The 288,358-nt window shown below is 47.6% G+C and overlaps 1 protein-coding gene, 1 long non-coding RNA gene and 5 other non-coding genes across 8 annotated transcripts; all 7 read right to left on the reverse strand.

Moving 5' to 3' along the window:
• Positions 1–10,816: 10,816 nt before the first annotated feature.
• On the reverse strand, positions 10,817–20,289 carry LOC135055171 (uncharacterized). Its single transcript, XR_010243665.1, has 6 exons — positions 20,076–20,289; positions 18,453–18,502; positions 18,053–18,104; positions 17,641–17,705; positions 11,472–11,545; positions 10,817–11,228 (listed from the first exon to the last, which is right to left on the reverse strand). It is a non-coding gene; the product is annotated as an uncharacterized LOC135055171 (long non-coding RNA).
• Positions 11,289–11,380, reverse strand: LOC134900001 (small nucleolar SNORD12/SNORD106). The gene has a single exon (XR_010173526.1). It is a non-coding gene; the product is annotated as a small nucleolar SNORD12/SNORD106 (small nucleolar RNA).
• On the reverse strand, positions 15,462–15,574 carry LOC134899938 (U5 spliceosomal RNA). The gene has a single exon (XR_010173475.1). It is a non-coding gene; the product is annotated as a U5 spliceosomal RNA (small nuclear RNA).
• Positions 17,419–17,510, reverse strand: LOC134899999 (small nucleolar SNORD12/SNORD106). Its single transcript, XR_010173523.1, has one exon. It is a non-coding gene; the product is annotated as a small nucleolar SNORD12/SNORD106 (small nucleolar RNA).
• LOC134899998 (small nucleolar SNORD12/SNORD106) lies at positions 17,880–17,971 on the reverse strand. Its single transcript, XR_010173522.1, has one exon. It is a non-coding gene; the product is annotated as a small nucleolar SNORD12/SNORD106 (small nucleolar RNA).
• LOC134900000 (small nucleolar SNORD12/SNORD106) lies at positions 18,276–18,367 on the reverse strand. Its single transcript, XR_010173524.1, has one exon. It is a non-coding gene; the product is annotated as a small nucleolar SNORD12/SNORD106 (small nucleolar RNA).
• A 20,037-nt stretch (positions 20,290–40,326) lies between the features above and the next one.
• STAU1 (staufen double-stranded RNA binding protein 1) lies at positions 40,327–180,454 on the reverse strand. 2 transcript variants are annotated; one of them, XM_063958890.1, is made up of 17 exons: positions 180,281–180,454; positions 145,308–145,475; positions 136,898–137,159; positions 135,856–135,980; positions 131,321–131,389; positions 127,689–127,845; positions 107,266–107,404; positions 97,452–97,617; positions 96,102–96,197; positions 91,380–91,592; positions 91,136–91,279; positions 90,910–91,053; positions 89,612–89,687; positions 80,746–81,065; positions 67,277–67,399; positions 66,610–66,695; positions 40,327–41,207 (listed from the first exon to the last, which is right to left on the reverse strand). In XM_063958890.1, exons 3-17 carry the CDS (start codon positions 137,100–137,102, stop codon positions 41,120–41,122), a joined length of 2,151 nt encoding a protein of 716 aa, XP_063814960.1. In that variant the 5' UTR covers positions 137,103–137,159; positions 145,308–145,475; positions 180,281–180,454; the 3' UTR covers positions 40,327–41,119. The 2 variants fall into 2 exon arrangements, with proteins under 2 accessions (XP_063814960.1, XP_063814959.1); XM_063958889.1 differs by lacking the exon at positions 145,308–145,475.
• Positions 180,455–288,358: the final 107,904 nt, after the last annotated feature.

The raw sequence follows: 288,358 nt of genomic DNA on the forward strand, positions 1-288,358 counted from the left end.
GGGGGGTGACGGCGTGCTGTGGGAGTGAGCATCTAGACACGGCTAGCATTCAGTTCCCTTCAGGAGCTAATGGTGTCCTGTCAGCCAGAAGCAGAGCCATGAAACTCTTCAGGAAGTTGGTTCCTACTTCTGCCCCATCAGTCCCACGAAGCAGGGAGACTGTTGCCAGCAGTTCTCCCTGAAAATAAAAAACCTAACAAGTCTTTTCAGAGAAACTCAGTAGAGCTCCTCAGAGTGCATCCAGTCTTCCTGGGCACATTTCTAAAACTGAGGTCTGGAGGAGGGGCATAGAGGGAGGAGCCAGTCCACACCCAACTAAAAGTCTTAAGAGTGCCCATGGCTCCTGCGGAACCATCTATAACCCATGGTCATGAAGTGGACCCCAGCATCCTCTAGGATGTATGAGAAAATAGGATTTTAGTACCTACCGGTAAATCCTTTTCTCGTAGTTCATAAGGGATACTGGGCGCCCACCTCAGTGCGTTGACTTTTCTGCAGGTTCTTGTTCTGTAGTTACCTGTACAGATGTTGCCGTTACCAGCCGTTGCTTGTGTTGTGGTGTGCTGGTGTGTAAATCTCATCACCCATTGTTGTATTGTACCTTCTCTCAAACATGTCCACTCCCCTTCGGGCATGTTTTTACATATAACTGCCTCTGGGAGGGGGCATAGATGGGAGGAGCCAGCACACCCAGTTGAAGAAATTTAAAGTGCACTGGCTCCTTTGGACCCAGTCTATACCCCATCATACTAGTTTCCCCAATATCCCTTATGGACTACGAGAAAAAGATTTACCGGTAGGTATTAAAATTAGTGATGAGCGGGTTCGGATTTCCTCAGGTATTTCAGGTTTTGCTTATCCAATAAGATGCCGTTTCAAGCCCCGAGTAAAACCGAACCCACTCATCTCTAATTAAAATCCTATTATGTTTTACATTAGTACTTCATGTATGTGTATCAAGAGATTTCTGAAGGCTATGGATTAGGATTGTGCTCTTTCAGTGACAAAACATTCATAGAGTAAAACCCAGAAGTCCATTTACATACCAGTGTCATCTGTAATGACCGTAGTTAAAATCTAGCACTTGTCTATTTTGGGAAAGCTTCTGCATCTGACCAGGCAAATCTTAAGCGATAAACTTTAGACGTAACACCCATCAGTCAAAACATTCAAACCTCTGACATGAACACTGATTATCCCTTTAAAATAGCATCTGTCAAGGAGCAGGATATATTAGGCAGCAAAAGAATACAAAGGGCAGTTGATGTATTAGAAGGGGAAAAAAAGGGTCTGATGAATCAGGTTTTATATTACAACATATGTACTCCTTTTCCTATGGTAGCAGATGGCACCATGTGCACTATAGGAAGGTAAGCCAATGGAGGAATTGTGATGCTCTGGGCCAGAGTTTCACAAACTGGCATTAAGTCCAAGTTTTCAGGCTATCCATGCCAGAGTCAAGATGGTTGAATTAAATTGAGTCACTTGTGCAAAAGCATGGATATCCTTAAAACCTGGACTGTAATGGCAGAATTTGGGAAACCCTGCTCTAGGCAGTGTTCTGCTGGGAAACTTGGGTTGTGGCATTCATGTGGACTTTGACACTCTAAGCATTGCTGCAGACCAGCAACAATATTCCCTGATGGCAGTGACCTTTCAGTAGGATAGTGCTCCCTGCCACATGGACAAACTGCAGGAATGGTTTGAGCATCAAGGACAAAGTTCAATGTGTTGTCTAACACCCCTTTCACACATGCAGATATCCTGGGTTTTTGCATGTGAACATGTATCAACATGGGATTTCTGCATGTGTGATAGACTATCTGGGACTTGCCAGCTTGGTACACCTGGCTAATTCCAATGTCACATAGTCTCCAAACTCCACAGATCTCAAATATCTGTAGGATGTGCTGGGAAAACCAAGTCTGAGCTGTGGAAGCCACACCTTGCAAAGTAATGTAAAGTATCTTCTGCCAAATTCCAGAGGACACCTTCTGAGGTCTTGTGGAGTCAATGGGTCAGCAGTTGACAGCACAAGGGGCACCTACACAATATAAAGGCAGGTGGTTTTAATGCTGACTGGTGCAAGGGCAAGCCATTTTGCACCTGTCTATAGAATGACCATCCTCAAAAGCACCTTCTACAATGTTTCCAAGAACATGCTATAGGCTCTTCATGGGGGTTGTTACCCCTGTATACACAACCACTGAAACATGGAACTTATAATAATAACAATTTTATTTATATAGCGCTCTTTTTCCAATAGGACTCAAGGCACTTAACAGATACATAGCATAATATAGTACCGAAAATAATGAAGTACATTTTCATAAAATACAGAAGCATGAAGATACTAAAAAGGACATTATGGAAATGCTTGAGTAAACAGGAAAGTCTTGTCTACTTTTGAAGGATTCTATAGTTGGGGCCATTCGCACTGTGCGAGGAAGTGAGTTCCATAGAGTTGGAGCCGCATGACTAAAAGCTCGACCCCCAGATGAATTACGGGAGATTCTAGGTACTGCTAAAAGTCCTTCATCTACAGATCGCAGTAACCGAGTGGGGCAGTATGGGGTCAGAAGCTGCTTCAGGTACCTTGGGCCCTGGTCATGTAATGCTTTGAAACTCAGTAAGCCAATCTTGAAGATGATTCGCCATCTTGCAGGCAGCCAGTGAAGGGAGTAGAGGATGGGTGTTATGTGGCTAGAACGGGGCTGGTTGGTTAACAGCCTGGCAGCTGTGTTTTGCACCAGCTGTAAGCGGTGCAATTCTTTTGCTGGGAGACCAAGGTAGAGGGCATTACAGTAGTCTAATCGAGATGATACAAATGCATGTATGACTTTTGGCAGATCATCTGAGGGAATTAAGTGCTTTATTCTGGCTATGTTCCTCAGGTGAAAGAATGAGGATTTGATTGTGGCTGATATCTGATGTTAAAGTGTCAAGCCACCATCCAGGACAACACCAAGATTCCGCACACGATCACTGGTCTGTAATTCTGAATCCCAGAGTGTAAGTTCAGTTGGTTGGCTATGCTGCGGTCTTGTCCTTTGATGTTGCGGTCGTATCATAAGGACCTCTGTTTTATCCGGGTTCAGTCGCAGCCAATTGGCACTCATCCACTCCTGTAGCTCAGCTAGACAGCCATTTAGGGTTGCTATTGGGTTATCAGTGCCCGGAGCAAAGGACAAGTACAGTTGTGTATCATCTGCATAGCAGTGGTAGACCAGACCATGGCGTCTGATTATTTCGCCCAATGGGAGCATGTATACTGCAAAAAGCATGGGGGATAGTATAGAACCTTGTGGGACACCACATGGCAATGGCACTGGGGGTGATGAGTATAATCCAGACGATACTCTGTGACCTGCGTGTGAGAATTTATTTGAACCAGCTTAGGACTGTGCCATCCAGACCACAGAAATGTATCAGTCGCTCAATCAGAAGCCCATGGTCCACGGCATCAAATGCTGCCGAGAGATCCAGAAGGATTAATATTGAACAGTCACCTCTGTCTCTTGCCATCAGAAGATCATTTAACGCACACCAGGGCTGTTTCAGTGCTATGTCTTCTCCTGAATCCTGATTGGAATGGATCATAAATATCATGGGTTGTCAGGCGGGTTTCCAGTTGTTTTGCAACCACTTTCTCAATAACCTTTCCTAGGAAAGGAAGGTTTGATACCTGTCTGTAGTTGGTCATGCAGTCGGGATCTAAATTAGGTTTTTTAAGAAGCGGTCTAACAATTGCTTCCTTTAGGGGTCCAGGAAAGATGCCTGTCTGCAAAGAGCATTGAACAATTTTTGCAAAGACAGGACCAATTATATCCATACAACCTATTAGAAGCTTGGTTGAGGCCGGGTCCAGATCACAGGTGGTGGGACGCAAAATCCGAGCAATTTCAGCAGTGTCCTTAACATCCACTGGGTCAAAGCTGGTCCATGAAGGCAGGTAGCTTATATTGGCAGGCTTTGTAATTTGGCACTCCTTTGATGGCACTGTGGACTTATGTACGTTCTAACTCCACTCAAAGCTGCAGGTAATGGGGGCGTGGCCACGGCAGCCGAGGAGTAAGCAGGAAGACCTGGGAGCTCCCCGACTACACTACTCCTTTACCCCATCCTGACCCTCTCTGGTATGCTCACCCGGCCTGGCTGCATCCCCTTACTGCTGGGCACTGGCGGGCACCCTCCTCCGCTGTTTCTGCGGTCCGTGGGGCTGCGGCGGCAGACTTCCGGCCCTGCGGCCTTCGCCTCCTCCGGATCTCCGGCCTCGATTTTGGTGCCCTCGGCCGCGCTGATGCCCGGAGCTCGTGCGGCGGGTTGCCGCTGCCGCCTGACACCGCGGGACGACTGGGGGGACGCAGCTACCCCTCCTCCCCCTGACAGGCTGCAACCCGGAGCCCTGACGCCCGGAGGAAAGGCAGGTACTCCTGGGGAAGGGGCACTGAGAGCCCGGTGGCCATTTTAAAAGCAGCTACCACAGACGGCCCCACTGCACGTCTGTATATATTTACACTGCACGCTTACGACTTCACTGCTGTTGGAGTCTGCTGGAGCTATTTGCCACTACCTTTTGTTATCATGGTTAAGGATGGTCAGCGTGCAGCTGCGGCTAGGCTGGAGAGGTTTGCTAGACAACCTAACCCCCGGGCCTCGTTGGCTCCTCCTCAGGGGGCCTCTCCGACACACTCCTGCTCCCCGGCTGCGACAGCTGCCGACTCCCTTACGACACCCTCAGCTCCGTCTATTCAACAGGTGCTGGAGGCCATTGCAGGCACTGAGCAGCGCCTATCGGATAAGATGGAAAAAGTGCAGTGTGACCTTTCCTTGCTTCGACAAGACGTCCAGTGCATCAGAGAGTGGGTGAGGCGGAGACCCACGTCTTGAACTTGGAGGATATGTGCGGCCCTCTTAAACAATCCACATCCACGGTGACCCAGCAGGTCTCCTCTCTTCAGTCCAAGCTGCTAGACATGGAGGGTCGGCTACGTAAAAATAATGTGCGATTTGTGGGCTTGCCGGAGAGGGAGGAGGGCTCTCACCCTGAGGATTTCCTTGAGTCGTGGCTTAAGGAATTGTATGGCGCTGAATCCTTCACAGCTCAGTTTACAGTGGAGCGTGCGCACCAGATACCATCCCGTCCTCTACCTCCTGGTGCCCCTCCGCGCACCTTTATCGCCAAATTCCTGCATTATAAGGATCGGGACTCTGTCCTCCGCTTGGGCCGCACAAAAGGTCCCCTTGTCAGGAACGGGGTTACGGTATCGGCTTTCCCTGACTTTGCTGCAGACATCCAGAAAGACCGAGCCCAGATTATGCCTATTAAGAGACACCTCAGAGACCTAAATCTCTCCTACTCCATGTTGTTCCCGCCTCGACTCCGGGTAGTGGCGGACGGGGAAACCAAGTTCTTTAATTCCCCTAGAGATGGCTGGACAGATATGCTCCGGGTGCTCGTCAGATGGCCCCAGACTGATGTCCTGCATTAAATACGCTGTGATTGTGCCCACCAGAGGAGTCCACCTATTGTCCGGGGAGCTCCCCCTTTGCTTTGGTGGCTCAGAACTCAGGACTTTTCTTTTTCTTTCTCAACTTGGTTTTGAGTAAGGGATTCTCTGAGGATTTAGTTCTTGGTTAGGGTTGGTTGTTTTGGGATTTAAGTATGCTGAAGTTTGGGGTGGTGTACGGGGAGGGGGGGAGTTGGGGAATGGTCAGTTACTGTTCCTTTTACCTGTTTTTTTTTTCTTTCTATAGTTTGTTATTTTTCATGTATTCGTATTTGTATTTGTATTTTTTTTTAATGAGGGAAGTCTGCTTGATATATCGGATACTGTGGGTTGCAATTCAGGGACTGTATATGATAAGTGTTGTTATTGCTCTTACTACTGATCTCCAGGAGTATTTACTGGGACATTTATCTAATGTGGTACATAGAATCCCACTGGGAATATGGCTAATTTGAAGTTCATGACGTGGAATGTCCGAGGTTTGAATAATAAGATAAATGCTCCTTAGTTTTGAACACACTTAGGAAATACGACCCGGACGTTGCATGTCTTTTTCATGTATTTGGAGGAAAGTAGGTTGCTATCACTTAAACGACCCTGGGTGGGATGGTCCTACCATGCTTCTCATTCCTCCTTTTCCAGAGGTGGTTCGGTCCTGATAAAAAAGTCGGTGCAATCTGAACTACTGTCAGTTAAGACTGACCCGTATGGTAGATTTGTATTTATAGATTGTAAGCTAAGTTCCCAACCCTATTATATTCTGGCGGTATATGCCCCCCCCCCCCCCCCCCTTCTCATGAGGTTTACAGCAAGCTGCTTCCTTTATAGCCTCCTCCCCCTGTACCCCGGTGATCTGCTTGGGAGACTTTAATAATATTCTGAATTTGACTCTAGACAGGTGGCGCTCTCCGCGGGCGGCTGGGGTGGGAACTGGTTCCACTAAATTTGCTGATTTTTTGGATAATATGAAGTGAGTGGATGTATGGAGATCCCGGCACCCTACAACTCGACAGTTCTCGTGCTTCTCCAGCACGCATGGCTCGTTTTCCAGAATCAACCTGATCCTACTGTCCCCCATTCTTCTCCCCAGGGTAATTGACGTCCACTACGAAGCCCGGGGTATCTCTGACCACTCCCCTCTGATACTGACTCTTACTATGGAGAACCAGAGGGGACCTTCTTACTGGAAACTGCACCCTTCTTGGCTGGCACAACTGGGTGACTGCTGTGACCTGGTGACACAGTGGGAGGGCTACTTTAATGATAATGTGGGTTCGGAACCGGGAACAGTGGTCTGGGATTCATTTAAGGCCTTCTTAAGGGGTACGTATATTAGACAAATAGCCGCTCATAAGTTATCCTGTAGGGAGAGGGAAAGGGCCCTTGAGAGTGACGCCAGGGACCTTGAATCCTGCTACTTGGTAGATGGTACTCCGGCAGCAAAAGCACACTGGTTGGAGGCCCAATCAGCTTGGTTGGCTCATCTGTCTGATAAAAACTCACGCTCGCTTCTGTTTCGGGCTACTAACAAATTATATGCAGGCTGATGGGCCTGGTAGTTTGCTGGCTCGCCTGATACACCATGACCGCCCTGGGGCTAGGATTACCCAAATGTCCGACAGTGATGGCTCCCTTATCGACACCACGCCGGACATTGCGCGGTTATTTAATTCTTATTATGCTGATGTCTATAGCTCACGATTGATGTGTTCTGCATTGGATCTCTCCAGATTCTTGAAAGGTATTCCCTTACCCTCTCTCCTCTGAGGCCTGTGCAGCGTTAGAGGCCCCTTTGACGTTGGAGGTGAGTGCGGCTATGGGTTTATCTCCTATATGGAAAGGCACCGGGGTGTGATGGAATCCCCTGAGGTATATAAATCCCATATTGATTTTTTTGGGCCCAGGCTTCACGCCTTATACTCGGATGTATTTGCTACCAATGAACTTCCCCCCTCCATGTCGGAGGCGGTTATTATAGTGATCCCAAAGCCCGGGAAGGACCCTAGGTTACCGGAATCCTATAGACCGATATCCGATTCCCACCGATGCGAAGATCCTGGCAAAAATTTTGGCAGTTTGGCTTAACACAGTAATTACCTCTATTGTCCACCCTGACCAGATCGGCTTTATGCCAGGGATGTCCACTTCTATTAATCTGCGTAGATTATTTACCATTTTACAAATCTCATGTGAATTTCCCTCTGACTCAGTGGTGGTCTCGTTGGACGCCGCCAAGGCATTTGACAGTGTCGAATGGGCTTATCTGTGGGAGGTCATGACTTGCATGGGGCTTCGGGCCTAATTTTCTAAGGTGGACTAAACTACTGTACCAACACCCGAGTGCCAGGATCTCAGTAAACGGCTACGTATCGCCCTCATTCCAACTATCTTGCAGCACCAGGCAGGGCTGCCCCCTGTCCCCCACATTGTTTGCCCTAGCCATTGAGCCCTTGGCCTGCCTGATAAGGTCACACCCGGGTATTGTGGGAATCCATACCGGCCCTCGGGAGGATAAGATTGCTCTCTACGCTGACGACATGCTGTTGTTTTTGCAGGATTACACCAAGTCTATGCCCACTTTGTTGCAAGTGATCGAGGAGTTCAGGACATATTCAGGCCTTCATATCAACTGGTCTAAATCCTACATTCTGCCAGTGATCGGCCCTCTTCCTACTGCTCCTAAAATCCCCCTGCCGTTATGCTGGACGGTTCAGTTTAAATATCTTGGGGTAACCAATGACCCCTCTGACTTTTCACCTTTGAATCTTGATCCGATCATGCTCGCAAATCCAAAGCTTGGTGTAAGCTTCCATTGACTGTATATTGCCTTAAGGATAAAAAGGGTCAGACTAAATGGACCAAGTGGTTCTTATCTGCTGTCAAATTCTATGTTTCTATGTATCTGGCAGGGTCAGCCTCATCAAAATGATATTGCCTAAGATTCTGTATATTATTCTTCTTCTTCAATGCCCTATATTCATTTAGTCAGCCTTCTTTAGAAAACTGAATAGCGTTTTGTCTTCTTTAATATGGGCTAACAAACGTCCTAGAATTCAGCTGAATACTCTTGACAGTGCTGTGATGATGGTCTGGCCTTGTCTAATTTTCAGATGTACTATTTCGCTGCTCAGTTGACTCGTTAGTGCATGGGTGCAGGATACTGGCGTCACTTATTTACACTGGGTGTTCATTTAATGCTACTTCCCTGACCTATCCCCTCTACAGGTGTTGAGTGGGAGCATGGCTAGGTTCCTTCCCCCAATAATATTCCAGGCCCTAAGGGACCTTTTAAGGTTTGATAGTCTTGACCCAGACACCCCCCTCTGGCACTCTAAATGGCTCCCTGAACTGCATACGCTTGAAGGGGAGGGAGGTCTGGGACCCTAGATCAGTGGTTTCTATATCTCATCTGTATACAGATAATGTATTTAAATATTTTCAAATGAAGGATGCGTTCGACTTACCCAATGCCTATTTTTTCAGATACCTTCTACAGTCCTCTACAGTCCCAATTTGCTAGTTCTCCCCCTGAGATCCTTCCATTTCCCATTAAGACCTTTGTAAGTACGTTGGGTCGAGTTAAGATGGTTTCCCTTGCATATGGTTATCTTCTTGCTTAACTCCACACAGACCCTATGTCTCCGTGAAAAATGGGAGGATCTGGGCCCAATATCCGAGGACTGGACCCTGGCTTTGGAAAATCCAAGTAAGGTCACCAAGTCCATTAGGTATCAACAAATACAATCCTTCCTTTTGCACAGAATGTATATAACCCCGGTTAGACTGGCTAGTTTTGGGAGTGGTCGATCGGGTATTTGTCCTAAATGTGGTGTGGATGCGGGTACCTTTTGGCATCTTCTTTGGGACTGCCCGGTGCTGTGGACATTCTGGTCAGGGGTCAGGTCTGTTCTGGAGAACACAGGAATAGATGGTGCCATGCTCACCCCACAGTTCTGTATTTTAGGGATGGGATGCTCAGTTTCATTATCCGGTCTGGAGGGCCTATATGCTCAAAGTGTATGTGCTTTGGCAAAAGTGTGCATCATGAGGCTGTGGATGGCCCCCAGTGGCCCTTTGTCACCTGCCCTAAAGGTCCTGATAAACACTATTTTCAAGGAAAGATAGATATATAGATATATATAGATATATATATATATATATATATATCTATATCTTAATGCATCTGCTAAATTTGAAAGGATTTGGTCTCCATGGATAGACTCCACATACTCCTCCCCCGACCCTATGATTTAATGTTTAATGGGCTGTTAATAGGCCCCTGAATTGCTATTCTGTATTGAATGTTTTTTCTTGTCCAATGTGCCTTGATTAGAGATCTGGCTTCGTGCCTTACTTAATAGGGTATGAGCTAGGTAGTTTTTCCTTTGTCTCTTCTTCCCCCTCTACTTTGGGTTAGTAAATGTTATGATAAGAAAAATGTGGTTCTATAAAATACTTTGCAGACTATGCAAGCTTATTTCGATAAAAATTACTGTATGTACATACATGTTCCTTTAATAACCTGGCTTGCTATTACGCAGACAGTGACTGATGTCTTACCAGTGATATCCTGTCTTTTCTGTCTTATGTACATGCTATGTTGCTGTTATGCATTTTCTGTGATCAAATTGCTCTCCTTCGAAATACACAAATAAGAAAAAAAGCTTCAGGGAATCACTAAAGTAAGGCAGCTTACTTTATATTTTAAACAAATCCTAACTGTGGGCACATGGCAAGAGGGTCATATTTCAGCAGCTTCCCTCAAGCAATAGGAGCTTTTAGTCATCCGTACCAATATTCAAGAGGACTAATGCTGGGTACACACCTTAAGGCTTGTCACTTTAAAAAGATCATATACTCTCTGGCAATGTGAGCAAACCACCTTCTGCTCCCAAACACCAGAAAACTAATTTTGAACAAACTGGTTTTCTGATTTGTCTGAAAAGACCATTTGTCAACTCCAGTGTTGGAAAGCAAGTGGGCCATTGTCATTTGCTCCCATAAGTTAGCTTAGTCCAGCCAGATGTTTGTTAATGTGCTCATCTAAAGACTAGGGTCTCCTTGCAGATTTATATACTGTTCTGTCTTGCCCAAAAGAAACAATTTTATGCAGATACATTTGGTTCAGCACAATGTAAGCATTGTGATCAGAGACCCCTGCATATGACGACAACTAGGGAGTACCACTGGGTCATAATACCTTAGGCTTTTGGCCAAACCCATTCTTTGCCTTAACCAGGAACCTGTTCCTGAAAAGACATCTTTAGAGACTGTCAAAAGCATGACAAGAAATCAAGGCACATATGTAAACTGACAAATTTTTATTGGTACCATATTGTCAACCATCAAATCTTAGGAGATATAGGTAATTACATATTTATAAGGAAGTGCAAAAGGATTGACAACTCAAGTGTTGGGAAGCTATAAACTGACTAATGAACATACTATCTGCATCATAAGAATTTAAGTTGTAATACAAAAATATCCTCATAGGTTTCAGATAAGCCGTTACCAGAGCCCCATTGTCATGCACAGATCAAAGGAATCTTAAAGTAATCACTACATTACAGCACTGCTGATCTGCGCATTAACAGAATTCCCATCAGTGTCAAATGCTGTGAAAAAAATTTGGCCATGGGTATAATCTGTGTTGTAGATATCCTGTCTCAGATCACGATGGTCGAGCACCTTCAAGGCTTCTGTTAGACTTGCAGCACCCTGTGGAGAGAGAATGTGTTAGTAACAGGCAACGTATAAACTTTACTATAGCAGGTATGTGCCAATGTATCAGACAAAACTGGCTTAAAAGCATCAGAAGTCAACAAGGTCGATCTGATGGGGAAAAAAGGTCAGTCATCACACACATCAGTAAATTCAAGCTTCATCTTGGACTACAGGTCTCAGAAAGCAGTATGTGCATATTGTTATTTAACCATTTAGAAATGGAAACTCCGTACATACCTGCAATTGTACAATTCCTGGCTATATAGGGCCGTTCACATCTGAATTGCCGATCTGCAATCCATTTCCTGCAACTGAAACACCATAGTGTAAGTGTCACATATCAAATGGTCCACAATAAAAATAATAGGATTTTGGTACTTACCAGGTAAATCCTTTTCTTTGAATCCATAGGGGGCACTGGAGTACTCTTGGGATATGGACGGGCGTGGCCGAACAAAGGCACTGAATATTTAAATTTAGGACTCTCCCCCTCCTCCATATCCCCGAGTACCTCAGTGTACTCTCTGTGTTTTTTACTGAGCGAACAGGAACGATAGAGAGGTTGACAATGGAGAATACCTATAACATAACGGACAACCACAATGTTGACCCATAACCTTACTGTCAACTAAACAGTTGACACCATAACCGATAGAACTTTATAATTTGAACCAATCGGTGAAAATGTGTTAACATAAGCTCCTCTGAGCTTAATATCAATCAAGTAAAACTTGTTACCCTAAGCTCCCTTGAGCTTAAAACAACCCAGGTAAAACTGCTCTGGGTGGGCGTCCAGTGCCCCCTATGGATTCAAAGAAAAGGATTTACCTGGTAAGTACCAAAATCCTATTTTCTTTATCATCCACTAGGGGTCACTGGAGTACTCTTGGGACGTACCAAAGCTTCCCTCGTGGGCGGGAGAGCTGTTTGATACTTGTAACAGTAGGCAGCCCAAAGCTAGATGCTGATGGCGCCACCATTCATAACGTGTAAACGTGCACAAACGTGGTGCACTAAAGGCTATGTAGCCGCGTCGTAGACGCTCCACGACCCGCTGGGTCTGACATTCCCACAGAACCTGTGGGATGAGCTATTACTGACGTAGGCGATTGTAACTTAGCCTTAAAGTAAGCCTGACTTGTAGTCATTATTATTATCCAACTGGATAATGTCTGCTGAGAAACTGGCTAACCCCAGTTGGTAGTATCATAGAGAACAAACAACGTATTCATATCACGTACTGTAGACGTTCGGGACATATATAAACGCGTAATGCGTGTACCACATTCAGAATTCTAGAATGTGCTGTCCACACAGGAACCACTATTGGTATATTGATGTGAAGGATACGAAAGCGGAATTCGTCCGAAACTCTGCTTTGTCATGAGAAAACTCAAATACGGTGGCTTGGAATACAAGGCACCCCAATTATGAAACCAAAACCCTTGCCGAAGCCAAGGCTAGAAGAAAAATGTTTTCCAAAGTGAGAAACTTAATTCCCATATGTTGTAAGGGTTCAAAATATGAAAACTGTAAGACATCTGAACCCAACTTCAAGTCGTCTGGCGCTGTAGGTGGGATAAATAGAGTCTGAACTTTGATGACACCTTGTAGAAAGATGTGTACAGACGCAAATAGAGGCAAACGTCTTTGAAAATAAGTTTACCACACAGATACCTGCACTCTTAGTGCAGATCAACACAGTTTTCCATCCCACCCCGTTTAACAGAATACGGGTAACCTGAAGGATGATGTTGGAAACCTCTGAGGTTTACAAGCTATGTAAGCACACGAAATTTTGTAATAATGAGCTGCCTTAAGCGGCTTACTAACTTGTAACAGGGTTGGTATAACCGATACTGTAATGCTCTATTTCTTAAGAGGGTGGTCTGAACCCTCACCCCGTCAACCGCAGCTGCGGTACATAGGTAATAGGTACATAGGTAACTATGGGTAAAAGAACGTTCCCTGATGTAACAGGTTGGACGTATTATGAGCGGGCCAAGATCGTGTGCAAGTATTCCTTGGAAATTCGAGAAGCAAACTTCTCCGAAACCCATGAGATACCACCAGTATGACTGTGACGAACTGTTTTCTGATCCGTTTTGGCAACGGAGAGAGCAGCGTGGCGGAGCCAGATACACGATGCTGAATGACCACATGAATGTGAGAGACTCCACCGCCACAGCCCTTGTGATCTGTTGTTTTGTACACATACTGAGCTTTTGTAATTGTGGCGAGATGCCATCATGTATACTTGAGGGTAACCCCCTTCTGTGGACTCACATATGAAACACCTCTGGATTTAATGTCCAGTTTTCATGATCCAAATTCTGACGGTTGTGATCATCTGTCTAACAGATGTCCACTCACTGAATGATCTCTTGACATTTTCACATAATGGTGTTCTGAGCCATTGAGGATTTGAGTTACCTGCCGCATTGCCATGCGGATTCTTGGTTCTCCCTGGTTGTTGTGTATGCAACTGCCGTTGCCTTGTCTGACTGCCCCTGGTTAGACTGAAAACGAATCATGTATTGCATTGTAAAATGCACGGAGTTCTAGGACATTTATCGACAGCAATCTGTCGTGATCCGTTTTAGAACCTTTGTCGCTGATTTTAACTACAAATCCTGACCCTCTGCGACTCTCGTCCAGAGTATATGCACCCTTGTACCTCTGTGGGAAACGCGAGTGAAGGGTGGCGAACTAAATTGAACACACATCTTTATTCTTAATAGGTGAATACACCAATGTACCGCTAGTGTGCGTGTTTTGCACTAATTACTAGATGTACATTTGTTCTTGCTGGTGTAGTAGGTAAAATTATAATCTTACCTAGGAATTGACATCATTTAGTGTCGAACTTGATCTGCTACCGCAGTATACCTTAGTAGCACAAGTTAGAGGAACTTTGTTGAGACAAAATTCTTATGAGCAAATCATCTAAGATAGAGAAACTCTGTTGAGACAGAATTTTTATGTGAGATGAGCTATCATCCCAACATCACTTTGGTAAATACCCGAGTCGATAAGCAACGGTAGACCTGAAATGGTTAATGGTTGTGGCGATTTGCAAACGCTAGAACCTGTGATGAACAAACCGGAATGGGTAAGTACGCATTGTGAAGATTAAATGCAATTATGCAATTTTGTGGCTCCAATAAGCAAATACTAACCGCAAAAATTCCATTTCCTAACTGTAGTAAGTGACTTGCTGATTGATATTGCGACGGAGCTGTTTGGTTTTGCTCAAACAGAGGGGAATAAGTAACTCTGACTCTGTTGGAGTACTACTGCCTGGTTTATAAACCAGCAAAGACTAAATGGCAACCTGCCAAACCGTTCGACAGAGGCAGTTTTGTCCTTTAAGCTGTAAATAGCTGAGACATTCATGAGTTGAAGTCATGAAACCTCGCAAATGTAACATGTAAAGACGCGCTTCCCCAATTGTAAAAGAGGTCATCAAACCACTGGCTTGCTGACTGTAACGTCCTGTCGTTACAAGGCGTGACTGTTTCTTATAAAGGGATAAAACGCCGTTACAAGTATACTGTATGCGGTAATGGCTGAATATCATAAAGGGATAAATATATCAAATTTAGGAGCAAACAAGCTCTGGCCTTGTCGCGCTTAACTAGCGACAATGAAAGTAACCGGCGTTAGCAGAAGCTTTACAGATATACTCTGCAGCTTCTTTTAACCGTGATCGTCATTGTTCCATACATAAATTCTAGTGACCCAAATGTATCCTGGGTTTTTATAATGTTTGACAGAAACGCATCTAGCAATGGCGGATCGCGTCCTTTTGGAAACGATTATGTATGGTTGTCAAAAACCCCGCACTATCTGAGTGCTGGACTAATGTACCCTTCTCACTCGTAGTTATCGGTGTGAGATTTGACATAGAATCGTGCATTAATATTATAAGACCAGTGAAATAAACACTCTGGTACCCAAAGGGAAATTGGCCCTTTGGAAAGACTGTCTTTTGTTAGAGCTGGCGGAGTCATTCCGAGACTCCGATGTTACCGCTCTTTTAATTTGAATTGCCAATGTTAACATAGGATTCTGTAAAATTAATTTTAGTCTGCACTAGAGCCTTACTCGCTATGTAGACAGACACCATAATATGCAACAGACAGACACTTGCACGACTTTGTGTCATATATATATATATATATATATATATATATATATATATATATATATATATGTTTATATATATGTTATTGCTGAACAGCATATTCATATGAAACTCATGCTTGTTTCTCTCTACGGAAATCTTTAGTAAAAAAAAAAACGAAAGATTTATTCGATATGAAGAGAAACCAAAGTATGCTTTATGTGAAAAGCAGTTCACATGGGCATATGAAACCCGAACCAAATTCCTACTAACTCCCCTGCGCCTCTGGTGGCTTAGAGATGTAGGGCAGGAATGTTCTAGAATTATGTAGAAATACAGATTACATGGCGGGCAGGAATTACATGGCTAACTCATGTGAAACCTGAACCAAAAAATTCCCACTAACACCCCTGCGCCTCCTTGTGGAGTAGAGGTGTATGGCCGGAATGTTCTGGAATTATAAGCTGGAAAAACAGCAATGATTAAAATGGCCCTAATGCCATGCTTTCACAGATTACCTGCTGCAGTGTTAATATAGGCTTAATAGCCTATTATACAGTTAATATAGGCTTAATAGCCTATTATACAGTGATAACACAGGTCTAGGTAAAATACCTGCATTTAGTTAGCCTTCCATTAATATGAACACTGCCTGCAGCCTTATCAGAAAATACCAGGAAACATGGTTAAAAAATGCAATATGTTATGACATTGATAGCCTATTCCTTACTGTTTAAAAAGCTGACCAGCCTATTATTAACCCATGCAGCCTTGCTAGATGGTGCTGCTGCTATGGGCATACTCCCCCTCACCCCCCCTGCAGCTGCGCTGCTTGTGCAGCGGACGGGAGAGCAGGGGAGCGCTGTGTCTAGCGCTGGGGTGCCGTCCGGAAGAGCGGCCGGCGCCTTCATACATCATATCAGCGGCGTGCGGTGTTAGCGCAGGAAGAGCGGCCGGCGTCTGAGTGACGTGCGGCCGCTCTGTCTTAGAAAGCGGGTAGAGTGGCTGGCTCGGGCGGCGCCTGTGCCGGGTAATCAGCGCTGGGAGAGCGGCCGGCGTCTGAGTGACGTGCGGCCGCTCTGATCTCTAGCGTAGTTCAGCGGGGCATATCAATGGCGGCTTCAGCGGTGCAAACACCCACACAGCAGGGCGGCAGCGTGAGCTGACCGCCCTGACACCCCACCATACCTTGCCGCACTTACTGTAAGCTACGTCCTGTGACGGGCTTTCATCCTGGCTGTGACGGGGCTTTCTGTAAGCTCCGTCCAGTGTCAGACTCTGATGTTCATAGCGGCTGGGCATAGCGCGTATGAGCTCCCCCTGCTGTGCAGCCGGACGGAGCTCAGTATGAGCGCGAGGCATTAACCCCTACATAGCGGGGCGGCAGCCTGCGCTGACCGCCCCGTTTCCCCAGCCTACCTTTATGATCATGTCTGGCTGTGACGAGGCTTCTTCTGTGTAAGCTCCGTCCAGCTTCAGTGATGTGACTCATGGCTGTGACGGGGCTTCTTCTGTGTAAGCTCCGTTCAGCTCTGTAGTCCTGGCTGCGACGGGGCTTCTATGTGTAAGCTCCGTCCTCCAGTCAGCTTCCCAGTGATCTATGGCTGCGACGGGCTTCTTCTGTGCAAGCTCCGTCCAGCTCTCTAGTCCTGGCTGCTTGTAGGAGCAGTGGGCTGTCTGTGGCTGTGAGGGTGCTCTTTGTGAGGACCGACACGCCATGCTGTCTGTGGCTGTGAGGGTGCTCTTTGTGAGGACCGACACGCCATTCGCTGCCCGTGCAGCAGCACTATCCCGGACCCATGTTTTTCCAGAAACTGGGAAGGGACGTGCTAAGTGTAAAAATAAAAATTAAAAATAAAATCCAAGTGTGGTTATACCACAAGCCGATGTTCGTGCTGTGAGCACCGAAAAAACACTGGGAGAGTACACTGAGGTACTCGGGGATATGGAGGAGGGGGAGAGTCCTAAATTTAAATATTCAGTGCCTTTGTTCGGCCACGCCCGTCCATATCCCAAGAGTACTCCAGTGACCCCTAGTGGATGATAAAGAAAAACACTAACGATGTGTCAGACAAAACTGGCTTTAAAGCTTCTCAAATCAACAGTGTCGATCTGATGGGGAAAAAAGTTTGGTCATCACACACATCAGTGCATTTAGATTACAGCAGGGAGTTTAAGTAGTAGCTTGTTGGCTTTAAGACCCAGCACGCCAGGTCTAGACACTGAATAAAGTTGTCAACTGCACCAGTCATAAGGCCCTTTGCAGTTGCCAGTACGTACCTACAAGTGCCCATGCAGAGAGGCACAAACTGCATTCTCACCAGGACAGCCTAACATGTCATTGCCTATAAACAGACCAGGGAGAGTATAATTAGAATAGCCTTATAAACCTATTACACTAAAGAATCCCCTCCTTTACAGAAGTGGCACAGATGGCCATGCCCCATTATACTACCGACGACAAGTAAAGAGACACATACTTTTAATGACTAAAGAAAAATAGCAACCAAAAAAACAAAGCTGATGTATCAGACAAAATTGGCTTAATTGTTTCACAAATCAACAGGGTCGATCTGATGGGGAAAAAAGGTCAGTCATCACACACATCAGCAAGGTTTACCAATAGGCCAATTTACGTCACAACCCATCATGCAGGTTACCAGTTTGTTAGAAAGTAAATTTCAGTACACACCTGTCGTATTATGTACAGCAACAGCACTAGCCACCCCTTGGAAGTTGCTTTCCTGCAAGAAAAATACAAAGTATAAGCATTACATAATTCAAAGTTACATGCCAGTATATGATTTATTCTACAGCTACAGGCAAGTTATGATATTGTACAGGAAGCAACCTCCAGAGTAGTCACTTAAAGGATCAATAGACTTACACACAATATAGGAAGCTTAGGGGAACAAGCTAATGTGTCAGACAAAATTGGCTTAGTCATTTCACAAATCAACATGGTCGATCTGATGGGGAAAAAAGGTCAGTCATCACACACATCAGCATTCCCAGGAAACTACCAAATGCATCTTACTGGACTACAAATCCCAGCATGCAAGATGTAATCAGTGAGAAATTTCAGTGCATACCTGTGATTGTACATCTTATTTCCGAACCAGTCACCATTCAGGTCAGTTACCTACAAGACAAAGTAAGCGTCAAAAATACACAAAAAAATTAGGTCATTAACTGCACTAAATGTCACTCTTAACCGGGGAAACTTGCATTGACCAGCACAGATGGTGTAATGGTGAGCAATACTGCATTACAGCACTGAGCTCATGGGTTAGATTCCCAACATGGTCCTAATGGGGTGTACACATTTTCTTACGATTTTGACTATATAGTCAAAATCTTAAGAAAAGTCAGTGCAGATTGCAAGGTAAAAGTCACCTTGCAATCCTGATGTGCAGTCCCAAACCTAGATAAACTGTGCAGGCAAGTCAATTTTGACTCTCGTAGAAAAGTCAAAGTTGTCACTTCACCAAAATCGCACATAGCCAGTATCACAAGCACTCTCATGTGCTTGCGATGCCAACCTAGCCCCTATTGCACAGTGAGAATTGGTGTAAATCCGAATCTCACCGTATGTATGCACCTTAACTGTGTGGATTTTGCTTTTCATCCCCATGCTTGCATGCGTTTCCTCCAGGTACTCTAGTTAACTCCCACACTCCAAAAAACACACTAGTAGGTGAACTGGGACCCAACAAAATTAACCCTAGCATGTATGTGCTTGCACATAGGTAAGGAACATAGGGACAGATGTATTAACCTGGAGAAGGCATAAGGAAGTGATAAACCAGTGATATGTGCAAGGTGATAAATGCACCAGCCAATCAGCTCCTGTTAAATGCACCAATCAGATCCTGTTAATTTACATATTGGAGCCGATTGGCTGGTGCCTTTATCACCTTGCACATATCACTGGTTTATCACTTCCTTATACCTTCTCCAGGTTAATACATCTGCCCCATTGTGCCTTAAAACCAATACAGGGATATGGCACTGATTGTGAGCTGCAGTGGGGCCTAGGGACTGCTGTGAATGGTCAAATATTCCCTGTACAACACTGCAGAATGTACGCTAAACAAATACTAACAAATGGGTTCATCAAGGGTTTTAACTAGCTACAAGAGGTAAACACTCAACATTAGTACTAGAACATTACATGCTGAAGCTGGGAGATAGTTTCATAGGAAACATTACTTTACAGGCAGGGTAGGGGATCAGTGGAACAGCCTCCCATAGGAGGCAGTACAATTAACATGCTTGGGATAGACATGCTTACAAATAAAATCATCAAAAAGTAAAACGGGAATGCAGTTCTTATGTGCCATCAAGTCGTACAATTCTATTTAAAATACCAGGAGCGCAATAATCCCCTCCCTGGATGGCATTTCATGTGCCAGATGTACCTATAAGAGGAGACGTTTTACTATACAGAAACAGTGCCACCAGAATGGGAGGTCGTTAGCTGTATACCCGTCTGGAACTATCAAAGTGCTGTGTATCTACGGAGGTCCTTCTGTCAATATTACAGTTCCTATATAAAAGAATGGATGTATAACAATCGTGCACATGATTGGTCTGCAGCACTTCACCAGCCACCTGTACAGCTCACAGCCTACACCCTGCATGAGGACATTACATAGCGGACAACAGAAGAATCACAGCTCCAGGTGGTATTATATAGACATGAGGTCGCTTACCAGCTGCAGTAACGCGCTCATCCAGGTCCTGTGGCCTGCGCCCCATCCCCTGCCGCACCGAGTCCCATGCTGATGCCGCGGCCTGTAAGTGCAGGAGAGACAAGGAGAGGACGCAGCGCACAGCCAGATGGAGAGAGATGCTCCGCACACACCAACAGCAAGGAAAGAACGAACGGAAGCCGCGCCCGGACTTTTATAGCCACAGGCTGCTACACATGCGCATAGCGCCCCTTCCTTCTACGCGCGGGTTCCCAGTGACGGAAGCAATCAGCCCGAGTCCGGAAGTCGGAGGTCAGGGCGCGTGCACAAGGATATGGACCTAGGGGCTTATGGGAAAGGTCCTCTCCACAAAGGGACACTACACGCTACGGTTGGTTCTATATTGGAGTGGGAGAAGGGACCTTCTGACGTACCTAGGGGAGGAGACCCGTCACCAGGGGGAGGAGCTGCGGCCGAACAAGGTACCCGAAAAGTACCCTCGCGGGCTCGCTTCACTCGCCACGCTTCGGGCACGGTGGCTCGCTCCGCTTCGCTCGCCACCTAATTACTAAAGGTAATAGTTGGTGGTGTGGATACTAGACCAACTGTACCGCTGGCGTAGCTCCTCCCCGTTGTGTCGTGGCTCCTCCCCCTGACGGAAAAGGTCCCTTAGGCCACATGTACCTTGGTGGGGTAATAGATATACTGTAGATGCTAGAGCTAGATCCAAGTGCTTCCTAGTCATCACATATCTCCTCATGTGACCTCGCTGCAGTACGCAGGAAATAGTGCTCATTTATCAACGAGTGATACGTACCCTCCAAGGTATTACACATAAAAATCGGTACAAATTAGGAAAGTAAACCACAGGTAACATACCCTCCAACATTTTACACAGAAAAATCGGTACAAATCCGAAAAAGGGGCGTGGCCGCGTGTAAAGGGGGCGTGGCCACGCCCCTTTTCCTATACTTTCAATGGAAGTTTGGAGAGGCAAAAATCGGTACAGACCATGAAAAAAAGGTACTGTACCTATTAAAAAGGTACAGTTGGAGGGTATGAGGTAAACCCTTTCCTATATTTTCAATGGCAATTTGGAGAGTCCTTGAGCACTGGTGGATGTGATCCGGAGGCATCTGCACGGGGGCTCTTGAGACTGGAGCCGGCGTATTTTAACTTTGATGTATGTGAGCCTATACTTTTTAATTAGTAAAAGTCTTTATATCTGCTCACGGATGCGCATTCCCTTTCTTTGCTATATATATATATATATATATATATATATATATATATATATATATATATATAAAAAATTATATATAATAGCACCGATCTGTGACTGCATAACACTGGGCGTGGCTAGGAGCTCTCATTGGGTTAGCAGCAGCTCTATCACACCCAGTCAACAGCTCATTGTGCGAGAAACGCCCTCCCACACAGGTTACATCCAATGGGAGTCTCTGCCCTTTGTTAATCCTGCTCTGGGAACACACAGCAATCAATGGAGCTGCAGCTCCAGGCCCACACCCCAAAATAGGCCCACTGCATCTGCAGCAACATACCCTCCAACAATTTACACACACAAAAAATTGCTACAAATTCGAAAAAGGCCTTTTCCTATACTTTCAATGGAAGTTTAAAATCGGTACAGACCATAAAAAAGGTACTGTACCTGCCAAAAAGGACAAGTTGGAGGGTATGCCACTGCATCTGCAGCAAGTCTCTGCGCTGTAGATAGGGAGAAAAAAAATCCTTTTACTGCAGCGTCCTATGTCCTGCTGCCAGTCCACCTGACCCCTCCGGCATCAACAATCCCCACTCCCTAGCCGCAGCGCTGGTGGAACAAAAGCTGCTGTGGTCACCGGCATAGATGTGTATGAAAGCGGCACAGCGGAAAGCTTTCATAGTACTCCCTGCGCCGCATACTCTGAGCCCTAGAGCCTCCTCTGCGCGTGATGTCACAGAAGTGCCTCCCTGCCACAGCCGTGTCCAGATCCCCAGAGGCCCTGACTCCGCAACACAGCACCTGGGCTGCCGGCCTGGAAGCACCATGATGGCTAATGTAACGGATAGAGTGGGTGATATCACAGATGGTAATGTCTGGATGCTGAATCAATGTAAAAGGTGACAGTGCTGTGCAGTGCAGTGGGTGTGCAGTGTCACAGCACTCTCACCTTTTACATTGATTCAGTGAGTCAGTTCTGCCAGCCAGTCACTATTAGCGCCGGTGTGTCACAACACGCCGCATTACAGGGAAGTAGACGCACTAAATAAACTACAGCTCCCAGCAGCTCTTGGCGCCAAAGCATTCCAGCCCTTAGGGCTGCTGAGAGTTGTAGTTTATTGAGTGCATCTTCTTCCCTGTAATGCAGCGCGTTGGGACTCCGGCGCTAACAATAGTGACTGGCTGGCTGCTGTGCGAGTCTCCAGGAGAGCCACTGCCAAAGGGAGGACAGCAGTTTAGCTGCTTCCAGGAGAAGAAGCAGGAGAAGTATTACCCGCCCCTCCCCCACTCGCAGTACCTCCGGGCCCCATCCGCGGCACACACCACCCGCAGCACCCCCGCAACTGCTCCTTCCCCACCCACGGTGGCTCCAGACCCCCACCCGCAGTATCCACGCACCCTCCCCCACCTCCGGCACCAGCGCACAAACCCCTCCCTCACCCCATCCGCATCTCCACCTGCACCCGCCACTCCCCCAACCACCGAACCAACTAGGTGATTAATCAGGCCCAGCGTGCGCTGTTCATGCCGTTGCAAGGGGCTTGGACCCCTTAACCATCGCACGCCCTTTGTCCATGCAATATTTAACCACTCACACAATTATGATTGGAGGTAATACTCCATATAACAAAAATATTGCACGCCACATGGGCGTGCAAGGGTTAAGAGGACGTAGCCCCTTACGCCGGTGTGAAGAGCGCCCGTAGGGTGCGATGAATCACCTAGTATACATATATATATATATATATATATATATGTATATACACACACACTGTATACAGAAGGTGCACTAGGTTGTCTGGGTCTCTCCAGATCTGTGGTGACAGCGTAAGTCCCTCCACATCCAGCTGACAAGATGTGCTGGGACTTGTAGTCCCACCATATCTTGACAGGCAGTCCGCTTTCTAGTTACCATTAAGATCCCCAGACTGTTACCTCTTCTTGCAGGAGTCTAGGGCCAGAGCACCGTGTTCCAGACTGCATAGGACCCATGGCCTGGATCAGCTACTGTTTGCTGAAGTCTCCCTCTGCGCCGCGTGTCACATGGAGAAGAACAGACAGCGCAGGCGCTGGAAAATAAAGTGGAGGAGGAAGGTGCGAAGTACCATTGTCTCTCCCTAAATCCTAGTGATCCACTTTGGTGGCGCTTTGCATTGTGGATAGGAGGGGAAACCTGGGGGATCGGTGCCAAGTGCTATGAACACAGCAACAGTGGTGGACGGGCAGCGTTCTTGCTGCGGTCCTCCTGCAGCCAGCCATGTACATGCTGCAGGCGGCCCTGGAGCATAGAAACTAAAATGGCCCAGCCCGCTACTTTCCAGTGGTAATCCATAGCTCCCAGTGTCCAGAGCTATGCAATAACAGTCCGCAACCAGCCCTGAAAGCACTAGTTAACATGGATTTCTGTATGCACCTCAGGAGGGAGCAAACAGAAAAGCGCATTTAGGGGGTCATTCTGAGTTGTTCGTTTGCTGCCGTTTTTCACAGCGCAGTGAACAGGTTACTACTGCGCATGAGTATGCACCGCAATGCGCAGTCGTGTTGTTCGGGTACAAAGCGTATCGTTGCTGGGCGATGGATTTAACGAGGAAACAATTCGCACAGCTGATCGCAAGGAGATTGACAGGAAGAGGGCATTTGTGGGTGTCAAGTGACCGTTTTCAGGGAGTGTTTGGAAAAACGCAGGCGTGTCCAAGCATTTGCAGGGTGGGTGTCTGACGTCATTTCCAGGACCGGACAGGCTGAAGTGATCGCAAGGGCTGAGTAAGTCCAGAGCTACTCAGAAACGGCAAAAAAACTTTTTCGTCCCGCTTGGTTGCACATGCTTTCACACACTTGCAAAGCGAAAATACACTCCCCCGTGGGCGGCGACTATGCGTTTGCATGGCTGCTAAAAGTAGTTAGCAAACGATCAACTCGGAATGACCCCCTTAGTGCACCCTCGGGGCTAGTTAATGACAGTACTTGCATAGCTCCTGGCACTAAACCCAGGAGCTGCTGGAGACAGAAAGGTATTCACAAAAAAGATGTGGACTGACAAAGGTGTAGCAGAGACATAGAGGATGTGACAAACATGGGGTGGTGGGGTGGAGTCTGGTTGGCAGGGGAGGAGAGCAGAAACGACATCTGCCTATTGCAGGGCCTCTGAAGGAAGCTGTGGTGAGGAGGAGCAGAATGGAGGGAAAGTGGAGGAGGGGGCGGAGCGGCAGTCGCACATTTAGAGTTGCAAACTGTGTAAATTGCCACATGCTGCCTTTCAAAGGCAGCATGTGACAGCCTTCTGTACTGACAGCCCAACTAATTTGAATTGAGGCAGGACCACCTGCAGCACACCGGTTGCTATGTATGCTGCAAAGCCCTAGGGTGCCAGAGCACTTAGTATGGCACACACTCTCCTGGCTATGGCACTGCTTTAAAGTCTGCCACTGACATGTCGCATCTAGAAGCTTGGCAAAGGACCATGACCCACAAGCCTAGCATCAGCAAAGCACACTGTCCCCATATAATAATTATTAATTATTGGTGCCCTTTAATACCATTGACTTATGTTGGCCACAGTCATGATATAATTAGCCGTGAGAGCCATTGGGATGGCTTCCAGTGGCTTTGTGCATTACCCTCTTAGTGCAGCCTATAGAGGTGTGAGCAGAAACCAGCTACCATATTGGGCTAATAAATGCACCATGCCAGCAGCCAACAGCTCATGTATAACTGAATCTGCCTCACTGTTATCATTAAATTGTCTCCTTAATATTTTCTATAGTGTGGTGGCAATTAGAATTACTAACCTGCCATTGATCTTTTTTTTTTTTTTTATCTGCTATGAACCCTGCCACCCCACACACAGCTCACAGCAGGAATATGACCTAGGTAAACCCATCTATTTTTCTCATCTGTCAGATGCTCAGTAGCATGGCCTATTATTGTAAGAGATGGGTGCTCTGGATATTAATAATGGTGGTTCCCCCAAACTGCATGCAGATTAGAGGTTTAGACCACACATCACCAACTATCGGAATTGGTTTCATATACATCCTCTGAATAAATCTGGCGGATTGGCGCACTAAATCGCCAGCAATGTGCAGTGATTTGATACTAACAAAAAGGCAGTTAGGGGACGGGATGTAAAGACCCTAAATGAATATAAATATATTTCTCTTACGTCCTAGAGGATGCTGGGGTTCCATTTATTACCATGGGGTATAGACGGGTCCTTTGGGAGCCACTGGCACTTTAAGAGTTTAACAGTGTGGGCTGGCTCCTCCCTCTATGCCCCTCCTACCAGAATCAGTTTAGAAAATGTGCCCGGAGGCGCTGGTCACAGCTAGGGGAGCTCCTAGGAGTTTTATTGTTTTCTAGAGTTTGTTATTTTACAGGCAGGCTGCTGGCAACAGCCTCCCTGCTTCGTGGGACTTAAGGTGGGGGGGGGGGGGGAGAGTAGTGTCCAACCGAGAGAGGTTAATGGCCACTATCTCCGCTGACAGGACACTGAGCTCTTGAGGGTGATGATCGTTAGCCGCCCGAGGCGACCGCTCACTCCCGCAGCATGCCACCACCCCTTTACAGAGCCAGAAGAAAGAAGAGTGGTGAATCTGACGCCAGAGTCCCGGTAAGCGGGTCCCCGGCGAGAATGGCGGCACAAGGGTGGGAGCACAGCTCTGACAGGCTGCGCTCCAGAAGGCTCAGCGGCACACTGTGTACGGCGCTGTGAGGGGTGTCCTGGGCCAGCGCGATACCCTACACTGGTCAAACATAGCTTTCAAGGTCTAACCCACTATTTGCTGCAAAAATTACCTCAGGCCAGTATAATCTCTAAGGGGGTGATTCCGAGTTGTTCGCTCGCAAGCTGCTTTTAGCAGCTTTGCACACGCTAAGCCGCCGCCTACTGGGAGTGAATCTTAGCATATTAAAATTGCGAACGAAAGATTAGCAGAATTGCGAATAGACACTTCTTAGCAGTTTCTGAGTAGCTCCAGACTTACTCGGCATCTGCGATCAGTTCAGTGCTGGTCGTTCCTGGTTTGACGTCACAAACACACCCAGCGTTCGCCCAGACACTCCTCCGTTTCTCCAGCCACTCCCGCGTTTTTCCCAGAAACTGTAGCGTTTTTTCACACACTCCCATAAAACGGCCTGTTTCCGCCCAGAAACACCCACTTCCTGTCAATCACATTACGATCACCAGAACGAAGAAAAAACCTCGTAATGCGGTGAGTAAAATTCCTAACTGCATAGCAAATTTACTTGGCGCAGTCGCACTGCGGACATTGCGCATGCGCATCAGCGACTATTCGCTCCGTTGCGACAAAAAAATAACGAGCGAACAACTCGGAATGACCCCCTAAGTGCGGGAAGAAGCACCATTACAGGGGGCAGAGCTTCTCAGAGCGGATCCAGCACTAACTAGTGCCGTTTTCTCCCTGCAGACACACGCTGACAGGGAACGCCGTCCTCCACATAACAACACTGAGGTAAAAGGTGTTATAAATAAGCGGGAGTGATATTATGTACTAGCCACCCTGTTAAGGTTATGCTAGTCAGCGGGGTTTTTATCTTTATAAAAGCCTTTAAGGGCACGCTGTGGCTGGCTTCTTGTGCATTGTGACTCTCAGAATATATTCTGGGGGAGGGGGGGGAGGGGGGGGGGGGTGGGGGGACTGTGTTGACATTTTCCAGGGGATGTGTAATCCACTTTACCATTTTTAAGGGACTTTGTCCTGTACTGCAGAATGTATATCTTCCCCTGGGGAGTCTATACCATGCTCAAAACTGTACACATCTCATGATTCGGTGGCAGTTCCACCTGGGGTGGCCTCCATAAGGGGTACTTTAAAATATATTGCTTCAAATATATCCCATACTGGGTAGAAGCAGCAGTTTTGAGAAGTGTGGGGTTTCAAATCCCACTGCTGTGCCTCTCACCCCATCTCCGTACCCTAGAAAATGTACACTTGTCCATATAATGCATATATATAAAGGGTCCAACATATGTTTGAGGTTATTAGGGATGAGGAATATTATTATATGTATATAATGAATGCCTTCCCACTGTGTAGGGCGTTAAACTCCTTATTTGGGAAAACCTGAGTACACCCAGAGTTATTATCCACATCCCTATAGTGTCTAAATTGTCAAATATGGTTGTCTTACCTGTCCCTGGTACAACTTCCATAAAGACTGATCACCTATTGAGACTAATCTCTAATACTGTACACTGCTGCAGGTGTGACTCGGAGACCCACTTTTGCGTACATCTCTGGGGCTATTGTAACCTGGTCAGGCTCCTTACTTGATGACTTAGATTCTATGTGTAGAAGTGATTTGTACTTGTTTCTATGTCACATACAGGAATCTACTGGCTTCACGGCTAGACGCCATGAAGGAGATTGACCTGCATAACGCAGGGACCACTGCTCTGGCAATTTTGACATGCAGGGGACGGTGGCTACATCAATGGACTGCGGATACAGAATCATAGTAAGGTATGACAGGTCCGCCCTTCACAGGTAATACCCTGTTGGGACGCACGAGATACGCGATTATCCATGTCAACTGTGGGTAAGTTGGTATGTCTTCCTTCCACAGCTGCACAGACCAGGAAATTATGTCCTACACCTACACTGCAATTCCTTCGAACGTGATTCCACATATTCCTCCACTTCCTTTAGAGGACGTTGGGGAAATCCAGAAAACCTGCGCCGCCAGGTTCCCAGGGACAGATTTCAAATTCGTCCTTTTTCAAACCCTTAGGTTTGTCGGTGGACCTCACTGCCTGGGGATCAGGCAGGTGGGAGCGAGACTAAAGAGATTCAGTAACACATCTGGGCGATATCCTGCCTAGACCCCTGGAAACAGTTGGGTTGCCCAGGGGTGCAGACTAGAATTTCTAGTATTCCCGCCTCACAGATTATTCAAATCAGGCTTACTAGCTTCTCAGGCAGAAAGTGTACTACTGCTGGAAGCTATCATAACATTTGTCATTATTCCAGTTCCACCTCATTTACGTAACAGGGGTTACTATTCAAACCTGGGGTCATTGATTCCCTACTGGCGGGTGTTCAATTCAGGATGGAGTTTAGGAGTGGTGATCTCTGCTCGAGATGTAGGGGAATTCCTGATATCAGGGGTGCGTACTTCACATTCCAATCTGGCCGCCTCTCTAGGCCTATCTAAGGTTGCACTACAACTATGTCACTTCCAGTTCCAAACATTGAACTTGGTTTCTACGCAACACCGGGGGTGTTCATCAGGACCATGGCAGCCTTTATACTCCCGCTCCACAAACCAGGAGTGGACATAATTCCATATCTGGGTGACCTTAACATCCTCCAGGGAGATGTTGTTACGGAGTTACTCTCTCAAATCAACTGTCCCAGGATCTTGGGTGGATCCTGAAGCTTCCAATTTCGCATTTGAAGCCGATAAGGAGGCGTTCCTTCCTGGGGATGATTCTCAACATGGAAGTGCAGAGGGTGTTTCTACCGGTGAAGAAAGCGTTGGTGATCCAATCAATGGTCCGGGATATCCAGATGCCAGCCCGAGTATCGGTTCATCAATGCATTCGCCTTCTGGGGAGGATGGTTGCCTCCTAAGAGGCTCGACAGTACGGAAGATTTCTTGCACGGTCTTTCCCACTGGATATCCTGGTCTTATAGTCAGGATCTCATCTTCACATGCACCAGCGGATACGCCTGTCACCGAAAGCCAGAATTTCACTCCTCTGGTGGCTGCAAACTTCTCACCTAGTCGAGGGCCGCAGGTTCGGGATTCAGAATTGGATTCATCTAACCACGAATGCAAGTCTCAGGGGTTGGGAAGCAGTCGCTCAGGGGGAACACTTCCAAGGAAAGCGGTCAGTTCAGGAATCTCTCATTCCAATAAACAGTCTGGATCAGAAGGCCATGTATAACGACCTTCTACAAGCGGCACATCTTCCGCGAGATCAAGCCGTTCAGGTTCAGTCGGACAACGTCACAGCGGTGTCCTCCATGAACAGGCAGGGCGGAACGAAGAGCAGGGCTGCAATGTCAGAGGTGACCATAATCCTCATCTGGGCAGAGACGCATGCGCAGGCGCTGTCAACAATCTTCATTCCGGGAGTGGACAACTGGGAAGCAGACACGATCTCCATCCAGGAGAATTGGGCCTCCACCCGGATGTATTCGCAGAGGTAAAAAGCCGATGGGGTGTACCTCAGATAGATACTGTTCCAGGTCACAAGACCCACAAGCAGTGGCGGTAGACGCCCCGGTACCTCCGTGGATGTTCCAGTCAGTGTAAGTGTTCCCTCTACTTCCACTTATCCCATGGATTCTCAAGCTAATAAAAAGAACAAGAGTTCAGGCGATCCTCATTGCTCCGGCCTGGCCAAGAAGTGCTTGGTACGCGGATCTTCTGGAGTTACTGCCAGTGGCTACTGACTCCTCAATTACCTCACAGTCCTTGGATGTTGTGAGGACTTTGAAAGTTTCTGTGAAGAGGACTTCTCGTCACAGGTAATTGGACGCTCTGTTTGTCCTTTATGATCCCAACACGGTTGGGTGTCCTGCTTCTAAGCAGACATTCTACAAGTTCGATACCTTGGCATCTGAGGACCTAAAGTTTGGTCACTCTGTTCTGCAGGATCCTCAGCACTCTCCCTCCCGTACTGGGAGCTTTGGTACATCCCCATGGTACTAAATGGAACCCCAGTATCCTCTAGGACGTAAGAGAAAAAAGGATTTTAATTACCAACCGGTAAATCCTTTTCTCATAGTCCGTAGAGGATTCTGGGCACCCGCCCAGTGCTTCATTTTCCTGCGTTGCTACTTGGTTAAGTATTGGTTCAGCTGTTGCTGTTCATCTTTCATGCATGGTTAGCATGGTTTCTTCAGGTTACATGCTGATTGGCATGGTTGCTTCCTGTTTCATGCTAGATAACATGTTTTCTTCGTGTTGCATGATGGTTGGCATGATGTCATCATGTTTCATCCTGGTTGGCATGATTTCTTCATGTTGCCTGCTGGTTAGCATGGTTTCTTCATGTTACCTGTTGGATGACATGGTTTCCTCATGTTTCATGCGGTTTTGCATGATTTCTTCATGTTGCCTGCTGGTTAGCATGGTTTCTTCATGTTACCTGCTGGTTGACATGGTTTCTTCATGTTTCATGCGGTTTTGCATGATTTCTTGATGTTGGTCAGCATGGTTTTTTCCATTCGGTGTGAGCTGGTGTGAATCTCACCACTATCTGTATTTCCTTCTCTCTAAGTATGTCCGTCTCCTCAGGCACAGTTTCTAGACTGAGTCTGGTAGGAAGTGCATAGAGGGAGAAGCCAGCCCACACTGTTAAACTCTTAAAAAGCCAGTGGCTACCAAAGGACCAGTCTATACCCCATGGTACTAAATGAAACCCCAGCATCCTCTACGGACTACGAGAAAAGGATTTACCGGTAGGTAATTAAAATCCTATTTTATATTATCAGCTAAATAACCCCTGAAGTATCCTGTATTCTTTGGTATTGAATTAGACATATAGGACCCTAAGAATACGTGGATATACTTTATTAAAGATTACAGGATAAAACTTGTGTTCTATACACAGAACTCCACTCACATCCTGCAGGTTCTAAATTAAATTATCTAGTATGAACTATAAAACAGTAGACGGACAGCTTTTATACACCAGAATCCTAAACTATAAAGAGGATACAAGCTGTAGTAAGTACGGGAGTTCAAAAAATCCCTCCGCATTGACTGTGCTAACCAAGTGACTGTGTACTAAATAATATGACAACATAAAAATTTTAAACACTTTATTAACATGAAATGAAAGAGAAACACTGATGCTGCATGGTCTGTGGTGACTCGGTTATTCCCCACTGGTATTGTCCTGTCCCTCTCTGGCCTCCCACAGCTGTAGAGGAGACCTGCAGCGTGACACAGCGCTCACTATGGAGGGACTTTTTAACCTCCTGTATTTCACATGTGAACCTGATCTGTCTAAAGACAAACTGCATATCATTCATAATTATTAGGTGTAACTCTATAGAATGGCATGTGACTATATTGCACCTGCAGTAGTTACACAAACTTGTATTGGGCAGCTGGGAAGGAGAAAACCCTTTGAAAGAGTTGACACATTTTCTCTGTGCTCGCTTAAATGACTAAATTGTTTCTGAATGTGAGGGGCAACTGTAATCCCACTCTTGGGAATAAGCATTTTAATACAGGTTTATAAATAAGAGGTTTTGAATTAGAAAGTTCACATTTTTTTGTTTAAAAATAAATTGAGTTTTATCAAAATGTTCTCGAATTCTTGTGAAATGCAGAAAAAAAATAGGATTTTAATTACCTACCAGTAAATCCCTTTCTCGTAATCCGTAGAGGATGCTGAGGTCCACATTAGTACCATGGGGTATAGACAGGTTCACCAGGAGCCAGAGAGTTTGAGAGTGTGGGCTGGCTCCTCCCTCTATGCCCCTCCCATCAGACTAAGTTTAGAAAATGTGCCTGAGGGGACGGACATCTTCGAGAGAAGGATCATACACAGATAGTGGCGAGACTCATACCAGCTCACACATACAAGTCACATCAAGCTAACGAGCTTGAAAAACTTCAGCAACAGCTGAAACATTACTCACCCAGTAATAATGCAGTACATAACTAACAACAAAGTTGTACTGAACCAGATAACAACTGCAGGAAATCGAAGCGCTGGGCGGGCGCCCAGCATCCTCTACAGACTACGAGAAAAGGATTTATCGGTAGGTAATTAAAATCCTATTTTCTCTTACGTCCTAGAGGATGCTGGGGTCCACATTAATACCATGGGGATGTACCAAAGCTCCCAGAACGGGAGGGAGAGCGCGGAGTCTCCTGCAAAACTGATTGAATGAACTTCAGATTATCAGAGGCCAAAGTATCGAACTTGTAGAACTTTACAAACGTGTTCGACCCAGACCAAGTCGCTGCTCGGCAAAGTTGCACTGCCAAGATACCCCGGGCAGCCGCCCAGGAAGACCCCACCTTACGAGTAGAGTGGGGCTTAACAGACTTGGGACACGGCAATCCCGCCGTAGAATACACATGTTGGATAGTGAACCTGATCCAGCGAGAGATAGTCTGCTTAGAAGTAGGACACCCAATTTTCTTGGGATCATATAGGACAAAAAGAGAGTCCGATTTTTTGTGACGAGCAGTCCTCTTCACATAGATCTTAAGAGCCATTACCACATCTAAGGACTTAGATGAAATTGAGGAGTCAGTAGCAACTGGCACCACAATAGGTTGGTTGATATGAAATGCCGACACAACCTTCGGAAGAAACTGCCGACGTGTCCGGAGCTCAGCTCTATATTCATGGAAGATCAAGTAGGGGCTCTTACAAGACAAAGCCCCAAACTCCGACATACGTCTAGCAGAAACTAAGGCCAACAAAGTGACAGCCTTCCACGTAAGAAACTTGACCTCTACCTCTTGCAGAGGCTCAAACCAGTCAGACTGGAGAAACTGCAACACCACGTTAAGAGCCCATGGCGCCGTAGGCTGTACAAAGGGAGGCTGGATGTGCAGAACTCCCCTTAAAAAGGTCTGAACCTCAGGGAGGGCAGCCAATTGTTTCTGAAAGAAAATGGATAGGGCCGAAATCTGGACCTTTACAGACCCCAACCTCAGGCCCCTATCCACTCCTGCCTTCAGGAAGAGGAGAAACTGTCCCAGTTGAAACTCCACCGTAGGAAACCTGTTGGACTCACACCTAGACACATAATTTTTCCAAATACAATGGTAATGTTTAGACGTTACTCCTTTCCTAGTCTGAATCAGGGTAGGAATAACTTTGTTCGGAATGCCCTTCTGAGCTATTATCAGGCGTTCAACCTTCATGCCGTCAAACGTAGCCGTGGTAAGTCCTGATAGTCGAACGGCCCCTGCTGCAGCAGGTCCTCTCGAAGAAGAAGGGGCATCGGCAATTCTTGTAGTAGATCCAGAAGGTCCGTGTACCAAGCCCTTCTCGGCCAGTCTGGAGCAATGAGGATCGCTTGAACCTTTGTTCTCCTTATGAGCTTTAGGATTCTTGGGATGAGTGGGAGTGGTGGAAACACGTACACCGACTGGAACACCCACCGAGACCCAAGGGCGTCCACTGCCACTGCCTGTGGGTCCCTCGACCTGGAACAATAACGCTGAAGCTTCTTGTTGAGACGAGAGGTCATCATGTCTATTTGGGGTAATCCTCAAAGGTCTGTTATGTCCTTGAACACCTCCGGATGGAGACCCCACTCCCCCGGATGGAGATAGTGTCTGCTGAGGAAGTCTGCTTCCCAGTTGTCTACTCCCGCAATGAAGATTGCTGACAGCGCCAACGCGTCTTTTTTTCTGCCCAAAGGAGGATTCTTGTTACCTCCACCATGGCAGCTCTGCTCTTCGTTCCGCCCTGTCGGTTTATGTAAGCCACTGTTGTTACGTTGCCCGACTGCACTTGAATGGCCCGATTTCTTAGAAGATGGGCCGACTGAAGAAGACCGTTGTATACGGCTCTTAGTTCCAGAATGTTGATCGGAAGGCCGACTTCCAGAATTGACCACCTTCCTTGGAAGGTCTCCCCTTGAGTGACTGCACCCCAACCCCAGAGGCTTGCACCCGTGGTTAGAAGGATCCAGTCCTGAATCCCGAACCTGCGGCCCTCCAGAAGGTGAGGTAGTTGGAGCCACCAGAGGAGCAAAATCCTGGCCTTCGGCGACAGACAAATTCTCAGGTGCATGTGCAGATGAGATCCTGACCACTTGTCCAGGAGATCCAGTTGGAAGGACCGAGCATGAAACCTTCCGTACTGGAGAGCCTTGTAAGAGCCCACCATCTTTCCCAGAAGGCAAATGCTTTAATGAACAGACACCCGGGCTGGCTTCAGGACATCCCGGACCATTGTTTGTATCACCAACGCTTTTTCCAGTGGAAGAAATACCTTCTGTACTTCCGTGTCGAGGATCATCCCCAGAAAGGACAACCTCCTGGTTGGTTCCAACTGTGATTTTGGAAGGTTCAGAATCCAACCGTGGACACTGAGAAGATCGGTCATGAGAACAATGGACCGCAATAGTTTCTCCCGGGACGATGCCTTTATCAGCAGATCGTCCAGATATGGAATGAAGTTCACCCCCTGTCTGTGAAGGAGAACCATCATCTCTGCCATCACCTTGGTGAATACCCTCGGTGCCGTTGAGAGGCCAAATGGCAGGGCTTGGAACTGGAAATGACAGTCCAACAAGGCAAAGCGGAGATGCGCCTGATGCGGCAGCCAGATCGGAATGTGGAGGTACACATCCTTGATATCCAGGGATACCAGGAATTCCCCCTCTTCCAGACTTGATATCACTGCTCTTTAAGACTCCATTTTGAACTTGAACTCCTTCAGAAAGAGGTTTAGTGACTTTAGGTTCAGAATGGGCCTGACCAAACCATCCGGTTTCGGTACCACGAAAAAGGTTTGAATAGTAACCCTTGTTGTGCATATGAGGTGGTACGGGCACAATGACTTCTGACTCCACTAGGACCATTCTGTCTGCCAGCAGAGCTGGTAAACCTGATTTGAAAAATCGGTGAGGGGGGGAGATTTTGAAACTCCAGCCTGTACCCCTAGGACACAATATCTTGCACCCAGGGATCCAGGCCGGATGACACCCAGACGTGACTGAACTGCCCGAGTCTCGCTCCCACCGGCCCCACCTCCGGGATCAGCAGTCCACCGTCATGCGGAGGACTTTGGTGTACCTGAAATAGGTTTCTGTTCCTGGGAAGCTGCCGTAGCGGGTCTCTTGGACTTGGGCCTACCTCCCAGAAAGGTGGTGTTGGACGGCCTGGCCTTTCTGGGCTTCGTAGTCTGAAAGGGCTGTGATGCAGGTGAAGAAAACAGTTTCTTCAGAGCAGGAGCAGCTGAGGTAAGAAAGGGAGACTTACCCACTGTAGCCGTGGAAATCCACGCATCTAGCGCTTCCCCAAAGAGAGCTTGACCTGTATACAGTAGGGACTCCACACTTTTCCTGGATTCTGTGTCGGCAGACCATTGACGTGGAAGAAATTCCTGTAGCCATGGAACCTAGAGCTTTCATGGATTCCACCAGAAATCCCACTGAATCCTTATCCATAGTATCCAAATCTTCAAGTAAGGTGCCAGACCACTTTACTATAGCTTTGGCAATCCAAGCACTGGCAATAGTGGCATGCAGTATAGCCCTGAAGACGTGTACATGGATTTGAGTGGATTACCAATCTTGCGATCAGCCGGCTCTTTCAAGGCGGTAGATCCCGGAACAGGCAACACCACCTTTTTTGAAAGTCTGGATACTGACACGTCAACAATAGGCGGGTTTTCCCATTTTTTCCTATCCTCAACAGGGAAAGGAAATGCCACCTGAACCCTCTTAGGGATCTGGAATTTTTTCTCAGGGTTTTCCCAAGCCTTTTCAAAAATAGCATTTAATTATTTTGATGCAGGGAAGGTTAGCGAGGTTTTCTTATTCTCAGTGAAGTAAGCCTCCTCAACCTGCTCAGATGGTGTATCATTAATATTCAACACATCCCTAATAGCCTCTATCATCAACTGCACCCCTTTAGCAAGATATGCTGTCCCCCGCACCCCATCGTCACTGTCAGAATCTGTATCGGTGTCATCCTGCATAATTTGTGTTAAAGGACGCTTATGGGAGTACACAGCGGGGGGACCTGACGTACCAGAACTGGGCCAGACAGCTATAATCTGCAGCATCTGGGTAGCAGATTAATTTTGTGCAACCCTCTGTGAAATCTGAGAAATCATATTTTTGATAGAGGATAACCATTCCGGCTCCCTTGCTGGAATCTGTGCTAAATCAGTGCAATCATGATTACATAGAATGGGATCATCTTGAGAGAACAAATTCTCTGCAGCATATGACACAGAGTCCCTGGACAATGCTATTCGTGACCACAAACACTCCACCCACACACACACACGGGATAGAGTTTCTCCTCAAGAATGGCAAGAGAGACACAGAGATTGGAGCCAACCCACACACAGCGCTTATATATATATATATATATATATATATATATATATATATATATATAGGAAACCCCCTATCAGCGCTGACTGTGCACCTTAATAGGTTACACAGCAGTTTTGCAGTCTCCACCCCCCCTTCTACAACCCCCTGGTACCGTGAGATAGCTGGAGATTGCTGTGGAGGGACTTGCTTCTTTCCTGGGCAGCGCTGTGCATGCAGGAAAATGGCGGTGAACGCTGCTGGGTCCGCTCTGAGGAGAAGCTCCGCCCCCAAAATGGCGCTGTCTTCCCGCGCTTCAAAGGATTAAACTAGTCTGAGGATTGATGCTGGCTGAGATCCGGGGACCCCGACAGGCTGAGTGACCAGTGTAGGGTGCAGGCGCTGGCTCAGGGCACCCCTCACAGTGCCGCACAATGTACCGCTGAGCCTCCCGGAGCGCAGTTAATACTGCGCTCCTACCCTGTGGCTGGCATCTTCACATCGGCCCCCCGCTTGCTAGGGGAGTCGGTGTCTCACTCGCCACAATCTTCAGCTCTGCAAGGGGGTGGCGGCATGCTGCTGGGGTGAGCGATCCCCTGTGGCAGGGAACGATCTATCCCCTCTGGAGCTCAGTGTCCAGTCAGCGGAGACAGTGGCTCAGTCCCCGCAGGGCGGACACTGCACCCCCGCTAAGTCCCTCGCTGCAGGGAGGCTGTTGCCAGCAACCTCTCTGTAAAACAATAGACTCTAAAAAAAATAACTTTTACTAAGGAAACTCTGGAGAGCTTCCCTAGCTGTGACCGGCTCCTCCGGGCACATTTTCTAAACTGAGTTCGGTAGGAGGGGCATAGAGGGAGGAGCCAGCCCACACACTCAAACTCTTAAAGTGCCAATGGCTCCTGGTGGACCAGTCTATACCCCATGGTACGAATGTGGACCCCAGCATCCTCTAGGACGTAAGAGAAATGTGTGGTAATAATAAAATAAAATAGAGTAGCTGTCATTTACCGCCCCCCTGGTACTGCTTCCAAATTAATCGACAACCTTGCTTCCTCACTTCTGACATTCCCTCCATTATCCTAGGCGATTTCAACATCCCTATTGACATCCCCACACAATCCCCTGCCTCTAAAATCCTTAACCTCACCTCTTCACTTGGTCTCTCCCAGTGGACCTCCTCACCCTCCCATGTGAATGGGAGCTCACTGGATCTGGTCTTCACTCACCGCTGTGATATTTCTGATTTTTCCAACTCCCCATTTCCCCTCTCTGACCACCACCTGCTCTCCTTTAACCTATCTCTCTCGACTTCCCCATCTCTACCTCCTAAGGCTACCATCACTAAGCGTAACATTGAAGCTATTGACACCACATTCCTTTCCTCCCTGTACAAGCCACTTCCACATTCAATGCATCCCTTACTTCTGCTCTTGACTCTGTTGCTCCACCAACCACTATTCACCCTCGCAAATTAACACCTCAACCCTGGCACACCAAATGCACCAGATATCTGCAAAAATGCTCACGTACTGCTGAGCGACACTGGAGGAAATCACGCTCTAAGGCAGACTTCCTCCATTTCAAACTTATGCTCTCATCCTTCAGTGCAGCCCTTTCTCTTGCTAAACAGTCATACTTCAAGAACCTCATCTCCTCCCAGTCTTCCAACCCCCGGCGCCTCTTTGCCACTCTCAACTCACTCCTCTGCCCACCTCCACCTCGTCTCCCTTCCTCACTCTCTGCTCTTGACTTTGCCACTTACTTCACATCCAAAATTGACTCCATACGTCAGGACATCACATCAGACCATCAGTAACCAGCTTTCTCCCATCCCTTACCAACCCTCCCCATCCCTCGCACCTACTCTGACATCTTTCTCCCATGCATCTGGAGAGGAAGTCATGGCTCTCATTCGTTCCTGTCCCCTCACCACCTCCCCACTTGACCCTATCCCCTCCCGCCTCCTCTCTCCTTCTGCTTGTTCCCATCTTTCCCACCTTCTCAATTTGTCCCTCTCATCAGGCACTGTCCCCTCTGCCTTCAAGCATGCACTCATCTCTCCTATTCTTAAAAAACCTACACTTGATCCAAACACTCTCTCCAACTACCGACCCATCTCTCTCCTCCCTTTTGCCTCCAAACTCCTTGAGCGTATTGTCTACAACCGCCTTACTCCTTTCTTTCCTCACACTCACTGCTTGACCCATTCCAGTCTGGCTTCCGTCCTCTCCACTCCACTGAAACTGCCCTTACAAAAGTATGCAATGACCTCCATGCTGCTAAATCTAAGGGACACTACTCTATACTTATTCTACTTGATCTCTCTGCTGCTTTTGACACTGTGGACCATCCTCTCCTACTGCAAATTCTTCACTCCATTGGTCTGCGTGACACTGCCCTCTCTTGGCTGTCCTCCTACCTTTTTGACCGTTCTTTCTCTGTCTCCTCTCATGACTCCACCTCCCCCTCACTTACACTAACTGTAGGGGTACCCCAAGGTTCTGTCCTTGGTCCTCTTCTCTCGCTATACGTCCTCACTAGGTAAGCTCATTAGTTCTTTTGGTTTCCAATATCATCTCTATGCTGATGACACCCAAATCTATCTTTCCTCTCCAGACCTCTCCCCTGCTCTCCTCACTCGTATCTCCAACTGTCTCTCTGCTACCTCTTCCTGGATGTCCCAGCGCTTTCTTAAACTTAACATGTCTAAGACAGAGCTGATCATCTTTCCTCCCTCCCGCATAACCTCACCTCCTACAATCTCATTATCTATTGATGGCACTACTATCTCCTCTAGCCCCCAAGTTCGCCGTCTTGGAGTAATCCTTGACTCCTCCCTCTCCTTCAAACCACACATTCAGCACCTCTCACAAACCTGCCATTTTCATCTAAAAAATATTTCCAGGATCAGACCCTTTCTGACCCAGGATGCTACTAAGACTCTTATCCACTCACTGGTCATCTCCAGACTGGACTATTGTAATCTGCTCCTGACTGGCATTCCTGACAAATACCTCTCTCCACTCCAATCTATCCTCAATGCTGCTGCCCGTCTCATCTTCCTCACCAAACGCACTACGTCCACCTCTCCTCTCTTACTAGACCTTCACTGGCTCCCCTTCCCTTTCAGAATCCATTTCAAGCTTCTCACACTCGCTTACAAAGCCCTCACCCACTCCTCTCCCATCTACATCTCTGACCTTATCTCCATTTACACTCCCACCCGTCCTCTTCGCTCTGCTAATGCACGCCAACTCTCCTGCCTACGGATTACTTCCTCCCACTCCTACCTCCAAGATTTTTCACATGCTGCACCACTTCTTTTGAATTCTCTACCTCTCCCCCTCAGACTCTCCACCTCTCTACAAAACTTCAAACGATCTCTCAAGACCCACTTCTTAACCAAACCCAGCCAAATCTCATCCTAACCCTCTGTTCTACGCTCTCTATGTACCCCATCTGTGTCACCCCTGTCTGTCTACCCCTCCCCTTTAGAATGTAAGCTCTCACGAGCAGGGCCCTCTTCCCTCATGTGCTTATCCTTTCTTACTTTAATAATCTTCAACTGCACCACATCCAGCAGTCTCCTGCCACCTGATACTTATTCCAGTGTCATCTGCTGATGTAGCTGTTTATTACCCTGTACTTGTCCTATATTGTCATCAACTGTAAGTTGCTGTTTTCCTGTTTGATTATTTGTTTATGTATTCTGTAATTGGGCGCTGCGGAACCCTTGTGGCGCCATATAAATAAAGGATAATAATAATAATAATAATAATAAAATGATATCTCAATGAAGTACATCAAATTTGGGCATCACTGAAACCTGGATGCAGGAGATCTGGATATCACAAACTCCCCCATCTCTGGGATTCTTAAACCTTTATATTCTTAATGGTATGGACGTCTGGTAAAAACCACCCATTACATAATAGGATGACAATGTAGCCTATTAGTTCATCAGGAACCCCTGATATCACTGGGGAATTTCACGCTTTGTCCCTCTTTAATGTCCCTAGCTCTTAATAATGGAGACAAAAACAAGCGGTTTAGTTTTTGTCTATTTTTGTTTATTACATTCCATGGGGTGAAAAAATTCCAGCGTAAACAATGAACTGAAGCGATACTAAACTGGCGACGCATCGTGCTTTAAATAGACAATATGCGAAAATGTACTGCGTGTGCCAGGGTACGCAATTAAAGACATCTAAAGCAACACAGCTTATATAGAAACAGAGGCATTTTTTCAGCCCTACATGGAGATGTAATTAATTGGTTTAAAGCACACAAAGAAAATCAAATCAAGCAATTGTTAAATACAGTAATTAGATCATATCCTGTAATGCAGTGATATAGTCTGTGCACCTTACAAATACTTCATGTAAACTAGTTTACACATACACAAAATAAGAAAAACACTCAAATGATTGAACATTGTCTTATACCAAAAAAAAAAATATATATATATAGATTTATTACTACAATGGTTAATTTTCTATTTGTCAGACAAAATTCAATGTAATTATTAACAGGAGGGCACGTTACATAATTGAAAACAAACGTTAAAACTAATGTAAAAAAAAAAATTTAATTTTATATATCTTTATATCACCACACACGAGGATATGATCAATTAAGGAAATATATTAAAGTTTCTAAATTATGATTAAGAAACTTAAGAAAAATAAAAAAATAAATCATAATTTGAAATTAGAGGAAAACTAAGATACAGTCCCAGTTGCACACTGGGTTCTGACGGAAAGCCGGACAGATTGCAAGTTTATAAAAAGAGGGACATTTGATTTTCCTTGGTGCTTTATAGGTCCAGTCAGAAACGGAGGTTAGGCCGTGCTGTTCAGTGTTTGTCCCAGCGTGTTTGAATTAGCAGGTTTGATGAGAGGGTCACTTTCCATCTCTGGTTTCATACACCTGGAGAGAAGGACAAAGTACAATGTCAAATATAGGTTCTGTTTTTACTAATGTTTGCTCTATGGTCTCTGTAGCAGAACAGGCTGACAGTCTCTTAAACTGATTTACTCATTGGTAATGTTCAATCCTGCCAGTGATATCACATTTGAAGTCCATGCATTGACTTGTGGGAGAAATCTGAAGGATACTGGTTAATTTGCTATTTATTGGGTGCTTCACACGGCACTTCAAGGACTGGGATAAACAGGGTGGTCAGTAATAAAGATGTCATACCCTTTTATGAGCTATCAGACCCTCTTTCTTTCGGGGAATGTCATTCTCCGTTGTGTGCTGTCACATAGCCATGATATCGGACTGCACACTTTCCTGCATACCTCTATGGGGTGTGAGGGAAAGTATTCAAAAATACATTGCCAGAGTGCCTCTGCAGCCATTCTGGAGGCACATTATGGAGAATGGAATTACCCCCATAACATTTCTCAAGTAACAAAGGATCAGTGTTGTCCAACCAATTGCTCTACGTCTGATAGATGGCAAGCGTTCGGGGGCAGCATTGAGGAGGGGGCAGTAGTGGAGCAGGAAACGCATGGCTGCGTCATGGTTGTTTTTGGGGCAGGCCGATGACGTCGCTTGCAGTTCCTGCGATCGGAAACATGGCGGCGGTGCGCCTGCCTACGCAGCCAGGATGAGTAGGCAGGGATCAACCTCTAATTCTGGATTCTGCGATGCGCTCGGAATTACATTGTGATGGCATTGCGGGCGGCGCCATACATGCTGGGCAGATGTCTTGCCCTGTGCTAGGTGGCTCCCGGAATGCAATTTGATCCTGCGTTTTGTGCTTGAGATGCGCAACATGTACTATCATCTTTACACACTAGTTACATGCAATTTCCGCTGCTTCTTGGTCTTTTTACACCTGAGAATAAGGCTTCATATGAACAGTGTGTGCTATCATAGCTATCTTCTCTCCCCCAAATCCATTTGCTCTTTCATGACGATTATGGTTGTCCATTCTCTGCAGATTATCATCCTTTCCCTGAGACTATTTGCCGCATGTCGAGGCTTCAACACTGCTCATCCTTTATGGAAGCCATTTTGAAATACCTAATGATGTGTTCCATTTTCAGTCTAATTAGAACACCGTCCCCTCAGGCTATTACCAAGAGCGCCACAGGCAATAAGTACTTTGTGCCCTGGGCAGAGCCCATCACAACTGTAGGACACACAATTCTGCACAGGTACAAACCCTACGTCCCCCAGATCAGCCAATGTCCACAATGGTTGAGGTGGGGTACAGAGGTGGATATAGATCTATCGATATATATATATATATATATATATATATATATACACACACACACACACACACACACACACACACACACACTATAAGAACTATCTTCAGCATAAAGAAGAACAATGAGTTCTGGAAGTGATGATATGGCACCCACAGAGCCCTGCTCTCAACATCATCAAGTCTGTCTGGGATTACATGAAGAGACAGAAGGATTTCAGCAAGCCTACATCAACAGAAGATCTGTGGTTAGTTCTCCAAGATGTTTGGAACAACCTTCCTGCCGAGTTCCTTCAAAAACTGTTTGCAAGTGTACCTAGAAGACTTGATGCTGTTTTGAAGGCACAGGGTGGTCACACCAAATATTGATTTGGTTTAGAGTTCTCTTCTGTTCATTCACCTTGAATTTTGTTAATTGATAAAAAAATAAACTATAAACACTTCTATATTTGAAAGCATTCATACTTTGCAAAAGTTTTAGGCAGTAGTGGAAAAAATGCTGCACAGTATTAAAAATAAGATTTTAAACCTCCCGGTAAATCTTTTTCTCCTAGTCCGTAGAGGATGCTGGGGACTCCGTAAGGACCATGGGGATAGACGGGCTCCGCAGGAGACATGGGAACTAAGAAAGAACTTTAGGTATGGGTGTGCACTGGCTACTCCCTCTATGCCCCTCCTCCAGACCTCAGTTAAGAGAAACTGTGCCCAGAGGAGACGGACAGTACAAGGAAAGAATTTTGTTAATCCAAGGGCAAGATTCATACCAGCCCACACCATTCACACCGTATAACTAGGGTATATACGAACCAGTTAACAGTATGAAACAACACAGCATCAGACCTAGACTGATGAAAACTGTAACATAACCTTTATGTAAGCAAAACTATATACAAGTCTTGCAGAAGTAGTCCGCACTTGGGACAGGCGCCCAGCATCCTCTACAGACTAGGAGAAAAAGATTTACCGGTAGGTTTAAAATCTTATTTTCTCTTACGTCCTAGAGGATGCTGGGGACTCCGTAAGGACCATGGGGATTATACCAAAGCTCCCAAACGGGCGAGAGAGTGCAGATGACTCTGCAGCACCGACTGAGCAAACAGGAGATCCTCCTCAGCCAGGGTATCAAACTTGTAGAACTTCGCAAAGGTGTTTGAACCCGACCAAGTAGCAGCTCGGCACAATTGCAACGCCGAAACCCCTCGGGCAGCCATCCAAGAAGAGCCCACCTTCCTAGTGGCATGGGCCTTAATCGATCTTGGTAACAGCAATCCAGCCATTGAATGAGCATGCTGAATCGTGTTACAGATCCAGCGAGCAATAGTCTGCTTTGAAGCAGGAGCGCCAACCTTGTTGGCAGCATAAAGGACAAACAGCGCCTCTGTTTTCCTGACCCTAGCCGTTCTGGCTACGTACATTTTCAAAGCCCTGACCACATCAAGGGACTCGGAATCCTCCAAGTATCGCGTAGCCACAGGCACCACAATAGGTTGGTTCATATGAAAAGATGAAACCACCTTAGGCAAGAATTGAGGAACGGTCCGCAATTCCGCTCTATCCATATGGAAAACCAGATAGGGGCTTTTATGAGACAAAGCCGCCAATTCCGACACTTCGCCTAGCCGAAGCCAAGGCTAACAACATGACCACCTTCCAAGTAAGATATTTTAATTCCACCGTCTGAAGTGGTTCAAACCAGTGCGACTTAAGGAAACTCAACACGTTAAGGTCCCAAGGCGCCACCGGAGGTACAAAAGGAGGCTGAATATGCAGCACTCGCTTCATAAAAGTCTGTACTTCTGGGAGAGAAGCTAATTCCTTCTGAAAGAAAATGGATAGGGCCGAAATCTGAACCTTAATGGAGCCTAATTTTAGGCCCAAATTCACTCCAGTTTGTAGGAAGTGAAGAAAACGGCCCAGATGGAATTCACACCAAGAAACATACTTTCGCCATATACGGTGATAATGTTTAGCGGTCACGTCCTTCCTAGCCTTTATCAGAGTAGGAATGACCGCATCCGGAATGCCCTTTTCCGCTAGGATCCGGCGTTCAACCGTCATGCCGTCAAACGCAGCCGCGGTAAGTCTTGGAACAGACAGGGCCCCTGTTGTAGCAGGTCCTGTCTTAGAGGGAGAGGCCACGGATCTTCCGTGAGCATTTCCTGCAGATCCGGATACCAGGTCCTTCGTGGCCAATCTGGAACAATGAGAATGGTCTGTACTCCTCTTTTTCTTATTATTCTCAACACCTTGGGAATGAGAGGAAGAGGAGGAAACACATAGACCGACTGGAACACCCAAGGTGTCACTAGGGCGTCCATTGCCACCGCCTGAGGGTCTCTTGACCTGGCGCAATACTTCTGTAGTTTTTTGTTTAGGCGGGACGCCATCATGTCTATCTGGGGCAGGCCCCACTGACTTGCAATCTGTGCAAAGACTTCCTGATGAAGTCCCCACTCTCTTGGATGTAGATCGTGTCTGCTGAGGAAGTCTGCTTCCCAGTTGTCCACTCCCGGAATGAACACTGCTGACAGTGAGCCTACATGATTTTCCGCCCAGCGAAGACTCCTGGTGGCTTCCACCATAGCCACCCTGCTCCTTGTGCCGCCTTGGCGGTTTACATGAGCCACTGTGGTGATGTTGTCTGACTGGATCAGAACCGGTAGGTCGCGAAGCAAAGTCTCTGCTTGACGAAGGGCATTGTATATGGCCCTCAGTTCCAGGACGTTGATGTGGAGACAAGTCTCTTGACTTGACCAAAGACCTTGGAAGTTTCTTCCCTGTGTGACTGCTCCCCAACCTCGGAGGCTCGCGTCTGTGGTCACCAGAACCCAGTCCTGAATGCCGAATCTGCGGCCCTCCAGAAGGTGAGCACTCTGCAGCCACCACAGGAGAGATACCCTGGCCCTGGGGGACAGGGTGATCAACTGATGAATCTGAAGATGTGACCCGGACCACTTGTCCAGTAGGTCCCATTGGAAGGTCCTCGCATGGAACCTGCCGAAAGGAATGGCCTCGTAAGATGCCACCATCTTTCCCAGGACTCGAGTGCAGTGAAGCACCGACACCTGTTTTGGCTTCAATAGGTCCCTGACCAGAGTCATGAGTTCCTGGGCCTTTTCTATCGGAAGATAAACCCTTTTCTGGTCCGTATCCAGAATCATGCCTAAGAAGGTCAAACGGGTCGTAGGAACTAACTGACTTCGGGATATTGAGAATCCAGCCGTGTTGCTGTAACACCTCCAGTGAAAGTGACACGCTGTTCAACAACTGCTCTCGTGATCTCGCTTTTATTAGGAGATCGTCCAAGTATAGGATAATTGTGACCCCCTGCTTGCGCAGGAGCACCATCATTTCCGCCATTACCTTGGTGAGAATCCTCGGGGCCGTGGAAAGCCCAAACGGCAACGTCTGAAATTGGTAATGACAATCCTGTACCGCAAATCTCAGGTACGCCTGATGAGGTGGATATATGGGAACATGAAGGTATGCATCCTTTATGTCCAGGGACACCATAAAATCCCCCCATCTAGGCTGGCGTTGACCGCTCTGAGCGATTCCATCTGGAACTTGAACCTTTTCAAGTATAGGTTAAAGGATTTTAAAATTTAAAATGGGTCTGACCGAACCGTCCGGTTTCGGGACTACAAATAGGGTTGAGTAATACCCCCTCCCTTGTTGAAGCTGGGGAACTTTGATCACCACCTGTTGAAGACACAATTTTTGAATTGCATTTAAGACTATCTCCCTTTCTGGGGGAAAAGCTGGTATAGCAGATTTGAAAAACCGGCGAGGAGGCACCTGTTCGAACCCTGTAACCCTGGGAACAATCTCTATTGCCCAGGGATCCACCTGTGAGTGAACCGATATGTGGCTGAAAAGTCGAAGACGTGCCCCCACTGGGGCGGACTCCCTCAGCGGAGCCCCAGCGTCATGCAGTGGATTTTGAGAGGCCGGGGAGGACTTCAGCTCCTGGGACCTAGCTGTGGATGGCAGCTTTTTCCCTCTGCCCTTACCTCTGGCAAGAAAGGACGATCCTCGTGCTCTCTTGTTTTTATTTGACCGAAAGGACTGCATTTGATAATGTGGCGCTTTCTTAGGCTGTGAGGGAATATAAGGCAAAAAATTTGATTTACCTGCTGAGAGTCCTTCCCCAAACAATTCCTCACTCCTGTAAGGTAAAACCTCCATATGCCTCTTTGAGTCGGCATCACCTGTCCATTGCCGGGTCCATAGGACTCGTCTAGCAGAAATCGACATAGCGTTGACTCTAGAACCCAGTAGGCCAATGTCTCTTTGAGCATCCCTCATATAAGGTAGCATCTTTAATATGACCCAGGGTTAATAAAATGGTATCCTTATCCAGGGTATCCAATTCCGCAGATAAGGTATCTGTCCACGCTGCTACAGCGCTACAAACCCAAGCCGACGCTATCGCCGGTCTGAGTAAGGTACCAGAGTGTGTGTAAATGGACTTTAATGTAGCCTCCTGCTTGCGATCAGCAGGATCCCTGAGGGTAGCCGTATCTTGGGATGGCAGTGCTACCTTTTTGGATAAGCGTGTCAACGCTTTGTCTACCCTCAGGGAGGATTCCCACCGTATCCTGTCCTTAGTCGGGAAAGGATACGCCATAAGAATCCTTTTGGGAATCTGCAGTTTCTTGTCTGGAGATTCCCAAGCCTTTTCAAATAACTCGTTCAGCTCATGAGAAGGGGGAAAGGTTACCTCAGGTTTCTTTTCCTTATACATGTGTACCCTCGTGTCAGGGACAGGGGGTTCCTCTGTGATATGCAAAACATCCTTTATTGCAATAATCATATATTGAATACTTTTAGCCAATTTTGGCTGTAACTTTGCATCATCGTAGTCGACACTGGAGTCAGAATCCGTGTCGGTATTAGTGTCTACTATTTGGGATAGTGGGCGCTTTTGAGACCCCGAGGGTCCCTGCGACATAAGGGCAGGCAGGGCCTGACTCTCTGCATAATTCCTGGACTCAGCGTTGTCCAACCTTTTGTGCAACAAATTTACATTAGCACTTAAAACATTCCACATATCCACCCAGTCAGGTGTCGGTGTTGCCGACGGAGACACCACATTCATTTGCTCCACCTACTCACTAGGAAAGCCTTCTACCTCAGGCATGTCGACACACTCGTACCGACACCACACACTCAGGGAAACCTCTTATCTGAAGACAGTTCCCCCACAAAGGCCCTTTGGAGAGACAGAGAGAGAGAGTATGCCAGCACACACCCAGCGCTAATGACCCAGGAAAAAAAACACTATATGTTTACCCAGGTAGCGCTGTAATTATCTATTTGCGCCAAATTATGTGCCCCCCCTTCTTTAAAACCCTCTTTCACCGTGTAAGCAGGGGAGAGTCCGGGGAGCTTCCTCTCAGCGGTGTGCTGTGGAGAAAATGGCGCTGGTGAGTGCTGAGGAACAAGCTCCGCCCCCTCAGTGGCGGGCTTCGGTCCCGCTTAAAAATTCAAAATATGGCGGGGAATCTCTCTTATATACAGTGCCCAGCCTGTATCTAAGTTTATTGCCACCTTCGGAGGTCCATATTGCTGCCCAGGGCGCCCCCCCCTGCACCCTTACAGTGACTGCCGTTTGTGTGTGCTGTGTGGGAGCAATGGCGCACAGCACTACCGCTGTGCGTTACCTCAGTGAAGATCTGAAGTCTTCTGCCGCCTTTGAAGTCTTCTTTCTTCACATACTCACCCGGCTTCTGTCTTCCGGCTATGTAAGGAGGACGGCGGTGCGGCTCTGGGACGAACTGCGGGGTGAGACCTGCGTTCCGTTCCCTCTGGAGCTAATGGTGTCCAGTAGCCTAAGAAACAGAGCCTAACATTAAAGTAGGTCTGTTTCTCTCCCCTCAGTCCCTCGCTGCAGGGAGTCTGTTGCCAGCAGGCTCCCTGAAAATAAAAAAACCTAACAAATACTTTCTTTTCAGGAAAACTCAGGAGAGCTCCCTGTAATGCACCCAGTCTCCTCTGGACACAGTAATAAACAGGTCTGGAGGAAGGGCATAGAGGGAGGATCCAGTGCACACCCATACCTAAAGTTCTTTCTTAGTGCCCATGTCTCCTGCGGAGCCCGTCTATCGCCATGGTCCTTACGGAGTCCCCAGCATCCTCTAGGACGTAAGAGAAAATCAATGCTGTGTATGCAGTTTTGGGGAGCGTCGATGGGCGTATGCAAATCCAGACGGCTGTTAAATGAGCATATTTTCATCCATGGTGGATACTGGAGAACTGTCTATAGACTGGAACATGGCAGCCTGGGCACCAAACTGTAAATAATCTTTTGCCAGCAGCACAGGCTGCTTCTACCCTATACCACGCCCCCTCAGCCAGCTTGTTAGTTTTAAATTTGTAACCCTGGCTGGCCCAGACGCACACCAGAGGAGCCCAGCCGTGACTAGAACATCTGGGACAGGTAAGGAAGTGGGCTCCCTGCTTGCAGAGATCAACGTCTTTGCAGCTGTTCATGGTCGGTGAAGGAGGCGGTCAGTGGTGTTGGCAGGTGGGGTCCCAGTAGTCTGCCCACTAGACCTCCAAGGAATATGGCTGTAATTGGGCGCACAAATGAGCAGGACACATTCCCTGGGGTTGGCCAGATAGAGGTAAGCTCTCCCTGTTAGCTACTCCCCCACCGCTTCCTTCATACATCCTTGCCACAGGGCTGCCTGCCATACAGAGAGAGAGAGACACTGGTTCCTGTCTCCCTTGAACCTCACTCTTGGGTTCAGTATTTGGCTCCTTTCACCCCTACTGGGGTTGATTGTTAAGCACTATTGTCCATATCGTTAATATTTCTGCATTGAATGTATTTCTGCCTGTTTTATTGGAGGTGTGGCTATTAAATAACAATACTGTACTTGTAAAAAATAAACCCTACTGCTTGAGTTAGAAGTATAGATGTGCAGTTTGGATTTACTCAGATCACAAAAACGACATCTTATAGGTTATCTGGCTGTCACGTGTTTCAAATAACCAAACACAAAAATCTGCTTATTTTAGCATTAAGACCCAAGGAAATCTGAACCCGCACATCTCTAGTTAAAAGGGAGAGGCGGAACATTGACCTTGGACTATCCCAAAACGGTTTTACAAGTTTCACCCCTCTTGCACAGATAGTTTGCTTTCATGCAGCGTTTGAAGAGGTTGTGTTATTCCTGTACAAGGTACAAATGCTTAGTTCAAAAGTAGAGCAACATGTTAATGTTAGGAACCAGGGCAAACCCATGTGTGTACATGAAACCAAAAACCAGGGTTCTCATAAACATATCAAAACTACAATGGTGTTGAAAAGGTTGTAGTTATATTTTATGGACAGGACACAACCAGCATTAATTAATACATGGAAACAAAAATTCACTGGTCTGTAGCAATGCTAAGAGAAAGTTCACTTAATTTGCAAGAGTCTGTGACAAGGAGCTGCGCAGTCAAAAAAAGGTTTCATCCTCCATAAGGACAATGTACAAGCTCACACAGGTCTCTCTGTGAGGCAGTTTTAGGCAGAGAAGCAGATTTTAATTCTAAAACATACTCACCAGACCTAGAACCATGTGACTTCTTTCTTTTCCCTAAAGTCAAATCTGTACTTAAGGGAACCTGTTTTGCATCATTTACGGAGGTAAAGATGAAAACGACAGAGCTGTTGAGACAGCTGACAGATAATAAACTACAGCACAGCTTAAACCAGTGAAACACCTTTCTTATCCAATAACCTGTTCAACACAGGTGAGGGCAATTACAAATGAAGAGAAAAGTCTAGTAGAAGAGCATTCTGTCCCTCCTGGAGAGGGTCATGTTGGGAGGCATGTGAATGCAGAAGGGGAACAACGTTAAAATGTACTAAATATAAACAAATTATAGCATCATTCTTGTTATTTAATAGCCACACATAGTATTTTAGAACTGTGACTAAGGGGTCTATTTACTAAGCCTTGGATGGAGATACAGTGCACGGAGATAATGTACCAGCCGCAAATAAAAGAGATACGTGGAATACCGCTCGACCAGCGCCTCACTCAACGTCAGTAGAGTTTTAATCACACCCGGCTCTCAGATCCAAAACATCCTTCGGACGTAGTATACAGGAACATGATCTCAGTATTGGTCATAGGAGGTGCGTCTGGGAGAGCATTTAAGGAATATAAAGAAAGGTCTTGAGACACATGCTCTCTCAGACCACTTTAAAAAACATCATGGGTGCTCCACAGCCGCCATTAGACGGTTTGTGGGCATCCAATGGGTAAGAGGTCATTGGAGGAGGCGGGATCCGATAAATCAATTGGCTAAGGCAGAGATGAAAGCCATTTACGAATTGGGGACCCTTCAACCAAAGGGCCTCAATCTGGATTTCGAGGTGAAATGGTTCTTGTAGACGATTTATTATTATTTTTTATTCTATTAATTCAGATGTGACTCATGTATTTATCCTAATGAATCTTTGTCTATCCCACGATTTATTAGGAATATTGTGAAAAATAGGATTTATCCAGTCGGAAAGGACTATAAAATATTCATCTATGATGCAACCTCCCGCTTTAAATCTAATCTTTTCGCTGAAATATTATTGTGCTATCAGCCAGATGAGAAGTATAACAGCAGACATACAAACAGTATTTCTCTAACGTCCTAGTGGATGCTGGGGACTCCGTCAGGACCATGGGGAATAGCGGGCTCCGCAGGAGACAGGGCACATCTAAAAAGCCTTTTAGGTCACATGGTGTGTACTGGCTCCTCCCCCTATGACCCTCCTCCAAGCTTCAGTTAGGTTTCTGTGCCCGTCCGAGTAGGGTGCAACCTGGATGGCTCTCTTATAGAGCTGTTTAGAAAAGTCTTTTTTAGGTTTAAACTAATCAGTGATTCCTGCTGGCGACAGGATCACTGCAACGTGGGACTTAGGGGAGAGACTTGCAACTCACCTGCGTGCAGGAGGATTGAAGTCTTAGGCTACTGGACACTGAGCTCCAGAGGGAGTCGGAACACAGGTCAGCCTGGGGTTCGTCCCGGAGCCGCGCCGCCGATCCCCCTTACAGACGCTGAAGACGGCGGAGACGGAGGTCCGGTGACAGGCGGCAGAAGGCTTCTCAGTCTTCATAGAGGTAGCGCACAGCACTGCAGCTGTGCGCCATTGTTGTCTCACAGGCTCACTGACACGGTCACGGAGGGTGCAGGGCGCTGCTGGGGGCGCCCTGGGCAGCAATATAAATACCTAATTTGGCAAAAGAAATACACCACATATAGCCATTAAGGCTATATGTATGTATTTTAACCCAGGCCAGTATTAAACAAACCGGGAGGAAAAGCCCGCCGAGAAAGGGGCGGAGCTTATTCTCCTCAGCACACAGGCGCCATTTTCCTGCCCAGCTCCGCTGGTGAGGAAGGCTCCCACTCTCCCCTGCACTGCACTACAGAAACAGGGTTAAAGAGAAGGGGGGCATAAATTGGCGATATATATATATATATATTAAGAGCGCATATATAGAAACAACACCTTCTAGGGTTGTTATATACATTATAGCGCTTTTGGTGTGTGCTGGCAAACTCTCCCTCTGTCTCCCCAAAGGGCTAGTGGGTCCTGTCCTCTATCAGAGCATTCCCTGTGTGTGTGCTGTAGGTCGGTACGTGTGTGTCGACATGTATGAGGAAAATGTTGGTGAGGAGACGGAGCAAATTGCCTGTAATGGTGATGTCACTCTCTAGGGAGTCGACACCGGAATGGATGGCTTACTTATGGAATTACGTCATAATGTCAACACGCTGCAAGCCGGTTGACGACATGAGACAGTCGGCGGACAAATTAGTATCGGTCCAGGCGTCTCAGACACCGTCAGGGGCTTGTAAAAACGCCCAATTACCTCAGTCGGTCGACAGACACTGACACGGACACTGACCCCAGTGTCGACGGTGAAGAAACAAACGTATTTTTCCTTTAGGGCCACAAGTTACATGTTAAGGGCAATGAAGGAGGTGTTACATATTTCTGATACCACAAGTACCACAAATAAGGGTATTTTGTAGGGTGGGAATAAACTACTTGTAGTTTTGCCTGAATCAGATAAATTAAATGAAGTGTGTGATGATACGTGGGGTTCCTCCGATAGAAAGTTATGGGCGGTATACCCTTTCCCGCCAAAAGTAAGGGCGAGTGGGAAAACACACCTTAGGGTGGATAAGGCGCTCACACGCTTATAAAAACATGGCGTTACCGTCTCCAGATACGGCCGCCCTCAAGGAGCCAGCTGATAGGAAGCTGGAAAAATATCATAACAGTATATACACACATACTGGTGTTATACTACGACCAGCAATCGCCTCAGCCTGGATGTGCAGCGCTGAGGGGGCTTGGTCGGATTTCCTGACTGAAAATTTTGATACCCTTGACAGGGACAAGATTTTATTGACTATAGAGCATTTTAAGGATGCATTTCTATATATGCGTGATGCGCAGAGGCATATTTGCATTCTGGCATCAAGAGTAATTGTGATGTACATATCTGCCAGACAAAGACACGATAGTGGTCAGGTGAGGCAGATTCCAGACGGCATATGGAAGTATTGCCGTATAAAGGGGCGGTCCATTGGACCTGGTGGCCATGGCAACAGCTGAAAAATCCACCTTTTGTTACCCCGAGTCACATATCGGCAGAAAAGGACACAGTCTTTTCAGTCTCAGTCCTTTCGTCCCCATACGGGCAGGCGGGCAAAGGCCAGTCATATCTGCCCAGGGGTAGAGGAAAGGGAAGAAGACTGCAGCAAGCAGCCCATTCCCGGGAACAGAAGCCCTTCACAGCTTCTGCCAAGTCCGCAGCATAACGCTGGGGCCGTACAAGCGGACTCAGGTGCGGTAGGGGGTCATCTCAAGAGTTTCAGAATCACTCGCAAGGGAACTCCGGGATCCTACATGTAGTATCCCAGGTGTACATTGGAAATTCGAGACGTCTCCCCCTCACACAATTCACAGGCTGTATTCCCAGCAGGTGATAATCAAAGTACCCCTCTTACAACAAGGAAGGGGGTAGTATTCCACACTATATTGTGGTACTGAAGCCAACCGGCTCGGTGAGATCTGAAATATTTGAACACTTACATACAAGCGTTCAAATCAAGATGGAGTCACTCGGAACAGTGATAGCGAACCAGGAAGAAGGGGACGATATGGTGTCACTGGATATCAGGGACGCTTACATACAGGTCCAAATTTGCCCTTCTCACCAAGGGTACTTCAGGTTCCTGGTACAGAACTGTCACTATCAGTTCAGACGCTGCCGTTTGGATTGTCCACGGCGCCCCGGGTCTTTACCAAGGTAATGGCCGGAATGATGATTTTTCTTAAAAGAAACATGGACGCTTTCCTGATAAGGGCAAGGTCCAGAGAACAGTTGGAGGTCGGAGTAGCACTATCTTAAGTAGTTCTACGACAGCACGAATGGATTCTAAATATTCCAAAATCGCAGCTTTTTCCGACGACACGTCTACTGTTCCTAGGGATGATTCTGGACACAGTCCAGAAAAACGTGTTTCTCCCAGTGGAGAAAGCCAGGGAGTTATCCGAGCTAATCGGGATCCTCCTAAAACCAGGAAAACTGTCAGTGCATCATTGCACAAGAGTCCTGGTAAAAATGGTGGCTTATTACGAAGCAATTCCATTCGGCAGATTTCCCGCAAGAACACTTCAGTGGGATCTGCTGGACAAATGGTCCGGATCGCATCCTCAGATGCATCAGCGGATAACCCTATATCCAAGGACAAGGGTGTCTCTCCTGTGGTGATTACAGAGTGCTCATCGTCTAGAGGGCCGCAGATTCGGCATTCAGGATTGGATGCCGGTGACCACGGAGGCCAGCCTGAGAGGCTGGGGAACAGTCACACAGGGAAAAAATTTCCAAGGAAGTGTGATTAAGTCTGGAGAATTCTCTCCACATAGATGGAGCTAAGAGCAAAATTATAATGCTCTAAACTTAGCAAGACCTCTGCTTCAAGGTCAGCCGGTATTGATCCAGTGGGATAACATCACGGCAGTCGCCCACGTAAACAGAAAGGGCGGCACAAGAAGCAGGAGGGCAGTGACAAAACTGCAAGGATTTTTCGCTAGGCGGAAAATCATGTGATAGCACTGTCAGCAGTGTTCTTTCCGGGAGTGGACGACTGGGAAGCAGACTTCCTCAGCAGGCATTACCTCCACCCGGCAGAGTGGAAACTTCATAGGGAAGTTTTTCAGCATGATTGTGGACCGTTGGCAAAGACCAAAGGTGGACATGATGGCGTCCCGCCCGAACAAAAAACGGGACAGGTATTCCGCCAGGTCTTGAGACCTTCAGGCGATAGCTGTGGATGTTCTGGTAACACCGTGGGTGTAACAGTCAGTGTATGTGTTCCCTCCTCTGTTTCTCATAACCAAGGTATTGAGAATTATAAGACATAGAGGAGTATGAACTATACTAGTGGCTCCGGATTGGCCAAGAGGGACTTGGTACCCGGAACTTCAAGAGATGCTCACAGAGGACTAAGGGCCTGGGGAGCTAAGAAGGAACTTGCTTCAGCAAGTACCATGTATATTCCAAGACTTACCGCGGCTGCGTGTGACGGCATGGCGGTTGAATGCCGGATCCTGAAGGGAAAAGGCATTCCATAAGAGGTCATACCTACCCTGGTCGAAGCCAGGAAGGAGGTGACCGCACAACGTCATCACCACATGTGGTGAAAATATGTTGCGTGGGTGAGGCCAGGAAGGCTCCACGAAGGAAATTCAACTAGGTCGATTTCTACACTTCCTGAAAACAGGAGTGTTTTGAGCCTCAAATTGGGGTTCATTAAGATTTAAATTTCGGCCCTGTAGATTTTCTTCTAGAAATAAATTAACTTCAGTTCCTGAAGTCCAGATTGTAAAGGGTGTATTGCATATACAGCTCTTTTGTGCCTCTAGGGGCACCGTGAGATCTCAACATAGTGTTGGGATTCCTTATATTCATATTGGTTTGAACCGCTCAAATCTGTGGATTTGAAATATCTCACATGGAAAGTGACCATGCTGTTGACCAATATCTCACATGGAAAGTGACCATGTTGTTAGCCCTGGCCTCGGCCAGGCGATTGTCAGAATGGGCGGCTTTGTCTTACAAAAGCCCATATTAAAAATTTTCCATTTGAACAGGGCAGAACTGGGTCTCGTCTCCAGTTTCTTCCTAAAGGGGTGTCAGCGTTTTCACCTGAAACAACCTATTGTGGTGCCTGCGGCTACTAGGGACTTGGAGGATTCCAAATTTACTAGACGTTGTCAGGGCCCTAAAAATATATATATATATATATATATATATATATATATATATATATATAGTTAGGACGGCTGGTGTCAGAAAGTCTGACTTGCTGTTTATATTGTATGCACCCAACAAGCTGGGTGCTCCTGCTTCTAAGCAGTCTATTGCACGCTAGATTTGTAGTACAATTCAGCTTGCACATTCTGTGGCAGGCCTGCCACAGCCGAAATATGTAGATGCCCATTCCACAAGGAAGGTGGCCTCATCCTGGGCGGCTGCCCGAGGAGTCTCGGCATTATAACTTTGCCGAGCAGCTACGTGGTCAGGGGAGAACACGTTTGTAAAATTTTACAAATTTGATACTCTGGCTAAAGAGGACCTGGAGTTCTCTCATTCGGTGCTGCAGAGTCATCCGCACTCTCCCGCCCGTTTGGGAGCTTTGGTATAATCCCCATGGTCCTGACGGAGTCCCCAGCATCCACTAGGACGTTAGAGAAAATAAGATTTTACTTACCGATAAATCTATTTCTCGTAGTCCGTAGTGGATGCTGGGCGCCCATCCCAAGTGCGGATTGTCTGCAATGTTTGTACATAGTTATTGTTACAAAAATCGGGTTATTACTATTGTTGTGAGCCATCTTTTTAGAGGCTACTTCGTGTTTTGTTATCATACTGTTAACTGGGTTCAGATCACAAGTTGTACGGTGTGATTGGTGTGGCTGGTATGAGTCTTACCCGGGATTCAAGATCCTTCCTTATTGTGTACGCTCGTCCGGGCACAGTACCTAACTGAAGCTTGGAGGAGGGTCATAGGGGGAGGAGCCAGTACACACCATGTGACCTAAAAGGCTTTTTAGATGTGCCCTGTCTCCTGCGGAGCCCGCTATTCCCCATGGTCCTGACGGAGTCCCCAGCATCCACTACGGACTACGAGAAATAGATTTATCGGTAAGTAAAATCTTATTTTTGCCCGATGAACACAGAAGCCGTGAGGATGACGGAATGTGCATGATCACTAACGGGAAACCCGTCTTGTTGATTTAAATGTTGACCATAACCACGGCTGTCCCCCTGGTGAGAATCACGTGAGCGGAGTCCCCGAGAGGAGGAGTGCGGGACGTTGCCAGATACGTCACGATGCGGCCGCTGACAGCTCGAGAGATCACGTGATCGGAACGTCTAGGGGGAAGGATCAAGTGACGTCACGTGATACCACGTGACCGCAAATACAGCGGAAGCGGGAGAGCGTCACACTCGAGACGAGCAGTGTGATTGGGGTTGCTAGGAAACTCCTGTGGTAGTTAGGGGTGGTCCTAGCGTACATGTCCATGAGGATCAGCTGCGCTGGGACCAATAGGAATAAGGGAGTAGGGATTTAAAGAGAAGGACAGCATGTGTAAGACATCCACATTTGAGCGGACCTTGAGAAAGACCCGAGGAGGGTCGTAACGCGTAGGTGCTCTTTTGGACTGACTACCTGAATGGGAGCGACGATTGTGAACTGAGCCGGTGTGTGAAGAAGTCCTGGGACTGGGGAATCCCTTGCTGCAGCCTGGTGATTTACTCTGTGTCATTCATGCCTTTAGAACTGACGTGAGCCAGTTCTTACTTCTAGCCGGTAATCAGCCATTTTTATCACTGTTGCCCAGGGTGTCAGCCCTAATAGTGAATGTCTGTACCATCATTGTGTGGTTTGTGTATTTTATGATTCATTTTTAATTGTTTGTGTGATGTATTAAATTTTTAAACAGTATCACACTATGGTTGCCCATTATCTCTCTTTCCGGTAAAACCTCCTATGACCAATACTGAGATCATGTTCCTGTATACTACGTCCGAAGGATGTTTTGGATCTGAGAGCCGGGTGTGATTAAAACTCTACTGACGTTGAGTGAGGCGCTGGTCGAGCGGTATTCCACGTATCTCTTTTATTTGCATTTTGTATTAGAGGTGGGAAAAGCCTCTGGTGGTACACTGTATGATTAGCTGCCTTAATTGCGCATTGCCTGACACTCCAAATTTTCTTTGCTATAATGTACCAGCCAATCACCTACTGTCATTTTTCAAACCCACACAGCCTGTGGCATGGCAGTTAGGAGGTGGTTGGCTGGTATTTTATCTCCATCCAAGGCTTAGTAAATAGTCCCCTTAATGTTTAATATTCTATAACTGAGGCAGTTTCTCATAACTGTTCTGCTTTTTTTTCTATCTTCTTTTGCTGGTCAGTGGATTTGCACACTTTCGGCGGGATGTAATGAATGGGAGTCCAAGATCGCTGAACGTGCGGGATGCTGGTCAATCTCTGATAGTTTTTTTAAAAATAGCAAACACTTACAAGGCATGCCTTGCAAGTGCTTGCCCCTTTAAAAAGAGCCTGAGATCGTCCGACCTCCAGTGATCTTGGACTTCATTACATCCCACCCGCATTTGTTTATAAAATGCCTTCTTTATAATATACTACTAGGTACCAATTATAAGTGGTCCTCCACAGACATTCAGTTCCTTTTACCTTATTAAGCACAATATTATTTATATTCCACAGTGTGAGGAAGTATTCCCTGAAACACATTACTAGTTCTTTTCCAAGGTCATGCAGCCAAGGGCTCCAGGAAGGGGGCTGGTGCAGTGTCGTCCATGGTTTCTTGTCAGACCTGTACAGCATCCATTTCAGCTTTAGCCCAAGATCACGAGGGTCTGTGTGATGCTTGTTTTTAAGGGATGCAGCATGACCGTAATCAAGCCTTGGGTCCCATTCAAGAACCAGCGTGGGCATCCACTGTGTCACAAGCTAAGCTGCAACTGGCCATCCAACTGCAGGCACCATGACCTGTTCCACAAGTGCCTACTCTTGCTGCGCTTGTTCCTTCTGTTCCTTAGGTGTCACAGGTGGCCGTGCCGTAACCAGCATGGGTTAATGGATTGTCTCAATCAGCCCAGGGTATGGTGCAGGTGTTCTCTTCAGCAGATGCTGGGTCATCCACCTCAGACCCAACCCCTCTCATGTCCGGCTATTACTTTGAGTCAGAAGATCCCTACTCTGTGGAGCATGAGGTTTCAGTGACCTCGGACGTGGAAACTTCTTCTGTTCCAGAACACTCACAGTACCAGGTGACCACTAATACCTTAATCAAGGTGGTCTGGTCCACTCTGTTGCCTTCTTTCAGAGACATGGTTACATCCAAACAAGCGTTTTAGGGTGTCTAAATGCCTTTTACATTTTTACCCTCACCTTTCTGCAGATAGCGCTAAATGGGAATCTCCACTCAGATCACTCGTTTGGCTAAATCCACCACCCTTTAGGGGCGTGGCTTGGACGGGCACGGTGTAGGAGGCCAACTCCACAGCAATTTGGCCTATACATGCAATCCTGTGCAATTTGCCTGGATCCTGGCACAGATATTTTGCCCTGCACTTACCTCTCCAGGGAGCAGGGACAAAATCACCAAGGCTGAGGGCAAAGTAAGGAAAGGAGGAGTATGGACAAAAGCGACTGGGCTGACAATAAAGCAAGGCGAGGTGTGAGGACAAAATCGTCAAGGTTGAGAGCAAATCAAGGCAAAGTTTGGGGACAAAAGTGACTGGACTGAGGGAAAATCAAGGCAAAGAATGGTGACAAAAGCGACTGGTCTAACCGTAGGGTAGCCAATACTGGAAACGGTGGGATTCTGGCCTAAAATAACGAGTTTTATGGTAAGAACTTACCCTTGTTAAAACTCTTTCTGCGAGGTACACTGGGCTCCACAAGTCTGGACAATGGGGTGTAGAGTAAAATCTTGATCCGAGGCACCAACAGGCTCAAAGCTTTGACTGTTCCCAGAATGCACAGCGCCGCCTCCTCTATAACCCCGCCTCCCAGCACAGGAGCTCAGTTTAGTTAACCAGCCCAATGCAGTAGCAGGAAAAGAGACGACAACGGTTAGTAGCCACATACACCACACACTCACAACAAGAGAAGTGTCAGCGGCTAATGCCATATCAACCCAAAGAAGCTAAGTGCGTTAGGGTGGGCGCCTTGTGGAGCCCAGTGTACCTCGCAGAAAGAGTTTTAAAAAGGGTAAGTTCTTACCATAAAACTCGTTTTCTGCTGCGGGGTACACTGGGCTCCACAAGTCTGGACAATGGGGATGTCCTAAAGCAGTTCCTTATGGGAGGGGACGCACTGTAGCGGGCACAAGAACCCGGCATCCAAAGGAAGCATCCTGGGAAGCGGCAGTATCGAAGGCATAGAACCTTATGAACGTGTTCCCGGAGGACCACGTAGCCGCCTTGCACAATTGGTCAAGGGTCGCACCACGTTGGGCCGCCCAAGAAGGTCCAACAGACCGAGTAGAATGGGCCGTAATGTGAACATGAGCTGACAGACCAGCCTTCACATAAGCATGCGCAATCACCATTCTAATCCACCTGGCCAGGGCCTGCTTGTGAGCAGGCCAGCCACGTTTGTGAAATCCAAACAAAACAAAGAGAGAATCAGACTTTCGAATAGAAACAGTTCTCTTCACATAGATACGGAGAGCCCTACCACATCCAAAGACCGCTCTTTGGGAGACAATTCAGGAGAAACAAAAGCTGGAACCACAATCTCCTGATTAAGGTGGAACGAAGAAACCACCTTAGGTAAATATCCGGGACGAGTCCTAAGAACCGCCCAGTCATGGTGAAAAATCAGATATGGGGTACTACAAGACAAGGCACCCAAATCCGACACTCTTCTAGCAGAGGCAATAGCCAGCAAGAACACCAATTTAAGGGAAAGACACTTAAGGTCAGCTTGAACCAAGAGGTTCAAATGGAGGCTCCTGCAACGCCTCCAAAACCACCGACAAGTCCCAAGGAGCAACAGGCGGGACATAGGGAGGTTGGATACGCAACACACCCTGAGTGAAAGTATGAACATCAGGTAAAGTCGCAATTTTTCTCTGAAACCACACCGACAAGGCAGAAATAGGAACCATGAGGGAGGCCAGACGCAGGCCTAAATCTAGGCCCTGCTGTAGAAAAGCCAAAAGTTTGGCTGTACTAAACTTAGAAGCGTCATAATGGTTAGATGCGCACCAAACAAAGTAGGAATGCCAGACCCGATGGTAAATTCGAGCAGAGGCCGGTTTCCGGGCCCGCAACATAGTTTTAATGACCTCTTCAGAAAAACCCTTAGCTCTTAAGACGGAAGCTTCAAGAGCCACGCCGTCAAAGGGCTAGGTCCTGGTAGACACAGGGGCCCTGAACGAGGAGGTCTGGGCGTTGTGGAAGTAGAAGTGGACGCTCTGACGATTGGCTTTGCAGGTCTGAGAACCAGTGCCGTCTGGGCCATGCCGGAGCTATGAGAAGCAGATTTCCTTTTTCTTGCTTGAACTTCCGAATTACCCTGGGCAGGAGTGACACCGGAGGGAACACGTACGGCAGCCGAAACCTCCACGGCACTGCCAGCGCATCCACGAATGCTGCTTGAGGATCCCTTGTCCTTGCTCCGAAGACCGGAACCTTGTGATTGTGTCGAGACGCCATCAGATCCACATCTGGAAGACCCCACCTTTCCACGAGGAGTTGGAACACTTCTGGATGGAGGCCCCACTCGCCGGCATGCACGTCCTAACGACTGAGAAAGTCCGCTTCCCAATTCAGGACTCCCGGAATGAATATTGCCGATATTGCCGGTAGATGGCGTTCTGCCCAACGTAGAATCCGTGAGGCTTCCTTCATTGCCAAAGCGCTCCCAGATGCACCATGCTCTGAGCAGGGACCAGGGAGGATTTCTTCCAGTTGATGAGCCACCCGTGGGCTTGTAGAAACCGGACCGTCATATCCAGATGACGCAGGAGAAGATCTGGGGAATTTGCCAGGATTAACAAGTCGTCCAGATACGGCAGTATCCTGACCCCTTGACGGCGGAGTACCACCGCCATAACTTTGGTGAAGACTCGCGGAGCCGTTGTTAAACCAAAAGGTAACGCCCGAAACTGGTAATGGAGGTTGCCAATAGCGAACCTCAGGTATTGTTGATGTGACACTGCTATAGCAATATGCAGGTAAGCATTCTGTATGTCCAGGGAAACCATGTAGTCCCCAGGTTCCAAGGCCAGAACTATAGAGCGAAGGGTTTCCATACGGAACTTGGAAACCTTCACAAATTTGTTCAGTGCCTTGAGGTTGAGAATGGGCCGGGAGGACCCATTCGGTTTCGGGACTAGAAACAGCGGAGAATAGTACCCCCGGCCCCTCTGAGCAAGAGGCACCTGTACTACGATTCCTGTATCCAGGAGGGTCTGTACCACCGAATGCAGAGTGTTTGCCTTTGCCTGGTCCGACGGGATGTCTGTCTGGCAAAATCGATGAGGGGCTCGGTTTTTGAAGGCAATGGCGTAACCTCGAGTGACGACTTCCCGTACCCAGGCATCTGAAGTGGCCTTCAACCATTCCTGGGTATACCCTAGAAGCCGGCCCCCCACCCTGGGATCCCCCAGGGGGAGGCCTGCCCCATCATGTGGCAGGCTTATCGGTCTTGGCTGCTGGCTGACGGGCAGCCCAGGCTCTTTTGGGCTTTGGCCTACCAGGTTTGGAAGTGCGGGCCTGCTTATGGTACGCCTGACATTTTGCTTTACCTGAAGGACGAAAGGACGTACCTTTGGCCTTCTACACAGAAGGAGCTGTATTAGGCAGACAGGCAGTTTTGGCAGTAGCGAATTGTTTCTACCAAGGTAGGAAGGTTCCGGGCGCTATATGGATATTGCTTTTCTAATGCTGCTGCTACAGAATGGGGTAGTCAAACCCAAAAACACAAGCAAATAAATAAATAGAATAGCAGCGCTAAATGGATTTAAAATATTAATAATAATAATAAGAAGGATTGAGTGAAAAAGATAAATCACAATTTAATTTTACATACATCTAAAAACACGTAAAAAACCATGGTATGGCCACTTTTATGATAAACCATTAAAAGACTGCTGTCTTACTGGTGTAGTCCGTTCCTATTATTGAGTGGACTGGAAAAACTTTGTAACTAGAACACTGGAAAAAAGGAAAATGGTGTAGTCCCACATAAATTGTTACCACGTTGGGCCGCTGGAGGTGTAGTCCCATAAGATGTCCTTTTGTTGGACTCAAACCCAAGCAAGGGTTGAGAGGGGTCCTCACTGCAATGCGGTTCCTCCTGTTATGTAAAGGATGAGTGGTATTCCAGATAGATTCTTTCTTTCTGAGTTGAGAGTTCCAGTCCTGGTTCGGACACACCGGGGCAGCTGAAATGGTGAAGGGTAGTGGCCTGGCAAGCCTCCTGACGCGTTTCACTGCAAGGCACTGCAGCTTTATCAAAGGTGGTTTGTGTGTGTGAACTGCCTGGGTATTTATACCCTCCATGATTGTTTAACAGGTCAACAGCTGTTCACTCAATCCCTCTAATCAATGTAAAACAACATAAAAATAATTATCCTAATAGTTCCACAGATTACTATTTGTTCCTAAGACAGACTCAGTACTAGAAAGTGATATTATATGTTTAATAATCATTTAATAAGATGTTCTATTTCTTCAGAATCTTACACCGTTCTAAATGCTTCCGGGTTATACCGAACATGTGACTCAGTGATCTTAAAGTACATAGTTAATGTCTATTCAAAAGACTGGGGAGACAGGGATTTACAAGAATATTTTCTATTTATCTTGTGAAGGACTTAATGTACATTCGATAAGAAAATCATATCTCGGTGATATCCGTGTTAACATCTCTGGACAGCCGTTACGTCACTTCCTGGAAGGAGAACTCATTCGTATCTCCTTTTGGGCTTTGGCCTACCAGGTTTGGAAGTGCGGGCCTGCTTATGGTACGCCTGACATTTTGCTTTACCTGAAGGACGAAAGGACGTACCTTTGGCCTTCTACACAGAAGGAGCTGTATTAGGCAGACAGGCAGTTTTGGCAGTAGCCAAGTCAGCCACTATCTTATTTAAGTCCTCCCCAAACAGAATATCCCCCTTGAAAGGGAGTACCTCCAGGGTTTTTCTAGAGTCCAGATTCACAGTCCAGGATCTCAGCCACAATATCCTGCGAGCCAGGACTGACGTAGTAGAGGCCTTGGCTGCTAGAATACCGGCATCAGAAGCCGCCTCTTTAATATAGCGAGAAGCTGTGACAATATATGACAAGCATTGTCTAGCATGGTCAGAGGAGATTTCAGCCTCTAACTCCAAGGCCCATGCTTCAATAGCCTCTGCCGCCCATGTAGCTGCAATAGTGGGCCTTTGTGCAGCACCCGTGAGGGTGTAAATCGCTTTTAGACAACCCTCGACACGTTTATCCGTAGGCTCTTTTAGAGACGTGACGGTAGTGACAGGTAGAGCTGAGGAAACCACCATCCTAGCCACATGCGAGTCTACTGGAGGAGGCGTTTCCCAATTCTTAGACAGCTCTGGCGCGAGGGGATAGCGAGCCAGCATCTTCTTTTGAGGCACAAACTTCGTACCCGGGCTTTGCCAGGGTTCCTGACGTATATCCACTAGGTGGTCAGAGTGAGGTTAAACTTGTTTAATCACCTTCTGACGCTTGAACCTATCTGGTTTCTTAGGAGGAACGGATGGCTCGGGATCATCCGTAATCTGCAGAATTAACTTAATAGCCTCCAAAAGATCAGGAACATCCAAATGTGAACTACCCTCCCCATCAGCCGTATCTGAGTCAGAACCTGTGGGGTCAGTGTATGTGCTGTCTTCATCAGACGAGGTGTCAGTGACAGCAGTGGATTGTGAGGAGACGAGCGCTCGCTTAGAGGACCTCTTGGACCTAGGCGAGCGTTGGTCAGACTTTTTAGTAGTCAGGGACTGGTTCAACTTCTTTAATTGAGCAGATAAATCGTCCGCCCACGGCGGGTTAGCTGCAGGGACCACATACGGTTGTACCGGAATTGGGGGTCCCATAGGGGGTGTTAGTTTATGAACTAGCGTATGCAGAAGCGTGGAAAAAGCGGCCCACGGTGGGTCAGTATGTGCCTCCGTTGCCACAGTCCCACTGAGGGGCAAGGAGCCCCCAGAACCAGAGCCCACAGCTGCTTTATTCTCCCCATATATGCCTGTGGCTTCAGCAACACCAGCAGTGTGTTCCGCCCCAGAACCGTTACCCTCAGAAGCAGACATGATATAACTTGCAGTATGAGGTAACACAGTACAATTATTAGCAGCGCTATATCCCTAAACCCAAACCCCTGCGCAGTGTAGTCAGCACTAGCAGAAATAAAGGAGAGATATGGTGACTAAATCACAGAGAAAAATACGTAATACAGTATATCTTTGTGAAAATCCTATATTAAATAACACCTGACGCACCAAGCCCCCTCAGGTTATAGAATATAGGGATAGCAAGTTGAGTGAAAGACACAAAATGGACACCACTGAGCTATCAATGCACACACAAATAGTCACAGTTTGTACAATGCAGAGGTTATTACAGACAATAATACTGCACTGGACTAGCTTACACAGCTATATAGTCAATAGATATAACACTACACAGTAAGAAACTGGATGTATATCACAGGGTAATTGTACTATAAACCCCTGACTAAATGCACTCTTTCTTACTAACACTGACAGGGAGTGAGGAAAGACAGAGATGCAGCTCCAGGGCGGGAACACTTGCTGGAAATGGCGCTCTGGGGCTGCTGATTCAGGTCTAAGCCTTATCCCCCTTGCTGGCAAAACCACCGGGTACTGTGGGCAATATTAAAATCGGTTTTAAGAGAAAACCTGACCTGCGCCCATGCCCTGGTGATCTAGTGGGATCGCCTGTATCCACAGTATCCACCGCCAGCGCGGCCCGCCTCCCACTGACCGCGCCGGATCGCGATAAAGACCGTGTCCCGCGAGCGGGACCCACTTACCACCTCCCAAAGCGCGGCCACGCGATCCTGGAGAGCCCCAGCCGTGTGTGCCTAATGTGAAGTAAACCGGAGCCTCCGCTGTAGGTACCTGGCAACCAGGGCTCGGGAGTGTACAGTGCCGCTGGGGAGAGCTGGAGCTGCAGCAGTGAATGTCAGAAGACATTTACCCCTGCTGCTGCCCTTAAAGTCTTCACTTTTTACCTCATAAAAAGCTTTTCTTAGGGCTGCCTGGAGCAGCTCCTCTGTTAAGTGCCTGCTTACTGCAGCACCAACTGACAAACTGAGCTCCTGTGCTGGGAGGCGGGGTTATAGAGGAGGCGGCGCTGTGCATTCTGGGAACAGTGAAAGCTTTGAGCCTGTTGGTGCCTCGGATCAAGATCCTACTCTACACCCCATTGTCCAGACTTGTGGAGCCCAGTGTACCCTGCAGCAGAAAGTCATGATTTGAATCACGGGACTGGGTGAGAGAGAGAGAGAGAGAGAGAGATAAAGATGGAGGGGGGAGAAAGGGAGAGAGAAATAAGAACTGAAGAGGGGGGGGGGGGGGGACTGATAGGTACCGAGGCACAGGAGAAGGATGGGGTGCAGCCACTGAGTCCTGCTGCTGCCCCATCAACTCAATCTTGGGATCCAGGGATTAAGCAGTTTTCAATCCCGATACCTGGTATAAAAAAATGGCCCAGGATTGGACTCCCCAGCTGAGGGCAAAGCAAAATGCGGGGACCAACAAACAGGGCCCACGACAATGCAAAGCACAAGGACCAACTGGCCTGAAGGCAAAGTGATACAAGGCGCAGGAACAGATTTGGGCTGATGGCAACAGGAGTCAAGGCACAGGAGCCAATCAAGATGTGATTCAAGTACCTGAACAGGACAGGGGAAATGTGAGCTTGGGCTCAGTGCAAGTGTGATGCGAGATATTAGACATGGTGAAAAGGCATGTAATACAAACAAAGAACTTACATAGACATTGGTCCATTCCCTGTTCTTGCCACCTCTGTACCCTGTTGGTCCATCTCGGACAGCAACTTCAAGATATTCAATGCAGCCTTAACAGAAAGAGAACAAAATGTTAAATATACTAAATAAGGACAGGAGAATGTCAAATACGTTTGCTAACCAGGATGTAATTGTTGCTAATTAATAGAATCAGGCATTGGTTTCAGCAAGGAGAAGCTCACCATGGTGTCCTGATTAAAAGTTAATCTATAAACATCAAATAGTGTTTTTAATAAAATGTTTTATCTTGGTTACATTAATTTGAAAGTTAAGTTCTCCCTCACCATTTCTTGGCTAGGCATAAAACTAAAATTCACAGTCCACTCCCAAATACAAAAGCCATGACCCTCACATCGACTGTTGGCAATTAGTGAAACAGGTATATTTTCATCCACAGATTACAGACCAACCAGATATGACCAACAAGGCACCAATAAAGGCAAGCTTTCCAATCTACAAAATACTATTACAATTGTGGAAATAAACCTTTAGTATGCTAAAGAAAGGCTTTCTACACTGCCGCTACTTGCACAACCTAGGAAAGCTCATCATGTAAAGCCGTGGAACAAAAATTTCTAGACCTCAAAAACACAAATTCTCCCCGATATGAGAGGTGGAGCTTCTATCTTACCATGTCGTGACAGGATTCCACATCTTTTCCAACGCCGTGACTGATCAGTGGTGGCTGGAAGGAGCAATTGATGAGAGAAACAAACTCGTTTTTATTGTTCTTCGGGAAATCTTTGTACTCAACCTGGGAGAAAAAATAATAAAAAATTAATAATAAAGTTTAATGCAGAACACTATCGTGAAACTATGAAAAATGGGAGAGCGCTAAATATCTGTAGTAGATTAATTATAATTTTTTTATTTTTTTTTAAATATATCACTTATAACAAAACATTTGATACTGACCAGCACCATTCACATATATAAAATATACATATATTCCATATTCTAAAATTATTTTATATATATATATATATATATATATATATATATATATATATATGTGTGTGTAACAAAATAAGCAACCACAAGGCAATTATACTGCAGGACTGATCTACAACAAAGATTCCTTTACATAAACAAGTTCATGCATATCCATGCAGTGTTAGTAGACAGCATCTAAATGCTCATAACGGGTTAATTTACCATAGATGACAATATGGACATTAGAATAGCCTCTGTTAATTACACGGAATTGGTGGTGTTCCTCCCAGCTGGAGCTCCTCCCGGCAGCCTTATCTGGAGTCCATATATCCATTTTGTAGCAATCCGTGCCCTCTCTTTTAGCTTTGAGGTCTGCAACACGCTGGCCAGCGGATGTAAATCAGAAGCTGTATCCCGTGTGTTTGGGAGACGTACAGACGCGTTTCCCCGCCTTCAATACCTCGGTGGCTTCATCAGTGGCTATTCTAATGTCCATATTGTCATCTATGGTAAATGAACCCGTTATGAGCATTTGGATGCTGTCTACTAACACTGCATGGATATGCATGAACTTGTTGCACTAACCCAGTGAGAGTTGTTGGCAGAGCTTTTAACGTTGCTACAGAGCTAAAAACTGCTAAAAAGTCTAAATCACTAACTCAATTGCTAACAGCTTTTAGGTGCTTGTTATTAAACATTCCAGGTGGTACATAGTATCACAGATAAGTCCTGCAGTGCATTCCAGGTGCTACATAGTATCACGGAAGTTTATGTAAAGGAATCTTTGTTGTAGATCAGTCCTGCAGTATAATTGCCTTGTGGTTGCTTATTTTGTTTTATATATAATAATTTTTAGAATATGGAATATATGTATATTTTATATATGTAAATGGTGCTGGCCAGTATCAAATGTTTTATTATACGTGAAATATTTAAAAAAATAAATAAAAAAATATAATTAAATAATCTACTACAGATATTTAGCGCTCTCCCATGGTTTTTCATTTTTTGCTCTTAATATAATAAGATTTTACTTACCGATAAATCTATTTCTCGTAGTCCGTAGTGGATGCTGGGACTCCGTAAGGACCATGGGGAATAGCGGCTCCGCAGGAGACAGGGCACAAAATAAAAGCTTGAGATATCAGGTGGTGTGCACTGGCTCCTCCCCCTATGACCCTCCTCCAAGCCAGTTAGGATACTGTGCCCGGACGAGCGTACATAATAAGGAAGGATATTGAATCCCGGGTAAGACTCATACCAGCCACACCAATCACACCGTACAACTCGTGATCTGAACCCAGTTAACAGTATGATAATTTTAAAGGAGCCTCTGAAAAGATGGCTCAACAATAATAACCCGAATTTTTTGTAACAATAACTATATACAAGTATTGCAGACAATCCGCACTAGGGATGGGCGCCCAGCATCCACTACGGATTACGAGAAATAGATTTATCGGTTAGTAAAATCTTATTTTCTCTAACGTCCTAAGTGGATGCTGGGACTCCGTAAGGACCATGGGGATTATACCAAAGCTCCCAAACGGGCGGGAGAGTGCGGATGACTCTGCAGCACCGAATGAGAGAACTCCAGGTCCTCCTCAGCCAGGGTATCAAATTTGTAGAATTTAGCAAACGTGTTTGCCCCTGACCAAGTAGCTGCTCGGCAAAGTTGTAAAGCCGAGACCCCTCGGGCAGCCGCCCAAGATGAGCCCACTTTCCTTGTGGAATGGGCTTTTACTGATTTTGGCTGTGGCAATCCTGCCACGGAATGTGCAAGCTGAATTGTACTACAAATCCAACGAGCAATCGTCTGCTTTGAAGCAGGAGCACCCAGCTTGTTGGGTGCATACAGGATAAACAGCGAGTCAGTTTTCCTGACTCCAGCCGTCCTGGAAAATAAGAATTTACTTACCGATAATTCTATTTCTCGGAGTCCGTAGTGGATGCTGGGGTTCCTGAAAGGACCATGGGGAATAGCGGCTCCGCAGGAGACAGGGCACAAAAAAGTAAAGCTTTACTAGGTCAGGTGGTGTGCACTGGCTCCTCCCCCTATGACCCTCCTCCAGACTCCAGTTAGGTACTGTGCCCGGACGAGCATACACAATAAGGGAGGCATTTTGAATCCCGGGTAAGACTCATACCAGCCACACCAATCATACCGTACAACTTGTGATCTAAACCCAGTTAACAGTATGACAACAGAAAGGGCCTCTTAAAGATGGCTCCTTAACAATAACCCGAATTAGTTAACAATAACTATGTACAAGTATTGCAGATAATCCGCACTTGGGATGGGCGCCCAGCATCCACTACGGACTCCGAGAAATAGAATTATCGGTAAGTAAATTCTTATTTTCTCTATCGTCCTAAGTGGATGCTGGGGTTCCTGAAAGGACCATGGGGATTATACCAAAGCTCCCAAACGGGCGGGAGAGTGCGGATGACTCTGCAGCACCGAATGAGAGAACTCCAGGTCCTCCTTTGCCAGGGTATCAAATTTGTAAAATTTTACAAACGTGTTCTCCCCCGACCACGTAGCTGCTCGGCAGAGTTGTAATGCCGAGACCCCTCGGGCAGCCGCCCAAGATGAGCCCACCTTCCTTGTGGAGTGGGCTTTTACAGTTTTAGGCTGTGGCAGGCCTGCCACAGAATGTGCAAGTTGAATTGTGTTACAAATCCAACGAGCAATCGACTGCTTAGAAGCAGGTGCGCCCAACTTGTTGGGTGCATACAATATAAACAGCGAGTCAGATTTTCTGACTCCAGCCGTCCTTGCAATGTATATTTTTAAGGCTCTGACAACGTCCAACAACTTGGAGTCCTCCAAGTCGCTAGTGGCCGCAGGCACCACAATAGGTTGGTTCAGATGAAATGCTGATACCACTTTAGGGAGAAAATGCGGACGAGTCCGCAGTTCTGCCCTATCCGAATGGAAGATTAGATAAGGACTTTTATAAGATAAAGCCGCCAATTCAGATACTCTCCTGGCAGAGGCCAGGGCTAGTAACATAGTCACTTTCAATGTGAGATATTTCAAATCCACCTTTTTCAATGGTTCAAACCAATGGGATTTGAGGAAATCTAAAACTACATTTAGATCCCACGGTGCCACCGGAGGCACCACAGGAGGCTGTATATGCAGTACTCCCTTGACAAAAGTCTGGACCTCAGGGACAGAGGCCAATTCTTTTTGGAAGAATATTGACAGGGCCGAAATTTGAACCTTAATGGATCCCAATTTGAGACCCATAGATAATCCTGATTGCAGGAAATGTAGGAAACGACCCAGTTGGAATTCCTCCGTCGGAACCCTCCGATCCTCGCACCACGCTACATATTTTCGCCAAATGCGGTGATAATGTTTCACGGTGACTTCCTTCCGTGCCTTAATCAAGGTAGGAATGACTTCTTCTGGAATGCCTTTCCCTTTTAGGATCTGGCGTTCAACCGCCATGCCGTCAAACGCAGCCGCGGTAAGTCTTGAAAAAGACAGGGACCCTGCTGTAGCAGGTCCCTTCTCAGAGGTAGAGGCCACGGTTCGTCCGTGAGCATCTCTTGAAGTTCCGGATACCAAGTCCTTCTCGGCCAATCCGGAACCACTAGTATTGTTCTTACTCTTCTTTGCCGTATGATCTTCAATACCTTTGGTATGAGCGGCAGAGGAGGAAACACATACACTGACTGGTACACCCAAGGAGTTACCAGTGCGTCCACAGCTATTGCCTGTGGATCTCTTGACCTGGCGCAATATTTGTCCAGTTTCTTGTTGAGGCGAGACGCCATCATGTCTACAATTGGTCTTTCCCAACGGTCTATTAACATGTTGAAGACTTCTGGATGTAGACCCCACTCTCCCGGATGAAGATCGTGTCTGCTGAGGAAGTCTGCTTCCCAGTTGTCCACGCCCGGGATGAACACTGCTGACAGTGCTATCACGTGATTCTCCGCCCAGCGAAGAATCTTGGCAGCTTCTGCCATTGCACTCCTGCTTCTTGTGCCGCCCTGCCTGTTTACATGGGCGACCGCCGTGATGTTGTCCGACTGAATCAACACCGGCTTTCCTTGCAGGAGAAGTTCCGCCTGGCTTAGAGCATTGTAGATTGCTCTTAGTTCCAGAATGTTTATGTGAAGAGACTTTTCCAGACTCGTCCATACTCCCTGGAAGTTTCTTCCTTGTGTGACTGCTCCCCAGCCTCTCAGGCTGGCGTCCGTGGTCACCAGGATCCAATCCTGAATGCCGAATCTGCGGCCTTCTAATAGGTGAGCCTTCTGCAACCACCACAGAAGTGACACCCTTGTCTTTGGTGACAGGGTTATTCGCAGGTGCATCTGCAGATGCGACCCTGACCATTTGTCCAACAGATCCCTTTGGAATATTCTTGCATGGAATCTGCCGAATGGAATTGCTTCGTAAGAAGCCACCATTTTTCCCAGGACTCTTGTGCATTGATGTACTGACACTTTTCCTGGTTTTAGGAGGTTCCTGACCAGATCGGATAACTCCTTGGCTTTTTCCTCTGGAAGGAAAACCTTTTTCTGAACCGTGTCCAGAATCATTCCTAGGAACAGCAGACGAGTTGTCGGGATTAAATGGGATTTTGGAATATTCAGAATCCACCCGTGTTGTCTTAGCACCTCTTGAGATAGTGCTAAAGCTGTCTCCAGCTGTTCTCTGGACCTTGCCCTTATTAGGAGATCGTCCAAGTATGGGATAACTAATACGCCTTTTCTTCGAAGAAGAATCATCATCTCGGCCATTACCTTGGTAAAGACCCGAGGCGCCGTGGACAATCCGAACGGCAGCGTCTGAAACTGATAGTGACAGTTTTGAACAATGAACCTGAGGTACCCCTGGTGTGCGGGGTAAATCGGAACGTGTAGATACGCATCCTTGATGTCCAAGGATACCATAAAGTCCCCTTCTTCCAGGTTCGCTATCACTGCTCTGAGTGACTCCATCTTGAACTTGAACTTTTTTATGTAGAGGTTCAAGGACTTCAGATTTAGAATAGGCCTTACCGAGCCATCCGGCTTCGGTACCACAAATAGAGTGGAATAATACCCCTTTCCTTGTTGTAATAGGGGTACTTTGACTATCACCTGCTGAGCGTACAGCTTGTGAATGGCTTCCAACACCCTCTCCCTTTCGGAAGAGACGGTTGGTAAGGCAGACTTCAGGAAACGATGAGGAGGATCCGTCTCTAATTCCAACCTGTACCCCTGAGATATTATCTGCAGGATCCAGGGGTCTACCTGCGAGTGAGCCCACTGCGCGCTGTAATTTTTGAGACGGCCCCCCACTGTCCCCGAGTCCGCTTGAGAGGCCCCAGCGTCATGCTGAGGTTTTTGCAGGAGCCGGGGAGGGCTTCTGTTCCTGGGAAGGAGCTGCCTGTTGGTGTCTCTTCCCTCTTCCTCTGCCTCGTGGCAGGTACGACAAGCCCTTTGCTCTCTTATTTTTGTAGGAGCGAAAAGGCTGCGGTTGAAAGGTCGGTGCCTTTCTCTGTTGGGGAGTGACTTGAGGTAAAAAAGTGGATTTCCCGGCAGTAGCCGTGGCCACCAAGTCTGATAGACCAACTCCAAATAACTCCTCCCCTTTATACGGCAAAACCTCCATGTGACGTTTTGAATCCGCATCGCCTGTCCACTGTCGTGTCCATAAGGCTCTTCTGGCTGAAATGGACATAGCACTCACCCGAGATGCCAGTGTGCAAATATCCCTCTGTGCATCACGCATATAGATAAATGCATCCTTTATTTGTTCTAACGACAGTAAAACATTGTCCCTATCTAGGGTATCAATATTTTCAATCAGGGATTCTGACCAAACTACTCCAGCACTGCACATCCAGGCAGTTGCTATAGCTGGTCGTAGTATAACACCTGCATGTGTGTATATATTCTTTTGAATAACTTCCATCTTTCTATCTGATGGATCCTTAAGTGCGGCCGTCTCAGGAGAGGGTAACGCCACTTGTTTGGATAAGCGTGTGAGCGCCTTGTCCACCTTAGGGGGTGTTTCCCAGCGCGCCCTAACCTCTGGCGGGAAAGGGTATAATGCCAATAACTTTTTTGAAATTATCAACTTTTTATCAGGAGCAACCCACGCTTCATCACACACGTCATTTAATTCTTCTGATTCAGGAAAAACTGTTTGTAGTTTTTTCACACCATACATAATACCCTGTTTTACGGTATCTGTAGTATCAGCTAAATGTAACGTCTCCTTCATTGCCAAAATCATATAACGTGTGGCCCTACTGGAAAATACGTTTGAATTTCTACCGTCGTCACTGGAATCAGTGCCCGTGTCTGGGTCTGTGTCGACCGACTGAGGCAAAGGGCGTTTTACAGCCCCTGACGGTGTTTGAGGCGCCTGGACAGGCATTAATTGATTGTCCGGCCGCCTCATGTCCTCAACTGACTGTTTAAGGGAAGATAAACCATCACGTAATTCCACAAATAAAGGCATCCATTCTGGTGTCGACCCCCTGGGGGGTGACATCTGCATATTTGGCAATTGCTCCGCCTCCACACCAATATCGTCCTCATACATGTCGACACCACGTACCGACACACACCGCAAACTCACAGGGAATGCTCTAATGAAGACAGGACCCACTAGCCCTTTTGGGGAGACAGAGGGAGAGTCTGCCAGCACACACCACAAAGCGCTATATATACAAGGGATATCCTTATATTAAGTGCTCCCTTATAGCTGCTTTAATATATATATATATATAGCCATTAATGTGCCCCCCCTCTCTGTTTTACCCTGTTTCTGTAGTGCAGTGCAGGGGAGAGACCTGGGAGCCGTTCTGACCAGCGGAGCTGTGACAGAAAATGGCGCCGTGTGCTGAGGAGATAGGCCCCGCCCCTTTTTCGGCGGGTTCTTCTCCCGCTATTTTTCCAGTCAGGCAGGGGTTAAATATCTCCATATAGCCCCTATGGGCTATATGTGAGGTATTTTTAGCCTTGTATAAGGTTTATATTTGCCTCTCAGAGCGCCCCCCCCCAGCGCTCTGCACCCTCAGTGACTGCCCAGTGAAGTGTGCTGAGAGGAAAATGGCGCACAGCTGCAGTGCTGTGCGCTACCTTATGAAGACTGAGGAGTCTTCAGCCGCCGGTTTCCGGACCTCTTCACTCTTCAGCATCTGCAAGGGGGTCGGCGGCGCGGCTCCGGGACCGGACTCCACGGCTGGGCCTGTGTTCGATCCCTCTGGAGCTAATGGTGTCCAGTAGCCAAGCAGCAAATCCACTCTGCATGCAGGTGAGTTTACTACTTTCCCCCTAAGTCCCACGTTGCAGTGATCCTGTTGCCAGCAGGACTCACTGTAAAGAAAAAAACCTAAACTAAACTTTCTCTAAGCAGCTCTTTAGGAGAGCCACCTAGATTGCACCCTTCTCGTTCGGGCACAAAATCTAACTGGAGTCTGGAGGAGGGTCATAGGGGGAGGAGCCAGTGCACACCACCTGACCTAGTAAAGCTTTACTTTTTTGTGCCCTGTCTCCTGCGGAGCCGCTATTCCCCATGGTCCTTTCAGGAACCCCAGCATCCACTTAGGACGATAGAGAAACATATTTTCAAGGCCCTGACAACGTCCAGCAACTTAGAGTCCTCTAAGTCCCTAGTAGCCGCAGGTACCACAATAGGTTGGTTCATGTGAAATGCAGAAACCACCTTAGGTAGAAATTGAGGACGAGTCCTCAATTCCGCCCTGTCAGAATGAAAATTTAGGTAAGGGCTTTTACATGATAAAGCCGCCAATTCTGACACACGCCTAGCTGAAGCCAAGGCCAACAGCATCGACACCTTCCACGTGAGATATTTTAAATCTACCGTAGACAATGGTTCAAACCAGTGTGATTTTAGAAATCTCAACACAACATTGAGATCCCAAGGTGCCACTGGAGGCACAAAAGGAGGCTGTATGTGCAGCACCCCTTTCACAAATGTCTGAACTTCAGGTACTGAAGCCAGTTCTTTCTGGAAGAATATCGACAGGGCCGAAATTTGAACCTTAATGGACCCTAATTTTAGGCCCATAGACAGTCCTGTTTGCAGGAAATGCAAGAAACGACCCAGTTGAAATTCCTGTGTAGGGGCCTTCTTGGCCTCACACCACGCAACATATTTACGCCAAATGCGGTGATAATGTTTTGCGGTTACTTCCTTTCTGGCTTTTACCAGAGTAGGGATGACTTCTTCTGGAATGCTCTTGTCCTTCAGGATCCGGCGTTCAACCGCCATGCCGTCAAACGCAGCCGCGGTAAGTCTTGGAACAGACAAGGCCCCTGCAGTAGCAGGTCCTGTCTTAGAGGTAGAGGCCACGGTTCGTCCGTGAGCATCTCTTGAAGTTCCGGGTACCAAGACCTTCTTGGCCAATCCGGAACCACGAGTATAGTTCTTACTCCTCTCCTTCTTATGATTCTCAATACTTTCGGTATGAGGGGCAGAGGAGGGAATACATACACTGACTGGTACACCCACGGCGTTACCAGAGCGTCCACTGCTATTGCCTGAGGGTCCCTTGACCTGGCGCAATATCTGTCCAGTTTTTTGTTTAGACGTGACGCCATCATGTCCACCTTTGGTCTTTCCCAACGGTTTACAATTTGGTGGAAGACTTCTGGGTGAAGTCCCCACTCTCCCGGGTGAAGGTCGTGTCTGCTGAGGAAGTCTGCTTCCCAGTTGTCCACTCCCGGAATGAACACTGCTGACAGTGCTATCACATGATTTTCCGCCCAGCGAAGAATCCTTGCAGTTTCTGCCATTGCCCTCCTGCTTCTCGTGCCGCCCTGTCTGTTTATGTGGGCGACTGACGTGATGTTGTCCGACTGGATCAACACCGCCTGACCCTGAAGCAGAGGTTTTGCTTGAATTAAGGCATCGTAAATGGCCCTTAGTTCTAGAATGTTTATATGAAGAGATGTTTCCATGCTTGACCACAAGCCCTGGAAATTCCTTCCCTGTGTGACTGCTCCCCAGCCTCTCAGGCTGGCATCCGTGGTTACCAGGATCTAATCCTGAATGCCAAATCTGCGGCCCTCTAGTAGATGAGCCCTCTGAAGCCACCACAGGAGAGACACCCTTGTCCTTGGCGACAGGGTTATCCGTTGATGCATCTGAAGATGCGATCCGGACCATTTTCCCAGTAGATCCCACTGAAAAGTTCTTGCATGGAATCTTCCGAATGGAATCGCTTCGTAAGAAGCCACCATTTTTCCCAGGACCCTTGTGCACTGATGCACTGAGACCTGTCCTGGTTTTAGGAGGTTCCTGACTAGCTCGGATAACTCCCTGGCCTTCTCCTCCGGGAGAAACACCTTCTTCTGGACAGTGTCCAGAATCATTCCTAAGAACAGTAGACGTGTCGTTGGAATCAGCTGCGATTTTGGAATATTTAGAATCCATCCGTGCTGACTTAGCACTACCTGAGATAGTGCCACTCCGACTTCTAACTGTTCCTTGGTTCTTGCCCTTATCAGGAGATCGTCCAAGTAAGGGATAATTAAGATGCCTTTTCTTCGTAGAAGAATCATCATTTCGGCCATTACCTTGGTAAAGACCCGAGGCGCCGTGGACAATCCAAACGGCAGCGTCTGAAACTGATAATGACAGTTTTGTACTACAAACCTGAGGTACCCTTGGTGAGAAGGATATATTGGGACGTGGAGATACGCATCCTTGATGTCCAGCGACACCATATAGTCCCCCTCTTCCAGGTTCGCTATCACCGCTCTGAGTGACTCCATCTTGAATTTGAACCTTTTTATGTAAGTGTTCAAAGATTTTAGATTTAATATTGGTCTCACCGAGCCGTCCGGCTTCGGTACCACAAATAGTGTGGAATAATACCCCTTCCCCTGTTGTAAGAGGGGTACCTTGATTATCACCTGCTGGGAGTACAGCTTGTGAATGGCTTCCAGAACTGCCTCCCTGTCGGAGGGAGACTTTGGTTTTGTCTGAGTCTGCTTGTAAAGCCCCAGCGTCATGCTGAAGACTTGGCAGAAGCAGGGGAGGGCTTCTGCTCCTGGGAAGCAGCTGCATGGTGCTGCCTTTTTCCTCTTCCTCTGCCCTTGGGCAGAAAAGAGTGACCTTTTGCTCGCTTGTACTTATGGGAACGAAAGGACTGAGTTTGAAAAGACTGTGTCTTTTTCTGTTGATGTGAAGTAACCTGGGGTAAAAAGGTGGATTTTCCATCCGTTGCCGTGGCCACCAGGTCTGTTAGACCAGCCCCAAATAACTCCTCCCCCTTATACGGCAATACTTCCATGTGCCGTTTGGAATCTGCGTCCCCTGACCACTGTCTGGTCCATAATGCTCTTCTGGCAGAGATGGACATTGCGCTTACTCTTGATGCCAGGGTACAAATATCCCTCTGCGCATCACGCATATATAGCAATGCATCCTTTAAATGTTCTATAGTTAACAGAATATTGTCCCTATCCAGGGTATCAATATTCTCAGTCAGGGAATCCGCCCATGCGACTCCAGCACTGCACATCCAGGCTGATGCGATTGCTGGTCGCAGTATAACACCAGTATGTGTGTATATACTTTTCAGGATATTTTCCAGCCTCCTATCAGCTGGTTCTTTGAGGGTGGCCGTATCAGGGGACGGTAACGCTACTTGTTTAGATAAACGTGTGAGCGCCTTATCTACCCTAGGGGGTGTTTCCCACCGTGCCCTAACCTCTGGCGGGAAAGGGTATAGTGCTAATAACTTATTAGAAATTAGCTGTTTTTTATCGGGGGAAACCCACGCTTTATCACACACCTCATTTATTTCCTCAGACTCAGGAAAAACTATTGGCAGTTTTTTCACACCCCACATAATACCCGCCTTTGAGGTATTTGTAGTGTCAGAAAGGTTCAATGCCTCTTTCATTGCCGTGATCATGTAACGTGTGGCCCTACTGGACATTACGTTTGTCTCGTCACCGTCGACACTAGATTCAGTATCTGTATCTGGATCCGTGTCGACCCACTGAGGTAGCGGCCGTTTTAGGGCCCCTGAGGGTGTCTGAGACGCCTGAACAGGCACTAATTGATTTGCCGGCTTTCTCATGTCGTCAACAGTTTTTTGTAAATTGCTGACATTATCACTTAATTGCTTAAACACAATCATCCAGTCAGGTGTCGACTCCCTAGGGGGTGACATCACTAACACAGGCAACTGCTCCGCCTCCACCTCATTTTCCTCCTCATACATGTCGACACACGCGTACCGACACACAGCACACACACCGGGAATGCTCTGATAGAGGACAGGACCCCACTTAGCCCTTTGGAGAGACAGAGGGAGAGTCTGCCAGCACACACCCAGCGCTATATATATACAGGGATAACCTTATATAAGTGTTAATCCCTTATAGCTGCTGTTAATCTAGTTATTTGCTGCCAAAATGCCCCCCCTTCTCTTTTTTACCCTGAATCAGATGCAGTACTGCAGGGGAGAATCAGGGAGCCGTCCTTCCAGCGGAGCTGTGAGGGAATAATGGCGCCAGTGTGCTGAGGAGATAGGCCCCGCCCCTTCACGACGTCCTTAACTCCCGCTTTTTTGTGTAAAATGGCAGGGGGAAAAATACATCCATATAGCCCTGGAGCTATATGTGATGTATTCCTTTTGCCAGCTAAGGTATATGTGTGTTATATTGCGTCTCAGGGCGCTCCCCCCCAGCGCCCTGCACCCTCAGTGACCGGAGTGTGAAGTGTGCTGAGAGCAATGGCGCACAGCTGCGGTGCTGTGCGCTACCTTAGTCTTGAAGACAGGATGTCTTCTGCCGCCGCTTTCACCGGACCTTCGTCTCTTCTGGCTCTGTAAGGGGGACGGCGGCGCGGCTCCGGTGACCCATCCAGGCTGAACCTGTGATCGTCCCTCTGGAGCTAACGTCCAGTAGCCTAAGAAGCCCAATCCACTCTGCACTCAGGTGAGTTCGCTTCTTCTCCCCTTAGTCCCACGATGCAGTGAGCCTGTTGCCAGCAGGACTCACTGAAAATAAAAAAAACCTAACTAAACTTTTATTCTAAGCAGCTCTGGAGAGCTACCTAGTTTGCACCCTTCTCGGCCGGGCACAAAAATCTAACTGGCTTGGAGGAGGGTCATAGGGGGAGGAGCCAGTGCACACCACCTGATATCTCAAGCTTTTATTTTGTGCCCTGTCTCCTGCGGAGCCGCTATTCCCCATGGTCCTTACGGAGTCCCAGCATCCACTTAGGACGTTAGAGAAATAGGGGTTTTCTTCCAATTACCCCAGGGAAAGCAGCTGTTCATCTGTATAATAGTGGCGCCAGGAGTTTTTGTGTATATATCGTGAAACTAATTGTATTCAATATGGAAGATGTATGCAAAAGTTTCTATACTATAACATAACTCAAGGTATCTCAGTATATATAGATCCTATAATAACAAAACAAAAAAAATTTCAATTATCACTGAAATGTTCCCTTATGAGCCTGGGAATAAGTGGCACAAATCCCTGGACGCAATGCCAGCTGCTGATTGGTTGGTTGTGGCAGTTATCCAACCACAATCTACATTTTTACTTAACCAGTGGGTGGTATTCAAATGATATATCACGCCCAATCTCCATTCTAAAGTGATCCCCATTATTGCGCCCATAGCAATCAGGTTTAGCTGCATAAAGGGTTGGGTGCCTCGCTACCCCAGGGGTAGCGAGCTAAAATGAAAATACCACACCCATCAGCAGAAACAGAACGGGTGTGGAAGGGAGTGAAAAGAATTAAATACCACCCATTGTGTTAGATCTACTTTTCAGCAGAGGTCCAAGCACAAGGGATGGCAGCACTACTCTGGCTAAAGAAGTTAGAGTTAATACTAACAGACAATACCTTATCTACACTATGGGCCAGATGTAATGAAGTCCGAGTTGGCCCAGAAGTGCGTGTTCCCAGCTGAACTCGGACGTCTCCTTAAAAACAGCAATCATGTACAAGGCAAAACCATGCCTTGTAAATGATTGCCACATTAAAAAAAAAAGTCCACGTTCGGCCAGGAACCCGCACCTCTGGCCAACTCGGACTTCATTATATCTGGTCCCATGTTTCTTGTACCTGGAAAGATAGGATTGGTGACTGTGGGTTACATACAGACAGCTATCAGATGAACAATTTAGAGAATGCAGATCTTCAGACAATACCTGTATTCCCTGCACGCTGGATAGATAATGTAATTGTTCAGAAGGTCTGGCAAGTGGAGCGTGCAATACATGAGCAGATGTGTTGTTACTCTTTAGGATGGCATCTGCTGTAGGGGAGTTGCCTGCGTACAGCAACTCTCTTGCAATCATGGCCGTCACGGTTGCTATTGCTGGGTTAGGGGCCACCCTGTTAAATTCTTTGGTGTGAAGTCCTTGATTAGCCCCCACAGCCTGAGCCACTTCAGGTACCATGGGGAGGATTCCAGCTGGCAGCTGCTGATGGCTGTGATAAGGCATCCTGAACTCATCATCTTTATTATCTACAAAAAACACCAGATATCATGCTACATGCCTGCAACAAGATTAACCACCACTGAACATATTAACATCTGAACAAAATATTCATATTATGTGACATAAGAATCACATGGATAAAAAGAAATCTTAAATTTAATAGCACACACATTGCTGTACCATTTGTAGCAAAACAGGGAGGGTGAGAGCAGAACTGGATACCTATATACACTCAATTGGGGGGGAACATTTTATAAAATAATATATATACCCCTGTGGCCGGAGAGGCACCAGCCACGAGGTAAATGGCCGCCGCGGCACTGAAGGGGTTAACCCCTAGTGCCCGGCGCCATTTTAACAGACAATGGGCGCTTGGCGCCAGATTTGAAAAGACTATGGGCGCTAGGCGCAGTGTGTATACAATGTTTAAAAAATATGTTTTAATGTGTGCCGTGGTCCCGGACCTCTCCGGAGACCACGGCAGTGAGGACAGCCCCCCGGCGCGCTGAGCAGTGTGTGCGCGCCGGGGGAGAGGGCAGCCGCTGACCGCCGGAGTCCGGGAGCTCCGCTCCCGGGCGCACTGGAGTGTGCGCGCCGGGGAGAAGGGAGAGCCGCCGCTGGGGGCCGGGAGCTCTGCTCCCGGCGCCTCAGCCCAGCAAGGGTGGCCAGCCGCAGCAGCCAGGACGGACGTCCCGGGCTGCTGGCCAGCGAGGGGGGGGTGCGCCGCAGCCCGGCTCCCCACCGGACGCTGCGGCGAGACACCAAAATCAGCGCCGCATACTGGGGACCGGGCTAGCCGGCTCCCTGCGCGGCGAGGCCACCACAGGCGCCGCTCATGGGGGACCGGGCTAGCCGGCTCCCTAGCGGCGTGGGTGCAATTAGGCTGGTGAGCAGGATGATGAGCGCTGGGGTCCGGGAGCTACGCTCCCGGCACCTCAGCGCTGCAATAGAGCCAGAGTCACGGCGGCCGGGACAAGTGTCCCGGGCCGCCGGGCTTCGGTACAGGGGGGTGCGCCGCTGCGTGCGGCGAGGCCACAAAGTTAGTGCCACACTGGGGGGACAGGGAGAGCCAGCTCCCTGGACCCCAGTGGCAGGCAGGCAGGCTGGAGGGTGGGGGAAGCCAGCCCCATACCTCCAGCACTGAGAGAGCCCTAGCAGCCAGGCTGCAGGACTAGGGGAGCCAGCACAGACAGGGTCCTAGCAGCCAGGCTGCAGGACTAGGACACAGTATTCCACAAACCAGACATTGTGTAAAAAATAATAGAAAGTACAGTGTGTTGTAAGGCACTGCAGTGCCTAGGTATGTGGAGCCTGTACAGGCTCAGAGTGTATTTAAATGTATAACATGTACAGTGTGATTTAAATGTAATGTATTTAAAGGTAAATTGCACTTACTTGGTTGTGTGTCCCAGGAGGGGGGAATCCATGGCTGTGCAGGCTGATGGATTCTCCCAGACCTTTTCCCCAAAAACGGAATGCTTTCCCATCCAGCCTCACACCTCCAAGGGGCACAGGGAGAAAGAGAAGCAGCTCAGCTATGAAACAAGCTGAGTGGTTTCTTGGAGCTCCATGGAGATCACCCGCAGTGGCCAAGAAACCTGGACCGGGGAGCCAGGCTGCCCAGCTCTGGAGCCCAAATCCAGGCTGCAGGCAGTGAGCTGGATCCCGGGCAGGTTTCTGGAAGTCAGATTTAGGAGGGAAAACTTCCCCCAGCCAGACTGAACGGCACCGGGGCGTATCCTGATCCTCCAAGATGGGAGAGTCAAAGGAGACCGACCACTCCCCACTGTCCATAGGGAACAATGTTAGCTGTGCATGTGACCAAGGCATGCACAGCTCATGGGTAAACATTGATTGGTTGTGCACCACAGGGCGGGCTTACCCCCTGTGGTAAGGGGTCTTGGAGAGAGATAAAAGGAGGGCAGTTGGCCCATAGGGTTGTGTATTGTAACATCTTATTCTGCTGAAAACATCTGATTGTATGCTGTTGCCCCTAGCAATAGGGAGGAGCCTTTTTAAAGGTTATTTATCATTGAGCAAATAAACATCATTGCCTCAAGAAGACTGCTTCATCTTGTGACCTACAGGGTTAGGCCAGACCTAGCCCCGTTCTCCGGCTGTCCAGGGAAGCACCTAACGTCTCCAAGCTCCGCCTTCCGCCAGCTACCGGTAGAGGCCTAGCAAGTGGCTAGTGGGGATTCGTCAACACCACACAGGTGTGGTAAGGCAGTGCGTCGGCACATACAGAGCAGAACCGTGGTTCCAAATGCCACGGCAGGTTAGGAGTTTGGTGGTGGCAGCAAAAATCCGCCCACAACGCAGTGGGTGGAGTCAGTAACAGGCGGTTACTGACGGTAAGCGGGAATCCCCTATTTGGTCAGGCCTCGTGTGACTTGACCTTCCATTCTGTGCGCAGACAACGGGACGCGAAAGCGGTAAGTGCTTTCGTACGGTACCGTCCTGTCACAGAAATTGGTGGTAGCAGTGGGATATTCCCAGGCGGCTTTTCATCACCTGATTGGAGAAGCCGAGTTACTCAGGAGAGGAGTAACTGCAGCGCAGGAGAACGCACAAGATGGCGGAATTCAGCGGAATGTCCAAGGATGATCTGGAGATCGTGTGCCAGGAGAAGGGTGTGGATATCCCTTCCAACGCGTCCAGAAGCGTCATGAAGGCGGCGCTCAGGAGCTGGGAGGAGTCCCATCGGGCGGAGGTGGAAAACACTGACGGCGTCAGCATCACAGAGGACGGCCCACCAGTGGACCTTCGTACAGAACCGGTGAGATCCACAAGCCCCGCCCTCTCTCACAGCAGCCATGTTTCCCAGCAATCCCTAGCAGGGCCAGGATCCCAACGTCCCAGGGGGGGCAGTACGGATAGCCTAGCAGATCGGCTAGCGGAATTGGGGGAAAGGGCAACGGAGCACAGGCCGTGGTACCCCGGGAGCCGTTGTCAGCTGTTGTACACAGATCAGGACGTATTCAGTTTGCCAAGTTTGCAGACAGTGATGGGGACATTGATGGACATTTGCAAGCTTTTGAAAGGACTTGTAAACTACACGATCTACCCAAGTCAGAGTGGGTGAGACACCTTGTGCCCACTCTGCATGGAGAGGCCTTGGAGGCCTATCGAGGAGTGGCCACGGAGGACTGTGGGAACTACGTCGAAGTTGCGAAGGCCCTCCTCCAGCGATTCTTCATCACTCCAGAGTCTTACAGGAAGAAGTTCAGAGACTTGCCCAAGAATCCTAGCAGCACCCATGAGCAGTTCGCCAACCAGCTGCGGCAGTACGTGGTGAAGTGGGTGAAGGATTCGGAAGCCACTACATGGGACGCACTGATCGACCTGATCTGCAGGGAGCAGTTCTACCGCAGGTGCGCCCCAGAAGTGAAGGAGTGGGTGCTAGATCGGGAGCCACCCAGTTTAAAGATGGCTGCCCAGTTAGCAGACAAGTATGTGGCAATCCGGCCACAGGGGCAGAAGCGCCCAGCCAGCAGCCAGCTCCAAAAGACTGCACCACCAAGGGGACCCCCCTCTTCAACTCATCACCCCCAAAGACAAGCATCTTCCAACCCGGGTGCTCTTGGCCAGCAACCGCACCGCAGCGTCCCTGCAACTGATCAGAGATCATCGGTGCCACGACTGGAGAAGAAGTGCTACGGCTGTGGGAAAATCGGACATCTGAGGATGAACTGTCCTGCATCCCAAGCACCCCAGACTCGTGCCCCAAATCCGAGTGCTGGAGCCCGGATCGCTTGTTTGACGAGAGGAGATGAGCCTACAGAGACTGTTCCCCCTCCAGTCAGTCCGATGGAGTGTGGCGAGAGACAGGTGCACTCTGCGGAGAGAGTCACCTGCATGGCCAAACAGCCCCTACACAACATGTGGAGGCACCTGCAGCCAGTCCACATGGGACGCCTGCAGGGAGAAGGCCTAAGAGACTCTGGGGCCTCAATCACTGTGGTGAGCCCCCACCTTATAGATCCTGCTGCAGTATTGCAGGGTCGCACTGCCACGGTCACCCTGGCAGATGGAACAGAGAAAGCGATTCCCATGGCAAGAGTCTACCTGGACTGGGGAGCTGGACCAGAGTTGCGAGAAGTTGCCGTCATGGATGGTCTCCCAACTGATGTGGTCCTAGGAAATGATCTGGGTGGTGGGATCGTCACTACGTTTGTTGGCGCCATTCCCCGGAGTCAAGTTCCAAACCCACCGTTGACATCAGCTACTCCAGCACAGCTCAGCCCAGAGGAAAAGACTACAGCTGCTGGAGAACTGCCAGCACAGCCAACCACAGCATCAACCAGCCCAGAGGAAAAGATTACAGCGGCTAGATCAGCACATCGACCCCGCATGCCTTTTGCCTCTGGTAAGCCCACGTCCACTAGCACCGCAGACGATGTCGGTTCCAGCTCGTTTGATCCTGTGGGGGTGCCCAATGATGCTCCTGACCCAAGTGGTTTGCCAACTCCGGCGGTGAGTATGAGAAACCACACTGACTTTTCCATGACTGACCCCTACCAGACTGACCCTAGTAGTCCCCACCTAGATCCCCCTGTAGAGTGTCCCAATTTAGGAGAGATTGAGGGCCACAGGCAGGAGTTTAGGGAGGCTCAACTCTCTGACCCATCCCCGAAAGGCACGAGGCGCCACTCTGGCAGCGGCCTTGACAGGATTGGGGCATGAAGTTTGACCTGGCGGGAAGGGTTAAGGTACAGGGTAGACCGGAAAGTGGGAGGGGATAGACCAGATAGGGAATGTGTCCAACTGGTCCCCTCAGGGAACGTTCCTGCGCAACCGGTGAGACAGACCGTACCCTGAAGTGCCCGACACAGAGCTTACCGTGGTATGGAATGTCGGATGACGCCCAGACCAACTGTAAGGCTGGTGCCATGCGTTGGCAGCTGGGGCACTCCAGCGGGTGTGTTGTCTCTGGGCCTCTGCCCATAGGAGAACCCTTGCAGCAAGTTGCTGTGGACATAGCAGGTCCCCTGCCTGTGCACAGTAGATCGGGGAAGACACGCAGCCTCCCTGTAGTGGATGCCACACAGGATCCAGAGGCTGGTGGTCTGGCCGCCATCACTGTGGCACAGGTAGCGGACGAGGAGGAAGGAGTAGGCCTAGGTGACAGGGTAGGTTTCCCGAGTCATAGGTCGACAGAAGAGGATTGGAGGGCAGGTCTGACAGTTCGGGCAGACAGTTGCCAGATAGGTATGACGGAGGTGCAGTGCCTGGGGCACCATGTGGGAGGAGACAGGGGTAGGCCCAAACCAGAGGGGGTGGAGGCAACCAGAGGCTGTCCCCGACCCACATTCCCCAGACCGGTACTGACCTTAGAACCTGTAAGGCCCTACGGACATGTTGTCATTGACTTTAGTCCTGTAGTGAACCCCTTGACAGAGATGGCTAGGAAGGGCATTCCCAAGTCAGTGGACTTTGCACCCGCTTGCGAGTTGGCATTCCAGTCATTAAAGGAGGCTCGGGTACCCGCTCCGGTGCTGATGGCGCACATTCTTGACCAGGACTGTGTGTTACGAACTATTGCGCCACTGCACGGACTGGGAGCAGTACCGAGCCAGAAAGAGCCATATGGGCAGGAGCACCCTGTGGCCTGGTTGAGCAGTATACTGCTATTGTGGGAGGTGGGGTATGCCACAATTGGGACACCTTGGGTGGCACTTGTTTGGAACCGGCCCCCCACCGTGGTGACTTACCACCTACCTGTTAGGTGGCTGCAACCTACCTTGGGGAAATTTGACAGACTTTTGTGGTGGAGCCTTGAACTTGGACTTCAGGTGGACTATTTGAACACTGTGCACCCACGAAGAGAGGCCCACTACACTATGGATGAACTGTCTAGGCCAGAGCCTACACCCCCCCAGGTAGCGTCCCCTTCACCCCAACGGACTGCGGGACCAGGACCCAAATCGTTGGGACATGGGTCCCTGGTTGACCCGCTTGAATGGGGGGGGGAGGAGTGTGGCCGGAGAGGCCCCAGCCACGAGGGAAATAGCCGCCGCGGCACTGAAGGGGTTAACCCCTAGTGCCCGGCGCCATTTTAAGACAATGGGCGCTTGGCCCCAGATTTGAAAAGACTATGGGCGCTAGGCGCCGTGTGTATACAATGTTTAAAAAATATGTTTTAATGTGTGCCGTGGTCCCGGACCTCTCCGGAGACCACGGCAGTGAGGACAGCCCCCCGGCGCGCTGAGCAGTGTGTGCGCGCCGGGGGAGAGGGCAGCCGCTGACCGCCGGAGTCCGGGAGCTCCGCTCCCGGGCGCACTGGAGTGTGCGCGCCGGGGAGAAGGGAGAGCCGCCGCTGGGGGCCGGGAGCTCTGCTCCCGGCGCCTCAGCCCAGCACGGGTGGCCAGCCGCAGCAGCAGGGACGGACGTCCCGGGCTGCTGGCCAGCGAGGGGGGGGTGCGCCGCAGCCCGGCTCCCCGCCGGACGCTGCGGCGAGACACTAAAATCAGCGCCGCATACAGGGGACGGGGCTAGCCGGCTCCCTGCGCGGCGAGGCCACCACAGGCGCCGCTCATGGGGGACCGGGCTAGCCGGCTCCCTAGCGGCATGGGTGCAATTAGGCTGGTGAGCAGGATGATGAGCGCTGGGGTCCGGGAGCTACGCTCCCGGCACCTCAGCGCTGCAATAGAGCCAGAGTCACGGCGGCCGGGACAAGTGTCTCGGGTCGCCGGGCTTCGGTACAGGGGGGTGCGGCGAGGCCACAAAGTTAGTGCCACACTGGGGGGACAGGGAGAGCCAGCTCCCCGGACCCCAGTGGCAGGCAGGCAGGCTGGAGGGTGGGGGAAGCCAGCCCCATACCTCCAGCACTGAGAGAGCCCTAGCAGCCAGGCTGCAGGACTAGGGGAGCCAGCACAGACAGGGTCCTAGCAGCCAGGCTGCAGGACTAGGACACAGTATTCCACAAACCAGACATTGTGTAAAAAATAATAGAAAGTACAGTGTGTTGTAAGGCACTGCAGTGCCTAGGTATGTGGAGCCTGTACAGGCTCAGAGTGTATTTAAATGTATAACATGTACAGTGTGATTTAAATGTAATGTATTTAAAGGTAAATTGCACTTACTTGGTTGTGTGTCCCAGGAGCGGGGAATCCATGGCTGTGCAGGCTGATGGATTCTCCCAGACCTTTTCCCCAAAAACAAAATGCTTTCCCATCCAGCCTCACACCTCCAAGGGGCACAGGGAGAAAGAGAAGCAGCTCAGCTATGAAACAAGCTGAGTGGTTTCTTGGAGCTCCATGGAGATCACCCGCAGTGGCCAAGAAACCTGGACCGGGGAGCCAGGCTGCCCAGCTCTGGAGTCCAAATCCAGGCTGCAGGCAGTGAGCTGGGTCCCGGGCAGGTTTCTGGAAGTCAGATTTAGGAGGGAAAACTTCCCCCAGCCAGACTGAACGGCACCGGGGCGTATCCTGATCCTCCAAGATGGGAGAGTCAAAGGAGACCGACCACTCCCCACTGTCCATAGGGAACAATGTTAGCTGTGCATGTGACCAAGGCATGCACAGCTCATGGGTAAACATTGATTGGTTGTGCACCACAGGGCGGGCTTACCCCCTGTGGTAAGGGGTCTTGGAGAGGGATAAAAGGAGGGCAGTTGGCCCATAGGGTTGTGTATTGTAACATCTTATTCTGCTGAAAACATCTGATTGTATGCTGTTGCCCCTAGCAATAGGGAGGAGCCTTTTTAAAGGTTATTTATCATTGAGCAAATAAACATCATTGCCTCAAGAAGACTGCTTCATCTTGTGACCTACAGGGTTAGGCCAAACCTAGCCCCGTTCTCCAGCTGTCCAGGGAAGCACCTAACGTCTCCAAGCTCCGCCTTCCGCCAGCTACCGGTAGAGGCCTAGCAAGTGGCTAGTGGGGATTCGTCAACACCACACAGGTGTGGTAAGGCAGTGCGTCGGCACATACAGAGCAGAACAGTGGTTCCAAACGCCACGGCAGGTTAGGAGTTTGGTGGTGGCAGCAAAAATCCGCCCACAACGCAGTGGGTGGAGTCAGTAACAGGCGGTTACTGACGGTAAGCGGGAATCCCCTATGTGGTCAGGCCTCGTGTGACTTGACCTTCCATTCTGTGCGCAGACAACGGGACGCGAAAGCGGCAAGTGCTTTCGTACGGTACCGTCCTGTCACAACCCCACACTGGCCATCATTCAATCTTAGATCAATAACTTTGCAGTCACCTCATAAGAGCATATAACCAAGTTTTAATGGCACTCCAGTAGTGTGCTGAATAGTTAATCAGACCCACACCCTGATAGTCCGGGTCTAACTAACTACTCAGTGCAGTGTGGGAGTGCTGTTGTGTAAAACTTGTTTACCAGTAAAGAATCACGTAACCAAACAGTGGTTAGTTCAGTTCAACGTTTCAGTCTTTGTGTGGACTTTTAAGAGTGTGTGTACGCATCTATACATCTATATACACTGTATATACATACGCACACCACTTTGCATGTGTAAAACTAATCTGATGCAAAAGGTAAATATATTGTAGGATGGGTCATGTAATTAATTCTCAGACAGTTGTACTCTATATAAAGAAACTTACTATTAACAGTATCTTCTGCAGATCCAGGCTCATAAAACGTCACTTTCCTTCCATCTCCTGGTTTCTTCACAGGGGTCTGAAATATATATATATATATATTTTCTTTATAAAAATATGCAACCTTGTAAACATTTCTATAAAAAATCCCATTTTAGGTAAGGTGGTCCTTATCTGTATTTACACACTACGCGGAGCAGTATAGAATGAGTTCCATGTATGCTTATGATGAGCTAAAGACTACCTATTAAAACACCTCCCCACCGCAGTACTTCCCGGTCTGCCACTGCCTTCACACAGTCGTCCTCCATTACTTGCACATCATTTCCCAGCCTGCTACTGCCCTCACACAGCCATCCTCAGTGTCATGTCACTACACCTCCCCATACAGTATTTCCCAGCCTGCCACTGCCCTCACACAGCCATCCTCAGTGTCATGTCACTACACCTCCCCATACAGTATTTCCCAGCCTGCCACTGCCCTCACACAGCCATCCTCAGTGTGATGTCACTACACCTCCCCATACAGTATTTCCCAGCCTGCCACTGCCCTCACACAGCCATCCTCAGTGTCATGTCACTATACCTCCCCACACAGTATTTCCCAGTCTGCCACTGCCTGCACACAGACGTCCTCCATTACTTGCACAGCATTCCCAGCCTGCCACTTCTCTCACACAGCCATCCTCAGTGTCATGTCACTACACCTCCCCATACAGTATTTCCCAGCCTACCACTGCCCTCACAAAGCCATCCTCGGTGTCATGTCACTACACCTCCCCACACAGTATTTCTCAGCCTGCCACTGCCCTCACACAGCCATCCTCAGTGTGATGTCACTACACTTTCCCACACAGTATTTCCCAGCCTGCCACTGCCCTCACACAGCCATCCTCGGTGTGATGTCACTACACCTCCCCACACAGTATTTCTCAGCCTGCCACTGCCCTCACACAGCCATCCTCGGTGTGATGTCACTACACCTCCCCACACAGTATTTCCCAGCCTGCCACTGCCCTCACACAGCCATCCTCGGTGTCATGTCACTACACCTCCCCACACAGTATTTCCCAGCCTGCCACTGCCTTCACACAGCCATCCTCTGTGTCATGTCACTACACCTCCCCATACAGTATTTCCCAGCCTGCCACTGCCCTCACACAGCCATCCTTGGTGTCATTTCACTATCAGAAACTATATTTTAACTAAACATGTTCGTTTAGGAAAAACTCTGAATATGAATGTTGTTGATAAGTGGTGAGCTGCAGATACATTAATCTGAGGATACGCGTATTACTTACTTTTTCCTCAGTTTTCAGAGCTGGCTTTGGGGGAGGTAGAGGGATTTTAAAACCTAAAATTTCCAACATATTTTCGGCAGCATTTCTTTTGGCTACTTTCTTATTGGTGCCCATTCCTTCTGCAGTCAGATTTCCAATCTTCACCTGTGGGGAGGAGATAAGATCACACGTCATACACTACAAATCAGGGAGAAGAGCTCTAGAAAGAAATCACCAATATTCCAACCTGCATGACAAACTCCCTGCGTCGGGGGAGACCTCTTTCTGTGATCAGAATGTACTCCGGCTCCTTATCCTTTTTAGCTTGTTGTATCTGAGCTAGTCTGCTGATGGGATTCATTCCTTGCCCATACTCTGGGCTGGTTGGAAGCTAGGAAACATGAGTGTTGCCTATTTAATATCACCACACAAGACACATCCTTAGGGCAATGGAATGGACATTAGACAACAATGGGAAAGAGTCATCTAACCTTTACGATTGATTTTGTTTTCTTTTTGATTCGTGGTTTCATTTTCTCAACAGTTGGCAGCGGCGGAAGTTTCTTTAGCTCCTCAAGTACGGCGACTGCAGCATTTTTCTTTGCTACCTTTTTACTCTTCCCTTCTCCTTCTCCCAAAAACTCACCAACAGACACTTTAGTAACAAAGCTCTTCATGTGCGGAGGCCCAGTTTCCTTGGTTACCTGGAGGAAATGTGCAAAGAAAAAGTAATGAAAAGGGAAAGGCACTGTATTCAATTGCAACTAGTATCACCATAAGACAGAAGAAATTAATCTCCCAAGTAGCTCTTCCAATGCTCCAACATTTTGAGTTGTGTAAATACTTAAGTACTCATTAGTTATGTGATATAGTTGAAATTTCACAACGGACTGAGCTAGATAAACACAATAGCAGTCTTCTCCCTTTTGCACGCTAGAGAAATGCTCAGTGTCCATCTGGGGAACACTGCTGACCAATGGGTGTATTGAGGGTACTGTATAGGAGTTGGCACTTAACTGGTTACAATTCTTAGGGTTAAAGCTCCTCCCCTCCTGCTCCTCCTTAGCTTTACCTTACAAAGCCTAAAAGATACACTGAACAGGAACAGAAGTCACACCAGTTTCACAAATAAACTAACAAAAGAGAGGGATAGCAGTGTCCCCCAGATTGACTCAGAGAAATGGATTTAAGGGTAAGTACCAAAAATTCTATTTTCCCTCTCATCCACATGAAGAACAGTGCTGACCGTAGGGAAGTTCTAAAGCTAGGGGAGGGTATACTAAGGGTTGACTGAATGCAAAACTATTTATTATTTATTACCAGTTATTTATATAGCGCACACATAATCCGCAGCGCTGTACAGAGAATATTTGCCCATTCACATCAGTCCCTGCCCCAGTGGAGCTTACATTCTATATTCCCTACCACATGTACACAGACACATTCATACTAGTGTTAATTTTGTTGGGAGCCAATTAACCTACCAGTATATTTTTTTTTTGGATTGTGGGAGGAAACCGGAGTACCCGGAGGAAACCCACGCAAGTACGGGGAGAATATACAAACTCCACACAGTTAGGGCCATGGTGGGAATCGAACCCATGACCTCAGTGCTGTGAGGCAGTAATGCTAACCATTACACCATCCGTACTGCCCCAACTAACATCTTTGGGCCTTATTCAGTATGGATCACATCAGCGATACAATCACATACTGAACTATTAATGCCCAGTGCGCACGCAACAGCCATACTGTGCGTGCGCACACAGTGAGATGCGATTGCATCTCACTTGTGCGGACGCCTATGCCTGATTGAGGCAGAGGCGTTAGCAGGTGCTGATGCGATGTTGCAAGGGTGGCAACGCGGGGTTGGGCGGGTGTGTCATCGGAACCGGGTTCAGGCAGCCTGCGACACGAAAAATGGCTGCTCTGCACCTGCCATCGCAGCCTGAAAACAGAGATGTGATCTCAATTGAATTGTGCTCGCATTGCTGCCGGGGATTTGTATGCTGTGAGGCCTTGCCCTATGCTGGGTGGCCCCCAGCATGCGATCGCAGCCAGTTGCAGTTTCGCTAAAATAGCAAAACTGCAACTGAAGCTGAATAAAGTCCTTTGGATGAAAACTCATAAAACTGGTAGAATTTAGTTAGTTAATGTATGAATAGAGGCCACGTAGCTGCTGTACATGGAAGCAACATGTTGTGCCACCCAGGAGGGCCCAACCTAATAGAATGAGAGGACATTCAAGCCGGAACTAGACATCCAGCACCAACATAGGCTTGCTGATCGTGAACCATATCCATCTAGCTATTGTTAACTTAAATGCCATCGCCCCTCTCTCCCTAGCACTAGTAAACAGTCAGTCTTATATGAAAATCACTAGAAGCAAATGTAACAAAGTCAAAAACTTCAGCTCCCCGCTTTCCAAGAGTTCAGATGGTGATAACGAAGAGCTGACAAAACAAGGCTAAGATACTCGGGCTCTTCGAGCCGGTCCTGGTTCTAAAAATCTGGGGGGAAAACTGACAGGGGATCCCCCGTATTTTTAAAACCAGCACCGGGCTCTGCGCCTGGTGCAGAAAATATGGGGGACAAAAGCGTAGGGGTCCCCCGTATTTTTTACACCAGCATCGGGCTCCACTAGCTGGACAGATAATGCCACAGCCGGGGGTCACTTTTATACAGCGCCCTGCGGCCGTGGCATTAAATATCCAACTAGTCACCCCTGGCTGGGGTACCCTGGGGGAGTGGGGACCCCTTCAATCAAGGGGTCCCCCCCCAGCCACCCAAGGGCCAGGGGTGAAGCCCGAGGCTGTCCCCCCCATCCAAGGGCTGCGGATGGGGGGCTGATAGCCTGAGTAAAATGTAAGAATATTGTTTTTTTTTGCAGAAGAACTACAAGTCCCAGCAAGCCTCCCCCGCAAGCTGGTACTTGGAGAACCACAAGTACCAGCATGCGGGTGGAAAAACGGGCCCGCTGGTACCTGTAGTTCTACTGGAAAATAAATACCCAAATAAAAACAGGAGACACACACCTTGAAAGTAAAAGTTTATTTCATACATGCCGACACATTCATACTTACCTATGTTGACCCGCCGACAGCCACGCCCCCCTCGTCACTGAAGAATCCGGGGTACCTGTGAATAAAATTATACTCACCTGATCCAGTGTCCGGATCTTTTTAAATAATCCTCGTACTTGGCAAAACAACAACAAAAAAAACCCGGACCAAACGGACTGAAAGGGGTCCCATGTTTACACATGGGACCCCTTTCCACAAATGCCGGGACCCTACGTGACTCCTGTCACAGAGGTCCCTTCAGCCAATCAGCGAGCGCAACGTCGTGGCACTCTGCTGATTGGCTATGCGCGTCTGAGCTGTCAGACAGCGCATCGCAAAGCATAACCATTATATTCAATGGTGGGAACTTTGCGGTCAGCGGTGAGGTCACCCGCGGTCAGCGGCTGACCGCGGGTAACCCCACCGCTGACCGCAAAGTTCCCACCATTGAAACTAATGGAGGGAGCTGTGCAATGCGCTGTCTGCCAGCAGACGCGCATACAGCCAATCAGGAGAGTGCCACGAAGTGGCGCTTCCTGATTGGCTGAAGAGACCTTTCTGTGACAGGAGTCACGGGGGGGGTCTCTGCATTCAGGGAAAGGGGTCCCATGTGTAAACATGGGACCCCTTTCAGTCCGCCTGGTCCGGGTGTTAGGTTTTTTTTTTGCCAAGTACGTGGATTATAATAAAAGACCACAGGACACTGGATCAGGTGAGTATAACTTTATTTTCAGGTACACCGTGGATTCTACTTGGACAAGTGGACAGAGGTCGGCGTGTGAACATAGGTAAGTATGTGTGTGTCGACATGTGTGAAATAAAGTTTTACTCTCACGGTGTGCGTGTCCTGTTTTTATTTGGGTATTTTTCCCCCAGTAGAACTACAGGTACCAGCGGGCCCGTTTTTCCACCCGCATGCTGGTACTTGTGGTTCTCCAAGTACCAGCTTGCGGGGAAGGCTTGCTGGGACTTGTAGTTCTTCTGGAAAAAACAATATTCTATCATTTTACTCAAGGCTATCAGCCCCCCCATCCGCAGCCCTTGGATGGGGGGGGGGGGGGGGACAGCCTTGGGCTTCACCCATGGCCCTTGGGTGGCAGGGGCCCTTGATTGAAGGCGTCCCCACTCCCCCAGGGTACCCCAGCCAGGGGTGACTAGTTGGATATTTAATGCCACGGCCGCAGGGCGCTGTATAAAAGTGACCCCCGGCTGTGGCATTATCTGTCCAGCTAGTGGAGCCCGATGCTGGTGTAAAAAATACGGGGGACCCCTACGCTTTTTGTCCCCCGTATTTTTTGCACCAGCACCAGGCGCAGAGCCCGGTGCTGGTTTTAAAAATACGGGGGATCCACTGTCAGTTTTTCCCCCGGATTTTTAGAACCAGGACCGGCTCGAAGAGCCTGAGGCTGGTTATGCTTAGGAGGGGGGACCCCACGCAATTTTTTTTCTGATTTTTAACATTCCATTTAAAAAAAAATAATTTAAAAATATATATTTTTAAAAATATATTAATAATACTTGTGCCTCCAAAATAGACAAACCAAGTACCTAATCCCTTCTAATATAAATAGATATGCTATTACCAATAAAAAAACACAAAAAAAAACATGTTTTTAAAAAAAATTTTTAGATTCCGCCAGCAAAGTGTGGCGGATTGAAAATGACGAATTTACTGTCTAAAAGCACTGTTGTCGAATTTACAAACTTCAATTGAATATACTTTTGTCGAATTGCCGCATTTGTACCATTGCAGAAATGTCGAATTTGACAAATGTCGAATTTCAAAAAGTCGAATTTGGAAAGTCCGTTTTTTTGACGAAAAGTACTGAATTGCATTGTTGAATTTTTTTTTTTTGGCGTAAATGACTTGTTTTTCGACATTTTCGGGAATTCGACCGCAATTGCATATACCCCTAAGGCACTAAGGGATGAACATCTGGGTGTTGAATGTGTTTTTATTGAGGCATTTAAATACGAAGATAGACTACCCACCAAGCATCAGCATGGTATTGTGTGTGTGTGTGTGTGTGTGTGTGTGTGTGTGTGTGTGTGTGTGTGTGTGTGTGTGTGTGATATATATTAATACATATATATATTAATATATATATATATTTTTTTTATTTATTTTTTTCCTGTGACAGCGTGTCTCACCTCAAAGTTCACAGGCATGTTCCTTTTAAGTGCAATTTCAAACACTTGGCTTATTTCAGATTTATTCAGGTTTTCTTCATCTGAATTTCCATTTACCTAAAAAAAGAAAGATTGCTTCCTCACAAAATATATATTGGCACAAAATGCAAGTATGGAGGACAGACCGTTGCACTACATATACATACTGGCAGACCAGGATTTCTTCCTAGGATACCTGTAATGTTTTAACATTTAAATATATATTTAGTAATACAGTATTATAATAATTACCTCTTGAAAGCAAGGTCTTATTAGCTGACAGCATAGGTGTCGAAACGGGGAAGGCAAACATTTGAGAGGCACCAGTCAATGTAGAGCAGCCGGTATCTAGGGTTCCTACCAGTTCTCTGCCCACCTCTCCCCTACATCTAGTTCCGACCCCTATATTATGTGACTAGTTACTGTGGACTGGCCCATTCTCGGGGACCAGTCCTGCGTCCTTCTCACCTCCCACTTCATATGTTTTTCCCTACTTCCCCCTCAGCTTCTCCTTCATCCCTTCTCTCTCCCCCAACCTTGGACCCAAATGCTGCCCTCCCCCCCCCCCCCCCCGGCACCCACAGATTCCCCCACCCCTCCCTCCACTGATTTCCCACAAAGTTCAGCTGAAAATATACCCTGTAAGAGGGAAGTGTCATTACCCTCCATGCACAGCCTCAGCTAGGATGCACGCTATGAATGGATCCTGTTTCTTCGTCTTCTACACGAAGGTAAGTAACTCACGTTACAGTAATGTTTTAGGGGCATATTCATTATACACATTTTGGGTTACATTTCCTGAAAACTAAGGTTTTCAGGCGGGATACTCGCATAATGTAAGTATCTCCTGAATATATTTCCGTATTTCCGATCACAATAGCGATGGCGTTAGCCATTGTAGCCTCTGGATTCCTCCCCGATATCAGCCACACGCGCAAGCGCAGTCTAATGACCGCTCATGCCAAGTAGGCCCGCAGCATAAAGTATACCGATCACTTTACTTTATACATCGCAGGGACGGACTACTATCACAGCGCCTGTCCCTGGATGTGATTTTGAATACATCTGGGTAGAAATTAATTCTTTATACATAGGGGCACCAAAATGAAATTATATCTTGCACCCTAACCTAAAAACAAACATTCTGGTGCCCCTGGCTGGCAGGACCTAGATCTATAAATTGTTTGCCTTAAACACCAGTCTGACCATTATATGCAGATTTATGCTACTTTTAGAGAACCCCCTCTCCCCCTGCCAAATGTCACTGCAGTCGTCATGATACAGGTGAATGACCCAAGTACCTGGCACTATGCTTCCAGTGATCAACCATACCTCTTGCTTATTGGGGAGGGGCTCGTGCTGTAAACTCTTCAAGGCTTTGGAAGCAGCATCATGTTTTGCTGCCTGCCGTGTCCGGCCTTTTCCATGAAATTGTTGCCCACCTATAGACAACTCAACTTGGTACAGGATAGGTGTGACAGGAAATGGATAAAAGTACCTAGAAGAATCAGAAATATACATAGATACAGAAGTATCATACACAACAAACAACCAATACTAGATTCGCACACAGGCCCAAATTCCATTATCTTCGCATTCTATTACTATTAGGGAATCTGTGATAATGCGGGTCTTAATGGAAGTCAGCGAGGATTTTAGTCTGTAGACCCTCAGTTGTAAAACTGTCAGTACGCGGTGCACAACCTCTGGCACACCCCTCCCAATGAATAATCATATGCTTGATGGCATTTAAATAGCATAGTTTTGGCCAATAATGATGCATCATTTTTCAGGTGATTAATGGGCTTAATTAGGTGGAACTTTTATTTTGGGGTGTTTCAAAGAGAAAGTTGTTTTCACCAAAATAAAACATAGAATTTTGAGGGGTATAAGAAAATGTGATTTTAATTATTTTTAAGCAAGTAAAAAATAAAAAAGAAGAAGCTGATAACAAAAATCAGCCATTTCACACCTTTTAAAAAGGACCTAAAAATAAGAATTTACTTACCGATAATTCTATTTCTCGTAGACCGTAGTGGATGCTGGGGACTCCGTCAGGACCATGGGGAATAGCGGGCTCCGCAGGAGACAGGGCACATCTAAAAAGCTTTTTAGGTCACATGGTGTGTACTGTCTCCTCCCCCTATGACCCTCCTCCAAGCCTCAGTTAGGTACTGTGCCCGGACGAGCGTACACAATAAGGAAGGATCTTGAATCCCGGGTAAGACTCATACCAGCCACACCAATCACACCGTACAACTTGTGATCTGAACCCAGTTAACAGTATGATAACAAAACGAAGTAGCCTCTGAAAAGATGGCTCACAACAATAGTAATAACCCGATTTTTGTAACAATAACTATGTACAAGCATTGCAGACAATCCGCACTTGGGATGGGCGCCCAGCATCCACTACGGACTACGAGAAATAGAATTATCGGTAAGTAAATTCTTATTTTCTCTAACGTCCTAGTGGATGCTGGGGACTCCGTCAGGACCATGGGGATTATACCAAAGCTCCCAAACGGGCGGGAGAGTGCGGATGACTCTGCAGCACCGAATGAGAGAACTCCAGGTCCTCTTTAGCCAGAGTATCAAATTTGTAAAATTTTACAAACGTGTTCTCCCCTGACCACGTAGCTGCTCGGCAAAGTTATAATGCCGAGACTCCTCGGGCAGCCGCCCAGGATGAGGCCACCTTCCTTGTGGAATGGGCATCTACATATTTCGGCTGTGGCAGGCCTGCCACAGAATGTGCAAGCTGAATTGTACTACAAATCCAGCGTGCAATAGACTGCTTAGAAGCAGGAGCACCCAGCTTGTTGGGTGCATACAATATAAACAGCAAGTCAGACTTTCTGACTCCAGCCGTCCTAATATATATATATATATATATATATATATATATATATATATATATATATATATATATATATATATATATATATATATATAGGGCCCTGACAACGTCTAGTAACTTGGAGTCCTCCAAGTCCCCAGTAGCCGCAGGCACCACAATAGGATTGTTTCAGGTGAAAACGCTGACACCCCTTTAGGAAGAAACTGGAGACGAGTCCCAGTTCTGCCCTGTTCAACTGGAAAATTTTAATATGGGCTTTTGTAAAACAAAACCGCCCATTCTTTTTGACAATCGCCTGGCCGAGGCCAGGACTAACAACATGGTCACTTTCCATGTGAGATATTGGTCAACAGCATGGTCACTTTCCATGTGAGATATTTCAAATCCACAGATTTGAGCGGTTCAAACCAATATGATTTTAAGGAATCCCAACACTATGTTGAGATCTCACTGTGCCCCTAGAGGCACAAAAGAACTGTATATGGAATACACCCTTTACAATCTGGACTTCAGGAACTGAAGTCAATTTTTTCTGGAAGAAAATCTACAGGGCCGAAATTTAAATCTTAATGAACCCCAATTTGAGGCTCAAAACACTCCTGTTTTCAGGAAGTGCAGAATCGACCTAGTTGAATTTCCTTCGTGGAGCCTTCCTGGCCTTACCCACGCAACATATTTTCACCACATGTGGTGATGACGTTGTGCGGTCACCTCCTTCCTGGCTTTGACCAAGGTAGGTATGACCTCTTATGGAATGCCTTTTTCCCTTCAGGATCCGGTATTCAACCGCCATGCCGTCAACGCAGCCGCGGTAATTCTTGGAAAAGACATGGTACTTGCTGAAGCAAGTCCCTTCTTAGCTCCCCAAGCCCTTAGTCCTCTGTGAGCATCTCTTGAAGCTCCGGGTACCAAGTCCCTCTTGGCCCATCCGGAGCCACTAGTATAGTTCATACTCCTCTATGTCTTATAATTCTCAATACCTTGGTTATGAGAAACAGAGGAGGGAACACATACACTGACTGGTACACCCACGGTGTTACCAGAACATCCACAGCTATCGCCTGAAGGTCTCATGACCTGGCGGAATACCTGTCCCGTTTTTCGGGCGGGACGCTATCATGTCCACCTTTGGTCTTTGCCAACGGTCCACAATCATGCTGAAAAACTTCCCTATGAAGTTTCCACTCTCCCGGGTGGAGGTCATGCCTGCTGAGGAAGTCTGCTTCCCAGTCGTCCACTCCCGGAAAGAATACTGCTGACAGTGCTATCACATAATTTTCCGCCTAGCGAAAAATCCTTGCAGTTTTGTCACTGCCCTCCTGCTTCTTGTGCCGCCCTTTCTGTTTACGTGGGCGACTGCCGTGATGTTATCCCACTGGATCAATACCGGCTGACCTTGAAGCAGAGGTCTTGCTAAGTTTAGAGCCTTATAAATTTGCTCTAAGCTTATTTATGCAGAGAGAATTCTCCAGACTTAATCACACTTCCCTGGAAATTTTTTCCCTGTGTGACTGTTCTCCAGCCTCTCAGGCTGGCCTCCGTGGTCACCGGCATCCAATCCTGAATGCCAAATCTGCGGCCCTCTAGAAGATGAGCACTCTGTAATCACCACAGGAGAGACACCCTTGTCCTTGGATATAGGGTTATCCGCTGATGCATCTGAGGATGCGATCCGGACCATTTGTCCAGCAGATCCCACCGAAGAGTTCTTGCGGGAAATCTGCCGAATGGAATTGCTTCGTAATAAGCCACCATTTTTACCAGGACTCTTGTGCAATGATGCACTGACACTTTTCCTAGTTTTAGGAGGATCCCGATTAGCTCGGATAACTCCCTGGCTTTCTCCACTGGGAGAAACACGTTTTTTCTGGACTGTGTCCAGAATCATCCCTATGAACAGTAGACGTGTCATCGGAAAAAGCTGCGATTTTGGAATATTTAGAATCCACTCGTGCTGTCGTAGAACTACTTAAGATAGTGCTACTCCGACCTCCAACTGTTCTCTGGACCTTGCCCTTATCAGGAAAGCGTCCATGTTTCCTTTTAAGAAAAATCATCATTCCGGCCATTACCTTGGTAAAGACCCGGGGCGCCGTGGACAACCCAAACGGCAGCGTCTGAACTGATAGTGACAGTTCTGTACCAGGAACCTGAAGTACCCTTGGTGAGAAGGGCAAATTTGGACCTGTAGGTAAGCGTCCCTGATATCCAGTGACACCATATCGTCCCCTTCTTCCTGGTTCGCTATCACTGCTCTGAGTGACTCCATCTTGATTTGAACGCTTGTATGTAAGTGTTCAAATATTTCAGATCTCACCGAGCCGGTTGGCTTCAGTACCACAATATAGTGTGGAATACTACCCCCTTCCATGTTGTAAGAGGGGTACTTTGATTATCACCTGCTGGGAATACAGCCTGTGAATTGTGTGAGGGGAAGATGTCTCGAATTTCCAATGTACACCTGGGATACTACATGTAGGATCCCGGAGTTCCCTTGCGAGTGAGCCCCCTGCGTACTGAAACTCTTGAGATGACCCCCTACCGCACCTGAGTCCGCTTGTACGGCCCCAGCGTTATGCTGCGGACTTGGCAGAAGCTGTGAGGGGCTTCTGTTCCTGGGAATGGGCTGCTTGCTGCAGTCTTCTTCCCTTTCCTCTACCCCTGGGCAGATATGACTGGCCTTTGCCCGCCTGCCCGTATGGGGACGAAAGGACTGAGACTGAAAAGACTGTGTCCTTTTTTGCCGATATGTGATTCGGGGTAACAAAAGGTGGATTTTCCAGCTGTTGCCATGGCCACCAGGTCCGATGGACCGCCCCTTTATACGGCAATACTTCCACATGCCGTCTGGAATCTGCCTCACCTGACCACTGTCGTGTCTTCGTCTGGCAGATATGTACATCACATTTACTCTTGATGCCAGAATGCAAATATCCCTCTGCGCATCACGCATATATAGAAATGCATCCTTAAAATGCTCTATAGTCAATAAAATCTTGTCCCTGTCAAGGGTATCAAAATTTTCAGTCAGGAAATCCGACCAAGCCCCCTCAGCGCTGCACATCCAGGCTGAGGCGATTGCTGGTCGTAGTATAACACCAGTATGTGTGTATATACTGTCATGACATTTTTCAGCTTCCTATCAGCTGGCTCTTGAGGGCGGCCGTATCTAGAGACGGTAACGCCATGTTTTTATAAGCGTGTGAGTGCCTTATCCACCCTAAGGTGTGTTTCCCAACTCGCCCTTACTTCTGGCGGGAAAGGGTATACCGCCCATAACTTTCTATCGGAGGAACCCCACGTATTATCACACACTTCATTTAATTTATCTGATTCAGGCAAAACTACAAGTAGTTTATTCACACCCTACAAAATACCCTTATTTGTGGTACTTGTAGTATCAGAAATATGTAACAGCTCCTTCATTGCCCTTAACATGTAACTCGTGGCCCTAAAGGAAAATTACGTATGTTTCTTCACCGTCGACACTGGGGTCAGTGTCCATGTCTGTGTCTGTCGACCGACTGAGGTAAATGGGCGTTTTTACAAGCCCTTGACGGTGTCTGAGACGCCTGGACCGGTACTAATTTGTCCGCCGGCCATCTCATGTCGTCAACCGTCTTGCAGCGTGTTGACATTATCACGTAATTCCATAAGTAGACCATCCATTCCGGTGTCGACTCCCTAGAGAGTGACATCCACATTACAGGCAATTTGCTCCGCCTCCTCACCAACATTTTCCTCATACATGTCGACACACACGTACCGACATACAGCACACACACAGGGAATGCTCTGATAGAGGACAGGACCCACTAGCCCTTTGGGGAGACAGAGGGAGAGTTTGCCAGCACACACCAAAAGCGCCACAATGTATATAACAACCCTAGAAGGTGTTGTTTCTATATATGCGCTCTTAATATATCATTATATCGCCAATTTATGCCCCCCTTCTCTTTTAACCCTGTTTCTGTAGTGCAGTGCAGGGGAGAGTGGGAGCCTTCCTCACCAGCGGAGCTGATCAGGAAAATGGCGCCGTGTGCTGAGGAGAATAAGCTCCGCCCCCTTTTCGGCGGGCTTTTCCTCCCGGTTTTTTAATAACTGGCCTGGGTTAAAATACATACATATAGCCTTAATGGCTATATGTGATGTATTTATTTGCCAAATAGGTATTTATATTGCTGCCCAGGGCGCCCCCAGCAGCGCCCTGCACCCTCCGTGACCGTGTCAGTGAGCCGTGTGACAACAATGGCGCACAGCTGCAGTGCTGTGCGCTACCTCTCTGAAGACTGTGAAGTCTTCTGCCGCCTGTTTCCGGACCTCCGTTCCGCCGTCTTTCTTCAGCGTCTGTAAGGGGGATCGGCGGCGCGGCTCCGGGACGAACCCCAGGCTGACCTGTGTTCCGACTCCCTCTGGAGCTCAGTGTCCAGTAGCCTAAGACTTCAATCCTCCTGCACGCAGGTGAGTTGCAAGTCTCTCCCCTAAGTCCCTCGTTGCAGTGATCCTGTCGCCAGCAGGAATCACTGATTAGAAACCTAAAAAAAAACTTTTACTAAACAGCTCCTTAAGAGAGCCATCCAGTTTGCACCCTTCTCGGACGGGCACAAAAACCTAACTGAGGCTTGGAGGAGGGTCATAGGGGGAGGAGCCAGTACACACCATGTGACCTAAAAAGCTTTTTAGATGTGCCCTGTCTCCTGCGGAGCCCGCTATTCCCCATGGTCCTGACGGAGTCCCCAGCATCCACTAGGACGTTCGAGAAATACTTTTCTTTTGGCCACTAATAGCCTTCAATACTGCCATCTAATGTAATTTGCCACTTCCTGGGCACAGGGTACTTTCTCCATTTTTTCATGCACTTCACAAGTTGCGCACTGCACAATTATGATAATCAATGTTGAAGTGAATATAGCAAGTCGTAGGAGTGTGCATCCCGAAGTAAAGGATTTTTTAATCCTTTGTGCTAAAGCAGGCTGTGGGATACTGGGTTTGTACTGTAGGTTGGGACTGCTGGAATGGACACTTAAACTATAGCTTTAAATTCTAAGCTCCTCCCCCCTGCAACCCCATAATGCAAGTACTTCTATATAAAAAAAAAAAAAAAAGTCTGGTAAGGAGTAGCAGTACCCCTATGAAACTGTTTGAACAATAAAGCAAAACCAGCAGGAAAGGGGAAAAAAAATAAATCAATCATCGATCAAGAACCAAAACTTTACACAACTGAGCATGAGGGAGGGAATGCAGTGTCCTAATCCTGCTTCAGAGAAAAGGATTCAACGGAACGTGACCTAAAAAACCTTTTTCTCTTTCAGCAAGGCTGGTGGGACACTGGACCATAGAACGTCCTACAGGGGAGGAAACGCTCAGGCTGCCCATTCAGAAAACCATCTTCGCCAGAGGCAAAAACATGAAAATGAGCAAACGTGTTGAAGGAAGGCCAGATAGCTGAACAAAATACCTGTTTTACTGAAGCAATGTTTACACGGTCAAGAAGGTCGCCACCGCCCTATGCGCTGACACCCGATATAGTGCCGGTCGACACACACTAGAGTGGGCTCAAGTGATGACCGAGCGTCTGCTTTGTAGATATCCAACCACGTCTATGTGAGTCGAAAAGAACAAGCAGAGAATCTGTGTGGTGGACAGAAATCTTGTCCTAGTAAATTTGCAGAGAGAGATCACCCCGGCCCTGGGAAGAGCCCAAATGAGGGAAAACTGGAAAAACAATTACCTGGTTTAAATGAAAAGTTGAAACAACTTTCAACTTGGAAATACTGAAGATCCACTGAATCTAAATGTTCAAATGGAGCCTGTTTGAAAGCAGACAAGACAAGGATTCAGATTCCACTGTGCCACCAGCGGACGAAATGGTGGTTAAATACAGACCACACCTTGCAAAAAGGTCCGGACCTCTACTAGAAGGTATGAAACCCTTCTCTTTTCACACCACAAGATGTATATTTTCCATACCCTGTTGTAAATTTGTGATTTCCGTGCTTGCAGCATAGTATGTACAGGTGTGGCAGATACAACATTTGCAGAGAATTAGATTTGGGTGGGTTATTTTGTTTCTGTGCAGGGTAAATACTGGCTGCCTTATTTTTACACTGCAATTTAGATTTCAGCTTGAACACACCCCACCCAAATCTAACTCTCTCTGCACAGGTTATATCTGCCCCCCCTGCAGTGCACATGGTTTTGCCCAACTGCTAACAAATTTGCTGAATTACCCCCAGAGCCGTGTTTAAACGAAATGGTAGGTCCTGAAATTGATAGTGATTGGATCAGACTGCAAAATGAAGTTGAGAATGATGACCTGCTCAAATCGGAACGTGAAAATACCAGTTTCTGACATACAGTGAGGCCAAATATTTGTTGATCATGTGGATCATTGATCGGAGAGTTAACATTCAAAAATGATCTACCTACAACCTAGTGTTCAAGGTCGTTTCTGAACAAGGAAAAAGTTGGAGTAACGCCCCTGTTTCCATTCTAGCGTGGAACTAGAGCAATAATACCATCTGAGAGAAGAAAAGTGATAGCCTGTTGTAATGCCACCTTCTTGTCCGCATCTCAGGGAAGAGCTGTGGCAATAAAATGCCGTGGGTGGACCCCTGAGGTCGATGATGTAACATCTGTAAATGATGACCAGCACCCAGTTATCTAAAGACGACTCCATCCAACGGTCCCTGAACTGGAGCAACTGTTGCAACTGGAGGGGAGAGAGACTCCATCAGGCGCTAGACTGTCTGGAGCAGTTGGCACCAGAAAAACTGCCTTTAGAAGTCAAACACCTGTCAGGAAAGATGTGGCCACTGACAGAGTGACCTCTAGTTGACGCGCCACACCGAAAGGAGAAGCGAACAGGTCGGAAATGTGGAGCCCAGTTTAGGGGTAAGCCACCGGTAGTGCTTTTCCTGGGATCCGATCAGGATCCTGGCTAACTGGAGCCCAGTAATCGGAATGCCAACACCGGAATCCCAACACTGCTCGGTATGCCAGTATCCTGACAAGGTTCACAAACCCACTACGAGAACCCTGATCAAGTGTATGCCGGGACGCCGGAGGGGTAAGCTGCAGAGGGTGGGCTTAGGTTTAGGCTGCCGGGGGGGTTACAGTTTAGGCTACGGGAAGAGGGAGGGTTAGTGTTAGGCTGTAGGGCAGGGAGGTTTAGGCTGCAGAAAGGGGGGTTTGGTTTAGGCGCCACCAGGGAGGGTTAGGCTGCGGGTAGGGAGGATTAGGGGGGCATAGGTGAAAGGTAAGTATACTTACTTTTCCCCTGTTGGGCTACCCACCATCGAGACGTCGCTGTCAGTATTCTGACCACTGGCATTTCACAGCCAATGCTTTTTTCCACAAGTAGCCTGGGCAATAAAAGTATCCAGTTCTGGGCTAAAGAGAATGCCCCTGCTAAACAGAAGAGATGTCAAAGAACATTTTGATTCTGAATCCGCATGCAAAGCACAGAGCCAAAGAGCACTCCTAGCCGAGACAGCTGTAGCTGAAACCCTGGAAGCCACCTGAGCACAGTATTGGCAAGGCCTCACACACATATTCATTCACACAGAGAAGCTACATCGCCAATTCCAGTAGGGAGTCCCTTGAATATATCACTGTGAAGCTCCACGAGAAGCTTGTTAGCCCAGTAGTAAGGTCTGATAACAACCCTGGAACCTATAAAAATTAACTTGAGACAACAGTCAAATCTAGAAGATCTTTAAAAGATGCTGAGCCCTAAACAGAAAGAGCTGTGTGTTTAGCTAAACATACCACTGCAGCGTCAACCTTGGGAGGCAGTTCCCACTTAGATACATGATTCGCTGGAAGTGGATAAAATCCAGCTCTACAAGGGTAGACATGTGGCCCCTGATGTATATGTGACACTAGGCTTGGCATGACAGTCCACCTGTCCAAACAGTAATTTAAAATTAAAATGGGCACAAAATGAAAAACATAGCCATAGTGGAGCATTTTGCCTTGAAAAACACAGGTCACAGGTCAGTGTCTAAACTGCTTCTATTGAAAGCAGCCCTCCCTAAAACGTGCCTAACGCCACAGGCACTTAAAGTACACTGGCATGATGAGGTTGCAGGGTGGGGAGTGGGGATCTTAGAAGTTAAAGCTATAGTTTAAGTGCCAGCTCAAGCAGTCCCAACCTACAACCCAATGGTCCCACAGCCTTGCTGAAAGAGTAATAGCCTGCAATGTGCATGTTAGGTTTACTGCGCGATAAAATCTCAGGTTACTACAGATAATTCAATTGGCCCCATAGTCTGTAAAACGTACCGTGGAGGATAACCGCCTCCTCGCATGTTGTAATTGTAGGAAGAACGTATGCCTGTATATGGGTCCAGGGGTTTATAGATGGGTTTTCTGCCCAGCTTCATACATAATGCATTTAGTTCCACTGTCGGTGTTATGCTGTCTGAAATGCAGAAGCACAATTTGGAATTATAATGTGACATCTGAAACGGTCATATATCAGCAATTACAACAAAATAACTGTGCACCCCCCCAAATAAATAAATTTTATATATATATATATATATATATATATATATATATATATTTATTATATATTTATTTATTTTTTCTTTTACAAAGCACATTCATAGGTTATTAATTGACTGTTCAAATAAGCTTCTTTGATGCGAGAATAGATTTCTGGAAAATGATATTCACATGCAAAGCTAACTGAAGCATACCTTATAAAATCCAGTATGTGGTGCTGCTTACTAGATATTTTCCAGAAGCCCTATGACATTTTTGAGACTTCCTACAATAGATTTCCATTGGATTATTTCACAGAAGTCATCCAATAGCTACTTAATGATCTAGCATGCTTTCTGAACTTTAAAAAGGAACAGCTCAATGTTCCTTTAGTAGTGAGGTAACAGATCTTTCTGGAATGTAGAACAATGACACAGGTTTGCTGGCAACACTGTTACATCCCACAGTCAGTTCCTAGTAACCTTAGGTACGTCACTTTGTCTCCCTTTGTACCACACATCCAGTAAAAATAGGATTTTAATTACCTACCGGTAAATCCTTTTCTCGTAGTCCATATGGGATATTGGGGAGACTTTGTACGATAGGGTATAGACGGGTCCAAAGGAGCCGGTGCACTTTAAATTTCTTCACTGGGTGTGCTGGCTCCTCCCCTCTATGCTCCCTCCCACAAGTTATAGGTAAAACAGTGCCAGAAGGAGAAAGGACTTACATGAGAGAAGGAACATAACAATGAGTGGTGAGATTTATACACCAGCACACCACCAACATAAACAGTTGCACAGGTAACTATAGAAAAGACAACCTGCAGAAAAGTCAACGCACTGAGGCGGGCGCCCAATATCCCATATGGACTACGAGAAAAGGATTTACCGGTAGGTAATTAAAATCTTTTCCCTCATAAGGGATATTGGGGAGACTTCGTAAGATGGGGACGTACCAAAGCTTCCAGAATGTGCGGAGACTGCTGCAGCACCGCCTGCCAAATTGGGTATCCTCTTTGGCCAGGGTATCAAACTTGTAGAAATTAACAAAAGTGTTCTGCCCCGGCCATGTAGCAGCTCGTCATAATTGCAAGGCCGTCCAGCAAGAGCCCACCGATCTAGAGTGGGCCTCCTTTAGAGACTTAGGAACAGGCAAGGCTGCCGACACATAGGCCTGTTGGATAGTCAGCCTAAGCTAATGAGCAATGGACTGCTTTGAAGCAGAGCAACTCGTTTTCTGCGCATCATAGAGCACGAACAAGGAATACGTTTTCTTGATGCAAGCTGTTCTCTTAACATAGAGCTTCAAAACTCGCACAGCATCCAATGCCACCGGAGGAGCAGAAACGCGAGACCTTGATGGAGCAACAATAGGTTGATTCAAGTGGAAGCCCTTACTTGGTCTTCTACACGATAAGGCCCCCAATTCCGAGACACGCCTAGCAGAAGCCAGGGCCAGTAACATCACCGTCTTCCACGTGAGGTACTTATCTTCTACTGTCATCAGGTTCAAACCAGGAGAACTGTAGAAATTCCAACATTACAGATGGGTCCACATTTATCTTGACCTTTAATAGGATTAACTGAGACTGGCCAGTCGGACTTAATCCCCTGCTGCATTGTTCTCTGTATTGGATTGCAGTTGAGAGCAATAGATGAGGGGTTTATGCTAATAAGTCATGTTGTGCCTAGGCGCAGAAAACTAGTCAAGATAACTGTGGACCCATCTGTACATTCAAATCCCAGGGTGCTGTGGGCGGCACAAAAGGAGGTTGAATGTGAAGTACCCCTTGCAAGAAGGTCTGAACTTTTGGCAATACTGCCAATATCTTCTGGAAAAAAATTGAGAGGGCTGAAATCTGGACCTTAATGGAACCCAGACGCAAGCCCTTATCCACACCAGCCTGCAGGAAAAACGGAGGAAATGTCCCAAGTGGAACTTCACACCAAGAGACATACCTTCTCCAGATATGATAGTGTTTTCAAGTCACTGGTATCCTGGCCTGAACCATGGTAGCAATAACTCTTTTGGAAAGGCCCTTGTGAGCTAGGATGTTCCGCTCAACCTCCATGTCGTCAAAGTCACCGTAAGTCCAGGTATACGAACGGTCTGTGTTGAAGAAGATCTCTTCTTAGTGGTAGAGGCCAAGGGTCTTCGACGGACATGTCCCGAAGATCCGCGTACCACGCCCTCCGAGGTCAATCCGGGGCAATCAGAACTGCCTGGACTCCTTGATTTCTGATTCACTTTAGCACCCTTGGGAGCAACGGAATCGGAGGAAACAGGTAGACCAGCCGGTAAGGCCAAGGCAACGTCAGTGCATCCACTGCCCTCGCCTTAGTGTCCCTGGTTCGGGAGCAATACCAATGAAGCTTCTTGTTGAGTCGAGAAGCCATCATGTCTATTTGTGGGCAGCCCCACCAGTCGATCTGCTGAAACAACGGATGGTGGAGCCTCCACTTTCCCGGGCGGATCTCATGACGACTCAGGAAGTCCGCTTCCCAGTTGTCCACTCCCGGAATGAAGATAGCCGACATTGCTCATTGCCGTGGCGTTGTTAGACTGTACTTGGATCACGTGATCCCTGAGTAGAGGAGAGGCCTGAAGCAGAGCATTGTACATTGCCCGAAGTTCCAGAATGTTGATCGGAAGGAGGGCTTCATGGGCTGACCACCTGCCCAGGAGCTGAGACCTTGGGAAATACTAGCCTGAGGCGACAGCCGTATCATCCGGTGCATCTGTAAGATGTAATCCGGAACACTTGCTCAGAAGATCCAATTGAAATGTTCTGGCATGGAACCTCCCATATTGGATAACCTCGTATGAGGCAACCATCTTCCCTAACAATCTTATGCAGAGATGTATGTATATATGAGCAGGTCAGAGCACCATGCGGACCATCTCCTGAAGTATTCTCGCCTTGTCCTCCGGGAGGAACACCTTCTGGGCCACAGTATCCAGTAACATCCCCAGGAACAGGAGCCGCTGAGTTGGCTCCAGGTGGGACTTCTGTAAATTGAGAATCCACCCATGGTGTGACTGAAGTTGGATGGTGCGGTCAATAAAGCTCCCTGGATCTTGCTTTTATCAGGAGATCGTCCAGGTAAGGGACAACACTGACCCTCTGGACCCGGAGCTGGAACATCATCTCCGCCATTACTTTTGTGAACACCCTCAGAGCTGTGGACAGGCCAAAGGGTAGTGCCTGGAACTGGTAGTGATCGCCCAGTAGGGCAAACCTCAGATAAGCCTGATGAGGTAGCCAAACCGGAATATGAAGGTAGGCGTCCTTGATATCCAGGGAAACCATAAATTCCTGTTCTTCCAGGCCCGCAATCACTGCTCTCAAGGATTCCATTTTGAACTTGAAAACCTTTAGGTAAGGGTTCAAGGACTTTAGATTCAAAAGGGCCTTTCCGAACCGTCCAGCTTCGGTACCACAGATAAACAGGTTGGAGAAATAACACTTTCCACGTTGTTGTATTGGTACTGGAACAATGACGTGGGACTGGACCAACTTTTGTATGGCCTGTTGCAACGTAACTTGCGTATACTTCAAAGCTGGTAAGCTTGATTTGAAAAATCAGTGGGGAGGAGCACCGTCGAACTCCAGGTTGTACCCCTGAGAAATGAGGCCACTGACCCAGGTATCCTGGCAGGAACCCTCCCAGATGCGGCTGAAGTGATGCAGTCAAGCTCCCACCTCAAGATATCCTCGGGGTGATTGGGCGCTGTCATGCTGAGGACTTAGTGGAAGTAGAACTGGTGCTCTGTTCCTGAGAACCGGTGTTTGTAGGTCTTCTTGTCTTACCTCTGGTGCCTCTACCCGCATTGGAGGCACCTCTGGCCCTAGATCGAAATCTGTTAGACCGAAAGGACTGAACAGACGGCCCCGGGTAGGAACACCTAGCCGGCGGGGCCCCAGAGGGGAGAAAATAGGATTTTGGTACTTACCAGGTAAATCCTTTTCTTTGAATCCATAGGGGGCACTGGAGTACTCTAGGGATATAGACGGCCTCCGCAGGAACAGGGCACTGAATATTCAAATTTAGAACTCTCCACCCCTCCATATCCCATAGTACCTCAGTGTTTTTTACTGAGCCGAACAGGAGCTAGAGAGGTTGGCAATGGAGAATTACATATAACATAACGGACAACAATAAAGTTGACACATAACGTTACTGACAACTAAATAGTTGACACCATAACCAGCACTTGATAATTTGAACCATTCGGTTAGAGTGTGTTACCATAAGATCCCCTGAACTTACCACAAACCAGGTAAAACTGCTCTGGGTGGGCGTCCAGTGCCCCCTATGGATTCAAAGAAAAGGATTTACCTGGTAAGTACCAAAATCCTATTTTCTTTTTCATCCACTAGGGGTCACTGGAGTACTCTTGGGACGTACCAAAGCTTCCCCCGTGGGCGGGAGAGCTGTTTGGCACCTGTAACACTAGGCGGCCAAAGCTAGATGCCGCAAACGTATCAAACTGTTAAAAGCGTACAAACGTGTGCACTGAAGACCATGTAGCCGCACGGCAAAGCTGCGTCGTAGAAGCTCCACGACCAGCTGCCCATGAAGTTCCCACAGAATGTGTGGAATGAGCCGTTACTGATGTAGGCGGCTGTAACCTAGCATGAAGGTAAGCCTGACGTATGGTCAGTTTTATCCATCTGGATAAGGTCAGCGTAGAAGCCGGCCAACCCATCTTGGCAGCATCATAGAGAACAAACAACGTATCCGTCTTACGAACAGTATACGTTCGGAATACATAAACGCGCAGTGCGCGTACCACATCTAAAGTTCCTGAATCTCCTGTTAACACAGGAACTACTATTGGTTGATTGATGTGAAAAGATGACACTACCATTGGTAAGAAAGCGGGATTCGTCCGAAGTTCCGCTGTGTCATCATAAAACACCAAATACGGTGAGCAAAATTGTTTTCCAAGTGAGAAACTTAATATCCACTTGTTGTAAGGGTTCAAAATATGAAGACTGTAAGAAATCTAAAACCAGATTCAAGTCCCATAGCGCTGTAGGTGGAACGAATGGAGGCTGTACTCTTAGGACACCTTTGCAGAAAAGTGTGTACAGACGGCAATAGAGCCAATCGTCTTTGAAAGCAATTTGACAAAGCAGATACCTGCACTTTTAGTGTAGATAAAAGCAGTCCTCCATCTAACCCCATCTGTAGAAATAACAAAAGACGGAATAACTTGAAAGATGATGTCGGAAACTTCCGAGCTTCACACCAACCTATATAGGCACGCCAAATACTGTAATAATGAGCTGCCGTAACCGGCTTCCTAGCTCGTAACATGGTTGGTATAACCGAATCTAGAATGCCCTCTCTTCTTAAGAGGGCGGTCTCAACAGCCACCCCGTCAAACGCAGCCGCGCTAAATCGGGGCAAAGGAACGGACCCTGTTGCAACCGGTCCGGACGTAGTGGGAGCGGCCAAGGATCGTCTGCGAGTAGTCCGCGGAGATCCGAGAACCAAGCCCTCCGAGGCCAATGAGGCGCCACTAGTATGACTGTGACTGACTCTCTTTGGATTCGTTTTAGCAACAGAGGGAGCAGCGGAAACGGTGGAACCAGATACACGAGGCTGTGCGGCCATGCGATTGTGAGAGCATCCACCTTCACTGCCTTTGGATCTCGCGTTCTGGACATATACTGGGGCGTTTGGTGATTGTGGCGAGATGCCATCAGGTCCACTTGAGGGTAACCCCACCTCTGGACCTACATGTGAAACACCTCTGGATTCAATGCCCATTCTCCTGGATGAAAATCCCGACGGCTGAGATAATCCTCCTCCCAGTTGTCCACTCCCGGAATGAAGACTGCCGACAATATCACTTGGTGATGCTCGGCCCAATCGAGGATTCAAGCTACTTCCCGCATTGCCATGCGGCTTCTCTTTCCTCCTTGTTTGTAGATGTACGCGACTGCCGTCGCGTTGTCTGACTGCACCTGGACAGGCTGAGACCGAAGTATGTGCACTGCTTGTCGCAGCGCATTGTAAATTGGCCAGAGTTCCAGGACAGTTATAGACAGCAATCTTTCATGATCCGCCCAGAGACCCTGGAGCTGATAATTTTGAACTACAGTTCCCCAACCTCTGAGACTCGCGTCCGTCGTTAGAATTATCCAATTCCAGGCGCCGAACCGTTTCTCTGCGGTTAGATTGTGTACTTTGAGCCACCCGAGTAGAGAGACTCTGCACAAATGTACCGAGACTGTGCGTGGCTTGAGCACTAATCCTACCAGATGACGAATGATCTGTACTTTCTGTTCTGGTAGGTAAATTCTCTGATTTACCGCATGGAGGGTTATACCTAGGAATTGAAGTTGTTGAGACGGAATCAGATGTGATGTCTTGAAGTTGACAATCCAACCGTCCTGAACTAGTACATCGTACGTCAGCAACGCATGTAGGACGAACATCTGTTGAGACGGAGCTTTGATGAGCAGATCGTCCAAGTACGGAACTATTATCCCTACCAGGGATCTGAGATGTTTGGTGAATACCCGAGGCGCCGACGAGAGGCCAAACGGTAGAGCCTGAAACTGGTAATGGTTTTGCCGTATTGCAAACCGCAAGAACCTCTGATGAGGTGGCCAAATCGGAATGTGTAAGTACGCATCCTTGAGATCCAGCGCAATCATGAATACCTGTGGCACTAAACCTGCAATTACTGACCGCAGAGATTCCATCTTGAATCTGTAGTGACGTACTGATTGAGGCCCTTCAAGTTCAATATTGGCCTGACCGAGCCATCCGGCTTTGGTACCTACAAACAGACTGGAATAATAACCCTGACCTTGTTGGTGTACAGGGACCGGAATCAAAACTGCTGACTCCAGCAGGGACGGAATGGCAATTTGCAGAACCGCCCTCTTGTCGTCCGACACAGGCAGTCCGGTCTTGAAAAACCGCAGTGGCGGGAGACAGTCGAACTCTATCTTGTAACCTTTAAACACTAAATTGCGGATCCACCCATCTGTGGACGTCTGGAACCACGCCAAATGGAACGTCTGAAGGCGTGCTCCCACAAGTGGAGATCCAAGATGGGCTGGGATTCAGTCATGCCACTGGCTTGTCGGTGACCTAAGCGCATTGAGGACTGGCGTCGGTTTGTTGGAAACCACGCCCTCGACCTAGTCTACCGGGCATGGCTGGTCCTCTACCACGGCCTCGAAAGGGCTGAGGCCGAAAGGATTTGAACGCCGGGCCCAAGTATTTCCGTCTAGGTACCGTTGGAGGCAATGGTAAGAAAACCGACTTACCTCCCGTGGCCTCAGCAATCCATTTGTCCAATTCAGGACCAAACAACTTCTCGCCACCGTAAGATAACGCCTCTATACCTCTTTTGACCTCCGCCTCCGCTTGCCAAGAGCGCAGCCAGAGTGCTCGTCGTGCTGTAACTAGCGACGATGAAAGGCGAGAAGTGAGCTGTCAGACGTCAGTAGAAGCTGTACATAGATAATCAGCAGCTTCCCAGATTTGATCAGCGAGAAGTATAAGGTGATCCATGTAAGGCAGACTTGAGTTCTGTTATCCATACCATCAGCGCCTTAGTAACCCAAATGCCAACCAACCCAGGTCTAAGCAACACTCCTGCTGCTATATACATGGATTCTAGCATAGCTTCTATTTTACTGTCTGAAGGGTCTTTAAGCGTAGTATCGTTGGTACTGGTATGGTTAATTTCTGAGTAAGTTTAGACACAGATGAATCCACCAATGGCGGATTCTCCCATGTAGCTGTCACAGCCTCTGGAAACGGGTAACTAGTGCGAGGTATAGAAAACCGTTTATCCGGATTCTGTCGCGTTTCCAGTAACATCTTATGAAGAGATCCCGAAACAGGAAAACACATCGGAGTCCTCTGCCGTTTAGCAAAGACGACTTCATTATTTGTCAGAGGCTCCTCAGTTTCCGTAAACTTCAGAGACTGATGCACCGCTCGGATGAGATTATCAATACCTGGGCTGGCAAAATCTTCACTATCTGACTGCTGTCTTGCGCACTGAGGTATGGCCTAGAATCGTCAGAATGCAACATAGCAGAAACTGGTAAATCATAAGACAAATTAAATTTATCCCTACTACCCAAATGGACTTGGATTTTTAGCAATGCTGAGACCCCTCCGGTAGTTCTAGCGGTCTCACCCTAGACTCAGATCTTATCGCTTCCAGCTCCTGTCGAGCGGCGGCCAATTCTGATTGCAATCCAGCCATGACATCCGCTAGCGCAGCCCATGGCGGGTCCAGGGATGAAACTGGTTTTGAAACCGGAGCAGAAATTGTATTCGTAGCTGAATCCACAAAACATACTGTACAGGTGGTATTGTTACAGACATGGCAGGGAAAAAGCTTTTTTGGTTTTGCTGGTGCCTTACTCATTATGCAGACAGACAATACAATACAATACACAAAGACAGACAACTTGCACGACTCAGTAAAATGGTATTAAGGTGTGTCATATATATATTATATATATATATATATATATATCTGGCCAAGAGCAGTGCACGTGGCCACTACTATATGAAACCTGATCCCAAATTCCCACGAACACCCCTGCGCCTCCGGTGGAGTAGAGATGTAGGACAGGAACGTTCTGGAATCACATCAGGAAGACAGGAAGCATGGTTAAAATGGCTGCCATGCCTCACAGCGCAGGGTATATTCAACAAGTGCAGCAAACCCGGTAATATAGGCTTTAACAGCCTATGTCATTAATGCTCACCCCCTTTTTGCAGCCCCCCGCTAAAGAGTATCCTTCCCCCCCTTCTGCTCCCTCCCCTGTGGCCAGTGTACCGCTGTCTGAGCGGGAGTTACCGGGGAGCGGGTCCGCGATCGGGTGCAGGGAGCCGAGGAGCGCTGTAATGGAGAGCGGTCCTGCAGCGGCGGCCGGCGGGTGTGAGCGGCGGCCGGAGGGGTCTTAGCGGCGGAGGAGCGCGGCGCTGATCGGAGCGGTTGCCGGGGCGGCCAGTTAGGAGAGGCAGGTGCAGCGGCGCCGGCTCTGAACATTGTCCCCACACAGCGGGGCGGCAGCGTGCGCTGACCGCCCCGTCCCCCCAGCATACCTGACTCCAGAAGCGATGGCTGTGACGGGGCTTCTGTCTGTAAGCTCCGTCCAGCTGTAGCAGCAGGCTTGTGAGCTGCGTGTGGCTGTGAGGGTGCTCTTTGCGAGGACCGACACGCCATGCGCTGCTCCGTGCAGCGGCACTATCCCGGACCCATGTTTTTACAGAAACTGGGAAGGGATGTGCTTAAGTTGTAAAAAAGAAAAAGAAAAATGAAAAATTAAAATCAAAATCAAAAAATATTCACAAAGTGTGGCAGCCCCACACCAGCCCTGTTGCTCCGATGAGCACAGAAAAAACACTGAGGTACTCTGGGATATGGAGGGGTGGAAAGTTCTAAATTTGAATATTCAGTGCCCTGTTCCTGCGGAGGCCGTCCATATCCCAAGAGTACTCCAGTGACCCCTAGTGGATGAAAAAGAAACGTGGATTTCTCCGCAGTAACCTTAGAAATCCACGTATCCAACTCAACCCCAAAGAGCCATTCTCCAGAAAAGGGGAGAGATTTCACACTGCGCTTGGACTCTGCGTCCGCTATCCATTGACACAACCACAAGGCCCTGCGCGCCGACACTGCCACGGCAGAGGTCCTAGCATTACTATTGCCCATCTTGTTGAGCAAGTCACACAGGACACGTGCTGTGTCCTGAATGTGTTTCAGGAGAGTCACCATAGTGAGCATAGGCATATCCCCGGAGAGGCCCTCCTGAATTTGAGTAGCCCACGTATGAATGGCATGGGTCATCTAGCAACCCGCTATGACCGGCCTTTGCGATACACCTGCTGCTGTGTAGATAGACTTTAGCGTAGTCTCTATTTTTCTGTCCCCAGGGTCCTTTATGGTAAAGAAGCCTGGGGCAAGCAGCACCGCCTTTTTAGACAGTCGAGAGACTGATACGTCAACCCCCGGGGTTCCTCCCAGAATTTCCTACCTTCAGGAGCAAATGGGAAAGTGTGCAAAAATCTTTTTGACACTTGGTATTTTTTGTCTAGATTTTTCCAGGCTAACTTAAACAGGTCATCTAACTCTGCAGAATCAGGGAAAGTGACATTAGGCTTGTTCTGGGTAAAGAAAAACTACTGCTGTGACGCAGCGTCCTCTAGAGGGAGTTTTAACACGTCCCGTATAGCCAGAATGAGGGGTTCAATACCCTGAGCATAAGTGGAATACTCACTAACGGTATCCAAATCCTCCCCATCCTCCTGTACATCTTCATCTGAATCAGAGAGTAAAGCAGGTATACCACGCTTTTGTGGTCTTGAGTTAGAGAGGGGGCTGTGTAACATTTGCCCTGGCAGCTAGGTTTGCAACAGCCTGTTGTAGCAGCTGAGTTTTTTGAGCATTAGCAGTGAGTTGTGATGACATATCAGACATCATATTTTTAAGGGCATTTAGCCAGGAAGGCTCTTGACCCTCTCCCCCACCCCCTCACTGAGTTGTGAAGATTGGCTGCATTGTTCGCAGGATACAGAATCAGATCATGAGAGAGAATCTGGTGTGGCATACACTGCATAGTTTGTGTTTACCTATGTTCACAATAAAGCACAATCACATACACAGACAAGTAATAACTAGCAAGCCTGTCCCTTACTGTATGCGAGAGCGAGATAGAGAGAGGACCAGCACCTCCCAGCTACACAGCCCCAAAGAGGCTGTAAGCTGTTATAATCACAGTGAAACACCTGATTACAGTCCCTTATAGGACACAGATCGTGTACACTAACAGCTCTCTCCCTTTGCTACACCCTGTACCAGTTTTACAGCGTTTTCTGAGTGTCAGGAGGAGCTGTGTGTGCCTGCTGCTGCTGTAAGCAGAGGAAGGCACCAAAATATCACTGGCCCCGCTCTGAGGTAGCTCCGCCACCCCCCCTTCTTCTCCCAGTGGCGCCGGAGCTACAGTGTTTTTTATACTGGCACAGTCCCCCAATTAGGTTAAAAACATCACACAAGAGCTAGTTTAAGCTACCGCTAGTCAGTGTACACAGGTACACTGGCTAGCGGTGGCTTAAACTAGCACTTGCGGGGGGGGGGGGGGGGGGGGCTGGTTTGTACTCACCACGGTCATCACCTTTAGGCTATTGTTAGGGGTGTACGGTGTGCTGCTATTGCGACAGCTAAGGCGCAGTGCCCTGCTGTACAAACCACCTCTCAGGACGGTGGTCCTGCAGCGGGGAAGGAGCTCGGTCACCTCGCAAAGGAGCTCGGTCACCTCGCAAAAGCCAGTGACCGTTTCCCCCCTAACTCCCACGGTGCAGGTATGCTGTTGCCCAAACAGCATACTGAAAATAATAAAAGTTTAAAAGAAACTGAAGAAAACACTCAAGGAGCTACAGAGATGTGCATCCTCTCTTGAGGGCACTTTTTTCTAAACCGCCTGTAGGAGGAGGCATAAAAAAGTGCACTGGTTCCATTGGACCCCGTCTATACACCATCATACTAAGTTTCCCCAATATCGCTTATGGATGCTAGAGAAACGTTATTACCCTAGGGAATTGATGCATGGTTACATAGTTAGTATGGCGGAAAAGACAGGCCCATCAAGTTCAGCTATCAAATCATTAAATTCTTATTGCGTTGATCAAGAGGAAGCTGGCAAACCCCACTGCTACAGGCACAATTTAGGCACAATTTAGCTCTACTGGTAAATGGCACATACAGATCTGTGTAAATTGTATGCTAAATGGGAGAAAACCTTTAAAACAACCAATCACTGTTCTTCCTCTTACTGCCAGAGGCAGGAAATAGAGATACCCAAACATTAGGAGTGGAAGAAGGGACTCTGGGTGTCTCATACAGTAAACTAGACCATGTATTTGCGGGCAGTGCCGGAAGCCAGGCTTTATACTGCCTTATGATAATATGATATTACTCTCGGCCAATGTGGGGGTTTGTGTATGTGAATTTTACGCCAACCGCCGCAATCATCATTATCAGTATGGGCACTTGCACCAGTTCCATGCTAGGTGCAAGGACACATCAGAAAGAGGATTTCCTTCCCTGTATGAATGAGCATCATACTAAGGGGGTAATTCAGAACTGTTCGTAGCAGCAAATTTGTTAGCAGGTGGGCAAAACCATGGGCCTAATTCAGACCGGATTGTAGCCCCCCCCCCACCAGAAGTACAAAAGCGCTTTTGTACTTCAGGAGTAGCTCCCGGCCAGCGCAGCTTTTGCGTGCTGGCCGGGAGCTACTCATTGCTGCCCGGGTTGCAGCGGCTGCATGTGACGTCACGCAGCCGCTACGGCCCGCCACCTGCACAGTCCGGCCACAAAATGGCACGGCGGCGTTTTGGCCCGCCATGCCGCCCAGCGGCTAAATCTGCCTGTCAATCAGGCAAAAGTGATTGCTAGGCAACAACAGCCGTCAGCCATGTACCGGCGTGAACATGCACACTTCTGACCTTATCGCTGCGATGAACGGCAACGTGCAATCAGGTCATAATGACCCCCCATGTGCACTGCAGGTGTGGCAGATATAACATTTGCAGAGAGCTAGATTTGGGTGGGTTATTTTGTTTCTGTTTATGTGCAGAGTAAATACTGGCTGCTTTATTTTCACACTGCAATTTAGATTTCAGATTGAACACACCCCACCCAAATCTAACTCTCTCTGCACATCTTATATGTACCCACCCCCTGCAGTGCACATGGTTTTGCCCAAATGCTAACAAATTTGCTGCTAGGTCTGAATTACCCCCTAAGCTCTACACACACGTCCACAAGTTAGGACAGTTCTAGGTTTTTTTCGCATGGTCAGTGCCCAGTTCCAAGCCCAAAATGCACAGGGAGACAGATTCAGCCATATCTCTGAAAGACCGAGAATAGGACGACATTCGCAACAATGTGTACATTAGAATCTGTGCATGTGCTGTATGCTAAAGGCCCATACACACTGGCCGATATACCGGCTGTTCTAATGAACACGGGTCTGTCGGCCAGTGTGTACAGGCGATATGTCCGTGAACTCCATCTTTCACAGACATATCGCGTCGGCCCTGCAGCACAGCCGATGGCCAATATTTCTACCGATATACTGGCGCATCACTGTGTGCACACACGCTGCGGCAGCCGGCGGTGATTGACAGCTGAACTGGGTGGGCGTGTGTACACACCCGCCCAGTTCATAACGCCAGTCCCCGACGGATCGGGCAATGCGTATGCACAGCATACTGCCTGGTTCGCCCATAGATATATCTGCAGATCAATTGATCTGCAGATATATCTATCAGTGTGTACCCACCATAACACTAGCCATTTGTATCCACAAAGAAACAGCAGACTTACACACGCCCGCCCAGTTCAGCTGTCAATCACCGCCGGCCGCCGCAGCATGTGTACGGGGGGTCGGCCGACCGCCCCGTACACACACAGCGACGCGCCAATATATCGGTAGATATATTGGCCGTCGGCTGTGCTGCGCGGCCGACGCGATACGTCTGAACGACGGAGATCACAGACGTATCGGCCTTACACACTGGCCGACGGACCCGCGATATATCGGCCGTCCAAGAGAACGGCCGATATATCGACCAGTGTGTACGGGCCTTTAGAATCAGCCTCATCATACTGAAATCTGTAAAAAAAACGAGTTTTATGGTAAGAACTTCCCTTTGTTAAAACTCTTTCTGCGAGGTACACTGGGCTCCACAAGGAAAGACATAGGGGTGTAGAGTAGGATCTTGATCCGAGGCACCAACAGGCTCAAAAGCTTTGACTGTTCCCAGAATGCACAGCGCCGCCTCCTCTATCACCCCGCCTCCCTGCACAGGAGCTCAGTTTTTAGTTAACCAGCCCAATGCAGTAGCAGGAAAAGAGACGACAACGGTTAGTAGCCACATACAACACACTCTCACGACAGGAGAAATGTCAGCGGCTAATGCCATACCAACTCAAAGAAGCTAAGTGCGTCAGGGTGGGCGCCTTGTGGAGCCCAGTGTACCTCGCAAAAGAGTTTTAACAAAGGTAAGTTCTTACCATAAAACTTGTTTTCTGCTGCGGGGTACACTGGGCTCCATAAGTATAGACATAGGGGATGTCCTAAAGCAGTTCCTTATGGGAGGGGACGCACTGTAGCGGGCACAAGAACCCGGCATCCAAAGGAAGCATCCTGGGAAGCGGCAGTATCTAAGGCATAGAACATTATGAACGTGTTCACAGAGGACCACAATTGTTCAAGGGGCGCACCACGGCGGGCCGCCCAAGAAGGTCCAACAGACAGAGTAGAATGGGCCGTAATGTGAGTAGGAGCTGATAGACCAGCCCTCACATAAGCTTGTGCAATCACCATTCTAATCCATCTGGCCAAAGTTTGCTTGTGAGTAGGCCAGCCCCGTTTGTGAAATCCAAACAGCACAAAGAGAATCAGATTTCCTAATAGAAGCAGTTCTCTTCACATAGATACGGAGAGCCCGTACCACATCCAAAGACCGCTCTTTGGGAGACAGATCAGGAGAAACAAGTGCCGGAACCACAATCTCCTGGTTAAGGTGGAACGAAGAAACCACCTTAGGTAAGTATCCGGGACGAGTCCTAAGAACCGCCCGGTCACAGTGAAATATCAGATATGGGGAACTACAAGACAAGGCACCCAAATCCGACACTCTTCTAGCTGAAGCAATAGCCAGCAGAAACACCACCGTAAGGGAAAGCCACTTAAGATCAGCTGAACCAAGAGGTTCAAACGGAGACTCTTGTAACGCCTCCAAAACCACTGACAAGTCCCAAGGAGCCACAAGAGGGACATAGGGAGGTTGGATACGCAACACGCCCTGAGTAAAGGTATGCACATCAGGTAAGGTCGCAATCTTTCTCTGAAACCACACCGACAAGGCAGATATTTGAACCTTGAGGGAGGCCAGAGGCAGGCCTAAGTCCAGGCCCTGCTGAAGAAAGGCCAACAAACTTGGACGCGTCATAAATGTTAGATGCGCACCAAACAAAGAAAGAATGCCAGGCCCTATAGTAAATACGAGCAGAAGCCGGTTTCCGGGCCCTCAACATAGTTTGAATGACCGCCTCAGAAAACCCTTTAGCCCTCAAGACGGAAGCTTCAAGAGCCACGCCGTCAAAGACAGCCGGGCTAGGTTCTGGTAGACACAGGGGCCCTGAACGAGGAGGTCTGGGCGTTGTGGAAGTAGAATTGGACGCTCTGACGATAGACCCCGCAGGTCTGAGAACTAGCGCCGTCTGGGCCACGCTGGAGCTATGAGAAGCAGAATTCCTCTTTCTTGCTTGAACTTCCGAATTACCCTGGGCAGGAGCGACACCGGAGGGAACACGTACGGCAGCCGAAACCTCCACGGCACCGCCAGCGCATCCACGAATGCTGCTTGAGGATCCCTTGACATTGCTCCGAAGACCGGAACCTTGTGATTGTGTCGAGACGCCATCAGATCCACGTCTGGAAGGCCCCACTTTTCCACTAGGAGTTGAAACACTTCTGGATGGAGGCCCCCACTCTCCGGCATGTACGTCCCGACGACTGAGAAAGTCCGCTTCCCAATTCAGGACTCCCGGAATGAATATTGCAGATATGGCCGGTAGATGGCGTTCCGCTCATTGTAGAATCCGTGAGACTTCCTTCATTGCCAAACGGCTTCGAGTGCCGCCTTGATGATTTATGTAAGCCACTGTGGTGGCGTTGTCCGACTGTACTTGAACAGGACGGTTCTGAATTAAATGCTGGGCCAGGTTCAACGCATTGAAGACCACCCGCAATTCCAAAATGTTGATCGAGAGGAGAGAGTCCTCCTTGGTCCACCGACCCTGAAGGGAGTGTTGCTCCAGCACCGCGCCCCAACCTCTTAGACTAGCATCTGTCGTCTACAGGACCCAGTCGGATATCCAGAAGGGATGGCCCCTGCACAATCGTTGGTACTGGAGCCACCAGTGCAGCGACAGACGGACCTCCGGAATCAATGAGATCATGTGAGACCTGATCCGGTGAGGCAGGCCGTCCCACTTGGCTAGAATCAGCCTCTGGAGAGGGCGAGAATGGAATTGAGCATACTCCACCATGTCGAAAGCTGACACCATGAGGCCCAGCACCTGCATCGCCGAATGTATCGACACTTGCGGACGAGAAAGGAAGCAACAAATCCTGTCCTGAAGCTTCAGGACTTTCTCCTGAGACAAGAACAACCGCTGGTTGTGAGTGTCCAATAGCGCTCCCAGGTGCACCTTGCTCTGAGCAGGGACCAGGGAGGATTTCTTCCAGTTGATGAGCCACCCGTGGGCTTGTAGAAACCGGACAGTCATATCCAGATGACGTAGGAGAAGTTCTGGGGAATTTGCCAGGATTAACAAGTCGTCCAGATACGGCAGTATCCTGACTCCTTGACGGCGGAGTACCACCGTCATAACTTTGGTGAAGACTCGCGGAGCCGTAGTTAAACCAAAAGGTAACGCCCGAAACTGGTAATGGAGGTTGCCAATCGCAAACCTCAGGTATTGCTGATGTGACACTGCTATAGCAATATGCAGGTAAGCATCCTGTATGTCCAGGGAGACCATGTAGTCCCCAGGTTCCAAGGCCAGAACTAGAGAGCGAAGGGTTTCCATACGGAACTTGGAAACTTTCACAAACCTGTTCAATGTCTTGAGGTTGAGAATGGGCCGGGAGGACCCATTCGATTTCGGGACCAGAAACAGCGGAGAATAGTACCCCCGGCCCCTCTGAGCAAGAGGCACCTGTACTACGACTCCTGTATGCAGGAGGGTCTGTACCACCGAATGTAGTGTGTTTGCCTTTGTCTGGTCCAACGGGACGTCTGTCCGGCAAAATCGATGAGGGGGTCGGTTTTTGAAGGCTATGGCGTAACCTCGAGTGACGACTTCCCGTACCCAGGCATCTGAAGTGGTCTTCAACCATTCCTGGGTATACCCTAGAAGCCGGCCCCCCACCCAGGGGGAGGCCCGCCCGTCATGCGGCAGGCTTATCGGTCTTGAAAGCTGGCTGATGGGCAGCCCAGGCTCTTTTGGGCTTCGGCTTACCAGGTTTGGAAGTGCGGGCCTGCTTGTTGTACGCCTGACCTTTTGCTTTACCTGAAGGACGAACGGGGCGAAAGGACGTACCTTTAGCCTTCGACACAGAAGGAGCGGTACTTGGCAGACAGGCAGTTTTGGCAGTGGCCAAGTCAGCCACTATCTTATTTAAGTCCTCCCCAAACAGAATCTCTCCCTTAAAAGGGAGCACCTCCAGGGTTTTTCTAGAGTCCAGACCAACAAGACCAGGATCTCAGCCACAATATCCGGCGAGCCATGACTGATGTAGTAGAGGCCTTGGTTGCTAGGATACTGGCATCAGAAGCCGCCTCTTTAATATAGTGAGAAGCTGTGAAAATATACGACAAGCATCTAACTCTGGGGCCCATGCTTCAGTAGCCTCTGCAGCCCATGTTGCTGCAATAGCGGGCTTTTGTGCAGCACTCGCTTTTAGACAACCCTCCACACGTTTATCCGTAGACTCTTTCAGAGACGTGACGGTAGTGACAGGTAGAGCTGAGGAAACCACCATCCTAGCCACATGTGAGTCTACTGGAGGAGGCGTTTCCCAATTTTTAGACAGCTCTGGCACGAGGGGATAGCGAGCCAGCATCTTCTTTTGAGGCACAAACTTCTTTCCCGGGTTTCCCCAGGGTTCCTGACGTAATTCCACTAGGTGGTCAGAGTGAGGTAAAACTTGTTTAACCACCTTCTGACGCTTGAACCTATCTGGTTTCTTAGGAGGGACGGATGGCTCGGGATCATCCGTAATCTGTAAAATCAACTTAATAGCCTCCAAAAGATCAGGTACATCCACATGTGAACTACCCTCCCCCTCAGCAGTATCTGTGTCAGAATCTGTGGGGTCAGTGTAAGCGGCATCATCATCAGACGAGGTGTCAGTGACAGCAGTGGATTGTGAGGAGATAAGAGCTTGCTTAGAGGACCTCTTGGTCTTAGGCGAGCGAGGGCCAGACTTTTTAGTAGTCAAGGACTGGTTCAACTTCTTCAATTGAGCAGACAAATTATCCACCCACGGCGGGTTAGCTGCAGGTACCACATACGGTTGCACCAGCATAGGAGGTCCCATAGGGGGTGTTAGTTTAGTAACTAGCGTATGTAGTAGCGTGGAGAAAGTAGCCCACGGTGGGTCATTATGTACCCCCGTTGCCACAGTCCCACTGGGGGGCAAGGAGCCCCCAGAACCAGAGCCCACAGCTGCTATGGTCTCCTCATAGGGATCTGTGGCTTCAGCAACACCGGCAGTGTGTTCAGCCCCAGAACCGTTACCTTCAGAAGCAGACATGATATAACTTGCAGTATCAGGTAACACAGTACAATTGTCAGCAGCACAATACCTCTTACCCGGGTGGTCTTCAGTATGCCGGCAGTCGGGATCCCGGCGCACAGTATACCGGCGCCGGGATCCCGACAGCCGGCATACCGACACTTATTCTCCCTCGTGGGGGTCCACGACCCCCCTGGAGGGAGAATAAAATAGCGTGGCCGTAGCGTGGCGAGCACAGCGAGCCCGCAAGGGGCTCATTTGCGCTCGCCACACTGTCGGTAAGCCGGCGGTCGGGCTCCCGGCGCCGGTATGCTGGTCGCCCGGAGCCCGACCGCCGGCATACCGTAGTGAACCCCTCTTGCCCAAACCCCTGCGCAGTGTAGTCAGCACAAGCAGGGACACAGGAGAGATATGGTGACTAAAATCACAAAGAAAAACACGCATTAAAGTATATCTTGTGAAAATTCTATATAATTATAAAACCTGACGCACCAAGCCCCCTCAGGTTATAGAATATAGGGATAGCAAGTTGAGTGAGAGACACGAAATGGAAACCACTCAGCAAGCTAATGCACACACACATAGTCACAGTTATACAATGCAGAGGTTATTCCTAACAATAATACTGCACTGGACCAGCTTATGTATATAGCTATGTAGTCAATAGATATAACACTGCACAGTAAGAACTGGATGTATATCACAGGGTACTTGTACCAGAGAACCCTGACTAAATGCACTCTTTCTTAACTAACACTGTCTAATTGACATGTAGAATACTTAAGTGTCATGTAAAGTCACAGCGCTGTCAACCAGGCGGCTTTCCAAAGGAGGATTTGCCCAAGCAGTCGCAGGAACAGTGTAGCTGAGAGAAATGGCGCCCACACACTGACAGGGAGTGAGGGAGAGACAGATATGCAGCTCCAGGGCGGGAACATTTGCTGGAAATGGCGCCCTGGGGCTGGGGGAGGGGCTCCAGGTCTAAGCCTTATCCCCTCTGCTGGCAAAACCACCAGGTACTGCGGGCTACACACAAAAAGGGTTTTAAGAGAAAACCTGACCTGCAACCATGCCCTGGGGATCTAGTGGGATCGCCTGTACTGCCACAGTGTCCACCACCAGCGCGCGCGGCCCGCCTCCCACCGACCGCGCCGGATCGCGATAAAGCACGGGCCCCACGAGCGGGCCCCACTCACCACCTCCCGAATGGCGCGTCCACGCGATCCCGGAGAGCCCCCGTTGTGTGTGCCTGACTTAGAAGAAAACTGGAGCCTCCTGCTGTAGTTACTCGGCAACCAGGGCTCGGAAGTGTACAGCGCCGCTGGGGAGAGATGAAGCTGCAGCAGTGAATGTCACTAGACATGTACACACTGCTACAGCCCTTGAAATCTTCACTTATCTTCTCAAAAAAAAGCTCTTCTTAGGGCTGCCCAGAGCAGCCCCTCTATTATGTGCCTGCTATCTGCGGCACCAACTACAAAACTGAGCTCCTGTGCAGGGAGGCGGGGTTATAGAGGAGGCGGCGCTGTGCATTCTGGGAACAGTCAAAGCTTCTGAGCTTGTTGGTGCCTCGGATCAAGATCCTACTCTACACCCCTATGTCTATCCTTGTGGAGCCCAGTGTACCCCACAGCAGAAACATTTATTATTCGGTCCGCTTCTGGAACAGGAACAACTAGGAATCATTTTTCAATCCCAGCTGCTGCTGGCGAGCCTTTTACGACACTCTGGCAGTCAAACAGTGACCGATGGACAAGTGGTCACCAAGAGAAGTAATGACAAACTAGCAAGGCTGACAGAGTGGACAGTACATGTTTACATGCCGTGAAATGTTGTAAACCTGTACCTGGATTTTTTCCCTCACCACGAGAAGGGCGGGCTGTAGGTTTAGGGAATTTTGTCCCTTCCAAGGCTTTAGCGGCGGCAGCGTGCTGAGCTTTCTTAATACTTGTCCCTTCGGCCTCCCAGTACTGGTCCCCGAGAGTGAGCTGCACTGTGAACATCTGCAGGGAGGGAGAGAGAGAGAGAGAGAGAGAGATAGACCAGCCAAAGTCAACACAAGAGTGGGCAAGGGTGCAAACATATAACAGACCCTTTACATATGGAAATATGGAGTCATGTGACTCTCCCTGTCAATGTTTAGGAGGAGAATATTAATATCTAACTCTGCTTATGTTACATTAGCATAACTCACCAAAGACTTTAAGATGGCTACCAATGACCATATAAACCTGAAGGGCGCGATTTACATAAACCACACAGATCAACATATCAAAATATCTGTACTCACCCACAAACTTCTTATTAGCTTGTACACTATGTGGACAAAAGTGATAGGACACTGAGAGCAAACAGATCAACAAGATTTGATTGACATCAGTAATTTGTAGGGCCACCATGTGCAGTGATTACTGCAGACACCCTTCTTTGCAAACTGTCCACAAGTTCCAAGACAACAGCAGCTAGTATGTTTTGCCATTCTGCCTTAAGTACACTGACCAACTGCGACACTGAAGAAGGTAGAGTCAGTCTAGAATGCACCCGTCGCTCCAATTAGTCCCAGAGGTTTTCATTGGGGTTAATATCTGGACACTGAGCAGGCCAGTCCATCTGGCCCACATAACTTTTGTATCCAATTGCATCCCCTCTACACGGTCCACGCATATCCTCACATATTTTCTTTTTTTCACTTTCCAATTCTCTTGACCCCGGGACAACATTGCTGTGTGACCATATCATACAGCCCACCAAGAACCTTTGCAATCTGGCTGTACCATTATGCAGTAGATAGCACCTGTCCTTATGTATCAATGACTAATTTCCCTATACATTGTAAGCTGGCGAGCAGGGCCTTCCTACCTCTACGACTGTCAGTTATTACCCAGTTTTGTTTTATCATTGTTGGTCCAATTGTAATATGCAACAGAATTTGCTGCGCTATAAGAAACTGTTAATAAAGAAATAATAATAATGAAGAATACCAGTCCAGCTCCGCCCTGGAAACATGACATTGCGCAGCCTACGATGATCTCCTTTTCAAACTCGGTTAGCAAATTATTTAATAAGTGCCCCTGTAATTCTTTATACCTACACAAACTTGTGTCTGCTGCAGGAGCACACAGCTTTGCTTGGGCACAGGGAGAGTCTCAGCAGTCACACAGAGGCTTTTATAAAATGGGATTAATTGAAAGTATCTTCAAATAAAGAGGAATTCAATTATTTTATGTTTCGTCCGCATGCCCGATCTCCCATCTAAAGTGACCAGAGATCGTGGTGCGCAATTCAATATGGCTTGGTTTTTTTGCATGCTGATCGCGCCCAGACAGATAGGCTTTATCCATGTAAAATAGCTAAATCCGACCAAGGTGCTGGGCGCGATAAGAAAAGTGCCATTTGAACAACCAAACAGGTCACTTTTCCCTAATTTCAGGGGGATGCGAGCTGAAATGCCGGCACTGGCAGCTGTTTGTGTCTGAACGGAGCAACAACTGAATTACCAACTGAATTACTCTATCAGGCGCCATCTAATGGCTGTCAGCACGTAACAACTGAATTCTCCCCTAAGAGTAAATATTTGATGCCAACAGTAATCATGCCTTTAATATACGCTCGAAAACCATAGTTAACAGTCAAAACCATAGCAAAACAAATAAAAATACAAAGCATTCGTGTAAACAATGAGCAGATGTACTAGTGCGTTGGCCAACTCTTTCATTGGTGTGATGCGGCTCCGACACCGCTCCCACTCCTGACAACACTGGTATATTCAACCGCTCTTTACTGCCGAGCACTTAGAGGACTCAGCGACACTAAGACCCTGCTCTGCTGGCGCCAGGGGTATGCTGGGTGCCGCACGACCATCAAGAGCTCCAGCCAGCATCCTCTTCAGCAAGTGGTTAAGGTCACAGGGCTGGATTGGGGAAAATCCAACTTGGCCGGGCCCCGTGCTCCTGCCACAGCCCCATCTCACCACATTGTATTGGGCCCCGGCTTCCTGCTAATTTTAGAGGTACCATGAAGGAAGAGGGTGGGGCGGAGCAGAGTGTACCGTGGGTATAATGGGGGATACTGTGTGTACTGAGGGGCTGGAGTGACTCATGAGGGGCTGCTACAGTGGCTGGGGGAAGTGAAGTGTATTATGTTAATCTTGCTTTTTCTATGCATTTTGTGTGTATCAGGTTTCCAATGTATTTTATGTTGGATCTGGATTTTTCAATATATTTTATACCAGGTGCGCTGCCTAGCGGCACTAGGCCATGCCCTATTTTTGAGTATGTCAGCTCTTTGACATGACCAAAGCTTTTTTCTTGGCTCTTTGGTTCTGGCTGGTTGGCCACCCCTATGCTAGTGGAAACCCCAGTTATTATCAATAAATTAATAACAGAAACACACTGACAAAAATAAACTGTTATCTTTTCATCTTCGAGAAGATAGACCAAGTAATAACACAACATGGGAACGATCAGTCTTCCTAGAATCTACAGCAGTGTTTCCCAACCTCTGTCCTCAAGGTACACTAACGGTACAGGTTTTAATGATAGCCATACTTGAGCACAGGTGATTTTACTACCGTCATTATTTTGATTTAACCATATGCGCTCAAGTATGGCTATCATTAAAACCTGGACTGCTAGTGTGCCTTGAGGACTGTGGTTGGGAAACACTGATCTAGACCCTCAATGATATGGGACTGTAATTTTTATTTTTATTTTTTTTAAGACAGGTTTGCAACTGACTTATAATTTCTAATTCACCATTTTTAAAATTCTTGCCATAGTCTTATACTTCCTCTACATACTTGCAGAAACTCTGGTGCTACCTTCGGTGTATTGTGTACAAGACCAAGTCAGCAAGTAACTGCTGAGCCAGATCATTTTATATATGTACAGGTAGTGTACACTGTGTGTCATGAAGAACAGGATTATTATACATTTGTAGCAGTAAATGACCTATCTTCTCTAGTCATTAGCTAGAACGCTCTCCTATAAATTCTCTATCTTGGCTGCAACCGAGCAGCCAGTACTGACAATCACATTGGTGCTGCAGGAAAGGGACCTAACCAATCCTTAGACATCCTTTTTTAATTAGATATCATGAAAAAACATGTTAGGGTATAATTTGTGCATTTAATTAACACACTTCAATCACCTCCCAGCTTGTGTGATTAGAACAAACTCATGACTAATATTTTATCTCATTTCATTCCCAGATTCAGCCAATACGGAAGACACCCCAAATGCACATCTGGGGAGCGTGGAACGAGGGATGAGGGTCTGGCAAGGTTTTGAGGTGAAGGGAATGAAGCAGACATGCAGGACATTTGTGCAGGGAGATGTGCAAGACATTGGATGATTTTACCCACCGGTAATGTACAACGTTCCATCCATTTGCAGATTCTTGAAAAGAGGGGAGGGGACTCAAAGCCCAAATGACCTTATATCACTTTATAGAAGACAAGTAGAATAAATAAATACCCACTTGTTTTGGGCGATCTTCTCCCACTCGCTCAAGAAGGCTGTAATCCTGCCAGCGTCCTAGTGGTATCACCTGGGAAGTGGGAGACAAGAGTTCTCCTTAAATGTAAACCTTTGTGTACTTATATTACACCTATATAAGCAAAATCAAGTCACTCCTCACCGGTACAGCTGTATTCTCACTCACACTATAATGGCAGAAAGAAAATTACATATATAATCAGAAATACTGCAAATTATATTCTTATAGATATTAGTTGACTAAATGATTATCTAAAATGTTGCCACTCTCCAAATTCTACTAATACAGAAATTGAAAGGTGGAATATAGGGCCGGATGCCACGGAGGAACTTTGGAAATGACACATCACAGCTGATGTAGGCTACTATTGCTTTGATAGGCATAAGGGTTTCAGATGGCTGCAACGACTTGTCCTAGCTGCTTCCACTTTTACTGATTCAGGGAGTATGTGGTAATCCACTGTCTCTCCATCAAGGATTCTTTCCTGGCTCTATTCTCTTCTAAGTGTCCTGTGTCAGACTGCAGACCTAATTCTTTATAATACAACTCATGTGCAGCAGTCAGTCTCACCTGGTGATATATCCTGTTCTGTAACTCAGACAACTATCATTTTACAGCACAGAATAGTCAATGGGGCAGAGAAAGAAAAGATAGATAAAATATTTTGCCACACTATAGGAATATGTTCCTCTAAATAAAAAAAGGAAGCACTCTACAAACAACAGGACATATAGCTTCCTAAGTTTACCAGGACACAAGCTCAACATGAGAAAAGCATCAAAAGCAATCTTGGGAGGCTGAATCTGTATGTCTATGGGTTTTACCCTGCCGCTAATCGATCATGCAGCATGAGAATAAGCTACTCAATTAATTGAATAGCTTAACGTGCGCTAACCCATTAATTCAACATAAAATTATAGAATTAATGGGTCTCCATGTGCATTAAGATGCAGAATCTGCATTTTAATGCAGATTTTTCCTTGCAGCTCCAGCATAACAAAAAAAAATTCCAATTAGAAGGAAATCTAGTTTTAAATTCGGACATTCCTGCCAAATAAAGCAACCACAAAAGCAGTCACATTAAATTTCTAAAATGTTGTGGAATTATGGAAAAAACAAAAAATAAGATCCAAATGCTTCAGTATACAAGCAGTGAAGTTAGCAGGATTCAGCATCCTCATCCCTGAATATGCTATTCTGATTGCCATCTAAATCAATTGGGCCAAAGTATCCCATGTACTGGATAGGTAAAAGTGCTAACTATTGTACACTTAGGCACAGGGTAATGCTTGAAAACATGCAATCCTGCTATGGTCTAACATTAAGAACAGCATTAACCGTTTAAAAAAGAATGGTGGGAAAAGCCTATATGAAACCATTCATCCTATTTTGAATGTGCTTTTCTGGCATCAATTAACTACGTAAAAAGAACAAAAGAGTGTTATTAGGGTGGCCAATCCCAGGCCATTTTTTCAATCCCGTGTATCGAGATTGAAAAATGGTCAGTCCGGGATTGGTTTGTTTCCTGTGTCAACGCCTAACCCCTCCCCCCGCACCGCACACATACCTTACCACCATGGTACCTGGGAGGACGGGTGGGTATCGTCCTCTGGATAGGCGATGTCTGTGCGGTGGGTGGCTGTCTGCGCAGCGCGACTTCTGATTTCATGTCAAGCTGTGCAGGGGGAGCTGGGAGGAGGGAGCTAGGCAGCGTCTGAACCTCCTGAGGAATCTCAACGCTGCCCAGCATTAAAACAAGCAAAGGACCGCCTGATCCCGAAATCCACGGGATTGGAGCTTCCAATTCTGGGATTGAATCCCAGACGATTTTTGGCCTAAATCCCGGGACCGGCCACCCTAAGTGTTATAGCAGCTGACAGGCAAGCAACATTCCACCAATCAGGAAACCTAAGCTCCCATAAAACTACATCCAATCTATAGCCGCACTTGTGGAACATGAACAGAAGAGGCAGGAAGGGGAAATTCTCATTCTTCCCATGAAAAACAATGCATTGACTTCCAATACCATATGAACAATCTCCACTGCTGCCAAGAAAATGGTCTTCAACATAAATGGTAAAGTAATCTTACAAAGCGAGTTAGAACAAAAAACGCCAAGATGGAGGTGCAGGATCTTAAGAAGTGGGATATACAGTACATGGTATAGTGGTTGCCATAAAAACCTTTAGCAGGCTGGTTGATACTGGTAAAAGACCATAAGACATCTGAATATTGAGAGGACTCTAGACCAATCTCTCATCCAAAACCTTGTGTCAAAAAAATGAAAACTGAAATATTACTCTGCACCAAGCTAAACATTCCCAGATCAATATTTCCAGACAGGCATGAAATAAAGCCTCTAAAGGTGCATATACACTTTGCGATAAAGTAAACGACATCGCTCATTTTGCCTGAGCGACGTCATTTACCATATCGACTAGTGTGTACGCTGCCAAACGACGAGCAATGTGCAGCCCCCGCAGGTCGCTGTCGGCCGTGCATGCAGCTTAATTTTGACTGTCATCCAAAAGCTGCATGCTTGGCCTGGCCGCGGCATGATGTCACTGAGCAATATTATTTGCGACAACCGCCCCGGCAGGAAGGGAACACAATAGGCGACGACGCTCATAGAGCACATCACCTACTGTGTGTACCCACCTTAAGCTTCTATCATCCTACAAACCAACTAGTGTCTAAAATAGATTCTTCAGATGCAGAGAAAGCTAACATGGAAGCATGACCAAGTGATCAGTACCACATGCGTAACACGCTCTTTTGGGCTTCCCTGGGGCAATCAAAATAACTTGTGCTCTTTGTCTCTGTATAAAGTGGTGACGGAGTAACTCAATAAAAAACGTAAGGGATCCTGAATTCCTATTGCACAAAAAAGCAAGTGCACCAGACAATATGTTAGATTATTTCTTATTAACCAGCACTAGGCTGAAACAGCCAGGGTTGGTGACAAGCAGCATGGGGTCCCTCTGCCATAATATTAACCAGCCCCAGACTGATTACCCCCTGGCTTTAATCCCTTTTTCTTTTCTTTTCTTTTGAAAGGGAAGGGGGGGTAGAACCGCTTCCCTAGGGATTCCGGTCATGGGCTATGCCAGTGGTTCCCAAACTGTGTGCCGCGGCACCCTGGGGTGCCTCAGGACACTAGCAGGGGTGCCTTGGATTGGTGGTCCAGGACCGACTCAAACTATTTTTGGTCAATGTAATAGACAAAACCAGTGCTTGTGGCTGCCAATTTATAAAATATGTGGACAAACAGAAGCAAATATTGTCCCGCAACACACTAAAGAAACGAAGAATGACACATAAACATAATTTACTTATTGTTTTCTAAAATTCTCAAAGAAACTTTTGGCCTAGGGGTGCCATGAAAAAATTATGATACTCTAGGGCGCCATGATTAAAAAGTTGGGAACCACTGGGCTATGCAGTCTAGGGCTGGTTGACATTATGGCAGGCTGACCCCACTGCACAGTCAGAAAATTAGGTCGTTAAAGGGGTTTCAATAAAAGATACAGATAGCCAACACAGTACCATTTGAATAATGGAAAATGAAAAAAGCATTATTGATGATGATGATGATGATGATGATAATAATAATAATAATAATAATAATAATATTTTAAAAAAAGTAATAATAAAACAACTACAGCACTATAACAATGAAACCTGGTTTTATTCTGGGTTGAAATAAGTTTTCCTATTTTGGGTAAAAAAAAAATCTCCTGCAATAATTTTACACAATGCCTAATGAGTGGTTAGCTATATTCTAATTGGTCAGCAATCAGTGTGCTTTTTCAGAAAGGACAATGAATGTGCAGCTTATATATTCAGGTTCCCTTTTCCAACCAAATGCCAAATGCTTTACTTGCCAGTAAAACAACCAATAATTGTGATGTAAATTTTACAGGAGGGCTGCTTCTTTCCCCAAAACTCCCCAGAGACTGCTTATATGGGAGTGGACAGGCAAAGCCCTCCCCTGATACACGCAAACCACATCCAGCACTCCAGAACAGCCTGGGCACTACATGTATGGCAGTGCTTGCCTAGGGGTGCCTTGGGGCACTTGCAGGGGTACCCTGGATTGGTGATCCAGGACCAATTTTTTTATGGCCAATGTAATAGACAAAAAAACAGTGCTTGTGGCTTCCCATCATAAAATCTGCGTACAAACAGAAATTAATCCTGTGCCTCACCTTATAACTAAACCTAAGGATGACATATAAACATACTTTCCTTAATTTTGTATTTTATTTTAAAATTTCTCAATAAGAAACTTTTGGCATAGGAATGCTTTGAAAAATATTCTGATACTATAGGGTGCAGTGATTCAAAAAAGGTTTGGGAAACACTGGTATGTGAGTTATATCCCCGTACAGGTTTCAGATCGTTAGCAGAGCACAGTGTAATACTGAGTGCGAGTGGGAAGTCATAATCATGAAAGTATTTGGTTATCATGACTGTAGTACCTCTACCCATATAATATCCATGAATAAGAGTCAAACCTTTGAATGAGCTGGACCTTGTTCACTGAGCAGCTTGTACTCTGGCTGGACTTTATTGAAACGGGCTAACTCATTCACTAGACACATCGGGGTTTTCTCTTTGGGGTTTGCCATGTTAGAAGACACTACAAGAAAAACAGAAAATAGAGACCATTGTATCAGAGTAGGCACTGAGCAATGTAACCAGGAGCTATCACAGCCAGACTATGTAACCAGGGCCGGCAACAGAAATCTTGGGGCCCGTTACACTGATATCACTGGGGCCCCCCTCCCCTCCGTCCCACTCCCTAAATATCCCTAACCTGCATGTGCCAATACCAGCATCACCAAATACAAGGCACTAGATTTGTGCATATACTGAAACACTGCAATAACATAGATGAAAAACACACAACAAAAGTGCACTGTGTCCGTTACTGGAGCACAAACACACTCATACACATACCTACATACATACACATCACATATACTGTATACACACACACACATACTGTGAAGCAGACATAGACTGTCCAGGAAGGACTCACTGTCACCACAGCTAGGGTGTCTCTCTCGTGTGTAGCACTGCGGGGGGGCTGCTGCAATCTTCTCCCTCCGAGTGTCACACACCAGTGGCCTGGCCGGCAGCGGGAGGTTGTGCACAGCTTCTGGACTGCTCCTCAGCGGAGGCAGGAGACAGGGAAGTGCCGGCGGGCCAGCGTCATGACGTCACGACGTTGGTGCCACGGTATGGGACCATACCAAGTGACAGGGTAAGGAGGGGGAGGCGCGGAAGGAGGTATTGCGGCTTCTGACTGGACACTTAATTTTTTAGGTGACTGGCTTCACTTCAAATAGGCAGTGCGTCCTATATTTTATTTCCCTGATTCATGGGGCCCCTCCAACCCTCGGGGCCCGGTACAGGTGTCCCCTTTGACCCCCCCTGTCGCCGGGCCTGTATGTAACATCAGAGATGCAGAACAAAGACCCCAGATTTATAGTGTATATAAATATAGATATTCTATGTCTGCAGCACATATACAGTGGGCACTAAAAGCCATACCTGCAACTGCACTGCCGGACGTCACAGATGGGGGCGGTAAAGCAGAGTTCTGGTGCGGTCTTCCTGCATGTTCTGAGGGCAGCGAGCTGGCAGTGGGAGGAATACTCAGAGTCTGTGGGAGGGCAGAGTGCTGGTTCTTGTTCAGGAGTTGACTCCCTGAGAGAGCGGCAGGTGTATTCTGAAGTTGGGACATATTCATTTCCATCAGAGCTATATGCTTTGCAGGTAACAGTGTTCAGTGCAGATTGGGGTTAGAAATGATCTGCAGAGACAAAACAAGAAACATTTAATTCAATTACAAATCTCCAGTAACCCAAGTAGCACATGCCTATAGACCCAGCACACCTGTCTAAACTGCAGCAGTAGTAGATTATAGCACATGTAGCTGTATCAGAACATATTATTACTGTATACCGTATATACTCGAGTATAAGTCGACCCGAATATAAGCCGAGGCACCTAATTTTACCACAAAAACCTGGGAAAACGTATTGACTCGAGTATAAGCCTAGGGTGGGAAATGCAGCTCTAACCCTCATAGTGCCAGATATGCCCTCATAGTGCCAGATATGCCCCCACAGTGCCAGATGTGCCAGATATGCCCTCATGCTGCCAGATATGCCCCACAGTGCCCGATGTGCCAAATATGCCCTCATGCTGCCAGATATGCCCCACAGTGCCCGATGTGCCCCACAGTGCCAGATATGCCCTCGTGCTGCCAGATATGCCCCACAGTGCCAGATATGCCCTCGTGCTGCCAGATATGCCCCACAGTGCCAGATGTGCCAGATATGCCCCACAGTGCCAGATGTGCCAGATATGCCCCACAGTGCCAGATATGCCCCACAGTGCCAGATGTGCCAGATATGCCCCACAGTGCCAGATGTGCCAGATATGCCCTCATGCTGCCAGATATGCCCCACAGTGCCAGATGTGCCAGATATGCCCCACAGTGCCAGATGTGCCAGATATGCCCCACAGTGCCAGATGTGCCAGATATGCCCCACAGTGCCAGATGTGCCAGATATGCCCTCATGCTGCCAGATATGCCCCACAGTGCCAGTTACTTACCCTCCGTCGCTCCCGCGCTGTTTTCTGAAGGAGGGACACGGAGGGCACAGTGCGCGGCTCTCCTGTGTCCCTCCTGCGTCTCCGGCGGCAGCGGCGTGTGTGTGTTAAAGGAAGTGCCGGTTCGTGAGCCAATCAGAGCTCAGGAACGGGCACTTCCTTTAACACACACACACGCCGCTGCCGCCGGAGAGGCAGGAGGGACACAGGAGAGCCGCGCGCTGTGCCCTCCGTGTCCCTCCTAAATACTGACTCGAGTATAAGCCGAAGGGGCTTTTTCAGCACAAAAAAAGTGCTGAAAAAGTCTGCTTATACTCGAGTATATATGGTACATACTTCATGCTCAGTTATACTCTCTTACTCAGGATCATTAATTGGTATAGTGAAAAATAAAAGGGGATTTTTGTCTTACCTGTAAAATCCTTTTTTCTGAGGCCATGGTTGACACTGGGGACAGTGGATATAGCTTCTTAGGGCTTCAGTCTGGGCACTGAGGAGTTAAAACATTTGAGTGCTGCCTGGGAGTCCCCTCCTCCCCTATACCCAGCCTGCACCAGGCCAGTCAGTTTATTACTATACAAGCCAGGAACAGGAAAGGAAGGCAGAAACATACAAGAAACTAACCCACACAGCCACGAGAGAAGCAGGAGAACACGCTCGCAAGGAGCAAAAAGGTGGGCGCCCAGTGTCAACCATGGCCTCAGAAAGGAGGATTTTACAGGTAAGACAAACATCCCCTTTTTTCCCCCTCAGCTAATGGTGTGACACTGGGACGTCCCAAAGCTGTCCCTTTACGGGTGGGAACGTTCCCGAGCTGTACTGAGGACCTGACACCCAAAAGCTGCATAAGCTGAGGCGAAGGTGTCAAATCTATAGAATCAAAGGAAAGCAGACTATGTAGCAGCCCTGCAAAGTTGCCCTGCTGAAGCCCCCCTGCCTGCGAGCCGCCCACGAGGTTCCAACTGACCTTGTGGCATGGGCCCTAACTGATGCCTGAACCGGCTTCCCAGCCAACAGGTAACCCTGACGAATAGTAAGACACAACCATCTAACAATAGTCTGCTTGGAGGCTGGCCAGCCCAGTTTATGTTCGTCGTAAAGGATGAACAAGGACTCTGTTTTTCATAACTCATTAGTGCGCTGCACATAGATACGCAAAGCCCTCACCACATCAAGAGTGGCCATAGCGTCAATATCACTTGCAGAATCCGAAGGAGTAAAGGCTGGAACAACAATTTCCTGATTGATATGAAATCTAGAAACCACTTTAGATAGATAATCCAGACGGGTACGGACAACCGCCCGATCGGGATGGAAAAATGGGCAGAAGAAAAAACGTTTTCCAAGTGAGCTAGCGAAGATCCACGCATTCCAAGGGTTAAAAGGGAGCCCTCTGGAGACTCCGAAAGACCAAAGACAAATCCCATAGGTTAACCGGTGGAATATAAAGCGGCTGGAGATGAACCACCCCCTGGAGGAAGGACTGAACATCCGATGAGTGGGCCACCCGTCTCATCACAGAGTGCTGAAACCTGAACCCTGAGAGAGGCTAAACGTAGGCCCGAGTCTAGTCCCGCTTTGGTTGAAGGCCAAAATTCTGGAAAGGAGATACTGAAACGGGTCAAAATGACGAGTATGACACCATCTAAAAAAGGTGTGCCAGACTCTGTAGTATATCCTAGCAGTGGAAGATTTCTGAGCTGCAATCATAGTGTCAATGACCTTAGTAGAGAAACCTTTGTTCCTCAAGACCGACCTCTCAATAGCCAGGCCGTCAAAGCCAACCGTTGAAGATCCGGATGTAGACAGGGACCTTAAGAAAATAAGTCTGGGCGGAGAGGGTGGCGCCATAGAGGAGCTACTGATAGGGCTAGAAGATCCGCATACCAGGCCTTCTTCGGCCAATGAGGAGCAACCAGGCTAGAGATCACGGTCTCCGATTTCAGTTTGTGAAAGACCCTTGGAAGAAGGACCACCGGTGGAAAGAGATACACCATCTGAAATGGCCAAGGTACCACTAAGGCGTCGATTAAGTATGCGCCTGGGTCCCTTGTGTGCGCTCCGTAGTAGGGAAGCTTGTGATTTTGTCGGGATGCAAACAGATCGATTTGTGGCAGACCCCACCATTGGACCAGCAGCTGGAAGACTGCAGAGTGGAGAGACCATTTGCCGTAATGGACATACTGGCAGCTGAGGAAGTCCGCTTCCCAATTTAATACCCCGGGAATGTACACTGCGGATAGGGCCGGTAGATACTTATCTGCCCACCGCAAAATGTGGCTTCTGTCATGGATGCTGGACTGCGAGTGCCGCCCTGGTGGTTTATGTAGGCTACTTGATTCTAAGCGAATGGTGATATAAGAGAGGACCCGCTTGATTCAAGGCCCAGAACACCACTCACAGTTCCAGTACATTGATGGAGAGTTGGCTCTCCTGAAAAGGCCACCGACCTTGGAAGGAACGATCTTCCACAACTGCGCCCCTCTCGCGTAGGCTGGCATCCGTCATGAGGACAACCCAAGTCAGTATGCAGAAAGAACGACCCTTGTTCAAGTGGGATGTCTGTAGCCAACAAAGGAGCAGAATCGTCTGCGATGTCGTGGAGAGTGATCCCAATTCCATAGAAGTTCCAATTGTATGGTCTTGAATGGAACTGTGCATATTCCGCCATCTTTCCCAACAGTTGCATGCAGAAGTGAATATATACCTTTTTCCGATCCAGAAACCTGCGAATCATGTCCTGTAAGGCTCTCCTCTTGTCGTCCGGGAGACAGATTCCCTGCACTTGAGTGTCCAATAGAGCACCCAAGTGTGTCATGCGCTGAGATGGCGTGAGGCTGGATTTCCACCAATTTATCAGCCAACCCTGTGACTGAAGAATTGTCAGCGTGATGTTGATGTGCTCCTGAAGACTGGCCTGAGACTGTGCCATAAGGAGAAGATCGTATAGCTATGGTAGGATGCGGACACCCTGTAGTCGCAAATGCACTATCATCACCTTTGTGAACCGTGGAGAGTTCGAACGGTAACGCCTGGAATTATTTCTTATGAATAGCAAACCTGAGAAACCTCTGGTGGCTTTCCCAAATGGGGATGTGCAGTTAGGCATCTTGGATGTCTAAGGAGGCCATACAGTCTCCCTGTTCCAAGGCCTCCATGATATATTTGAGGAATTCCATGCAAAATTTTGGAATCCTGAGAAACCTGTTCATTTTTTGAAAGTTCAGAATAGGACGGAATGCGCCGTCCAGCTTTGGGACGAGAAATAGATTTTAATAAAATCCCGTCCCCTGTTGGAGAACGGGTACTGGGACAAGGACCTCTTGAAGAAGTAGGTAATGTACTGCGTCCTGAAGGGCGTTCGTCTTTTCGAGGCCTGCTGGCAGTCCCGTGGGGAAAGAAACATCTGGGGGGGCCTGTCTCTGAAAGATAGGGCATATCCGCTGGACACTATGCCCAGAACCCAGACATCCGACGTAGTCTGCCCCCAGACCTTGGCGAATCGAAGACGACGACAGCCTACCCTGGAAGCCTCCAGGTGGGAGCCCAGATTGTCATCATATAGCAGGCTTCTCTGTTTGGTTGGGGGCCTGGCGCTTTCCTGACCAAGGATGACGACCCTTTGGTTTTGAAGTCTTGGTAGAAGGAGCCTCGAAGCGGTAGGAAGGTTGACCACGGGCCTTACCCTGTGGGCGAAGGAAGAAATGCGGTCTTGGAAGCAGCAACCTTGGCTACAATCTTGTTCAGTTCCTCACCAAAGAGAACATCTCCTGAAAAAGGTAAGGACTCCAATGCTTTCTTAGAATTTTCATCAGCATGCCAAGAGTGCAACCACAGTGCACGTCTAGCCACCACTGAGGCGGCAGAAATTTTGGATAAAAAAGTTCCCGCATCCAATACTGCTTCACCTAAAATGGTGTTGGCCTCTCTGATATTATCAACATATTTGATAAGATCAAAACGGTGCATGTTTGATCCGAGATCCTCTGTATACAACTAACCAGCTGCCAATTGCTAAGAAGACCCAGGCATATACAATTGCAGGGCATAGAGCTGTTCCAGCGTTGGAGTAGATGGATTTCAAGGACTGCTCAAGTTTCCTGTCTGTAGGTTCCTTCGGAGAAGTGACATCCGGGATCGGAAGGGTGGAAGACTTAACCAGGCGGGCTCCATGCACATCCACCGACGGCGACACTCCCATTTCTTCCGATCAGCTCCCGCCATGGGGAAGAAGGAAGAGTTCCTCTTGGTTACCAAAAACTTTTCCCGAGGATGAGACCAAGCTTCCTTGAAAAGGTCCTCCAATTGTGTAGGAGGAAAAGCAGATGGATCCTTCTTTTTCTTCTTAAAAGGAGGAGTCTGTGCATCAGGAGGGGTGTCAGTATCCTTAATTTGAAGGACTTCCCTAACCGCCTTGACTAGTGCCTCTACCCTGGTCAAACTCATCTGGCCATCTTCGGCGTGAAGGTCCTCTGAATCCTGAGGTTCTTCCCCCTCTTCCGAGCATTCCTCACAGTGGGATTCCTCCAACTTTATCAGGGATGGCAGAGAGGACTTTTTACTTCTGCGCTTAGATGAAGAACCCATGGCCTGCTGTAGGTAACTGGAAAACCGATTGTGACAACACCTGGACCCAAAAGGGCACAGCAGGTTGAGGTTGTGGCTGGGCAGGTAAAGAGTCCGCTCTAGTTGCGGCAACAGGAATCTGAAGTGTTCTGTTAGCTGCCAGCTGGGAAGCCAGTTCCTGCATACCCAAGGCCAAGGAGGCCGCCCAAGCTGGCTCAGATGAGTTGAAACCCCGCAGCAGGCTCGGCTGGAGGCTCGACAGAGCAGCGGTCACAGAGACCTGTGTGGCTTGTAGGATTGGGAGTGTCAAGGGCGGAGCCCAGGCGGAGAGAGCGCCCTGAGAGTGCAACCCATTGATAGGTAAAACCCTCTGGGGTTGGGGGCAGAGCTACAGAATCCAATCCCCTAAGGGACTATCCCCCGCTAGATAACGTCCCTGGTGGCCTAATGGTACTAAGAGGAGAGGACCCGGGGTGCCACTGCCAGGACTGCCGGAGCTGCTTCTCCTTGGTGGTGTGCGCCATAAGACTGGTCTCCCGCGCAGCAGGATACCTTACCATGAGGATCCGTCCCGCTTGCGGCTACTCCCGATGTCGGAGAGGTGCTTGGGCGGCTGGCTGTGCAAGTCAGGGACCCGGCGGCAGGACGCTTCCGCTCCGGAAGTGCAAGCAACGGCAGCGCCGACCGCGGCAGCCGCTGCTCTGTAAATAGATTAAAGAAAATAAAAAAAGTTATCAGGGCATTAAAGCCCTGCTCCCTGAAACGTGCTCTTTCTTATAGAGCACCAAGGAAAAAATTGACTGGCCTGTTGCAGGCTGGGTAAAGGGGAGGAGGGGCCTCCCAGGTTGCACTCAAATGTTTTAACTCCTTGGTGCCTGGACTGAAGCCCTAAGCTACAGTATACCCACTGTCCCCAGTGACACCATTGGCTGAGAGAAAAAAAAGTATGAATATTATCGCAAACAGCCTGTCTATATGGTCACCTTAAGGCAACATGGCTAGGCTGCAATCACAATAAGAGCACCCACATCTGTGACCACCAATGGGTCAATCCTATTAGCTCGCACCCTTCACAGGCTAAAGTCATCCCTAACTCGCACAAAATTGGTCGAGGAAGCAAGCACTTTTGTGCAAATTCAAGCTGATGTAAAGTGCGCCCGTTGCCGTGAAGACTCGCCCACGCGAGTTCAGCGCGGCTAATAGGATTGACCTCTAAGTGTCACTGCTTCATACATATTACCGAACAAACACATTTTCAGCGCATGAGAAATGTGTGACACCTGGAGAATAGTCACTTTCATAACACAACACCAATGAAGCATAAGTTTCAATCAGATCGACTGATTAGCCTATCTAAATGTAACACATTAGAACTGTTAGCACTCGTATCAACTGGTTAGGAATTAACAAATAAAATTCAAAATCACCTCTAGGCGTAAGCATTAGGCATCATTTGCATTCACTATAAAAGTCACAATTGCATTTATTTGCAAATCTGCTGTTATCACAAGTCACGTGCAGCTCAGTACCAGTATATGGTTTAAGCCAGGTATATGTCCATGTTTATAGACTTCTGTTTTACAAGCAAAATCCACTTAAAGCTGGAACTACTTCTCTAATACTTTAGAACTCCATCTCTCACATACCTGACAAAAAGAAAACAAATCCTTGAAACATGTATAAAAAAGCATTATATATAACTTCAAGCAACAAAGAAAGCACCAATCAGATTCAGCGGATAACGTTTATGTGACCGGCGGTCAGGTCACAATACAGACGCTGGGATCCCGGAATCTGAAAATCCAGATGGTCGCTATGCTGACCAACAGGGACTATTCCCACTCGACACCCATAGTGTGGGAATATACCTTTTGGCAAACGCAGCGAGACACTAAGCCTGCTGCGTGAAGACCGCAGCAAGCCCGCAAGGAGCTTCATTTCACTCCCCCACCACCAGCGGCTGGGATCGCGCCATTAGTATTGTGACCGGCAGTTTCCTGACCGCCTGTCACACATACCCAGCGCGAATCAACAGCACATTCATAAACAGCCAATCACAAGCATCTCTCTATCCTGTTGCTCTGATCTCTTGTCCGTCTGGGCGACTCCAAGAACATGTTTAACATTTTTCTGCCTGGCTTCCACATTTCTTATTCTCCATCACACATACACACAGCCACTCATACACACTCCACAACACTGCATACTCACTGCCGCTGCAGCGGACCCGGCACCTGATGCTGGATGTAGAAGACACTGCTCGGATGGTGAGTAATTACCGACTCCCAATTGCTTAATTAGTCCTCGGGTGGGGGTGCCGCAGGGTCCCTGAGCAAGTCCCGGTGATTTTTTCTAAAAATCAGACTTGCTCTGGATGTGTATAAAAAATAAAAAAAAAGACGCAGTGATTTCTACAAAAATCACTGCGTCCCACCCATTTTCAGTCCTGCAATTGAATACCAGAACTTTGCGACTGCGGGAAAACCCCCAAGCCGCAGGGTTTTTGAATTTCCCATCCACAATTGGATTCCCCCCATAATGTGCTTAAGCACTCAGCCTATGTAACTGCTGTAAAAAATTAGCGCTGTGTGTGTTAACTGTGGCAACATGTTAGATTCAACAAGAAATAAAATAAAAATAACATTAAAAATTAATAAAAGCAATAAAATGAGTTGCTGATTAGCGATAATGTTGTTGTTCTTTTATGATATTTTCTGCACCTCTAAGAAGCTGGATGGGTGGGAATAGGTCATTTATGGCTGGAAAGTCTCCTTACCATAAACTTGCCCTGTTACTTCAATCTGGTTCTTCTGTAGCGCCAGAAGTCTCTTGTCCCTGACAATGTCTCCGGTCTCTGTGCTCCACACTTAACGGGAGCCGGGAGAGGAAGGATGGTGTCTGTCCTGGGGGGGTATTAAGTCCGCAGTGCTACGGACTGCCAGAGCTATAGAACAACCAGAGGAAAGGGACACAAGCTAACATGTTATTGGTACAGTTAACACACACAGCACTATCTTTCACAACAGTTCCATTAACAACCTAACCTGAACCGCTCTAGCACAAACCAGCGCAATACAAACTATTCCCTGTCCCACCTCTCCAAATGCAGGCTGGTGAAATGAATTGCATAGGAGCACTTGTTTCTGGGCACACATACAGCGATTTCACCCAATATGCTAACTATTCCTATTGCATGAGGCCTATAATAGTGTCCATATGAGAATACAATCCCCTAATCCCAGTTTGACATGGGTAAACCAACACATTTTTCATTATTAGGCTAGTACAAGAACACCTCAAAACAAAATAATGAATTGCACAGATGTACGCACTTGTGTTGCTTTGGTAAACTCACTCTAGGATTACACAGTGTGTTACTATTAATAGCAGACTGAACACAGACTCTTTAAGGATCTACAAATATTATTATTTATATCACTTAATATGGCCACACACACTGAAAGATTTTGTGTCAGCAGATCAGCAAATGGTCTAATAGGGTATCCGGTTGATAGACACCATATGTTAGACGGTCAAAAGGTCGACAGGGTCAAAAGGTCGACAGGGTCAAAAGGTAGACAGGGTCAAAAGGTAGACAGGGTCAAAAGGTAGACATGAAAATGGGTCGACAAAAAAGATAGCCAAATGTTTTTTTAAAATGTAACAAGTTTTTTGACTATTTCATTCCTTCTCTATCCATGTCGGCATACAGTTGGTTATAAACCTTGTGGCGAGCGAAGCGAGTCCCGCGAGGGTATGGCTTTCTACAATTGGGGTTCCCAGATGACAAAACTATCCACACAAACCACAAAAATGCAAAAAACATGGTGTCTACCTTTTTTATGTCAACCATTTTCATGTTGACCTTTTGACCCTGTCGACCATTTGACCCTGTCGACCTTTTGTACTGTCTACCCTTTTCGTGTCAACCTTTTGACCCTGTCAACCTAATGTCTGTCGAACATCAGGATTTTGGTACTTACCGATAAATCCCTTTCTTCGATTCCACAGGGGCTACTGGAGCGCAGTTACAATGGGGAAATAGTAGGCAGTAATTGGGAGCTGGCACTTTAAAATTCCAATACTGTGGCTAGCTCCTCCCCTACTATCTCCCCTCCAAGCCAGTCTACGTAAAACTGTGCCCGAGGAGAGCTGTAATAAACAAACCTTAAGGTAGGAGGTTAATGACGCCCTGTAAACCAGGATAACACAAACCAAACCTGGAACAGAGCCTAACAAAAAACAGGCTAACCTGGACTCAACAAGCAGTCATATATTGATCTGCAAACCGTTAAGCAAAAAACAAGGAGGAAACAGCGCTGGGCCGGCGTCCAGTGGCCCCTGTGGAATCGGAGAAAGGGATTTATCGGTAAGTACCAAAATCCTGATTTCTCCTTCATCCACTAGGGGCCACTGGAGCGCAGTTACAATGGGGACGTCCCAGAGCTCCCAAAACGGGTGGGAGAGCGCTGAGAGTTCTGTAAAACCGCTCGGCCAAACTGAGATGCCAAGGCTGCAAAAGTGTCAAACTTGTAGAATTTGACAAACGTATGTCGGCCCGACCAAGTAGCCGCCCGACATAAAGTAGTCATGGAGACCCCACGGGCAGCCGCCCATGAAGGTCCCACAGAGCGCGTGGAGTGCGCTGAAATGGAAGATGGAGGTTCCCGAGAAACTGCCAAATAAGCTTGTCTGATGGTCAGTCGAATCCATCGAGACAAGGTCTGCTTAGAAGCCGGCCAACCACGGCGAGCAGCATCGTATAGAACAAATAATGAATCTGACTTCCGAATAGCTGAAGTCCTATCCACATAGATCTTGAGCGCCCTGACAACGCCCAATGATCTCGAATCCGGAGAGTCCCCCGAGAGGGCCGGGACCACAAGCGGCTGATTGATGTGAAAATCAGACACCACCTTAGGTAGAAAGGACATACGAGTACGAAGCTCGGCCCTATCCGCATGAAACACCAGGTAAGGAGACCTACAAGAGAGAGCCCCAAGTTCCGACACCCGTCTAGCTGAAGCCAGCGCCAGGAGAAGAACCACCTTCCAGGTGAGATATTTTATCTCTACTGATTCCAGGGGCTCAAACACTGAAGACTGCAGAAAAGACAGGACCAGACTGAGGTCCCATGGCGCTGTCGGAGGACGGAAGGGAGGCTGTATTCGAAGAACCCCTTGAAAGAAAGTCTGAACCTCAGGCAGCAAGGCTAACTTTTTCTGGAAGAAAACCGAAAGAGCAGAGACCTGCACCTTTAGTGAACCCAGTCTTAGGCCTGCTGAAAAACCCGCCTGCAAAAAACGGAGAAGACGGGCTAAGCTATACACGGAAGGAGAAAATTCTCGACGTTCACACCAGGCTACATAAGCCTTCCAAATGCGGTAGTAGTGAGAAGATGTGACTGACTTTCTAGCCCGAAGCATAGTAGGGATAACTGTACGAGGAATCCCTTTCCTTTTCAAGATGGCTTTCTCAACAGCCACGCCGTCAAACGTAGCCTGCGTAAGTCTGGATAAAGAAAAGGACCCTGTTGTAGAAGATCGTCTCGTAGTGGCAGGGGCCAAGGCTCGGCCACTGACAACAGGTGTAGGGTGGAGTACCAAACCCTGCGTGGCCAATCCGGAGCCACCAGGAGGACCAGAGCGTCTTCTCTCTTGATGCGTTGCAGAACCCTCGACAACAGCGGGAAAGGAGGAAAGAGGTAAACGAACCGGAAATTCCAAGGAGCTGTGAGGGCATCCACGCCCGCCGCCGCCGGGTCCCTTGTCCGAGAGTAATAAAGAGGCAACTGATGGTTGCGGCGGGACGCCATGAGGTCGATCTGTGGTTTTCCCCACCGGCGTACCAGTTGCCAAAACACCTGGGGATGTAGTGACCACTCTCCCGGGTGCATGTCCTGGCGGCTTAGATAATCGGCTTCCCAATTGTCCACTCCCGGAATGAATATTGCCTAGAAGGACAGAGCATACTTCTCCGCCCAGAGGAGGATGTTGGTGACCTCCCTCATCACCGCACGGCTGCGAGTGCCGCCCTGACGGTTGATGTACGCTACTGTTGTGGCGTTGTCGGACTGAACTCTGACCGCTCGACCGCACAGTAGGTGATGTGCCTGAAGCAGGGCATTGTACACCGCCCTTAGTTCGAGAATGTTTATGGGGAGAGCGGATTCGTGGATTGACCAGCGCCCCTGAAACCGATGTTCCAGGGTCACTGCCCCCCAACCTCGCAGACTGGCATCCGTGGTGAGGAGAGTCCAATCCCATATACCGAACCGTCTTCCTTCCAACAGATGTGTCGACTGGAGCCACCAGAGCAGCGACGACCGTGCCTTTGGAGATAGCGTCACCCGCTGATGAAGGAACAGATAAGATCCTGACCACTGATGTAGAAGACACAGCTGAAACGGTCGAGAGTGGAAGCGACCGTACGGAAGAGCTTCGAACGCTGCTACCATCTTTCCCAGAAGGCGAATGCACAGATACACTGACACCCAACGGTGTCGAAGAACCGATCTTACCATTGTCTGCAGAGACAGTATCTTGTCCTGCGGAAGGAAAACCCTCTGACGGACTGTGTCGAGAATCATCCCCAGAAACAACAGCTGTTGTGAGGGGCATAAGTGAGACTTCGGGAAATTCAGGATCCACCCGTGTCGAATCAGAAGGTCCTGTGTGATCCGGATATTCTGAAGTAACCGTTCTGCTGAGCTTGCTTTTATTAGCAGATCATCCAGATAGGGAACAATTGTTACACCCTGCTTCCGAAGTAGGGCCATCATGACCGCCATGACCTTTGTGAACACTCTGGGAGCAGAAGAGAGACCGAAAGGAAGGGCCTGGAACTGTAAATGAGCGTCCTGTATTGCGAACCGGAGAAAAGCCTGATGAGGAGGCCAAATGGGAACATGTAAGTATGCATCCTTGATGTCTAAGGATGCCAGAAACTCATTTTTTTTTTCAACCCCGCAATAACAGACTGGAGGGACTCCATCTTGAACCTGAATACCTTCAAATACGGATTGAGATCTTTCAAGTTCGGGATTGGCCTGACCGAGCCGTCCGGCTTCGGTACCAGAAACAGGCTTGAGTAATAGCCCTGTTTCCGATGATGAGAGGGAACAGGGATCACCACCCTTGCGGATAGAAGCTTCTGGACCGCTGCCTGTAAGGCATGGGTCTTCAACCTGTGGCCCTCCAGCTGCTGTGAAACTACACATCCCAGCATGCCCTGCCACAGTTTTGCTATTAAGGTATGCTAAAACTGAGGCACTGCATGCTGGTATGTGTAGTTCCACAGCAGCTGGAGGGCCGCAGGTTGAAGACCCATGCTGTAAGGTAACTCCTCGGTTGTCGGAAACTGGCAAACCCGTGGTAAAAAAACGCTGGGGCGGTTGTTCCTGAAAATCGAGCTTGTAACCGCAAGTGATTAGATACCGGACCCAAGCGTCTGGGCAGGACTGTATCCAGACCTCCTTGAAATCCCACAGACGAGCTCCCACCCTGTGATCTCCCAGGTGGGAGGGAAGCCCGTCATGCGGTGGTAGTGGTAGAGGACTTAACCTCTGACTGGGCTGAGGTTGCGGAACCTCTCCCCCTGCCGCCGCCTCTACCTCTATGGCCACGGAAGGTAGAAGCTCCACCCCGGGCCTGGCCTCGAAACCTGGAAGGGGCACGAAAGGATCGAAAAGAGGGACCCCTATATGGCCTGCGAGTGGCTGGAGCAGCAGAAGGAAGATAAGTCGACTTACCTCCGGTGGCCTGATAGATCCAGGCATCCAGATCCTTACCAAACAGAAACTCCCCCGTAAAGGGCAACGCTTCTGCCGCCCTTTTGGATTCCGTATCCGCCTGCCACTGCCGGAGCCAGAGAGCTCTGCGGGCCGCAATTGCTAAAGCGGAAATTCTAGCTCCGAGAATACCTATGTCCTTGGACGCTTCGCAAAGATAAAGGGCTGATTCACGGATGTGTTCCGCCAACTCTATCAATTGATCCGCCAGCAATTCGTCACGAATTCCAGAGGACAAATGCTCCGCCCAAGCTTCGATCGCCTTGTTGACCCAACAACCTACCTGCGCTGGGCGATGTAATACCCCTGCCGCAGAGTAAATATTCTTTAAGGTAGATTCCAACTTCCTATCTGACGCCTCCTTAAGCGAAGTTGCACCCGGAACTGGTAGGACCGTCTTTTTGGACAGATGAGATACCGAAGGATCCACCAACGGAGAGGTCTCATAATGTGTCCTGCTATCTGCGGGAAAAGGATAAGAAGACAACAGTTTTCTTGATACCTGAAATTTTGCGTCTTGATGTTTCCAGGCTGCCGTTCTGAGCGCATCCAGCTCCTCCGAAACTGGAAAGGTCAACGGCAGGCATTGGTTGGTGCCAAACCTTGAAGGGCGTAAGGCGTCCTGCCCCGTCTCCTCCACCTGTAATACTGAGCGAATAGCAGTAATAAGAGCCTCTATACCCTGAGCTACTGGTTCAGAGTCCCCGTATACCTGATCCTCATCAGTATCCTGTATATCAACATCCTGTATATCCTGTACATCTAACCCTGCCTCATCTAATTGAGGCATATCATCGTCAAAGTCCTGCAACACCGAGGCTAGCAATCTCTTTTTAGAAGCCTGTTGAGGGGGGCTAAAGGACGGGGCTTGGGAAGGGATTACAGCCCTAGAAAGTCCATGTCGGGGCGCTCTGGGGTTCTGAGGAGGGCTGAGCCGATGGCTGTGACTCCTCACATAAAATCTGACCCTGGTTTTGTGTTGCCTTGGAGCCTTTACTGGCCATGGCAGCACCTAACACTGTGACCCTCCCCCACAGGAAAACAGCACTAGGCAGAAAGGGAGGGAGGGGGGAAAACAGGGAAAAATGCAGCCACAGCAGCCCGATCTAACCTGCACGATACTGTGCAGCGACAGGCTGTAATTTAGGTATAGGTGCCCCCAGTGCCCCCCTTCCCCACTGTAACTGTCTCACTGTGCTCCGTGGCGCTCCTCCGTCCCGCGCTGCATGAAAGGGAAAGGCCGCCAGCGTGCGCTGCTTCCGGCGGTGCAGAGCGGGACTAAGCTCCGCCCCCCTCCGCAAAGGCGCCAAATTCAAAGTTGCTTTGCGCCTTTTGCCGGATCCCCGTAGCGGCTCTGTGAGCCGCGCTGGCGGGGATCTGAGCGGAGAGGGGGGCGGAGCGAGCTTTAATAAATAAATAATAAACTCAATATAAGTCTGTGGTCGAACACTATGCACCCAATATAGAGCATTAGTTCTAAGCCATTTAGTCCCCTGAATCCTTATTCAAACCCCCCTTCTCAACCCTGCAGAGTGCCTGGGGGGGAAGAGGGGGGGTTATGGAGTACACACTCACCTTTTCTGTGGTGGAGTGGCCCCGGCCACTGATACTCACCGCTGCCATGCTGCCAGAATCTTCTGCTGGTGGAGCGGCATCGACACGCGCCGCACGCAGCGGTGTCCGGCCAGCTCAGGAGAGCTCAGTGTCTCCCTCAGCCGGGGCCCATCCCGAGCCGCACGCAGCTGCAATGGGACCCCGCCGGCAGCTCCCGCGGTGCAGACTGGCAGTGGCAAAGCTGCCAGTCTGTGAGTGTAAGTGAGAAAAAGAAAAATAATAAAGAAAAAAGAAAAAATTCTTCAGCTAAAACCCAAGTGAACTAGCTCCCTCGGGCACTAACTAAGACTGGCTTGGAGGGGAGATAGTAGGGGAGGAGCTAGCCACAGTATTGGAATTTTAAAGTGCCAGCTCCCAATTACTGCCTAATATTTCCCCATTGTAACTGCGCTCCAGTGGCCCCTAGTGGATGAAGGAGAAATATGGTGTCTACCTATTGACTGTCTAACTAGACACTGTCTATCTTTCATACCACACCGTCTAATAGATAGATGCAAAAGAGCATGAAGTCCCCCCATACACCAAGGGGCATATTTATCACAACCCGCATCTCAGATGTGGTTGTGATGCAATAAGTTTGCTTCCATTCACATTGCGATATTTGACAATATTGCACGGATGTAATAAAATATGCATGCAGGGACAGAGCTTGTGAGAAAGCTCTGTAGCTCCGAATCCCCTCCCCGCAGTTTTCAGGGTATTTTTCACAAATGTGGAGCTCATGCTGGTGTAGGTGTCCTACGTGGTCAATTAAGGATTCCTGGAACGGTCCTCATTCAGCAGCCCCGGCCCGCTCTGCCCCCGCTGTTTCGGCATGCCCTGCAATATGAGCAGTCTGCAGAGTTTCCGGATAAACCTACCCACACTGTCCAGCAAGTGTGGAAGGCAGCCAGCAGCATCTGGTCAGAGTGACAATTACACAGTAGCCCTCCTCCCAGGGTTTCTCTTGTGTGTCTGCAGCTGCTAGGGTTGAGCGGACGCTGCAGTGTCTGTGGGGTTAGTGGCCACAGTTCTGGGGTTTATTCCCACTGCCAGCAGGATATTACCTTGTGCAGCATGAAAACAGTAATAGGGAAGGCTTCTTGTTGTGTTCTAAGGGAATGTGCCATATATGCTTTATCCCAGTGGTTCTCAAACTGTGTGCCATAGCACCCTGGGGTGCCTCAGGACACTTGCAGGGGTGCCTTGGATTGGTGGTCTAGGACCAACTCAAATAATTCATGGTCAATGTAACAGGCAAAACCAGTGCTGGTGGCTGCCAATCATAAAATATGTTGGACAAACAAAAGCGAATCTTGTCCCTCACCACACAACTGAACCTAAGGATGACATATAAACACAATTACTTCATTTAATATTTCTTTCTAAATTTCTCAATAAGAAACTTTTGGCCTGGGGGTGCCGTGAAAAAATTCTGATACTTTAGGGTGCTGTGATTCACAAAAGTTTGGGGACCACTGGATTATCCTGCTCACTGGCGCGCTGTGCGCTCTCAGTGTGGGGGTTCACCGATACCGTTGTGGTGGCTCCCAGTTGCGATGGGAACCATGTGTCCTGTTATCGGTGTGCTGTGCGAGCGCAGCTGCTGGCTAGTGAGGTGCCATGATAATGTTGCCATCGGTCCCAGGTTGTTAGGAGAGTCCTGTGTGTTACTCACCGGCGGGTCAATACTCTTGTGTCGGTACTGCAGAGCATTCCGCTGGACACGAGAACATTTTTAAAACAGCTCGTCTTCAATTGTGGTGTGTTTCCATTTGCATGACTACTGCTGGATATGATAATTATGTAGTGTGGAGTGGACGAAACCTCACTCTCATCACTGAGGGGTCGGGAGCGCTACAAATCCGGTCGCCAGGTGTCAAATTTTAGTCGCCATGGCAACCTGGCCCCTGAGATTTGTCAAGCTCTGGTTAGGTGGCAGTTTAAAAGCTAGTTGCAAACCTGACAGATGCGAGGAACGTTACACAATTTCTTTCTTCTGAGAGTGTCCAATTAACTGTTTTCACATGACTCAATTATCATTCCTATTTGAATAATTAATGTCCCTAAATATCATTGAGGTGGTGTTCTGAAATTAACTATGACAGACCAAACTGTGCGCACACTGTATTTGCAGCATGGCAAGTGCTCATCATTACCAGCATATGTCATGCAGCAGGTCGGATCAGGTGAGCCAATCGGACTGCTCACCACTTGATAATTTGACCTGGGTCCAGTGTACACACTGTGCAATAAATTCGGACCAGGCAGATAATCTGCCCGATTATTGTACAGTAGGTAGCCAAGTTTACACAATAGTAATCTCTACAATATTGCCAAAAGCCTTGTAAGATACTTACAAGCCCAAGAGGGCCACAAAGCAAGTGAAATGCATGTATATTACTATCTTTATTTACGCTGATCTATACAATACAGTAATATACACATATTTACAAACCATGCCCCCATCATATTTCACCATCTCTCTTTCATACTCCTTAAACACATCTGGCTGTGACAGGCTACTGCTGCCACTCCACTGCATGCTCCTCAGACAGAAAGTGGACACACTTCTTCCCTGAGCTTGTGGCCTGCCTGGCACTACTCAGACAGCATGCAGTCAGACTAGACTCAAGCATTTAAAAAATAAGATTTTACTCACCGGTAAATCTGTTTCTCGTAGTCCGTAGTGGATGCTGGGAACTCCGAAAGGACCATGGGGAATAGCGGCTCCGCAGGAGACTGGGCACAACTAAAGAAAGCCTTAGGTCACCTGGTGTGCACTGGCTCCTCCCACCATGACCCTCCTCCAAGCCTCAGTTAGGACACTGTGCCCGGACGAGCGGACATAATAAGGAAGGATTTTGAATCCCGGGTAAGACTCATACCAGCCACACCAATCACACCGTATAACTCGTGATACTATACCTAGTTAACAGTATGAAATACAACTGAGCCTCTCAACAGATGGCTCAACAAAACCCTTTAGTTAACAATAACTATGTACAAGTATTGCAGACAATCCGCACTTGGGATGGGCGCCCAGCATCCACTACGGACTACGAGAAATAGATTTACCGGTGAGTAAATTCTTATTTTCTCTGACGTCCTAGTGGATGCTGGGAACTCCGAAAGGACCATGGGGATTATACCAAAGCTCCCAAACGGGCGGGAGAGTGCGGATGACTCTGCAGCACCGAATGAGAGAACGCAAGGTCCTCCTCAGCCAGGGTATCAAATTTGTAGAATTTTGCAAACGTGTTTGCCCCTGACCAAGTAACAGCTCGGCAAAGTTGTAAAGCCGAGACCCCTCGGGCAGCCGCCCAAGATGAGCACACCTTCCCTGTGGAATGGGCTTTCACTGATTTAGGATGCGGCAGTCCAGCCGCAGAATGCGCCTGCTGAATCGTGTCACAGATCCAGCGAGCGATAGTCTGCTTAGAAGCAGGAGTACCCAGCCTGTTGGGTGCATACAGGATAAATAGCGAGTCAATTTTCCTGACTCTAGCCGTCCTGGAAACATAATTTTTCAAGGCCCTGACTACGTCCAGTAACTTGGAATCCTCCAAGTCCCTAGTAGCCGCAGGCACCACAATAGGTTGGTTCAAGTGAAAAGCTGATACCACCTTAGGGAGAAACTGGGGACGAGTCCTCAATTCTGCCCTATCCATATGGAAAATCAGATAAGGACTTTTATATGACAAAGCCGCCAATTCTGATACACGCCTGGCCGAAGCCAAGGCCAATAACATAACCACTTTCCGCGTGAGATATTTTAGATCCACGGTTTTTAGTGGTTCAAACCAATGTGATTTTAAGAAACTCAACACCACGTTGAGATCCCAAGGTGCCACTGGAGGCACAACCGGGGGCTGAATATGCAGCACTCCTTTACAATGTCTGAACTTCAGGTACTGAAGCTAATTCTTTCTGGAAGAAAATCGACAGAGCCGAGATCTGTATCTTAATGGAGCCTAATTTTAGGCCCATAGACCAGGCATTCCCAACCACGGTCCTCAAGGCACACCAACAGTGCAGGTTTTAGTGATATCCAGGCTTCAGCACAGATGGTTAAATCAAAATAACTGAGGTACTAATTAAGTCACCTGTGTTCAAGCCTGGATATCACTAAAACCTGGACTGTTAGTGTGCCTTGAGGACCGTGGTTGGGAAACACTGCCATAGACACTCCTGCTTGTAGGAAATGCAGAAATCGACCTAGTTGAAATTCCTCTGTTGGGGCCTTTTTTGGCCTCACACCAAGCAACTTATTTCCGCCATATGCGGTGATAATGTTTTGCAGTTACATCTTTTCTGGCTTGAATCAGCGTAGGAATGACTTCCTCCGGAATGCCCTTTTCCTTTAGGATCCGGCGTTCAACCGCCATGCCATCAAAACGTAGCCGCGGTAAGTCTTGGAACAGACAGGGCCCCTGCTGCAGCAGGTCCTGTCTGAGCGGCAGAGGCCATGGGTCCTCTGATATAATTTCTTGAAGTTCTGGGTACCAGGCTCTTCTTGGCCCATCCGGAACCACGAGTATCGTTCTTACTCCTCGCCTTCTTATTATTCTCAGTACCTTTGGTATGAGAGGCAGAGGGGGGGGAACACATAAACCGACTGGTACACCCACGGTGTTACCAGAGCGACCACAGCTATCGCCTGAAGGTCCCTTGACCTGGCGCAATATCTTTTATAGCTTTTTGTTGAGGCGGGACGCCTTCATGTCCACCTGTGGCCTTTCCCAATGGTGTACAATCCTTTGGAAGACTTCTGGATGAAGTCCCCACTCTCTCGGGTGGAAGTCGTGTCTGCTGAGAAGATCTGCTTCCCAGTTGTCCACTCCGGGAATGAACACTGCTGACAGTGCTAACACATGATTCTCCGCCCATCGGAGAATCCTTGTGGCTTCTGCCATCGCCATCCTGCTTCTTGTGCCGCCCTGTTGGTTTACATGGGCGACTGCCGTGATGTTGTCTGATTGGATCAGGACCGGCTGGTTTTGAAGCAGAGGCCTTGCCTGACTCAGGGCATTGTAAATGGCCCTCAGTTCCAGAATATTTATGTAGGGAAGTCACCTGACTTGACCAAAGTCCCTGGAAGTTTCTTCCCTGTGTGACTGCCCCCCAGCCTCAAAGGCTGGCATCCATGGTCACTAGGACCTAGTCCTGTATGTCGAACCTGCGGCCCTCTTGAAGATGGGCACTCTGCAGCCACTACAGTAGAGATACCCTGGTCCTTGGAGACAGGGTTATCAGCCGATGCATCTGAAGATGTGATCCGGACCACTTGTCTAACAGGTCCCACTGAAAAGTTCTTGCATGGAACCTGCCGAATGGGATTGCTTCGTAGGAAGCTATCATTTTTCCCAGGACTCGCGTGCAATGATGCACCGATAACTGTTTTGGCTTCAGGAGGTCTCTGACTAGAGATGACAGCTCCTTGGCTTTCTCCTCCGGGAGAAACACTTATTTCTGGTCTGTGTCCAGAACCATCCCCAGGAACAGTAGACGTGTCGTAGGAACCAGCTGTGACTTTGGACTGTTTAGAATCCAACCGTGCTGTTGTAGCACTTTCCAAAATAGTGCTACCCCGACTAGCAACTGCTCCTTGGACCTCGCCCTTATAAGGAGATTGTCCAAGTACGGGATAATTAAAACTCCCCTTTTTCGAAGGAGTATCATCATTCCGGCCATTACCTTGGTAACACCCTCGGTGTCATGTACAGTCCAAACGGCAGAGTCTGGACTTGGTAATGGTAATCCTGTACCACAAATCTGAGGTACTCCTGGCGAGGATAGTAAATGGGGACATGCAGGTAAGCATCCTTGATGTCCCGGGATACCATGTAATCCCCCTCGTCCAGGCTTGCAATAACCGCCCTGAGCGATTCCATCTTGAACTTGAATTTTTTTATGTATGTGTTCAAGGATTTTAAATATAAAAAAGGGTCACACCGAACCATGCGGTTTCGGTACCCCAAACCGTGTGGAATAGTAACCCCGTCCTTGTTGAAGTAGGGGCACCTTAAGTATTACCTGCTGGGAATACAGCTTATTAATTGCCTCTAGCACAGCCTCCCTGCCTGAGGGAGTTGTCGGCAAGGCATATTTGAGGAAACGGCGGGGGGAAGACATTTCGAATTCCAGCTTGTACCCCTGAAATACTACTTGAATGAAACAGGGATCCACCTGTGAGCGAGCCCACTGATCGCTGCAATTTTTGAGACGGCCCCCCACCGTACCTGGCTACACCTGTGGAGCCCCCGCGTCATGCTGTGGACTCAGAGGAAGCGAGAGAAGAATTATGATTCTGGGAACAGGCTGACTGGTGCAGCTTTTTCACTCTTCCCTTGTCTCTGTACAGAAAGGAAGCGCCTTTGACCCGCTTGCTTTTCTGAAGCCGAAAGGACTGTACCTGATAATACAGTGCTTTCTTAGTCTGTGAGGAAAACTGAGGTAAAAATATTTCTTCCCAGCTGTTGCTGCGGATACGAGGTCCAAGAGACCATCCCCAACTAATTCCTCACCCTTATAAGGCAGAATCTCTATGCGCCTTTTAAAGTCAGCATCACCTGTCCAGTGACAGGTCTCTAATACCCTCCTGACAGAATGGACATTACATTCATTTTGGATGCCAGCCGGCAAAATATCCCTCTGTGCATCCCTCATATATAAGACGACGTCTTTAATATGTTCTCATGTTAGCAAACTAGTATGTTTGACAGGGTCACCGACCACGCTGCAGCAGCACGCTCTGCAGGTTTCAGTCTAGTACCTGAGTGTGTAAATACAGACTTCAGGATAGCCTCCTGCTTTTTATCAACAGGTACCTTCAAAGTGGCCGTTCCTAAAACGGCAGTGCCACCTATTTTGACAACCGTGTGAGCGCCTTATCCACCCTAGGGGATATCTCCCAGCGTAACTTATCCTCTGGCGGGAAAAGGTACGCCATCAGTAACTTTTTAGAAATTACCAGTTTCTTATCAGGGGGAACCCACGCATTTCACACACTTCATTCATTCATCTGATGGGGGAACAAAACACTGCCTGCTTTTTCTCCCCAAACATAAAAACCCATTTTTAGAGGTTAATGTCAGAAATGTGTAACACATTTTTTATTGCCGGGATCAAGTCACGGATGTTCCTAGTGGATTGTGTATATGTCTCAACCTTGTCGACACTGGAGTCAGACTCCGTGTCGACATCTGTGTCTGCCATCTGAATGAGCGGGCGTTTTTGAGCCCCTGATGGCCTTTGAGACGCCTGGGCAGGCGCGGGCTGAGAAGCCGGCTGTCCCACAGCTGTTACGTCATCCACCCTTTTATGTAAGGAGTTGACACTGTCGGTTAATACCTTTCACCTAACCATCCACTCTGGTGTCGGCCCCACAGGGGGCGACATCACATTTATCGGCATCTGCTCCGTCACTATATAAGCCTCCTCCTCAAACATGTCAACACAGCCGTACCGACACACCGCACACACACAGGGAATGCTCTGACTGAGGACAGGACCCCACAAAGCCCTTTGGGGAGACAGAGAGAGAGTATGCCAGCACACACCAGAGCGCTATATAATGTGGGGATTAACACTATAACTGAGTGAATTTTCCCCCATAGCTGCTTGTATATACAATATTGCGCCTAAATTTAGTGCCCCCCCTCTCTTTTTAACCCTTTGAGCCTGAAAACTACAGGGGAGAGCCTGGGGAGCTTTCTTCCAGCTGCACTGTGAAGAGAAAATGGCGCCAGTGTGTCTGAGGGAGATAGCTCCGCCCCTTTTCCGCGGCCTATTCTCCCGCTTTTTTCTGTATTCTGGCAGGGGTATTTACCACATATATAGCCTCTGGGGCTATATATTGTGGTATTTTTGCCAGCCAAGGTGTTTTTATTGCTGCTCAGGGCGCCCCCCCAAGCGCCCTGCACCCTCAGTGACCGGAGTGTGAAATGTGTATGAGGAGCAATGGCGCACAGCTGCAGTGCTGTGCGCTACCTTGGTGAAGACTGATGTCTTCTGCCGCCGCTTTTCCGGACCTCTTCTTGCTTCTGGCTCTGTAAGGGGGACGGCGGCGCGGCTCCGGGACCGAACACCAAGGCTGGGCCTGCGGTCGATCCCTCTGGAGCTAATGGTGTCCAGTAGCCTAAGAAGCCCAAGCTGGCTGCAAGCAGGCAGGTTCGCTTCTTCTCCCCTTAGTCCCTCGCTGCAGTGAGCCTGTTGCCAGCAGGTCTCACTGAAAATAAAAAACCTAATTCTATACTTTCTTTCTAGAGGCTCAGGAGAGCCCCTAGTGTGCATCCAACCTCGGCCGGGCACAAGATCTAACTGAGGCTTGGAGGAGGGTCATGGTGGGAGGAGCCAGTGCACACCAGGTGACCTAAGGCTTTCTTTAGTTGTGCCCAGTCTCCTGCGGAGCCGCTATTCCCCATGGTCCTTTCGGAGTTCCCAGCATCCACTAGGACGTCAGAGAAAAAAGAATAGTAGATGAGGACCTTTTGCAGCTCGGGGGCCACATAGTGAGGCCCATTGGGTTTCATATCTCACTTGCAGCAAAAAAACGGGATAGATAAATGGAGACCGCTACAAACCTGAACAAATAATCAGTGTAGAACACCATTATGTGACAAACCCAACCCCAAAACCATAAATACATTCAATTTTGGGATATCTCAAAAACTCCTGAAATCACTAACATGTTGCCTTCCTGCTGCTGCAGAACTACAAATCCCAAGATATGCATTTCCTGACTGTAAATGGCAGGCAATAGAAAGACTACATTCTGACTGCAGAAATCTAGAATACATGATCCAGAACACACAGAACAGGCATACAAAGAAACCCTCAATCCGCAGAGTAACTGCAGATACACTAGTCAATTTTCTTTCAAGACACTGCTGAATAATCCTGTACAGTTACACTGAACAGCTATATACTGTACATGCAAACACACAGCCAAGTATTCACCAATCTACAGCTTTTGACACATACATATCATGAAATAGAAAAAATCTGTAGTGTTAAATAAAAACCACATATCTAAAACATTAACTATAAAAAAAATAAGAATTTACTTACCGATAATTCTATTTCTCGGAGTCCGTAGTGGATGCTGGGGTTCCTGAAAGGACCATGGGGAATAGCGGCTCCGCAGGAGACAGGGCACAAAAAAGTAAAGCTTTACTAGGTCAGGTGGTGTGCACTGGCTCCTCCCCCTATGACCCTCCTCCAGACTCCAGTTAGGTACTGTGCCCGGACGAGCATACACAATAAGGGAGGCATTTTGAATCCCGGGTAAGACTCATACCAGCCACACCAATCACACCGTACAACTTGTGATCTAAACCCAGTTAACAGTATGACAACAGAAAGGGCCTCTTAAAGATGGCTCCTTAACAATAACCCGAATTAGTTAACAATAACTATGTACAAGTATTGCAGATAATCCGCACTTGGGATGGGCGCCCAGCATCCACTACGGACTCCGAGAAATAGAATTATCGGTAAGTAAATTCTTATTTTCTCTATCGTCCTAAGTGGATGCTGGGGTTCCTGAAAGGACCATGGGGATTATACCAAAGCTCCCAAACGGGCGGGAGAGTGCGGATGACTCTGCAGCACCGAATGAGAGAACTCCAGGTCCTCCTTTGCCAGGGTATCAAATTTGTAAAATTTTACAAACGTGTTCTCCCCCGACCACGTAGCTGCTCGGCAGAGTTGTAATGCCGAGACCCCTCGGGCAGCCGCCCAAGATGAGCCCACCTTCCTTGTGGAGTGGGCTTTTACAGTTTTAGGCTGTGGCAGGCCTGCCACAGAATGTGCAAGTTGAATTGTGTTACAAATCCAACGAGCAATCGACTGCTTAGAAGCAGGTGCGCCCAACTTGTTGGGTGCATACAATATAAACAGCGAGTCAGATTTTCTGACTCCAGCCGTCCTTGCAATGTATATTTTTAAGGCTCTGACAACGTCCAACAACTTGGAGTCCTCCAAGTCGCTAGTGGCCGCAGGCACCACAATAGGTTGGTTCAGATGAAATGCTGATACCACTTTAGGGAGAAAATGCGGACGAGTCCGCAGTTCTGCCCTATCCGAATGGAAGATTAGATAAGGACTTTTATAAGATAAAGCCGCCAATTCAGATACTCTCCTGGCAGAGGCCAGGGCTAGTAACATAGTCACTTTCAATGTGAGATATTTCAAATCCACCTTTTTCAATGGTTCAAACCAATGGGATTTGAGGAAATCTAAAACTACATTTAGATCCCACGGTGCCACCGGAGGCACCACAGGAGGCTGTATATGCAGTACTCCCTTGACAAAGGTCTGGACCTCAGGGACAGAGGCCAATTCTTTTTGGAAGAATATTGACAGGGCCGAAATTTGAACCTTAATGGATCCCAATTTGAGACCCATAGATAATCCTGATTGCAGGAAATGTAGGAAACGACCCAGTTGGAATTCCTCCGTCGGAACCCTCCGATCCTCGCACCACGCTACATATTTTCGCCAAATGCGGTGATAATGTTTCACGGTGACTTCCTTCCGTGCCTTAATCAAGGTAGGAATGACTTCTTCTGGAATGCCTTTCCCTTTTAGGATCTGGCGTTCAACCGCCATGCCGTCAAACGCAGCCGCGGTAAGTCTTGAAAAAGACAGGGACCCTGCTGTAGCAGGTCCCTTCTCAGAGGTAGAGGCCACGGTTCGTCCGTGAGCATCTCTTGAAGTTCCGGATACCAAGTCCTTCTCGGCCAATCCGGAACCACTAGTATTGTTCTTACTCTTCTTTGCCGTATGATCTTCAATACCTTTGGTATGAGCGGCAGAGGAGGAAACACATACACTGACTGGTACACCCAAGGAGTTACCAGTGCGTCCACAGCTATTGCCTGTGGATCTCTTGACCTGGCGCAATATTTGTCCAGTTTCTTGTTGAGGCGAGACGCCATCATGTCTACAATTGGTCTTTCCCAACGGTCTATTAACATGTTGAAGACTTCTGGATGTAGACCCCACTCTCCCGGATGAAGATCGTGTCTGCTGAGGAAGTCTGCTTCCCAGTTGTCCACGCCCGGGATGAACACTGCTGACAGTGCTATCACGTGATTCTCCGCCCAGCGAAGAATCTTGGCAGCTTCTGCCATTGCACTCCTGCTTCTTGTGCCGCCCTGCCTGTTTACATGGGCGACCGCCGTGATGTTGTCCGACTGAATCAACACCGGCTTTCCTTGCAGGAGAAGTTCCGCCTGGCTTAGAGCATTGTAGATTGCTCTTAGTTCCAGAATGTTTATGTGAAGAGACTTTTCCAGACTCGTCCATACTCCCTGGAAGTTTCTTCCTTGTGTGACTGCTCCCCAGCCTCTCAGGCTGGCGTCCGTGGTCACCAGGATCCAATCCTGAATGCCGAATCTGCGGCCTTCTAATAGGTGAGCCTTCTGCAACCACCACAGAAGTGACACCCTTGTCTTTGGTGACAGGGTTATTCGCAGGTGCATCTGCAGATGCGACCCTGACCATTTGTCCAACAGATCCCTTTGGAATATTCTTGCATGGAATCTGCCGAATGGAATTGCTTCGTAAGAAGCCACCATTTTTCCCAGGACTCTTGTGCATTGATGTACTGACACTTTTCCTGGTTTTAGGAGGTTCCTGACCAGATCGGATAACTCCTTGGCTTTTTCCTCTGGAAGGAAAACCTTTTTCTGAACCGTGTCCAGAATCATTCCTAGGAACAGCAGACGAGTTGTCGGGATTAAATGGGATTTTGGAATATTCAGAATCCACCCGTGTTGTCTTAGCACCTCTTGAGATAGTGCTAAAGCTGTCTCCAGCTGTTCTCTGGACCTTGCCCTTATTAGGAGATCGTCCAAGTATGGGATAACTAATACGCCTTTTCTTCGAAGAAGAATCATCATCTCGGCCATTACCTTGGTAAAGACCCGAGGCGCCGTGGACAATCCGAACGGCAGCGTCTGAAACTGATAGTGACAGTTTTGAACAATGAACCTGAGGTACCCCTGGTGTGCGGGGTAAATCGGAACGTGTAGATACGCATCCTTGATGTCCAAGGATACCATAAAGTCCCCTTCTTCCAGGTTCGCTATCACTGCTCTGAGTGACTCCATCTTGAACTTGAACTTTTTTATGTAGAGGTTCAAGGACTTCAGATTTAGAATAGGCCTTACCGAGCCATCCGGCTTCGGTACCACAAATAGAGTGGAATAATACCCCTTTCCTTGTTGTAATAGGGGTACTTTGACTATCACCTGCTGAGCGTACAGCTTGTGAATGGCTTCCAACACCCTCTCCCTTTCGGAAGAGACGGTTGGTAAGGCAGACTTCAGGAAACGATGAGGAGGATCCGTCTCTAATTCCAACCTGTACCCCTGAGATATTATCTGCAGGATCCAGGGGTCTACCTGCGAGTGAGCCCACTGCGCGCTGTAATTTTTGAGACGGCCCCCCACTGTCCCCGAGTCCGCTTGAGAGGCCCCAGCGTCATGCTGAGGTTTTTGCAGGAGCCGGGGAGGGCTTCTGTTCCTGGGAAGGAGCTGCCTGTTGGTGTCTCTTCCCTCTTCCTCTGCCTCGTGGCAGGTACGACAAGCCCTTTGCTCTCTTATTTTTGTAGGAGCGAAAAGGCTGCGGTTGAAAGGTCGGTGCCTTTCTCTGTTGGGGAGTGACTTGAGGTAAAAAAGTGGATTTCCCGGCAGTAGCCGTGGCCACCAAGTCTGATAGACCAACTCCAAATAACTCCTCCCCTTTATACGGCAAAACCTCCATGTGACGTTTTGAATCCGCATCGCCTGTCCACTGTCGTGTCCATAAGGCTCTTCTGGCTGAAATGGACATAGCACTCACCCGAGATGCCAGTGTGCAAATATCCCTCTGTGCATCACGCATATAGATAAATGCATCCTTTATTTGTTCTAACGACAGTAAAACATTGTCCCTATCTAGGGTATCAATATTTTCAATCAGGGATTCTGACCAAACTACTCCAGCACTGCACATCCAGGCAGTTGCTATAGCTGGTCGTAGTATAACACCTGCATGTGTGTATATATTCTTTTGAATAACTTCCATCTTTCTATCTGATGGATCCTTAAGTGCGGCCGTCTCAGGAGAGGGTAACGCCACTTGTTTGGATAAGCGTGTGAGCGCCTTGTCCACCTTAGGGGGTGTTTCCCAGCGCGCCCTAACCTCTGGCGGGAAAGGGTATAATGCCAATAACTTTTTTGAAATTATCAACTTTTTATCAGGAGCAACCCACGCTTCATCACACACGTCATTTAATTCTTCTGATTCAGGAAAAACTGTTTTTTCACACCATACATAATACCCTGTTTTACGGTATCTGTAGTATCAGCTAAATGTAACGTCTCCTTCATTGCCAAAATCATATAACGTGTGGCCCTACTGGAAAATACGTTTGAATTTCTACCGTCGTCACTGGAATCAGTGCCCGTGTCTGGGTCTGTGTCGACCGACTGAGGCAAAGGGCGTTTTACAGCCCCTGACGGTGTTTGAGGCGCCTGGACAGGCATTAATTGATTGTCCGGCCGCCTCATGTCCTCAACTGACTGTTTAAGGGAAGATAAACCATCACGTAATTCCACAAATAAAGGCATCCATTCTGGTGTCGACCCCCTGGGGGGTGACATCTGCATATTTGGCAATTGCTCCGCCTCCACACCAATATCGTCCTCATACATGTCGACACCACGTACCGACACACACCGCAAACTCACAGGGAATGCTCTAATGAAGACAGGACCCACTAGCCCTTTTGGGGAGACAGAGGGAGAGTCTGCCAGCACACACCACAAAACGCTATATATACAAGGGATATCCTTATATTAAGTGCTCCCTTATAGCTGCTTTAATATATATATATATAGCCATTAATGTGCCCCCCCTCTCTGTTTTACCCTGTTTCTGTAGTGCAGTGCAGGGGAGAGACCTGGGAGCCGTTCTGACCAGCGGAGCTGTGACAGAAAATGGCGCCGTGTGCTGAGGAGATAGGCCCCGCCCCTTTTTCGGCGGGTTCTTCTCCCGCTATTTTTCCAGTCAGGCAGGGGTTAAATATCTCCATATAGCCCCTATGGGCTATATGTGAGGTATTTTTAGCCTTGTATAAGGTTTATATTTGCCTCTCAGAGCGCCCCCCCCCAGCGCTCTGCACCCTCAGTGACTGCCCAGTGAAGTGTGCTGAGAGGAAAATGGCGCACAGCTGCAGTGCTGTGCGCTACCTTATGAAGACTGAGGAGTCTTCAGCCGCCGGTTTCCGGACCTCTTCACGCTTCAGCATCTGCAAGGGGGTCGGCGGCGCGGCTCCGGGACCGGACTCCACGGCTGGGCCTGTGTTCGATCCCTCTGGAGCTAATGGTGTCCAGTAGCCAAGCAGCAAATCCACTCTGCATGCAGGTGAGTTTACTACTTTCCCCCTAAGTCCCACGTTGCAGTGATCCTGTTGCCAGCAGGACTCACTGTAAAGAAAAAAACCTAAACTAAACTTTCTCTAAGCAGCTCTTTAGGAGAGCCACCTAGATTGCACCCTTCTCGTTCGGGCACAAAATCTAACTGGAGTCTGGAGGAGGGTCATAGGGGGAGGAGCCAGTGCACACCACCTGACCTAGTAAAGCTTTACTTTTTTGTGCCCTGTCTCCTGCGGAGCCGCTATTCCCCATGGTCCTTTCAGGAACCCCAGCATCCACTTAGGACGATAGAGAAATAAGAATTTACTTACCGATAATTCTATTTCTCGGAGTCCGTAGTGGATGCTGGGGTTCCTGAAAGGACCATGGGGAATAGCGGCTCCGCAGGAGACAGGGCACAAAAAAGTAAAGCTTTTACCAGATCAGGTGGTGTGCACTGGCTCCTCCCCCTATGACCCTCCTCCAGACTCCAGTTAGGTACCGTGCCCGGACGAGCGTACACAATAAGGGAGGCAATTTGAATCCCGGGTAAGACTCATACCAGCCACACCAATCACACCGTACAACTTGTGATCTAAACCCAGTTAACAGTATGATAACAGAAAGAGCCTCTTAAAGATGGCTCCTTAACAATATAACCCGAATTTGTTAACAATAACTATGTACAGTATTGCAGATAATCCGCACTTGGGATGGGCGCCCAGCATCCACTACGGACTCCGAGAAATAGAATTATCGGTAAGTAAATTCTTATTTTCTCTATCGTCCTAAGTGGATGCTGGGGTTCCTGAAAGGACCATGGGGATTATACCAAAGCTCCCAAACGGGCGGGAGAGTGCGGATGACTCTGCAGCACCGAATGAGAGAATTCCAAGTCCTCTTTTGCCAGGGTATCAAATTTGTAGAATTTTACAAACGTGTTTTCCCCCGACCACGTAGCTGCTCGGCAGAATTGTAATGCCGAGACCCCTCGGGCAGCCGCCCAAGATGAGCCCACCTTCCTTGTGGAATGGGCCTTAACAGATTTAGGCTGTGGCAGGCCTGCCACAGAATGAGCAAGTTGAATTGTGTTACAAATCCAACGAGCAATCGTCTGCTTAGAAGCAGGGGCACCCAACTTGTTGGGTGCATATAGTATCAACAGCGAGTCAGATTTTCTGACTTCAGCCGTCCTTGAAATGTATATTTTTAAGGCTCTGACAACGTCCAACAACTTGGAGTCCTCCAAGTCGCCAGTGGCCGCAGGCACCACAATAGGTTGGTTCAGGTGAAACGCTGATACCACCTTAGGGAGAAAATGCGGACGAGTCCTCAGTTCTGCCCTATCCGAATGGAAGATTAGATAAGGCCTTTTATAAGATAAAGCCGCCAATTCAGATACTCTCCTGGCGGAAGCCAGGGCCAGTAACATAGTCACTTTCCATGTGAGATATTTAAAATCCACCTTTTTCAATGGTTCAAACCAATGGGATTTGAGGAAATCTAAAACTACATTTAGATCCCACGGTGCCACCGGAGGCACCACAGGAGGCTGTATATGCAGTACTCCTTTAACAAAAGTCTGTACCTCAGGAACTGAGGCCAATTCTTTTTGGAAGAATATTGACAGGGCCGAAATTTGAACCTTAATAGATCTCAATTTGAGACCCCTAGACAATCCTGATTGTAGGAAATGTAGGAAACGACCCAGTTGAAATTCCTCCGTCGGAACACTCCGATCCTCGCACCACGCGACATATTTTCGCCAAATGCGGTGATAATGTTTCGCGGTGACTTCCTTCCTTGCCTTAATCAAGGTAGGAATGACTTCTTCTGGAATGCCTTTCCCTTTTAGGATCTGGCGTTCAACCGCCATGCCGTCAAACGCAGCCGCGGTAAGTCTTGAAAGAGACAGGGACCCTGTTGTAGCAGGTCCCTTCTCAGAAGTAGAGGGCACGGGTCGTCCGTGACCAACTCTTGAAGTTCCGGTTACCAAGTCCTTCTTGGCCAATCCGGAGCCACTAGTATTTCTTACTCCTCCTCACCGTATAATCTTCAATACCTTTGGTATGAGAGGCAGAGGAGGAAACACATATACTGATTTGTACACCCAAGGTGTTACCAGTGCGTCCACAGCTATTGCCTGTGGATCTCTTGACCTGGCGCAATACTTGTCCAGTTTCTTGTTGAGGCGAGACGCCATCATGTCTACCATTGGTCTTTCCCAACAGTTTATTAGCATGTGGAAGACTTCTGGATGAAGACCCCCCTCTCCCGGGTGTATATCGTGTCTGCTGAGGAAGTCTGCTTCCCAGTTGTCCACGCCCGGGAAGAACACTGCTGACAGTGCTATTACGTGATTCTCCGCCCAGCGAAGAATCTTGGCAGCTTCTGCCATTGCACTCCTGCTTCTTGTGCCGCCCTGTCTGTTTACATGGGCGACCGCCGTGATGTTGTCCGACTGAATCAACACCGGTTTTCCTTGCAGGAGTGGTTCCGCCTGGCTTAGAGCATTTTAGATTGCTCTTAGTACCAGAATGTTTATGTGAATAGACTTTTCCAGGTTCGTCCATACCCCCTGGAAGTTTCTTCCTTGTGTGACTGCTCCCCAACCTCTCAGGCTGGCGTCCGTGGTCACCAGGATCAAATCCTGTATGCCGAATCTGCGGCCCTCCAATAGATGAGCCTTTTGCAACCACCACAGAAGATATACCCTTGTCCTTGGCGACAGGGTTATTCGCAGGTGCATCTGAGGATGCGACCCTGACCATTTGTCCAACAGATCCCTTTGGAAAATTCTTGCATGGAATCTGCCGAATGGAATTGCTTCGTAAAAAGCCACCATTTTTCCCAGGACTCTTGTGCATTGATGTACAGACACCTTTCCTGGTTTTAGGAGGTTCCTGACAGGTCGGATAACTCCTTGGCTTTTTCCTCGGGAAGAAAAACCTTTTTCTGAACCGTGTCCAGAATCATCCCTAGGAACAGCAGACGTATCGTCGGAAAACAGCTGCGATTCTTGGAATATTTAGAATCCAGTCGTGCCGTCGAAGAACTACTTTAGATAGTGCTCTTCCGACCTCCAACTGTTCTCTGGAACTTGCCCTTTTTAGGTCGTGCAAGTAAGGGATAATTTAGATGCCTTTTTTCTTTGAAGAAACATCTTTTCGGCCATTACCTTGGTAAAAAGGCCCGGGGTGCCGTGGATAATTCAAACGGCATCGTCTGAAACTGATATTGACAGTTCTGTACCACGAACCAGAGGTACCCTTGATGAGAAGGACAAATTTTGGACATGGAGGTAATCCTTGATGTCCAGGGACACCATATAGTCCCCTTTTTTCCGGTTCGCTATCACTGCTCTGAGTGACTTTATCTCGATTTGAACCTTTTATGTAAGTGTTCAAAACATTTTAGATTTAGACTATGTGTCACCAAGCCGTCTGGCTTCAGTACCACAATATAGTGTGGAAAAATAATACCCTTTTCCTTGTCGTAGGAGGGGTACTTTGATTATCACCTGCTGGATATACAGCTTGTGAATTGTTTCCAATGCTGCCTCCCTGTCGGAGGGAGCCGTTGGTAAAGCAGACTTCAGGAAGCTGCGAGGAGAAGATGTCTCGACTCTCCAATCTTTACCCCTGGGATAATACTCGTACGATCTAGGGGTCAACTTGCGAGTGATCCCACTGCGCCCTGAGACTCTTGAGACTACCCCCCCACCTTGAGTCCGCTTGCACGGCCCCAGCGTCATGCTGAGGACTTGGCAGACGCGGTGGAGGGCTTCTTTTCCTGGGAAAGGGCTGCCTGCTGCAGTCTACTTCCCTTACCTCTATGTCTGGGCAGATATGACTGGCCTTTTGCCTGCATGCCCTCATGGGAAAGGAAAGATTGAGGCTGAAAAGACGGTGTCTTTTTTAGCTGAGATGTAACTTGGGGTAAAAAAGGTTGGATTTCCCAGCTGTTGCTGTGGTCCCCAGGTCCGATGGACCGACCCCCAAATAACTCCTTCCCTTTATACAGCAATACTTCCATCTGCCGTATGGGATCTGTATCACCTGACCACTGTCGTGTCCCTGACATCTTCTGGGAGATATGGACAACGCACTTATCTTGATGCCAGAGAGCAAATATCCCTCTGTGCATCTCACATACATATATATAGAATGCATCCTATTAAATGCTCTACATGAATAAAATATTTTCAGTCAGGGAATCCGACCAAGCCAACCCAGCACTGCATCTCCAGGCTGATGGCGATCGCTGGTCGCAGTATAACCACCGTATGTGTGTATATACTTTTTAGGATATTTTTCCAGCTTCCTATCAGCTGGCTCCTTGAGGGCGGCCGTATCTGGAGACGGTAACGCCACTTGATAAGCGTGTGAGCGCCTTATCACCCTAAGGGGTGTTTCCCAACGTACCCTAATTTCTGGCGGGAAAGGGTATAACGCCAATATTTGCTATCGGGGTAACCCTACGCATCATCACACACTTCATTTTATTTTATCTGATTCAGGAAAAACTACAGGTAGTTTTTTCACTCCCACATAATACCCTTTCTTGTGGTACTTGTAGTATCAGAAACACGTAACACCTCCTTCATTGCCCTTAACGTGTGGCCCTAATGAGAAATACGTTTGTTTATTCACCGTCGACACTGTATTCAGTGTCCGTGTCTGTGTCTGTGTCGACCGACTGAGGTAAATGGGCGTTTTTAAAACCCCTGACGGTGTTTCTGAGACGCCTGGACCGGTCCTAATAGATTGTCGGCCGTCTCATGTCGTCAACCGACCTTGCAGCGTGTTGACATTCTCACGTAATTCTCTAAATAAGCCATCCATTCCGGTGTCGACTCCCTAGAGAGTGACATCACCATTACAGGCAATTTCTCCGCCTCCTCACCAACATCGTCCTCATACATGTCGACACACACGTACCGACACACAGCACACACACCGGGAATGCTCTGACAGAGGACAGGACCCACTAGCCCTTTGGGGAGACAGAGGGAGAGTCTGCCAGCACACACCAAAAACGCTATAATTATATAGGGACAACCTTATATAAGTGTTTCTCCCTTATAGCATCTTTTATATATATACAATATCGCCAAAATCAGTGCCCCCCCTCTCTGTTTTAACCCTGTTTCTGTAGTGCAGTGCAGGGGAGAGCCTGGGAGCCTTCTCTCCAGCTTTTCTGTGAGAGAAAATGGCGCTGTGTGCTGAGGAGAAAGGCCCCGCCCCTTTTTCGGCGGCCTCGTCTCCCGCTATTTTTGAAGTTAGGCAGGGGTTAAATATCTCCATATAGCCTCTGTGGGCTATATGTGAGGTATTTTTTGCCTCTAATAAGGTTTTTATTTGCCTCTCAGAGCGCCCCCCCCAGCGCTCTGCACCCTCAGTGACTGTTGTGTGAAGTGTGCTGAGAGGAAAATGGCGCACAGCTGCAGTGCTGTGCGCTACCTTTATGAAGACTCAGGAGTCTTCAGCCGCCGATTTTGGACCTAGCGTCTGCAAGGGGGCCGGCGGCGCGGCTCCGGTGACCATCCAGGCTGTACCTGTGATCGTCCCTCTGGAGCTAGTGTCCAGTAGCCAAGCAGCAAATCCACTCTGCACGCAGGTGAGTTCACTACTTCTCCCCTAAGTCCCTCGTTGCAGTGATCCTGTTGCCAGCAGGACTCACTGTAAAGTAAAAAACCTAAGCTAAACTTTCTCTAAGCAGCTCTTTAGGAGAGCCACCTAGATTGCACCCTTCTCGTTCGGGCACAAAATCTAACTGGAGTCTGGAGGAGGGTCATAGGGGGAGGAGCCAGTGCACACCACCTGATCTGGTAAAAGCTTTACTTTTTTGTGCCCTGTCTCCTGCGGAGCCGCTATTCCCCATGGTCCTTTCAGGAACCCCAGCATCCACTTAGGACGATAGAGAAAATATATAGAATTAAAAACAGGAAAAAAAAAAATCACCTCTTTTGCTCAAATACACCTAAACAAACCCTATAGCAATCAGCTGACATCTGAGGCCACGTAACTAACCAGCGCCCACCTGTGCACAATTAATGCACCCGAGAGGTCAATCCATTGCCAAAGAGCCTCTTTACGAGGAGCACTTATTAGGGGAAGGATATAAAGAGGTTTCAGAGACTGGAGGCTCCCTTGGGCACATTTGAGACCACTGTAATGAAATGGGGACAGTATAGCACAACTTTGTTTTTAGAAGGCTTATTTCCAAAACCAGACATTTATGTGAGAAGGGCACTTGCTTGGGAGACCTATGGGATAAGTCTTCTAATGCTAAAATGGGGACAAATGTCTGTGGGTCAAAACCCAGACACTCCACAAACCTGTACTTTTTTTGAAAGGTGGTAAAAAGAAAACAGTTATTGTAGAGAGCAGGCATAAAATCTAACCTGAAGTCTGTCAAAAAGCATGTGGCAGATCCACATAGCACACGATATCTATTACCTAAAGAGACAAACCTATTAGAAGTTGGGCCACTGGAGAGCAATATGAAGGTGTTGCTGGAGAAGACTACTAGCTGTTGGACAAATAAATCCAGCTCTGTAATCAGAACATGGATAACATACTGAAGAACATGGATAACAGATAGCTACTACTATAGTGGCAGTAGCGTGCAAGCTCTTGAACATACACAGTTGGAGAACGGATACAGCCCTTGACAGGGCAAATAAATAAATATATATATATATATATATATATATATATATATATATATATATATATATATATATATATATAACCACACTGGGTGCTGTGGCACCATGGGGTGCTGCAGGGCACTTGCAGAGGTGCCACGGAATGGTGGCCTGGGGTCAAATCAAACAATTTATATGGCAAACCCAGTGCTGGCGATTGCCATTCATCAAATGTGGACCAACAGAAATGCACCCTCTCTTCCTCCACACAACTGAACCTAAGGATAACCGGTAAGCATAATTTTTCTGAATTTCATAATAAGAAACTTTTGGGCTATGGGTGCCATGAAAAAATAAGATTTTACTTACCGGTAAATCTATTTCTCGTAGTCCATAGAGGATGCTGGGGACTCCGTAAGGACCATGGGGATAGACGGGCTCCGCAGGAGACATGGGCACTTTAAGAAAGAATTTAGTTCCTGGTGTGCACTGGCTCCTCCCTCTATGCCCCTCCTCCAGACCTCAGTTAGAGAAACTGTGCCCAGAGGAGATGGACAGTACGAGGAAAGGATTTTGTTAATCCAAGGGCAAGATTCATACCAGCCACACCGTATAACTTGTGATAACTACCCAGTTAACAGTATGAAAACAACATATCATCAGTTCAAGACCGATGCAACTATAACATAACCCTTATTGAAGCAATAACTATATACAAGTATTGCAGAAGAAGTCCGCACTTGGGACGGGCGCCCAGCATCCTCTACGGACTACGAGAAATAGATTTACCGGTAAGTAAAATCTTATTTTCTCTAATGTCCTAGAGGATGCTGGGGACTCCGTAAGGACCATGGGGATTATACCAAAGCTCCCAAACGGGCGGGAGAGTGCGGATGACTCTGCAGCACCGATTGAGCAAACATGAGGTCCTCCTTAGCCAGGGTATCAAACTTAGAATTTAGCAAAAGTGTTTGAACCCGACCAAGTAGCAGCTCGACACAGCTGTAGTGCCGAGACCCCCCGGGCAGCCGCCCAAGAAGAGCCCACCTTCCTAGTGGAATGGGCCTTGACTGATTTTGGTAACGGCAAACCAGCCGTAGAATGCGCTTGCTGAATCGTGTTACAAATCCAGCGAGCAATAGTTTGCTTTGAAGCAGGGGCACCAATCTTGTTGGATGCATACAGGATAAACAGCGCTTCAGTTTTCCTGACTCTAGCCGTTCTGGCTACGTAAATTTTCAAAGCCCTGACCACATCAAGTAACTCGGGATCCTCCAAGTCACGTGTAGCCACAGGCACCACAATAGGTTGGTTCATATGAAAAAATTAAACCACTTTTGGCAGAAATTGCGAACGGGTCCGCAATTCTGCTCTATCCATATGGAAACCTAAATAGGGGCTTTTATGTGACAAAGCCGCTAATTCAGACACTCGCCTAGCCGAAGCCAAGGCTAATAACATGACCACCTTCCACGCGAGATATTTCAACTCCACCGTTTTAAGTGGTTCAAACCAGTGTGACTTTAGGAAACGTAACACCACGTTAAGATCCCAAGGTGCCACCAGAGGCACAAAAGGAGGCTGAATATGCAGCACTCCCTTTACAAAAGTCTGAACTTCTGGGAGAGAAGCCAATTCTTTTTGAAAGAAAATGGATAGGGCCGAAATCTGGACCATAATGGAACCTAATTTAAGCCCCAAATTCACTCCAGTTTGTAGGAAGTGAAGGAAACGACCCAGATGGAATTCTTCCGTAGGAGCATTCTTGGTCTCACACGAAGAAACATATTTTCGCCATATACGGTGATCATGTTTTGCTGTTACTTCCTTCCTAGCCTTTATCAGCGTAGGGATAACCTCAACCGGAATGCCTTTTTCTGCTATGATCCAGCGTTCAACCGCCATGCCGTCAAACGCAGCCGCGGAAGTCTTGGAACAGACAGAGTCCCTGTTGCAACAGGTCCTGTCTTAGAGGAAGAGGCCACGGATCTTCTGTGAGCAGTTCCTGCAGATCTGGATACCAAGTCAGTCTTGGCCAATCTGAAACAATCAGGATTGTTCTCACTCCTTTTCTTCTTACTATCCTCAACACCTTTGGTATGAGAGGAAGAGGAGGAAATACATAGACTGACCGGAACACCCACTGTGTCACTAGGGCATCTACCGCTACTGCCTGAGGGTCTCTTGACCTGGCGCAATATCTCTGTAGCTTTTTGTTGAGGCGGGACGCCATCATGTCTATCTGTGGCAATTCCCACCGACTCACAATCTGTGCGAAGACTTCTGGATGAAGTCCCCACTCTCCCGGGTGTAGGTCGTGTCTGCTGAGGAAGTCTGCTTCCCAGTTGTCCACTCCCGGAATGAACACTGCTGACAGTGTGCTTACATGATTCTCCGCCCAGCGAAGAATTCTGGTGGCTTCCGCTATTGCCACTCTGCTCCTTTTGCCGCCTTGGCGGTTTACATGAGCCACTGCGGTGATGTTGTCTGACTGGATCAGAACTGGTCGGTCGCGAAGTAAGGTCTCCGCTTGACGTAGGGCGTTGTATATGGCCCTTAGCTCCAGGATGTTGATGTGAAGACAAGTCTCTTGACTTGACCAAAGACCCTGGAAAATTCTTCCCTGTGTGACTGTTCCCCAACCTCGGAGGCTTGCGTCCGTGGTCACCAGGATCCAGTCCTGAATGCCGAATCTGCGGCCCTCGAGAAGGTGAGCACTCTGCAGCCACCACAGTAGTGACAGCCTGGCCCTGGGGGACAGGGTGATCAACCGATGCATCTGAAGATGTGACCTGGACCACTTGTCCCGTAGGTCCCATTGGAAAGTCCTCGCATGGAACCTGCCGAAGGGAATTGCCTCGTATGACGCCACCATCTTTCCCAGGACTCGAGTGCAATGATGCACTGACACCTGTTTTGGTTTCAATAGGTTCTTGACCAGAGTCATGATTTCCTGGGCCTTCTCTATCGGGAGAAAAACCCTCTTCTGGTCCGTGTCCAGAATCATGCCCAAGAAGGGCAGATGAGTCGTAGGAACCAACTGCGACTTTGGAATATTGAGAATCCAGCCGTGTTGCTGTAACACTTTCAGTGAAAGAGATACGCTGTTCACCAACTGCTCTCTTGATCTCGCTTTTATGAGGAGATCATCCAAGTACGGGATAATTGTGACACCTTGCTTCCGAAGGAGCACCATCATTTCCGCCATTACCTTGGTGAAAATCCTCGGGGCCGTTGAGAGACCAAACGGCAACGTCTGAAATTGGTAATGACAATCCTGTACCGCAAATCTCAGGTACACCTGATGAGGTGGATAAATGGGGACAAGAAGGTACGCATCCTTTATGTCCAGTGACACCATAAAATCCCCCCTTCCAGGCTTGCGATGACCGCTCTTAGCGATTCCATCTTGAACTTGAACCTTTTCAAGTATAGGTTCGGAGATTTTAAATTCAATATGGGTCTGACCGAACCGTCCGGTTTCGGGACTACAAACATGGTCGAATAATAACCCCTTCCCTGTTGAAGGAGGGGAACCTTGACCACCACCTGCTGAAGATACAATTTTTGTTTTGCGTTTGACACTATTTCCCTCTCTTGGGGGGGGAAGATGGTACGGCCGATTTGAAATACCGGCGAGGAGGCACCTCTTCGAATTCCAGCTTATAACCCTGAGACACAATTTCTATTGCCCAAGGATCCACCTGGGAGTGAACCCACATGTGGCTGAAATTCCGAAGACGTGCCCCCACAGGGCCCGACTCCGCCAGTGGAGCCCCAGCGTCATGCGGTGGATTTTGTAGAGGCCGGTGAGGACTTCTGTTCCTGGGAACTAGCTGCGTTGTGCAGCTTCTTTCCTCTGCCCCTACCTCTGGCAAGAAAGGACGCACCTCGGACTTTCTTGTTTTTTTGTGAACGAAAGCACTGCACTTGATAATGCGGTGCTCTCTTAGGCTGTGAGGGAACATAAGGCAAAAAATTTGACTTTCCAGCTGTAGCTGTGGAGACCAGTTCCGAGAGACCTTCCCCGAACAATTCCTCACCCCTGTAAGGTAAAACCTCCATATGCCTTTTTGAGTCGGCATCACCTGTCCATTGCCGAGTCCACAGGACCCTTCTGGCAGAAATCGACATAGCGTTTATTCTAGACCCCAGTAGACTAATGTCTCTTTGAGCATCTCTCATATATAGGACAGCGTCCTTTATATGCCCCAGGGTCAATAATACAGTATCCTTATCTAGGGTATCCAATTCCTCAGATAAGGTATCCGTCCATGCCGCTACAGCACTACACACCCAGGCCGACGCAATTGCCGGTCTTAGTAAGGTACCCGAATGTGTATAAATGGACTTCAGGGTAACCTCCTGTTTGCGATCAGCAGCATCTTTGAGGGTAGCCGTATCCTGGGACGGCAGGGCTACCTTTTTGGATTAGTGCGTTAAAGCTTTGTCCACCCTAGGGGAGGATTCCCATCGTAGCCTATCCGTTGACGGGAAAGGATACGCCATAAGAATCCATTTGGAAGTCTGCATTTTCTTATCTGGAGATTCCCAAGCTTTTTCACATAACTCATTCAGTTCGTGTGAGGGGGGAAAAGTTACCTCAGGCTTCTTTCCCTTATACCTATACACCCTCGAGTCAGGGACAGGGGTTTCCTCTGTGATGTTCAAAACATCCTTTATTGCTATAATCATATATCGAAGGGATTTAGCCAATTTTGGCTGTAACTTTGCATCATCGTAATCGACACTGGAGTCAGAATCCATGTCGGTATCCGTGTCAACAATTTGGGATAGTGGGCGCTTATGAGACCCTGACGGTCCCTGCGACAGAGGGTCAGGCACGGGTTGAGACCCTGACTGTCCCAATGCATCAGCCTTGTCAAATCTTTTATGCAAGGAATTAACATTATCATTTAAAACCTTCCACATATCCATCCAATCAGGTGTCGCCGCCGTCGGCGGAGACACCACATTCATTAGCTCCCGCTCCTCTCCCACATAGCCTTCCTCATCAGACATGTCGACACAAGTGTACCGACACACCACACACACAGGGAATGTCCTTTCTGAAGACAGTTCCCCCACAAGGCCCTTTGGAGAGACAGAGTATGCCAGCACACACCCCAGCGCTATAATATCCCAGGAATAACACAGTAACTTAATGTTAACCCAGTAGCTGCTGTATGTATAGTTTTTTGCACCTAATTATGTGCCCGCCCCCTCTCTTTTCAACCCTCTTCTACCGTGTATCAGCAGGGGAGAGTCCGGGGAGCTTCCTCTCAGCGGTGCTGTGGAGAAAAAATGGCGCTGGTGAGTGCTGAGGGAGAAGCCCCGCCCCCTCGACGGCGGGCTTCTGTCCCGCTTATACAGTAATTTTGGCAGGGGGCTCATACATATATACAGTGCCCAGCTGTTTATATGTGTACTTTTGCCAACATGAGGTCCCAAATGCTGCCCAAGGCGCCCCCCCCTGCGCCCTGCACCCTTACAGTGACCGGAGTATGTGAGGTGTGTGGAGCAATGGCGCACAGCTGCAGTGCTGTGCGTTACCTCTAGTGAAGAACATGAAGTCTTCTGCTGCCTGTGAAGTCTTCTTTTCTTCTCATACTCACCAGGCTTCTATCTTCCGGCTCTGCGAGGGGGACAGCTGCGCGGCTCTGGGACGGACGGCGAGGGAGAGATCCTGCGTACCAATCCCTCTGGAGCTAATGGTGTCTAGTAGCCTAAGAAGCAGGACCTAGCTTCAGAGAGTAGGGGCTGCTTCTCTCCCCTCAGTCCCTCGATGCAGGGAGTCTGTTGCCAGCAGAGCTCCCTGAAAATAAAAAACCTAACAAAATACTTTCTATCAGTAAACTCAGGAGAGCTCACTGAAAAGCACCCAGCTCCTCTGGGCACTGTATCAAACTAAGGTCTGGAGGAGGGGCATAGAGGGAGGAGTCAGTGCACACCAGGACCTAAATTCTTTCTTAAAGTGCCCATGTCTCCTGCGGAGCCCGTCTATCCCCATGGTCCTTACGGAGTCCCCAGCATCCTCTAGGACGTTAGAGAAAATGGTCATACTATACGGCGACGTGAATCACAAAAGTTTGAGAACTACTCATATTCAGATAGATATACATACATACACATAATGCTGGAGCGTTTAGCATGAAAGCTTCTGCGATCAGGGAGTGTACAGTATGTGATTAAACTCAGAAGGGTGAATATAAGAATCTGGGGTGTATGTACTAAGCCTTGGAGAGATATAGAGACTGAGCTAAAAGGTGGGAATGTATTATACCCGCACTTATGTAGCGGTTATAGCGATTCCTGCTTGCAGGAGTGAAAATTCCCCCCATCTGGCAGTCACTGCCTGTGCCCCACACACAGCACATCAGCCTAGTGCTCCCTGCCCAGCTGGCTCCGGTGCGCACGCATATCAGCCTAGTGTTGATGCGCTGTGTCTCCCTGCCCAGCTGGCTCCGAAGCGCACACGCGAGATTTCACATGCAGCCCAGAGTCAGCACCTGCTACAGACAAGGACAGTGCGGTCCTCGCTGTGGTGTATAGGCAACGACACCTGAAGCTGTCAAAATTGATAGCTGAAGTTGTCGGACCAATCAGTACATTGCCTTCCACATCGGTGTGCTATCTTTTAAATAGCAGTACTGATAATACACCACTGCTGTCATACATGGGGGAGAAGCAGGATCATAGCACATAGTAGTGTGCATTGATACCACCTCTCCCCCATTAACGACAGATAATACATCTACCCCAAAGTACCAGCCAATCTGCTCTAATCATTTTTCAAACATTGCCTGTAACATGGTAGTTCGGAGCTGATTGGTACTTTTTCTCTCCAAGGCTTAGTACATAGACCCCTTGGAAGGACATGGCTAGAGAATCAGAGTGCCAGCTCCTGCGCCCGGTGGGATAACACACAGAGAGGGAATATCAGGGGCACCCAGCACGACATGCACACACAGAGCAATGCTAGTGGGATTAATGCACAAGCTCCTGGTTAAAGTAAGTGGATCAGATACATAGGTGGGTAAGGACTGGGCCCTGGCCCCCTGCACAGTGAAACACAGGGGAGCAGGCAACAACAGACTATGGCTGGGGAATTAGAGTGCAAGCTTCTATGATCAGTGAGTGGATGAGATGATACACAGGTAGGGGGTGAGCCGGGACGCACGCAGGACATCGGGTGCTGCAGGATGAGCCCTGCATGGTATCCCGGCCTGGGGGGCAGTGCGCCGCCTCGGTGTCTCCAGCAGTGTACAGCCAGCCGGTGTCTGAGGATGACCGGTTCCCTCTCTCACCTTCACTCGCTGTCCGTCCCTCTGTGTCCAGGCCCTGCGTAAAAGCTTTCTAGTCCATTCAGGGTGGGGGGTCGGTACCGGGAGACCGGGGGATGACAGGGACACGGCAAACACTAAAGAGAATGAAGAGCCGGAGCTTCCGGAAGTGACGTCAGCCGGCACTGCTGCGGAGGGCGGGGCTTGTCCTCTGCCCTGAACTGTCACGGGGTAACCTTCCCGACTGCGGGGGCAATGAGCTCTATGAGGTGTGGCAGCTAAGCAACCCCGACTGTCCTCTAGGCCGTATTCCCCCCAAGCATGCACTCTGCTGGTGAGGTGCAGGGTGTAGGATCACAGCCAGACGCGTTCCTGTTTTCCAAGAGCTTACACTTTAATGGTGACATTACGGGGCCTGATTCTGAGGTGCACGGATGCCAACAACGAGGTTTTTTTTTTAGCATACAATGCAGAAGCTAATTTAAGCATTTTTGGTGTTCTATCGCTCTATGCTGAGTTGGACAGAACTTGGGCCAATCTCGCCAAATTTGGCGTGAACTGGACAGTGGCGAGGCGACTGCACATAACCACCCTGGACGTATCAGAAGCTCTGTGCCTATGGCAGGGGCAAACGCGGGATTGCCAGAGGGGGGTTTCCAAGTGCAATCAACGATCTCCCACTCTGCTAAACAAATGCAGGAGTCTGGGGGAGCGGTAGAAGCAGAGGCGGATTGGCCATAGGGTCTACAGGGAAGATTCCCGGTGGGCCGACGCACCCGTAGGGCCTGTTTTGTTTGAGGACATGCGGTCCTAGTTCAGTGGCGGTTCCGGAGGGCGCCAGCGCCATCCGGAGGGCGCTGCACCAGGGCAAGATCCGTTACTGTGCCCCCCGCAGTGCCCTGCTGTGCCCCCCCCCCCCGCTTTGAAGGGAACCAGACGCGTAGCGTCTAGTTTCCCTTCTTTGAGAGGACCTTAGTTGTGCGGTGCGCGATGACGTCATCGCGCACCGCACAGCAAAGGTCCTCTCCATGAAGGGAAACTAGACGCTACGGTCTAGTTTCCCTTCGTGTAGAGGACCTTTGCTGTGCGATGCGCGATGACGTCATCGCGCACCGCACAGCATAGTGGCACAAACACTAGGGGTCATAATTGACCTCTAGTGTCTATGCTGTTCTATGGGAGAGACGTAATAACGTCTCTCCCATAGATCGAAGAGAAGAGAAAGGGGAGAAGAGCGGTGCCGCCGGCGGAGGGGGTCTGGATCAGGAACGGGGATGGTAAGTATTCTTTTTATTTATTTATTTATTTTCTTGCAGCGTCGTGACCACGCCCCCAATTGAAGCCACGCCCCCAAATTTTGCCCGGGGCGCCACAAGTCTTAGAACCGGCCCTGTCCTAGTTATAGACATAATGAATAAGATGCCAAACAATTTGCATATATGAAAATGACTTTGCCACTTAGCTTGTGATTGCAGATGATCTAGTGTATGCTCTGTCTGCCTGCTTGGCTGACATATAAGATTGAGTGAATAGTGATTCGGATACGGTTGGTGTAAGAAGAAAGAAAATATATCTTTCTAAAGAATTATATAGTTTCCTAAATTCTAAAGGTGTATCATATAATGTGCTCATAATATTTAATTTTATTTCCATTTAACTTCCCCTTGATGCTGGACATCCCCACTATCTGGAGAGTCTTGGGAGGAGGGTGCTGCTGCCATGGCCCATGGCTAGACCTTACACCTCTGGTGCTGCCCAAGTGGGGCCACTAGTACAAATTTTTCCAGGGCCGCTTTTTGTTCCCAATCCGCCCCTGGGTAGAAGTACCTAATACACACACACACACACACATATTTATTTATTTTTATAGAAAAAAATTCTGATACTTGAGGGTGCCGTGATTCCAAAAAGTATGGGAACCACTGGTATAGACTGTATCAAACATGTTTAACTAATATAAATTACCGTATATACTCGAGTATAAGCCGACTTTTTCAGCACTTTTTTTTGTGCTGAAAAAGCCACCTCGGCTTATACTCGAGTCAGTGACAGGCAGAGCAGTGTGAAGGAGGGACACGAAGCGCACAGCGCGCGGCTCTCCTGTGTCCCTCCTGCATCTCCGGCGGCAGCAGCGGCGGTTCTATTACAGGAAGTACCCGTTCGTGACCTCTGATCACGAACCGGCACTTCCTTTAATAGACCTGCCGCGGCCGCCGAAGATGCAGGAGGGACACAGGAGAGGCGCGTGCTGCGCGCTTTGTGTCCCTCCAGAAGACAGCGCGGGATCGACGGAGGGGTAAGTAACAACACTGTGGGGCATACCTGGCACTTGGGGAGGGAGCATATCTGGCAGCATGAGGGGGTATATGTGGCAGCATGAGGGGACGTATCTGGCAGCATGAGGGGACATATCTGGCAGCATGAGGGGGCATATCTGGCAGCATGAGGAGGCATATCTGGCAGCATGAGGAGGCATATCTGGCAGCATGAGGGGACATATCTGGCAGCATGAGGGGACATATCTGGCAGCATGAGGGGGCATATGTGGCATCATGAGGGGACATATCTGGCAGCATGAGGGGGCATATCTGGCAGCATGAGGGGGCATATGTGGCAGCATGAGGGGACATATCTGGCAGCATGAGGGGACATATGTGGCAGCATGAGGGGGCATATGTGGCAGCATGAGGGGCATATGTGGCAGCATGAGGGGCATATGTGGCAGCATGAGGGTCATATGTGGCAGCATGAGGGCATATCTGGCACATCAGGCACTGTGGGGCATATCTGGCACTGTGGGCATATCTGGCAGTGTGGGGGCATATCTGGCAGTGTGGGGGCATATCTGGCACTGTGGGGGCATATCTGGCACTGTGGGGGCATATCTGGCAGTATAAGGGCATATCTGGCACTGAGGGCTGTGTACGGCTAGAGCTGCATTTCCCACCCTAGGCTTATACTCGAGTCAATAAGTTTTCCCAGGTTTTTGTGGTAGAATTAGGTGCCTCGGCTTATATTCGGGTCGACTTATACTCGAGTATATACGGTACATTAGGTCAGGAAAAGGTTAGACATCCCATAGAAAATACACAAACATAATAGAACTAGTAGAAGACCTAACTGCACTTTCTAAGCACACGTTCTCCCACATCATAAGGAGCCTGTCTCTTCTTCCTGGCAGCTGCTCTCTGGTCCAATGCACTGATTGAGCTCTCAGATACTGTACACAGGGTAATTCAGATCTGACGTTGCAGCAAATTTGTTAGCTAATGGGAAAAACCATGTGCACTGCAGGTGGGGCAGATAGCAGGGGGGGAGCGACTACTAGTGTGCTAAGCCCCCTATCAGGGTACTTAGTCTGCGACCCGGCTAAGCTTGGCATTAGCGGTAAGGGTGTGGTGGGGGGCTGTCTCCAAACAACTCTGTGTTTTGCTGAAGGGCTCTTTGTGGGTTAATTGCGCTTAACCTTTCCTCTGTGTGTGTGCTGTAACATTACATTGTGTCAGGCAAAGAGTGTGTGTCCTGTACCACAGAGTGTTCCTCGTCACCAGGGGGCTCACTACTGGGTACTCAGGGTTCCCAGACAAGCGCGGCTGAACCAGAATTCTCTTAAGGGAATGATCTCAACTCTTTCTACAAAATTGTCCCGCAATGAGAAAGTGACGCAATACTTAAACCAGACTGTGGATGAGTTTATGAACAGAGACTCAATCCCCAGGACAGCGTCTCAATCCCCTCCCATTTGTCCGCAGAAGCGATCTCTAGCCCATATCCTGCAGTCTGATGATGACAGGTCAGACATGGAGGAGGGGGAGGTAGACTCAGAGGGGGGGATGCAGCTCTGTCACAGGGAATAGAGCCTCTTATAGAGGCTATCAGAGATGTTCTGCATATTCCTGATAAGGTACAGAAAAGGAGAAGTCGTCCTGCACTACCGTAAACAATATGTAAATAAGTGTCAAGATGTATGGATAGAAACCAACAATAAGAGTTAATTAAATGGAACAGATCCTTTACATTAAAGAGTAACGCTGTTGGCGGTGCACCCCAGAGGAAAATATAACAATTTAGTCACAAAAAAGGATATCCCAAGGAAAGGAGCTTGGGATAAAGAAGTTTACCTCTTTGTGGGGGCACTCATTTGAAAAATTTCATATTTATTGCTAAAATTTAACTTTTAATAGAACATTTAAGATTGTGTATAAATAATCACAAATCACCCTTAAGAAAAAACTGTATAATACAACATATGGTGAGAAAAAAATGTATTCATCAATAATCTAGTAAGAATGTTTCTATAATGTTATATTACCTAGGGTGAAAATATCAAAAAAGTCAAAACATACCCGGTATATAATCATTGATCGTATGTGGTGGTTTCCCATGAACTCCTGTAAGGAAAATGTTAACCTAAAAGGAGAAAAAGGGGGTAACACATAGCCAGAAGGCGCATGGATTGCAGTTCTCCTGGTTTAAACAGTTCCAATCGCAATTTATAATATAATTATGCGTTTAGTCATAGCAACTGTAAAAATTCCATTACCACATATCTCAATCGCTAAAGGAGGGAAATCTGAATAATTTATAGATAACAGATATTCACCTTCAAGATCAGTCAGTCATACCAACAATTAGATGGACGCCCCATAGTTTCTACTTTCAAATAATTGGAACCGCATAGTTGGTCAAAAGGTAATACCAATTACTTCAATAGCAGAACTATGTATAAAGAATATTTAAGACAACCATAAATTGCAACAACAAGGTACCCTAGTTCACAAGCAATCGTTGCTGAATTGGTTCACACTGTAGCGTTATAGGGTCTAGGTCAATTTGAAGTGCAATTTATAAGTGGTAGAGATCCTAGATAGTGAAAATGACCTAATTTATGGATATCACAGTTCTGAGAAAAAATTGAACATCAAAACAATTTAATACAGGGTAAGGCCCCGTTCCGTTACTCCTGGTAACATCTGCTGCCTTCCCATGTGCGCATTTAAAGCGCAGTAAATGGGAGGTGAGAGTATTAACCTGGACGGTACCGGGTAGAAGAAAGAAAGGGTGTTTCTGCTTTCGTGCGCTCTCGTGCTCCGGAGTCCTGATGACTATTTAAATCATTGCAGGGCTACGGGCACAGTCTCGACACGATGAGAGAACACTGAAATACCTAGAAAATTCTCAATGTGGTTCCAATGTGTAGTCGATCTGTGTCTTGAACTGATATTGTATACCGGGCAGCGTCTCTATATATGCCGGGTGTCTGGCTCTGACTACCACACGTTAATAGGGCATGCGCCCTGTATAGGGGTCTTGATGGGGTAAAGGTAATAATAGTGCTGCAGCAGTCACCCGGCATATATAGAGACGCTGCCCGGTATACAATATCAGTTCAAGACACAGATCGACTACACATTGGAACCACATTGAGAATTTTCTAGGTATTTCAGTGTTCTCTCATCGTGTCGCGACTGTGCCCGTAGCCCTGCAATGATTTAAATAGTCATCAGGACTCCGGAGCACGAGAGCGCACGAAAGCAGAAACACCCTTTCTTTCTTCTACCCGGTACCGTCCAGGTTAATACTCTCACCTCCCATTCACTGCGCTTTAAATGCGCACATGGGAAGGCAGCAGATGTTACCAGGAGTAACGGAACGGGGCCTTACCCTGTATTAAATTGTTTTGATGTTCAATTTTTTCTCAGAACTGTGATATCCATAAATTAGGTCATTTTCACTATCTAGGATCTCTACCACTTATAAATTGCACTTCAAATTGACCTAGACCCTATAACGCTACAGTGTGAACCAATTCAGCAACGATTGCTTGTGAACTAGGGTACCTTGTTGTTGCAATTTATGGTTGTCTTAAATATTCTTTATACATAGTTCTGCTATTGAAGTAAATAAGAATTTACTTACCGATAATTCTATTTCTCGGAGTCCGTAGTGGATGCTGGGGTTCCTGAAAGGACCATGGGGAATAGCGGCTCCGCAGGAGACAGGGCACAAAAAGTAAAGCTTTAGGATCAGGTGGTGTGCACTGGCTCCTCCCCCTATGACCCTCCTCCAAGCCAGTTAGGTACTGTGCCCGGACGAGCGTACACAATAAGGGAGGAATTTTGAATCCCGGGTAAGACTCATACCAGCCACACCAATCACACCGTACAACTTGTGATCTAAACCCAGTTAACAGTATGATAACAGCGGAGCCTCTGAAAAGATGGCTCACAACAATAATAACCCGATTTTTGTAACTATGTACAAGTATTGCAGATAATCCGCACTTGGGATGGGCGCCCAGCATCCACTACGGACTCCGAGAAATAGAATTATCGGTAAGTAAATTCTTATTTTCTCTATCGTCCTAGTGGATGCTGGGGTTCCTGAAAGGACCATGGGGATTATACCAAAGCTCCCAAACGGGCGGGAGAGTGCGGATGACTCTGCAGCACCGAATGAGAGAACTCCAGGTCCTCTTTTGCCAGGATATCAAATTTGTAGAATTTTACAAACGTGTTCTCCCCTGACCACGTAGCTGCTCGGCAGAGTTGTAATGCCGAGACCTCTCGGGCAGCCGCCCAAGATGAGCCCACCTTCCTTGTGGAATGGGCCTTAACCGATTTAGACTGTGGCAGGCCTGCCTCAGAATGTGCAAGTTGAATTGTGTTACAAATCCAACGAGCAATCGCCTGCTTAGAAGCAGGCGCACCCAACTTGTTGGGTGCATACAGTATAAACAGCGAGTCAGATTTTCTGACTCCAGCTGTCCTGGAACATATTTTCAGGGCCCTGACAACTCCTAGCAACTTGGAGTCCTCCAAGTCCCTAGTAGGTGCAAGGCACCACAATAAGCTGGTTCAGGTGAAACACTGACACCACCTTAGGGAGAGAACTGGGGACGAGTCCGCAGCTCTGCCCTGTCCGAATGGACAAACAGATATGGGCTTTTTTGAGAAAAAACCACCAATTTGACACTCGCCTGGTCCAGGCCAGGGCCAAGAGCATGGTCACTTTTTATGTGAGATGCTTCAAATCCACATATTTGACTGGTTTTAAACCAATGTGATTTGAGGAATCCCAGAACTACGTTGAGATCCCACAGTGCCACTGGAGGCACAAAAAAGGGGTTTGTATATGCAATACTCCCTTGACAAACTTCTGGACTTCAGGAACTGAAGCCAATTCTTTCTGGAAGAAAATTTACAGGGCCGAATTTGAACCTTAATGGACCCCAATTTGAGGCCCATAGACACTCCTGTTTTCAGGAAATGCAGGAAACGACCGAGTTGAAATTTCTTTGTGGGCCTTCCTGGCCTCACACCACGCAACATATTTTCGCCACACGTGGTGATAATGTTGTGCGGTCACCTCCTTTCTGGCTTTGACCAGGGTAGGAATGACCTCTTCCGGAATGCCTTTTTTCCCTTAGGATCCGGCTTTCCATCGCCATGCCGACAAACGCAGCTGCGGTAAGTCTTGGAACAGACATGGTACTTGCTGAAGCAAGTCCCTTCTTAGCGGCAGAGGCCATAAGACCTCTGTAAGCATCTCTTGAAGTTCCGGGTACCAAATCCTTCTTGGCCAATCCGGAGCCATGAGTATAGTTCTTACTCCTCTACGTCTTATAATTCTCAGCACCTTAGGTATGAGAAGCAGAGGAGGGAACACATACACCGACTGGTACACCCACGGTGTTACCAGAACGTCCACATCTATTGCCTGAGGGTCTCTTGACCTGGCGCAATACCTGTCCCGTTTTTTGTTCAGACGGGACGCCATCATGTCCACCTTTGGTATTTCCCAACGGTTTACAATCATGTGGAAAAAACTTCTCAATGAAGTTTCCACTCTCCCGGGTGGAGGTCGTGCTGAGGAAGTCTGCTTCCCAGTTTCCATTCCCGGGATGAAAAACTGCTGACAGTGTTATCACATGATTTTCCGCCCAGCGAAAAGTCCTTGCAGTTTCTGCCATTGCCCTCCTGCTTCTTGTGTCGCCCTGTCTGTTTACGTGGGCGACTGCCGTGATGTTTTTCCCACTGGATCAATACCGGCTGACCTTGAAGCAGAGGTCTTGCTAAGCTTAGAGCATTATAAATTTACCCTTAGCTCCAGTATATTTATGTGGAGAAAAGTCTCCATACTTGATCACACTCCCTGGAAATTTTTTTTCCTTGTGTGACTGCTCCCCAGCCTCTCAGGCTGGGCTCCGTGGTTACCAGCATCCAATCCTGAATGCCGAATCTGCTGCCCTCTAGAAGATGAGCACTCTATAACCACCACAGGAAAGACACCCTTGTCCTTGGATATTGGGTTATCCGCTGATGCATCTGAAGATGCGATCCGGACCATTTACCAGGACCCTTGTGCAATGATGCACTGTTTTTAGGAGGTTCCTGACTTGCTCGGATAACTCCCTGGCTTTCTCTTCCGGGAGAAACACCTTTTTCTGGACTGTGTCCAGAATCATCCCTAGGCACAGCAGACGTGTCGTCGGGATCAGCTGCGATTTTGGAATATTTAGAATCCACCCGTGCTGATTGTAGCAGTATCCGAGATAGTGCTACTCCGACCTCCAACTGTTCCCTGGACTATGCCCCTATCAGGAGATCGTCCAAGTAAGGGATAATTAAGACGCCTTTTCTTCGAAGAAGAATCATCAATTCGGCCATTACCTTGGTAAAGACCCCAGGGTGCCGTGGACAATCCAAACGGCAGCGTCTGAAACTGATAGTGACAGTTCTGCACCACGAACCTGAGGTACCCTTAGTGAGAAGGGCAAATTTGGGACATAGAGGTAAGCATCCCTGATGTCCCGGGACACTATATAGTCCCCTTATTCCTGGTTCGTTATCACTGCTCTGAGTGACTTCATCTTAATTTGAACCTTTGTAAGTGTTCAAAAAAAAATTTTTAGAATAAGTCTCACCTAGCCTTCTGGCTTCAGTACCACAATATAGTGTGGAATAATACCCCTTTTCTGTAGTAGGAGGGGTAATTTAATTATCACCTGCTGGGAATACAGCTTGTGAATTTTTTCCCATACTACCTCCTTGTCGGAGGGAGACTTGGTAAAGCAGACTTCAGGAGCCTGCGAAGGGGAAACGTCTCGACATTCCCATCTGTACCCCCGGGATACTACTTGTAGGATCCAGGGGTCCTGTACGGTCTCAGCGCCATGCTGAGAACTTGTCAGACGCGGTGGAACGCTTCTGTTCCTGGGAATGGGCTGCCTGCTGCAGTCTTCTTCCCTTTCCTCTATCCCTGGGCAGATATGATCTTATAGGGACGAGAGGACTGAGGCTGAAAAGACGGTGTCTTTTTCTGCAGAGATGTGACTTAGGGTAAAAAACGGTGGATTTTCCAGCAGTTGCCGTGACCACCAGGTCCGATGGACCGACCCCAAACAAGTCCTCTTCCTGTATACGGCCATACTGTGCCGTTTGGAATCTGCATCACCTGACCACTGTCGTGTCCATAACATCTTCTGGCAGTTATGGACATCGCGTTTATTCATGATGCCAGAGTGCAAATATCCCTCTGTGCATCTCGCATATATAGAAATGCTCTATAGTCAATAAAATACTGTCCCTGTCAAGGGTATCAATATTTTTAGTCAGGGAATCCGACCAAGCCACCCTAGCTCTGCACATCCAGGCTGAGGCGATCGCTGGCCGCAGTATAACACCAGTATGTGTGTATATACTTTTTATTATATTTTTCCAGCCTTGTCAGCTGGTCCTTGAGGACGGCCCTATCTATAGACGGTACCGCCACTTGTTTTGATAAGCGTGTGAGCGCCTTATCCACCTTAAAGGGTGTTTCCCAACGCGCCCTAACTTCTGGCGGGAAAGGGTATACCGCCCATAATTTTCTATCGGGGGGAACCCACGCATCATCACACACTTTATTTAATTTATCTGATTCAGGAAAAACTATGGTAGTTTTTTCACATCCCACATAATACCCTCTTTTGTGGTACTTGTAGTATCAGAAATACGTAACACCTCCTTCATTGCCTTTAACGTGTGGCCCTAATAAGGAATACGTTTGTTTATTCACCGTCGACACTGGATTCAGTGTCCCTGTCTGTGTCTGTGTCGACCGACTAATCGGCCGTCTCATGTCGTCAACCGACCTTGCAGCGTGTTGACATTATCACGTAATTTCCTAAATAAGCCATCCATTCCGGTGTCGACTCCCTAGAGAGTGACATCACCATTACAGGCAATTGCTCCGCCTCCTCACCAACATCGTCCTCCTACCTGTCGACACACACGTACCGACACACAGCACACACACAGGGAATGCTCTGATAGAGGACAGGACCCACTAGCCCTTTGGAGAGACAGAGGGAGAGTTTGCCAGCACACACCAAAACGCTATAATTATATAGGGACAACCTTATATAAGTGTTTTCCCTTATAGCATCTTAATATATATATAAGCATATCGCCAAATTAGTGCCCCCCCTCTCTGTTTTAACCCTGTTTCTGTAGTGCAGTGCAGGGGAGAGCCTGGGAGCCTTCCCTCCAGCCTTTCTGTGAGGGAAAATGGCGCTGTGTGCTGAGGAGATAGGCCCCGCCCCTTTTTCGGCGGCCTCGTCTCCCGCTCTTAACGGATTCTGGCAGGGGTTAAATATCTCCATATAGCCTCCGGAGGCTATATGTGAGGTATTTTTAGCCAAATTAGGTATTCATTTGCCTCCCAGGGCGCCCCCCTCCCAGCGCCCTGCACCCTCAGTGACTGCCGTGTGAAGTGTGCTGAGAGGAAAATGGCGCACAGCTGCAGTGCTGTGCGCTACCTTTAGAAGACTGAGGAGTCTTCTGCCGCCGATTCTGGACCTCTTCTTACTTCAGCATCTGCAAGGGGGCCGGCGGCGCGGCTCCGGTGACCATCCAGGCTGTACCTGTGATCGTCCCTCTGGAGCTGATGTCCAGTAGCCAAGAAGCCAATCCATCCTGCACGCAGGTGAGTTCACTTCTTCTCCCCTAAGTCCCTCGTTGCAGTGATCCTGTTGCCAGCAGGACTCACTGTAAAATAAAAAACCTAAGCTAAACTTTCCTAAGCAGCTCTTTAGGAGAGCCACCTAGATTGCACCCTTCTCGGCCGGGCACAAAAATCTAACTGGCTTGGAGGAGGGTCATAGGGGGAGGAGCCAGTGCACACCACCTGATCCTAAAGCTTTACTTTTTGTGCCCTGTCTCCTGCGGAGCCGCTATTCCCCATGGTCCTTTCAGGAACCCCAGCATCCACTAGGACGATAGAGAAATTGGTATTACCTTTTGACCAACTATGCGGTTCCAATTATTTGAAAGTAGAAACTATGGGGCGTCCATCTAATTGTTGGTATGACTGACTGATCTTGAAGGTGAATATCTGTTATCTATAAATTATTCAGATTTCCCTCCTTTAGCGATTGAGATATGTGGTAATGGAATTTTTACAGTTGCTATGACTAAACGCATAATTATATTATAAATTGCGATTGGAACTGTTTAAACCAGGAGAACTGCAATCCATGCGCCTTCTGGCTATGTGTTACCCCCTTTTTCTCCTTTTAGGTTAACATTTTCCTTACAGGAGTTCATGGGAAACCACCACATACGATCAATGATTATATACCGGGTATGTTTTGACTTTTTTGATATTTTCACCCTAGGTAATATAACATTATAGAAACATTCTTACTAGATTATTGATGAATACATTTTTTTCTCACCATATGTTGTATTATACAGTTTTTTCTTAAGGGTGATTTGTGATTATTTATACACAATCTTAAATGTTCTATTAAAAGTTAAATTTTAGCAATAAATATGAAATTTTTCAAATGAGTGCCCCCACAAAGAGGTAAACTTCTTTATCCCAAGCTCCTTTCCTTGGGATATCCTTCTTTGTGACTATATTCCTGATAAGGTGTCAGAGGAGTGTGAGGAATCTTATTTTAATGTAAAAAAGAAGTCATCAGTCACTTTTCCTGCGTCAAAGGAATTGAATACCCTGTTTGAAGAACCATGGGTTAATCCTGATAAGAAGTTTCAGATCCTTAAAAGGTTGCTCTCATCTTTTCCTTTTCCTCTGGAGGATAGGAAAATATGGGAAAATCCACCGATAGTGGACGCATCAGTCTCTAGGCTGTCACGTAAAATCGTAATGCCTGTTCCTGGTGCAGCCTCCCTGAAAGACATGGCTGATCGTAAAATTGAGACTACACTCAAATCATTGTACAAAGCTGCTGGGGTGAACTTCCGGTTCCGGCTGCAATGTGAACGGCAGCGTGAGGAGAGAGCTCCGTGCTGCCCGCCAGCTACCGCATCTTTAACAAGGCTATTAGCCTCCAACGACAGCCACAAAAGTCTCCCCACTGCAGCCAAAAGCTGGGACCGCTGTATGGAGCGGTATTTAACACCGAACATGCCCACCAGAAAGAAGGAGAAGGAAAAAGAGAAGCGCCGCACAGAATCCAAAATGACGCCGGAGCTCTGCTGCACGCTCCGTCCCCTTCTCCTACACCCACCCTGCACAGCCTGTCTGAGGTCCCACCTGCACCAGCCACTCAGGTCAGTGACCCCAAGACTATACCCTCGGGACCAAATCCTATTTACCCCAGCAACACCTGTCACGTATAATGACATGGTGGGGGCTATCCGCATAGCCATGGGTCCTCTGTTACAGGCTCAAACAGCAGATATAAGTAAACAGATAGCACAGCTCTCACACAGAGTGTTACAAACCGAACAACGTACTGGGGAATTATTCCAAGACGTATCTGTGCTTAAGCAGGACATGCAGCATATCACTAAATCACAACACCAGATTTGGAATAAACTGGATGATCTTGAAAATCGATCTCGCAGATCGAATCTCCGTGTAATAGGTCTCCCAGAAACACTTAAGGGCACCGAATTATACACATTTCTGCGAATCACCCTACCCGAGTTACTCGGTATATCCGCTGCCTGCAACGATATGGTGATCGAGCGTGCACACAGACTTGGCGCCCAGAAAACACATGATGGGGCCAGACCACGAGTGGTGCTTTTTAAGTGTCTAAATTTCTTACATAAAGAGGTGATATGGAGGGCATCCCGTAAAACACGCAATATTACATGGAATTCCTATAAGATCCTGTTGTTCCAGGACTATTCAGCAGAACTTTCCAAAGCACGAAAAGCTTTCTCTCCCCTTTGCTCTCATCTCATTCAGCAAAACAGAAAGTTTTCCCTATTGTATCCTGCACGATTACGCATATACTCAGGCACATCCTTTGCTGACTTTCTCTCCGTAGCGGACGCTGAAGCCTTCTTGAAAGAAGAAGAGAATTACGCTGATACGCCTGATGACAATGATGAGAATTGACACGATACCAGTTGTTTACAGAATATTCCACCTACCTAAACCTGAATGTGCCGGTCATCACTCTCTAGACCACACATTAATACACCCCCCGGACACTTCATTACATATGTGTGCCCACACCAGCACATACATGAGACTTCTGCACTGTAATATGATAGACAATCATATACCTCCAGGCATAGTTTCTGCATACGACCAAATGGCAATACAACACTGCTGCGGGATGATTCCCAGATTACTAACCCGATTCTAATGCTGGCGGGATCGGCGAGGGCACGCTCTGTCCTTGTTCTGATCCTTACATATATACTAGTATACCACGGAAGTCGTGATGTACTCATATTCATGTTTAAAATTGTTGGCTAAATGCCTTGTAAGTACCCCTTTGCTAGTCAGGGGGTTACTTTCCTTTTACTTACAAAGTTATGTTCTTGGTACAGATAATTCTAACTGTACCATATTGTTCCTATTCTCACTACTTTCTTTCCTCCTCTTCTACCCCCCCTCCACTTTCCCAGTTATCCCCCCTCCACACAGAGCAATGCCATTGTATTACTGTACATTTAGAGTATGTCTATTTCTAACCACGTATAATATGAATAATGTCTACAATTAAATTAGGCTCCTGGAATATTGGCGGGATTAACTCGCCGCAGAAAAGGAAGAAAATACTATTGTACCTGAACAAACTGAAACTAGATATTGTATACCTGCAGGAAACACACTTAGTGGCATCTGAAATATTGAAGCTTAATACTTTGAAATGGAAGGTGCTAGCTGCTTCTCCATTTTCCTCTAAAGCCAGAGGAGTGGCGATCTTAGTCAAGAATACAATCCCTATTGAACTCACATCAGTGAAGGAAGACCCTGAAGGTAGATATATTTTATGTAATGTGTTATTGAATCAACGCCCATACCTCCTGTGCAATGTATATGCTCCCAACACCAAAATACCTATTTTTTTACGTAAAATGCTACATATTCTCACACCACTACATGACACACCTCTCATTCTGGGTGGCGACTTCAACATGATCACTTCTCCTCAACTAGATAAACAAGCCACAGGCACTGGGGGCACCTCCCTACCCAAAAAAGGTATATCATGGTTTACACAATCCCTACATCTTTTAGACACCTGGAGGTCATTTAACCCCATAGAAAAAGATTATACGTGTCTCTCTGCAGCACATGGAACATTGTCTCGAATAGACTATATTTTTATTTCTGAGCACCTACTGCCCCGCACCCGCAGGGTCATGATAGAGCCCATTGCACTGTCTGACCACGCGGTAGTTTGGATGGAACTACACATGCATACTGAGAAAAGTTCCTTCCGATCTTGGAGATTCCCATCCTCGCTATCCCACTCCCTTACCTTTAAGAATAAACTTGAATCAACCTGGGACTCATTTTGCGACACCAATGCCGAAACCCTCACAGACTCACCTCAGATGTTTTGGCAAGCCTCAAAAACAGTCCTTAGAGGCGAGATTATCTCATATACTTCCCAAACATACAAATCCCTAAACTATGAATACTTACAGGCACAGTCTACTTTGACAGACTCATTCCAATCCTACAAATCTGACCCAACTCCGAATAACAGAACCCTATACCACTCAGCCAAACGAGAATTCGATAGCTTACTTCTTAAAATGGAGTCTAGATATTCCTTTAAAAAAGATGCTAGATTCCACCGGTTTGGAAACAAATCCGGCAAATTACTCTCACACCTTCTACAAGGCCAACGAACACCGAAATTGATACACCCCCTCAAGACTCCTGGAGGGTCACTCACCTCAACTAATGCCCAAATTGCCCAGATCATGCACCAATATTACAACACCTTATACTCCAAACCAACCACACCCTCTTCCTCAACCCAGACCAAAAGCTTTTGGAATGATTTACCCATTCCACAACTTGACCCCAACTTAGGAACCGCACTAACGGCGGCTGTAACTGAGACGGAGGTCTCCCAGACCATAGCTCACCTGAAACCCGGGAAGGCCCCAGGCCCAGATGGTCTTTCCTCTGAATTCTACAAAATATTAGCACCTAAATTGACGCCATTACTAACGAAGGTTTTCAATAATATTCTCTCCACAGGACAATTACCCCTATACTTTAACTCTGCCACAATTACCATCCTACCCAAACCGGGCAGAGACCTGTCGGACCCTGGCTCTTACCGCCCAATCTCCCTGCTTAACCTAGATTACAAAATGTTGACAAAAATACTTGCAGAAAGACTCAAACTAGCACTGCCTTCAATCATTCATGGAGACCAGACTGGTTTTATCATGGGCCGCACCTCCACGGTGAACATTAGAAAGGTCTTATCGGCAATTATTACTTCCCAGTGTGCCATGCCCGATGTTCCCGCAGCTATACTATCTTTAGATGCGGAGAAAGCTTTTGATATGGTACACTGGGATCACTTATTTGACACAATGTCTAGATTCGGACTTCCTCCCCGTTTTATAGACTACATAAGAATCCTATATAATAACCCTGATTCGAGAATCCTCTGCAATGGTTTTATGTCACAACCTTTTCGTATCCAACGGGGTACCCGCCAGGGCTGCCCGCTATCCCCACTCCTATTCGCATTGGCATTAGAACCACTAGCCATATCAATCAGACAATCCCCCCAATACCATGGCATTAAAGTGGGTGATCTTGACCTCCGTCTCTCATTATTTGCCGATGACATGTTGCTACTAATGTCCCACCCAGATTTAACACTGCCAACAGTTTTTGACCTAATCAATGCTTTTGGTACATTCTCTGGATATTCCATAAATATACATAAATCAGAATTACTCCCACTGAACGGCCCACCCACTTATTTAGATACACACGGCCCGTATAATACCATTAAAATAGCTACTAAAGCTATAAAATATCTAGGGGTACAAATACCCATACACCTCCGAGATCTGTATAATCTGAATTTCACTCCGGTTATCAAGGCTATCTCAAAGAAACTGGATAACTGGACATCTCTCCCACTCTCAGTATTGGGTAGAAATGCATTGATCAAGTCGGTACTCTTTCCCCAATTGTCATACCTAATACAATTGCTCCCCCTACGCATGTCAAAATCAGACATACAATTGGTAGAATCCCTGTTCAGTAAATTCCTTTGGAAAGGAGGCAAACCTAGAATAGCAAGTAAATTCTTGCAGCTACCACGTGAAGGAGGGGGTGTCGGTTTTCCGGACATATCTCTCTTTTCTCAATCGGTTCACTTTAGATATGTACTAGACTGGTTCTATGAACGCAGTGTGTTCACCTGGTTTGAATTAGACTGTGCTCTTTTCGCCCCATACTCTCCTTGCGCTTTGCTACACACACCCAGCTCCATGATCCCAGACAAAATACGTTTCCATGTGCTGTTCAGAGACATTTACCTGTCTTGGGGTGCAATTAACAGGAAATTATCTAGAAACCCAATGTATTCTCATTTTCTACCTCTGTGGGGTAATCCACTCTTCTTACCAGGCATGGAGGATGCAATCTTCCACCGCCTACAATTAAAAGGCATAAAGAAAATTGCAGACGTATTTGACCCAGGTGGAACTCTATTATCATTTCTCTCTTTACAAGAGAGATTTGGTTTACATGCCTCACACTTCTATGCTTACCTCCAAATGCGACACTACATTAACTCGTTGCCCCCAGCGATGAGTGACACCACCTTGTCCGACCCTCTCTTTCCATTGCTGAATATTTCACGCTCCCGCCCATACAAAACCAGATACCTATACAAAGACTTACTCAATACCACACGCGACAAATTACAAAACAAAATTGCAAATTCTTGGTGTAGATTTATTCCAAGCATTACAAATTCGGAATACATATTCCAACATTATGATAAAACATTACAAATACTGAAGACATCCTCTTTACAAGAGATTCATGTTAAAACTGTGTACAGGGCATATATCTCCCAGGCACAGAGACGACATTTCGTAGAGGAAGAGACTGGAAGTTGTATGAAATGCTTTCACTCTTCAGCAACCTTTTTCCACAACTTCTGGGAATGTGGTATCATTAAAAAGTTCTGGAATAAAATAGTGCAATATATTAACAATGATCTTGGAATAAAGGCTACACTACATCCACAGGCATTACTACTGACAAACTTCTCGGTATGGGACTTAGACATATCCCAAACACACCTTCACCCATTCCTAACTATGCTAGTAACCATTGCAAAAAAGGTTATTCTCCAGAAGTGGATATCCAAACACACCCCAACTCTGTCAGCAGTACACACTATACTCCTCAAGGTTTTATATATAGAACGTTTTTCTACTATAGCTGACTCAGAAGGAGGTGTGAAAAAATTCTACAAACGGTGGAGCCCCTATATTAATACTCTTTCACATGCAGCTCAAGAACAGATCTTTTCCAGATTTGATTCCACTGATTGGCACTTACATCGGAAAGAGCAAATGGCACCTTGACTATATACTCTGATAAGTTATGATGTTGGAGTACTGTATCCGGCGGTTGATCTTGATCTGTATCAATAAGAAAATTGCTAATCTCATATATCCAAATATAGATTTATGCCACTATATCCCTCCCCCATTAAAATGTCTTCCATGCATATTGATATCAACTACACTAGAATATACGAGCCCAGTGATCATATAGCTAGGCATTGACCACTCCTACCCCACCTCTCCCTCTCCCCTTTCTCCCCCTCTTCTCTTCTCTTACTCTGTTTTCTCTGTTATGTTAAATTTAGAGGTCAACCCTAAGATTGTATGGACTTACATCTTACACAATAAGTTCATGGGTCCTCCATAAGATATATATATGTTCCAATTATGTCACATTTTCTGACCCAATTATACCTACCCATGATTGACCATGTTGGTCCATAATTTGTCTACTACAAATGTTTGTTACTTCATTTATGAAAACTCAATAAACATTATTTGAAAAAAAACAAAAAAAAAAACAAAGCTGCTGGGGTGGCCCAAAGATCCACTATGGCATGTGCGTGGATCACTAAAGCCATTGCTAAACGGTCAGGTAACCTTAAAAATTCTAGAGAAAATGTGAAGTATGAAATCTGCTTAACTGACACACTGCCTTGAGAAAGACCCTAGTTACAAGGGTTGAAACGCGTTGGTTACTTGTGTAAAGACCCCATGGTTCCAGAGCCATTTTTGGAGTGCTGAGCGGTGACCAAAGATTCATCCGAAGTTTGCCTACCCGGGTGGACCTCCTTTGGGTGATTATAAACATTCCTGTTGAGAACTATTTTTTCACCAGTTCTCCACACTATCTGGTAATTGTCCAGTTCTCTCAAGCATCACTGTGGAACAATAGAGGGCATCTTGCAATTTTTTATCTGTTATTTTGTTATGTGTATTGTGTATCGTCTATTAAATTGATTGTACTACACATGAATATTTTATTCTTTTTATATATGCGGAGTTGATGAAATTCAAGAAACAACTTTGATGGGAGGATTCATGACGCATATTTAAGGAATGTATACTTTTGCTATAGATTGTAAGCTTGCGAGCAGGGCCTTCCTACCGCTATGTCTGTCTTTGCCCTGTTTTGTTCTATAACTGTTGTTCTAATTGTAAAGCGCAACGGAATATGCTGCGCTATATAAGAAACTGCTAATAAATAAATAATAATATTTTTATTCATCTGAGTGATGGTTGCACTTATGTAAGGTGGCGCCCAGTTAAGCAGATTTCATACTTCACATTTTCTCTAGAATTTTTAATTCTACTGGAAAGACACTTTTTTATTTGTTATCTGTATTACAAGGCTGCCTGAGTTTTTGCGCAGAGACGTATCACCTTAAAGTTTTTGTATACATATGATCAAATAACCTAATTGAGGGGTTAGATTCCTTATCTAGGGTGGATGTTGTCTTACTCCTGCAGCATATACAGGACTCTGCGAATTTTATGGTGGAAGCCATAAAGGAAATAGGCGTGCTTAATGCACGCACCACCGCTATGGCAGTGTCGGCACGCAGAGGCTTGTGGCTACGCCAGTGGACCTCTGACGTGGATTCCAGGAAAGGCGTGGAAGGCCTACCATTTACAGGAGAGGCCTTGTTTGGAGATGAATTAGACAAATGGATCTACACGGCTACTGTGGGTAAGTCTACGTATCTTCCTTTCCGCAGCCCCCCCAACCAAGAAGACTTATTCAGCTTCTAAGTTACAGTCCTTTCAGACGGCCAAGTTCAAGGGCAAATCCAGAGATGCTTCTACGTCCTCCAGCAGCGCAACAGGTAAACCACACAAACCAGCAACAGTAGGTGCTCAGGAACAGAGCTCAGGTTCTGCTTCCTAAAAGATTGCAGCATGACGGTGGACCGCAATGCCTGGAAGGCTGTCAGGTGGGAGCTCGCCTACAATTCTGCCATATCTGGTCAAATTCGTGCCAGGATCCCTGGGTCATAAATCTTATTTCCCAGGGCTACAGACTGGAGTTCCAAGAGCTCTCACCTCACAGATTCTTCAAATCAGGCTTGCCAGTTTCACAAGAGGCAAGTATAACTTTACAACATGCCATCCAAAAACTGTTACAGACTCACATCATTGTTCCAGTTCCACCTCATCAGCTAAACAAGGGGTACTATTCCAACTCATTTGTAGTACCGAAACCGGACAGTTCGATAACCCCAATTTTGAACCTCAAGTCGTTGCACCCGTACTTAAGAGTGTTCAAATTCAAGATGGAGTCTCAAAGCGGTGATCTCAGGTCTGGAGGAGGGGGAATTCCTAGTGTCTGGATATCAAAGATGCGTACCTTCACATTCCGATCTGGCCGCCTCATCAGGCTTACCTACGGTTTGCACTGCAGGAGTCACTACCATGTCCAGGCCCTACCATTCGGTCTCTCCACGGCACTGAGGGTGTTCACAAAGGTGATGGCAGAGATGATGTTTCTACTCCGCAAACAGACAGTGAACATAATTCTGTACCTGGAAGATCTCCTGATAAAAACACCATCCAGGGAAAGGTTGCTGGACAGCATTGCTCTCTCAACCAAACTTCTCCAGGATTATGGGTGGATTCTGAACCTTCCGAAATCTCACCTGGAGCCAACACGGAGGCTCCCATTCCTGGGAATGATACTGGATACGGAGTCGCAGAAGGTGTTCCTTCCGTTGGAAAAGGCATTAGTGATCCATTCGATGGTTCGGGATGTCCTGAAGCCAACCCGGATATCGGTGCATCTATGCATTCGCCTTCTGGGGAAAATGGTGGCCTGTTACGAGGCTCTTCAATATGGAAGGTTTCACGCAAGACCCTTCCAGCTCGACCTGCACCAGAGGATCCGTCTGTCGAAAAAAGCCAGGATCTCCCTTCTGTGGTGGCTACAGACTTCTACAAACGCAAGCCTCAGTGGTTGGGGAGCAGTCACTCAGGGTGCAGTTTCAAGGAAGATGGTCAAGTCAGGAAGTCGTCCTTCCAATCAACATTCTGGAACTCAGGGCCATATACAACACCCTTCTGCAGGCCTCACATCTTCTTCAAGATCGGGCCATTCAGGTCCAGTTGGACAATGTGACGGCAGTGACGTACATAAACAGACAGGGCGGAACAAAAAGCAGAGCAGCAATGTCAGAGGTGTCAAGAATTTTCCTTTGGGCAGAGAGAAACGCTGTGGCATAGTCAGCAGTGTTCATTCCGGGAGTAGAAAACTGGAAAGCAGACTTCCTCAGCAGACACCTGCACCCGGGGGAGTGGGGATTTCACCCGGAAATGTTCAGGTGCTTGACAAGTCGATGGGGATATCCACAGATCGACATGATGGCCTCTCGTCTCAACAAGAAGCTCAAGCAGTATTGTTCCAGGTCAAGAGACCCACAGGCAGTGGCGGTAGACACCCTGACGACTCCATGGGTCTATCAGATGGTGTACGTGTTTCCTCCACTTTGTCACAATCCGGGTATCTGGACGCCATTTCTTACTCATCAGATGCCTCCTAAGGCTGGCTCAGCGCTCCAGGACCGGATTCCATCTGTTATCCTGATGTGTACATTCCTGTATCCTCTCCTGTCACTCTGGGACGCTGTCACAGTAAACGCCATATTACACCTGGCATGGCGTCTCCCGCGGCCTCCGCCGCCGTCCCTGAACTTCTGCATGCAGAGGGTCTGAGTGGCGATTACGTCAGCCGCGGCCTCCGCTGTGTCCGCGTGGTTGGATGTGCATCTGTCAGCCTGGCGCCTCCTGTCTCCGGTGGCCGGCGCCGCCATTACTGTTTTCATTACCACATGGATTACAAACCAAACTTCCCTCCAAGTGTCTGCATGGGCGCAGCCATCTTGGATTCTGTCAGCTGATCATTTCCACCAATCTGTTCTCAGTATTGATAATCTGCATAATTGCCTAGCCAATCCCTTCCTTGCTGCAGGTATAAATACACTGTGCCTGAGCAAGGAAGGCGTCAGTGCTTTGGTTGTCAAACCTAGTTCCTGTTTGTCTCTCTCCTGTGATTGTCTTCCAGGTTCCAGCTCCTGTCTCAAGACTTCCACCATAGAGACCCGCACCAGCATTCCACCTGCGGTGTAGCCTGACTCTCCAATCCATTGTGGATTCATCTGTTTCCAGCTACAACATTACCTGCTTCCAGCTCAGCTTCCAGCAGAGTACAGCTTCTCTTAAAGGGCCGGTGTCCTTTCTACACTTTACCACTCTCCACCGGTATTATTATTTCTCCGCTCTCAAGTTCTACATTTCAGTTCATATTTCATCGCTCCCAAGTTCATTTATTATTTAACTGGTTCCAGCCAGTATCCACTCCGTGCTAACAACAGTCTGGTTCCAGCCAGTATCCACAGCAGCTGTTTTATCTTCAGCAACCCAGCTTTTCCTGGAACACCAGCTGGCACAATCCTGGGTTATCTCCATTGCTACAGTCGGGCCTGGTAAGGACTTTCCATCTAGAAGATCATAAGAACTATCTCACACTACCAGTGCCCTGTGGCTCCTGCCATCCTGTAGTACCCAGGAACTGTATTTATTCTTTGCTGACTTTTACGTTTTCTTTTACTGCTGCTGTGTTGCGGAGTTGTCATAATAAACATCATTGACTTTTATCCAAGTGGTCGTGGTCACGCCTTCGGGCAGTTATTATTCATGTTACTTACATGTCCAGGGGTCTGATACAACCTCCCAGGTTCCGGTACATCTCAGCCCCTACAACTGAGGCTGCCTCCCGTCAGCTCAGGCCCTCAGTTGTAACAGTAAGCACTGACCTAATGAATCCAGCCGGAGACCAGGATCAAGCGGCCAGGCCGATGCAAGAACTGGCAACCCGATTAGAACATCAGGAGGCTGCACAGGGCCACATCATCCGCTGTCTCCAGGATCTCTCTACTCGGCTGGATGGGATTCAGACAACTCTCCGTGGATCAGGCGCGTCTGGTGCGTCAACCACAGTGACTCCAGCTATAACCCCACCCACCTTACCCATTTCTGCTCCACGTCTTCATCTTCCAACGCCAGCAAAATTTGACGGATCTCCAAGATTCTGCAGGGGATTTCTCAACCAGTGTGAGATTCAGTTTGAGCTACAACCTGGCAATTTTCCCAGTGACCATACAAAAATTGCCTACATTATTTCTCTTCTCAGTGGCTCAGCCCTTGATTGGGCATCACCGTTATGGGAGAGGTCCGACACCCTGCTATCTTCCTACACTGCCTTCGTGTCAACATTCAGGCGCATCTTCGACGAGCCAGGCCGGGTAACCTCAGCTTCATCCGAGATTCTCCGTTTACGCCAGGGGTCACGTACTGTAGGACAATATCTGATACAGTTCCAGATCCTGGCATCCGAACTGGCATGGAACGACGAGGCCCTGTATGCTGCATTCTGGCATGGCTTATCTGAGCGTATTAAAGATGAGTTAGCTACCAGAGACTTACCTTCTAAGTTAGATGAGCTAATCTCACTCTGCACGAAAGTTGATTTACGTTTCAGAGAGAGAGCAACTGAGCGTGGAAGATCATCTGCTCTAAAATCTTCTGCTCCTCCTCGTCAACTGTAACCATCTAAAGATGAGCCCATGCAACTTGGCCGTTCCCGTTTAACTCCTGCTGAGCGCCGAAGACGTCTCTCCGAGTCTCTCTGTCTCTATTGTGCAGCTCCGTCTCACACCATTAATGCCTGTCCCAAACGTCCGGGAAACTCCAAATCCTAGCTCGCCAAGGAGAGGGCCGGCTAGGAGTAATGATCTCCTCTCCATCTCCTCAAGATTGTAATCTCCCAGTCTCGCTTCAAGTTGCTCAACGTTATCGGAACGTCATTGCCCTCCTTGATTCCGGAGCAGCTGGGAACTTTATTACCGAAGCCTATGTTAAACGGTGGTCCCTACCCACCGAGAGACTTCCTTCGTCCATTTCTTTAACTGCCGTGGATGGCAGCAAAATTTTTGATGCAGTTATTTCTTTAAGGACTCTACCAGTTCGTCTGAGAGTGGGAGTTCTTCATTCCGAACTTATTTCTTTTTTAGTGATTCCAAGAGCCACACATCCTGTGGTCCTGGGCCTTCCATGGCTCCGTCTTCACAATCCTACAATTGATTGGACGACTACGCAAATCCTGGCATGGGGTTCCTCCTGTGCTGAGACATGTTTGTTTAAAGTATTGCCTGTCTGTTCTTCCTCCCCTAGGTCGTCTGATGTTCCACCTCCTCCATATCAAGATTTCACGGATGTGTTCAGTAAAGCTTCTGCTGATATCCTTCCTCCTCATAGAGAATGGGACTGCCCGATTGATCTCGTTCCAGGGAAGGTTCCACCTCGAGGCCGAACTTATCCGTTGTCTCTGCCTGAGACGCATTCTATGGAGGAATATATTAAAGAGAACCTAGCAAAAGGGTTCATTCGACCTTCTTCTTCTCCAGCCGGCGCAGGCTTCTTTTTTGTAAAAAAGAAAGATGGTGGTCTGCGGCCGTGCATCGACTACAGAGGTTTGAACGACATTACCATCAAGAACCGTTATCCTTTACCCCTGATTACTGAGCTCTTTGACAGAGTTAGCGGAGCTACCATCTTTACAAAGCTGGACTTGAGAGGTGCATACAATCTCATCCGGATCCGTGAGGGTGACGAGTGGAAGACCGCCTTTAACACCCGTGACGGACATTATGAGTACCTCGTCATGCCCTTCGGATTGAGCAATGCTCCAGCTGTCTTCCAGCATTTTGTCAATGAGATCTTCAGAGACATTCTATACCGTCATGTCGTGGTCTATCTAGACGATATCCTCATTTTTGCCAACGATTTAGAGGAACATCGTTTTTGGGTTAAAGAGGTTCTGTCCCGTCTCCGTGTCAATCATCTCTATTGCAAATTAGAAAAATGCGTCTTTGAAGTCAAGTCCATTCCGTTTCTAGGGTACATTGTGTCCGGTTCCGGACTAGAGATGGATCCTGAGAAACTACAAGCAATCCAAAATTGGCCGGTACCCTTAACCCTCAAAGGGGTCCAGAGGTTCTTAGGGTTCGCCAACTATTACCGAAAGTTTATACGAGACTTTTCCACCATTGTGGCGCCTATTACTGCTTTCACTAAGAAGGGTGCTAACCCGTCCAAGTGGTCTGAAGAAGCCATGCAAGCATTTCATCTTTTAAAACAAAGGTTCATCTCTGCGCCTGTTCTGAAACAGCCTGACATCGACTCTCCTTTCATCTTAGAGGTGGATGCCTCCTCCGTTGGAGTAGGAGCGGTGTTATCTCAGAGGGCTAAAGATGGCCATTTACACCCTTGCAGTTTCTTCTCCCGGAAGTTCTCCCCAGCTGAGCGCAACTATGCCATTGGCGACCAGGAGTTGCTAGCCATCAAGCTCGCTCTAGAAGAGTGGAGGTATCTGTTGGAGGGAGCTTCTCATTCAATCACCATACTTACAGACCACAAGAACCTTTTATATCTGAAAGGCGCACAATGTCTCAACCCTCGTCAGGCCAGATGGGCACTTTTCTTTTCCAGGTTCGACTTTAAACTCCAGTTCTGTCCGGGCTCTCAGAATCGCAAGGCCGATGCCCTTTCCCGCTCATGGGAGCAAGAAAATGAGTCAGAGTCTTCAGACAAGCATCCTATTATAAATCCGTTGGCATTCTCCACGGTAGGGATGGACTCTACGCCCCCATCAGGGAAAAGTTTTGTGAAACCGATGCTAAGGAAGAAGCTCATGCATTGGGCCCATGCTTCCCGTTTTGCCGGACATACAGGTATCCAAAAACCCCTGGAGTTTATCTCTAGGTCCTATTGGTGGCCAACTCTGAAAAAGGACGTCTTGGAGTTTATTGCATCTTGCCCAAAGTGTGCTCAACATAAGGTATCCCGCCAGTCGCCTGCGGGGCAACTGGTTCCACTATCTGTTCCCCGTCGACCTTGGACCCATTTGTCGATGGATTTTATTACAGATTTACCCATGTGCAACAAGTTCAATACCATCTGGGTGGTAGTTGACCGGTTCACCAAGATGGCACACTTCATTCCTCTCTCCGGTCTTCCGTCAGCTTCCAAGTTGGCTCAAGTATTCATACAAGAGATCTTCCGACTCCACGGTCTTCCTGAAGAAATTATCTCAGATCGAGGAGTTCAATTCACAGCCAAATTCTGGCGAAGTTTATGTCAAGTCCTCCAAGTCAAGCTAAAGTTTTCCACGGCTTACCATCCTCAGACCAATGGTCAAACCGAGAGGGTGAATCAGGACTTGGAGGCCTTCCTCCGCATCTATGTGTCCTCCTCTCAAGATGACTGGGTTCAATTACTTCCCTGGGCCGAGTTCTGTCATAACAACCAGTATCATTCTTCATCTGCTTCAACACCATTCTTCACTAACTTTGGATTCCACCCTAAAGTCCCTGAGTTCCAACCGCTTCCAGCAACTTCTGTTCCCGCAGTGGATATCACCTTGCATCAGTTTGCCAATATCTGGAAGAGCGTACGATCAGCTCTGCTCAAGGCATCGTTCAGGTACAAGAAGTTTGCGGATAAGAAGCGTCGAGCAGTTCCTGCTCTCAAGGTGGGTGATCGGGTATGGTTATCCACGAAGAATTTGAGGTTAAGAGTTCCCAGTATGAAGTTTGCACCTCGCTATATCGGTCCTTTCAAGATTGAACAAGTCATCAATCCTGTTGCTTACAGACTCCAGTTGCCTCCCTTCTTAAAAATACCCAGGACATTCCATGTTTCCCTGTTGAAACCGCTGATCTTGAATCGGTTTCATTCCTCACTTCCTCCAACTCCGAAAGTCCAAACTCAACGAGGCGTTGAGTATGAAGTGGCCAAGATCCTGGACTCACGTCACCGTTACGGTCAACTACAATATCTTATTGACTGGAAGGGTTATGGTCCTGAGGAACGTTCATGGACCAATGCTTTTGATGTCCATGCTCCTGCCTTGGTCCGGAGATTCCATTCCAAGTTTCCTCAAAAGCCAAAGAAGTGTCCTGGGGCCACTCCTAAAGGGGGGGGTGCTGTCACGATCCGGGTATCTGGACGCCATTTCTTACCCATCAGATGCCTCCTAAGGCTGGCTCAGCGCTCCAGGACCGGATTCCATCTGTTATCCTGATGTGTACATTCCTGTATCCTCTCCTGTCACTCTGGGACGCTGTCACAGTAAACGCCATATTACACCTGGCATGGCGTCTCCCGCGGCCTCCGCCGCCGTCCCTGAACTTCTGCATGCAGAGTGTCTGAGTGGCGATTACGTCAGCCGCGGCCTCCGCTGTGTCCGCATGGTTGGATGTGCATCTGTCAGCCTGGCGCCTCCTGTCTCCGGTGGCCGGCGCCGCCATTACTGTTTTCATTACCACATGGATTACAAACCAAACTTCCCTCCAAGTGTCTGCATGGGCGCAGCCATCTTGGATTCTGTCAGCTGATCATTTCCACCAATCTGTTCTCAGTATTGATAATCTGCATAATTGCCTAGCCAATCCCTTCCTTGCTGCAGGTATAAATACACTGTGCCTGAGCAAGGAAGGCGTCAGTGCTTTGGTTGTCAAACCTAGTTCCTGTTTGTCTCTCTCCTGTGATTGTCTTCCAGGTTCCAGCTCCTGTCTCAAGACTTCCACCATAGAGACCCGCACCAGCATTCCACCTGCGGTGTAGCCTGACTCTCCAATCCATTGTGGATTCATCTGTTTCCAGCTACAACATTACCTGCTTCCAGCTCAGCTTCCAGCAGAGTACAGCTTCTCTTAAAGGGCCGGTGTCCTTTCTACACTTTACCACTCTCCACCGGTATTATTATTTCTCCGCTCTCAAGTTCTACATTTCAGTTCATATTTCATCGCTCCCAAGTTCATTTATTATTTAACTGGTTCCAGCCAGTATCCACTCCGTGCTAACAACAGTCTGGTTCCAGCCAGTATCCACAGCAGCTGTTTTATCTTCAGCAACCCAGCTTTTCCTGGAACACCAGCTGGCACAATCCTGGGTTATCTCCATTGCTACAGTCGGGCCTGGTAAGGACTTTCCATCTAGAAGATCATAAGAACTATCTCACACTACCAGTGCCCTGTGGCTCCTGCCATCCTGTAGTACCCAGGAACTGTATTTATTCTTTGCTGACTTTTACGTTTTCTTTTACTGCTGCTGTGTTGCGGAGTTGTCATAATAAACATCATTGACTTTTATCCAAGTGGTCGTGGTCACGCCTTCGGGCAGTTATTATTCATGTTACTTACATGTCCAGGGGTCTGATACAACCTCCCAGGTTCCGGTACATCTCAGCCCCTACAACTGAGGCTGCCTCCCGTCAGCTCAGGCCCTCAGTTGTGACAGTAAGCACTGACCTAATGAATCCAGCCGGAGACCAGGATCAAGCGGCCAGGCCGATGCAAGAACTGGCAACCCGATTAGAACATCAGGAGGCTGCACAGGGCCACATCATCCGCTGTCTCCAGGATCTCTCTACTCGGCTGGATGGGATTCAGACAACTCTCCGTGGATCAGGCGCGTCTGGTGCGTCAACCACAGTGACTCCAGCTATAACCCCACCCACCTTACCCATTTCTGCTCCACGTCTTCATCTTCCAACGCCAGCAAAATTTGACGGATCTCCAAGATTCTGCAGGGGATTTCTCAACCAGTGTGAGATTCAGTTTGAGCTACAACCTGGCAATTTTCCCAGTGACCGTACAAAAATTGCCTACATTATTTCTCTTCTCAGTGGCTCAGCCCTTGATTGGGCATCACCGTTATGGGAGAGGTCCGACACCCTGCTATCTTCCTACACTGCCTTCGTGTCAACATTCAGGCGCATCTTCGACGAGCCAGGCCGGGTAACCTCAGCTTCATCCGAGATATATCTGATACAGTTCCAGATCCTGGCATCCGAACTGGCATGGAACGACGAGGCCCTGTATGCTGCATTCTGGCATGGCTTATCTGAGCGTATTAAAGATGAGTTAGCTACCAGAGACTTACCTTCTAAGTTAGATGAGCTAATCTCACTCTGCACGAAAGTTGATTTACGTTTCAGAGAGAGAGCAACTGAGCGTGGAAGATCATCTGCTCTAAAATCTTCTGCTCCTCCTCCTCGTCAACTGTCACCATCTAAAGATGAGCCCATGCAACTTGGCCGTTCCCGTTTAACTCCTGCTGAGCGCCGAAGACGTCTCTCCGAGTCTCTCTGTCTCTATTGTGCAGCTCCGTCTCACACCATTAATGCCTGTCCCAAACGTCCGGGAAACTCCAAATCCTAGCTCGCCAAGGAGAGGGCCGGCTAGGAGTAATGATCTCCTCTCCATCTCCTCAAGATTGTAATCTCCCAGTCTCGCTTCAAGTTGCTCAACGTTATCGGAACGTCATTGCCCTCCTTGATTCCGGAGCAGCTGGGAACTTTATTACCGAAGCCTATGTTAAACGGTGGTCCCTACCCACCGAGAGACTTCCTTCGTCCATTTCTTTAACTGCCGTGGATGGCAGCAAAATTTTTGATGCAGTTATTTCTTTAAGGACTCTACCAGTTCGTCTGAGAGTGGGAGTTCTTCATTCCGAACTTATTTCTTTTTTAGTGATTCCAAGAGCCACACATCCTGTGGTCCTGGGCCTTCCATGGCTCCGTCTTCACAATCCTACAATTGATTGGACGACTACGCAAATCCTGGCATGGGGTTCCTCCTGTGCTGAGACATGTTTGTTTAAAGTATTGCCTGTCTGTTCTTCCTCCCCTAGGTCGTCTGATGTTCCACCTCCTCCATATCAAGATTTCACGGATGTGTTCAGTAAAGCTTCTGCTGATATCCTTCCTCCTCATAGAGAATGGGACTGCCCGATTGATCTCGTTCCAGGGAAGGTTCCACCTCGAGGCCGAACTTATCCGTTGTCTCTGCCTGAGACGCATTCTATGGAGGAATATATTAAAGAGAACCTAGCAAAAGGGTTCATTCGACCTTCTTCTTCTCCAGCCGGCGCAGGCTTCTTTTTTGTAAAAAAGAAAGATGGTGGTCTGCGGCCGTGCATCGACTACAGAGGTTTGAACAACATTACCATCAAGAACCGTTATCCTTTACCCCCGATTACTGAGCTCTTTGACAGAGTTAGCGGAGCTACCATCTTTACAAAGCTGGACTTGAGAGGTGCATACAATCTCATCCGGATCCGTGAGGGTGACGAGTGGAAGACCGCCTTTAACACCCGTGACGGACATTATGAGTACCTCGTCATGCCCTTCGGATTGAGCAATGCTCCAGCTGTCTTCCAGCATTTTGTCAATGAGATCTTCAGAGACATTCTATACCGTCATGTCGTGGTCTATCTAGACGATATCCTCATTTTTGCCAACGATTTAGAGGAACATCGTTTTTGGGTTAAAGAGGTTCTGTCCCGTCTCCGTGTCAATCATCTCTATTGCAAATTAGAAAAATGCGTCTTTGAAGTCAAGTCCATTCCGTTTCTAGGGTACATTGTGTCCGGTCCCGGACTAGAGATGGATCCTGAGAAACTACAAGCAATCCAAAATTGGCCGGTACCCTTAACCCTCAAAGGGGTCCAGAGGTTCTTAGGGTTCGCCAACTATTACCGAAAGTTTATACGAGACTTTTCCACCATTGTGGCGCCTATTACTGCTTTCACTAAGAAGGGTGCTAACCCGTCCAAGTGGTCTGAAGAAGCCATGCAAGCATTTCATCTTTTAAAACAAAGGTTCATCTCTGCGCCTGTTCTGAAACAGCCTGACATCGACTCTCCTTTCATCTTAGAGGTGGATGCCTCCTCCGTTGGAGTAGGAGCGGTGTTATCTCAGAGGGCTAAAGATGGCCATTTACACCCTTGCAGTTTCTTCTCCCGGAAGTTCTCCCCAGCTGAGCGCAACTATGCCATTGGCGACCAGGAGTTGCTAGCCATCAAGCTCGCTCTAGAAGAGTGGAGGTATCTGTTGGAGGGAGCTTCTCATTCAATCACCATACTTACAGACCACAAGAACCTTTTATATCTGAAAGGCGCATAATGTCTCAACCCTCGTCAGGCCAGATGGGCACTTTTCTTTTCCAGGTTCGACTTTAAACTCCAGTTCTGTCCGGGCTCTCAGAATCGCAAGGCCGATGCCCTTTCCCGCTCATGGGAGCAAGAAAATGAGTCAGAGTCTTCAGACAAGCATCCTATTATAAATCCGTTGGCATTCTCCACGGTAGGGATGGACTCTACGCCCCCATCAGGGAAAAGTTTTGTGAAACCGATGCTAAGGAAGAAGCTCATGCATTGGGCCCATGCTTCCCGTTTTGCCGGACATACAGGTATCCAAAAACCCCTGGAGTTTATCTCTAGGTCCTATTGGTGGCCAACTCTGAAAAAGGACGTCTTGGAGTTTATTGCATCTTGCCCAAAGTGTGCTCAACATAAGGTATCCCGCCAGTCGCCTGCGGGGCAACTGGTTCCACTATCTGTTCCCCGTCGACCTTGGACCCATTTGTCGATGGATTTTATTACAGATTTACCCATGTGCAACAAGTTCAATACCATCTGGGTGGTAGTTGACCGGTTCACCAAGATGGCACACTTCATTCCTCTCTCCGGTCTTCCGTCAGCTTCCAAGTTGGCTCAAGTATTCATACAAGAGATCTTCCGACTCCACGGTCTTCCTGAAGAAATTATCTCAGATCGAGGAGTTCAATTCACAGCCAAATTCTGGCGAAGTTTATGTCAAGTCCTCCAAGTCAAGCTAAAGTTTTCCACGGCTTACCATCCTCAGACCAATGGTCAAACCGAGAGGGTGAATCAGGACTTGGAGGCCTTCCTCCGCATCTATGTGTCCTCCTCTCAAGATGACTGGGTTCAATTACTTCCCTGGGCCGAGTTCTGTCATAACAACCAGTATCATTCTTCATCTGCTTCAACACCATTCTTCACTAACTTTGGATTCCACCCTAAAGTCCCTGAGTTCCAACCGCTTCCAGCAACTTCTGTTCCCGCAGTGGATATCACCTTGCATCAGTTTGCCAATATCTGGAAGAGCGTACGATCAGCTCTGCTCAAGGCATCGTTCAGGTACAAGAAGTTTGCGGATAAGAAGCGTCGAGCAGTTCCTGCTCTCAAGGTGGGTGATCGGGTATGGTTATCCACGAAGAATTTGAGGTTAAGAGTTCCCAGTATGAAGTTTGCACCTCGCTATATCGGTCCTTTCAAGATTGAACAAGTCATCAATCCTGTTGCTTACAGACTCCAGTTGCCTCCCTTCTTAAAAATACCCAGGACATTCCATGTTTCCCTGTTGAAACCGCTGATCTTGAATCGGTTTCATTCCTCACTTCCTCCAACTCCGAAAGTCCAAACTCAACGAGGCGTTGAGTATGAAGTGGCCAAGATCCTGGACTCACGTCACCGTTACGGTCAACTACAATATCTTATTGACTGGAAGGGTTATGGTCCTGAGGAACGTTCATGGACCAATGCTTTTGATGTCCATGCTCCTGCCTTGGTCCGGAGATTCCATTCCAAGTTTCCTCAAAAGCCAAAGAAGTGTCCTGGGGCCACTCCTAAAGGGGGGGGTGCTGTCACGATCCGGGTATCTGGACGCCATTTCTTACCCATCAGATGCCTCCTAAGGCTGGCTCAGCGCTCCAGGACCGGATTCCATCTGTTATCCTGATGTGTACATTCCTGTATCCTCTCCTGTCACTCTGGGACGCTGTCACAGTAAACGCCATATTACACCTGGCATGGCGTCTCCCGCGGCCTCCGCCGCCGTCCCTGAACTTCTGCATGCAGAGTGTCTGAGTGGCGATTACGTCAGCCGCGGCCTCCGCTGTGTCCGCATGGTTGGATGTGCATCTGTCAGCCTGGCGCCTCCTGTCTCCGGTGGCCGGCGCCGCCATTACTGTTTTCATTACCACATGGATTACAAACCAAACTTCCCTCCAAGTGTCTGCATGGGCGCAGCCATCTTGGATTCTGTCAGCTGATCATTTCCACCAATCTGTTCTCAGTATTGATAATCTGCATAATTGCCTAGCCAATCCCTTCCTTGCTGCAGGTATAAATACACTGTGCCTGAGCAAGGAAGGCGTCAGTGCTTTGGTTGTCAAACCTAGTTCCTGTTTGTCTCTCTCCTGTGATTGTCTTCCAGGTTCCAGCTCCTGTCTCAAGACTTCCACCATAGAGACCCGCACCAGCATTCCACCTGCGGTGTAGCCTGACTCTCCAATCCATTGTGGATTCATCTGTTTCCAGCTACAACATTACCTGCTTCCAGCTCAGCTTCCAGCAGAGTACAGCTTCTCTTAAAGGGCCGGTGTCCTTTCTACACTTTACCACTCTCCACCGGTATTATTATTTCTCCGCTCTCAAGTTCTACATTTCAGTTCATATTTCATCGCTCCCAAGTTCATTTATTATTTAACTGGTTCCAGCCAGTATCCACTCCGTGCTAACAACAGTCTGGTTCCAGCCAGTATCCACAGCAGCTGTTTTATCTTCAGCAACCCAGCTTTTCCTGGAACACCAGCTGGCACAATCCTGGGTTATCTCCATTGCTACAGTCGGGCCTGGTAAGGACTTTCCATCTAGAAGATCATAAGAACTATCTCACACTACCAGTGCCCTGTGGCTCCTGCCATCCTGTAGTACCCAGGAACTGTATTTATTCTTTGCTGACTTTTACGTTTTCTTTTACTGCTGCTGTGTTGCGGAGTTGTCATAATAAACATCATTGACTTTTATCCAAGTGGTCGTGGTCACGCCTTCGGGCAGTTATTATTCATGTTACTTACATGTCCAGGGGTCTGATACAACCTCCCAGGTTCCGGTACATCTCAGCCCCTACAACTGAGGCTGCCTCCCGTCAGCTCAGGCCCTCAGTTGTGACACACTTCCTCTGATCCCAAAAATTCTAAAGAGAATAAAAAGAGAAAAGGTTCAAGCAATTCTAGTGGCTCCGGACTGGCCAAGAAGGGCCTGGTACGTGGACCTTCTGGAGATGCTCCTCGAAGATCCGTGGCCTCTACCTTTTTGCAAGGATCTTCTGCAACAGGGCCCGTTCATCAGGTCTTACCGCGGCTACGTTTGACGGCATGGAAGTTGAACGGCTGATTCTAGACAGGAGAAGGATCCCTGACAAGGTTATCCTGACTATGATCCAAGCCAGGAAGGGCCAGGAAGAAATACGTCTCTTGGTGTGAGAGCAGAAAATTTTCTGCGGTGGAATTCCATCTAGGACGTTTCCTTCTTTTTCTACAATCAGGAGTGGATGTGGGCCTACGTCTGGGCTCCATAAATGTCCAGATTTCGGTCTTGTCCATTTTCTTTCAGAAACAATTGGCTTCTCTCCCTGAGGTCCAGACGTTCTTGAAAGGTGTTCTGCACATCCATCCTTCGTTTGTGCCTCCCACGGCACCTTGGGATCTCGATGTGGTGCTGCATTTCATCCAATCGGACTGGTTTGAGCCGTTACAGGAGGTGGATGTAAAATTTCTTACGTGGAAGACCGGCACACTGTTGGCCTTGGCTTCAGCAAGATGTGTGTCGGAGCTGGGGGCTTTGTCTTACAAAAGTCCCTATTTAAATTTCCATGAGGACAGAGCTAAACTTAGAACTTGTCACCAATTTCTACCTAAGGTGGTGTCTGCGTTTCACATCAACCAACCTATTGTGGTCCCGGTTGTCACCGACACCTCTGCTACTTCAAAGTCTTTGGATGTTGTGAGGGCTTTGAAGGTGTATGTGAAAAGAACAGCTCATCACAGAAAGACGGACTCGCTGTTTGTTCTTTATGATCCCATTAAGATTGTGTCCTGCTTTGAATCATACTATTGCACACTGGATCAGACTTACTATCCAGCTGCCCCGGGTTTCTCGGCTTTACAGCTCTGCCGAACAGCTACTTGGTCAGGTTCGAACACGTTTGCAAAGTTCTACAAGTTCGATACTTTGGCCTCTGGGGACCTTCAGTTTGGTCAATCAGTTCTGCAGGAACCTCAGCACTCTTCCACCCGGTTTGGGAGCTTTGGTACATCCCCATGGTACTAAATGGACCCAAGTATCCCCTAGGAAGTATGAGAAAATAGGATTTTAATTACCTGCCGGTAAATCCTTTGTTCGTAGTCTGTTGAGGATACTGAGCGCCCTCCCAGTGCTTCGTTCTTCCTGCACTGTTACTTGGTTAAGTATTGTTTGTTCAGCCGTTGCTGTTCCTGTTCCAAGTTTGGTTAGCTTGGCTTTCCTGTTGTGTGTGCTGGTTCGGAATCTCACCACTATTCTTGTCTATCCTTCTCTCGAAGTATGTCCGTCTCCTCGGGCACAGTTTCCTAGACTGAGTCTGGTAGGAGGGGCATAGAGGGAGAAGCCAGCCCACACTATCAAATTCTTAAAGTACCCATGGCTCCTAGTGGACCCGTCTGTACCTCCATGGTACTAAATGGACCCCATAATCCTCTATGGAATACGGGAAAAGGATTTACCGGTAGGTAATTAAATTTCTATTTTTGCAGTAAATTATGTAAGGTATGGTCATATTTTGGATATGTTTTTAGATGCATGTAACATGATTTTGAGACAGATTGAATGTGGGGAAGAAAGGACAGTTCAGAATCAAGGATGACACTTAGGCAGTGAGCTTGTGGGGTCGGATTGATTGTTGAGTTCTCAACAGTGATAGGTTGGTAATTACTATTGGTTGGTTGAAATATAATTAATTCTGTTTTGGAAATAAGGTTTGAGGTAGCTTGATGACATCCAAGATGAAACAGCAGAAGGCATTCAGTGACACAGACCAAGATGGTGATAAATCTGGGTAGGATAGGTAGATTTGAGTATCATCTGCGTACAGAGGATACTGCAATCCAAAAGAGATGATTAGTTTGATAAGAAATGTGGTATAGATTGAGAAAAGCAGAGGACCTAAGACTGAGTCTTGCGGTACTCCAACTGATAGAGGTAGCGAAGAATAGGTGTATTCAGGGAAGCGGACACTGAAAGAGGGATTAGATAGGGTACAGTAGGATAAGAACCAAGAATGGGCTGTGTCCTGAAGACCTACAGTAGGTATTGTAGTGTTTGTGTGAGAAGAGAGTTGTCAACGGTGTCAAGCAGCAGAGGGATCTGGAAGAATAAGAAGTATATGGCCTTTAGACTTGGCGGTGAGTGGCCAGATTCACTGCTTTAGTCAGTGCTGTCTCTGTGGAGTGTTGGGAATGAAAACCTGACTGAAGTGGGTCCAATAAGTTGTGTGAGTTAATAAAGTATATAAAGTGAGTATAGGCAAGTCCCTCAAGTAGCTTGGGGGGCATGGGAGCTGAGAGATGGGATGGTAGTTGAGAGGTTTAGAAAACTACAAGTAGATAGAGATTACAGATTTTAGTTAAGGTTGGGATGATCACAGGAGACAGGTTTACTTATTTGTGAGGGTATAAGAATAAGAGAAGTATTAGATTAGGAGGATAAGAAGAGCTTTGATACTTCATCTTTGTGGTATCAAATGAAGAGAAGGTGTCAGAGGATTCAGGTAGGGAATTGAGCAGGTCACTGCCTGAGGAAGAGCATACAATTGCATCTCAGATCTTATCAATCTTGTTCTTGAAGTTGGAAGCAAGATCTTGAGCATTGATAATGGGTTGGGGTGAGGGAGGGTTGAGAAGTGATTTAAATGTATTAAAAAGTGGCTTAGGGTTAGATGCTTGAGTGGAAATGATACAATAGAAGGTGGTAGATAGTCTTATACATGCTTGGAGTGCGTGATATACACCACTAACATTCAACCTTATGTGAGAGTTTTTATAGGTGTCTTGTTTAGAGTGCCATGGTTGAAATCTAGACCTAAATGGAGTGTGATGGGTAGCTGGAGCCACTTCATTAAGGGCTATTTCAAGAGTTTGGTTCTGGGGTGATACAGCCGTCTCAGTAGAAGTGAAAGCTGAAGTAAGTGAGAGCCATTGTTGCAGAGGTGGAACTTCTTGAAAACTAATTGTGTTAATACTTCTGCGGGTTTGAGGAGGATTGGAATAGTTTGGAGACATGAGCAGCAGATTTTTAAATCACCCATGATGATAGCGGAAATGTCAGAGGATAGGTAGTGAAGGAGCCAGGTAGAAAAATCTTCCAGAAATTGTTTTAAGTTGCCCAGGTGGGCAATAGATAGCTGAAACATGCAGAGAGAAAGGAGTGTAAATCCTGATTGAATGTGCTTCAAATTATGGGAATGTGAGTAATGGAACTTGTGGTAGAACTGTGTATATGAAAGACTGGGATAGTAATAGTACAACCCCACCTCCTTTACTGTTGCAAGGTCTGGCGTGTGTGTGAAGTGAAGACCACTGTGTGACAGTGCTGCAGGGGAAGCAGTGTCTAATTGTGTGAGCCAGGTTTCTGTTATAGCTAGCAGGTTGGAGTTGTTAGATATGAAGAGGTCATGGATGGATGTTAATTTGTTAGAGTGTGCATTCCATAAGGCACATTTTAGTGATTTGGAGGGTGATGTGAGACATTTGATGTTTATGAGGTTAGCTAGATTTCTATATTGCTGCGAATCAGGTGAATGTGAGTGGGGCAAGTGGTTGGGGCCCAGCTTTGGTGAAATGTCATGAGCTAATAGAAGCAGGAGAGTGCTAAATATACTTGTAGGAGGTTTGTAATTTTTTTAGGTGACGGGGGTAATTCAGACCTGATCAGTGCTATGTATTTTTCACAGCAAGCGATCAGATCTGAACTGCATATGCACCGCAATGCGCAGGCGCGACAGACCGCAACAACGGGGATCGCCGGTCAGCAGCGGGATGGTGCAATAAATCTGATCGCATGGGCGTTTGCAAAGTGATTGACCTTTTCCAGGGAGTGTCCGGACAAACGCAGGCGTGTCAAAGCATTTGAAGGGAGGGTGTCTGATGTCACCTCCGGCCCCGATCAGCAAGAAGCAATCGCAGCGGCTGAGTAAGTCCTGGGCTGAGCAGAAACTGCACAAAATCAGTTTGTGCAGCTCTGCTACACATCCAAATGCACACTTGCACAGCAAATTCACCCTCCCCCTGTAGGCGGCGACTATCTGACACAGGGCAGCAAAAAACGCAACCCAGCAATCAGGTCTGAATTAACCCCTGGCTTTGGAGGTTATTGTCAATGCATAAAGATAAGCTGAATGCTCATGAATGTTAATAAGAGGGGAGTGGATAATTGCGGAGAGAATGGGGGTCATTCCAATCTGATTGCTACTGTGTGTTTCCGCACAGTGGGCGATCAGGTCATAACAGCGCATGCGTATCATCGCAATGCACACGTGCGTAGGACAACAACAACGGGTATCGCCGGTCAGCGATGGGATGGTGTGAAAAATCTGTTCGCACAGGTGTTTGCAAGGTGATTGACAGGAAGCCGTTTGTGGGTGGTAACTGCCCGTTTACTGGGAGTGTTTGGGAAAACGCAGTCATGCCCATGCGTTTTCAGGGAGGATGTCTGACGTCGGCTCCGGCCCCGTTCAGCCTGATTCAATCACACTGGAAGAGTAAGTCCTGGGCTGCTCAGAGACTGCACAAACAGAATTTTAGCAGCTCGGTGTACACATAGCATCGCACACTTGCATGACAAAAATACACACCCACTGACGACTATCTGAACGCAGCACAGCAAAAAGTGCAGCCCAGCAATCAGATCTTAATGACCTCCAATGTGTACAGAGGGATGAGTTGCAGGGACAATGAAGGAAGTAATTGTTTTTGAGAAAATACCATGGAGTGAAATGAGTGAAAGAAAAGCAATTGGTGGCACATGGTGTGTTTGAAATAAAACTAAAGTTATTTAGGCTTAGAGAGTAATGAAGTGCCAACTGTTAAAGTTAAACTGCCAATTACCTATGTACTGATGCTGTTCATGTACAAACACTAAGGGGTAGGTGTATTAGGCCTGGGGAAGTGATAAGTGGAAGGTGATAACGCACCAGCCAATCATTATGGGTTTGAAAAATGACAGTTGATTGATGTGTTGTCACATTCCACTTATCACTTCTTCATCACTGCCTTATCACTTATCTTGGCATAATACATCTGCCCTTAGTATTATGAACAATTTGTGACCCTAGATTGCATCTAAAGGAATACTATTGCATACCTCCCAACATGACCCTCTCCAGGAGGGACAGAATGCTCTTTTTCTGGACTTCCCTCTTAAGATAAAATTGCCATCACCTGTGCTAAAACACCTTTCTTATCCACTAGCCTGTTCAACACAGGTGCCCGCAATCATGATTTAAGGGAAAATCCAGGAGCAGAGCATTTTGTCCCTCCTGGAGAGGGTCATGTTGGGAGGTAAGCTATTGCTAATTAATACAGGCTACCAGTGAGGCAAATAGCTGATGAAAGGTGATAATTACACTGATTACAATTGACACCTGCTTTGTGCTTCCTGCTCTCCCTAAAATCTTACTCTTATTAGTGCCATATTTAGTTAACAGTGGTTTTAACACACACAAACAAAAATTAAAACCGCAATAATATTAAATGTGATACCAGGAGTGATTTGCTTTTAATATTCCTATAGTTTTAAATTTTGCGAGGAATGCTGCTGCTTAGTAAATGCTCCCCTTCCTGTGTAACAAATAGCCAGTGCCTCCTAGGCACTGAAAAATTAATACAGGTAGTATTAAGATTCCTCTCTGTAAATGATATTGAACTAGAATCATTGTTAGAAGAAGTTGGTATTTGTCAAGTTTTAAAAAATGTAATAAATGGCAATGATATAGAGCAGGATCCACAGGATAACAATGTGATATGATGAAGCGACAGTGGATTGGCACCAATCGATCAAAGCTTTCCGGCTTTCCAGCATGCATGGACCCGTCCATATATCCCCACCTCCTGGCTCAGGCAAATCAGTTGTATTCCAAAGCACAAGGCAGGAGCATCATGTAGAGCCCTAATCAGGCGAGAAGAACACACATGCACACCCTTCCGTACAAGAAGGAAGAGGATAGTGAGTAAAAGGATCCTCAAATCTGGTGCTTCAGGGTGGGATCCCTGAGTATCCTGTGGACTTAGAAGAAATACCATTATCAACGGTAAGTTCTTATCATAATGTATATTTCTCCGGCAGGGTCCACAGGTTATCCACAGTATAACAATGGGATTTCCCAAAGCAATTTAGTGGTGGGGACGCTCCTGATTGGACAGGAGAACCCTTCGCCCGAATTCAGCGTCTTGAGAGGCAAAGGTATCCAAGGCATAATGTCTAATGAATGTGTTAATGGAAGACCATGTGGCTGCCTTACATATCTGTTCTGCTGAAGCACCACGTTGTGCTGCCCATGATGGACCTACCTTACGAGTAGAGTGAGCAGAGACATTAGCGGGAACAGGGAGATCAGCCTGAGGATATGCTTCTGAAATTGTCATCCGAAGCCATCTTGCCAGCGTTTGTTTACTAGCAGGCCATCCTCTCTTGTGAAATCCGTAGAGAATGAAGAGAGAATCTGTGTTTCTGATGGCACTGGAACGATCCACGTAGATCCTTAATGCACGGACCACGTTCAGCGATGCATCTCCCGCAGAAAGTGCCGTTACCTGAAAAGCCAGGACTACAACCGTAGGAAGATACCCAAATCTAGTTCTGAGAACTGCTCTTTCTGGATAAAAAATCAGAAATGGGGAACGACATGACAATGCCCCTAAATCTGATACTCTTCTAGCTGACGCCATAGTCAGCAGAAAGAGCCCTTTAGCTGTCAACCATTTAAGATCCACTTTATTAAGTGGTTCAAATGGGGCAACTTGAAGGGCTTTCAGGACTAAACATAAGTCCCACGGCACTGTAGGTGGAACAAACGGAGGTTGAATGCGCAGCATTCCCTGGAAAAAAGTATGCACATCCTGTAAATTGGCAATTTTCTTTTGGAACCATACAGTCAATGCCGACACTTGCACTCTCAAGGAAGCCACCTTCAAACCTTTATCCATTCCTGCCTGAAGGACTGCTAAGACCCTGGAAACTCTGAAAGATTTAGGGTCCACCTTTCTTTCACTGCACCAGTGAATATAGGTTTGCCATATTCGGTGAAAATACGAGACGAGGAAGGTCTCCTTGCTCTGAGCATTGTTTGAATTACCTGTTGTGAGAATCCTCTTGACTTCAGGATAGAGGTTCCAAGAGCCACTCTGTCAAAGACAGTCGAACCAGATGTCTGTGATAACAAGGACCCTGCGTCAGTAGGTCTGGACGTTGAGGGAGCAGAAATGGAACATCCATCGACATTCTCTGCAGATCTGTATACCAATGCCTTCTGTGCCAAGCCGGAGCTATTCGTATCACGGCACCCTTTCCTTGCTTTATCTTTCTCACCACCCTGGGTAAAAGAGTGGTTGGAGGGAACATATAAGCCAGGTGAAAGTCCCATCTCACCGACAAGGCGTCCACAAAGATCGCTCTGGGATCCTTTGTTCTTGACCCATATGCGAGCACTTTGTTGTTCAGATGGGACGCCATGAGATCTATCTCTGGCAACCACCATTTGTCTACTAGATTCTGGAAGACCTCCGGGTGTAGAGGCCATTCGCTTGCTTGAATGGTGTGTGTCGACTGAGAAAGTCTGCTTCCCAGTTTAGGACTCCCGGAACGAATACTGCGGACAAGGCTGGATGATTAAGTTCTGCCCACTTTAGTACGTGACTTACCTGCTTCGTTGCTTTTTGGCTGCGGGTTCCTCCCTGATGGTTGAGGTATGCTACTGCCGTCGCATTGTCTGAGCGGATCTGGACTGGTTTTCCTCAAAGAATGTCCTTTGCCTGAATCAGTGCCATGTATATGGCCCGAAGTTCCAACACATTTTCTCTGACGTCCTAGTGGATGCTGGGTACTCCGTAAGGACCATGGGGAATAGATGGGCTCCGCAGGAGACTGGGCACTCTAAAAGAAAGATTAGGTACTATCTGGTGTGCACTGGCTCCTCCCTCTATGCCCCTCCTCCAGACCTCACTTAGAATCTGTGCCCGGCTCGAGCTGGTTGCACACTAGGGGCTCTCCTGAGCTTCTAGTAAAGAAAGTATTTGTTAGGTTTTTTATTTTCAGTGAGATCTGCTGGCAACAGACTCACTGCTACGAGGGACTTAGGGGAGAGAAGCGAACCTACCTGCTTGCAGCTAGCTTGGGCTTCTAGGCTACTGAACACCATTAGCTCCAGAGGGATCGAACACAGGCCCAGCCTCGGTCGTCCGGTCCCGGAGCCGCGCCGCCGTCCCCCTTGCAGAGCCAGAAGCAAGAAGAACATCCTGGAAATCGGCGGCTGAAGACTCCGGTCTTCATTAAGGTAGCGCACAGCACTGCAGCTGTGCGCCATTGCTCCCTATGCACACCACATACTCCGGTCACTGATGGGTGCAGGGCGCTGGGGGGGGGGGGGCGCCCTTGGCTGCAATTAGAGTATCTTACATTGGCAAACAGCACATAATATCGTCTAAAAAACTATATATGTGCAAAAATCCCCTGCCATAATATTAATATAAGAGCGGGAGAAGTCCGCCGTGAAGGGGGCGGGGCTATCTCCTTCAGCACACTGGCGCCATTTTCTCTTCACAGCTCTGCTGGAAGACAGCTCCCCAGGCTCTCCCCTGCAGTTTCCAGGCTCAAAGGGTTAAAAAGAGAGGGGGGGCACTAAATTTAGGCGCAAACTGTACATGTAAAGCAGCTATAGGGAAAAATCACTTTGTGTTAGTGTAAATCCCTGATTATATAGCGCTGTGGTGTGTGCTGGCATACTCTCTCTCTGTCTCCCCAAAGGACTTTGTGGGGTCCTGTCCTCAGTCAGAGCATTCCCTGTGTGTGTGCGGTGTGTCTGTACGGCTGTGTCGACATGTTTGATGAGGAGGCTTATGTAGAGGCGGAGCAGGTGCCGATAAGTGTGATGTCACCCCCTGCGGGGTCGACACCTGAGTGGATGGATATGTGGAAGGTATTAACCGACAGTGTCAACTCCTTACATAAAAGGTTCGATGACGCAGCTTTGGGACAGCCGGCATCTCAGCCCGCGCCTGCCCAGGCATCTCAGAGGCCGTCAGGGGCTCAAAAACGCCCGCTACCTCAGATGGCTGACACAGATGTCGACACGGAGTCTGACTCCAGTGTCGACGAGGATCAGTCAAATATACAATCCACTAGGGTCATCCGATGTATGATTACGGCAATGAAAAATGTGTTGCACATTTCTAACATTAACCCGGTTACCACAAAAAAGGGTATTATGTTTGGGGAGAAAAAGCAGCCAGTGACTTTTCCCCCATCTGATGAGTTAAACGAATTGTGTGAAGAAGCGTGGGGTTCCCCAGATAAGAAACTAGTAATTTCTAAGCGGTTACTAATGGCGTACCCTTTCCCGCCAACGGATAGGTTACGCTGGGAGACATCCCCTAAGGTGGACAAAGCGCTCACACGCTTATCAAAAAAGGTGGCACTGCCGTCTCAGGATACGGCCGCCTTAAAGGAGCCTGCAGATAGAAAGCAGGAGGCTATCCTGAAGTCTGTGTATATACACTCAGGTACTATACTGAGACCTGCTATTGCTTCAGCATGGATGTGTAGTGCTGCAGCAGCATGGTCTGATTCCCTGTCAGATAACATTGATTCCCTTGACAGGGACACTATTTTGCTAACTATAGAGCATATTAAAGACGTAGTCTTATATATGAGAGATGCACAGAGGGACATTTGCCGGCTGGCATCTAGAATTAATGCAATGTCCATTTCTGCCAGAAGAGTATTATGGACTCGGCAGTGGACAGGTGATGCTGATTCTAAAAGGCACATGGAAGTTTTGCCTTATAAGGGTGAGGAATTGTTTGGGGACGGTCTCTCGGACCTCGTGTTCACAGCAACAGCTGGGAAGACGACCTTTTTACCTCAGGTCCCCTCACAGCCTAAGAAAGCACCGTATTATCAAGTACAGTCCTTTCGGCCTCAAAAAGGCAAGCGGGTCAGAGGCGCGTCCTTTCTGCCCAGAGGCAGGGGTAGAGGGAAAAAGCTGCACCAGACAGCCAGTTCCCAGGAACAAATATCCTCCCCTGCTTCCACTAAGTCCACCGCATGACGCTGGTGCTCCACAGGTGGAGCCAGGTGCAGTGGGGGCCCGTCTCCGGAACTTCAGCGACCAGTGGGTTCGCTCACGGGTGGATCTCTGGGTTCTACAGGTATCTCGGGGATACAAGCTGGAGTTCGAGACGTCTCCCCCTCGCCGTTACCTCAAATCAGCCTTGCCTGCTACTCCCAAGGAAAGGGAGGTAGTACTGGCGGCAATTCACAAGCTGTACCTCCAGCAGGTGATAATCAAAGTTCCTCTCCTTCAACAGGGACGAGGTTACTATTCCACAATGTGTGTGATACCGAAATCAGACGGTTCGGTGAGACCCATTCTAAATTTGAAATCCTTGAACACTTATATCAGGAAATTCAAGTTCAAAATAGAATCGCTCAGGGCGGTTATTGCAAGCCTGGAAGAGGGGGATATTATGGTGTCACTGGACATCATGGATGCTTACATACATGTCCCCATTTACCCACCTCACCAGGAGTACCTCAAGGTTGTGGTACAGAACTGCCATTACCAATTCCAGACGTTGCCGTTTGGTCTGTTCACGGCACCGAGGGTGTGTTCCAAGGTAACACATGGCCACCCAAATCTAACTCTCTCTGCACATGTTATATCTGCCCCCCCCCCCCTGCAGTTCACATGGTTTTGCCCAACTGATAACAAATTTGCTGCTAGGTCTGAATTACCCCCTAAGCTCTACACACACGTCCACAAGTTAGGACAGTTCTAGGTTATCGCATGGTCAGTGCCCAGTTCCAAGCCCAAAATACACAGGGAGACAGATTCAGCCATATCTCTGAAAGACCGAGAATAGGACGACATTCGCAACAATGTGTACATTAGAATCTGTGCATGTGCTGTATGCTAAAGGCCCATACACACTGGCCGATATATCGGCTGTTCTAATGAATACGGGTCTGTCGGCCAGTGTGTACAGGCAATATGTCCGTGAACTCCATCTTTCACAGACATATCGCGTCGGCCCTGCAGCACAGCCGATGGCCAATATTTCTACCGATATATTGGCGCATCGCTGTGTGCACACACGCTGCGGCAGCCGGCGGTGATTGACAGCTGAACTGGGCACCAACAGGCTCAAAAGCTTTGACTGTTCCCAGAATGCACAGCGCCTCCTCCTCTATCACCCCGCCTCCCTGCACAGGAGCTCAGTTTTTAGTTAACCAGCCCAATGCAGTAGCAGGAAAAGAGACGACAACGGTTAGTAGCCACATACACCACACTCACGACAGGAGAAGTGTCATCGGCTAATGCCATACCAACCCAAAGAAGCTAAGTGCGTCAGGGTGGGCGCCTTGTGGAGCCCAGTGTACCTCGAAAAAGAGTTTTAACAAAGGTAAGTTCTTACCATAAAACTCGTTTTCTGCTGCGGGGTACACTGGGCTCCATAAGGATAGACATAGGGGATGTCCTAAAGCAGTTCCTTATGGGAGGGGACGCACTGTAGCGGGCACAAGAACCCGGCATCCAAAGGAAGCATCCTGGGAAGCGGCAGTATCGAAGGCATAGAACCTTATGAACGTGTTCACAGAGGACCACAATTGTTCAAGGGTCGCACCACGGCGGGCTGCCCAAGAAGGTCCAACAGACTGAGTAGAATGGGCCGTAATGTGAGCAGGAGCTGATAGACCAGCCATCACGTAAGCTTGTGCAATCAACATTCTAATACATCTGGCCAAAGTTTGCTTGTGAGCAGGCCAGCCCAGTTTGTGAAATCCAAACAGCACAAAGAGAGAATCAGTTTCCTAATAGAAGCAGTTCTCTTCACATAGATACGGAGAGCCCGTACCACATCCAAAGACCGCTCTTTGGGAGACAGATCAGGAGAAACAAGTGCCGGAACCACAATCTCCTGGTTAAGGTGGAACGAAGAAACCACCTTAGGTAAGTATCCGGGACAAGTCCTAAGAACCGCCCGGTCACAGTGAAATATCAGATATGGGGAACTACAAGACAAGGCACCCAAATCCGACACTCTTCTAGCTGAAACAATAGCCAGCAGAAACACCACCTTAAGGGAAAGCCACTTAAGATCAGCTGAACCAAGAGGTTCAAACGGAGACTCTTGTAACGCCTCCAAAACCACTGATAAGTCCCAAGGAGCCACAGGCGGGACATAGGGAGGTTGGATACCCAACAAGCCCTGAGTAAACGCATGCACATCAGGTAAGGTCGCAATCTTTCTCTGAAACCACACCGACAAGGCAGATATTTGAACCTTGAGGGAGGCCAGAGGCAGGCCTAAGTCCAGGCCCTGCTGAAGAAAGGCCAACAGTTTGGCTATACTAAACTTGGACGCGTCATAATTGGTAGATGCGCACCACACAAAGAAAGAATGCCAGACCCTATAGTAAATACGAGCAGAAGCCGGTTTCCGGGCTCTCAACATAGTTTGAATGACCGCCTCAGAAAACCCTTTAGCCCTCAAGACGGAAGCTTCAAGAGCCACGCCGTGAAAGACAGCCGGGCTAGGTCCTGGTAGACACAGGGGCCCTGAACGAGGAGGTCTGGGCGTTGTGGAAGTAGAATTGGACGCTCGGACGATAGACCCCGCAGGTCTGAGAACCAGCGCCGTCTGGGCCACGCTGGAGCTATGAGAAGCAGAATTCCTCTTTCTTGCTTGAACTTCCAAATTACCCTGGGCAGGAGTGACACCGGAGGGAACACGTACGGCAGCCGAAACCTCCACGGCACTGCCAGCGCATCCACGAATGCTGCTTGAGGATCCCTTGACATTGCTCCGAAGACCGGAACCTTGTGATTGTGTCGAGACGCCATCAGATCCACGTCTGGAAGGCCCCACTTTTCCACTAGGAGTTGAAACACTTCTGGATGGAGGCCCCCACTCTCCGGCATGTACGTCCCGACGACTGAGAAAGTCCGCTTCCCAATTCAGGACTCCCAGAATGAATATTGCCGATATGGCCGGTAGATGGCGTTCCGCTCATTGTAGAATCCGTGAGACTTCCTTCATTGCCAAACGGCTTCGAGTGCCGCCTTGATGATTTATGTAAGCCACTGTGGTGGTGTTGTCTGACTGTACTTGAACAGGACGGTTCTGAATTAAATGCTGGGCCAGGTTCAACGCATTGAAGACCGCCCGCAATTCCAGAATGTTGATCGAGAGGAGAGTCCTCCTTGGTCCACCGACCCTGAAGGGAGTGTTGCTCCAGCACCGCACCTAGACTAGCATCTGTCGTCAACAGGACCCAGTCGGATATCCAGAAGGGATGGCCCCTGCACAATCTTTGGTACTGGAGCCACTAGCGCAGCGACAGATGGACCTCCGGAGTCAATAAGATCATGTGAGACCTGATCCGGTGAGGCAGGCCGTCCCACTTGGCTAGAATCAGCCTCTGGAGAGGGCGAGAATGGAATTGAGCATACTCCACCATGTCGAATGCTGACACCATGAGGCCCAGCACCTGCATCGCCGAATGTATCGACACTTGCGGACGAGAAAGGAAGCAACAAATCCTGTCCTGAAGCTTCAGGACTTTCTCCTGAGACAAGAACAACCGCTGGTTGTGAGTGTCCAATAGCGCTCCCAGGTGCACCATGCTCTGAGCAGGGACCAGGGAGGATTTCTTCCAGTTGAAGAGCCACCCGTGGGCTTGTAGAAACCGGACAGTCATATCCAGATGACGTAGGAGAAGTTCTGGGGAATTTTTCAGGATTAACAAGTCGTCCAGATACGGCAGTATCCTGACCCCTTGACAGCGGAGTACCACCGTCATAACTTTGGTGAAGACTCGCGGAGCCGTAGTTAAACCAAAAGGGTGGCTATGTGTCTCCATCTATGCCCCTCTTCCAGACCTCAGTTTAGAAAATGTGCCCAGGCTGACTGGATGCACTCCAGGGGAGCTCTACTGAGTTTCTCTGAAAGACTTTATATTAGGTTTTTTATTTTCAGGGAGAACTGCTGGCAACAGTCTCCCTGCTTCGTGGGACTTAGGGGGAAGAAGTAGGAACCAACTTCCTGAATAGTTCCATGGCTCTGCTTCTGGCTGACAGGACATTAGCTCCTGAAGGATACTGAACGCTAACTGCGGCTATGTGCTCACTCCCACAGCCCGCCGTCACCCCCCTTACAGAGCCTGAAGTCAGAAGACAGGTGAGTGTTTAAGAAGAAGGATCTTCATCGTGATAGCTGTAATGAACGCTGCGCGCCATGCTACCCGGTAACACAGGCACAGCAGGGTGCAGGGCGGAGGGGGGGGGGGCACCCTGGGCAGCATGAAACCTACTAATAACTGGCAGACACAGGGACATAAGCTGCTGAGGCACAGTCCTACCCCTGCCAGTATAAATATTACTATTGAAAAATCTGAGGGGAAACGCGCCATTACGGGGGCGGGGCTTCCTCGGGCAGCCAGCACACTACTCAGCGCCATTTTCTCTCATTCCAGGCTGCAGAGAAGAGCGCTGGTCCTCCTCCACTTCTGAACCAAGTATCAGGGTGTAAAACAGGGGGGGCACAGTGTAATTTGGTGCTATAGTGTGAAATTATCATTATAAAAGCGCTACAGGTCTGTGGGCATATTGTGTTTCACGGAATATTTATCACTGGTGCTGGGTTGTGAACTGGCAAATCCTATCTGTGTCTTTCTGACAGATTTTACTGTGGGTCTGTCCAGAGCTGGATTAAGGCTTCGGGGGGCCTGGGGTACTTAAGACAGGGGGGCCCTAAGATTTAAAATTAAAATCATGTGGGTTCCGGTAGCAGGTGCTGCTGACAAATGTACCCTCTACCGCCCCTGCAGCGGCATGTCTGTCGCCGGGCCTGCTGACCGAGCATAGAGGGTGAGTGTAGGGAGGGAAGGGTCGGGTGGATGATGGACGCGGGTGTAGAGAGCGGGCGTGGGTGGGCGCAGCGAGCGGCCGTAGGTAGCGGGATGTCTCTGTGCGCAGGAAGTCTGTGCGGGCGGACGGCCGTAGAGAGCGAGCTGTCAGTGCTGCCGGGCGTAGAGCGTGTGCGGGCGTACAGTGTAGTCACAGTCAGGAATAGAGCTGCACGCTCGGCAATGAGTCAGCTACAGTCGTGTGTGAGGGAGGTGCTGGACATTAGGGGGTGCCTGTGTGCACCATGCACCCCCCCCCCCCCCCCCCCCGTGCGCACGCCTATGATAAATATGTCTATAATACATATATATATATATATATATACACAACACACATATATATTCATATATATATACACATATATATATATACATATATACACACACACGCGCGCGCACGTGTGTGTGTGTGTGTGTGTATATATTATATATACACACATATATATATATATATATAAAACCCAGAACATATTGTAATGCAGCCTTACGTTTTTTTTATGTGCTTTTGCACAGGTAGCCAAGGAGTCCCCTGAGCTAGCTGAGAATGGGTGCTGGGCTTGCTGGTGCCTCCATGGAGTCCATGGGCGGCTGTCCGACTACTCCCTCCTCCTTCCCTGCAGCCTGCGCGCCCAGCCAATGACTGAGCCGCAGGCTGCTGTTCCTCACACTATTGGACAGCTGAGCCGTCGCTCAGCTGTCCTATCACGGGCAGTGGAGCCGCCGCCGGGAGCCAGAGGCGCCAGGGATGGCTATCGCTGAGCTGCCCTGTCGCTGCGTGTGGCGCCGGCTCCCAGGAGCGCAGGGCAATACCGCAGATTGGATCTCTGTTCCGATCTGCGGTGGCGACGGGGGGCCCTTTGAAAAAAGGGGGCCCGGGGTACTTATCCCCGGGACCCCCCTCTTAATCCGGCTCTGGGTCTGTCCCCTATAAGTCCCGGAGTGTCTGTGGTGTGGTTGTGCACGTGTGTGACATGTCTGAGGCAGGGAACTCTTCCCCTGAGGGAGCCATTTATGGACACAGAGTTGTAATGTGGTGGCACTGCCGACACACCATGAGCCTGAATGGGTGAAAGAATTACGTGATAGTGTGAATCACATTAGTAAGAGATTAGATAAGTCTGAGTCTCATGCAGAAAACTGGCGAAAATCAGTAGAAGATGTTATTTTTAGTGGTTCTGCTTTTTCATCCGCAGGCGACCCCTCTGGGTCACATAAAAGACCATTTGCACAAATAGTACAAACTGATACCGACACGGACTCTGATTCCTGTGTCGACACTAGTGATTACAGGGGAATAGATCCTAAATTGGCAAAAAGCATTCAATACATGATTGTTGCTATAAGGGAGGTCTTGGAAGTTACCGAACCCCCTTCTGTACCTCAGGAGAAGGCTTATTTTTATAAAGAAAAGAAAATGAATGTAACTTTCCCTCCTTCTCACAAGCTAAATACTCTCTTTAAGGGAATTTGGGGAAACCCTGAAAAGAAATTTCAGATTCCCAAAAGGATTCAGGTTGCTTATCCTTTCCCGGCAGAGGACAGGAAAAGGTGGGAGTCACCCCCAGTTTTAGACGGTGCCCTGTCACGGTTAACAAAAAAAGGTGATTCTCCCTGCACCTGGGACGGCTTCACTAAAGGAGCCGGCAGACCGCAAGTTGGAGACTACGTTAAAATCTATTTATGTGGCCTATGGTACACTGCTCAGGCCCAGCATTGCTTGCGTGTGGGTGGGTAGTGCTATCGAAAAATGGTCAGATAACTTGTCATCTGAAATTGACACGATAGATAGAGACGAAATTTTCCTAAAGTTAGGTCATATCAAATACGCTGCTGCATACATGCTAGAAGCAGTGGCGTAACTACTGCCCCCGCAGTCCTCGCGGTGGCTTGGGGGCGAGGGGCTGCGGGGGCGCCACTAATTTACAGCAGACTGACATGCGGACGAGCGTCCGCATGTCAGTCTGCAGTCTCCTTCCCTCCGCCGCTTGTTGGAGGGACACGAGGGCACACAGCGCGCCTCCCTGTGTCCCTCCTGCTGCATCATCTCCGGCGGCCGCGGGTCTAATAGGGGGAAGTGCCGTCCGTGAGCTCTAATTGGCTCACGAACCGGCACTTCCCCCTATTAGACCCGCGGCCGCCGGAGATGATGCAGCAGGAGGGACACAGGAGATACGAGCTGTGCCCTCCGTGTCCCTCCAAAAAGCAACGGGGGGGGGGTAAATATCTGGCACTGGGGGCATATATGGCACGGGGGGGGGGGGGGCGAGGGAGGAATATCTGGCACTGGGGCATTTCTGGCACTGGGGGGAATATCTGGCACTGGGGCATATATGGCACTGGGGGGGAATATCTGGCACTGGGGGCATATATGGCACGGGGGGGGATATCTGGCACTGGGGGCATATATGGCACGGGGGGCATATATGGCACTGGGGGGAATATCTGGCACTGGGGGCATATATGGCACTGTGGGGGTGATATCTGGCACTGGGGCATATATGGCACTGGGGGGGGCGAGGGAGGAGTATCTGGCACTGGGGGGAATATCTGGCACTGGGGGCATATCTGGCACTGGGGGGGGATATCTGGCACTGGGGCATATATGGCACTGGGGGCATATATGGCACGGGGGGGGATATCTGGCACTGGGGGCATATATGGCACGGGGGGCATATATGGCACTGGGGGGAATATCTGGCACTGGGGGCATATATGGCACTGGGGGGGGATATCTGGCACTGGGGCATATATGGCACTGGGGGGAATATCTGGCACTGGGGGGGAATATCTGGCACTGGGGGCATATTTGGCACTGGGGGGGAATATATGGCACTGGGGGCATATCTGGCACTGGGGGCATATGTGGCACTGGGGGGGAATATCTGGCACTGGGGGCATATGTGGCACTGGGGGGGTATATGTGTACCTGGCACATGGGGGGGACGACTATAGTTGGCACTGGGGCATGTAAGTACCTGGCACCGTGGGGGAATATCTGGCACTGGGGACATATGTGGCACTGGGAGCACAGCCCTAGCAACAAGGACTACCTCCTAGCAACGAGCATGACACCCAGTGCATGAAACCCCTGGCAACGAGCATGACACCCTGAGCATGAAAACCCCTGGCACCGTGCATGGAACCAAGAGCATGAAACCCCTGGCAACGAGCATGACACCCAGTGCATGAAACCCCTGACAACGAGCAGGTAATTGAAAAGTAATTAGAAGCCTTACTGTAGGACTTAATGTGTAATGGGCATTACGGTGTGTGGCATAATGTATCACGGACATTGCGGTGTGTGTCATAATGTGTCACAGGCATTACGGTGTATGGTATACTATATCGCGGGCATTGTGATATGTGGTATAATGTCTCAGGGTCATTGCAGTGTGTGGCATAATGTATCACGGACATTGCGGTGTGTGTCATAATGTGTCAGGCATTACGGTGTGTGGTATACTATATCACGGGCATTGTGGTATGTGGTATAATGTCTCAGGGTCATTGCAGTGTGGCATAATACATAACGGGCATTGCGATGTGTGGCATAGGGTATAACGGGCAGGGCATTGCGGTATGTGTCACAGGCATTACGGTGTATGGTATACTATATCACAGGCATTGTGGTATAATGTCTCAAGGTCATTGCAGTGTGTGGCATAATGTGTCACAGGCATTGTATGTGCTATAATGTATCGGGCATTGCAGTGTGTGGCATAATGTATCACGGACATTGCGGTGTGTGTCATAATGTGTCACAGACATTGTATGTGCTATAATGTATCAGAGGCATTGCAGTGTGTAGCATAATGTATAACGGGCATTGCGATTCCTGTCATAATGTGTCACAGGCATTACGGTGTGTGGCATAATGTGTCTGGGGCATTACAGTGTGTGCATATTGTGTCATGTGCATTATTGTGCGTGGAATAATGTCTAAGGGCCATTGCAGTATGTGGCATAATGTATACTGGGCATTACTATATGGAGGAATAATGACAAATAATGTAAGGGGCATGAATCAGGATTATTTTTCTTTCCTGTGGTGGCCAACGTATGGGCGTGCAGGTTGCAAAACTGGGGTATAAGGTAGTCTTTTCCTGCAATGCCACGCCCCTTTATGTGAAACCACGCCCACTCCAACAAAACCACGCCCCTTTTTGGCGCGCGCAGATTTATCCCTTTCTTGCTCCCAATTATGGAGCATGAAGGGGGGGGGGGGGGGGGGGCGAAGAATTTTTTGGCTTGGGGGAGAAAAATTTATAGTTACGCCACTGGCTAGAAGCCATGAAGGATATTGGGCTTTTAGGTTCAAAAGCCGCTACCATGGCAGTCTCTGCTCAGAGGGCGTTGTGGATTCGCCAGTGGAATTCTGACGCAGATTCCAAAAGAAATATGGAGGCTCTCCCGTATAAGGGTGAGGCCTTGTCTGGAGATGGGCTGGATGCGTTGGTCTCTGCGGCTACCGCAGGTAAGTCGACATTCTTGCCTTATGCTCCTGCACCGGCGAAGAAGACCCATCACTCTCAGATGCAGTCCTTTCGGCCCAACAAATACAAAAAGGCCAAAGGTTTCCCCTTCTTTGCAGGTAGAGGGAGAGGAAAAAAGTCTGCAACGTCTCCAGGATCGCAGGAGCAGAAGTCCACCCCTGCTTCTGCCAAATCTGCAGCATGACGCTGGGGCTGCCTTGTGGGAGTCCGCTCGGGTGGGAGCACGTCTGAAACTTTTCAGTCAGATCTGGGCTCAATCTGGCCTGTCCCATGGGTTTTGCAAATAGTGTCCCATGGATACAAGCTGGAGTTTCAAGACGTCCCGCCATGCCGATTTTTCAAATCGACCTTACCAGCTTCTCTTCCAGACAGAGAAATAGTAAAGACTGCAATTCAGAAATTATGTCAGGATCAAGTCATTGTCCTGGTACCCTTGTCACAGCAGGGAGGAGGTTTTTATTCAAGCCTCTTCGTAGGTCCGAAGCCGGTCGGCTCGGTCAGACCAATTCTAAACCTGGAATCTCTGAATCTCTCCCTGAAAAGGTTCAAGTTCAAGATGGAATCTCTGAGGGCAGTGATTTCCAGTCTGGAGGAAGGAGATGTCATGGTGTCGGTAGACATAAAAGATGCCTACTTACATGTTCCCATTTATCCTCCACATCAGGCTTATCTGAGGTTCCCAATACAGGATTGCCATTACCAGTTCCAGACATTGCCGTTCGGACCCTCCACGGCACCGAGGGTGTTCACCAAGGTGATGGCAGAGATGATGGTCCCCCTTCGACAACAAGGAGTCAATATAATTCCTTACCTGGACGATCTCCTGATTAAAGCGAGATCCAAGGAACGGTTGGTGCAGAACATTGCACTCTCCCTGTCAGTGCTCCAACAACACGGTTGGATTTTGAATTTCCCAAAGTCGCAGTTGGAACCGACGACAAGATTGTCTTTTCTGGGGATGATACTGGACACAGAAGTTCAGAGGGTGTTTCTTCTAGTAGAAAAAGCTCTGGAGATCCAGAAAATGGTCAAACAAGTTTTGAAACCGACGAGAGTGTTGGTACATCAATGCATTCGGTTGTTGGGAAAGATGGTAGCGGCCTACGAGGCCATACAGTTTGGCAGATTCCATGCCAGAGTATTCCAGTGGGATCTGTTGGACAAGTGGTCCGGATCCCACCTACACATGCACCAGAGGATAATCCTGTCCTCCAAAGCAAGGACTTCGCTCCTGTGGTGGCTGCACAGTTCTCACCTATTAGAGGGACGCAGGTTCGGGATTCAGGACTGGGTCCTAGTAACCACGGATGCAAGTCCCCGAGGCTGAGGAGAGGTCACACAGGGAAAAAGTTTCCAAGGAAAATGGTCAAGTCAGGAATCCTGTCCTCACATAAACGTTCTGAAATTTACAACGGCCGTCTACAAGCGGTGCATCTTCTACAAGATCAGCCAGTGCAGATCCAGTCGGACAATGTAACAGCAGTCGAGTACATAAACCGTCAGGGTGGAACGAAAAGCAGAGCGGCAATAGCAGAGGTGACAAAGATCCTCCTCTCGGCAGAAAGACATGCAAGAGCTCTGTCGGCAATTTTCATTCCGGGAGTGGACAACTGGGAAGCAGACTTCCTCAGCAGACACGATCTCCATCCTGGAGAGTGGGGCCACCACCAAGAAGTCTTCGCAGAGGTGACAAGTCTTTGGGGAGTTCCTCAAGTAGATATGATGGCATCTCGTCTCAACAAGAAGCTTCAGAGATATTGTTCCAGGTCGAGAGACCCTCAAGCAGTAGCAGTGGATGCCCTGGTGACCCAGTGGGTGTTTCGGTCGGTATATGTCTTCCCTTCTCTTCCACTAATACCAAAAGTTCTCAAAATAATAAGAAGAACAAGGGTTCGAGTAATCCTCATTGCCCCAGACTGGCCAAGGAGGGCTTGGTATTCAGATCTTGAGGAGTTGCTCATGGAAGATCCTCGGCCTCTTCCTCCTCGTGAGGACCTGCTGCAGTAGGGGCCGTGCGTGTGTCAAGACTTACCGCAGCTACGTTTGACGGCATGGCTGTTGAGCGCCGGATCCTAGCCCGAAAGGGGATTCCCAAGGAAGTCATTCCCACTCTTGTTCAGGCCAGGAAAGGAGTAACGTCTAAACATTACCACCGTATTTGGAGAAAATATGTGTCTTGGTGTGAATCAATATGTGTCTAGGCATATGAATATCCTTACAAAGAATTAAGGTTCAAAAAGGGTTGAGATTGCCTAAAGGATAAAAAAAAGGGGCAGACTAGATGGGCCAAGTGGTTCTTATCTGCTGTCAAATTCTATGTTTATGTTATGTTTCTATGAATCCAAGAAGGCTCCTACGGAAGAGTTTCAGTTGGGACGTTTTCTCCATTTTCTGCAGGCAGGTGTGGATGCGGGCCTAAGATTCGGTTCAATCAAAGTTCAGATTTCGGCCTTGTCAGTTTTCTTTCAAAAACAATTGGCCTCCTTTCTAGAAGTTCAGACGTTCTTGAAAGGGGTGCTGCACATCCAACCTCCATTTGTGCCTCCATGGGACCTTAATGTGGTGTTGCAGTTCCTTCAATCAGATTGGTTTGAACCTCTGCAGGAAATAGAATTTAAGTTTCTCACTTGGAAAGTGGTGATGCTCTTGGCCTTGGCATCCGCAAGGTGGGTGTCTGAGTTGGGGGCCTTGTCTCACAAGAGTCCTTACCTGATCTTCCATGAAGATAGGGCGGAGTTGAGAACTTGCTAACAAGTTCTTCCGAAGGTGGTTTCGTCTTTCCATATAAACCAGCCTATTGTGGTGCCAGTGGCTACTGACACCTTCTCTGTGTCATAGTCTCTTGATGTGGTTAGAGCTTTGAAGATTTATGTCGCAAGAACAGCTAGGATACGGAAAACTGAGGCTCTGTTTATCCTGTATGCTCCCAACAAGATTGGGTGTCCTGCTTCCTTGCAGACCATTGCGCGCTGGATCAGAGGGACGATTCAGCACGCTCATTCCACGGCAGGATTGCCGATACCGAAGACGGTAAATGCCCATTCTACTAGAAAGGTGGGCTCATCCTGGGCGGCTGCCCGGGGGGTCTCGGCGTGACAACTTTGTCAAGCAGCTACTTGGTCAGGGACAAACACGTTTGCAAAGTTTTACAAGTTTGACACCTTGGCCGATGAGGACCTCAAGTTTGGTCAATCGGTGTTGCAGGGTCATCTGGAGCTCCATACTGGAGCTTTGGTATAACCCCATGGTACTGAAGTGGACCCCAGCATCCTCTAGGACGTATGAGAAAACAGGATTTTAATACCTACCGGTAAATCCTTTTCTCCTAGTCCGTAGAGGATGCTGGGCGCCCGACCCAGTACGTACTTTACCTGCAGTTATTGGTTTATAGTTACACAAGTGTTGTGTTACGGCTATTTTCAACATGTTGCTGCAAAGATTGTTCATGCCCGTTGGCATGTGTTGTGTTGAATGCCATGTTGTGCGGCATGGTTGAGGTGTGAGCTGGTATGAATCTCACCATTAATTTAAAAGTAAATCCTTTCCTTGAAATGTCCGTCTCCTTGGGCACAATTCCTATACTGAGGTCTGGAGGAGTGGCATAGAGGGAGGAGCCAGTTCACACCCTTGAAAAGTCTTAAAGTGCCCATGGCCCAAGTCTTAAAGTGCCCCATGGTACTGAAGTGGACCCCAGCATCCTCTACGGACTAGGAGAAAAGGATTTACCGGTAGGTATTAAAATCCTGTTTTTCCTCTGCTGGTTTGAATGACTGTTAAAATATTTTGGCTCAGTCTGACATCCAGAGACTTCACAAACCACAAATACACGGCTTCTGCACAGTGCGGAGACAGTTTCTGGGGGCAGCCCTGCATCTCTGGGAGTGCTGGTCATGCCCCCAGAGCAAAAAAACGGGGGATGCCACTGCCCACCAATGTTAGGAGGTATGCTATTGTAGCAACAAGTCTACAATATTGCTATAATGAGCCCTGAACTACGCTAGCACACAAACACATGGGCCTAATCTTGAGTGTTTTTTTCAACTGTGCATGGTTCTAAGTCACGAGAGTTGCACCACGCATGCGTCCCACCGTGTGTGTGCATAGAAGCGCACTAATGTAGCTATGGAGACGCACAGTCTCAGAAACGTATTAGAAAAAATTGGGACATTCCTGGGCGGTGGCTATTCATGGAAATGCACTTATATGTCTTATTGACGTGTTTATAGGAGTATTGCTTGTGTGTCATAGAACTGCTTGTGCACAGAGACACTTAGGGCTTGAGTTAGAGTTGCACGAAACGCCGATGTTAAGAGTTTAGGGTAGAGGTTCCCAAATTCGGTCCTCAAGGCACCCCAACGGTCCTGGTTTTAAATGTATCCATGCCTGGCCACAGGTGACTTAATTATTACCCTAGTCAATTTGATTTAACCATCTGTGCTGAGCCATGGATATACCTAAAACCTGGACTGTTGGGGTGCCTTGAGGACCGCGTTTGGGAACCTCTGGTTTAGGGATTTGTTTTCTACTGTGTGTGCGCAAAAATCCCTAAAACTCCTATGGCGCTTGTGTTTACAGTGCATCCGGAAAGTATTCACAGCACTACTTTTTTCACATTTTGTTATGTTAGAGCCTTATTCCAAACTGGAAAAAAAAAATTTGCAAAATTCTACACACAATACCCCATAATTATAACGTAAAAAAAAGTGTTTTTGAGATTTTTATTTTTTTTAATAAATTTGCAAAATACTAAGAAATCACATGTACATAAGTATTCACAGCCTTTGTTCAATACTTTGTTGATGCATCTTTGGCAGCAATTACAGCCTGGAGTCTTTTTGAATATGATGCCACAAGCTTGGCACACCTATCTTTGGGCAGTTTCGCCCATTCCTCTTTGCAGCACCTCTCAAGCTCCACCAGGTTGGATGGGAAGCTTCAGTGCACAGCCATTTTCAGATCTCTCCAGAGATGTTCAATCGGATTCAAGTCTGGGCTCTGGCTGGGCCACTCAAGGACATTCACGAAGTTGACCTGATGCCACTCCTTTGATATCTTGGCTGTGTGCTTAGGGTCATTGTCCTGCTGAAAAAGGAACCGTCGCCCCAATCTGAGGTCAAGAGCGCTCTGGAGTAGGTTTTCATCAGAGATGTCTCTGTACATTGCTGCATACATCTTTCCCTCTATCCTGACTAATCTCCCATTTCCTGCAGTTGAAAAACATCCCCACAGCATGATTCTGCCACCACCATGCTTCACAGTAGGGATGGTATTGGCCTGGTGAAGAGCGGTGCCTGGTTTCCTCTAAACATGACACCTTACATTCTTGCCAAAGAGTTCAATCTTTGTCTCATCAGACCAGATAATTTTGTTTTTCATGGTCCGAGAGTCCTTCAGGTGCATTTTGGCAAACTCCAGGCAGGCTGCCATGTGCTTTTTTACTAAGGAGTGGCTTCCGTCTGGCCACTCTACCATACAGGCCTGATTGGTGGATTGCTGCAGAGATGGTTGTTCTACTGGAAGGTTCTCCTCTCTCTACAGAGGAATGCTGTAGCTCTGACAGAGTGACCATCGGGTTCTTGGTCACCTCCATGACTAGGGTCCGTCTCTCCCGATCGCTCAGTGAAGACAGCTGGCCAGCTCTAGGAAGAGTCCTGGTGGTTCCGAACTTCTTCCATTTACGGATGATGGAGGTCACTGTGCTCGTTGGGACCTTCAAAGCAGCAGATATTTTTCTGTACCCTTCCCCAGATTTGTGCCTCGAGAAAATCCTGTCTGAGGTCTACAGACAATTCCTTTGACTTCGTGCTTGGTTTGTGCTCAGACATGCACTGTCAAGTGTGTGACCTTATATAGACAGATGTGTGCCTTTCCAAATCATGTCCAATCAACTGAATTTACTACAGGTGGACTGCAATTAAGCTGTAGGAACATCTCATTTATTTTTAATAAATTTGCAAAAATCTCAAAAACTTTTTTCCCATTGTCACTATGGGGTATTGTGTGTAGAATTTGGAGGGGGGAAATTATTTTATTCATTTTGGAATAAGGCTGTAAAATAACAAAATGTGGAAAAAGTGAAGTGCTGTGAATACTTTACGGATGCACTGTACACAGAGTGTATGTATAGAGGCGCTGCTGCAATTGAGACGCTCAGCACTAAAAATGTGATGGAAATTTCTGGGCAGTGATTATTCATAGAGATGCACTGTGTTATGGACATGTCATGGGAGTGTTGCAGGCATGTCGCTGAAGTGTTTGTGTTCTCAGGGCCTGATTTAGAGATAAACATAAATCTTATATTTACGTAAAATCTCCAATGTTTATTGATCTGTGCTTCCTGTTGCGTCTGTCGCAGTGCCCCAAAAGCTGGAGTATGATTGGCACACTGCTGGCATTCGGGGGCAGTATTTGTGTTGGCCTCCTTTTCTGCGTGTGCCAAGAAAGTTGCTGTGTCTTCAGGCATGAGATCACAGAAGCCAGAGGTTGCTTTTGCACAATTTTGAACACCTGCTGCCTGCAAAGACGCAGCAATGGTGCCATAAGTGTCCATCTCTGAATCAGCCCCTCAGACGTTCAATTGCTCACAGCTGAGGCCACACTTGGATGGAAAATCTACACCTGCCATAGGGCTGGTGCAAGTTTCAATGGTGCAACCTATGGTGGCGTCTAAGTATGCATCAGGCGGTATTACAGAATCCAATTTGTCATACCCAGATGTACATGTAAATTGCCCTCTAGTGACCAGGGCTAATGCCCAGATTTATTGCACGGTGATAAAGTACCAACAAATTAGCTCCTAGCTGCCATTTTTTAACACAGCCTGTAACATGGACGTTAAGAGTTGCAATTTATTACTCTCCAAGGTTTGATAAATCTGGGCCTAAGTCATTACAGCTACATTGATATGGGCACAAAATAAAGTTACATATGGTCACAAAGTAATTTTTTCAGACTGTACACCAGATATTGTCTTTCCTGCTTGTCAATTTTGCAAAGTTTTATGAGAAGTAAAACAGTTCAGGGTTTGAAATCAATTAAGTGTAGCAGACTAACTTGCACACAAATGCGAGGTGAAAAAACATGGAAGGTCAACACCTTTACTTGACTCTGTGAGTCGCAAGAAAGATTATACAAGAAATGTCAATCCTGTTATCTACAAGAATCATGAGTGGTTGTGTGGCTGTGAAGTACAGAATGTTCTATTTTGTTTTCTATGCATCTTATTTGGAGGAGATGCTGATTAAAGGATGTCAGACTTGAAAAGATTCCATGAAAATTTGTAAAAAAAAAAAAAAATGCAGCATCGGAGAAGCATGTTAATAATTCATTAAATCTAGCCATACTTGGTTCAGTCAATATAAGGGCATGTATTAGCAATGTGTACAAAGAAATGATAGAGCGCCACAATGATCAAGTACCTAAGAACAGAGGAGCCCTTTCCAAGATAATAAATTGTTAGGTTTTGCGTAATAAATGAGTTGGCATTAAGGGGGCACGATGAAGGGAAGCAATCTGAAAATCCCAGAATATTTTTGGCACTGCTGACATCACAAGTGAAATTGTTAAGACCATTTAGAGAGCTCTACCACATGCAAATGGTCATCCGAATCTATCCTGAAGGATTTGTTAGCATGCATGCTAGATGTATACAGGAAATATGTTTTGTAGGAAATCATGGAGGCAGAATTTATTGGTGTTATGGCAGATGAGAGAACATACATCACAGATATATTCTAGCTTGCTCTTGTTCTTTGTTACTGTGACAAAAATGGAAACCCTGCTGAAAGGTTCTGGTTTTTTTTGTTGTTGTTCCAATTGGGCAAGATACGAATGCAATATGAGTGTATTCTAACTAAGTCAGCTTAATCTCAAATACAAGCTAATAGGACAGAGCTATGATGGAGCAACAGTGCTGAGTGGTACAATGAATGGAGTGCAGATGATAGTATACAAAAATGCGCACTTTGTACACTGTTTTGCACATCAACTAAATTTAACAATGGAGAGATCAGCACGACAAAACACAAAATCTGGAATATTTTTCACAGATTTGTCTGCTATTCTTGCTTTTTTTTCTTTCTTTCTAGATCTCCTCATAGTCCAGGCATTCCCAAGTTTGGTCCTCAAGGCACACTAACTGCAGGTTTTAGTGATAGCCAGGCTTCAGTACAGATGGTTACATCAAAATAACTGAGGTACTAATTAAGTCACCTGTCCTTAAGCATGGATATCACTAAAACCTGGACTGTTAGTGTGCCTTGAAGATCCAGGGTTGGAATGCCTTTCATAGATCATCGGTTCTTGAATCTTGTGTAGCAAAGAGAATAAAAAGTTCTGGACACACTAGATGGAATTTCAAATCAGATGGTGAATGTAGTGAACGAAAAGAAAGATGCTCTTATGGAATATTTCCAATTTCCTTGTGGAATCAGAGACTTCCTGAAACACTACAATAAATGAATCCTCTGCACTATTTTACAATCTCAGTAACCCAGAATTCACTTTTTTCATTTGATTGTGCAACATGTTGACATTCTGTATAACCAAATGCAAAAGCGATGAACAGATGTAGAGAGTGCCCGAAGACATGTTGCAAATTGTGTAAATACAATGAATGACATTAGAGCTGAAAATTGTTGAAAACACTCAAGAAACAAAATGATAAGCAGAATAAACAACGGCATTTGCAAGACAACCAAACAAGAACTGCTGCAGCAAAGAAATATGTGATATCATAACACAAACTAACACACATTTTCCATTCGCAAAACATCTGCAAGTATCTGTTCTTCTATGTGCAGAAAATTTTGTAAAATTTAGATAATCTTTTCCAGAGAGAGAAGTACAAGAGTATGTTGAAGTCTTCCTCATCTTTGACAAGGATAAATTGCGTACAGAGCTAGGTGTTCTGTATATTTGGGAGGAGTTCAGAGGTCTTGATGGAGCAGTTTAGTTACTGCAGTTTCTGCTAATGAACAATCTGCAGTCTTCATTTTCCGAAGTGGTAAAGTTGCTTCAAATTGCTGTAACACTCCTTACGATGGCCAAGTCAGAACGTTGTTTTTCTTGCTTAAAGAAAGTAAAGACTTATTTATAAAATACTTTGGGTGGTATCCAATTAGCCCAGATGCAATTTCTACTGTTAAAAATAGGCAAATATTGCGATTAATAACTGATGGTCATTATCGTAACATCCAATTAGATGACATTTTTAAAGGCCGAAATTGGACCCACAATCGCACAAAAACACATGGGATCGAGGATAAGCATAATCCCAGAAAAGTGCCGGTATCGGGGGGAAAGGATGCCGGCATTGGGGTTGGGGCTATAGGATTTCCATTTATGAAAGCAGAAAGACTTTCAGCTCTTGCAATGTTGTCTATAGAAAAGTCTGCAGTGATGAAAACTATACCCAAGAGGGTGATTGAAAAATGTTCAAACTGAGAGGTGGGGACCCCTAAGTTAACTCCACATATACCAGGAGCTCAATAGCGGCGGCCATATTGGAGGTGGAAGGGGAGAGCTGGCTGCATAGAGCTGCTGCTGCTGCTGTTGCTGTTGCTGCTATTTACACCTCCTGTACACCAGCTGAGTTACTCCACAGTGTCTCCCCAGCTGTTTGAAAACCCATACACTGCAGACCCTGGCTGCTGGCTGGTCCAGGCTGGGAACTTTTAAGGTGCGGAGCTGGGGAGGTAGCATATGACCTGTGACCCAGCTTTGTTCTCTCGTACATATAATCTGATTCTCCCAAGATCACGCAGTCTTACACCAATTGCTAACAACTACAGTGCATATGGTACGACTACACCGTGCGGATATGTCCTTCTAACATCATGTCTACCTCACCGTCGCTTCCTGCCGGAATAACCATTTGCTACGGTCATCCTCCCTTTACCTGTATAATCTACTAATCCGCCTCGGGACATCTCGACATGCCTCCAAAGAAGTCGAAGGGGTCTAAATCTGCTCCGCAAGTGAATTTCTTCGGGTCCTCCTCCTCAGGTAACAAGCCCCGCACATCCCTTTCCTCGCCGACTTTGGCTCAACCATCTCAAACAACTTCATTAAAGCTATGCAACCCGGCTAACGCCGCACAAGCTGATATGGATTCTCTAGATGGTCCGGTCACGCTACGTTCTATCCATTCCTTGTTAGCCTCTTTCAAGTCTGACATCTCGGCCGAGCTTAGATCTAACATACAAGCTCTCCGCTCCGATATCTCTGAAATTGGTGACAGGACGGACCACATTGAGCATAAGATGGAGGAGCTGGTCGCATCACATAATGATCTGATCACCGCACACGACTCTCTTCTAGAGGAAGTCTCCTACATCCGCGACAAAACTACGGATTTGGAGGACCGATCACGTAGGAATAATATCAAAATAAGAGGCATCCCGGACGATGTTTCTAATGCTGACTTATATGGCTACGCCACCGATCTTTTCCATAAATTAATACCTGATGCCCTGCTACCTGATCTTTTGATCGACAGGATCCATAGACTCCCAAAATCTAGGCAAGCACCTGCTCAGGCCTCCCGGGACACACTTCTCAGGGTTCACTATTTCCACATTAAAGAAAAGATCTTGCGTGCAGCAATGCCCTCTTCACCTACGGCGACTTGTCTGGATTCTCTTCAACTTTTCCAGGACCTGTCCCCAGCGACTATGGCTAAAAGGCGTTCGTTCTCAGCTATTACGTCAGCCTTACGGAAAGCTACGGTTCAATATAAGTGGGGATTTCCTACTAAGCTAATGGTGCTACAGAATGGTATTACCACTGTCATCAACACCCCCGAGGATGGGCCTAAAATCCTGAAAAAATGGGACATCCTTCTCGACATACCACCTGTCCCCCCCGCTACATCACCGAAACGAATTGCCCAAGACTGGACATTGGCTCCGGGCTGAGACCTACCTGGGCCTAACCATAAGATAACTAGTATTTAGTCTTCTTTCTTTACAGGTTTATCTGTGTTTATTACACTATAGGCTATGTTATTCGCCTGCTGTTCCAGTGTCTTTGTTAATCCTAGGTTGAGGTAGAACTGTTCTAGTTTTGATTAGATAGCGAATGTCCATTTATTCTTATTTTAGGATGACCTTGCTTATCTTATTTTATTTCTACAATTGATAATTACCTGCTACTTATGCTCTGGTTTGGAAGCGACGGTGGGTATATTTGGCCGACACGCCACCCACCCGTATTTACCCGTCACGATACCCATGTGACGGGACCTCTAGCTCCTTTATGGATGCTATTTCTGTTTTACTCCCATGTTTTATTTTTTGTTTTGATTTCTCTTTCTATTTTCTTTTCTCTATGAATGCTGACTTTGCTTCTTTTCTCTTAGAGGGCTATGCTGGTATGTATTACATTTTGACCCGATTGTTACGGATGCTTTTAGCTGTGCTATGTATCACTCTGTCATACCCCCCCCCCCCCCCCCATGGCCACCTTTTTAAGTCTTAATGTCAAAGGGCTCAATTCACCCCACAAGAGGCGAATGGCTCTGAAATATTTTGCTGATCACAGGGCGGACGTGGTGGCTATACAGGAATCCCACTTTCCACTCCACTCTCCCCCACAGTTTTCCAATACCAGTTACCCAGTTCATTATGTCTCTTGTGGACCGTTTAAGAGGAATGGTGTCGCTATACTCTTCCATAAATCGTGCTCTTTCCAATTGGAGGGTAAGTGGGTGGACGGCAGTGGCAGATATCTGATTCTAGTGGGGAAACTGCGGAATAGATATGTTACTCTGGTTTCCCTCTATGCCCCTAATTCCAACCAACCCCGGTTTCTGAAATCCTTTTTACAAAAGTTGTATAGTGTTAGGAAAGGTGCGACCTTTCTTATGGGTGACTTTAATTTGGCTCCGGACCCTAATCTAGACAAATCCTCGAAACTTGATAAACAATCTGCCAACGCGGCTAAATCCCTAGCCTCCTCCTTCTCACAATTACTCACTGAATTCGATCTATATGACGCTTGGAGGGTCAGGAATATTGGTGTCAGAGACTATACATTTTATTCGGCAGTACACAGATCCTATTCTAGGATCGATTTGCTTCTGACGGATAAATGGACATTACAATCGGTCCCTACCGTTAAAATTTTGCCGATTTCATGGTCAGACCATGCACCTCTAATTTGGTCTTGGTCATACAAACCGTCTACCCCCCCTCCACGCTCTTGGAGGTTGCGGGATTACATTTTGAAAGATGAGGACGGGGTCTCTATATTACGAGAGGCCTTGTCTTCTTATCTGGCCACTAATAACCCCGCTGATACCTCTATCTCTAATCACTGGTGTGCCCTTAAGGCAGTCCTGAGAGGTGCAGCTATCCATGCTTCAGCTCATATAGCGCGCCGTGACCGGGAAGTCCAGTTGGCCTATGAGTTAGAGGTGACGACGTTAGAAACTAAACATAAACAGTCCCCTGCCGACGATCTCACTCTCGCGTCTCTAACTGAAGCGAAGAGGAAATTAAACAATCTGTACCTTATGCACGTACAAAGAGCAGTCTCCAACCTGAACCAAAAATATTATACATTAGGCAATAGGGCTGGTAAATTATTGGCGCGGAAACTTAGAGGGAAAAATCTCATCAACAGAATTAAATATTTGACTAACCCAGATGGCTCGCAGTCCCTGAACCCTAAAGATATTGCAAACCAATTTGCTTCTTACTATAGGAAACTGTACAACCTCAAACATGACCCCCTCACCCCACAACCTTCCTTGCACCTTATACAGTCCTTCCTAGATTCCATTAATCTGCCTTCCATTTCCCGCGAGGATGCTTCCACACTCTGCACGCCCTGGACTGAGAGAGAAATCCAGACCGCTCTGAAAGGCCTCAAAAAAGACAAGGCCCCCGGCCCAGATGGGTTTATTAATCTCTTTTACATTACCTTTCAAGATTCACTCTCCCCACTTCTTCTTGATTTGTACAATGACGCCTCCTCTAACCCTTTCCCTGGAGAAATGTTGGAGACACAGGTGATAACGATTCTCAAACCTGGCAAGAACCCGTCTCTCTGCGCAAATTATAGACCCATAGCACTTTTGAATACAGATATTAAGTTGTATGCCAAACTGCTTGCAAATAGATTAAACCCACTGATCCCCACTTTGATACATCAAGATCAAGTGGGTTTCACTATCGGTCGCCAAGCCCCCGATAACACCCGGAGAGTCTTCTCCCTTCTAGAAGCTCACTCCACACTTCGGGAGCCCTTACTACTGCTCTCTCTTGACGCAGAGAAAGCTTTCGATAGGATTCATTGGTTATACATGTCCGAAGTTCTTGCCAGATTTGGGTTTGGGGGACAATTCTTACAAAATGTCCTACGCCTATACACACATCCCTCAGCGCGCGTTTTTAGTAATGGGTTTTTATCCGATCCTTTCCCCATCACCAACGGCACTCGCCAGGGATGCCCGCTGTCACCATTAATTTTCATCCTAGCAATAGAACCTCTGGCAGAGAAAATTAGGTTGTCTACCCTTGTTAGCGGAGTTCATATAGGCCCCACAGAACACAAGATCTGCCTGTTTGCAGATGACGTCCTGTTATTTGTAACTAAACCTGAATCCTCTCTCCCAGCTATCCAAGATATACTTCAGATTTACTCCAACGTCTCCTACTATAAATTGAATACGGCTAAAACAGAGGCATTAGCTTTTGACATCGAACCGATCCCACTCCAATCCCTACAATCTACATATTCTTACGCCTGGCAAGACTCTTCCCTTCAATACCTTGGGATAAGGATCCCCTCCAGATCCCATTCCGCGGTGGACTGTAACTACCTCCCTCTCTTAGACCATTTCAAAACCCTCACTAAACAGTGGACGAATTACGAAATTTCTTGGTTAGGACGACTTTCATCAATTAAAATGATGCTCCTCCCTAAAATTCTTTACCTGTTTAGAGCCATACCTTACTTAATCTCGCTTGCTCTCCTTAATAAATTCTATACTGTTATGTCTACTTTTATTTGGAAGGGTAAAAAACCTAGGATAGCTAGAACCCGCTTGTTTAGATCCAAAGGTAGCGGAGGTCTTGCTTTCCCTAACCTTGAACTTTACCAGCATGCATGTCTCCTGGATCAGATGAGGGACTGGCTCCGGACAGAGTCCGTAAAACCTTGGGTAGATATTGAAAGACATATGTGTTCTGATTTTCCTATTTCAGACCTAATCTGGGTCAAACCTTCGCATAGACCCCCTTCTACTAAACTTATGAGAAGTGTAACTAGTTATCTTAAAGTTTGGGACAGACTAGTTACTAATCTGGGAGACTGCCCGCTGCCCTCCTCACACCTATCCATTTTAGCGATTTCGAAACTGCTCCCAGACCTTTCTTTGCGGAACTGGCGGGAGCTTGGCATTCGGCTGGTCAGGGATTTATACGATGACGCAGGGCTTAAAACTTTCCAACAGTTACAATCCCAACATTTGATACCGTCAAAGGACTTTTATAAGTATCTACGGATCCGACATTGGATAATGGCGAATATATCTAATCCTCTCTCCTCCCCTACTCCCCCCCCACATATCTTGAGTAACCTCTCCTCCATACATCACAAAGGCGGTATATCTCAGTGGTATGTTACTCTCCTCTCTCCGTACAACGATATGAAATTACGTATTCAGGAGCGATGGGAGACAGAATTTAATATCCCTCTGACAGATCAGGAATGGGAAAATATTTTCATGAATATTTTTAAAATGTCCCGGTGCATCAACCACACTGAAATGATGTTTAAACTAGAGATGAGCGCCTGAAATTTTTCGGGTTTTGTGTTTTGGTTTTGGGTTCGGTTCCGCGGCCGTGTTTTGGGTTCGAACGCGTTTTGGCAAAACCTCACCGAATTTTTTTTGTCGGATTCGGGTGTGTTTTGGATTCGGGTGTTTTTTTCCAAAAACACTAAAAAACAGCTTAAATCATAGAATTTGGGGGTCATTTTGATCCCAAAGTATTATTAACCTCAAAAACCATAATTTACACTCATTTTCAGTCTATTCTGAATACCTCACACCTCACAATATTATTTTTAGTCCTAAAATTTGCACCGAGGTCGCTGTGTGAGTAAGATAAGCGACCCTAGTGGCCGACACAAACACCGGGCCCATCTAGGAGTGGCACTGCAGTGTCACGCAGGATGTCCCTTCCAAAAAACCCTCCCCAAACAGCACATGACGCAAAGAAAAAAAGAGGCGCAATGAGGTAGCTGTGTGAGTAAGATTAGCGACCCTAGTGGCCGACACAAACACCGGGCCCATCTAGGAGTGGCACTGCAGTGTCACGCAGGATGGCCCTTCCAAAAAACCCTCCCCAAACAGCACATGACGCAAAGAAAAAAAGAGGCGCAATGAGGTAGCTGTGTGAGTAAGATTAGCGACCCTAGTGGCCGACACAAACACCGGGCCCATCTAGGAGTGGCACTGCAGTGTCACGCAGGATGGCCCTTCCAAAAAACCCTCCCCAAACAGCACATGACGCAAAGAAAAAAAGAGGCGCAATGAGGTAGCTGACTGTGTGAGTAAGATTAGCGACCCTAGTGGCCGACACAAACACCGGGCCCATCTAGGAGTGGCACTGCAGTGTCACGCAGGATGTCCCTTCCAAAAAACCCTCCCCAAACAGCACATGACGCAAAGAAAAAAAGAGGCGCAATGAGGTAGCTGTGTGAGTAAGATTAGCGACCCTAGTGGCCGACACAAACACCGGGCCCATCTAGGAGTGGCACTGCAGTGTCACGCAGGATGGCCCTTCCAAAAAACCCTCCCCAAACAGCACATGACGCAAAGAAAAAAAGAGGCGCAATGAGGTAGCTGTGTGAGTAAGATTAGCGACCCTAGTGGCCGACACAAACACCGGGCCCATCTAGGAGTGGCACTGCAGTGTCACGCAGGATGGCCCTTCCAAAAAACCCTCCCCAAACAGCACATGACGCAAAGAAAAAAAGAGGCGCAATGAGGTAGCTGTGTGAGTAAGATTAGCGACCCTAGTGGCCGACACAAACACCGGGCACATCTAGGAGTGGCACTGCAGTGTCACGCAGGATGTCCCTTCCAAAAAACCCTCCCCAAACAGCACATGACGCAAAGAAAAAAAGAGGCGCAATGAGGTAGCTGACTGTGTGAGTAAGATTAGCGACCCTAGTGGCCGACACAAACACCGGGCCCATCTAGGAGTGGCACTGCAGTGTCACGCAGGATGTCCCTTCCAAAAAACCCTCCCCAAACAGCACATGACGCAAAGAAAAAAAGAGGCGCAATGAGGTAGCTGACTGTGTGAGTAAGATTAGCGACCCTAGTGGCCGACACAAACACCGGGCCCATCTAGGAGTGGCACTGCAGTGTCACGCAGGATGTCCCTTCCAAAAAACCCTCCCCAATCAGCACATGATGCAAAGAAAAAGAAAAGAAAAAAGAGGTGCAAGATGGAATTGTCCTTGGGCCCTCCCACCCACCCTTATGTTGTATAAACAAAACAGGACATGCACACTTTAACCAACCCATCATTTCAGTGACAGGGTCTGCCACACGACTGTGACTGATATGACGGGTTGGTTTGGACCCCCCCCAAAAAAGAAGCAATTAATCTCTCCTTGCACAAACTGGCTCTACAGAGGCAAGATGTCCACCTCATCTTCACCCTCCGATATATCACCGTGTACATCCCCCTCCTCACAGATTATCAATTCGTCCCCACTGGAATCCACCATCTCAGCTCCCTGTGTACTTTGTGGAGGCAATTGCTGCTGGTCAATGTCTCCGCGGAGGAATTGATTATAATTCATTTTAATGAACATCATCTTCTCCACATTTTCTGGATGTAACCTCGTACGCCGATTGCTGACAAGGTGAGCGGCGGCACTAAACACTCTTTCGGAGTACACACTTGTGGGAGGGCAACTTAGGTAGAATAAAGCCAGTTTGTGCAAGGGCCTCCAAATTGCCTCTTTTTCCTGCCAGTATAAGTACGGACTGTGTGACGTGCCTACTTGGATGCGGTCACTCATATAATCCTCCACCATTCTATCAATGTTGAGAGAATCATATGCAGTGACAGTAGACGACATGTCCGTAATCGTTGTCAGGTCCTTCAGTCCGGACCAGATGTCAGCATCAGCAGTCGCTCCAGACTGCCCTGCATCACCGCCAGCGGGTGGGCTCGGAATTCTGAGCCTTTTCCTCGCACCCCCAGTTGCGGGAGAATGTGAAGGAGGAGATGTTGACAGGTCGCGTTCCGCTTGACTTGACAATTTTGTCACCAGCAGGTCTTTCAACCCCAGCAGACCTGTGTCTGCCGGAAAGAGAGATCCAAGGTAGGCTTTAAATCTAGGATCGAGCACGGTGGCCAAAATGTAGTGCTCTGATTTCAACAGATTGACCACCCGTGAATCCTTGTTAAGCGAATTAAGGGCTGCATCCACAAGTCCCACATGCCTAGCGGAATCGCTCCCTTTTAGCTCCTTCTTCAATGCCTCCAGCTTCTTCTGCAAAAGCCTGATGAGGGGAATGACCTGACTCAGGCTGGCAGTGTCTGAACTGACTTCACGTGTGGCAAGTTCAAAGGGCATCAGAACCTTGCACAACGTTGAAATCATTCTCCACTGCACTTGAGACAGGTGCATTCCACCTACTATATCGTGCTCAATTGTATAGGCTTGAATGGCCTTTTGCTGCTCCTCCAACCTCTGAAGCATATAGAGGGTTGAATTCCACCTCGTTACCACTTCTTGCTTCAGATGATGGCAGGGCAGGTTCAGTAGTTTTTGGTGGTGCTCCAGTCTTCTGTACGTGGTGCCTGTACGCCGAAAGTGTCCCGCAATTTTTCTGGCCACCGACAGCATCTCTTGCACGCCCCTGTCGTTTTTTAAAAAATTCTGCACCACCAAATTCAAGGTATGTGCAAAACATGGGACGTGCTGGAATTTGCCCATATTTAATGCACACACAATATTGCTGGCGTTGTCCGATGCCACAAATCCACAGGAGAGTCCAATTGGGGTAAGCCATTCCGCGATGATCTTCCTCAGTTGCCGTAAGAGGTTTTCAGCTGTGTGCGTATTCTGGAAAGCGGTGATACAAAGCGTAGCCTGCCTAGGAAAGAGTTGGCGTTTGCGAGATGCTGCTACTGGTGCCGCCGCTGCTGTTCTTGCGGCGGGAGTCCATACATCTACCCAGTGGGCTGTCACAGTCATATAGTCCTGACCCTGCCCTGCTCCACTTGTCCACATGTCCGTGGTTAAGTGGACATTGGGTACAACTGCATTTTTTAGGACACTGGTGAGTCTTTTTCTGACGTCCGTGTACATTCTCGGTATCGCCTGCCTAGAGAAGTGGAACCTAGATGGTATTTGGTAACGGGGGCACACTGCCTCAATAAATTGTCTAGTTCCCTGTGAACTAACGGCGGATACCGGACGCACGTCTAACACCAACATAGTTGTCAAGGACTCAGTTATCCGCTTTGCAGTAGGATGACTGCTGTGATATTTCATCTTCCTCGCAAAGGACTGTTGAACGGTCAATTGCTTACTGGAAGTAGTACAAGTGGGCTTACGACTTCCCCTCTGGGATGACCATCGACTCCCAGCGGCAACAACAGCAGCGCCAGCAGCAGTAGGCGTTACACGCAAGGATGCATCGGAGGAATCCCAGGCAGGAGAGGACTCGTCAGAATTGCCAGTGACATGGCCTGCAGGACTATTGGCATTCCTGGGGAAGGAGGAAATTGACACTGAGGGAGTTGGTGGGGTGGTTTGCGTGAGCTTGGTTACAAGAGGAAGGGATTTACTGGTCAGTGGACTGCTTCCGCTGTCACCCAAAGTTTTTGAACTTGTCACTGACTTATTATGAATGCGCTGCAGGTGACGTATAAGGGAGGATGTTCCGAGGTGGTTAACGTCCTTACCCCTACTTATTACAGCTTGACAAAGGGAACACACGGCTTGACACCTGTTGTCCGCATTTCTGGTGAAATACCTCCACACCGAAGAGCTGATTTTTTTGGTATTTTCACCTGGCATGTCAACGGCCATATTCCTCCCACGGACAACAGGTGTCTCCCCGGGTGCCTGACTTAAACAAACCACCTCACCATCAGAATCCTCCTGGTCAATTTCCTCCCCAGCGCTAGCAACACCCATATCCTCCTCATCCTGGTGTACTTCAACACTGACATCTTCAATCTGACTATCAGGAACTGGACTGCGGGTGCTCCTTCCAGCACTTGCAGGGGGCGTGCAAATGGTGGAAGGCGCATGCTCTTCACGTCCAGTGTTGGGAAGGTCAGGCATCGCAACCGACACAATTGGACTCTCCTTGTGGATTTGGGATTTCAAAGAACGCACAGTTCTTTGCGGTGCTTTTGCCAGCTTGAGTCTTTTCAGTTTTCTAGCGAGAGGCTGAGTGCTTCCATCCTCATGTGAAGCTGAACCACTAGCCATGAACATAGGCCAGGGCCTCAGCCGTTCCTTGCCACTCCGTGTGGTAAATGGCATATTGGCAAGTTTACGCTTCTCCTCCGACAATTTTATTTTAGGTTTTGGAGTCCTTTTTTTACTGATATTTGGTGTTTTGGTTTTGACATGCTCTGTACTATGCCATTGGGCATCGGCCTTGGCAGACGACGTTGCTGGCATTTCATCGTCTCGGCCATGACTAGTGGCAGCAGCTTCAGCACGAGGTGGAAGTGGATCTTGATCTTTCCCTAATTTTGGAACCTCAACATTTTTGTTCTCCATATTTTAATAGGCACAACTAAAAGGCACCTCAGGTAAACAATGGAGATGGATGGATTGGATACTAGTATACAATTATGGATGGGCTGCCGAGTGCCGACACAGAGGTAGCCACAGCCGTGAACTACCGCACTGTACTGTGTCTGCTGCTAATATATAGACTGGTTGATAAAGAGATAGTATACTCGTAACTAGTATGTATGTATAAAGAAAGAAAAAAAACCACGGTTAGGTGGTATATACAATTATGGACGGGCTGCCGAGTGCCGACACAGAGGTAGCCACAGCCGTGAACTACCGCACTGTACTGTGTCTGCTGCTAATATATAGACTGGTTGATAAAGAGATAGTATACTCGTAACTAGTATGTATGTATAAAGAAAGAAAAAAAAACCACGGTTAGGTGGTATATACAATTATGGACGGGCTGCCGAGTGCCGACACAGAGGTAGCCACAGCCGTGAACTACTGTACTGTGTCTGCTGCTAATATATAGACTGGTTGATAAAGAGATAGTATACTCGTAACTAGTATGTATGTATAAAGAAAGAAAAAAAAACCACGGTTAGGTGGTATATACAATTATGGACGGGCTGCCGAGTGCCGACACAGAGGTAGCCACAGCCGTGAACTACCGCACTGTACTGTGTCTGCTGCTAATATATAGACTGGTTGATAAAGAGATAGTATACTCGTAACTAGTATGTATGTATAAAGAAAGAAAAAAAAAACACGGTTAGGTGGTATATACAATTATGGACGGGCTGCCGAGTGCCGACACAGAGGTAGCCACAGCCGTGAACTACCGCACTGTACTGTGTCTGCTGCTAATATATAGACTGGTTGATAAAGAGATAGTATACTCGTAACTAGTATGTATGTATAAAGAAAGAAAAAAAAACCACGGTTAGGTGGTATATACAATTATGGACGGGCTGCCGAGTGCCGACACAGAGGTAGCCACAGCCGTGAACTACCGCACTGTACTGTGTCTGCTGCTAATATATAGACTGGTTGATAAATAGATAGTATACTCGTAACTAGTATGTATGTATAAAGAAAGAAAAAAAAACCACGGTTAGGTGGTATATACAATTATGGACGGGCTGCCGAGTGCCGACACAGAGGTAGCCACAGCCGTGAACTACCGCACTGTACTGTGTCTGCTGCTAATATATAGACTGGTTGATAAAGAGATAGTATACTCGTAACTAGTATGTATGTATAAAGAAAGAAAAAAAAACCACGGTTAGGTGGTATATACAATTATGGACGGGCTGCCGAGTGCCGACACAGAGGTAGCCACAGCCGTGAACTACCGCACTGTACTGTGTCTGCTGCTAATATATAGACTGGTTGATAAAGAGATAGTATACTCGTAACTAGTATGTATGTATAAAGAAAGAAAAAAAAACCACGGTTAGGTGGTATATACAATTATGGACGGGCTGCCGAGTGCCGACACAGAGGTAGCCACAGCCGTGAACTACCGCACTGTACTGTGTCTGCTGCTAATATATAGACTGGTTGATAAAGAGATAGTATACTCGTAACTAGTATGTATGTATAAAGAAAGAAAAAAAAACCACGGTTAGGTCACTGGTATATACAATTATGGACGGGCTGCCGAGTGCCGACACAGAGGTAGCCACAGCCGTGAACTACCGCACAGTGTCTGCTGCTAATATATAGACTGGTTGATAAAGAGATAGTATACTCGTAACTAGTATGTATGTATAAAGAAAGAAAAAAAAAACCACGGTTAGGTGGTATATACAATTATGGACGGGCTGCCGAGTGCCGACACAGAGGTAGCCACAGCCGTGAACTACCGCACTGTACTGTGTCTGCTGCTAATATATAGACTGGTTGATAAAGAGATAGTATACTCGTAACTAGTATGTATGTATAAAGAAAGAAAGAAAAACCACGGTTAGGTCACTGGTATATACAATTATGGACGGGCTGCCGAGTGCCGACACAGAGGTAGCCACAGCCGTGAACTACCGCACTGTACTGTGTCTGCTGCTAATATAGACTGGTTGATAAAGAGATAGTATACTACTAATATTATATACTGGTGGTCAGGTCACTGGTCACTAGTCACACTGGCAGTGGCACTCCTGCAGCAAAAGTGTGCACTGTTTAATTTTAATATAATATTATGTACTCCTGGCTCCTGCTATAACCTATAACTGGCACTGCAGTAGTGCTCCCCAGTCTCCCCCACAATTATAAGCTGTGTGAGCTGAGCAGTCAGACAGATATATAATATATATAGATGATGCAGCACACTGGCCTGAGCCTGAGCAGTGCACACAGATATGGTATGTGACTGACTGAGTCACTGTGTGTATCGCTTTTTTCAGGCAGAGAACGGATATATTAAATAAACTGCACTGTGTGTCTGGTGGTCACTCACTATGGCCCTCATTCCGAGTTGTTCGCTCGGAGTTTTTCATCGCATCGCAGTGAGAATTCTCTTAGTGCGCATGCGCAATGTTCGCACTGCGACTGCGCCAAGTAACTTTACTATGAAGAAAGTAAGTTTACTCACGGCATTTTCATCGCTCCGACGTTCGCATTGTGATTGACAGGAAATGGGTGTTACTGGGCGGATGCACGGCGTTTTAGGGGCGTGTGGATGGAAACGCTACCGTTTCCGGAAAAAACGCAGGAGTGGCCGGAGAAACGGTGGGAGTGCCTGGGCGAACGCTGGGTGTGTTTATGACGTCAGCCAGGAACGAAAAGCACTGAACTGATCGCACAGGCAGAGTAAGTCTGAAGCTACTCAGAAACTGCTAACTCGTTTGTAATCGCAATATTGCGCGTATGTCGGTCGCAATTTTAAGAAGCTAAGATTCACTCCCAGTAGGCGGCGGCTTAGCGTGTGTAACTCTGCTACATTCGCCTTGCGAGCGAACAACTCGGAATGAGGGCCTATATAATATATTATGTACTCCTGGCTCCTGCTATAACCTATAACTGGCACTGCAGTAGTGCTCCCCAGTCTCCCCCACAATTATAAGCTGTGTGAGCTGAGCAGTCAGACAGATATATATAATATTATATATAGATAATAGATGATGCAGCACACTGGCCTGAGCCTGAGCAGTGCACACAGATATGGTATGTGACTGAGTCACTGTGTGCTGTGTATCGCTTTTTTCAGGCAGAGAACGGATTATATTATGTACTCCTGGCTCCTGCTATAACCTATAACTGGCACTGCAGTAGTGCTCCCCAGTCTCCCCCACAATTATAAGCTGTGTGAGCTGAGCAGTCAGACAGATATATATAATATTATAGATAATAGATGATGCAGCACACTGGCCTGAGCCTGAGCAGTGCACACAGATATGGTATGTGACTGAGTCACTGTGTGCTGTGTATCGCTTTTTTCAGGCAGAGAACGGATTATAAATAAAAGTGGTGGTCACTGGTCACTATCAGCAAAACTCTGCACTGTACACTACTGAGTACTCCTAATGCTCCCCAAAATTAGTAAATCAAGTGTCTCTCTAATCTATTCTAATTCTAAACGGAGAGGACGCCAGCCACGTCCTCTCCCTATCAATCTCAATGCACGTGTGAAAATGGCGGCGACGCGCGGCTCCTTATATAGAATCCGAGTCTCGCGATAGAATCCGAGCCTCGCGAGAATCCGACAGCGTCATGATGACGTTCGGGCGCGCTCGGGTTAACCGAGCAAGGCGGGAAGATCCGAGTCGCTCGGACCCGTGAAAAAAAACATGAAGTTCTGGCGGGTTCGGATTCAGAGAAACCGAACCCGCTCATCTCTAGTTTAAACTAATCCATGGCCTTTATCACACACCAGATAAACTCCATAGGATTTGGCCAGATTCCTCTAAATTTTGTTGGAGACATTGTGGGATAGAGGGTACTTTAATACATATATTCTGGTCATGCCCGGTTATTAGGCCACTTTGGACGGAGGTTTTTGGACTAATTGAAAAGGTCACAAAGGTAATCCTCCCCCACCGTCCTGAGATTGTTCTTTTGCATTATTTCCCTCCCTACGTACCTTCTGAACACTCTTATGTTATAGGCCATATTTTCATAGCCACTAGAGCCGCCATTGCACAATACTGGAAAAGAACAGATCCACCGCGCTTGTCCAAAATTATAGCGTCCATACAGCGCAATTTTGAAATGGAAACTATGAGCGTTAAATATTCCTTAGCTCCACAATCCCCTTTACTGAAATGGTTGCCTTGGTTTGAGTACTATTCCTCCTGTGTTGCCCCCCGAATTGACGGGCCCCGTAATATGTAACTGTTTAACTTCTCTGTTGTTAAGAACGAGTGAAATGCTGAGACCGAGCCCTCCTGATATATTCCGAGTAGGGCTAATGGTCGAAGGATAGACTATACACATGAGCCTTGTATGTTTTCCCTAAATATCTGCCTACTATTTAATTCAGAATGTACATGTTTATGCGCAGGTTCTCTACATTCTCCCTGGAATACTGAAGGTCAGCATCTCCCCTATTTTGTGTTTCTTTCTCTATCTCCTCTTTTCCTCCTTTCCTCTACTCTCTTTTTGTTTCTGATTTTCACGTTTTTTTGTATTATTACTTTATTTACCTGTATTATGGTTTACAGACGTACTGCCACTGTGCTCTTGGCTCTATTTGTATTCAAAGCGTTGTGTATGATCTGTATTGAAAATCTTCTCTAATAAAATTTCTTCAGTAAATAAAAAAAAAAAGAAAAATGTTCAAACTACAAATCTAGACGTATGGAGCTGATATGCAAAAAATAAGTTATTCTGTAATTTGAAAGAAAAAAAAACCCACAATAGTGGTTAACAGTGTGTTCTGTTATTCCATAGTTTAAGGTGATTTAAAGCAGATTATCTGTATGTGGTGTATCGTGTGAAATTGCAGCCCCCCTTAAGTCTAAAAGCAGGAGCCACCACTGTATGTAATCACCAACTGTGCCATTTTAGCTGGTACAGTACAGTGTTTTGTTTTTTTCTTTAAGGTCTGTACTGGCTAAATCGGAAGTGTACAGATTGTACCGGATTTTGGACAGTCTGGATATGTATCGCAGTTCTGCGGGGACACAGACTTCCGCAGCGCTGCTCAGTGTCAGGTGGCTCCCTCCACCCTTCCCTGACAGTGCCAGCAGCCCCCAGGATCAGCCACCAGTCCCATAGACGAGTCACCGCTGACACGTCTCACGCTCCCTGTATTGTTTTTTCTCTAACGTCCTAGTGGATGCTGGGACTCCGTCAGGACCATGGGGAATAGCGGGCTCCGCAGGAGACAGGGCACATCTAAAAAAGCTTTTAGGTCACATGGTGCGTACTGGCTCCTCCCCCTATGACCCTCCTCCAAGCCTCAGTTAGATTTTTGTGCCCGTCCGAGAGGGTGCAATCTAGGTGGCTCTCCTAAAGAGCTGTTTAGAAAAGTTTTTTTTTAGGTTTCAATCTCAGTGATTCCTGCTGGCAACAGGATCACTGCATCGAGGGACTTAGGGGAGAGATTTCCAACTCACCTGCGTGCAGGATGGATTGGAGTCTTAGGCTACTGGACACTTAGCTCCAGAGGGAGTCGGAACACAGGTCAGCCTGGGGTTCGTCCCGGAGCCGCGCCGCCGATCCCCCTTACAGACGCTGAAGAGACGGCAGAACGGAGGTCCGGAAAGCAGGCGGCAGAAGACTCCTCAGTCTTCTTGAAGGTAGCGCACAGCACGGCAGCTGTGCGCCATTGTTGTCACACGGCTCACTGACTCAGTCACGGAGGGTGCAGGGCGCTGCTGGGGGCGCCCTGGGCAGCAATATAATTACCTTTAGTGGCAAAATAAATACATCACATATAGCCATTAAGGCTATATGTATGTATTTTAACCCAGGCCAGTTTCTTAAAAACCGGGGGAAAGCCCGCCGAAAAAGGGGCGGAGCTTATTCTCCTCAGCACTCAGCGCCATTTTCCTGCTCAGCTCCGCTGGTGAGGAAGGCTCCCAGGTCTCTCCCCTGCACTGCACTACAGAAACAGGGTAACAAAGAGAAGGGGGGCATAAATTGGCGATATTTATATATTAAGAGCGCATATATAGTAAACAACACCTTCTAGGGTTGTTTATATACATTTATAGCGCTTTTGGTGTGTGCTGGCAAACTCTCCCTCTGTCTCCCCAAAGGGCTAGGGGGTCCTGTCTTCGATTAGAGCATTCCCTGTGTGGCTGCTGTGTGTCGGTACGTGTGTGTCGACATGTATGAGGACGATGTTGGTGTGGAGGCAGAGCAAATGCCGATGATGGTAATGTCACCCCCTAGGGAGTCGACACCGGAATGGATGGCTTTAGTTATGGAATTACGTGATAATGTCAGCACATTACAAAAGTCAGTTGACGAAATAAGTAGAGATGAGCGGGTTCGGTTTCTTTGAATCCGAACCCGCACGAACTTCACTTTTTTTTTCACGGGTCCGAGCGACTCGGATCTTCCCGCCTTGCTCGGTTAACCCGAGCGCGCCCGAACGTCATCATGACGCTGTCGGATTCTCGCGAGACTCGGATTCTATATAAGGAGCCGCGCGTCGCCGCCATTTTCACACGTGCATTGAGATTGATAGGGAGAGGACGTGGCTGGCGTCCTCTCCATTTAGATTAGATTTAGAAGAGAGAGAGAGAGAGAGATTGCTGTGATACTGTAGATTAGAAGAGAGTGCAGAGTGCAGACAGAGTTTAGTGACTGACGACCACAGTGACCAGTGACCACCAGAGACAGTGCAGTTGTTTGTTTTATTTAATATATCCGTTCTCTGCCTGAAAAAAACGATACACAGTCACACAGTGACTCAGTCTGTGTGCACTGCTCAGCCCAGTGTGCTGCACATCAATGTATTGTATATAAAGCTTATAATTGTGGGGGAGACTGGGGAGCACTGCAGGTTGTTATAGCAGGAGCCAGGAGTACATGATAAATAATATTATATTAAAATTAAACAGTGCACACTTTTGCTGCAGGAGTGCCACTGCCAGTGTGACTAGTGGTGACCAGTGCCTGACCACCAGTATATTAGTAGTATTGTATACTATCTCTTTATCAACCAGTCTATATTAGCAGCAGACACAGTACAGTGCGGTAGTTCACGGCTGTGGCTACCTCTGTGTCGGCACTCGGCAGGCAGTCCGTCCATCCATAATTGTATTATATACCACCTAACCGTGGTTTTTTTTTTCTTTCTTTATACCGTCGTCATAGTCATACTAGTTGTTACGAGTATACTACTATCTCTTTATCAACCAGTGTACAGTGCGGTAGTTCACGGCTGTGGCTACCTCTGTGTCGGAACTCGGCAGGCAGTCCGTCCATCCATAATTGTATTATAATATATACCACCTAACCGTGGTTTTTTTTTCGTTCTTTATACCGTCGTCATACTAGTTGTTACGAGTATACTACTATCTCTTTATCAACCAGTGTACAGTGCGGTAGTTCACGGCTGTGGCTACCTCTGTGTCGGAACTCGGCAGGCAGTCCGTCCATCCATAATTGTATTATAATATATACCACCTAACCGTGGTTTTTTTTTCGTTCTTTATACCGTCGTCATACTAGTTGTTACGAGTATACTACTATCTCTTTATCAACCAGTGTACAGTGCGGTAGTTCACGGCTGTGGCTACCTCTGTGTCAGCACTCGGCAGGCAGTCCGTCCAACCATAATTGTATTATATACCACCTAACCGTGGTTTTTTTTTTTCATTCTTTATACCGTCGTCATACTAGTTGTTACGAGTATACTACTATCTCTTTATCAACCAGTGTACAGTGCGGTAGTTCACGGCTGTGGCTACCTCTGTGTCGGCACTCGGCAGGCAGTCCGTCCAACCATAATTGTATTATATACCACCTAACCGTGGTTTTTTTTTCATTCTTTATACCGTCGTCATACTAGTTGTTACGAGTATACTACTATCTCTTTATCAACCAGTGTACAGTGCGGTAGTTCACGGCTGTGGCTACCTCTGTGTCGGCACTCGGCAGCCCGTCCATAATTGTATATACCAGTGACCTAACCGTGGTTTTTTTTTCTTTCTTTATACATACATACTAGTTACGAGTATACTATCTCTTTATCAACCAGTCTATATATTAGCAGCAGACACAGTACAGTGCGGTAGTTCACGGCTGTGGCTACCTCTGTGTCGGCACTCGGCAGCCCGTCCATAATTGTATATACCACCTAACCGTGGTTTTTTTTTCTTTCTTTATACATACATACTAGTTACGAGTATACTATCTCTTTATCAACCAGTCTATATATTAGCAGCAGACACAGTACAGTGCGGTAGTTCACGGCTGTGGCTACCTCTGTGTCGGCACTCCGCAGCCCGTCCATAATTGTATATACCAGTGACCTAACCGTGGTTTTTTTTTCTTTCTTTATACATACATACTAGTTACGAGTATACTATCTCTTTATCAACCAGTCTATATATTAGCAGCAGACACAGTACAGTGCGGTAGTTCACGGCTGTGGCTACCTCTGTGTCGGCACTCGGCAGCCCGTCCATAATTGTATATACCAGTGACCTAACCGTGGTTTTTTTTTCTTTCTTTATACATACATACTAGTTACGAGTATACTATCTCTTTATCAACCAGTCTATATATTAGCAGCAGACACAGTACAGTGCGGTAGTTCACGGCTGTGGCTACCTCTGTGTCGGCACTCGGCAGCCCGTCCATAATTGTATATACCAGTGACCTAACCGTGGTTTTTTTTTCTTTCTTTATACATACATACTAGTTACGAGTATACTATCTCTTTATCAACCAGTCTATATATTAGCAGCAGACACAGTACAGTGCGGTAGTTCACGGCTGTGGCTACCTCTGTGTCGGCACTCGGCAGCCCGTCCATAATTGTATACTAGTATCCAATCCATCCATCTGCATTGTTTACCTGAGGTGCCTTTTAGTTGTGCCTATTAAAATATGGAGAACAAAAATGTTGAGGTTCCAAAATTAGGGAAAGATCAAGATCCACTTCCACCTCGTGCTGAAGCTGCTGCCACTAGTCATGGCCGAGACGATGAAATGCCAGCAACGTCGTCTGCCAAGGCCGATGCCCAATGGCATAGTACAGAGCATGTCAAAACCAAAACACCAAATATCAGTAAAAAAAGGACTCCAAAACCTAAAATAAAATTGTCGGAGGAGAAGCGTAAACTTGCCAATATGCCATTTACCACACGGAGTGGCAAGGAACGGCTGAGGCCCTGGCCTATGTTCATGGCTAGTGGTTCAGCTTCACATGAGGATGGAAGCACTCAGCCTCTCGCTAGAAAACTGAAAAGACTCAAGCTGGCAAAAGCACCGCAAAGAACTGTGCGTTCTTTGAAATCCCAAATCCACAAGGAGAGTCCAATTGTGTCGGTTGCGATGCCTGACCTTCCCAACACTGGACGTGAAGAGCATGCGCCTTCCACCATTTGCACGCCCCCTGCAAGTGCTGGAAGGAGCACCCGCAGTCCAGTTCCTGATAGTCAGATTGAAGATGTCAGTGTTGAAGTACACCAGGATGAGGAGGATATGGGTGTTGCTGGCGCTGGGGAGGAAATTGACCAGGAGGATTCTGATGGTGAGGTGGTTTGTTTAAGTCAGGCACCCGGGGAGACACCTGTTGTCCGTGGGAGGAATATGGCCGTTGACATGCCAGGTGAAAATACCAAAAAAATCAGCTCTTCGGTGTGGAGGTATTTCACCAGAAATGCGGACAACAGGTGTCAAGCCGTGTGTTCCCTTTGTCAAGCTGTAATAAGTAGGGGTAAGGACGTTAACCACCTCGGAACATCCTCCCTTATACGTCACCTGCAGCGCATTCATAATAAGTCAGTGACAAGTTCAAAAACTTTGGGTGACAGCGGAAGCAGTCCACTGACCAGTAAATCCCTTCCTCTTGTAACCAAGCTCACGCAAACCACCCCACCAACTCCCTCAGTGTCAATTTCCTCCTTCCCCAGGAATGCCAATAGTCCTGCAGGCCATGTCACTGGCAAGTCTGACGAGTCCTCTCCTGCCTGGGATTCCTCCGATGCATCCTTGCGTGTAACGCCTACTGCTGCTGGCGCTGCTGTTGTTGCCGCTGGGAGTCGATGGTCATCCCAGAGGGGAAGTCGTAAGCCCACTTGTACTACTTCCAGTAAGCAATTGACTGTTCAACAGTCCTTTGCGAGGAAGATGAAATATCACAGCAGTCATCCTACTGCAAAGCGGATAACTGAGTCCTTGACAACTATGTTGGTGTTAGACGTGCGTCCGGTATCCGCCGTTAGTTCACAGGGAACTAGACAATTTATTGAGGCAGTGTGCCCCCGTTACCAAATACCATCTAGGTTCCACTTCTCTAGGCAGGCGATACCGAGAATGTACACGGACGTCAGAAAAAGACTCACCAGTCTCCTAAAAAATGCAGTTGTACCCAATGTCCACTTAACCACGGACATGTGGACAAGTGGAGCAGGGCAGAGTCAGGACTATATGACTGTGACAGCCCACTGGGTAGATGTATGGACTCCCGCCGCAAGAACAGCAGCGGCGGCACCAGTAGCAGCATCTCGCAAACGCCAACTCTTTCCTAGGCAGGCTACGCTTTGTATCACCGCTTTCCAGAATACGCACACAGCTGAAAACCTCTTACGGCAACTGAGGAAGATCATCGCGGAATGGCTTACCCCAATTGGACTCTCCTGTGGATTTGTGGCATCGGACAACGCCAGCAATATTGTGTGTGCATTAAATATGGGCAAATTCCAGCACGTCCCATGTTTTGCACATACCTTGAATTTGGTGGTGCAGAATTTTTTAAAAAACGACAGGGGCGTGCAAGAGATGCTGTCGGTGGCCAGAAAAATTGCGGGACACTTTCGGCGTACAGGCACCACGTACAGAAGACTGGAGCACCACCAAAAACTACTGAACCTGCCCTGCCATCATCTGAAGCAAGAAGTGGTAACGAGGTGGAATTCAACCCTCTATATGCTTCAGAGGTTGGAGGAGCAGCAAAAGGCCATTCAAGCCTATACAATTGAGCACGATATAGGAGATGGAATGCACCTGTCTCAAGTGCAGTGGAGAATGATTTCAACGTTGTGCAAGGTTCTGATGCCCTTTGAACTTGCCACACGTGAAGTCAGTTCAGACACTGCCAGCCTGAGTCAGGTCATTCCCCTCATCAGGCTTTTGCAGAAGAAGCTGGAGGCATTGAAGAAGGAGCTAAAAGGGAGCGATTCCGCTAGGCATGTGGGACTTGTGGATGCAGCCCTTAATTCGCTTAACAAGGATTCACGGGTGGTCAATCTGTTGAAATCAGAGCACTACATTTTGGCCACCGTGCTCGATCCTAGATTTAAAGCCTACCTTGGATCTCTCTTTCCGGCAGACACAGGTCTGCTGGGGTTGAAAGACCTGCTGGTGACAAAATTGTCAAGTCAAGCGGAACGCGACCTGTCAACATCTCCTCCTTCACATTCTCCCGCAACTGGGGGTGCGAGGAAAAGGCTCAGAATTCCGAGCCCACCCGCTGGCGGTGATGCAGGGCAGTCTGGAGCGACTGCTGATGCTGACATCTGGTCCGGACTGAAGGACCTGACAACGATTACGGACATGTCGTCTACTGTCACTGCATATGATTCTCTCAACATTGATAGAATGGTGGAGGATTATATGAGTGACCGCATCCAAGTAGGCACGTCACACAGTCCGTACTTATACTGGCAGGAAAAAGAGGCAATTTGGAGGCCCTTGCACAAACTGGCTTTATTCTACCTAAGTTGCCCTCCCACAAGTGTGTACTCCGAAAGAGTGTTTAGTGCCGCCGCTCACCTTGTCAGCAATCGGCGTACGAGGTTACATCCAGAAAATGTGGAGAAGATGATGTTCATTAAAATGAATTATAATCAATTCCTCCGCGGAGACATTGACCAGCAGCAATTGCCTCCACAAAGTACACAGGGAGCTGAGATGGTGGATTCCAGTGGGGACGAATTGATAATCTGTGAGGAGGGGGATGTACACGGTGATATATCGGAGGGTGAAGATGAGGTGGACATCTTGCCTCTGTAGAGCCAGTTTGTGCAAGGAGAGATTAATTGCTTCTTTTTTGGGGGGGGTCCAAACCAACCCGTCATATCAGTCACAGTCGTGTGGCAGACCCTGTCACTGAAATGATGGGTTGGTTAAAGTGTGCATGTCCTGTTTTGTTTATACAACATAAGGGTGGGTGGGAGGGCCCAAGGATAATTCCATCTTGCACCTCTTTTTTCTTTTCTTTTTCTTTGCATCATGTGCTGATTGGGGAGGGTTTTTTGGAAGGGACATCCTGCGTGACACTGCAGTGCCACTCCTAAATGGGCCCGGTGTTTGTGTCGGCCACTAGGGTCGCTAATCTTACTCACACAGTCAGCTACCTCATTGCGCCTCTTTTTTTCTTTGCGTCATGTGCTGTTTGGGGAGGGTTTTTTGGAAGGGACATCCTGCGTGACACTGCAGTGCCACTCCTAGATGGGCCCGGTGTTTGTGTCGGCCACTAGGGTCGCTAATCTTACTCACACAGCTACCTCATTGCGCCTCTTTTTTTCTTTGCGTCATGTGCTGTTTGGGGAGGGTTTTTTGGAAGGGACATCCTGCGTGACACTGCAGTGCCACTCCTAGATGGGCCCGGTGTTTGTGTCGGCCACTAGGGTCGCTTATCTTACTCACACAGCGACCTCGGTGCAAATTTTAGGACTAAAAATAATATTGTGAGGTGTGAGGTATTCAGAATAGACTGAAAATGAGTGTAAATTATGGTTTTTGAGGTTAATAATACTTTGGGATCAAAATGACCCCCAAATTCTATGATTTAAGCTGTTTTTTAGTGTTTTTGGAAAAAAACACCCGAATCCAAAACACACCCGAATCCGACAAAAATAATTCGGTGAGGTTTTGCCAAAACGCGTTCGAACCCAAAACACGGCCGCGGAACCGAACCCAAAACCAAAACACAAAACCCGAAAAATTTCAGGCGCTCATCTCTAGAAATAAGACGCCCGGCTAACCAGTTAGTACCGGTTCAGGCGTCTCAGACACCGTCAGGGGCTGTAAAACGTCCTTTACCTCAGTCAGTCGACACGGGTACCGACACAGATGAATCTAGTGTCGACGGTGAAGAAACAAACGTATTTTCCAATAGGGCCACACGTTATATGATCACGGCAATGAAGGAGGCTTTGCAGATCTCTGATACTGCTGGTACCTCAAAAAGGGGTATTATGTGGGGGGTGAAAAAACTACCTGTATTTTTTCCAGAATCAGAGGAATTGAATGACGTGTGTGATGAAGCGTGGGTTAACCCCGATAGAAAACTGCTAATTTCCAAGAAGTTATTGGCATTATACCCTTTCCCACCAGAGGTTAGGGCGCGCTGGGAAACACCCCCTAGGGTGGATAAGGCGCTCACACGTTTATCAAAGCAAGTGGCGTTGCCGTCTCCTGATACGGCCGCCCTCAAGGATCCAGCAGATAGGAGGCTGGAAACTACACTGAAGAGTATATACACACATACTGGTGTTATACTGCGACCGGCAATAGCCTCAGCCTGGATGTGCAGTGCTGGGGTAGTGTGGTTGGATTCTCTGACTGAAAATATTGATACCCTGGATAGGGACAGTATTTTATTGACTCTAGAGCAATTAAAGGATGCTTTCCTTTATATGCGAGATGCTCAGAGGGATGTTTGTACTCTAGCATCAAGAGTAAGCGCGATGTCCATATCTGCCAGAAGAAGTTTATGGACGCGACAGTGGTCAGGTGATGCGGATTCCAAGAGGCATATGGAAGTATTGCCATATAAAGGAGAGGAATTGTTTGGGGTCGGTCTTTCGGACCTGGTGGCCACGGCAACTGCCGGCAAATCCACTTTTTTACCTCAGACCCCCTCCCAACAGAAAAAGACACCGTCTTTTCAGCCGCAGTCCTTTCGCTCCTATAAAAAGCGACCAAAAGGACAGTCTTATCTGCCGCGAGGCAGAGGAAAGGGTAAGAAAGGGCAGCAAGCAGCCCCTGCCCAGGAACAGAAGCCCGCCCCGGCTTCTACAAAGCCATCAGCATGACGCTGGGGCTTTACAAGCGGACTCAGGAACGGTGGGGGGTCGACTCAAGATTTTCAGCAATCAATGGGTTCACTCACAAGTGGACCCGTGGGTCCTGCAGATAGTATCTCAGGGTTACATGCTGGAGTTCGAAAGGTCTCCCCCTCGCCGGTTCCTAAAGTCTGCTTTACCAACGTCTCCCTCAGAAAGGACGTCGGTTTTGGAAGCCATTCACAAGCTGTATTCTCAGCAGGTGATAGTCAAGGTACCCCTCCTACAACAGGGAAAGGGGTATTATTCCACACTATTTGTGGTACCGAAACCGGACGGTTCGGTAAGGCCTATTCTAAATCTGAAATCCTTGAACCTGTACATAAAGAAATTCAAGTTCAAGATGGAGTCACTCAGAGCAGTGATAGCGAATCTGGAAGAAGGAGACTTCATGGTGTCCTTGGACATAAAAGATGCTTATCTACATGTCCCGATTTACCCCTCACACCAAGGGTATCTCAGGTTCGTGATACAAGACTGTCATTATCAGTTTCAAACGCTGCCGTTTGGGTTGTCCACGGCCCCTCGGGTCTTTACCAAGGTAATGACCGAAATGATGGTTCTTCTACGAAGAAAAGGCGTATTAATTATCCCTTACTTGGACGATCTCCTGATAAGGGCAAAGTCCAGAGAACAGCTGGAAGTCGGTGTAGCGCTAACACAAGTAGTGCTTCAGCAACACGGGTGGATTCTAAATCTTCCAAAATCTCAATTGACCCCGACAACACATCTGCTGTTCCTGGGCATGATTCTGGACACGGTTCAGAAAAAGGTATTTCTCCCGGAAGAGAAAGCAAGGGAGTTATCCGAACTTGTCAAGAACCTCCTAAAACCAGGAACTGTGTCAGTACATCAATGCACAAGAGTCCTGGGAAAGATGGTGGCTTCGTACGAAGCGATTCCATTCGGCAGATTCCATGCACGAACATTTCAGTGGGATCTGCTGGACAAATGGTCCGGATCGCATCTGCACATGCATCAGCGGATAACACTGTCACCGAGAACAAGGTTGTCTCTCCTGTGGTGGTTGCAGACTGCCCATCTGTTAGTGGGCCGCAGATTCGGCATACAGGACTGGGTCCTGGTGACTACGGATGCCAGCCTACGAGGTTGGGGAGCAGTCACAAAGGGAAGAAACTTCCAGGGCGTGTGGTCAAACCTGGAGACGTCTCTTCACATAAATATACTGGAGCTAAGAGCGATCTACAATGCTCTAAGCCTGGCAAAATCGCTGCTTCAGGGTCAGCCGGTGTTGATCCAGTCCGACAACATCACGGCAGTCGCCCACGTAAACCGACAAGGCGGCACGAGAAGCAGGAGTGCAATGGCAGAAGCTGCAAGGATTCTGCGCTGGGCGGAGAATCATGTCGTAGCACTGTCAGCAGTGTTCATCCCGGGAGTGGACAACTGGGAAGCAGATTTCCTCAGCAGACACGACCTTCACCCGGGAGAGTGGGGACTTCATCCAGAAGTTTTCCACATGATTGTGAACCGTTGGGAAAAACCAAAGGTGGACATGATGGCGTCTCGCCTCAACAAAAAATTGGACAGGTATTGCGCCAGGTCAAGAGACCCTCAGGCAATAGCTGTGGACGCTCTGGTAACACCGTGGGTGTACCAGTCAGTGTATGTGTTCCCTCCTCTGCCTCTCATACCAAAGGTACTGAGAATTATACGGAAAAGAGGAGTAAGAACAATACTGGTAGCTCCGGACGGGCCAAGAAGAACTTGGTATCCGGAACTTCAAGAGATGCTCACGGAGGATCCGTGGCCTCTACCTCTAAGAAGGGATCTGCTTCAGCAGGGACCTTGTATGTTCCAAGACTTACCGCGGCTGCGTTTGACGGCATGGCGGTTGAACGCCGGATTCTAAAAGAGAAGGGCATTCCTGAGGAAGTTATTCCTACTTTAATTAAAGCCAGGAAAGAAGTGACCGCACAACATTATCACCGCATTTGGAGAAAATATGTTGCGTGGTGTGAGGCCAAGAAGGCTCCAACGGAAGAATTTCAATTGGGTCGATTCTTACATTTCCTGCAAGCAGGATTGTCTATGGGCCTCAAATTGGGGTCCATTAAAGTTCAAATTTCGGCCTTATCAATTTTCTTCCAGAAGGAATTGGCGTCAGTGCCTGAAGTACAAACTTTTGTCAAAGGTGTACTACATATACAACCCCCAATAGTGCCTCCAGTGGCACCGTGGGATTTGAACGTGGTTCTAAATTTTCTCAAATCTCATTGGTTTGAGCCTTTAAAATCGGTAGATTTAAAATACCTTACATGGAAGGTAACCATGCTGTTGGCCCTGGCTTCAGCCAGGAGAGTTTCGGAGTTGGCAGCTTTGTCATACAAAAGCCCATATCTGATATTCCATTCGGACAGGGCAGAATTGAGGACACGTCCTCAATTTCTCCCTAAGGTGGTTTCGGCATTTCACTTGAACCAGCCTATTGTGGTGCCTGCGGCTACTAGCGACTTGGAGGACTCCAAGTTACTGGACGTTGTCAGAGCATTAAAAATATATATTTCAAGGACAGCTGGAGTCAGAAAATCTGACTCGTTGTTTACATTGTATGCACCCAACAAGTTGGGTGCTCCTGCGTCTAAACAGACGATTGCACGTTGGATATGTAGTACAATCCAACTTGCACATTCTGTGGCAGGCCTGCCACAGCCTAAATCTGTAAAGGCCCATTCCACAAGGAAAGTGGGCTCATTCTGGGCGGCTGCCCGAGGAGTCTCGGCATTACAACTTTGCCGAGCAGCTACGTGGTCAGGGGAGAACACGTTTGTAAAATTTTACAAATTTGATACTCTGGCTAAAGAGGACCTGGAGTTCTCTCATTCGGTGCTGCAGAGTCATCCGCACTCTCCCGCCCGTTTGGGAGCTTTGGTATAATCCCCATGGTCCTGACGGAGTCCCAGCATCCACTAGGACGTTAGAGAAAATAAGAATTTACTTACCGATAATTCTATTTCTCATAGTCCGTAGTGGATGCTGGGCGCCCATCCCAAGTGCGGATTGTCTGCAATGCTTGTACATAGTTATTGTTACAAAAATCGGGTTATTACTGTTGTTGTGAGCCATCTGTTCAGAGGCTACTTCGTTTGTGTTATCATACTGTTAACTGGGTTCAGATCACAAGTTGTACGGTGTGATTGGTGTGGCTGGTATGAGTCTTACCCGGGATTCAAGATCCTTCCTTATTGTGTACGCTCGTCCGGGCACAGTACCTAACTGAGGCTTGGAGGAGGGTCATAGGGGGAGGAGCCAGTACGCACCATGTGACCTAAAAGCTTTTTTAGATGTGCCCTGTCTCCTGCGGAGCCCGCTATTCCCCATGGTCCTGACGGAGTCCCAGCATCCACTACGGACTATGAGAAATAGAATTATCGGTAAGTAAATTCTTATTTTTAAGTCTAAACGTTGGAAGGTATGAAAAACCATAAAGATTTCACTGAAGTAGTTGTTGTTTTATATCATTAGTCTCAAAGAATTATGCATGCATTGATGATTTGCATACATAGTTTTGCTCTTGGGTGCACCCCTATGTAAACTTCTATTGTGATACAAATTAGGTCCTGTGCGAAAACCCCCCTCTCCATATCTGTGTTCCCTCTGCTTTATTCGTATGTATTGATGTGCAAAGCAAGAATTGAATGTCTTTTAAGCTGAGTGTCTCTTAGAAGTGTTCATAGATTGCTGTTAAAATGCAGGGTACTTGTAAGGACATTTGGACTTCTCAGACACGAGTCTTTTAACATCTTGAACTTTTCAGCTATCCCTATGGTACAGTGACGTGCGGTGAGGGCAGTGACTGGTGAGGCACTGGCGCCACCTCTCTCTCCCCCCTGTCCAAGAAAGATAAAAAAAAAAAGCATAGGGTTCCCCTTATTTTATAAAGACCAGCACTAGGCTGAACCAGCCAGCGGGAGTAAGGCCATAGCAGGGGAGACACTCAGTGTGGGGTCCCCCTGCCATAGAATTAAACACCCCCCCCTCCAAACCAGTCAGCCCAGGGCTGGAATTCCTCAGAAAGTGAGGACCCCAAAAATTTAAATGGGGTCCCCACTCCTAAGCAACAACCAGCACTGGGCTGAAAGCCCAGTGCTATGCCCCGCACCCCTGGTGGCGGTGGGTGCGGGGTTCATGGCACACTAATATTGTTTACAGTTGGCCTATAGGTCCCAGCAAGCCTGTCCAAGCATGCCGGCACATGGAGAACCACAAGTGCCAGCATGCCCGGACATTAAGGGCCCGCTGGCACCCGTAGTCCACCTGTAAAGAAAATATTAAAATAAAAACACAACACCTGATGTTTTAATATTTTATTGTGCAGGACCTTCACCTGGGGGAGGTGGCCTTTAAGCTCTTTTGCATGATCGCCCCCACACCAGGACTTCCGGCGTCTTCACCCGGGGGCGGCGGCCTTTAAGTTCTTTTGCATAGCCGCCACCTCCCCAGGGCTTTCAGCATCTTCGGTCTTCGGGGAGCTCTTGACTGCTCCCTCCCCGCCGCCGGACTGGCCGCCGCTACCTCGCCGCTGGCTTATATAAGCCAGTTGAGGGGGCGGGGCGATGACGCGGCGAGCCATGATTGGCTTGCGGCGGCCATCTTGAATTGAAAAAATTACACTGAGGCGCCATTTTTGAAATTGGAAGCCGCTCTCCGTTGCCGAACTCTGCAGAGTGGCTGGATCCTCTCGGATCCAGGCCTGCCGCCAGCCACCCTTTCCCCGCCAGGTCCTGCCCCCACGATGCCCGCCGCGTCGCGCCGCCGATTGTGCCCGCTGGCCAGCTGATCCAGTGGATCCGCTGGCCCAATCACATCTGGGGGACTGACAAGGGCGTGCATTCATGTGGGCTGAATGCACGCCCCTGTCATTGAGGCACCTGTAGTGGTGCCGCTTCCCCATACATTTTCAATGGGCTTTTACAGCCCACGGCTTCGCCCTGCCCCCTGCCCGCCCACCGCTGCCCAGACTTTAATGTTAGCAGTGGGAGGCAGCCTCCAACCCTTCGGTGAAGGGATTTTCTATTTCTAGGGGGGGGATGGTTAAAATAATAAATGAAGATATTTATAACAGACTCTGGGGTTTATTTACTAAGATTCGTAATTTCCGAAAAAAGGTCAAAGTTCAATCACGAATGACATCGACAGTGTAAAACTGCAACTTTTTGAATGGATTACGACTAATTTACTAAGCTGTCGTATTCGTGTTTTTCTTTGCTTCCGATGTCGATGTCATTCGTGTTTTTTTACCTAATTTAACGGCAGTGATTAGCAAAACACTGCCGTTTTTTGTTACAATCAATCTCGGCCGGATTTGTGTGATCCGTGCTGGGGTTTTTTTTTTTTTTTTAAAGTAAACAATGTAATTTTTTTAAAAAAAATGCGTGGGGTCCCCCCTCCTAAGCATAACCAGCCTCGGGCTCTTTGAGCCGATCCTGGTTGCAGAAATATGTGGAAAAAAATGACAGGGGTTCCCCCATATTTAAGCAACCAGCATCGGGCTCTGCGCCTGGTCCTGGTCCCAAAAATATGGGGGACAAAAAGAGTAGGGGTCCCCCGTATTTTTAAAACCAGCACCGGGCTCCACTAGCTGGACAGATAATGCCACAGCCGGGGGTCACTTTTATATAGTGCCCTGCGGCCGTGGCATCAAAAATCCAACTAGTCACCCCTGGCCGGGGTACCCTGGGGGAGTGGGGACCCCCTCAATCAAGGGGTCCCCCCCCCCCAGCCACCCAAGGGCCAGGGGTGAAGCCCGAGGCTGTCCCCCCCCATCCAATGGGCTGCGGATGGGAGGGCTGATAGCCTTTGTTGTAAAATAAAAGATATTGTTTTTAGTAGCAGTACTACAAGTCCCAGCAAGCCTCCCCCGCATGCTGGTACTTGGAGAACCACAAGTACCAGCATGCGGCGGAAAAACTGGCCCGCTGGTACCTGTAGTACTATTACTAAAAAAATACCCAAAAAAACACAAGACACACACACCGTGAAAGTATAATTTTATTAAATACATACACACATACATACATACTTACCTTAAGTTCCCACGCAGGTCGGTCCTCTTCTCCAGTAGAATCCAAGGGGTACCTGTTGAAAAAATTATACTCACGAGATCCAGTGGTCCAGGCTCCTCGGCAAATCCAGGGTTAATCCACGTACTTGAATAAAATAAAAAAAAACGCTGTCACGACCACGAACTGAAAGGTGACCCATGTTTGCACATGGGTCACCTTGCCCCGAATGCCAGAAACCCACTTTGCCTTCTGGCTAAGTGGGTTTCTTCAGCCAATCAGGGAGTGCCACGTTGTAGCACTCTCCTGATCAGCTGTGTGCTGCTGTCCTCACTGACAGGCAGCACGCGGCAGTGTTACAATGTAGCGCCTATGCGCTACATTGTAACCAATGATGGGAACTTTCTGCTCAGCGGTGACGTCACTTTAGGTCAACCGCAGGGCAGAAAGTTCCCATCATTGGTTACAATGTAGCGCATAGGCGCTACATTGTAACACTGCCGCGTGCTGCCTGTCAGTGAGGACAGGAGCACACAGCTGATCAGGAGAGTGCTACAACGTGGCACTCCCTGATTGGCTGAAGAAACCCACTTAGCCAGAAGGCAAAGTGGGTTTCTGGCATTCGGGGCAAGGTGACCCATGTGCAAACATGGGTCACCTTTCAGTTCGTGGTCGTGACAGCGTTTTTTTTATTTTATTCAAGTACGTGGATTAACCCTGGATTTGCCGAGGAGCCTGGACCCCTGGATCTCGTGAGTAGAATTTATTCAACAGGTACCCCTTGGATTCTACTGGACAAGAGGACCGACCTGCGTGGGAACTTAAGGTAAGTATGTATGTATGTATGTGTGTATGTAATAAAATTATACTTTCACGGTGTGTGTGTCTTGTGTTTTTTTGGGTATTTTTTTAGTAATAGTACTACAGGTACCAGCGGGCCAGTTTTTCCGCCGCATGCTGGTACTTGTGGTTCTCCAAGTACCAGCATGCGGGGGAGGCTTGCTGGGACTTGTAGTACTGCTACTAAAAACAATATCTTTTATTTTTCAACAAAGGCTATCAGCCCTCCCATCCGCAGCCCATTGGATGGGGGGGGACAGCCTCGGGCTTCACCCCTGGCCCTTGGGTGGCTGGGGGGGGGGACCCCTTGATTGAAGGGGTCCTCACTCCCCCAGGGTACCCCGGCCAGGGGTGACTAGTTGGATTTTTGATGCCACGGCCGCAGGGCGCAGTATAAAAGTGACCCCCGGCTGTGGCATTATCTGTCCAGCTAGTGGAGCCCGGTGCTGGTTTTAAAAATACGGGGGACCCCTACTCTTTTTGTCCCCCGTATTTTTGGGACCAGGACCAGGCGCAGAGCCCGATGCTGGTTGCTTAAATATGGGGGAACCCCTGTCATTTTTTTCCCCATATTTCTGCAACCAGGATCGGCTCAAAGAGCCCGAGGCTGGTTATGCTTAGGAGGGGGGACCCCACGCAATTTTTTTTAACAACAACAAACACTTTCCCACCCCTTCCCATTGATATACATGCACGGATCTCATGGATCCCTGCATGCATCTCAAATCACGAATAAAAAAAGCAGGTCTGTTTTTTTTTAGGACTTTTTTGCGAATTGTAATTTTTCACGGCAGTGTTTTGTGTTTTTTTGCTTAGTAAATGACCGAGATTCGTATCTAAACAGGCGTAATTTGACCGATGGTGTATTCATTCGTAATTTTTTACCTGAACTAGCAAAAAATTACGAATGCCCTCATCACTGCCGTGATTAGTGTTTAGTAAATGACCGAGATTGACCGAGATGACACTTTGATGAAAAAACGGCATCTCGGTCAAAATCGGGAGCTTAGTAAATATACCCCTCTGTGTTATAAATATCTTCTTTCTATTATTTTAATCATTATGACAGGGGAGGCACTGCCTCCCCTGACTGCACGTCCCTGCTATGGTATGGTGGTAGTACAGGCCCACATTCACTAACTGAGTTATTAGTGATGTGGTCCCAGAGGAATAAACCCATGCCAGGAGCTAGAGGTGGCACAAAAAAATGGCTCTTTGTGAGCTCCATATGGTTTTCAGGCTACCTATTAAAGCTGTCTAATTAAACATAACTGTAGGTTCTCAAGTAACGCGTAATACAAAATAAATGAACAAAATAAAAAAAAACAACGTTCCCTCCTCTATGCCTTTCTGCGCCGCAGATTTGTCATGTAGCAGTTATGGAGGAGATAACCTATTATCTTACTGACAGAAGCCACATATTCACCGAAGCTTGGGCCCCATGACTTTCTGTGGAGCATAAACTTCCGTCCATTTCTACCACTGAGCACTGACCACCCATCGAGACCCATGTGCGGTGTACACGATCTCCCCCATTTTGTACCTCCATCATCGCAACACCCTTCCAGATCCTCCTGGAAGTAACCGGTCCAACTGGAGAAAAAAAAATAGAAAGTAGTGCCAGGAGATGTAGACCTTCCAAACTTAGTGGTAATGTATTGGGTGAGGCAACATTCTTAGCCCTAAGCATGGGCTGACCCACACTATGAAGAAAACCCTTATTAACAACTTAGTTAGCCATGCTCTTATAGTCACTCATAAAATATAAGTTTCAAACCTGAATCTTCACTCACCAGTCCTGAAGGTCAGGTTTTCTAGATGCACCTGCATTGTGGAGCTGATATATGGGCTCTACCATGTTGGATCTTGTCAGCTGACCACATCTCCAGTCAGTATGCTTCCTTATCTACAGGCATCCCAACCTCAGTCCTCAAGACAAACTAACAGGTCAGGTTTTAGTGAAATCAATGCTTGAGTACAGGTAACTTAATTAGTATTTCAGTTATTTTGAGTTCACCATCTGTGCTGAAGCCTGGGTATCACTAAAACCTGCACGGTTAATGTAATGCCTGCTCTAAACACTAAAATCATTAATTTGAACAAACAAGAATAGGGAATTCTATATCTGTATAAGCGCCTTTACTGTAAAGTTAACATACACACAAAAATAAATAAATTATTTAGCATTCCTTGTATTTTTGATGGTAGATCTCCTTCTGTTGCTTGATTTTTTCCTTTTCTTTGTGAGAAATATCTTTCAATCCTCGACAAGTATATAAAAAGAAATTAAGAAAACAATGTGTAGTATTGTTTGCAGGGCCGGCTCTACCATTAGGCAGCTTTAGGCAGCTGCCTAGGGGCGCTGGTCCCTGGAGGGCGCCACTGAATTCATTTATCAACAAACTGAAGGATGTCTATGTATGCGATCTCCTCCTTTTTCACTGCAGTGGCTGTTGCTGCGAGTCTGATCGGGTGCAGCTGCCGCTATCCGGCTGTACCACATAATGTCTCAGCACTTCCTACATGCTGACGTGTAACGGTACATAGCAGGCAGATGTAACTATGGCTCCCGAGGGGCGCCCCCACGGCCGCTCCTCATAGCCCTTATGCCCCTCCTCCAGGCCCCTGGTTCTCAGCACTCCAGGAGTAAGCAGCACCAGACTACATGTCTGAACCCAGCAGCATCACAGTAATGTTGCTGCCGCCTCTAAGAGGAACCATGCCAATTATGAGGTAAAACAAGTAAGGTAAGTAACCCATAGGGGTTTCTGTGGAACTAAACACAGTACAGATCTTACAGTCCGATGGGTGGTTTGCACTTGTAAACAGCATAATAGGGAAAACACAGGCACTGGGACACAATACAGTACATTATGGGGAGGGGTCAGTCATGAATTTACAGATGGGGTTTGGAACACAATAAGGAGCATGCAAATATACTGTATGTATGTGTGTATATAAGTATGTATACACATATACGGTTAAATATCCCCACCAGGAGGGCGTGGCCACGGCGGCAAGCAGATAGGCAGCAGGTTCCTAGAGCTCCCCGGGCCATCAATCCTTTTACTCATCCTGAAGCTCTTTCTGAGGCGCAGACCAGCTGAATTGTATCCCCTGTCCGTCTGGGCAGCGGAAGGGTGTCACCTGCAGCCACTCCATCTGGCCTCCGGGCCGCGGCGGTGAATGCGCGGTGCTGAGGCCTCACCCGTCCCTGGATCCCCAGCCTAGATTTGGCGCTTCCGGCCACACAGTCACGGGTGCGCATGCCCGTGCGCTAGCAGCGGTTTCTGGCATCGCTGAGAGTCTGGGGTGCTGTGTGTCCCCCTGAAGCCCCCTGGGAGCCCTCGCATTGCTGATCAAGAGCCTGCAGTCTGTATCCCAGTATAATGGAGGTGAGTGCTGTGGGTCCGGCGGCCATATTGAAAATAGCTTGTCAGCAGTGTCTCACAGTTACACAGCACTGCCAGCCTGTGCAGGCTGCCTGATTGGATGAGCAATACAAGGGCACAATCCAAAGTTCTCCTGCAATAGCCTGCTGTTCTTGACACTGAATTGCTGGGACTTTACTGGCTCTCTTGACACTGAATAGCTTGGAGTGTACTGCCTCTCCTAACACTGAATATATGAGACTCTGATACCTCTCTAAATACTGCATATTTGGGACTTTATTGCCTCTCTCGACACTAAATACCTCAGATTCTACTGCCTTTCCTGACACTGAATATACGGGACGTTAATACCTTTCTTGATACTGAATATTTTGAATTTTTCTGCCTTTCTTGACACTGAATATTTGAGACTTTTGTATCGCCTGTGCCTGTCTGTGCCTTTTGATACTGCCTGAGCTCCCTTCTCTGCCTGATTGCCGGTTCACCCTTGGCCATCATGGTGAAGGACGGCCAGCTCGCAGCGGCGGCTAAATCGGAGAAGTATGCTCGTCAAGCTACCAGTCAGCCAGTATAAGCATCTCCTAAGTCCTCCCCGCCCGCTCGACACGATCCCACATCCTGGGCGGCCTCAGGCTCTTCTGGATCACTTTCTGCCCCATCTATTCAACAGGTACTAGAGGCTATAGTGGGTAGCAAACAACGTCTATCCGACAAAATGGAGAAAGTGCAGTGAGACAGGATGTTCAGCGCATTCGAGAGAGAGTGGGGAGGCTGAGACACGGGTCTCCAACCTGGAAGATTTATGTGGCCCCTTGAAGCAAACTGTGTCGACAGTGTCTCAGCAGGTGTCATCGCTGCAAGTCAAGCTCCTAGACATGGAGGGACATCTGCGCAGAAATAATGTACGGTTCGTAGGCCTGCCGGAGAAAGAAGAAGGGTCGAATCCTGAGGACTCTCTGGAATCATGACTCAAAGAGCTATATGGTGCGGACTCCTTCACCCCACAGTTCGCTGTGGAACGTGCCCACAGAATACCCTTCAGGCCCCTACCTCCTGGTGCCCCTCCAAGAACCTTTATCGCTAAATTCTTACATTATAAAGACCGTGACTCTGTCCTTCGTCTGGGTTGCATGAAGGGTCCGCTCCTCAGGAATGGCGTCAGGGTATCGGCCTTCCCGGACTTCGCTGTGGATGTCCAGAAAGGCCAGGCCCAATTCCTGCCCATCAAGCGTCGTCTCCGGGACATGAATCTCTCCTACTCTATGCTGTTCCCGTCCAGGCCGCAAGTGGTGGCGGACGGGGAGACTAAATTCTTTAATTGTCCTTGGGAGGCGGCGACCTGGCTGGACAGATATGCGCCGGGCGCCCGTCGGACTGACTTCATGTATTGTTCCTACCGAATGTCTGTGCCTCGGTTATGCAAGTATGAGTCCGGGGAGCTCCCTTGCTTTGGTGGTTCTTGGCTTTACTAAATAACGTTACTTACTTTTGGTTTCCTCTTAGGAATTTAAGTTTTAAGAGTTTGGGAGTTGTTCGGGTTACGGGTATGCCACAATTTGGGGAGGTATACGGGGATGGGGGTTGTTATACTGGTTACATAAATTCTTACGTGTTTTTTCTTTCTTTAGTTTTTTGTTTTTCCTGCTTATGTACTCTAATGTGTGCTGTGAAGATATGTTGTATTGAATGGTGTGGTCGACGGCCTGGGGAAGGTGGACGACATGGTTTCCGGAATGCCAGACTACTTCATCATCTTGAGCTAGACTATGTGAGGCCCCTCATGGTAGACGCTGACCCTCTATATCTTTTGTTCAAGCACCTTTACTCCCTGTTGCTTTTGATAAAGGGACAGCATAATCATACTGTAGGGTATTTATCCAGTGTGGGTCAGTTACATTCACAAATGCAATGCCTGACCTGAAACTTCTGGCTTGGAATGTCCGTGATATTAATAACAAAATAAAACGCTCCTTAGTACTTAAAATGATTAGGACATATGGCCCGGATATTATCTGTCTGAGCGAGACTCATTTAGAGGGTTACAGACTGATGTCGCTCCGCCGGCCCTGGGTTGGGTGGGCCTACCATTCCTCACACTCCTCCTTTTCTAGAGGGGTGTCGGTTTTGATTAAAAAAAACTGTACAATTTGAGTTAATTAAGGTCAACTCTGATCCATATGGAAGATACGTATTTATAGAGTGTAAACTGAGCTCCCAGCCTTATTTTCTGTTAGCTGTCTATGTGCCCCCCTCCATTCTCCTATGATGTGTTGCAAAAGGCCGCTTTGTTTACTGCTTCTTCCCCTCACACCCTTATTATCTGTATGGGGGACTTTAATAATGTCCTCGATGTCTCTTTAGATAGGTGGAGGTCTCCCCCCGTGCCTGGGGTGGGTGGTGGCCCATCTAAATTTGCTGATTTTGTAAGTAGTCTACAGTGGGTAGATGCCTGGAGGGGTCGACATCCTACGCACCAGCAGGTTTCATGTTTTTCCAGTACACACAGCTTCTTTTCTAGAATTGACCTGGTCCTGGTTTCCTGTGCTCTATAACCTAAAATATCAGATGTTCACTACGAGGCTAGGGGTGTGTCTGATCATTGTGTGTGTGTGTGTGTGTGTGTGTGTGTGTGTGTGTGTGTGTGTGTGGGGGGATTCTTAATCTTGCCCTGGGTTCCAAAAACCCTAGTTACGCCTCTGCTGAGGGTTCAACAGGGGTGTCATAAACCAGGATTGCTGCATATTGATATTTACTTATCCCATTTTTTTCATGTTTTTGTACTTTTATATAATAATGGACCATTTTTTTCTAAAATATCTTTTGGTGTTCAATTACTCGATATTCATCTATCTAAATTGTATTTTTGCACCATTCTAAATACTAAAGGACATTGGTTTAATAAGTGACTGTCCAAGGCACATGTACATCCATTTGAGAGTGAGTACATTTTAGGTAATCTGTAAAGTACAATACATTGGTCCCAAATTGATTTGCAGTATGTGAGCACCACATTGTGTCTGCTACTATGGGCAGTATTTACAAAAAATCCGAGTTTGGTCGATTTGTGGGTTTTTTTTCTAAGTCCCAATCCGGGAATTTACTAGGCACCAATCTCGGCAGTGTCTGGTCTATTCGTAATGGTTTGAATGACAACGTCCCGAAATACGAATGAATAGACCATCGGTCAAACGCGGCTGTTATTTCATAGAATACGGCCATTCACTATTCATTCGTATTTGGGTGTTAGTTTCTGAGTGCTCAAGTGCGGGTCTGTTTTTTTCCGATTCGTTCGCAGCAAAAAAATAGACCTGCTTTTTCCAGTCGAGTTTGGATAACCATGCACGGATCAGTGAGATCTGTGCATGGTTATCTATGGGAAAGGGTCTGTTTAGTTTCAAATCTGAAAAAAAAATTGCGTGGGGTCCCCCCTCCTAATCATAACCAGCCTCGGGCTCTTTGAGCCGATCCTGGTTGAAAAAATATGGGGGGGAAAATGACAGGGGTTCCCCCATATTTAATCAACCAGCACCGGGCTCTGCGCCTGGTTCCAAAAATACGGGGGACAAACAGCGTAGGGGTCCCCCGTATTTCTGAAACCAGCACCGGGCTCCACTAGCTGGGGAGATAATGCCACAGCCGGGGGACACTTTGATATCGGTCCCTGACCACAAAGTTCCCATCATTGGTTACAATGGAGCGCATAGGCGCTACATTGTATCACTGCCGTGTGCTGCCTGACAGACACTACAGGAGCACACAGCCAATCAGGAGGGTGCCATGACGTGGCGCTCCCTGATTGGCTGAAGGAACCCTCTTAGACAGGAGTCAGGGGGGGGTCCTGGCAGTCGGGGAAAGGGGTCCCATGTGAAAACATGGGGCCCCTTTCAGTGCGTGGTCGGGTTTGCGTTTTATTTTTTTGACAAGTACGTGGATTATACAGAGAACAGAAGAGGACCGATCTACACTGGATTATGTGAGTATAATTTTTTCCACAGGTACCCCATGGATTCTGCATGGAGAAGAGGACCGACCCTCGTGTGAACATAGGTAAGTATGTATGTTTGGAGGTGTGCATGTATGTAATAAACTTATACTTTCAAGGTGTGTGTCTCCTGTTTTTATTGGGGTATTTTTTTAGTAGTAGTACTACAGGTGCCAGCGGGCCCGGTTTTCCACCGCATGCTGGTACTTGTGGTTCTCCAAGTACCAGCTTGCGGGGGAGGCTTGCTGGGACTTGTAGTACTGCTACTAAAAACAATATTCACATTTTTTCAACAAGGCTATCAGCCCCCCATCCGCCGCCCTTGGATGGGGGGGACAGCCTCGGGCTTCACCCCTGGCCCTTGGGTGGCTGGAGGGGGGGACCCCTTGATTGAAGGGGTCCCCACTCCTCCAGGGTACCCCGGCCAGGGGTGACTAGTTGGGGTTTTAATGGCACGGCCGCAGGGACCGATATCAAAGTGTCCCCCGGTTGTGGCATTATCTCCCCAGCTAGTGGAGCCCGGTGCTGGTTTCAGAAATACGGGGGACCCCTACGCTGTTTGTCCCCCGTATTTTTGGAACCAGGACCAGGCGCAGAGCCCAGTGCTGGTTGATTAAATATGGGGGAACCCCGGTCATGTTTTCCCCCATATTTTTTCAACCAGGATCGGCTCAAAGAGCCCGAGGCTGGTTATGATTAGGAGGGGGGACCCCACGCAATTTTTTCCAGGATTTTAAAGACTTTAATTAACTTTTTTTTTTTTTTAATTGTGTTTATTGAAAAGAAGCAAAAAGAGGCAACACACATTCAACGTTATTAACATATAGAATAAAAGATAAACAGATTAATCTATCATCCGAGTTTTATAGTGATATGTTGAATTGTGGAGTATTGGAAAAACCAAATTGCCAAATCCCAAATTATCTTGAAGTACAGTGTTACAAAATAAATCAATTGCACACATATATGGCTGAATTTAGAAGTGGCGTAGTAGATATCCAATGGAAAAAGACCTATGTGAAAAGGCTCAAAACGGTGGTAACCCATCAGTGAGAATTGCCATATTATACCAAGTAGACAGTCTTACTACTTTACGAATGCTTTCTTTGGTGTTAACAGGTAATGTTATTATATAGGGAAGCCATATCGAAAAAAAATTGGTAGCCCGGGATTCAACATCTAAAGAGCATTCTGTCCAATCCATTTGGAATAGGAATGATAGCCGAGGTAGCATAAGACAAAAACAGAAAGAGGTGATCTCCCAGCGATGCTATACACAGACTCCAGATCCGTAAATGTTCCTAGTCTTCAAACACTTATGTACGACAGCCCACGGCTTATCTACACCAGGCTTACCTTTATGATAAGCCCTATATGCACTCAAAGGTTTCTTTTCCAGATTTTATTCGTACTGGGAATGCTGTTATCTGTATTACATATGATACATTCGCATAAAAGTTTCTTTCACATCTCATATGTACGACAGCCCACGGCTTATCTACACCAGGCTTACCTTTGTGATAAGCCCTATATGCACTCAAAGGTTTCTTTTCCAGATCTTATTCGTACTGGGAATGCAGTTATCTTCAAACAAGTTGTTTCCAAAAGGACAGCAAATGGTGAAAAAAATGTCTTTATTCCAACAGGCCCACCAACAGTGTGGGATTAAAATCAAAGACAATTAAAAACAAAAATCAAAAACAATATAAAATATCCCAAGAGGTACCCTAAATAAAATAGGGGCCACTTCTATTGGTACCGGTAGGAAGGATAGGGTATATACTCCCAATTCCAAAAAAATTATTTTAAAAGAGAGCAATGATTTACCCACTGAATAATGCCAACCACCGTAGAGAAGTAAAGCCCAGGGTCCTCCTGTGAAACACCAACGCGTTTCGGATCAAATCCTTCCTCAGGGTATGTAATAGAAGTGACCCCCTGGTCACATTTATACCTGACTGTCCAAGTCACATGTTCACATTGGCCAATCGGAATACAGTATTGTAAAACATACATATAATCTCACAATATAGTTTATACACTTATCTTAAAATGTATACACCAATAAGAATCACCATATTTTGCTGTCAATATATAAAAAAACTCCATATAAGACCATAAAAAATCCCCAAATAATTAATTGGTGAATAGTGAAGTCTGGACCGGATCCCCGGAATAGTCCTGTATAGGGAAAAAAACACTCTAATTCCGGGTGTCCGTGTCCACAAATTACTCGCATACAAAAAGAAGCTGTCAGTGGTGATATTAATAATTATACTTATTAAATAGACATAAAACAATAAACCAACTTTATGTCTATTTAATAAGTATAATTATTAATATCACCACTGACAGCTTCTTTTTGTATTTTTCGGTAACTATTTACATCTATGGAAAAGAAAATGTGTTTGCGTCTCACTGAGACCACAACAGCACTTCCGCAATGCGGCTCAATGACCGGAAAGGAGATCATGGAGAGTAGATACTTCCGGGTATGAGAAAGATGAATGACACGATCGGCTTGCGTTTCAGCAGGACGGCAGTGGACTTCCACATTGCGGCTCAAACACCGGAAGAAGGACGGAACAGATGACAACTCCTTCCGGTTATCATGTATTATGAACAGCAGGGACTAAATACGTGCCGTAACCATGGAAATTAATATACACAATGTTGCTGATGTCTTGCGGGCGGAAGTCTCTACTACATGTGACCAAAATAATGCGAGTAATTTGTGGACACGGACACCCGGAATTAGAGTGTTTTTTTCCCTATACAGGACTATTCCGGGGATCCGGTCCAGACTTCACTATTCACCAATTAATTATTTGGGGATTTTTTATGGTCTTATATGGAGTTTTTTTATATATTGACAGCAAAATATGGTGATTCTTATTGGTGTATACATTTTAAGATAAGTGTATAAACTATATTGTGAGATTATATGTATGTTTTACAATACTGTATTCCGATTGGCCAATGTGAACATGTGACTTGGACAGTCAGGTATAAATGTGACCAGGGGGTCACTTCTATTACATACCCTGAGGAAGGATTTGATCCGAAACGCGTTGGTGTTTCACAGGAGGACCCTGGGCTTTACTTCTCTACGGTGGTTGGCATTATTCAGTGGGTAAATCATTGCTCTCTTTTAAAATAATTTTTTTGGAATTGGGAGTATATACCCTATCCTTCCTACCGGTACCAATAGAAGTGGCCCCTATTTTATTTAGGGTACCTCTTGGGATATTTTATATTGTTTTTGATTTTTGTTTTTAATTGTCTTTGATTTTAATCCCACACTGTTGGTGGGCCTGTTGGAATAAAGACATTTTTTTCACCATTTGCTGTCCTTTTGGAAACAACTTGTTTGAAGATAACTGCATTCCCAGTACGAATAAGATCTGGAAAAGAAACCTTTGAGTGCATATAGGGCTTATCACAAAGGTAAGCCTGGTGTAGATAAGCCGTGGGCTGTCGTACATATGAGATGTGAAAGAAACTTTTATGCGAATGTATCATATGTAATACAGATAACAGCATTCCCAGTACGAATAAAATCTGGAAAAGAAACCTTTGAGTGCATATAGGGCTTATCATAAAGGTAAGCCTGGTGTAGATAAGCCGTGGGCTGTCGTACATAAGTGTTTGAAGACTAGGAACATTTACGGATCTGGAGTCTGTGTATAGCATCGCTGGGAGATCACCTCTTTCTGTTTTTGTTGTATTTAAAGAGGAGTGGTGCTCCTTTTGGAGATCTGCCGAGCTGAAGCTAGGGCGCAAGTTACTGTTTTAATCTTTGGTTTAATGAGGTAGCATAAGAGACACGGAAATATGATCTTTCTGTATCCACTGAGATAATATAGTTTTTTTCGCTGCTGCTGAGATGCGAGCCAGAAGTAATCTTTTGCCCTTGGGTAGAGCTGGGGTTTGAGGTTCTATGAAATTCCAAAATGCCCATGCCATTGACATTGTAAATGGTATACCCAGGTTAACTTTGATGTATGTTTGTATTAGATCCCAGAATGATTGTATAATTGGGCAAGACCATAGGCAGTGTATTATATTGGCATCAGGGGCCCTGCATTTAAAGCATTGAGAGTCGTCTGCGGCCCCTGTAAGGAATCGCAGACGAGGGGTGTAATAAGCTCTATGTAGAATTTTTAAATGCATCTCTGCATATGAGGAAGATACCAATTGCTTGTCAAGCAAATTAGACCATCTAATAATAGTGTGTATATCCACTCCCGTAAAGACATCTTTCCATTTAGCTATGCCCGTGGTGAGTTTGGTGTAGTCAATCTTCCGTCTGATATAGGAGTAAATCAATGATGTAGAATGGGGAGAGTCCAAACGTTGTCGTACAATACCATCTAGTGGAAAAGCAAGATCAATAGGCTGCAGATGGGTAATAACATGTGTGGCAAAGCTGCGTATCTGGAAATATGCAAAAAATGGGAAATTTAAGGTCGGGTATCTAGCTTGTAATTGGGACAATGATAATATCGTTGAACAATCGTCATTCAGAAATTGAAATAAGGACCGAAGACCCCCGAGGTGCCAACTGTGAACGACCTCATCCGCCTCTCCTCCCTGAAAGGCTGGATTCCCTAACAAGGGCTGAAATAAGGAATGTGCCAGAATGAGTTTAGAACGTTTTCTAATTTGGTGCCACGCCTTGTAAGGAGCATATAGCAATGGAATTAATTTAATATCCTGTAGTAACGAGGGGTTCGGGAAATGTAATATTTGTAGCAGATCATGGCTAGGCAGTAAGGCCTGTTCTAGTGCCTTATCAACGAAATTGTCTCCCCCACCTATCCAATCTAAGGCACATCTATAATTAGCCGCTAATGAGTAGTCCTCCGGACATGGGAGATTGACTCCTCCAAGTGAGGGTGGTTGTTTTAATTTAAATAAAGCTATACGAGGACGCTTATTCGCCCATATAAATTTTGTAATGGCTTCGTTTATTGTATGAATATATTTTTTCAATAGTAAAAACGGAAGCATCTGCATCGGGTAGAGTAAGCGAGGAAAAGACACCATTTTATACAGATGACACCTACCCAAATAAGAAATTGGCAGGTGTTGCCATCTCGCAAAGTCCTCGACCATCTTATTAATATAGTGAGAGAAGTTTAGTGAATACATTTCTGAGGGGTTAGCTGACACCCGTATACCTAGATATTGTATATAATTATGCGCCCATTTAAATGGGAATTTATCGTTCCAACCCTTGCTCGCATCATCTCCCAATGCCAGTGCCTCCGTCTTGTCAAAATTAATTAAAAATCCTGATATTAAATTGAAGGTCTCTAATGTGGTCAGTAGTGAGGGAAAGGATGTTATAGGCTCACTGAAATACAGTAGTAGATCATCCGCGAATGCGGAGACCCTTACGGTGTGTGATCCCACCTGGATACCCTTCCAAGCCATATCATTTGCGAACATGCGTATAAGTGGGTCCAGAGCTAAATTAAACAGCAAGGGGGAAAGGGGGCATCCCTGTCTCGTTCCCCTAAATAGCTGAAATGATTTGGTGTTTAATCCATTAATCGTGATAAAAGCTTGTGGCGTGGCATACAATGTTTTAAAAATATCAATAAACTGAGTACCAAAGTGTTGGGCATGTAAGACTCGCAGTATATGTGCCCAGGAGACACGATCGAATGCCTTGTCTGCATCACAACTGACTATAAGGGCATTTTTATATTTTGATTGTTTTGAGCTATGTATCGCCGCCAATAGGGTACGGACGTTGTGTACAGAAGTTCTATTTCTAACAAACCCATTTTGGGCTGGGTGTAAAATTCGCTGTAGAATGGGTTGGAGTCGAAACGCTAATAATTTGGTAAATAATTTTAGGTCCTGATTCAATAGGGAGATCGGCCTATAAGATTGGACACGTGTGGGATCTTTTCCCGGTTTCGGGAATACTACTATTCTCGCTTCATCGAACCCAGTCGGGGCTGGATTCCCTAGCAATAATGAATTAAAAAGAGCTGGCATGTAAGGCATCAAGTGAGGAGCCAGCATTCGGTAATACTCTGCCCCAAAACCATCCGGTCCGGGAGATTTCCCTTTTTTCAATAATTTAATCAGGGATAATAATTCAGGTTCCTGAATTGGCGTCGTCAGAGATTCCCTCTCTTCCTCCGTCAAAATCGGAAGTCCCGACGCATCCAGAAATCTCAGGCCTTCTAGTGGATGATCAGGAGGCGATTCATACAAAGTTTGGTAGTAACGTAGGAATTCCTCTGAAATAGCGAGAGAATCCGTAACGTTATAGGTGGGGTCAATAGACAATTGGGTGATACGTGAGGGAGCAGAGTACGACCGAACCAAATTTGCCAACAACCTGCCTGATTTATTGCCAGTTCTAAAAAATTTGTTTCTACGAATGTCATGAGAAAAACTCGCCCGTTCGGTACATAGGGCATCCTATTGTTGTTTAGCTGTAAGATAGGCCTGGCGATTTTCAAGTGAATAGTGTGATGAGAGTAGATTATAAGTTCTAGTCAAATTTTTGCTAAGATCACCTAGCTGGTTATTAAGTGCCTTGCGTCTCCTGGAGACATATTCCATGATCTGACCACGTAGTACGGGTTTTGAGGCGGACCAAAATAAATTAATATCCTCGACATGTTCCATATTATCGGTTTAATAATTTTGAAATGATTGTTCAAGATGTAATCGGAAG

Source organism: Pseudophryne corroboree, chromosome 3 (assembly GCF_028390025.1).
Source record: "Pseudophryne corroboree isolate aPseCor3 chromosome 3, aPseCor3.hap2, whole genome shotgun sequence".
Lineage (NCBI taxonomy): Eukaryota > Metazoa > Chordata > Amphibia > Anura > Myobatrachidae > Pseudophryne > Pseudophryne corroboree.

Excerpts from the sequence above, each read along its gene's own strand:
- STAU1 (XM_063958889.1), bottom strand. The coding sequence starts at position 137,102 with ATGGAAATGAATATGTCCCAACTTCAGAATACACCTGCCGCTCTCTCA. Across the intron at positions 107,405-127,688 it reads TGGTGAGGGAAAAAATCCAG|ACAGCATAACACCGACAGTG; the intron begins GTACAGGTTTAC and ends TCTGCATTTCAG. Across the intron at positions 91,593-96,101 it reads ACATGCCTGTGAACTTTGAG|GTAACCAAGGAAACTGGGCC; the intron begins GTGAGACACGCT and ends CATTTCCTCCAG.